A 288,358-nucleotide genomic window follows, 5' to 3' on the forward strand; every position below is an offset into this window, starting at 1 on the left:
GAAGGAGAGTGACAGCATGGAAGAAGAAGACGACGACGAAAGCACTTCTGATAGTGAGTACAGTAGCGACTCAATTCTTCCTGAGAGCGAGGTTGACATAGGGGACTGGTATTCCAATGGGGACCCAGTAGGAGCCAGAGACAACAAGGACAACACGAGATCACCCCCCTCTCCCGCCCCCCCTGTCCTCTACCCCTATTGAGATGGCCAGCTCAACAAGTCAAAATACATCACTCCTCACCATATACAGGTAATTAAAAAAGAAAAAATGTGAAGCCCGACATAGTATGTCACCCTATATGTTTGGATGAAGCCATACCAAATTAACACCCTGTATAATCTATGTGGCTTTTAGTTGAGCAGGAATAGGAACGAGAACATCGAGACACTTAAAAGCCAAGGCCAATATTACTTTAGAAGTCTGTTGAAACACCTAACAGATGTTGACCAAGTTTTAAAATGAGTAAAAGGAATGTCTGTGGTGGAAGTTTTATGCTTAGGGTATACGGTCATTATAGGAGGTGATCTAATACTGTAACAGAAACTAATGACCGGGAGGCATTGAAATTAAAACTGGAAGGGGGGAACGAGGGGAGATTCTTGCTTTTTGAATTCCTTGAAATCAATTCTCAATCCTTTTTGTGTTATGACATGTACAGTACCAGTCAAAAGTTTGGACACACCTACTCATTCAAGGGTTTTCTTTATTTGTACTATTTTCTATATTGTAAAATAATCGTGAAGACATCAAAACTATGAAATAAAACATGTAGTAACCCAAAAAGTGTTAAACAAATCAAAACATATTGTCACGCCCTGACCTGAGATATCTCCAGCGACGGGCCACAGTCAAGAACCTCCAACGACAGGCCACAGTCCGGAACCTCAAACGACAGGCCACAGTCCAGAACTTTCTATGACGGGCCACAGTCCGGAACCTCCAACGACGGTCCAAAGTCTGGAGCCTCTAGCGACGATCCCCAGTCCCAGACTGTCACGTCCTGACCTGAGATATCACTGTTTTCTTTATATTTTGGTTAGGTCAGGGTGTGACTAGGGTGGATACGCTAGTTGTTGTATTATCTAGGGGTTTTGTATTGTCTAGGGGTTTTGTATTGTCTAAGGTTTTTGTATGTCTAGGGTTTAGTATGTTTATGGTGGCCTGATATGGTTCCAATCAGAGGCAGCTGTTTATTGTTGTCTCTGATTGGGGATCATATTTAGGTAGTCATTTCCCTTTGGTGTTTTTGGGTTCTTGTTCTATGTTTAGTTGCCTGTCTGCACTATTCGTGTAGTGTCACGGTTCGTGTTGTTGTTTTGTTCATTTGTTCAGTGTTCATTATTTTAATAATTTAAAGAATGTACACATACCACGCTGCGCCTTGGTCTGATTCATACAACGAACGTGACACATATTTTCTATTTCAGATTCTTCAAAGTAGCCACCCTTTGCCTTGATGACAGCTTTGCACACTCTTGGCATTCTCTCAACCAGCTTCATGAGGTAGTCAGCTGGAATGCATTTCAATTAACAGGTGTGTCTTGTTAAAAGTTAATCTATTTCCTTCTTAATGCTTTTGAGCCAATCCATTGTGTTGTGACAAGGTAGGGGTGGTATACAGAAGATAGCCCTAAGTCCATATTATGGCAAGAACAGCTCAAATAAGCAATGCGAAATGACAGTCCATCATTGCTTTAAGACATGTAGATCAGTCAATGCGAAAAATGTCAAGAACTTTGAAAGTTTCTTCAAGTGCAGTCGCAAAGACCATCAAACGCTATGATGAAACTGTCTCTCATGAGGACCGCCACAGGAAAGGAAGACCCAGAGTTACCTCTGCTGCAGAGGATAAGTTCATTAGTTACCAGCCCAAATAAATGCTTCACAGAGTTCAAGTAACAGACACATCTCAACATCAACTGTTCAGAGAAGACTACGTGAATCAGGCCTTCATGGTCGAATTGCTATAAATAAATCACTACTAAAGGACACCAATAAGAAGAGAATCGCTTGGGCCAAGAAACGCGAGCAATGGACATTAGGCCAAATTTGCGTTTTTTTTTTTTTGTTCCAACCACCGTGTCTTTGTGAGACGCAGAGTAGGTAAATGGATGTGTGGTTCCCACCGTGAAGCACGGAGGAGGAGGTGTGATGGTGTGAAGGTGTTTTACTGGTGACACTGTCTATGATTTACTTTAGAATTCAAGGCACATTTAACCATCATGGCTATCACAGCATTCTGCAGCAATACGCCATCCCATCTAGTTTGTGCTTAGTGGGACTATCATTTGTTTTTCAACAGGACAATGACCAAAAACATACCTCCAGGCTGTGTAAAGGCTATTTGACCAAGAAGGAGAGTGATGGATGACCTGGCCTCCACAATCACCTGACCTCAACCCAATTGAGATGGTTTGGGATGAGTTGGACCACAGAGTGAAGGAAAACCAGCCAACAAGTGCTCCCATATTTGGGAGCTCCTTCAAGACTGTTGAAAAAGCATTCCTCATGAAGCTGGTTGAGAGAATGCCAAGAGTGTGCAAAGCTGTCATCAAGGCAAAGGGTGGTTACTTTGAAGAATCTCAAATATAGTTTGTTTTGTTTCACACTTCTTTGGTTACTACATGATTCCATATGTGTTATTTAATAGTTTTGGTGTCTTCACTAATTATTGTTCAATGTTGGAAATAGTCAAAATAAAGAAAAACCCTTGCATGAGTAGGTGTGTCCAACCTTTTCACTGGTACTGTAAATGTAATGTTTTGTATCAATTCTTATCATCTTTTTTGATCCCAAAAACTGGTGAGAATACCAAAAAAATCAAAGCCTATTGAATGAGAAATAAACAATAATAAACAAAAATAATCAGGGAACTATGCTTTTAAAGCTGATCTTGTTAAAATCAGTCATATAGCGTCCTTCAGGCCTTCAGCCTTCAGCGGAAATCGTGAGTTGTGCTCTGCCCCCCACCTCATCCCTCCATCTGTCTCTCTAAGTGAGGGAGAAAGAGACAGATAGAGAAAGAGAAATAAGAAGCTAAAATAACAAAGCAAATGGCAGAGCGGGCGGGCGGAAAGGGGGGGGGGGGGGGGTTGTTTGTTTGGGGAAGGTTACGGCTGCATTCCAAATTGCACAATATTCTCTATATACTTTTGAACAGAGGACCTTGGTGAAAAGATGTGCACTATATAAGGAATGGGGAGTAATTTGGGACGCAAACTATTTCCTCTGAAAGGGAGACACTGTAAAGGTTTTAATGCCGTTTATGGCAGAGTTAGTCGGATAGTGTTGTTTGTGATAGCCCCCAAGCGCCCCCGATCTCGAGACAGTGTGACCTCTATTGGTTCTAGCTGCAACTTCTATCGCCAAATTTGGTGACGTGAGTCGGACCAGCTGGGCGAATGTGGGTCTCTTGGGTGCCACTAGAATGTGTTAGCCTTCTGAGCCAAAGCCTAGTCATTAGCTTGGTTAATGAAGATGGTAATTTTAGCAGGTTAAAATTGGTAATTTTCGATTGAATACAATGCTTTTTCTTACCATTTAAGTTATCACTGCTACCTTTTAATTGGGGAGCTAGGTTGCTGTTACCTTAGCAACTAGGAATTATATATATTTTTTGGTACCATATGTTATTATTCTCTGTCTGCTACCATCCTTTTACAAGTCTGTATGTCGGTCTACTTAACCTTGTGAAATGAAATACGGATAATTGGCTCAACATAATAGGTGTTCCAGCATGTTGGGAATATTTTTAAATGGGTTTGTGTGTGTGTGTGTGTGTGTGCTGTATCTTTAATTACAATTTCTTTCAAAAAATAACTCCTGTTGCCTGCTGCCTGAAGCCTCAGCCAATCGGCAAACAAGCAACCATGATTGACTTAAATTGCCGGAAAACGCTGTTAGTTTCGTTTCATTTACACCTGCAAATTTCCATTGTCCTGTTTTCCTTGCATTGTTGTAGGAGGCGTTTGCAATATCATGTAAAATCTCAAGTCATTTTATATAATGCAATTGTCTAACAATGTAGAATTGTATTCTTGCTGTTTCATATGACAAGGGAGATACTGTAGATAAGATAAGGGGAGTTGCAGGAGGGAAATCATTCTATTACAAGAGAACCATTTCCATACACCTGCCTTTGATTCTCATCATCTCAAACACATACAAAAATAGTAGCCATTCTTGCTCTTCTACTTAGCCAACAGCAAGTCTCGGTTCTTAGCTTAACAATTTAATGTACAAATATGACGTGTCTACTCTTCACAGTATAAGCTGGCACTGTGTATTTGGAAACTCTTCTGTTCAAAGCAAAACACTTTACTTTGAAGTCAGACCATTCTGACGGCGGGGGCATTTGCTACTTAACACGTGAAAATGTGTTCTATTTAGGGCCCAGATAGCCTGGCTCCACTCCTCGTGCCCCTCCTCGCCTTTCTAATTAGGCTACTGTTCGTTCCCCAGCCTTCCACTCCTCTCTTCTGCACCTTTCTCCGTCTTCTCAAATCCTCCTCTCTGTCAATGACTAATCCATCAGCCAGGAGCTTAGATAGAGAGAGAGAGAGAGAGAGAGAGAGAGAGAGCGATGTCCCCACGCAATCTACTGAGCAAACCCAAAGCAGTCCTCTCCAGTGTCTCAATTTCATATTTCATTAGATGTATTCGATATCAAAACACTTGAGAAGTCAAGATGATCCTTTATTAAACCTACTGTAAACGTTTCAGATGATCCAGAAACAATTATCTTTAAGTGCTGCTGAAGTTACTTTCATGCTACATTAAGAAACTTATCTTTCTTTCTTTGATTGGTCTCCCTTCAGGTTATGTATTTATGCCCAGAAGGTAGGGGACTGTGTCTGTGAGTAAAAGAGGCTCAGCTGTATCACCACGTCTATGGTTTCATTAGATAGACTATTAGGATGAAACAGAGGTGGGAAAATGCCCCGCATGTGGTGATATTGATGTCAAGACCTCTTTGTAATGGACTCCACTATTGAGCAACACTATAGAAGGGTTGTGACCCTTCTCAAATACCCAAGGTCATATTGGATCTCTAGGCATTTAATGGCAGGTGGGTCTCAATTTTCAAAAGGTACTGCAATTCTTTCGGATAGAGAGACAAATAGTGTGTGTGAGAGCAAGAGAGAGAGAGAGAGAGAGAGCGAGAGAGAGAGAGAGAGAGAGAGAGAGAGAGAGAGAGAGAGAGAGAGAGAGAGAGAGAGAGAGAGAGAGAGAGAGAGATAAAGAGGCATACACACACACACACATCAATATCAGTGAATGGAGATGGATACTCTCCCTAGAGGGTTGAGAGGCATATGGTGATGGGCTTGCTCAGAGGGCATCTCTCAATGCACACACTGCAGAAATGTGCACGACAGGCAAACCTCCCACGGATTCTCAATAGCCAGCAAGGCATATAAAACAGCAAACTCAAGTATGCTGAGCTATGGCAAACCGCAATAAATACCATTAGTATTTACCGTTAGTTAGCCTACTTGTGTCTGAAGACACATATGTTTTTGTATTCTTTCATTAGACTATTTCAAACAGTTGCATAAATATATTTACCATGTTTCATGAAAAACAGGGACATACATTACTGACTCATGAATGTCAAATAGTCCTATCTGCATAAATTAAGAGGTTAAAACTGACCTCAAAACCTACAAAACCTAACGTGGATCTAGACACAGGTATTTCTACGTATTGTCCTCGTAATGCATATTTATTAAGGCCAGGATACAATTTGATCACGGATTTAAACAATCCGCCATTTAAAGATAATGTATGATTGCCAACAAATGCTGCTTTTACCGTATTTGTGGTCTCCGTGAACGTGAAAACATTCCCTTTAAAATGTGCATTGCGGACAATGTGTATTGCGATTGGTGGTGTGCCAATTTGTTGTGTATGACTTATTTATTGATGATGCACTATCCATATATTTAGGTGGATCACATTTTTACCTGTGTATTATATTGTATGACATCACATTTTATGTATGTTCCTGCATACGGTATGTACCAGCATGTTCTAATTACTGGGTGTGTCCCAAATGGAATCCTATTCCCTATATCATGGGTACTCCCTACGAGGTCCAGAGCCTGCTGATTTTCTGTTCTACCTGAGAATGAATTGCACACACCTGGTGCTCCAGGTCTAAATCGGTTCCTGATTAGAAGGGAACAATACAAAAATGCAGTGGAACTGCCCCATGGGCCCTGGGCAAAAGTAGTGCAATATATAGTGAATAGGGTGCAGGGATCTGGCTACACAAGAGGCTCCAGATGTCAAGGCGATGCCAACTGATGCCAATGACAAGAATTTCAGCGCGAGAGGGTGAGAGAAAGCAGGCACAGATGGTCCTAGCACCCCCTTTGTTTTTTATTTCAAACCTGGAAGTGCATACAGAATGCCACCAATGCCATAACAGCTAACAATATGCAGCATATCCTTTGGCTCTTAGAATAGGTGTAGCTATAAGATAACTTGGAATATATCCATTGGTTGTAGCAGAAAATGAAAGCAACCTCACTTAACGATGTTGCATTGAATAGCTGAGCGATGATGCAACAACACACTATGATTGGAGTAATAACCTATTAGAGCTGCAAAGACAACCGATAAAGACCCACTCCTTAATTTGCGACAGCAAACTGGCAGCCCCACCACTTGATTTGCCATAAAGATCACTTTAAATGATCAGAAACGGGTGTATAAATCACAAAGTGAGCCTTTAAAACCAGGGGATTTAATAATCTACAAGCTGTGAGCAAGGGGGTCATAATCTTTCATTCTATCCCTAACCCTGGCTTAACCTAGCTTTGACCTCCTCAACCATAGGATCAGTGTTGTATAAGCGGTCCATGTATTTACGATTCCCCCTTTGCTTTACCTGGATTGTTTCATAGAATCATGTGATTTGTAATATATATGTGGTGGTAGATAATCCATAGATGTTTATGCATTACATAAGTGTACATCATGCGGACTGGGACTTGTGTTTTGGTGCATAGGCGCTAATTCCATGCTATACAGTCATGTGATCTCCCAGGTGAATGCGTTGCTCATACAGGGTAAAATAGGGCGCTGTTCCAGGTGGCCTTTTCTGCCATCACTCTGTAGAAATGATCAGATCACACAAAGTCTAATCTGCACAGCACGACTCCAAAAAAAAAAAAAAAAACTACCTGAAACGCCACCAAGGTGGTCTTGCACCTTGATCTTTTCGACAATGTTAAGTTAATTTTCCGCGACAACCAATGGGTATATTCCAAGTATATCATATAGCGACACTGTATGCTGCAAACATTTTTGGGGTGTATACCGCAGGGCTCTGTAATCAGACTTGCAGATTTTACATAGTAGCCTACAACGATGTGCCATGTTCAGGGATAAGCATAAGCACAAACAAACCCCCGAGCAACACATTCAATTTAAAGGGCAAACAAAAAGATATCTATAGGGAAAAAAATCTAGAAGACATCAAATATCATAACGCCTGTTGATAGTGCCCAAATGAACATGTGAGAAAATATGTGGCAGGGGGATGTTTTGTTCTTCTTGGATCATAGGGGAACACTAAAGGAACATCAGAAGACTATGAACAGATCCCTGAGGAATGTCTATACTACTATCTTCTAGTACACTAAAGCACTTAGGGAAGGACATGAGTTATATGCCCTGGAAAGTGTGTCAGAGAGAGAAACTGCTTGACAACAGCTGAAGACAGCCTGACCTATTTACAAGATGCGATGTGGACAATATCCCAGGGACGCAGGCAGCTCACCCCGAGGAGAACGTCTGTGTAATGTCCAGCCATTAGGCAAAAAGCAGCAGCAAGTCGGCAGGCGGCATCTCCAAGAGAGCAATCTTCCATCCAGCACCCCTGTTCTCACTGACTACAGAGAAGAGACGCAAGCCATATTAATGTTGCCAGAACCATTTGTGTATGGTGTGTCAGGGGCGTCATGCCTACTTAAACAGAATGTGTATACGTTTGTATGCTGAAAATACAGATACTATTGTTCATTTTACGCTGAGTTAATTCGAAGACATCGAATTTGGCCATGAGTGCCCCCTCCAGAAAATAGGTTGCATGATGCATTGTGTGTGGAATGTATACTGAGGAGCAGGCTTGTTAGCAATTCCACAAACCCTCCGAACTCCACCACAAGCAAACCCCGAGCTTCCCTCTCAAATCAAATCAAATCAAAGTTTATTTCTCACGTGAGCCGAATACAACAGGTGTAAACCTTACGGTGAAATGCTTACTTACAGGCTCTAACCAATGGTGCCAAAAAAAGGTATGTGTGTGTGTGTGTGTGTGTGTGTGTGTGTGTGTGTGTGTGTGTGTGTGTGTGTGTGTGTGTGTGTGTGTGTGTGTGTGTGTGTGTGTGTGTGTGTGTGTGTGTGTGTGTAGGTAAGTAAAGAAATAAAACAACAGTAAAAAGACATTTGAAAAAAGAGTAGCAAGGCTATATACAGACACCTGTTAGTCAGGCTTATTGAGGTAGTATGTACATGTAGGTATCGTTAAAGTGACTGCATATATGATGAACAGAGAGTAGCAGAAGCGTAAAAAGAGGGGTTGGCAGGTGGTGGGACACAATGCAGATAGCTCGGTTAGCCAATGTGCTGGAGCACTGGTTGGTCGGGCTAATTTAGGTAGTATGTACATGAATGTATAGTTAAAGTGACTATGCATATAAGATAAAAAAGAGAGTAGCAGCAGCGTAAAAGAGGGGTTGGGGGGGCATACAATGCAAATAGTCCGGGTAGCCATTTGATGACCTGTTCAGCATTCTTGGGGGTAAATACTGTTAGGAAGCCTTTTTGTCCTAGACTTGGTACTCCGGTACCGCTTGCCATGCGGTTGTAGAGAGAACAGTCTATGACTGGAGTGGCTGGGGTCTTTGACAATTTTTAGGGCCTTCCTCTGACACTGCCTGGTGTAGAGGTCCTGGATGGCAGGCAGCTTTGCCCCAGTGATGTACTGGGCCGTACGCACTACCCTCTGAAGTGCCTTGCGGTCGGAGGCCGAGCAATTGCCGTACCAGGCAGTGATGCAACCGGTAAGGATGCTCTCGATGTTGCAGCTGTAGAACCTTTTGAGGATCTCAGGACCCATGCCAAATCTTTTTAGTTTCCTGAGGGGGAATAGGATTTGTCTTGCCCTCTTCACGACTGTCTTGGTGTGTTTGGACCAATCTAGTTTGTTGTTGATGTGGACACCAAGGAATTTGAAGCTCTCAACCTGCTCCACTACTGCCCCGTCGATGTGAATGGGGACGTGCTCAGTGCTCCTTTTCCTGTAGTCCATGATCATCTCCTTAGTCTTGGTTACATTGAGGGATAGGTTGTTATTCTGGCACCACTCGATCAGTCCTCCCTATAGGCTGTCTCGTTGTTGTCGGTGATCAGGCCTACCACTGTTGTGTCATCAGAAAACTTAATGATGGTGTTGGAGTAATGCCTGGCCATGCAGTTGTGGGTGAACAGGGAGTACAGGAGGGGACTGAGCACGCACCACTGGGGAGCTCCATTGTTGAGGATCAGCGTGGCAGATGTGTTGCTACCTACCCTCACCACCTGGGGGCGGCCTGTCAGGAAGTCCAGGATCCAGTTGCAGAGGGAGGTGTTTAGTCCCAGGATCCTTAGTTGATGATGAGCTTTGAGGGTACTATGGTGTTGAATGCTGAGCTGTAGTCAATGAACAGCATTCTCACATAGGTGTTCCTTTTGTCCAAGTGGGAAAGGGCAGTGTGGAGTGCAATAGAGATTACATCATCTGTGGATCTGTTTGGGCGGTATGCAAATTGGAGTGGGTCTAGGGTTTCTGGGATAATGGTGTTGATGTGAGCCATTACCAGCCTTTCAAAGCACCTCATGGCTATGGACGTGAGTGCTACGGGTCTGTAGTCATTTATGCAGGTTGCCTTTGTGTTCTTGGGTACAGGGACTATGGTGGTCTGCTTGAAGCATGTTGGTATTACAGACTCAATCAGGGACATGTTGAAAATGTCAGTGAAGACACTTACTCACGTCGGCTACGGAGAGCGTGATCACACAGTCGTCCGGAACAGCTGATGCTCTCATGCATGCCTCATTGTTGCTTGCCTCGAAGCGAGCATAGATGTGATTTAGCTCGTCTGATAGGCTCGTGTCACTGGGCAGCTCGCGGCTGGGCTTCCCTTTGTAGTCTGTAATAGTTTGCAAGCCCTGCCACATCCGACGAGCGTCGTAGCCGGTGTAGTATGATTCAATCTTAGCCCTGTATTGACGCTTTGACTGTTTGATGGTTCGTCGCAGGGCATAGCGGGATTTCTTGTAAGCTTCCGGGTTAAAGTCCCGCACCTTGAAAGCGGCAGCTCTACCCTTTAGCTCAGTGCGAATGTTGCCTGTAATCCATGGCTTCTGTTTGGGGTATGTATGTACAGTCACTGTGGGGACGACGTCCTCAATGCACTTATTGAGAAAGCCAGTGACTGATGTGGTGTATTGCTCAATGTCATCAGAAGAATCCTGGAACATGTTCCAGTCTGTGATAGCAAAGCAGTCCTGTAGTTTAGCATCTGCTTCATCTGACCATTTGTTTTTGACCGAGTCACTGGTGCTTCCTGCTTTCATTTTTGCTTGTAAGCAGGAATCAGGAGGATAGAGTTGTGGTCGGATTTACCAAATGGAGGGCGAGGGAGAGCTTTGTACGCGTCTCTGTGTGTGGAGTACGGGTGATCTAGAATTCTTTTCCCTCTGGTTGCACATTTAACATATTGATAGAGATTTATTTGGTAGAACTGATTTAAGTTTCCCTGCATTAAAGTCTCCAGCCGCTAGGAGCACCGCCTCTGGGTGAGTGGTTTCCTGTTTGCTTATTTCCTTATACAGCTGAGTGCGGTCTTAGTGCCAGCATCTGTCTGTGGTGGTAAGTAAACTGCCACGAAAAGTATAGCTGAGAACTCTCTAGGCAAGTAGTGTGGCCTGCAGTTTATCACAATATACTCAACTTCAGGCGAGCAAAATCTAGAGACTTCCTTAGATTTTGTGCACCAGCTGTTGTTTACAAATATGCACAGACCACCCCCCCTCGTCTTAGCGGACTGTGCTGTTCTATCCTGCCGGTGCAGCGTGTATCCCGCTAGCTGAATATCCATGTCGTCATTCAGTCACGATTCCGTGAAGCATTGGATATTACAGTTTTTTATGTCCCGTTGGTAGGATATTCGTGATCTTACCTCGTCTAGTTTATTGTCCAATGATTGCACGTTGGCGAGTAATATTGACGGTAACGGCAGCTTTCCTTGTTGTCTTCTGCGGGTCCGGACGAGGCATCCGGCTCTTCGTCCTCTACGTCGCTTCCTTTTGCGAATAATTGCGCTGTGGGTTGTTTGGAGAATATCGTCTGAGTCCTGCTTGCTGCTGTTGTTGTTGAAGAAATCTTTGTCTAATCCGAGGTGAGTGATCGCTGTCCTGATAACCAGAAGCTATTTTCTGCCGTAAGATACGGTTGCAGAAACATTATGTACAAAATCATTTAAAAAAACACATAATAGCACAATTGGTTAGGAGACCGTAAAACGGCGGCCATCTCCTCCGGCGCCATCTTGATATTGTGTCTATTTTACTGGAAAGTGTGTTTTTTTTTTATTTGTATTATTATTATTATTTTTTCACCTTTATTTAACCAGGTAGGCTAGTTGAGAACAAGTTCTCATTTGCAACTGTGACCTGGCCAAGATAAAGCATAGCAGTGTGAACAGACAACACAGAGTTAGTCAATAACACAGTAGAAAAAAGGGGAGTCTATATACATTGTGTGCAAAAGGCATGAGAAGGTAGGCGAATAATTACAATTATGCAGATTAACACTGGAGTGATAAATGATCAGATGGTTATGTACAGGTAGAGATATTGGTGTGCAAAAGAGCAGAAAAGTAAATAAATAAAAACAGTATGGGGATGAGGTAGGTGAAAATGGGTGGGCTATTTACCAATAGACTATGTACAGCTGCAGCGATCGGTTAGCTGCTCAGATAGCAGATGTTTGAAGTTGGTGAGGGAGATAAAAGTCTCCAACTTCAGCGATTTTTGCAATTCATTCCAGTCACAGGCAGCAGAGAACTGGAACGAAAGGCGGCCAAATGAGGTGTTGGCTTTAGGGATGATCAGTGAGATACACCTGCTGGAGCGCGTGCTACGGATGGGTGTTGCCATCGTGACCAGTGAACTGAGATAAGGCGGAGCTTTACCTAGCATGGACTTGTAGATGACCTGGAGCCAGTGGGTCTGGCGACGAATATGTAGCGAGGGCCAGCCGACTAGAGCATACAAGTCGCAGTGGTGGGTGGTATAAGGTGCTTTAGTGACAAAACGGATGGCACTGTGATAAACTGCATCCAGTTTGCAGAGTTGAGTGTTGGAAGCTATTTTGTAGATGACATCGCCGAAGTCGAGGATCGGTAGGATAGTCAGTTTTACTAGGGTAAGTTTGGCGGCGTGAGTGAAGGAGGCTTTGTTGCGGAATAGAAAGCCGACTCTTGATTTGATTTTCGATTGGAGATGTTTGATATGGGTCTGGAAGGAGAGTTTACAGTCTAGCCAGACACCTAGGTACTTATAGATGTCCACATATTCAAGGTCGGAACCATCCAGGGTGGTGATGCTGGTCAGGCGTGCGGGTGCAGGCAGCGATCGGTTGAAAAGCATGCATTTGGTTTTACTAGCGTTTAAGAGCAGTTGGAGGCCACGGAAGGAGTGTTGTATGGCATTGAAGCTCGTTTGGAGGTTAGATAGCACAGTGTCCAAGGACGGGCCGGAAGTATATAGAATGGTGTCGTCTGCGTAGAGGTGGATCAGGGAATCGCCCGCAGCATGAGCAACATCATTGATATATACAGAGAAAAGAGTCGGCCCGAGAATTGAACCCTGTGGCACCCCCATAGAGACTGCCAGAGGACCGGACAGCATGCCCTCCGATTTGACACACTGAACTCTGTCTGCAAAGTAATTGGTGAACCAGGCAAGGCAGTCATCCGAAAAACCGAGGCTACTGAGTCTGCCGATAAGAATACGGTGATTGACAGAGTCGAAAGCCTTGGCAAGGTCTATGAAGACGGCTGCACAGTACTGTCTTTTATCGATGGCGGTTATGATATCGTTTAGTACCTTGAGCGTGGCTGAGGTACACCCGTGACCGGCTCGGAAACCAGATTGCACAGCGGAGAAGGTACGGTGGGATTCGAGATGGTCAGTGACCTGTTTGTTGGCTTTCAAAGACCTTTGATAGGCAGGGCAGGATGGATATAGGTCTGTAACAGTTTGGGTCCCTTTGAAGAGGGGGATGACTGCGGCAGCTTTCCAATCCTTGGGGATCTCAGACGATATGAAAGAGAGGTTGAACAGGCTGGTAATAGGGGTTGCGACAATGGCGGCGGATAGTTTCCGAGGGTCCAGATTGTCAAGCCCAGCTGATTTGTACGGGTCCAGGTTTTGCAGCTCTTTCAGAACATCTGCTATCTGGATTTGGGTAAAGGAGAACCTGGAGAGGCTTGGGCGAGTAGCTGCGGGGGGGGGGGGGGGGGGGGGCTGTTGGCCGAGGTTGGAGTAGCCAGGCGGAAGGCATGGCCAGCCGTTGAGAAATGCTTGTTGAAGTTTTCGATAATCATGGATTTATCGGTGGTGACCGTGTTACCTAGCCTCAGTGCAGTTGGCAGCTGGGAGGAGGTGCTCTTGTTCTCCATGGACTTCACAGTGTCCCAGAACTTTTTGGAGTTGGAGCTACAGGATGCAAACTTCTGCCTGAAGAAGCTGGCCTTAGCTTTCCTGACTGACTGCGTGTATTGGTTCCTGACTTCCCTGAACAGTTGCATATCGCGGGGACTATTCGATGTTATTGCAGTCCGCCACAGGATGTTTTTGTGCTGGTCGAGGGCAGTCAGGTCTGGAGTGAACCAGGGGCTATATCTGTTCTTAGTTCTGCATTTCTTGAACGGAGCATGCTTATCTGAAATGGTGAGGAAGTTACTTTTAAAGAAAGACCAGGCATCCTCAACTGACGGGATGAGGTCAATGTCCTTCCAGGATACCCGGGCCAGGTCGATTAGAAAGGCCTGCTCACAGAAGTGTTTTAGGGAGCGTTTGACAGTGATGAGGGGTGGTCGTTTGACTGCGGCTCCGTAGCGGATACAGGCAATGAGGCAGTGATCGCTGAGATCCTGGTTGAAGACAGCGGAGGTGTATTTGGAGGGCCAGTTGGTCAGGATGACGTCTATGAGGGTGCCCTTGTTTACAGAGTTAGGGTTGTACCTGGTGGGTTCCTTGATGATTTGAGTGAGATTGAGGGCATCTAGCTTAGATTGTAGGACTGCCGGGGTGTTAAGCATATCCCAGTTTAGGTCACCTAACAGAACAAACTCTGAAGCTAGATGGGGGGCGATCAATTCACAAATGGTGTCCAGGGCACAGCTGGGAGCTGAGGGGGGTCGGTAGCAGGCGGCAACAGTGAGAGACTTATTTCTGGAGAGAGTAATTTTCAAAATTAGTAGTTCGAACTGTTTGGGTATGGACCTGGAAAGTATGACATTACTTTGCAGGCTATCTCTGCAATAGACTGCAACTCCTCCCCCTTTGGCAGTTCTATCTTGACGGAAGATGTTATAGTTGGGTATGGAAATCTCAGAATTTTTGGTGGCCTTCCTGAGCCAGGATTCAGACACGGCAAGGACATCAGGGGTAGCAGAGTGTGCTAGAGCAGTGAGTAAGACAAACTTAGGGAGGAGGCTTCTGATGTTGACATGCATGAAACCAAGGCTTTTTCGATCACAGAAGTCAACAAATGAGGGTGCCTGGGGACATGCAGGGCCTGGGTTTACCTCCACATCACCCGCGGAACAGAGAAGGAGTAGTATGAGGGTGTGGCTGAAGGCTATCAAAACTGGTCGCCTAGAGCGTTGGGGACAGAGAATAAGAGGAGCAGGTTTCTGGGCATGGTAGAATATATTCAGGGCATAATGCGCAGACAGGGGTATGGTGGGGTGCGGGTACAGCGGAGGTAAGCCCAGGCACTGGGTGATGATGAGAGAGGTTGTATCTCTGGACATGCTGGTTGTAATGGGTGAGGTCACCGCATGTGTGGGGGGTGGGACAAAGGAGGTATCAGGGGTATAAAGAGTGGAACTAGGGGCTCCGTTGTAAACTAAAACAATGATAACTAACCTGCACAACAGTATACAAGGCATATTGACATTTGAGAGAGACATACAGCGAGGCATACAGTAATCACAGGTGTTGAATTGGGAGAGCTAGCTAAAACAGTAGGTGAGACAACAGCAGCTAATCAGCTAGCACAACAACAGCAGGTAGAATGGCGATTGACTAGGCAGAGGAGGGGTCGGATTAACTACACACAGAGCCTGAGTGCGGCTGGGGCCGACAGATAAAACATAAACAAGCAGAATGGATTACCGTGATTAATGGACAGTCCAGCATGCATCAGCTATGTAGCCAAGTGATCAGTGTCCAGGGGGCAGCGGTGGATGGGGCAGGGAAGCTGGACTGGCGAGTGTTATCCAGGTTAGAAAACTAACAATGACTAAATAGCTTGTAGCCAGTTAGCTGGTTAGCTTCTGGAGGTTCTTGAGTGTGTTCTAAAAATGTAAAAATAATAGCGGTTCCGTATCACATTGGGTGAGGCAGGTTACCGGAAGGTATAAACAAATTAAAAATCGAAAAGGGATAGAAAGTAAATATGGGTCCAGTGAGTGTTTGGGACGCGGCGATTCAGACGGTTAGCAGGCCTGTGCTAACAAGCTAACAGTTAGTAGGCCGGTGCTAAACACGGTAGCAGTTAGCGGACCGGGCTAAACAAGCTAACAGTTAGCAGGCCGAATTTGCAAGCAAGGAGATAGCAAGGGCTAGAGAGTTAGCCTTTGGGGGGACGTCGCGATGGGGTGAGTCTGTTTATTCCTCTTCATGCGGTGACATCGATGGACCGGTCGTGGGTCCGGATATTGTAGCCCAGGAGTATGCTATGGTGGTAGCACAGGGGCTCTGGCCGGGATAGCTTCAAGCTAAGTGGGTGGAAACACTAGCCAGGAGTAATCGTCCGGGGTTGCGGTTAGCTAGATAGCTAGTTGTGAGGAACCAGCTCAAAATGTTCCGTTTGCGGTGGGAATCCGGGGATAAAAAATAAAAATAAGAAAATAGGTCCGTTAAGCTCTGGTTAGAGTTGCGTTGTTTGAACTGGCGAGAGCTTTCCGAGCTAAAGGTTAGCCGATGGCCGGTTAGCTGAAGACCGCTAGCAATGTTTTGCTGACTGAATAGCTGGTAGTTAGTTGGCTAGCTTCAGTTGAGGGGTTCCAGATCCGAAGTAAATATAAATACTTTAGGAAAAATAGCTACGTTGGGTGAGGCGGGTTGCAGGAGAGTATTTAGAAGAAGTTGAGCTTTAGCAAAATGTTTTAAAAGATATGCGAAGAAAAGAAAAAAAGAAAAACGAAAACAAACGATATATACGATATATACAAGGGACATGACACGACAACACGTCCTACTGCTACTGCTACGCCATCTTGGGTGTTGAAAGTGTGTAGATGTTTTGTTGTTGTTGATGAATTCCAGAATGTACCAATAAGAAAACTTCAAATTATTATTACGATGTATGTCTTACTGTACAGCACTAGATACCAATAGATAATAGCACTGTTAGATGAAGTACTCCCTAGACTCCTACTATTCATTGTTCATTACTTACTTAATCCACCTTCATCCCCATTGGGACATATGGCCACAATGAGGCTCCCTCCACTTTTCTATGTCCTTGGCGTCAAGTTCCTTGTTCATTGGTTTTTAGTAGCTAGCTGTCTAACAGCGCTGGGTGTGTAAGCCCCTATGGGACCACCTGTCATGGCCGACTAATTGTCTCAATGCCAGAAGGGGTCACTCTGACACTACCAATAAGGTGTCTGCTCGATCCAGCAATGGAGACAGGGCCATTTCACCATCTCCTTCTCAAGGCTGTAGTGACTGAGTGAGAATGTGTGTTTGTTTTTGTCACAGTCTTGATCTTTTAATGACGACCTATTGAATTAGCACAGATTAGCATTAATCAGACGTTGTTAATACGTTATATATACTGCAAGCAAAGGTCATTTTCTTCATTGGTGTCATAGTGTAGCTTATTGACTTGTCATTGGTACTAACCTCTTGGGGTCATCTCTAATCAACTTGTTAATTACCTGACGTGACACTTGAGTGATTTCATTGCTATGCATCGCCAGCTAATTATAGCTTGGCCTTGTTGCTCTTTCAAAGCATAAGCATAGGCATACGATTTCAATGACCTACTACTGTATAGAGTGGAAGCGTTTAGGTGTAGTAAGTCCCAATTGTAGAATATCTGTGTCAGTAACACAAGCCTATTACAAGCCTCAATATATCACCACAGAGTTCTTAGTACTGCAGATGGAACCTACATGCAAATGAATAGGAAAACATTCGAGCAGATTCATACAATAGCCCCTTGAGATAGCAAAGTTCTACTTTTCCTCATGAGGACATTTCCTCCAGGCATGTTCATGAAACATTAATGTCATCATTAGATCAGCCCACCTGCTCCTTCCCCAACTAACAAATGAGTCACATGATTCATTATAAGACTCTTTTTTTTTTCAAACAAAAAAAAAAAAAACATTTTAGTAATTTAGCAGACACGCTTATCCAGGGCGACTTACAGCAGTGAGTGCGTACGTTTTCATTCGAACTGGTCCCCCATGGAAATCAAACCCACAACTCTGGCATTGAAAGTGCCATGCTCTACCAACTGAGCCACACAGGACCACATTGAATCACCCTCACCAATGTACTGGCAAAAAAACAAACATGAAATTCCTTGTTTTTTTCCCACGCGATATTTTATCTATATTATTTTTCTATATTCTATTCTACATGCGCCTAGTCCTATAGGACTTCCTCTGCAGATGGGGTCCCTGGAGCAAACCACACTGTGTTAGGCTATAAATGAGTGTGAGACCTGGTCTCACTCAAGCTGATGCCTCTCGATGTGTTACATGAGGGGGGGCTAAGATGGGTGCCTGCCGACACACTTCTTATATAGCAAGTACACAAATGTCTAGGGGCATTGTTCTATTGGTGCTGTTAGGTACTCAGTATTACCACACACGCACGCACACACGCACATACGCGCACACATATGCACACAATTGTTGTTCTTCGGATGAACCAGTAGTTTTCATTTCAGTCGGATACACTAGGTAAGTGTGGATAATGTATTAACGCTGTGTCAAAAATTGACTCCCACCACTACAATGTGTCAGTTTAACAGTTTTGGAGTGTTCATATATACATGTTGGAATGTTAATTCCACTACTACTGCAAAGCCAAGCTGCCAAATGTGTCTGTGTCTCAATCTAGGGTTGCACACTACTTTTGACCAGACCCATATTCTCACTCTAATCACCATGATAACTTAGTGTGGTTGACTGGATTTGAACCTGGGTCTGCTGTATGTCACAAGACTGTGTTACGCTACTGAGCTAAGGAAATTCTCTAGGTTTTAGGCAAGGTTACTTATCACATGAGCTTGTGTCAACGAGCCACCGCCGTTACATTAGCGCATTTCATAAATTGACTATTGTTGTCATGCTATGCTATAGAGTTGTCAGAAACATTCATGTAAATACTACCAAAATGGCCCGACCAACCAGTGCTCCCGCACATTGGCTAACCGAGCTATCTGCATTGTATCCCACCACCCGCCAACCCCTCTTTTTATGCTTTTGCTACTCTCTTTTCATCATATATGCATAGTCACTTTAACAATACCTATATGTACATACTACCTCAATAAGCCTGACTAACAGGTGTCTGTATATAGCCTTGCTACTCTTTTTTCAATTGTCTTTTTACTGTTTTTTTATTTCTTTACTTACCTACACACACACACACACATACCTTTTTTCTCCGCACTATTGGTTAGAGCCTGTAAGTAAGCATTTCACTGTAAGGTGAACCTGTTGTATTCGGCGCACGTGACAAATAAACTTTGATTTGATTTGAACACCAGATGGGACCAGGCTGAATTAATATATTTTCCATGTAATAAACATAAAACAAAGATGAATGATCACAAATTCAGAATAATCTGACGAAGAATTGATATAAAGCAGATCCATAGAGACGGAAAACCCGCCAACACTACCTCTTTCCCATGCCTGCCTATTCAAACATTACAGTACGTTTGTTTATGCTAATTTACGACATGCAAATGACCTCCACAAAGCAAACAGAGAAGGTCTACCCCAATCTCACAAGAATCTAAATTGAAGGGAAAGACAGAGAAAAAAATGTCCACAATCTCCACACAAACTCTGACAGATTGACAAAACCCATATGCAAATGAACCAGGATGCTCAGTTGGAGGAAAACCACAGTGTCACCCAAAGGCCGTTTCTCTCCTCTGCTTTGCGACAGACAAAATAAAGAAATGTTCTTTCACTTCTCCTCATCAATTGGACCAGGGAATGACAAGTCAACAAAGGAGAATGCAAGAGGGGAGCATCCTAAAAAAGGAAGCCATTGCAGGGTCCTGCTGAGCCGGTCGTAATGCCAGTTGCACAATTAACAGAGGTTGTATGAGGAAATGGAAGGAGGACATTAAATATTGATCCCATGGCAACAGTGTGTGGCACCCACGCTATGTTCCTATCTGGATAGCAACCGGTGCCTTAGGACAAAAAGAGTACCTTAAATGTGCCCTTTGGTTGTGCTGCCCATGCATGTCTGTTTTAAAAATGTTGGGCCAGTCTTTTGGACAACGGGCCTTTTTTAGTGAGTGAGAAACAAACAAATGTAGGACTGTCATTGTATCCTCCAGCCACTATCCTACATAATGACTTTGACAATATCAGTAGGTCTCCACTATTTCTCATAGAATCTGCACAAAATGGCACAAATTCTTAAAATGAAATAGGGATTCATTGAAAAAGAAGAAAAGGTAAACGTGACGACAGCAGACCATGGGAGAGGAGATCCAAGAAGAAACACAGAGACAATCTACATAAACTGACAACAGTATGGACACATGATTTATGGATGGGTGGTGAAGCCAGTGGAAGGTTGATGTCTTTGAGGAGAAATGATCGGAACAGACAGGAGACTGACGGCTGAAACAAGCCCTGTGGCTCCTTTTCTGTCAATCAAAATGATTGACAGATTAGACGGCATGGGGGAATCTCAGTTCCTCCAGGCACTAAAGACAGCATTCTTAGACCCCTTACCAGCGCTCAGCATAGGCACCATATAAGAGTAAATGTGTGTGTGCATGCGTGTGTGTGTGAGTGCGCCAAGGTCTACCTCCCCTTGGTGGGAGACGTCTTCCTCATCAACCTTGTACTTGTCAACTAAAACCAGAAGTAGAGACCATTTATCTTCTAGAAGGTGCATCATCAACCCTCTAAAAATAAGAGCTACAACTGACCCTCATTTCTCTCCTGTTGGCTACATTACACACACACACAGAGAGAGAGAGAGAGAGAGAGAGAGAGAGAGAGAGAGAGAGAGAGAGAGAGAGAGAGAGAGAGAGAGAGAGAGAGAGAGAGAGAGAGAGAGAGAGAGAGAGAGAGAGAGAGAGAGAGAGAGAGAGAGAGAGAGAGAGAGAGAGAGAGAGAGAGAGAGAGAGAGAGAGAGAGAGAGAGAGAGAGAGAGAGAGAGAGAGAGAGAGAGAGAGAGAGTGAGAGTGAGAGAGAGAAAGAGAGAGAAAGAGAGAGAGAGAGAGAGCTCTCCAGTCCATTTTTCTATGTTCTGTCTCTCTCCTAGTTATTTTTAGGATGGTTATCTGTCAATGCTTTGTGGTGCTTTGTGACAAGGCTGGCAATGAATTTGTTTTGTTGTACACAGACAGCTCAAAGAATCCATCACTGTGCTGTGCTCGCCTTCAAAAGTTTCTTGCTCTTGGCCAATGACCTTTGCCAAGCTGTTTTAAAAAAAAAGTTTGAACATGTATTGGAAATTACAAATGGGAACATATTAAGAAGAGAGAGCTTGCACTAAAGACCTGCAAAGGAACAAATAAAGTTTGGAAAGATTAAAACATACAAAAATATATCTCCAGCATCATAACAGTCTGTCTACACATTTGACAATGATGATTTTCTACATTCTGTAGTCAAAAAGATTTGATATAATATTGACACTGGTGATGCTTTAATGAAGTGTCCCTTTAACATTCAACAATAAGATCCATGTAAAAATGAAGCCATATAAAGCTGTGTACTACCAAGTTCTTAACCACAGCATGGTTATGATTGGACAATCATAAAAGAGTTGTGAGAGATAAAAATGTGAAATATTTGCATAGATTTAACTGGTTTCTATTACGAGGACAACCGATTAAACATGTCCACGGTTCTAAAATGGCCTCCAATGAGAAACATGACTTGAAAGCCTTCCACAGGGATGTTGGCCCATGTTGACTACAATGCTTCCCACAGTTGTGTCAAGTTGGCTGGATGTCCTTTGGGTGGTGGACCATTCTTGATACTAGTGGAGGCTGCTGAGGGGAGAGCGGCTCATAAAATGTTAAAAAAAATGTAAAAACAGTGCAAATAGAATGACATCAAACTATGTGTTTAATTTATTTGATATCATTCCACTGATTCCGCTCCAGTTATTACCACAAGCTCGTTCTCCACAATTAAGGTGCCACAACCCTCCTGTGCTTGATACACACGGGAAACTCTTGAGCGTGAAAAACACTGGTACCTACTACCATACCCGTTCAAAGGCCGTTGGTGGCACCTTAATTGGTACCTACTACCATACCCCATTCACCCTCTGGAAGGCCCACATACAATCCAAATGTCAATTGTCTCAAGGCTTAAAAATCCTTCTTTAACCTGTCTCCTCCCCTTCATCTACACTGATTGAAGTGGATTTAACAAGTGACGTCAACAATAATTTAAGGGATAATAGCTTTCACCTGGATTCACCTGGCCAATCTATGCCACGGAAAGAGCAGGTGTTCTCAATGTTTTGAACACTCAGTGTACATTTTCCATCACTCCTTTTCCTTCAGATGTTATCATGAGGATTTCGCACCATTCCATCAGTTCCATTTAATTCAATCTACAGTATATGTCGAAGGGAAATGGCCCTTCAAAGAATTATCTTTATTTTACTTCTCTATAGAACATTCTACAGAACCATGAAAGCAGGGTTCCAGCTACATTGGCTCTTGGCGGTCATTAAAGAGATGGACCACTCAAAATATCTAACATGATTTATCCACTTATCTTGGCTATAAACAAAGCGTGAATCACTTTTCCCACAGTTCTTCCCCTGGGCCAGATCATATCGCCCACGGTTTACTGATGGAGGTGACAGAGACACATAGTCAAAACATGACAACACAGGAATGGGTTCATTTACTGTGCTTGTCACATGTAATACGTTACTACTGTAAATACATGTGGCCTCTAAATGTGGCCTGTTACTGTGATCATGGGATCAGAATCCTCCAGAGTTTAGGCATGAGTGACTATGACTGCAGATAACTGGGATGTGCCTGTATGTGAGGAGCCTGGAATCCCACAGAGGAATCTGAACCAGTTTCAGATTGTTAAGGTTTTAAAATACATAACACGTGTATGTCCTCACACAAAATCCTTTCCTTTTGTTTTTCTTCTCAGCGGTTTAGTTACGCTGCCATCACCTTTATTCCTAGAGTATTCCAACACCTACAGGCACTATTTTTTTTGTGTGAGAACAAAATTGTTTAGGTACAATATACATATAATTTCATATTCAACTCATATTGTATTTTCCATTCATTTTTTTCCATTCGTTAATTTACACATACTGTGGGCTGCCTTTTGTTTTTACATAAATACAAAGTATAAATATAACAGGTAAAGGAAGAGAAACAAAAATAAGTGAGCCTCCCCCCAACCCCCAATCCCATTCCCCCAACCCCACCCATCCAACATGTCTCCGTCCAACCACCCACCTACTGTGCCCGTGCTGCCTGCCAACAGTAATTATCTCTGATTGTTTTAGATATTCAAGGAGCTATCATCGTTAAGTAACATAGTAGATCCAAAGCATTGAATATTAACATTCATGCACTTAGAAACACATTTTGTAACTTTGTCCCAGAAGCATTTAACTGCAGGGCACTCCCACATCATTTGAAGGAATGTGCCTGCCTGATTTAGGGGACACAGAACTACAGGCAAATCTAACAAAATGGTGTTCTGCATTCTGTTTTATTTCCAACAAGCCCTCACAGTCTCACGTCAAAATTAGACGTTCACCCATGTTTCTCAAACGTCAAATTTCAAAGTTGTTACAAATGTAAAATGTCTAAGTGTTTAAGGTTAAGTTTCGGCATTAACTCCCAATAGTTCAGGTAAGGGTTAAGGTTTGGGATAGGCTTAAAACAACAACAAACATTTTTTTTATATCGCTGGATTCGAACTTGAAACCTTTGGAATCAGAGGCAGTGCTCAATGTTGCCTCTAGTGGCTGTTTTCCACGTCATTTCCCAACATTCTCAGACATGGCTGGACGTTGAACACTGACTTGTATCACGGGTGACCTGGGTTGGCTAGGCTACAAAAGGCAATCAAGCCATACGTCAAAACCTATTTCATTTACTACTCCAATTGCTTGTGAGAGATGTAATGAAACATTTAATTTGCCCTAAAATCCATTGAACATTGGTCAGTGTATTAAGCTGTTTTGCAAAAAGCCAAATGGATTTTCATGAATAAGTTAAGGACGCACAGTACAAATTATATGTCAGAATATTGTAGGGTAGTGAAGCCTAAAGTGGAATGTATCAGAGCCCTTTGAAAAGAGGCTTTGGGGTGGACTAAACTCTCCACATACGGGGCACTAAAAATAATGTTTTTCTGTTTTTTTTAACAGATAAAAAAAAAGGTGGGCAAACGTAACCATTCCTAAAAAGCCAGCTTCAATGACACATTGGTGAACCATGAAATTAGATAAAAAGCCTTACTGGCTGAATAAGGCCCCTCTGGTACACAGAGTACGTGGTTTTGTAGCTCAGTTGGTAGAACATGGGGCTTGCCATGCCAGGATAGTGCACGCATGACTGTAAGTCGCTTTGGATAAAATTGTCTGCTAAATGGCATATATACACTGAGTGTACAAAACTTTAGGAACACTTGTTCTTTCCATGACATGTGACATGGTGAGTCAAATCAAATAAAATCAAATGTTATTTGTCAAATGTGCTAAATACAACAGGTGTAGTAGACCTTACTGTGAAATGCTTAGTTTCCAAGTAACCAACCATGCAGATCAAGAAATGTGTTAAGTTAAGATAGTTAAGTTAAGATAAATAAATAAACTAAAGTAAAACAAGTTTAAAAAAAAATCCCAGTAACAAAATAAAAGAACAATAACGAGACTATGTGCAGGACGTACCAGTACCGAGTCAATGTGCGGGGGTACAGGTTAGTCAAGGTAATTTGTACATGTAGGTAGGAATAAAGTGACTGCATAAATAATAAACAGCGAGTAGCAGCAGTGTAAAAACAAAAGGCAGGGGGGATTAATGTGAATAGTCCGGGTGGACATTTGATTAGTAAATACGTAACATGTAGGGGGGGAAAGCTATGATCCCTTACTAAATCCACTTCAATCAGTGCAGATGAAGGGGAGGACACAGGTTAAAGAAGGATTTCTAAGCCTTGAGACAACTTGTATTGTGTATGTGTACCATTCAGAGGGTGAATGGGCAAGACAAAAGATTTAAGTGCCTTTGAACCCGGGTATGTAGGTGTCAGGCGCACCGGTTTGAGTGTGTCAAGAACTGCAACGTTGCTGGGTTTTTCAGGCTCAACAGTTTCTCGTGTGTATTTAGAATGGTCCACCACATGCGGAGAGCATTGGAGTCAACATGGGCCAGCATCCCTGTGGAACGCTTTCAAGTCATGTTTCTCATTGGAGGCCATTTTAGAACTGTGGACATGTTCAATCGCTTGTCCTCGTAATAGAAACCAGTTGTAGAATCTATGCCCCGACTGAGGGCAAAAGGGGGTGCAACTCAATATTAAGAAGGTGTTCCTAATGTATATATGACGCCATGACATTACATGACAGATGGCATTAGCAAATGTGAGTTTGCTTCCTGTGAAGGAAATGCTTCATGTTTCTGCACGGTGGTGTGACGTCTACGTGTACAATTCATTCAGCCTTACACTGTATGTTGTATTCCTCTCTGAAATCTATGTGTAGCAATGCAAATGCCTGGCCTTGTGTGTTTGTGGATGTGTGCGTGCGGGAAATGGATGTTGTGTTTTGCATTGTATACTGACGCACTGCTCAGGGGATCTGAAAAGAAGGCCTTGTCTTTGTGGCAACTTCATTGCCGATTACATGATTTGTTGGCACAGTAACCAGGTCACCCGCAGGATATGACTGTTACAGTCAGCCTCCTCTGGTGAGTTAGAATACCACTGTGCATCCCTCACTGTTGCACTTGGAAGTTTGCAGACTATTTGTTTCAAGTCTGCTTGCTTGTTTCAACTATGGAAAAGTCGCTAACCATTATCAGCAGAGCCGTAACTACATATGAGGACACCAAGGTCCGGACCTTGGTAATAAAAATAAATAATAAAATAATAATAATAATACAAACATTTATTTTGTACACAATAAAGAAAATCAATTATGGGTCAACATTTAATATTGCTCCCAGCGTTTGATTAAAGCTCAGATAGCTTCGGCTATATTATTTTTCTGACTGAGTTCTAACCGTGCCTGACTCTTTGCTAACAAATGGGATCATGAACAGTGGTTTCTTCGTTATGTTTGCCTGCGTTCCCCGGATTTGCCTTCCGGATTTGTATTTTTAGCAGCACATTCACCACTTACTTGCTAGATATTACTGCACTGTCAGAACTAGAAGCACAAGCATTTCGCTACACTCGCATTAACATCTGCTAACCATGTGTATGTGACAAATACAATTTGATTTGATATGATTTCCCTCAAACGGCTAACACCACCAACTCGCAGCACAGGCCGGGGGCCTGAGACGTGAAACGAACTACCTCCACTCATAGTCAGGTCAAGTAGGCAACTAGAGACGCAGCTGACAATGTGTTTGCGAGAAATCCGGACAAAAGGCCATTTTAAAACCAGACTCATGCTGTGTCTACAGACATCCCCCAAACGAACAAAAATACACTCTCGGAGAATGAGTGCACAACTGGTAAATAGTCGCTTAAAGATATGTCAGCCAGGTGGCTAGCTGCCGGCAGCGACTTCTATTGCAGTAATGTTGAAGGGCTCTGGCTAGAATTACTTAGCCAGATAGAAGGATGAAATAAGAAGCTAACGTTGAATAGAGCCTAACGCAGCAAGAACAAATAATCTGCTGTTTTTGTGGCTATGACTGTAGTATACTGTAGTATTTACTGTAGTGTTTTTGCCGACAATACCGAATTATTTACCCTATTGTATTTGCTTTATTATCTTTGTCATAGAAGTGGGGGCCTTCTCCTTGAGGATACGTACTGGACAAATACTAAAATAAAACATTTTCCATAACCTGTAGGTAGATGGGACTTGAGCCTGAATGGATAGTTTAGAGCTTCTGCTCTTTTCTATTACCTGAAGGGAACACAATATACAGTCTATACTTGGCATGCACAGTTGAAGTCGGAAGTTTACTTACACCTTAGCCAAATACATTTAAACTCAGTTTTTCACAATTCTGACATTTAATCCTAGTAAAAATTCCCTGTTTCAGGTCAGTTAGGATCACCACTTTATTTGAAGAATGTGAAATGTCAGAATAATAGTAGAGAGAATGATTTATTTCAGCTTTTATTTCCATCATCACATTCACAGTGGGTCAGAAGTTTACATACACTCAATTAGTATTTGGTAGCATTGCCTTTAAATTGTTTAACTTGGGTCAAACATTTTGGGTAGCCTCCCACAAGCTTCCCACAATAAGTGTAGGGCCTCCTTGCTCGCACACGCTTTTTCAGTTCTGCCCACAAATTTTCTATGGGATTGAGGTCAGGGCTTTGTGATGTCCACTCCAATACCTCAACTTTGTTGTCCTTAAGCCATTTTGCCACAACTTTGGAAGTATGCTTGGGGTCATTGTCCATTTGGAAGACCCATTTGCGACCAAGCTTTAACTTCCTGACTGATGTCTTGAGACGTTGCTTCAATATATCCACAGAATTTTCCCTCCCTCATGATGCCATCTATTTTGTGAAGTGCACCAGTCCCTCCTGCAGCAAAGCACCCCACAACATGATGCTGCCACCCCCGTGCTTCACGTTTGGGATGGTGTTCTTCAGCTTGCAAGCCTCCCCATTTTTCCTCCAAACATAACGATGGTCATTATGGCCAAACAGTTCTGTTTTTGTTTCATCAGACCAGAAGACATTTCTCTAAAAAGTACATTATTTGTCCTCATGTGCAGTTGCAAACCTCAGTCTGGCTTTTTTTAATGGCGGTTTTGGAGCAGTGGCTTTTTCCTTGCTGAGCGGCCTTTCAGGTTATGTCGATATATGACTTGTTTAACTGTGGATATAGATACTTTTGTACCTGTTTCCTCCAGCATCTTCACAAGGTCCTTTGCTGTTGTTCTGGGATTGATTTGCACTTTTCGCACCAAAGTACATTCATCTCTAGGAGACAGAACGAGTCTCCTTCCTGAGCGGTATGACGACTGCATGGTCCCATGGTGTTTATACTTGCGTACTATTGTTTGTACAGATGAACGTGTTTGGAAATTCGTCCCAAGGATGAACCAGACTTGTGGAGGTCTACAATTTTTTCTGAGGTCTTGGCTGATTTCTTTTGAGTTTCCCATTATGTCAAGCAAAGAGGCACTGAGTTTGAAGGTAGGCCTTGAAATACATCCACAGGTACACCTCCAATTGACTCAAATGATGGCATTTGACTGTAAACAATTGTTGGAAAAATTACTTGTATCATGCACAAAGTTGATGTCCTAACCGACTTGCCAAAACTATAGTTTGTTAACAAGACATTTGTGGAGTGGTTGAAAAATGAGTTTTAATGACTCCAACCTAAGTGTATGTAAACTTCCGACTTCAACTGTGTGTTTCTCACTCGTGGGTGACACAAATTGGGATATGGGTAAAAAAAAGCAATAGTATTGCTAGGACTGTCTGGGAGAGGTCTGAGGGGAAAACTAAAACTGTAAATAAATCTGTTATTGGCAAAGAGGTTTGTTATTGGGTTATTATTATTCTATACATTCTATAGTATACTACAAAATTCCATCCTAAGTATTAGACATGATTGAGGGATATTACAGTATGTAGTGTATTCTACAATGTACTACAAAATTCTATAGTAAGTACTACACATGATTGAGCGATAGTACAGCGTATAGTATAGTATTCTAGAGTATACTACAACAGTGTATATTAAACACTACATGATCAAGTGATACAACAGTGTGTAGTATAGTATTCTACAGTATAAAACAAAATAGTAAGCACTACACAATCAAGGAATACTACAGGGTGGAGTATAATATTCTACACAGTATATGAGACAATTATAAAGTAAGCATTACGTAATTGAGGGATACTACAGTTTGTAGTATAGTATTCTACAGTTTACAACAAAATCATATAGTAAGTACCAAACATGATCAAGGGCGGCAGGTAGCCTGGTGTTTAGAGTGTTGGCCAGTAACCGTAAAGGTTGCTGGATCGAATCCCCGAGCTGACAACCTAAAAATCTGCCTTTCTGGGTAAGTCTCTAAGTGCTGGATTGTGTAAAATTTGCCCATTTTTCTTTTCAAGCTCTGTCAAATTAGTTGTTGATTATTGCTAGACAAACAATTTCAGGTCTTGCCATAAATTGTCAAGCAGATTTAATTCAGAACTGTGTAGATTTAGCCTTGTGTTTTAGGTTATTGTCCTGCTGAAAGGTGAATTCATTTCCCAGTGTCTGGAGGAAAGCAGACTGAACCAGGTTTTCTTCTAGGATTTTGCTTGTGCTTAGTTCCATTCCGTTTACTTTTTATCCTGAAAAATTCCCCAGTTCTTAAAGATTACAAGCATACCCATAACATGATGCTACCACCCCTATGCTTGAAAATATGGAAAGTGGTACCTGGTAATGTGTTGTATTGCATAAGCCCCAAACATAACACTTTGCCAAAATAGTATTCTTTACAGGCTTCCTTCTTTTCACTCTGTCAATTAGGTTAGTATTGTGGAGTAACTGCAATGTTATTGACCCATCCTCAGTTTTCTTCTATCATAGCCATTAAACTCTGTAACTGTTTTAAAGTCACTCATGGCCTCATGGTGAAATCCCTGAGCGGTTTCCTTCCTCTCCGGCAACCGAGACGCCTGTATCTTTGTAGTGACTGGGAGTGTTGTTTTATTTATTTTATTTTATTGAACATTTATTTAACTTTAACTTGATATACCATCCAAAGTGTAATTAATAACTTCACCATGCTCAAAGGGATATTCAATGTACCAATAGGTGCCCTTCTTTGCGAGGCATTGGAAAACCTCCCAGGTCTTTGTTGTTGAATCTGTGTTTGAAATTCACTGCTTGCCCGAGGGACCTAACAATAATTGTATGTGTGGAGTACAGAGATGAGGTAGTCATTAAAAAATACTGTTAAACACTATTATTGCACACAGAGTCCATGCAACGGGTTATGTGACTTGTTAAGCAAATGTTAACTCTGAATTTATTTACGCTTGCAAAAACAAATGGGTTTAATCCTTATTGACTGAAGACATTTCAGCTTTTCACTTTGAATGAATTTGTAAAAATTTGAAAATCATAATTCCACTTGGACATTAATCAATTAACCAATCAAATGTATTTATAAAGCACTTCTTACATCAGCCGATGTCACAAAGTGCTATCCAGAAACCCAGCCTAAAACCCCAAACAGCAAGCAATGCAGATGTAGAAGCACGGTGGTTAGGAACAACTCCCTAAAAAGGCAGGAACCTAGGAAGAAACCTAGAGAGGAACCAGGTTCTGAGGTTGGCCAGTCCTCTTCTGGCTGTGCCGGGTGGAGATTATAACAGGACATGGCCAAGCTGTTCAAACGCTCATAGATGACCAGCAGGGTCAAATAATAATAATCACAGTGGTTGTAGAGTATGCAACAGGTCAACACCTCAGGAGTAAAGTTGGCTTTTCATAGCCGATCATTCAGAGTTAGAGACGCAGGTGCGGTAGAGAGAGAGAGAGGGCCGAAAACATCAGGTCCGGGACAAGGTAGCACGTCTGGTGAACAGGGCTATTGTATATTGGCCATTGACAAAATGTGGGAAAAGAAATCTCCTTATTGTCTGCCTTAACAATGCAAACTAAGGAATAACTCTGGATACAGACACTAGAGAAAAGCAGAGACCAGACGCTTCTTGCGTTTTTTCGTAAGTATTATGTGAATTTGAGCCCAGATGTTTTCAGCAAGAGAAAAACAGATGGAACAGGCGGTATCTCCACGGGACTTTGTTATAAGCCTTTTATTTCTCCAGTCCAGAGGAGACAAAGACATCCACTCTCCGTCACACATAAATGGTGTCGATTACAAAACCCACTGGCTGATGCGGAATTACAGCATACCCAGAGGTGTCATGCCCATAGGGGGCGGAAGGGCATGTGCCCCCTCAGATTTGTCCTGCTTCTTAATTTTTCAGATGTTAAATTAATGACAACTTCATTTTTAAGCCCACGCTTGATCACAATTATTTATACAGAAAATATATGTCAGGGTTTCTTCCAAGGTGCACCACGGAGCAAAGGTAGGAGGTATGTTTGTAAGTGAATTTGATCTAGCTATGTTAGCCTATTTATTCCTTTTTTGATGAATAATAAAACGGTTTTGGTGTTTCTCTGTAATGCCTAGTAATTTTATGAAGTTGGCTTTAACTAGCCAGCTAGATAGGTTCCCAATCTCCCAACCTCAAAACTAGCTACCAAGCCATTTCAGGCTATCAATCAATTTAGAGTAGCTTGTCTAACTATCTTAGCTGGCATGCTTGCTGGCAAGGTTGCCAGACTTTAGAAAATTCCAAAATTTCTTTAATTCTTGGGTTACGATAGAATATACCACTGTACTAAACTCCCAAGGGCATAAACATTGTTAAAGAATCAATGTGGATCATTCATTTAAATAACAATTGAACAGGTAAATACCTATGTTTAGATAACCTATGCAGAAAAATAGACAGAAATATGTGCCTGCAGGATCTCTTGGAGATTAGAGGGGAGGTGTAGTGTACACAGAGACACTGACATCTGGACCTGTGGCTCTCTCGATTGGATTGTCGCCATGTGTGGACCAGTATTGTGGTTGTGAGAGACGCTGACAGTTTTCAATGCATCGATGCCACAGTAGAAGCCATATTCTTTTTATGTGTTCTAGTGCTGATTATAAAAGGAATGCTGGGTTTCTATGGTGATACATCCTGTGGGAAAGTCAAAGTACAACTCAGAGCAGATCCTTTTGTTCAAGTCATTATCACATGCACGTATAGCTCATAACATAAGCCTGTTAGTGACTTTAAACACTTTATTGAAAAAAACGGGTGCCACTTTAAACGGAGCACAACTTATACAGGCTTAAATGTAGCGTACATAAATGCTTCACAAATCATCTATACGTGTAAGTCATACTCTATAAATGCTGTAGAATGTTACATTTGCCAATTCTACTCGGTTTTCTACTCCGCTAGCCAGCACCTCGCCTAAATAGGTGTGCGTTTCTTTTTCTTCTAGAACATTTCCCAATTCACCATACTGTGGGAAAGGTTATGTACCCTTTATACACCATTTATAGAAATGACATAGGCTTAAAGATGACTTGTGAAGCATTGTCATAGTGCTTATCTTATCTTTATGTCTGCCTTGATCTTTATGTATGCTATATAAAGCCTTTATAAATAATATTTTGCTTAAACAGGGACCAAAATATGTTTCGTTTTTCTGAGGCAGTAGCCTCAAGGCTGGAGAAGCAGGTCAGTGAACAAAGGGTTGCCGGTTCAAATTCCAGGGCTGACGGGGAACAATCTGGCGGGAGCGAGGTGCCACCCACTGCCGTTATGCCATTGAGCAAGGCACTTAATCCCTAAACTGCTCCGGGGTGCTCCTCTTTAGCTGACCGTGTGCTGACCCTGTGCTGCTTCCAGGCTCTCCTGTGAGTGTATGTCAGAAGGGGTTGGGGGGGAAAAACCCCACATAATACAGCAGACACATTTCCATTTTACAACAACAGTTGTGTTGTATTTTATTACGAAACGCTGACTTAAAGGGAGACTCGGCGAAATGACACTGCCACGAGCGGCACCGCAGATATTGCGATGAGCGAGATGCAAGACCACGCTCTCACACAGCATCTGCGCATGTGCACGGGTTCACTTCACGCTGTTCCAAACAGCCGGAGAAGTAGAGCCTTGCGCTTCAACGCTCTCAGTTGTTGTGGAAATTGACCTACTATGCTGTTAACTTTCTGCATCAACTTCATAACGCTGAGTCTGCATTTAATGTACTGAAAGACAGTGGGGTCCGGAAGTATTGGCACCCTTGATAAAGATAAGCAAAAAAAAGACTGTATAAAATAAATAATACAAATACTGAGTTAAAAATGTTTTAAAAAATCTATTATTATATGCTAATACAATTGCTCGGAGAAATTGATTTTTTTTAACAAGTAATAAAACAAATCTCAAAAAGACTGGGTCAACATGATTGGATCCCCTATTATCAATACTGCAGCATGCTCACCTTGCAAGGATAATAACACTGAGGCTTTTTCTAAAATGTTTTATGAGATTGGAGAACACATTGAGAGGGATATTAGAACACATTGGGAGGGATATTAGAACACATTGGGAGGGATATTATACCACATTGGGAGGGATATTAGACCACATTGGGAGGGATATTAGACCACATTGGGAGGGATATTAGAAAACATTGGGAGGGATATTAGAACACATTGGGAGCGATATTAGAACACATTGGGAGGGATATTAGACCACATTGGGAGGGATATTAGACCACATTGGGAGGGATATTAGACCACATTGAGAGGGATATTAGAAAACATTGGGAGGGATATTAGAACACATTGGGAGCGATATTAGAACACATTGGGAGGGATATTAGACCACATTGGGAGGGATATTAGACCACATTGGGAGGAATATTAGACCACATTGGGAGGGATATTAGACCTCCATACAGAATCTTTCCAGATCCCTGATATCCTTCGTCTCTGCTTATGGACTCCTGAACTGTATGTATCTTTCTGTAACTAAAAGCGCTATAGGCCTATATGTTCCAATAAACAAATTCTACTGTTTTTTAAACTTTAAATAATGTTGTAATTATGAGATCCAGGGCCAAAAATCTGAAACAAAATGCAAATCCTTAACTCATTTTCACTGACCTTCCTGTGAACTTTCCTGAAATAGTTTTTTTTTAGGATGTAAATCATCCTTAAAAACATGCACACCCATACATCCTCACGCATGCTCACCACTCACCACACGCATACATACTGTACTGTTCACCAACCACTACTACTACTACGGTTACTATCTAACACTTAATGACTGTTTATTACAACGCTTTATTGATTGCTTCATTTACATATATAATTGATGAAAAGAAAAGGGGGCATACTGAAGTGAAACGAATGGTGACCTCTAGCTCACTTTGGTTTCTTCCCATAAACATACACGTTGCACTGTAGATTTGAACTTCTACAGCTTATGCGTAAATATTTCATTTGAAAGATTATTATTTGAAAAAAACCCATTTTAACTGTTCCAACTACTCAACTTATCATCAAGCCCTTGATTCGTTTGGGGCAGAAACAATGTTCCAACTTATTTGGAATGACTACGCAGTGAAGAGAAAAGACGATGGAGGCCGAATGATGCTTAGGTGAAGCTTCTATACATGGTCGGTCACATACACAACAATATACTCCAAATTACCATTGCATTCCCATTATTATTTTTATAAAATGTTCTCATTTTGACCTAAGGCTCACTGCTGAGAATACACTCTGGCCTAGAAAGCGCAAACCTTCGGGGCACCACTGCTGAAAACATTGTGCAATTTGCAGCTTCACCCTGAGCCATAGAGGTCTCTGATCTTTCTCTACACTCCCTGCTTTCCATTGTGTGTATAGAACACAGTGAAAAACGCCAATGCATTGATCTTTTTTTCCCTCTCTCACAGCATTTGTTGTGTGAAACCAGGTCATCCAATCTATGAGTTATAGATCTCTCTCCATGACAAACTCCGGCACTACACAACATTGTGTAGCTTTCTTTGTCCCTTCGGTTGAACGCTTCTGTTCGGGTTTTAGCATGCCTTGTGCTTTGCAAGCATCTTTGTAAAGTGTTGTTCCATTAAGTCATTGGGAGGGACGGGATGCAGTGTCTTCTCATTTCGTGTCAGATTCCTTGGATCGGGGCTCTCATCCTAACAGCACTTCGTCATGCGGCAGGTGCTCCATACGCTTCCCACGCAACCACCAAAGTGCTTAATCAATAATGAAAATACTCTGGTCGGCTCCAGTGAGGAGAACGCTGGGGTTTTAAAATGGAAGGTGAAACATGAGCTAGAGTAAAGGGGGCGACAATGGCACTCCATTTAATATTCAGCACTCCATCCATCCAACTTCTCCCTTTTCTCTTCCATTCATCTTAAAAAAAACTTAACTTTGAACTATTTTCTTGGCCCATTTGTCTTCCCCTCCTTGCAGGATGCCTCTCCTGTTACATCTCTCTTCTCCTCAATGTTTCTCCTCCTCTCCTTTCTGTTTCTCTTGGGCCCTCATTTTTTTTAAAAACTCTCTTCTTCATCTCCAACCTAACCTTGCTACTCCTCCTGGACCTCAATGACGTGCATGCCTGCTCCCAATTGCATGTGCGAGTGGGTGTGTGTCTCTCTCGGTTCCTCCACTTTTTTACATCTGCGGTCAAACCATATGGAGAGAGGTGAGGTAATGGGACCTAAATTGGGTGGCTGGAGGCTGCAGGAGAGCCATCTGGGACATAGGCCTACTGTTGTAGTCAGGCTGGGCTGACAACTGTACAGACTTTCCCACCAAACCACAGGCTATTGTCCCTAAGGGATGGGAATGTTCTCCATCTGCCATACATAATGGCTCATCTGTTGGACACAATGCGAGTATGTTGCCTTCTTAGTTGGACATGAGAGTTAAACTGGTGTCGACCAAATCTAGGACTTGTTTTCAAAATGTATTTGAGGTTTTCATAAGAGACTGGTTTACTAGTTTGGTTGTGTGGGGTTTTAGGAAAGTTCTATGCTCGCATTTCTCAACACACAAAACATTCCAATATGTGAAGTCTAACCGAAAAGGAATAAAAACAATTATAGTGGGATTAATATTGTGTGAATTCTACAGTACAAGAGGAAAGGTTGACAGATATTTGCACTCGGAGCAAAATTTCACTTGTGCCACCTTGCCATAATACCTAGTTGGCCTACTCCGGTAAAAGATACCTCTGAGCCAAATACTTTACAGTACCATCATTTCTGGGCAAATATACACTACCGTTCAAAAGTTCGGGGTCACTTAGAAATGTCCTTGTTTATGAAAGAAAACATTTTTTTGTTCATTAAAATATAAAATAGTTCAGAAATACAGTGTAGACATTGTTATTGTTGTAAATGACTATTGTAGCTGGAATCGGCAGATGTCCAGACGAATTTCAGAAGAAAGTACTTTGTTTCTGGCCATTTTGACCCTGTAATCAAACACATGAATGCTGATGCTCCAGATACTCAACTAGTCGAAAGAAGGACAGTTTTATTACTTCTTTAATTGGAACAACAGTTTTCAGCTGTTGTAACATAATTGCAAAATGGTTTTCTACTAGCCTTTTAAAATGATAAACTTGGATTAGCTAACACAACGTGCACAGAGTGATGGTTGCTGATAATGGGCGCCTATGTAGAGATTCCATTAAAAATCAGCCATTTCCAGCTACAATAGTAATTTACAACATTAACAATGTCTACACTGTATTTCTGATCAATGAGATGTTATTTTAATAATGGACAAAAAGTGTTTTTCTTTCAAAAACAAGTACATTTCTAAGTGACTCCAAACTTTTGAACAGTAGTGTGTGTGTGTGTGTGTGTGTATGTATACAGTGCCTTGCGAAAGTATTCGGCCCCCTTGAACTTTGCGACCTTTTGCCACATTTCAGGCTTCAAACATAAAGATATAAAACTGTATTTTTTTGTGAAGAATCAACAACAAGTGGGACACAATCATGAAGTGGAACGACATTTATTGGATATTTCAAACTTTTTTAACAAAACAAAAACTGAAAAATTGGGCGTGCAAAATTATTCAGCCCCCTTAAGTTAATACTTTGTAGCGCCACCTTTTGCTGCGATTACAGCTGTAAGTCGCTTGGGGTATGTCTCTATCAGTTTTGCACATCGAGAGACTGACATTTTTTCCCATTCCTCCTTGCAAAACAGCTCGAGCTCAGTGAGGTTGGATGGAGAGCATTTGTGAACAGCAGTTTTCGGTTCTTTCCACAGATTCTCGATTGGATTCAGGTCTGGACTTTGACTTGGCCATTCTAACACCTGGATATGTTTATTTTTGAACCATTCCATTGTAGATTTTGCTTTATGTTTTGGATCATTGTCTTGTTGGAAGACAAATCTCCGTCCCAGTCTCAGGTCTTTTGCAGACTCCATCAGGTTTTCTTCCAGAATGGTCCTGTATTTGGCTCCATCCATCTTCCTATCAATTTTAACCATCTTCCCTGTCCCTGCTGAAGAAAAGCAGGCCCAAACCATGATGCTGCCACCACCATGTTTGACAGTGGGGATGGTGTATTCAGCTGTGTTGCTTTTACGCCAAACATAACGTTTTGCATTGTTGCCAAAAAGTTCAATTTTGGTTTCATCTGACCAGAGCATCTTCTTCCACATGTTTGGTGTGTCTCCCAGGTGGCTTGTGGCAAACTTTAAACAACACTTTTTATGGATATCTTTAAGAAATGGCTTTCTTCTTGCCACTCTTCCATAAAGGCCAGATTTGTGCAATATACGACTGATTCTTGTCCTATGGACAGAGTCTCCCACCTCAGCTGTAGATCTCTGCAGTTCATCCAGAGTGATCATGGGCCTCTTGGCTGCATCTCTGATCAGTCTTCTCCTTGTATGAGCTGAAAGTTTAGAGGGACGGCCAGGTCTTGGTAGATTTGCAGTGGTCTGATACTCCTTCCATTTAAATATTATCGCTTGCACAGTGCTCCTTGGGATGTTTAAAGCTTGGGAAATCTTTTTGTATCCAAATCCGGCTTTAAACTTCTTCACAACAGTATCTCGGACCTGCCTGGTGTGTTCCTTGTTCTTCATGATGCTCTCTGCGCTTTTAACGGACCTCTGAGACTATCACAGTGCAGGTGCATTTATACGGAGACTTGATTACACACAGGTGGATTGTATTTATCATCATTAGTCATTTAGGTCAACATTGGATCATTCAGAGATCCTCACTGAACTTCTGGAGAGAGTTTGCTGCAGTGAAAGTAAAGGGGCTGAATAATTTTGCACGCCCAATTTTTCAGTTTTTGATTTGTTAAAAAAGTTTGAAATATCCAATAAATGTCGTTCCACTTCATGATTGTGTCCCACTTGTTGTTGATTCTTCACAAACAAATACAGTTTTATATCTTTATGTTTGAAGCCTGAAATGTGGCAAAAGGTCGCAAAGTTCAAGGGGGCCGAATACTTTCGCAAGGCACTGTATATACACTGCTCAAAAAAATAAAGGGAACACTTAAACAACACAATGTCAATCACACTTCTGTGAAATCAAACTGTCCACTTAGGAAGCAACACTGATTGACAGTACATTTCACATGCTGTTGTGCAAATGGAATAGACAACAGGTAGAAATTATAGGCAATTAGCAAGACACCCCCAATAAAGGAGTGGTTCTGCAGGTGTGGACCAGAGACCACTTCTCAGTTCCTATGCTTCCTGGCTGATGTTTTGGTCACTTTTGAATGCTGGCGGTGCTTTCACTCTAGTGGTAGCATGAGACGGAGTCTACAACCCACACAAGTGGCTCAGGTAGTGCAGCTCATCCAGGATGGCACATCAATGCGAGCTGTGGCAAGAAGGTGCTGTGCTCTTCACAGATGAAAGCAGGTTCACACTGAGCATGTGACAGTCTGGGGACGCAGTGGAGAACGTTCTGCTGCCTGCAACATCCTCCAGCAGGACCGGTTTGGTGGTGGGTCAGTCATGGTGTGGGGTGGCATTTCTTTGGGGGGCCGCACAGCCCTCCATGTGCTCGCTAGAGGTAGCCTGACTGCCATTAGGTACCGAGATGAGATCCTCAGACCCCTTGTGAGACCATATGCTGGTGCAGTTGGCCCTGGGTTTCTCCTAATGCAAGACAATGCTAGACCTCATGTGGCTGGAGTGTGTCAGCAGTTCCTGCAAGAGGCATTGATGCTATGGACTGGCCCACCCGTTCCCCAGACCTGAATCCAATTGAGCACATCTGGGACATCATGTCTCGCTCCATCCACCAACGCCACGTTGCACCACAGACTGTCCAGGAGTTGGCGGATGCTTTAGTCCAGGTCTGGGAGGAGATCCCTCAGGAGACCATCCGCCACCTCATCAAGAGCATGCTCAGGCGTTGTAGGGAGGTCATACAGGCACGTGGAGGCCACACACTCTATTGAGCCTAATTTTGACTTGTTTTAAGGACATTACATCAAAGTTGGATCAGCCTGTAGTGTGGTTTTCCACTTTAATTTTGAGTGTGACTCCAAATCCAGACCTCCATGTGTTGATACATTTGATTTCCATTGATCATTTTTGTGTGATTTTGTTGTTAGCACATTCAACTATGTAAAGAAAAAAGTATTTAATAAGAATATTTAATTCATTCAGATCTAGGATGTGTTATTTTAGTGTTCCCTTTATTTTTTTTAGCAGTATATATATTTTTTATTAGTTCCACATGGCTCCAGGATCCAGATCTGAAAATTCTATTTAGAAAGGAATATAATGATATTTCTTCCAAACCATGAATTATTCAAAAGGTTCATATGGGTGATGCTTGTGGACACTGGTGGCCCATCTGGATCTAATAAGATATGATGACAGTGTGCTACACTCGAGAACACCTGCTTCCCAGCCAGCCAGGCATCCCTTTTGCTAGATCCTTTAGAGAGCCGTTTTGAATAATGGCCTGACCTATAAAAAAGGCACATCTGCTACTATGCAGATTCCCAATTGTGCCTAATATGTGATCCCTGTACAAGTGTTACCCATAATTCAATACGACAAATGACTGCATGGCACTTATCAAACACTGTGGCACTGATTATTTTGTCAAGAACATACTATGGGCGGTCTCTTTAAGACATTTTCTGTCCGCAAAACAGCACTGAACCTTACAAAAAATACCTTGATACTCACAAACGTTGTGGCTGGAATTAAATGACACTGTTGAGTCCATTTTGTTTTTCCAACATCCTACATTTATTAAAAAAGCAAACCTTTTGTCCCATCGTTAACAAAACACCTTACAAAGAAAGAAAGGCATACAAAAACAACAGGCTGTCTTCTAGCAGCATCCAAACGTTGGACTTCCCAGAAATAACCCTTTATATGTATATAGTATTTATATCTTATCTCTTGCCAACTATACAGATATTGCCAATAAGGAGCCGTTAATCTTTTTTAGTGCAGAAAAGAACAAAATACTCAATATTAAAATAAACAATTTGGAGGGTAAATTTAAATAAGAGTGTTAAATACAAGACACTTTCTCTGAAGTACTGTACAAAGACCATCAAACACATTTTGGCATTGAAAATACATAATTCATACACTTGGCGGTACCTTGTGTACCTGCAAGTGTTCGGGGTCAACTGCATAAGAATACTTTTCTCTGTGGCAAAAATAAAAAGGTAATAATATCATGGTAGACATCATTAGTGAGAGTAGTTGACAAGGCGTGGGGTTGGAAAAGGACGAGGTACTACAACAACAGAAAAGACTACAGTATCCATACACCACTGGTTAAAGTCAGGCACATTTTTGTTCCTGCAAAATAAACACTTCCAAGAAATCCAATACAACCGCAATCTCGACAACACCACAATCAGTGCTAACCATTAATAACAGTTTTGTGACTATCACCATATTTATTGCTAGGACAATTTCTATTTTTTTTGTTGAAAACAGTGGAGTACTCTACAAAACTTACTAAAGATTAGCTTTTTTTTTATACAAGAACCTTATAACACCTTAGTTATTTCAGTTGTTTTATAATACATTAAAAGTCAAGGTAAAGTTGAGTCAGTTTATTTGGGTGAACTTCTTTTCATTGTTGTTTACTGAGGGAGCTGATACATTTTACATTTGCCTTATTCGGCAAAAGAATATAGATTTCACATAAGTTACATTCATTTGTTTTAAATTCACATGTTCCTTCCTATAAGCAAATAGCCAAAAACATGAGGTCTGATACATTCTTCCCTTCCTCCCCTTTATCTAAACCTTCTATAAATGTATCCCTTTACCCTCCCCCTGGCCCCTTGGTATATTTACACTAATTCATGTTGTTGTTTTGATTTTAAAACAACGCTACTAGCATTAGCACGCTAACTCGCAACTTCTCGTTCTCATGCGATGGCTATTCACTTTGAATCACTGCAGACATCGTCCCTCTTGACATGCCACTGGCTCAGGTAATGTGGAGTTAACGGCCATGTTGCAGTGTGTCAGTGTGTGTATGTGTCAGTGTTTTTTGTCTTCCTTTTTTCTCAGGGCTTCTTGTTGTCGACCGAGTGTAGGAACCATTCACTGAACCTCCTGAGCTGAGCGGCTGCCGTTTGGCTCTCCTCGTGCAGACGCATGTTGTCCTGACGCAAGTGCTGGACCTGCTCCTGCAACATGGCCTTGTCCTCTTGCTCCTGTGGTGAGGGAACACACACACACACACACAGGTTATTACGCAACCTGGCATGACGGCATTGGCTTTTACATATGATCACCATCTGGCACAGAGGACAACATTTATCTTCATTATGACATAATTGTCTGGTTGTACACTGGTTTTCTGAATGAGAAGACATATAACCAGATTACAACCAACTGTCTGTCCTCTGTTACAACCAGGTAAAGTTGTATATTATATGACGACATCAACACATCATGGGAAAGCAATCCTATTCTGGTCGTTTATCAGGTCCGATAAAGACATATTTTTCTGGTTGCTGACAAAACGTCCCTATGATTTACAAAATACACCAACAGAGAAGTGTACATTTTAGAACAGATCAATTGTATAGACCATTCTAGTACACCATAGTAGTATGCTGATTCATGTGTTAGCTGCACATTACTTTGGATAAAATTAATTTGCTAAAAATGACCATGTTATTATTCTTACATATGGTAAGTGGTTCACTGGACATGATGTGCTTCGGGGAGCTGACTTTACCTTTCTGAGGTCGAACTGAAGCTGTCTGAGGATCTCTTCCAGTTGGAGGACTTTGCCCGTGAGCAGAGCAGGAGAGCCATCCCTGTATAGAGATAGAGAGACCAGCTTCTTTAAGTTTTGCAAGTCTAAAGAGCAGTCTTCTAGAAATTGACCTCTTCGTCGTGTCTGCGATGATATATGCTTTTATACATCATCAAAAGCAGACCACTCTATGAAGCGAAGCTTAACAACTGACAAACACCGGCATTGTTTACTTGCAAACTACAGGTGTGACCAGGTCACAGACTTAAAACATATTTAACTGAACAGTGTTGCGGGTCCACAATCAAAATCAGAGTGAAGGTAATATATGAAAATTGGTGTAATTATTAGTTCATCTTAAATGAAGCCGTTTTTTATTTTATTTTTAAATCTCAATTTCAAATAATTTCTGGTTAACAAGTAAGCACCTATGATTGTTTTCAATTAAAATTGTCAAAAAGAAACAAAATTTGCTTCTTAGCAAAGAGCAATTTTTTTAAGCAAAGACTGCTAGGACTGTCTGAGAGGACAGAGAGGTTTGGAACCCTTTCTTATTGGTCTATTTACTAATTTACCAAAACTCCATCCCACCAAAACAGGCAGAAATTTTAAGCAGCCTTTTCAAAAAGCTCTTACACTATAAGGGCATTATCATAATGTTCACAATTTCCCCATATTACACCAACCTCAGAGTGAAAAAAAAGCACACACACACACCTACACCTACCTTTAGAGGAAGATGAACAAAGTTTCGGCATTCATGCTATTGTCAGTGCATTCAGTCAGTAAGTAGTGTTAAACATACGTATATGTAAGACCTTCAATAACTAAATTCCCTTCTCTGCTAAGTCAAGCTCCTTTAACTGTCTGCCCCACCCAAAGGCGCAGTACACCTACCCTGCCTTCAGAGCGGCGGCCTCGGACGCAGCCACCCTCCGACTCAGCTCATGGGAGAGCTCCATGGCTTGCTGGGCCTGCTCCACGTCCAACATGGAGCAGAGTGAACCCTGGTCCGATGCTAAAGAAACACACGCAAACAATACTGTTAAAGCTGCAATTGTAACTTTTGGTCGGTAGATCTGTTCTATGTGCTCTATTTCTATGCGTCCCATTCTTGAGTTTAGTTTTTTTGCGACATTTACTTTGTTTTTGTACACCAGCTTCAAACAGCTGAAAATACACGGAACAAAAATATAAAACACAACATGAGTTACATTTCATATAAGGAAATTAATCAATGGATTTCACATCTCTGGGAATAGAGATATGCATCTGTTGGTCACAGACACCTTAAAAAAAAAGGCGGGGGCATGGATCAGAAAACCAGTCAGTATCTGGTGGGACCACCATTTGCCTCGTGAAGTTTCCTTCACATAGAGTTGATCAGGCTGTTGATTGTGGCCTGTGGAATGTTGTCCCACTCTTCTTCTTCTTCTTCAATAGCTGTGCCAAGTTGCTGGATATTGTCGGGAACTAGAACATGCGATCCAGAGCATCCCAAACATGTCTGGTGAGTATGCAAGCCATGAAAGAACTGGGACATTTTCAGCATCCAGGGATTGTGTACAGATCCTTGCGACATGGGACTGTGCATTATCATGGTGAAACATGAGGTGATGGTGGCGGATGAATGGCATGACAATGGGCCTCAGGATCTTGTCACGGTATCTCTGTGTATTCATATTACCTTCTATAAAATGCAATTGTGTTCATTGTCCGTAGCTTATGCCTGCCCATACCATAGCCCCACTGTCACCATTGGGCACTCTGTTCACAACGTTGATATCAGTAAACCGCTCGCCCACACAACGCCATACAAATTGTCTGCAGTTGTGAGGCTGGTTGGACGTACTGCCAAATTCTCTAAAACGACATTGGATGTGGCTTATGGTACAGAAATGAACATTCTATTCTCTGGCAACAGCTCTGGTGTACATTCCTGAAGTCCGCATGCCAATTGCATGCTCCCTCAAAACGTGTGGCATTTTAGAGTGGCATTTTATTGACCCCCAGCACAAGGTGCACTCGTGTAATATTCATGCTGTATAATCAGTTTCTTGATATGCCACACCTATCAGGCAGATGGATTATCTTGGCAAAGGAGAAATGCTCACTAACAGGGATATAAACCAATTTTAGCACAAATGTTGAGAGAACTTTTGTGCATATGGAACATTTCTGGGATCTTTTATTTCAGCTCATGAAAGATGGTGCAATGATTCTCTACACTACACTTGCTTGTTTTGTCACAAACTGAAATTAAGCAAACTATTAGAATTTTAGCAACCAGGAAATGGCGGAGCGATTTCTGCATAGTGCATCTTTAAATACCAAGACACACATATCGACTTTAAGAATGTCCATAACTGCATCGAAATGTCATATTAGAAGAGGAGAGCAGTTTAGTCAGGCGTTTTAATGCTTGGCTGGAACAAAAGTAAGCAGGAGAAAACATCACAATAGAAGAAGTGGCTGAGGTAACACTAGGCAGAAGCACTAGGCAGCTAGTAGAAGAAGGTGGTGGTGGTAGAAGTACAATGGTAGTGGTAGTTGCTGTAGTGTGACAGAAGCATTAGCTGCTGTAGTAGTAGCTCTGGTAGTACAGAAATGCTAGTAGAAACCCTAATTGGATTTGGCTTCATACTAAATAAAAGTGCAGGAGTTATAGAGGTAATAGCAAAAGCACCAATGGCAGTAAAGGTGAAAGAAGCTCTAATGGCAGTAACTAACTAGAGTAGTAGTAAAAGTCAAGTAATTCCAGTGAAGAGGAAAACATTTATATATTTTTTTTAAAGAGTAGAGAGCTGTGTTGAGCAAAATGTCATGTCACCTAGTGAGTCTTTCTGATTGTCTTTATCACACAGACGACTGGCATCCTTGTCGAGCTCCAGACCTGAAAACACGAGAGGAGACAGCACATCTCTCAGATACAGTTCAGCTACCCACGGTGTTTAGTCCACTTTCAGTGCAAATAAGCTGCAGTAGTGCTAAAATGCTCCAAAAGCAATGTTTAAAGGAAAGGCACATTCTGGTACAGCCCTTTTAAGCAGTCCATTCTTGCAACTATGGAGGTGGAGAGCAGGATTAATAGGGAGCGATGGAGAGCAGAATGGATCCTGTTGAGGTGCTATGGTTAGCTCCACCATCCCTAAAACTTTGCCAGTGTATATTCTAAAAACAATAATTATGGCGTGACAATCCTGTGCAAAAGTATTTTCCCCCTTTCTAATTTTCGCTACTTTTGCATATTTATTCATACTGAACGTTATCAGATCTTTAAAAAAAAACTAATATTAATTAAAGGTTCAAAATGTGATAACATTCAGTATCAACGATATGCAAAAATAGGGAAATCAGAAAGGGGGCAAATACATTTTCATGGCACTGTATATAACAATTGGATCCACTTTCTCGGTGGGTGAGGAGGGTCGCACATGCAGGCGGCGGGTTAAATATGAGAGCAAACTGGATTTCACACAGTTAAGGCCCCACTCACAGTATAATATACAGTGCCTTCGGAATGTATTCAGACCCCTAGACTTTTCCCACATTTTGTTACGTTACAGCCTTATTCTAAAATGGATTTTAAAAATCCTCAGCAATCTACACTAAAACAACGAAGCGAAAACAGGTTTTTTACAAATGTATAAACAATGATTTGCATAACTATTTAGACTCTTTGCTCAATTTCGAGTCTCATAGCTCAGGTGCACCCTGTTTCCATTGATCATGCTTGAGATGTTTCTACAACTTGATTGGGAAAGGGGGATACCTAGTCAGTTGTACAACTGAATACCTTCAACTGAAGTGTGTCTTCTGCATTTAACCCAACCCCTCTGAATCAGAGAGGTGCGGGGGGGGGCTGCCTTAATCAACATCCACATCTTCGGCGCCCAGGGAACAGTGGGTTAACTGCCTTGCCCAGTGGCAGAACAACTGATTTTTACCTTGTCAGCTCGTGGATTCGATCCTGCAACCTTTCGGTTACTGGCCCAAAGCTCTAACCACTAGGCTATATTGGAGTGGTAAATTCAATTAATTGGACATGATTTGGAAAGGCACACACCTTTCTATATAAAGGTCCCACAGTTGATAGTGCATGCAAAAACCAAGCCATTAGGTCAAAATAATTGTCCGTAGAGCTCCGAGACAGAATTGTGCCGAGGCACAGATCTGGGGAAGGGTACCAAAACATTTCTGCAGCATTGAAGGTCCCCAAGAACACACTGGCCTCCATCATTCTTAAAATGGAAAACGTTTGGAACCACCCAGACTATTCCTAGAGCTGGCCACCTGGCCAAACTGAGCAATCTGGGGAGAAGAGCCTGGGTCAGGGATGTGACCAAGAACCCGATGGTCACTCTGACAGAGATCAAGAGTTCCTTTGTGGAGATTGGAGAACCTTCCAGAAGGACAACCATCTCGGCAGCACTCCACCAACCAGGCCTTTACGGTAGAGTGGCCAGACAGAATCCACTCCTCAGTAAAAGGCACATGACAGCCAGCTTTGAGTTTGCCAAAAGGCACCTAAAGGACTCTCAGATTCTCTGGTCTGATGAAACCATTGAACTCTTTGGCCTGAATGCCTAACGTCATATCTGGAGGAAACCTGGCACCATCCCTACGTTGAAGCATGGTGGTGGCTGCATCATGCTGTGGCAATGTTTTTCAGCGTCAGGGCCTGGGAGTTAGTCAGGATCGAGGCAAAGATGAATGGAGCAAAGTACAGAGAGATGCTTGAAGAAAACTTGCTCCAGAGCGCTCAGGACCTTAGACTGGGGCAAAGGGACTGAATACTTATGTAAACGTCCTTTTTCAGTTTTATTTATTTTTGTATAAATATGCAAAAATGTCAACAAAAAAAAAACGTTTTTTCTTTGTCATTATGGGGTATTGTGTGTAGATTCATGAGAGGAAAAAACTATGTAATCAATTTTAGAATAAGGCAACAAAATGTGGAAAAAGTCAAGGGGTCTGAATACTTTCCGAAGGCACTGTAAGCCGGTGATTCTCAACTCCAGCTGTAAAGACCCACATGACTGCACATTTGTGTTCTAGTGCAACACTAACACAATTGATTCAACTGGTCAACAACTCAAACAGCACGTGGTTAGTTGAATCAAGTGCGTTGGCACTGGGCTAGAACAAATTGCAGTCCGAGTTGAGAAACTCTGGAAGCCAGTACCCTTTCTTAGTAACCGACACGGCACAGCACACTATTGTTACCTTCCAGATAAAGAGCATAGGACAACTCTGGATAAGGAAGAAAACAAGAAAAAAACAGACTAAGCTTGTGAGAAGTCAGAATAGCCTCGCAGATGTCTGAGTCGGCATCACATATCAATTTAGAAAGCCTGGGATCTTAGTGAGGAAATTGAGGTTAAGTTTCTAGCAAAAGGGCAGCACCAACCATCCCCCACTTGCGTCTGTCTTCTCAATAGCTGGACGGTGTTGAGAGGTGACGCGGATGTGGTATGTGGTGTTTGAGGACAGAAAGGAGGGAGAAGGGGAAAGGGATGGGAGCTGTTCTCTCTAAGATTGTTCCCGCTAAGGAGTGAGAAGAGGGGAGAGCGAAAAAGGGAAGTGCGAGTGAGAGGTAAGAGCAAGAGAGGGAAGAAATGAAAGTGGTGCTCACTAAAGATAAGTGTCTCACTGAAGTTGCTTCTGAGAGACAAGCGAGAGACTGAAGCTGTGAAAATCTCACCCATAATTACACATGCCTCTTTCTCCCTTTTAACAAATCACTCTCTGTTTTAATTGACAGTCTCAACATTGGCTTAACGCTGATTGAAGTAAGTCACAGGTGAAGTGATTACCATAGTGGAAAACAAAGAATGCAAAGGAGGGCAATGGAGAAAGTAAAGAAGAGAGAGATCTATAGCAGAGTCAGGTATTCATTTTCCTTCGGTAAAAAGACTAGCCTATATTGAGTTGGAAACAAGAAAAACATCCCATGACATTCTTTCTGTAATCAACATGGAAAACAAAACGGTCTAAGATAAATCTTGAGGTTAAGTTATCATCGATAAATATGAATCACAACTGAAGAATGAGACACGTAAGGAGAAAGGAATGTCTATTTTCGTGGCTGTTTCACTGCACTCTTGACTGTGAATGTGAACCATTTGTCCTGTTCTAGTATGCGTGGGTCTACGGAAACAGAAATAATGCTCGCTAGTTGCAACTAATGCTCACCACGCCCTTTGCCCCCGGCATGCTAATGAGGGCTAGCATGCTAGAGTTTCTGCGTGCTTAGCAACACTGTCTTGAGAACACACAGCGAGCACCACAAAACTAAACAAGCCAACTAAATGACACAACAAGCCCGGGCTAATAATGCCAGGGTCAGCACTCCCACAACTCTCCAAGCAAATTAGTTCCCCCTCTTTTCTATGTTGTTGACTTCTATGCAAATCGAAGGCTGCTGTGCAGCCCAATGCTAGTCAATGGAGTCCCCGGCATGACCCCTCGTTGCGCAGCGTGAAAGAAATGTGGTCACCGGTTCCAACCTATCCAGTCTATAAACATCAGTTGGTCATGAAGGAAGAATTTTAAAAATAATTATAATAAATACAAAATCGGGAGTACATCACTCTGTAGCTCAGAGTGGCAGGTAGCCTAGTGGTTAGAGCATTGGGCCAGTAACCAAAATGTTGCTAGCTGACAAGGTAAAAAAGATCTGTCGTTCTCCCCCTGAAAATGGCAGTTAACCCACTGCTCCTAGGCCGTCATTGTAAATAAGAATTTGTTCTTAACGGACTTGCCTAGTTAAATAAAGGTTACATTTAAAAACAAGTCATTCCAGGTTACCAGAAAAACACTCCCCAGCTTCCCCTGAACACAATTGACCGAGGTAGCGAAGCTATAATTGCCAGAGAAAGTGTGCAAGAAAGGGGTGCAATTACAGCGCAAAGTGGGTTTGAGTAATTTGGCAAAATGGTTCCTTGCTGTGCGCTCCATTGTGATAATGCTTAGTTTCTCAAGTCCCCAAATACTCTTGCTCTCCTTCCACTTCCTGCTAATTAGCACCTCGCCGTAGACAGACTGAGTACAAGGGAGACACAGACAATGGGAGAGACTGAAGATTTTGACTGGGTCAAGATGATATTGGGGATCAATTTGAATGAATGTCCAGTCGCTTTAATTGGAAGACGGACAACGAAATCACATCTGAACATTACAAGAAAAGATATATATGTTATAATGGTCTTTCACACATTGAATTTCACGCCAAATTAGATACCTACATTTACCAGAGTGGGAAAAAAACATTGAATACAATTTAGACACTGAATAAAGGTCAGGAAATGTCCTATTGAGTGAACAAAAGGGTAACAGTTAACGCGCTGAAAGCCTGATGAGAACTGGGGACAAAAGATTTGACAGCACGACACCTTGGTAGCAGCAAATGTTAATCAGGTACCACTTACACCTAGCTAACATTTTTGTGTTCCCAGAGCATTTCTGGTAGGTTTAGGGAACATCGTTTCTGGTAGGTCTGGAGATAACATCCCCATAGCCTTTGTTGGTCCAGGTTTTAAGAGCTTTAAGAAAGTCCGTCCATAGGGATGTTCCTTGAATGTTGAGTTACAACACAGATAACGTTTTCTTTTCAACATTGTTCAAACAGATCTCGCTTGAATGAAAATGGTCCAACAAAATGTGAAGATTCCCCTTCTGAAGATTCCCCTTTACATCACAACCAAATGGGTACCTGACAAAAACATTCTATACTGTTCTAGGCAATGTTAATTGTTAGCTGGGTAAGCTTTTGGGAGCATCAAAAGGTCAAACAGTGAATAAGTACACAGTTTTGTTTAATGCCATGCGGGAGTATGATGAATCTAGACGTTATATTACCTTCAAAAGCCCTTGCGGCATCAACAAGATGGGACCAGTCCAGGCCAGACACTGCTTCCGGGAGGGGCATCAGACTGCCATCGGCCATTTTGCAGCGGTCGGCCAGGGAGCTGTCAGAGAACCACAGCTCATCTGTAGAGATGAGACAATTCGGTTTAGATAAGTGAGCGACAGCCTCACCGATTTGGGTGAAGGGAACAGTTGGTGCTCCCTCCCTCCTTTCCCTCTCCCCCCCCCCCCCTCCTTTCTCCCCCCCCCCCCCCCCTCCTTTCCCCCTCCCGCCCTCCCCCTCTCCCTCTCCTCCCGCCCTCCCCCTCTCCTGTCTACCGATAATGAGACATCAGTGCTCATCCATTCTCCACTTGGAACACCTGCTCCTGCTTGCAGATTAACAAAGTCATTTTGGGGTTTTATGTTTCAGTAAAAACATACATTTCAAATATACAGTTTAAATGAGATGATACTCTAAACGAATGAAAGATGGGCACTTTCCACCAAATATACAGTTTAAATGAGATGATACTCTAAACGAATGAAAGATGGGCACTTTCCACCAAAGCGTAACACAAACATCTCACACCTTAACAGACATTTTTCAGGCATCTGCAACTCCCCTTAAGCAAATACAATCCACCCTGTTCAATTTGCGAGTCTGCCCCCCCTCCCAAAATGTGAAAAAAATGCAAAACAATTGCAATCCTGCTTGGAAAACTGCCAAGAACACGGTTACTTTTTTTAAAACCCAATGTCACAGTCTGCTGTTGAAAGCTGATTAGAGGACGGAGACGAAGGGGGAGCTTCCCCCCGCCAGACAGACAATTAACCTGCATCTAGGGGACGCCCACAGGGGTCAGCTTTGGCGTAGATTCACACAAAACTAGGCACACAAATGTGTGCATAAAAACACACATACGCACACACCGGTAACTTAATCTCGCACACAGCTGGAGATTCATGATCCTTCATTTTGGTTTCTGAGCCCCCCCCCCCCACAAGACACAGCAACCACATATTCATACACACCTCCACCCTCAAATGTGGGGGAGGGGTATTCCTTTCATAAGGACTGGATTAGCAGCCCCATTGTGAAATACAACTAGTGGTTAGAATGCTTCAACAAAGAACGCAAGGAGGCCCGACAGTGAAAGGGTTAATATCGTGCCTACTCAATGAGCACACACTGGGATGTTTTTCCCAGTGGAAAATATCCAATATCTTACTGTGTTAAAAAAAAAAAAAAGACTAAGCTTTTTAAAATCGGTTTGCATCAATTTAACACCTATGAATTCTCACCTAATACAAGACAGATGGGAAATTGAAAGTGGCATACGCTGTAGCTTTTATGATAGGTCTCGTAAAGTTCAGCTTCAGACTGGCAAGGGCGTTTGCATTTAATTGACCACAATGAGCTCACAGTTAGATATTTTTTATTTCTATGGCCCACTCCTTAATTTGAAAATCAAAATGGCTGCCCCGCCACTTTGTTCCCTATAAAGCTGAGGAATGGGGCTGGAGAAATATAAAAAACTGGCTGTAAATATCACAGTTGGCCTTACGTTTCAGGTGTAGGTGAATGCAGCTTTCCACTCAGCACCATTTGCCATGTTACTACACCTCAGGGGACTTCCATCTTTGGCAGATACATGAATGATTTCGTAACATGTGTTTCCATTCCTAATTGAACGTCCGAATCAATGAAATGTACTCCCAAGGTTTCACTAATATATAATAAGTGTAAAGCAGACTTTGGTACTTTAACACTGATTATAAGGTAAAAAAGGTATTAGTTGAATGTGGTGGGTTAGAGCAAGACTGGAACAAAAGTGTATACATCCTGTAGTTCTCCAGGAGAAAGGTTGTATACATCCTGTAGTTCTCCAGGAGAAAGGTTGACCAACCCTATACCCTCTCAACCATAGAGATACATTAAACTACCCATCTGTTCTATTGAATTCTATGCTCACAACCGACAAGACCTAGCTAGCTAGCCAGCTAGGTGGCGTAGTCTCACTCACTCTTGTGTAGCGGCGCCCCATGGCTGTGGCCGAGGTTCATGCGAGGTGGCAGGGTGCTGTGGTAGGGCCCAGCGGCGGTGCTGAACAGGATATCGTTGGGCAGGGCCTGGTCCAGTAGAGAGCTCCGGGAGCTGACCAGGGACAGGGTTTTCCTGTGGCTGCTGCACAGGCTCTCGTCCGACAGGGTCCGGTACAGGGACCTCCTCGGGGACATGGGCAGGCCGCCAGGACCAGTCAGACTCTGTGGGAAGAGATAGAGAAAATGAGGGAGGGAAAAAGGGTGATGGAAAATTTGGAGACATTTTACATCTCGGAGGGCTGCACAACGGAAGGAGTGATTAAAGCGCCAACTGGTATGTGCTAAACTAGGAAAAAAAACAGCTTGAATCTTCCATAAAATTGGCAAAACAGTAACTTCGGTGTACCACAGTGCCATAAATGAGAGCCAATAATTTCCCCTCAATTATCTGACAATAGCTTCCCTGTGCATAGTAGTTGGTATCAATGCAGGGCTTCAGATAATGATAGACAAATCTTCCATTTATTACAGGAGGATATGTCAAGACTATAGACTATTATGTTGCTGGCAGCCATTTTCTTTCATTCCTGTGATACATTTTTCAATCAGTGAACAAAGAGGTCTGAAGAGCAGCTTGCTAGCTCCCAGATCAAATTCATTTGTGTCAACCCCTTCCCATTCCACCCTTGTTTCCTGGCCAAATTTTCTTCTTCTTCTTCTTCTAATTACCCAAGAGCCTTTGCATCAAGTGGTGGGCTTTTTTTCCCGACGCTAGTCACCATGGCCGGTGGCATTGAACGGGAGACGTCCAAATTAACCTTTCGATAAGCGGGGAGAATCTGTGCTAGGAAAAGGTTAGCGTGAGTCTGGCGCCTTATAACCACCCTTGGTTTTTAATTTCAGTTCATTTGAAAATGGTGCCAGCCTTGATTTTTAATATCACAAGCAATCCGAATGGATTATGTCAAGCGGAGGAAGGAGCCGACTGAAGGAGGGAAGGACATTAAAGCAAGACACTCATTGTCAGAGTGGGGAGAAACGGGGAGCACTACACTAGAGAATCATGTCAGCTCTATGTATTACATGTCTATCGGCAACGTTCCAAACATTTCCTTTCACTGAACACAGCCCAGACAGTATACGAATGAACCAGAGAGTTGGAGTGATAGTGAACTAAGTAGTGTGGAGAAAAACTCGAGGGAGCAGGGGCTCACCTTGCCACGACCCCCATCCTCGGGGGGACTGTCGGGCAGCATCATCTTCAGGAAGGCCTCTCTGGTCAGGCTGGGCTGGACCTGCTGGAGCTGGCCGTCTGCACCCAGCATGGCCCGCAGCCTGCTCCCCAGGGGAGGATGGGGGATGCAATGGAGGAGAGGGAGGAAGGGGGAGACGAAGAGGTGGAAGAGAGAAAAGAAAGTGAGATAGGGTTGAGAGAGAAAAAGGCATAAATGAAGAAAGATGGTAAGGTAGAGAATATAGTGAGAGTGAGAGTAGAGAGAAAGTGAGAGTAGAGAGAAAGTGAGAGTAGGGAGAAACGAGGGAAGAATGAGAGAGAGGGATGAGAAACAGGCAGGGAGAGGGTGTAGATGGGGGCAAAAACAAAGGTAAGAGAGTTGCATTAGAGACAAGCTTCTAAGTTTAATTGAGGTTTCTTGTGAATTGCACAAGGGTAGGCGGAAGGCAGACTCTCCGGAACAAAGAACGTGTCTAAAATAACACCCCATTCCTGGTCAAAAGCATTGCACTACAAGGGGAATAGGGGGTAATTTGTGATTTGCCCACAAAAGGTGAGGTAAAGGAGGGGGCAGTGACACGTGTGGGAGACTGAACAGTAAGAGCAAAAACAGTAAGATCAAAAATAGAAGCATAAAGCTAACAGAAGTAAGACCAGGCAGTACATTACACAGCTCGTTGGGAAGGACAAAATAATAAACATGGTCATAAGAAAGAAGGATACTACAAGAACTACTGTAAAGGGTTATTGAAGGTTGACTCTCAACACACACACACACACACACGGGGGAGTAATCTTTTACAATACGCTGTTCGGAACCAGTCAATCACAGTTCTTCAACTGGAGGGCAAGTAGTTTGGGAAGTAGCTGTTTCCAGGAAAACACACAGAGTGGGGGTGGGGTGTCACGGAAGGTATAGGTTGCGTTGTGTACAGACACCATGCAAGTGACAAAGTGGGCAGATTTATTTTACCACCCCATTTCAACCGGGCTCTGCCCAATATTTATGAAGAAATGATGCACTTAACTTAAAGAGACTTCCACACAACCAAATGGTGATTTGAATCTCAAAGAAACAGGTAAATATTATATCATCCCAATCTTACAATGTCATTTCTTAGTAAATACTATGTAAATAGAGGAATGTAAAATAAAGAGTACATAGAGGTTTATTGAACCAAACAAGGTTCCGTAAAGCTAGTGTACCTGGATCTCAGTGTTAGAGTCTTTAGTAGGAAAGACAATACGCCTTCCACTCCACTGATGTAGAAAACCCCAAGTGAAAAAAAAAAGAGGGAAATAATGGTAATGTACATTGAGATGTAAACAAAAGTTGTACATGGCTGATACGCAAGCATATAGCTGTCAAAATGTCTATGCTACTTAGGAAGAAAATACCTCGACATACCTCAAATGACATTGGCCTTATAACGCAGACTATGTAATAAACCTGTTGCTTTTGTGTTAAACGTTTCTGTACAGGGCTAAGTACACTAACTACTTGTTCTTGCATACCTAGTACAAACTAATTACACAGTTACCTTGGAATAAGGCCGATGTGATGTGAAGAGCGGATGAAAATTCTGCTCTACTCTTGTTATCCTCCACCAACCATAACAATTACAATGAAACCTGTCATGCCATGATATAATATAACAGCAAAAGAATGTCCATGAATGCTATACACAAAACTATGTAGATACCACTTCAAGTTAGTGGATTCAGCTATTTCAACGACACAGGTTTATATCATTTGAGCACACCGCCATGCAATCTCCATAGACAAACAGTGGCAGTAAATTGGCTTTACTGAAGAGCTCAGTGACTTTCAACCTGGAACCATCATAAGATGCCACCCTCGCAACAAGTCAGTTTGTCAAATTTCGACACTGCTAGGAGCTGCCCCGGTCAATTGTAAGTCCTGTTATTGTGAAGTGGAAACGTCAAGGGGACACAACGGCTTAGCCGCGAAGTGGTAGGCCACACAAGCTCACAGAACGGTACCGACGAGTGCTGAAGTGCGTAGCGAGTAAAAAAAAATAGTCTATCCTCGGTTGCAACCCTCACTACTGAGCTCCAAACTGCCTCTGGAAGCAACATCAGCACAAGAACAGTTCATCTGGAGCTTCATGCGCAATGTCAAGCGTCGGCTGGAGTGGTGTAAAGCTCGCCGAAATGCGTTCTCTGGAGTGATGACTCGCACTTCGCCATCTGGCAGTCCAACGGAAGTGGAATTTATTTCCTTCTTAATAAGTTTGAGACAATCAGTTGTGTTGTGACAAGATAGGGGTGCTATACAGAGGATAGCCCTATTTGGTAAAAGATCAAGTCCATATTATGGCAAGAACAGCTCAAAAAAGCAAAGAGAAATGACAGTCCATCATTACTTTAAGACATGATGGTCTGTCAATACGGAACATTTCAAGAACGTTGAAAGATTCTTCAAGCGCAGTCGCAAAAACCATCAAGCGTTATGATGAAACTGGCCCTCATGAGGACCGCCACAGGAAAGGAAGACCCAGAGCGGAGGATAAGTTCATTAGAGTTAATTCCACAAATCAACTTTTAACAAAGCACACTTGTTAATTGAAATGCATTCCAAGTAAGTACCTCATGAAGCTGGTTAAGAGAATGCCAACAGTGTGCAAAGCTGTCAAAATATATTTTGATTTGTTCAACACTTTTTTTGGTTACTACATGATTCCATGTGTTATTTCATAGTTTTGATACCTTCACTATCATTCTATAATGTAGAAAATAGCCTAAATAAATAAAAATCCTGAAATGAGTAGGTGTGTCCAAACTTTTGACTGGTGTTTTTCATGGTTCGGGCTAGGCTCCTTAGTTCCAGTGAATGGATACGTTAACTCTACAACATACAATGACATTCTAGGCGATTATGTGCTTCCAACTTTGTGGCAACAGTTTGGGGAAGGCCCTTTCCTGTTTCAGCATGACAACGCCCCCATGCACAAAGCGGGGACCATAAAGAAATGGTTTGTCAAGATCGGTGTGGAAGAACTTGACTGGCCTGCACAGAGCCCTGACTTCAACCCCATCGAACACCTTTTGGATGAATTGGGACGCTGACTGCGAGCCAGGCCTAATCACCCAACATCAGTGCCCAACCTCACTCATGCTCTGTGGCTGAATGGAAGCAAGTCCCCTGCAGCAATGTTCCAACATCTAGTGGAAAGCCTTCCCAGAAGAGTGGAGGCTGTTATAGCAGCAAAGGGGGGATCAACTCCATATTAATGCCCATGATTTTGGAATGAGATGTTCGACGAGCAAGTGTCCACCTACTTTTGGTCATGTAGTGTAGATGCAGCAAACCAAACTTGTTTTAGCTATGTGCAGTCCCTTCCATCTAAAATGTTGTTTTTATTTTGGGGGCACTATGCCCACTACGGGGGCTGTTTTGTGAACAGAAAAGGTCACACTAGCCGATGGACACTTTACACTAGCTAAATGAGAGACCGTACTCGAGGACTCTGCTTCAACTCCTACTTATTAATAAGATAGGACATGTGTTAAGAGGATTCTGTCAGAGCCTCAGGTCATCAGTGGTTACTTTTAATATGGCTGTCCCCCTTTGTTCAGATCCTGTCTAAAATGGGTAGGTTAATATGGCAGCATGACTTGCAACCTTTTCAACAGGACCAAAGCAGACAGTTTGTCAGCGCGCCATCTTTCTTTCCAGTTCAGTTCACTTAACCAAGAAAGACCCTTGAGGGTCGAAGCCTCGCTTGTGAGGTCAACCTGGCCAAAGGTTAGCAGGAAAGTACTAGTAAAGTTGACAAGCGTACCTACTTGTGGCGTCGTTATTAAAATAGGACGACGGGCTTTATTTCAACGGTTTACTGAGAGTCGAGGCAGAACATTTGTCAGTGGGAGGGAGAAAAAGGATGTGTGGCACCGGCAACTATTATGAGGCTGTAGAACATATTGACAGCGCTCTAGGAGAAAGTTTTATGTCCAAGTAAGAATACAACTCCACAAAACACTGCTTATTTACTCACCTGTAGTCTTTTGACCTGCCCGGATCCACCATTGGAGAGCCATCCTCAGCTTTCTTCCAGCCAATCAGATACTCTTTGCCTGGTGATTGGCGGGTGTGGACGGCAGCATTAAGCCCCACCCCTGTCACCGTGCCACCGGAGGAGACGATGTAGACTTGGGAAGAGTCAACCGAGGTGGAGGTCTTAGGACCACGTTCCAAGGGGCTGCCAGAGTGTCGTGAGCCACTAGGAAAACAAAGACAGAAATATGTGATCACAGTTGGCCAATTACGTCAAATATGAGTGGCTACCAAAAATCCACGGTTTGGGGTCAGTCCATTTTATATCAGTCAAGTCATGGGATAATCAGGAGGAATAATTCCCCTCCCGAATTGAACTGACCCAAACCCTGCTACTCATATCAGTGATTCTCCTCACGATGGGCAATGTGTGGTTCTCTGAGCAGGTTTTGATCCCAACTCCTATGACTCCACTAGCCTACTACAGCAGAATTCATGCCAACCCTGCCTATGCGGACAACATAGTGATGATACGAATTGGGGCATGATGACACTGCACTGGTGCCGCTGGCAGCGAAGGGCAAATGTGTCACACCTCATTAAATGCTGCATTGTGCCCACTGCGGGGGAGGCAGGATCATGCCATGGCCACAGTGAGCCTGCCACAACATGGCAGACCGGTCGTCACCTTTTAGCATAATCTTGTTCCCAAGACACTTTTGCCCCAACTGCACGTCTGGTGGACCAACACATCCAATTCAGCCTTCATTAGCCAATACAGAGAGCCTGGAGAAACTCCCAGCGCACAGGCATTTGTTTAAATCGGCTTAATCTACCAACCAATCATCTCCCAGAACACTTTCCCCTTAACCCTCCCGCGTACACTAGCACACCATAAGCACAGAGCCACGCCTCGCAGTCGCGTAAATGACAAATACTTTAAATCAGTAGAGTACTTCCATAGAATTCTATGGCCACTCTGACTAAGGCCAACTTAGAGTGGTTGATATCCCTGGCTTACATAGGCTGTGCGCAATAGCTGGAGGATGAGGTTACTTTTAGTCTGGTCCGGCAGGAAACTGCGGTTTGGCTCATGCAGTCTGACCTAAAATGGAGAACGTGATGTCACCGCTCAGACTGAAACAGCATGAAAATTAAGACTATATCTAGTCCTATCTGACCCCAAAATGGAGGTACTGGTGTCACCTCTCAGCCTGGCCCAGCAGGAAACCGCAGAGTTGGGCTCATCCCGTCTGACCTCAAAATGGAGGGCAGGAAACTGTAAACTCTGTTATATTTGGTCTAACCCAAAAACGGATGTTGGAAAGGTAACCTTGACTCCAGGCTAATGTGCACAAGCTTGGAGAGGAAGTGCAAAAATAATGGATTGGGAATCTGGTGGGGAGATTCTGTGATGATGACGACATGGTGGTTTTTGCCTAGATGCTGGCTAAGTAGGTTAGCTGGCTACTTTAGCTGCGTCATTATCGATGTTATTGTTGTACCCGGTGTCTATGTGAATAAATGTTTTTATTGTGCAGGCACAGCCTTGCAACAGTTACCTATTTGCCTTACAGTAGTGGACTAGCCATCTGGAGCACCAAAATGGCTAACACTACAGGGAATCACGGCAGCTCTATTTATTACATTACTATCTGCAACGTTCCAAACATTTCCTTTTCACGAACACAGCCCAGACAGTATACGAATGAACCAGAGAGTTGCAGTGAGTGAACCAAGTAGCATGGAGAAAAACTAGAGGGAGCAGAGGCTCCCATTCACGAGAAGTTGAGCTAGCTATAAAGAGAAGTCAGCTTAGGAAAACTCCCAAATCAACATGGAAAAGTAACACCACAACACACAAAAAAACCCGCTACGGTGGGGAAAGTTAAGAGACAAAAAAAAGTCCCTCGAGTCAGATGCAGCCAAATGTAGGAAATTGACCGACTTATTCAGTTGTGCTGCTACTAGTGCTAACGTCAACGTGCATGAAGCCCATGCCAAGGGGGATGCCACAGCCCCTGGACAAGAGTTCTAGCAGAAGTACAGGACAGCGACAACATAGCCGACGATTGTGAGCATAGCACAAGTAAAAGTCAGTGCAGCCGAAGCGGTAGGCAAAGGGGATCCAGGGCAGGGAGGGAGACATGGATAACACAACATCAATATTGGGCAAACTAACTAGGCTAACTAACTAACTATACCAGTAACATGATGCCAGTCAGACAGTTTCTTGATTAGTCATTTCCATAGTCATTTCAAGCCCTATTCCTCAACTTTAGTTGAATAGGAACTACAACATATGAGATTTAATATTTTAATCATATTTGTACTATGTACTTGTGTTTGTTTGAAGCCCTACTATTGTCATTAGTCAAATCCCAATTTATTGGTCGCATACACATATTTAGCAGATGTTATTGCGGGTGTAGTCTTTGACACAGCACAGCACAGCCAACTTTTATTTATTAATTTCATGATGATTAATTCTGACTATAAAGCTATTGTTTCCACTATGTTGCTATATTTATAATCTGTAGCCAAAACTATGAATACAACTGAATTTGTGTGCTGAGCTGGGGTAAAGTGATCTGCTGAGAAAACTACTCTTCCACTAAGGTAGCCAAGGACATTTTTCTATAACTTGCTTACTTACCATTCACTTTACACCCAAAACGCAGGTGTCTTTTTACTGGTTCACTGTGCCGTCTGTTGTAGTGTTGTCTACTACTTTGACATAGTGAAGCGAGCCAGTGCTTGGTCTCACTGAGTATTCTAGCTATTATACATTCTCTGTTTTACGCTCAGGCTTCAGATTGATGGGATATTGGTCAATCATGACAATTCAGGATGTGTTCTGTAGAACTTAAAACAGTCTACAGTATGTGAGTTCTGTAGCACTATAGTACTGCATTTGTGTACAGTAGCTGTGATGCTGGAGGTGGTATTAGGGCCTGGTGTGTGTACACGTGTGTGTGTGTGTGTGTGTGTGTGTGTGTGTGTGTGTGTGTGTGTGTGTGTGTGTGTGTACACACGTGGTGTGTGTGTGTGTGTACACGTGTGTGTGTGTGTGTGTGTGTGTGTGTGTGTGTGTGTGTGTGTGTGTGTGTGTGTGTGTGTGTGTGTGTGTGTGTGTGTGTGTACACACGTGGTGTGTGTGTGTGTGTACACGTGTGTGTGTGTGTGTGTGCGTCGGTAGTGGAATATCCGCGGGCTGGTTGTGGTGGGCCAGTCTAGGTCAAAGTCCAGGGCCGTTTTTTGTCCCAGTCCGTCTCTGCTTACTCATCATGCCAATGTGTAATGTGTGTACATGCCTAGAGCAAAAACAACTCACATCCAATAATGACAGACATTGAAAACAGGCGCAGTTTGACATCACATTATGAAGTGTCATTGGGAGTGGTTGAATTGAAATGAAAAGGTACCAGAACTGATTTCAATTGTACAGTACCAGGGTTAATTTTAGAGTGAATATTCTACAATATAATCTGATAATCAAGCAGAACAACATTTCAGATGCTGGTACTCTGTATTGGTGAGCTGTGGCCACAATTCAAGCACTGGTCACCGGTCAGACAAAAGGGATCCAGTCAGCCTCTTGGTGTAGGGTGAAGTTACCCCTAGACGCTGATCGTAGGCCAGTTTTGCAGTTTCCCCACTAATGGACTAGGGGACGGGAAGCTGATCTTAGATCTGTACTTAGGGGAACTTTATCTTGGAGCTACACCTTACCTGGACATGGAGGAAATCTCACTCAGGTCGCCCAGGCTCCCGTCCGTTACGTGCCCAGCCGAAGTGGCCTGGGTGCTATAGCCTTGTGACGTCAACCCTTCTTCTGGCGTCCCCGCTCCGTGGTAGCCCCCCGTTCCGGAGTACTCCACTACCCACTGCTCCCCTCGGGCATCCTGGGGGACTGGTCGGCCGGCCGAGACCCCCGGTGCGCCACCTCCGCTGCAGCCAGGTAGAGGGGGAGGCGGCGGGGGCATGCAAGTCGCCGTGTCGATGCCACTGTCGGTGGACGCGCCCTTGATGTAGATGAGGCCCAGGGCATCGGGGTCCATGGGGTCGCCAGAGCCGAAGCGCTTTTCGTCGCTGCTGCCACTGGAGGCATTGCTGGAGAGAGTGTTGCTGCTGGAGTGACTGGAGCCAGACTGGGAGGTCAAACACAACAGTAGTTAGTGGTTAGCGGCATTCATTTGTGTCTGAAAATTAACGGTCAAATCCTTGCTTCCTCAGTCCTTGCTTCCTCAGTCCTTGTTTCCTCAGTTCCTCTCAAAGCGTCTTGGAATAAAGGATCCAAGACCCCTCCCTCAGACCTCCAATGACCTTCGAGAGGAATTGAGGAAACAAGGATTTCGGCAACTAGTAAATTAAATTATTATTAAAAAAACAATGATACATAAGCTATGTATCCTTACGCCACAATTCAATCAAATCTAAGATAAAAGTGGAAATACACATTGTGGGTTTATTCACCGGTTCGGGAATATATTAACCGCTTAAAACTTTAGAATTATGGAATTGGGACCCTGGAAATGTTTGGCAGCCTTTACAGTGCATATGAAACTTTAATGCGCTCTGCATAGGGAGGCAAATACATTCTACCTCTCTCATTCTACCTCTCTACCTCTCATCAGCAAAAGCATCAGCATCCCCTCAAGCTTCAAACTTTGCAATATTTTTCCAGGGCCAATTGTTGGGATGCTTCCTCACTCATAGTAATATTAATGAAAAAAATGATGCACATGAATCGACATTCACCATGCGTCACCATTACTTTCAATACACAGATTTGGTGCGGGGGCGGGGGGCAGGAGAATAAATCAGAGGCGACAGCAAAAGCGTCACCACCGACAAGGGTAAGCTGACCTAATCTAGCCTGGTCCGTCAAGGACGAGAGGAGGCGGGCCTCGTTCCCTGCAGACGTAGCACTACACACCATCGTACTGTGTCGGCTTGGGGCTGTATGGGTAACCGAGCCGTTCTCTACTGCTAAGTGCGACCCTAAAGATCAGATGACAATACGTACGGTATCATGGCCTATCATGGCCCATCTGTCAAGGGTGTCGTGTTCCAGTTCAAACCGACCATGCATGCTGCTAGAAGGGGATAAGGTGTTCTGGGAGCACATAGGTAGGTCTACCAAAGCCTTTGTCGATTGACGAGGCAAAGTCCTATGGGATATATTCACCAAATGGCCATGATGTTTTGTCATTGGTTTCATACGAAACCAATGAAACATATGATTTATTTATTTAAAGGGTCTTACAACTAACTGATTTTGTCCTGAAACAGTGTTACAAGACATACTTCCCATTGACGCTCAAATGTAGGCTATTACATGAGATGACAGACGCAACAAACTAACCCAAATCCAACATGACAAGAAAAAAGCATTACATTGTAAAATCAAAGTCAACCAGGCAACCCTTATTAAACATTAAAATAACTAACTCTTTCAAAGTATGAGTACTCACATGTTGGTATTTATTGGGGGAGTCCTTTGCTCCTTGTCTCGGCTGGCTTCTCTCCCTCATGTTCAGAATCTTCGTGGAGGGATGGTGCCACTTCGCCTCTGCAAAAGAGGAAGACAATTTGTGATATAATTATCTCGTTAAAATACTCGTGGTACAATTTCTACAATACTGTCCACTAGAATTGATGTCAGGTCAACTCTTCATATATTCAGGACTTGAACTGGGTCATATTCACTATGAACCAAATGGAAGCAAACAGATTAAAGTGGGGAGGGACTACCTGAATGTGTCCAATAAGAAACGCATGTTTTCATTTCCCATTGCAAAACCTTTTACTACAGTGTGAACTAATGAATATGACCCTAGTTGCCATTACTGCCATTTTTTCAATGCAGTTCCTGAAATTCCCCAAAAACGAATTGGAATGGCAGTTATTTAGTCATTCTATTTTAAGGTACATGCTATGAAAGCACATGTCATTTTTTGACATCACAACATGACACGTTTGGTAAAACTTTATGTGAATGACAATCTTGAATCTGTAAGAATGACAGTTAATATTGCTTTCTGTTTTTTCTGTCTCCAGCTGACCTTTTTGCTGCATTTCTACTGACTGGCGAGTCTCTTTCATAGCACAGTTGATGATATTGGTGATTACATGATGATGCTTATGATGGTGATGATGACGATGCTGGTGATGAAGAAGAGTAACCCATACCTGCTGATCTGGTCCTCTCCAGCTTGGGCTCCCCCTCTCTCCGGCCCTCTCCCTCCTTGTCGCTCGGCTGGTCCAGGTGCAGCGCAGGTGACTGGCATCTACAGGTGCCCGAAAGAAGAACAGGACATAAAGCTAGAGGTATCAGCAAACTGGTTTAAATCTTCAAAAGAGGGAGGCAAGATATGACGTCTTTGTTGAACATTCTAACCATGAAGACAGTCAGTCAGTGACGCGCAGGTCTGCCATTTGTTTTGTTGTTGCCCAAACAGACTCAGTTTTTTTTTCAACTGACCCGCAACTGCATGATCTAATGTAGAGCCGCCAGATCCTACCACAGGGGTTGGCAAACCTGGTCCTGGAGTGACCCAAGCACTTCATGTTTTTGATTTAACCGACCTGGAAGACCAGGTGTTTTGAATTTAGGCAATAATTTAACTGCCCAATTACCTCAGTTGGTAAGGTGTGGTACCTAGTTGGAGCAAAATCCTGCAGTATCTGCGGCACTCCAAGAACAGGGTTGCCTACCCATGCCTTACCTAATCACAACTGTATCAACTTTCAATGCTAGAATTATGTCAAATGAGAATTGTTATCCTAAATCATGCCTCAAAGAGAACGCTAACCAGCATATCATGGCTCCCAAACATTACAATTGAGAAAATGGGTTTAAATTAATCTTCTCCCACAGCATCCTCAATGCTTTGCCATTGATTTGCATTGGAACCTTTAAAGTGCATTGTAATCCTTATCCACCCCACTTCCTGCTTTTCGCACCACTGGCCATTGTTTCTCCTCACCACTTGGCTAGTCACACTGAGCTATTTCAAACCTTTCCCTTGGCGTGTAACAGTATCCGTTAAACTGTGGCTGCCCAGACACATTTCCACAATGTGTCTCGATGCTGTGGGGATATTGAAGGAATGCCTTGCAACCTGAGAGCCAGGGTCCGGCTGGGGCCTCTGGCCTGGCGACTATAGACTTGTCTGGACTGCAGAAGGTCAAGGAATGGGGTCCTGGAAGAACCAGGATGGGGGGGTGGTAATGGCATTGTTCTGTCCTAGATAGAGGAGACGGCCTATCATATGACACGCGACTAGTCCTACTACATATACTGAATATATGGGTCACTGTATTGAATATTTACACTATGCTGAATATATGTAAAGCACTTTTTGACAATGGCAGAGGTAAGTGGTTTTAAAATAAATGGGATTGAATTTGATCGATTCATATACACTATTGGTCATTGTGAATGCTGAACAGTTATGAAAATCGCTTTGGATGAAAATGCTAAATGACCATAGTATTATTATGGTCCTCTTTCTGTATAGATTATGTGCCATCTATGCACATGTGGGGATAGTCTGGTTTAAGAGGGTTAATATGTAGACTGTTGCACTTTTCATATGCATTTTAATTGTGCATTATGCTGCGTTTCTATGTATTATGCTCTTTGACATGGACTTGATTATTTTGAGGAACGTAAACATCTAATAAACTTTGATTTTGGACTGAACTATCCCTTTAAACTGATAGGTGGGCGGGGTTTCTACTTTTGGCACTATTCCATCGGCACCATTGCCCCAGACAAGCTCAATCAAGCGCAGATACAGTATTTGAATATTATTGTATTCAAACCCAGTCTGCTGTGTATGTAACTCTCCATCGAGTGGCGAGGCATGAGGTTGAGTGTCTTAAAATGTACACCATAGTGGTCCTTAAATATACACCATAGTGGTCCTTAAATATACACCATAGTGGTCCTAAAATATACACCATAGTGGTCCTAAAATATGCATCGCAGCGCTGTGCCCTAATGCACTTACCCGTTAATGTATCCAGCCTTCTGGGACCAGGTGCCACAGGGTCCGGGGTCACTGGACGTGGACTGGTTGCTGGGGGAGCTGCAGTACAGTTGTCCAGGTTCCCGACTGCTACAGGAGGCCGTAGGGGATATCTCATATTCCTGCAGTACCCTGAAAACCACAAAAGAACGTTTAGGGGACGTTTAACCAAACGGACCTCGACCGCCAAAGTGCCCCACCTGTAAGGCTACAGCTTCAATGGCCCTGTTGAATGGAAAGGGTTAGTTGTTAGTTGGATTCTCGAAAGGGCTACACACTCCAGGTCTAAGGAAACACTTTGATTGTACCGAGCAGACAAAACTAAATTGCCCACTGGGTGGGTCACTTTGGATAAACACATCTGCTAAAAACGACCATATTATCACTCATGTTATTCACAAAGAGCCTTCGTGACAATGTCAGGCGTGTCAATACAACTCATCGCCTAGCCTGGACATATGATAAACGTGCCCCTGATGTTTGTTTGTTTGTTTTGTGTATCATCATGTGCATTGTGCCAAAAGGTCAAATCACACAGTGTAGATAAGATGTTTTATTTTTTATTATTCGATACTGACAAATACAAATAGTAGGTCAACCATTAGACAGTGACGATAAATAGTAACTGGACTACTAGAATCCCATCCATTTATGAAGAGTGTTTGAGGAAATACTAGGGGAACGTAGCGTAAGTACGCAGTTAGGCCAGGCGTTATTCTTAGCCTGAACAGACTGTTCCAAGCCTCCGTGAGAGTGGGAGATGCTTGAGCCTCCGACTCGTGAAACTCGACTCTCCCGCCGGCCCGAGAGGAACGCTGAGCCCTCGAAAAAAAACACAGAATCCCAGATCATATGGAAAAGCTGAGATGGGATCGTAAATGTGCAATGGGTAAGCGATCATAATAGAGGGAATATATTGTAGGGCAGGGAGGAAGGGATGAGGTGGTGTGAAAGGGAGGATAATCTTGCATATTCAGCAGCTTTGGAGCAGGCCTGCTTCACAAGGCGTTGGCAGCTGCAAATTGGAGTCCCACTCCCTCTTAATTAGCTGGCGAAGCTCCAACTAGGAGTGGAAGCCACAAAGTGTTTGAATTCAAACAACCCCCACACAAACATGTGCAGTGTCTCCGTGTCGTTTCCCTTAGGAAAACATGTCACCTTAATGGTTCCATTGTACTACCTCAGAGTCTATCACGTCTGTTTTTTTCTGTAGAACCCAGACAAAGTGTCACATATGACAAATATGGTATGGTAAAAGGGTGCGGGAAATGTAATGTTACATGAATCATAACCCAGAAACCGGTTTCCATATGTCCTGCTGGTAATGGTGTGGTGACTCCCGGTACGCTCCACAGTGTTAACAAGAACCAATATGTTACTATATCAACTGGTCTGGTCTGAAAAGTAGACTGAAAAGGCTAGTGTCTTGGAAATAGGTGGTCATTTTAATTTTGTTACTCATTATGGTTTGATTTTCAAGAAATTTCAGTGACAAATGAAAATTATAACTTTGTTCTAAAAGCTACCCCCATCTAAGTGTAGCTCACAAGCGCTAACTAAAACCCAAATAAAAGGACAATGACTAGTGAGTCAGGACTTTAGGTTCACTAAAGCCTTAGATGGAGTTTATCAAAACACACTGCGCTTTATTATTGCCAACAATTTTCGTACTCATCACTGCATTCTCTACCAGAAAGTTGGTTGGCCCTCTGATGTCACGTAGGTTGATACATTGCTACATTCTCATTTATAAAAGCCCTTTTACATAAAGTCCCACTGTACCTAACATAACATTACTAAACTTTAGACACCCGGTCTCAGGGATGGTGAACTCTGGAAATTCTGCTTTTATAGTTTTCTTGCACCTTATTTTGTGGAACAATTGTTAAAATGTTCTTAAATGTGATGTTCTGAGGCCTCTAGGGCAATCCAGAAAGCTGATTGAGGACCTCATTACTGATGAACGTGTTTTTTTTTATGACCGTGTTTTTCTTTCTGCTTGAATTTTGTATTTACATTTTGATGTGGGTATTTTCTGGAATTTATGTAATTCAGGGTCTCATCTGTAAAAGAGATCATGGTTTCAGTATGAATCCCTGATAAAATAAAGGAGAAATAAATGCATCATTTGGTGCCAAAGCAGGGTTGACATCTTAACTCCTGACATCTTAAGTTTAATGAGAGAAATATCAGACACCAGAAGAGTGTGTAGCGAAGCAAACAACCTATTTTGCTTTAAAAGTATACAATTACCCAACAATGAACCTCTTCTGTGTGAAGTGCAGTCCATATGAAATGCCCATGTCTCCAAGAGAGCAACGTGTCTGATAAGAACAGTTTATATGGTTGCAAACAGGTCTATAATATACACAGACTGAACAAAACATTAAGAACACCTAACACCTAATATTGAGTTGACCCCCTCCCACCCTTCCGTCAGAGCAGCCTCAATTCTTCGGGGCATGGACTCTACAAGGTGTTGAAAGCGTTCCACAGGGATGCTCGCCCATGTTGACTCCAATGCTTCACACAGTTGTGTCAATAAGGGAACATAGTTTTCACCTGGATTCACCTGGTCAGTCCATGTCATGGAAAGAGCAGGTGTTCACAATATTTTTGTACACTCAGTGTAGACTTGTACAGTCTTTCATACAGACATTTCCAAGGACACTCCAATCTGAAAATAGAGATTTCACTCCTGAGAGGACAATCTATGCCAGAATCATTCCTGTGAAACCATTGACTAGAAGGGAATCACTTCATCTCAATTTTCCGCCACGATAAGGAAAAATGACAGCCAATAGGCTGTGCTTTTCTTTTGACAAAAGGTCAAACTCATCCCACAAAAATGCACTACTCCCACATATACAAACACATACCGGTATGCTTGCATGCACACACACAGTTGTCACACAGTTGTAAAATGATATGCACACACTGATTATGTGAAACACCACACATACGCATGGCAACACACGCGTGTTCAACCTGATGTACCCTTGCATAGCTGACATGTAATGCAACACTGCCCAAAAGACCAGTGCTGAGGTAGCCTTACTGTCGCTGTGTGTGTGTGTGTGTGTGCGCGCGACGATCGGGGACAGACCACAGCAGAGAGGCAGTGCAGGGCTGCAAACAAGAGCCTCAACACTCAGGAGCTCAATAAAACATTCACATGCCTTGACACCCTGCTAGCGAACCCCACAGCCCCCCGCCCTCAACCCCTCACCAACTTCCATGCTGTGTGCCAAGTTCAGTAACAGGGGCACAACACGGGAGGTCGATCCACAATACTTATAGAAAAAGTAGATGCTTATGGAGTGACATTGGTGCCAACAAAATTAAACATTTCATAATACAAATTCTGATAAAAATTCTGTTGCCACTAAAATCACTCCATAAAACATGACAAAACATATGGGCAAAAACGAGGAAAAACCTCAAGTCTCTTCTGTTTGTTTTTCTGTTAGTATCATATCAAGTGCCAAAGAGTGCTTATCATCTACATTCAGCATTGATTCAGTTGTTTTTTTCTAGTTCTGGTACTCACTGTGTGTGCAAACACCATCTGAAGCAATGGCTGTGAGAAACACTGCTTTAAGTATCGTAGCTACAGCATGTTAGTTGGAATTAGAGCTGGGTCGAGTTTATTAGGGATCAACAGTAGAAAACGGACAAACCGGGATGTTTTACCTAGACTTGTCAAATAACAAACCCCATTCCTGTTTTCCATTGCAAATCGTTGTAAAACACTCCGTTGCTTTCCCTAATGAACATGCCCCTTCTGCCATCTTGTTTTTCTTTCCGTCAGAGCAGTCTCAGTTCCCCAGTCATGTATTTGCCACTTAATTTTATGCTAATCACATTACAAAAACCTTGACCTCATTATGCACGGCCTATGCTAATGTCGTGCAGTGTCAGTGATACTAAGGATAGAAGTGCCATTGTGTCCGTCGGGAAAATTATACAATTTCACTAACAAAAACAGGTCAGCAATGAGTCCAATTATTAGTAAAGGTCCTTGGGAGGAGTCAGACATGATTGGTCAGAAAATCTGTATATGTATATGAAATCTGAGTGACTCTTTATACCAAGCAAGGAAGCATGTTTGATGTAATATACACTACCATTCAAAAGTTTGGGGTCACTTAGAAATGTCCTTGTTTTGGAAAGAGAAGCATTTTTTTTGTCCATTAAAACAACATCAACTTGATCAGAAATACAGTGTAAACATTGTTAATGTTGTAAATGGCTATTGTAGCTGGATACGGCACATTTTTTATGGAATATCTACATAGGCGTATAGAGGCCCATTATCAGCAACCATCACTCCTGTGTTCCAATGGCACGTTGTGTTAGCTAATCCAAGTTTATAATTTTAAAAGGCCAATTGATCAATAGAAAACCCTTTTACAATTATGTTAGCACAGCTGAAAACTGTTGTTCTAATTAAAGAAGCAATAAAACTGGCCTTCTTTAGACTAGTTGAGTATCTGGAACATCAGCATTTGTGGGTTCGATTACAGAGTCAAAATGGCCAGAAACAAAGTAGTTTCTTCTGAAACTCGTCAGTCTATTTTTGCTCTGAGAAATGAAAGCTATTCCATGCGAGAAATTGTCAAGAAACTGAAGATCTCGTACAACGTTGTGTACTACTCCCTTCACATAACAGTGCAAACTGGCTCTAACCAGAATATAAAGAGGAGTGGGAGGCCCCGGTGCACAACTGAGCAAGAGGACAAGTACATTAGTGTGTCTAGTTTGAGAAACAGATGCCTCACAAGACCTCAACTGGCAGCTTCATTAAATAGTACCCGCAAAACACCAGTCTCAACATCAACAGTGAAGAGGTGACTCCGGGATGCTGGCCTTCTAGGCAGAGTTCCTCTGTCCAGTGTCTGTGTTCTTTTGCCCAGCTTAATCTTTTGTTTTTATTGGCCAGTCTGAGATATGGCTTTTTCTTTGCAACTCTGCCTAGAAGGCCAGAAGTGATGGTTGCTGATAATGGGCCTCTGTGTGCCTATGTAGATATTCCATAAAAAAATCAGCCGTTTCCAGCTACAATAGTAATTTACAACATTGACAATGTCTACACTGTTTTAAATGGACAAAACATTTTATTTTCTTTCAAAAAACAAGGACATTTCTAAGTGACCCCAAACTGTTGAAAGGTAGTGTATCTCAAGTTTCCTTTGGTGACAAACTTTGAGCATGATTATGAGTGTCAAAGGCAGGGATACTAAAATCTGGTCTCCAAGTACTGCTGCTCTCCAAGTACTGCTGATGTAAATTCTTCTGATAAGCAGGGACTGATTAAGACAGTGCTCGTGAGTGGAATCTCTAACCAACCAGTGACAATGAGTTTACCCTGTTCGAAAAGAAAACCGGCAGCACTTTGGCCCTCCAGGCTCAAATTTGAGTACCTCTGATCTAGGGCGTTTGAACTTGGAACTATGAGTCAATGAAGATGGAGGTGGGTGCTGAGGTGTACCTGGTCCCGTCCTGTTGCTTCCTGTCGAAGGAGGTGCTGCGGGAGATGGCCCCCTGGGCGTAGTGGAACATCTGCTGCCCGGGGCTGGGGCCCTGTGTGGGGGAGGCCCGGGACATGGACGGGCCGCCACCTGGGACGGTCGAGACGCGGTGCCAGCCGGCAGCCGTGGTGGTCTTGTACTCCACCACGGGGACGCGGTACATCTCCGAGCAGCTCCTGATAGAATAAATCAAAAGACACATTAGCAATTCAGCGTCTTACAAAACAATCTTAAAACAGTGAAGTACATGTACTAAAATTATACTGTAAGAGTATGAGTTGGTGTTGTTACCGTGTTATTAAGTGCATCTAATGTAAAACGTGTGAATCCTCTTACTTGCCAAATATGTTATACTGTAAGTCAATGGGAGCTTTAAGTTGAGATTTGGCAGATGGACTGCATTTTAAGAGTTAGGTCTTTTGAGATTTTTCAATGCCCGTTACATTTTTCCACAAACCTCACTAATTGATACGTCCATTTCCAAACTGGTTTAGCCTCGTTCCACCTCTTTCTTGCTTGATTTAAATGTCAGAATACAGTATTTACCCAATATTCTGAGTGCAATCTCCCATTGCATTTGGGACCAGTCACTGCTAACTTGTGTCCAACTTCATCCCAATTTACTGCTACTTTGCTACAGTTAAATATGTTAAACATTTGCTGATGGATATGAGCTGCATTGACTAAGCCTGTGGCCGATTGATAACATTGATAACAGCCGATTGATCAATAACACTGGTATTAGTATTTTATTTGGATCCCCGTTAGCGGTTGCGAAAGCCGCAGCTCCTCTTCCAGGGGTCCACACAAAACATAACATTAATAGACAACATTGATTAATTTAACAAGCCCATTAGGTCATGACTACAGAGATCATTAGCTTTGAACTAGCCAAGTCCCAAAAGTCTGGGTTCCCAAAATGCATCCTATTTTCCTATTCTGAACAAAAATATAAACACAACATGTAAAGTGTTGGTCCCATGTTTCATGAGCTAAAATAAAATATCCTAGAAATGTTCCTAAGGATAATGTTCTCTTTCACCCTGCTTGATTCCTGTTAAAACATGATTTGGCAAGTCTCAAGTTCTCAACACAACAGTTCACCAACCAACCCAACAACTACCTTGGAATGTCCCAAAAAAATGGCACAGCACGAAAACCCGGTCTTGATTCATACATGTTGGCCCAGTCTCAAATGGCACAGGTCCATAGGGCTCTGGACAAAAATAATCACTACGTACACTGAACAAAAATACAAATGAAACAATGTCAAAGATTTTACTGAGTTACAGTTCATATAAAGACATTTTTTAAATAAATTCATTATGCCCTAATCTATGATTTCACATGACTGGGAATACAGATATGAATCTGTTGGTCAGAGATACCTTAAAAAAAAGGTAGGTGCGTGGATCAGAAAACCAGTCAGTATCTGATGAGTTTACATCATGCAGTGCAACATCTCCTTCACATAGAGTTGATCATGCTGTTGATTGTGGCCTGTGGTATGCGGTCCCACTCCTCTTCAATGGCTGTGCGAAGTTTCTGGATATTGGCAGGAACTGGAACAAGCTGTCATATACATCGATCCAGAGCATCCCAAACGTGCTCAATAGGTGACCTGAACACTGAGTACGCCAGTGCCATCATAACTTGATTGATGCGACGGCTAACATGTCCCGACATGTCCTTTTGAGGCCTTTTATGCATTCTAGTAGAGTTAAATAGTTACACACACACACACACACACACACACACACAGCGGTCTACGACACTGCATCTCAGTGCAAGAGGCGTCACTACAGTCCCTGGTTCGAATCCAGGCTGTATCACATCTGGCCGTGATTGGGAGCCCCATAGGGCGGCCCATAAGTGGCCCAGCGTCATCTGGGTTTGGCCGGGGTAGGCTGTCATTGTAAATAATATTTTTTCTTAACTGACTTTAAATAAAAGGTTGCACACAGACACACATACCAAAAAGTTATTTTGGTGGAATTTAAGTGTGTCCCCATTACCAGTAAAACATAATCCAAACCTATTTATTTCACTTACTTGCTGTGCTGTTTCATTGTACATTTGTTCAGTCGTTTCATTCTCAACCAGGATTTCATCATACATGTCAAGCAGTGAAGTTTCAGCTCTCTGTCCGTCCATGATCTCTTCCTCGGTGGGCACTGTCACTGTGTCCATTTCTATCTTGTCCAGCTGTGTATGTAACATTTCACGTAAACCCTGTTTCATGTCTGCATCGAAGTAGCGGTCCTTGTACCTAGCATTGAGCATGGTTGCGACACAGTAAAGAAGCTCAGAGAGAATACCACCGAATCGCTTATTCACAGCCTCGAGTACTTTTGTACGTTTTGACCCCACGGTCTGTGTTGGCAGTTTTGTTGAGCAGGCGTTTCAATGCCATGACAGAGGGTATCATGTCTGCTGCAAACGCAGTTGAGCTTATTTCTCGAGTGGCGCTACGAGTTTGTTCATGTTTCCAAGTTTCAAACATGTTCTCAAATGCCATTGAAATGGCAGTAGCGGTATGAGAACCAGCACATTCTTGAGCATGCAATGCAGCTTTCCACAGTACGACATCCTGGTCGGCCCATTGTGCTGTCAGACTCAGCATGCTCATGGGACTGACATCGCTGGTCCAAATGTCAACTGTGACATCCATAGCAAGTAGCATAATGAGATCCATTATCTTGGCTTTAATGGATTTCGCCTTTGAGTTGTCTCGCTGAAATCTTCTTTCAAATGACTGCTCAACTTGAACTTGTTTAGTTGTTGGAAGTGTGCACTTAGTATTTTTCTGCTTTTGTTCTGTGTAGCGCTGTATTTTCATGGCGTCATTACGTCATCTACTTACGTTATATACGTATGCACTTCAGCTTTGACATTGGTTTTGCACATTGGCCTGATGTCTAGTTTAACACCGATGCCGATGTTGGCATTTTTAGCTAATATCGTCCGATTCCGATATGCTCACCGATATATCGTGCATCCCTAATTTACATCCCTGTTAGTGAGCATTTCTCCTTTGCCAAGATAATCCATCCACTTGACAGATGTGGCATATCAAGAAGCTGATTAAATAGCATGATCATTACACAGGTGCACCTTGTGCTGGGGACAATAAAAGGCCACTCTAAAAATGTGCAGTTCTGTCACACAACACAATGCCAGATGTCTCAAGTTGAGGGAGTGTACAATTGGCATGATGACTGTAGGAATGTCCACCAGAGCTGTTGCCTCACAATCACAGACCATGTGTAATCACGCTAGTCCAGGACCTCCACATCCAACTTCTTTACCTGCGGGATTGTTTGAGACCAGCCACTCTGACAGATGATGAAACGAAGGAGCATTTATGTCTGTAATAAGGCCCTTTTGTGGGGAAAAACTCATTCTGATTGGCTGGGCCAGGTTCCCAAGTCCTATGCCCACCCATAGCTGCGCCCGTGCCTAGGCATGTGAAATCCATACATTAGGGCCTAGTGAATTTATTTCAATTGACCAATTTCCTTATATGAACTGTTACACAGTAAAATCGTTGAAATTGTTGCATTTTAGCGTTTACATTTTTGTTCAGTGAAAGAATAAAACAATGCTTGGGACAGATGTTTTTGTAAGAGCTATTTAGCTTAGTTAAGTACAAAGAAGGAGGAAGTGGTGTTTAAGCTACCTCCTGGGTGTGCCGTCCTCATGGGGCTGGACGATGACCACACTGACCGTGTTGGACGTGCGCAGCAGGTCGATCATCTGCTCGTGGGACAGTGTGGCCACGGCCACCTTGCAGATCTCCATCAGCCGGCTGCCCGGACGGAGACCCACCTGCCAGGCGAAGCCGAAGGGCTCCACGTCTGCCACCACACCCTCGAAGTTGACGTGGAATCCCAGCTGGCCCAAACCGTTTCGCCGGAGGGTCATCTCCACTGTCTCGCAGCCCCGGGTGACAATCTAGGGCGACATGACCAAGAGAGTAAATTTCAGCCTACTTTGATCTGATGGCTTTATTAGGGTTTATCCATGTTGGCAACTGTTTTGAAAAGTTATGAGCATTACCTTATAAGGCCAACCTTTACCCCAGTTAAAGTTGCTAATTACTACCTCTCCGTGAGGTTGTGGTTTGACCTAATCCACACATATACAAAACCTTAACAGCACTGAAGCTGATGAGAACTTAAATTATTATCCCTTTCCATGATAAAGTTGGTTGAAAAGACTAAGGGCTCCATTCAATCAAACTTGGCAACAAAAACAAAATATAGTCCAAACGTGGCCTGAGCTGGCCTCTTGAAGTGCAGGAAACAGTTGTGGGATTTGACAAAAAAAAGTGTGCCAACAATAGGAGAAATACCTAGATAATTTCAGAATAAACCAGCCAATCTCACAATGTCAAACTCTGCAGAGATTAGGGTCGTCACGAAGCAAAAGGTTAAAGGACACCAGCTCTGTTTGGAGTGGCAACGTGTCACTATTTTTCATCCAGACTCCCCAGTTCTTCACCCCTTTTTAGCATCTTAAAGCCTTGGCATCTGAGGTGAATGGTATTGTGACAACCTTAGCAGAGGCTTTAGACACCTTTGGATAATCCCATTTAACCAAAATTAAAAGGGCTTGGGACAGAGAGCTCAGGGACACCCGACCCCATACGACCTCTCGTCTCCCTCTAAATAATACAATTATCAATCAAATGACAATCAATTCGTGGGAAAAAAACAGGAGGAAAGTACACGCCCCGGCAGGCCTTAATTACCACCAGTGATTCAAGAACAGTAACTTTTAACAACAAACATATTGTTGTGAGGCTGAGGTAAAGTGGCGGTATAAATGGGGGACATCTGCTGACCTGCTGACTAATCTGCTGTGACTTGGGCTGGCTCCCAGGACTTGAGTAATCACCTCACTGCAGTGTTCACCCATAGTAAACTATTTAGCTTATCAAGATCTTCTCACATAAGATCTTTTTCAGGGCTGATCTGACTGGTCAAAATACCAATTAGTTAGGAGAAGAGAAAAATCTGAATTGGGATGCCTGTCAAAACGCAGCCAAATACTGAGGTACAAGGTTTTATGCAAGTGTTTTATGATACTTATGTCTCAGGCAGAGGTGGCCAATCTTCTCTCTGGGCCAGTGTGGGTACAGCCAAGCAGTAACAAAACCAAGTGATCAACTAAACCTAATCTTCAGTAAATACTTGGAGAAGTTGAATCAGATATGTTCCTTGTGGGTCCGATTGACGACCCCTGGTTTAAACATTGAGGCGTGGTTTCCCGGACACAAATTAAGCCTTGATTAAAATCATTCTCAATGGAAAATCTTAATTGAAAATGCTTTTTAGTCCAGGATTAGGCTTAATCTTTGTACAGGATGTGTAGCACTGAATTATGTTGTCTTTTAGCCTCCCACACAACCTTCTTACCTCCAACCTCTGCATGATCTCCCGGACATCGTCCCAGCATCCTTCCTGCGTGGAGAACACTACACACTCGCCTCTCTCGTAGAAAAGCCGGACGCTCCCGGATGTTGAGCTCCAACCGAGGACGTCGCGGCAGTAGCAGTTGAACACCACCTCCTTGGACGCCTCTTCGATCAGCACCACAAACTCATTGGAGACGGCCAGCAAGCAGCCAATGTCTGCTGACTGGCCAAAGTCCCGGGCCACCACGGCCCAAGTGACCGCCCCGTAGCTCTGGAGGTGGGCGTTGCGCCGGGGTCGGCTGCGCTCCTTCTTCTTGACACCCAACGAGATGAAGCTGAACTTGGCCGCCGAAGAGTCCACAGGGGTGGCGCTTACAAAGTTCTCGGCCAAATCCTTCAGGTACTCTTGGCGCGTGCGCATGGCCATGGCGCGGAACTTGTCCGACTTATGCACTGCATTCTCGCCGTTCATCATCTTGGCCAGGAGGAAGTCCCGGAACATGGCCGACTTTGGGAAGAACACCCCCTGGGGGATAGGAGGACCGAAGGCGGGCACGTCTTTAGATCTGGTGACCGCCACACTAAAAACATAAAGAAAAACAGACATTTTAATCGCTCTGTCATTTTGCATAATCTTTTCTAAGTAACACAAATAGGTCATAACAATACATTTGAGAGAGATCTGTTGGGGGATTTTGAATTACAGCCATTACGGCCACTCCCTGGAAATGGAAAGGTTCCAAACTGTTGTTCTGCTAATCCGAAATTACAAGAGCAGAACAAGTGGTTTCACGACCAACTGTACGTCATATTAGATAGTTAAAGTGCTGTTCCATTGCGAGAATATAATGGACTAAACTAGCATATTTTTTATAATGCTCTATTATAAATAGAGGTGTGGTATCAGTTTAAACAAATAGAGGTCCTTTCAACTCTCACAGTGGTGACAAGCAACTGATGTTTCTGTATGACCAGAATTCTGATTCAAGACTCAGGTCCGCTAACAGTAAGGGCCGGAAATCATTGTAGTGGAATTTCAGTATTTTCTTTGAAATTGGACAGCAACATATCCAAATCAAAATTAACATCTCCAAATCTGTTTTGATTTATCACAGGTGCAGCAAAATGCTTGTGTTTCTAGCTCCAACAGTAGGTTGGATGGGGAGCGTCACTGCACAGCTATTTTCAGGTCATTCCAGAGATGTTCGATCATGTTCAAGTCCGGGCTCTGGCTGGGTCACTCAAGGACATTGAGACTTGTCCCGAAGCCACTCCTGCATTTTCTTAGCTGTGTGCTTAGGGTCATTGTCCTATTAGAAGGTGAATCTTAGCCCCCAGTCTGAGGTCCTGAGCACTCCGGAGAAGGCTTTCATCAAGGATCTCTCTGTAGTTTGGGGCGGCAGGGTAGCCTACCGGAAGGTTGCAAGTTCAAACCCTCTTGCTGATAAGGTACAAATCTGTTGTTCTGCCCCTGAACAGGCAGTTAACCCACTGTTCCTAGGCCGTCAATGAAAATAAGAATTTGTTAACTGACTTAACTAGTAAAATAAATCAAAAATGTAAAAAAGTTAGCGTCATTCATCTTTCCCTCAATCCTGACTAGTCTCCCAGTCCCTGCCGCTGAAAACCTCTCCACAGCATGATGCTGCCACCAACATGCTTCACTGAAGGGATGTTTCCTCCAGATGTGATGCTTGACATTCGGGCCAAATAGTTCATTCTTGGTTTCATCAGACCAGATAATCTTGTTTCTCATTTAACAGCCCACTCCAAGTTTACTGAGGAGTGGCTTCCGTCTGGCCACTCTACCAGTTCTCCAGAGGATCTCTGGAGCTCTGTCAGAGTGACCATCGGGTTCTTGGTCACCTCCCTGACCAAGGCCTTTCTCCCCCAATTACTCAGTTTGGCTGGGCAGCCAGCTCTAGGAAGAGTCTTGGTGGTTCCAAAGTTCTTCCGTTTAAGAATGATGGAGGGCATTGTTCTTGGGGTTGGTACCCTTCCCCAGATATGTACCTCGACACAGTCCTGTCTTGGAGCTCTACGGACAATTTCTTCAGCTTCATTGCTCGTTTTCTGCTCTGACATGCACTGTCAAGTGTGGGACCTTATACAGACAGGTGTGCACATTCTCCAAATCATGGTCATCAATTGAATTTGCCACAGGTAGACTCCAATCAAGTTGTAGAAACATCAAGGATGATCAATGGAAACAGGGTGCACCTGAGCTCAATTTTGTATCTCAAAGAAAAGGGTCGGAATACTGACATAAATAAGGCATCTGTTTTTAATTTTTTTAATTTGCAAAGATTCCTAAAAACCTGTTTTCGCTTCGTCAATATGGGTTATTGTGTGTAGATTGATGAAAACAATTAATTTGATCAATTTTAGAATAAGGCTGTAACTTAACAAAATGTGGGAAAAGTCAAGGGGTCTCAATACTTTCCGAATGCGCTGTAAATATAAAGTGGTTAAACAGTATGTAAACATTATTAAAGTGACTAGTGTTCAATGACTATGTACATAGGGCAGCAGTCTAAGGCGCAGGGTAGAGTACCGCATGGTAGCCGGCTAGAACAGTGAATAAGGTTCAGGGCAGGGAACTGAGTGGAGGCCGGCTAGTTGGGAATGTAACAGTCTGATGGCCTGGATATAGAAGCTGTTTCTCAGTTTCTCGGGCCCAGCTGCCTTCAAGATGGTAGCGGGGTGAACAGGCTGTGGCCCGGGTGGCTGAGGTCCTTGGGCTGAGCACACACTCCTGTGAAGCCCCTGTGTTGAAGATCAGCGTGGCGGAGGTGTTGTTGCCTACCCTTACCACTTGGGGTCGGCCCGTCAGGAAGTCCAGGACCAAGTTGCACAGGGAAGGGTTCAGACCCTGGGCCCTGAGCTGTAATTGATGAACAGTATTCTTACATACAGTACAGTACCAGTCAAACGTTTGGACACACCAACTCAAGGGTTTCCCTTTATTTTTACTATTAGAATAATAGTGAAGACATCAAAACTATGAAATAACACATGGAATCATGTAGTAGCCAAAAAAAGTGTTAAAACGAATCAAAATGTATTTAAGATTCTTCAAAAGTCGTCTTTCTTGGCCCAAGCAAGTCTCTTATTGGTGTCCTTTAGTAGTGGATTCTTTGCAGCATTTCGACCATGAAGGCCTGATTCACACAGTCTCCTCTGAACAGTTGATGTTGATATGTGTCTGCTACTTGAACTCTGATGCATTTATTTGGGCTGCAATCTCTGAGGGGGGGGGGGGTAACTCTAATGAACTTATCCTCTGCAGCAGGGGTAACGCTGGGTCTTCCTTTCCTGTGGCGGTCGTCATGAGAGCCAGCTTCATCATAGCGCTTGATGGTTTTTGCGACTGCACTTGAAGAAACGTTCAAAGTTCTTCCGGATTGACTGACCTCATTGTTTTAAAGTAATGATATGGCATAATATGGCAAGAATAGGGCCATCTTCTGTATACTCCCCTACCTTGTCACAAAACTCAACTGATTGGCTCAAACGCATTAAGGAAAGAAATTCCACAAATTAACTTTTAACAAGGCACACCTGTTAATTGAAATGCATTCCAGGTGACTACCTCATGAAGCTTGTTGAGAGAATGTCAAGAGTGTGCAAAGCTGTCATCAAGGCAAAGGGTCGCTACCTTGAAGATTCTCAAATATAAAAAAATATTTCCATTTTTGAAACTTTTTTGGTTACTACATGATTCCATGTGTGTTATTTCTAAGTTTTGATATCTTCACTATTATTCTACAATGTAGAAAAAAGTTAAAATAACAAAAAACCCTGGAATTAGTAGGTGTGTTCAAACTTTTTACTGGTACTGTAGGTTTTTATCTTGTTCAGGTGGGATTGGGCAGGGTGCAGTGCAATGGCAATCGCCCGGGGTCTGTTGAAGCGATATGTGAATTGTAGTGGGTCTGGGTTTCAGGTAATGTAGAGGTGATATGATCCTTAACTAGCCTCTCAAAGAACTTCATGATGACAACTTCATGATGCAAGGGACGATAGTAATTTACCTTCACTTTCTTTGGTACAATGGTGGACATCTTGATGCAAGTAGGAACAACAGACTGGGGTATGGAGATGAAATACGTCCGTAAAGACTTCAGCCAGCTGGTCTGCACATGCTTTGAGGACGTGGCCCTGCAGTCTTGCAAGGGTTAACACTCTTAAATGACTTACTCATTTCGGCCACAGAGAACGAAAGCATAGTCCCCGTGAGCGTCGGTGGCTCGATGTAGTTTTCCTCGAAGCAGGTGAAGGTGTTTAGCTCGTCCAGGAGCGAGGCGTGGATGTCCGCGGCGTGGCTGGTTTTCCCTTCATAAATCGGTGATTGTCTGGAGTCCCTGTCACGTATGGATCATGTCTGAGCCGTTTAATGCAAATCCACTGTGTACTGTTGTTTTGACTCTTGATTGTGTTACTGAGGTCGTAGCTGGTCTGCTTGTACACATCCATGTTCCCAGTCACCTTGCCATGGTTAAATGCGAAGGTTTGCGCTTTCAGTTTTGTGAATGCTGCAATAAATCCACGGTTTTTGGTTTGGACGAGTTCTAATCGTCACAGTGGGAACAACATCCTCTATGCACTTCCTTATTAACCCATTCTCCGAGTCAGTGTGTAAGTAAATACTGTTCTCAGAGGCGAACCAGAATATTTCCAGTTCCGCGTGATCAAAAACAAACTTGAAACATAGATTTCAATTGGTCAGACCAATATTGAGCAGTCCATACCACAGGAGCTTCCTGTTCCTGTTTTGCATAGCCTAAAAAAAGGAGAGTAGCAATGATCCACGGTCCGTGTTGCGCATGTAATCACAGGAGATGTGTTGATAGAATTTATGTAGCGTTTTCCTCAGATGTCCTTTATTAAAGTCCCCAGCTTCAATAAATGCGGCCTCAGAATAAGCGGTTTCCAGGTTGCACATAGAAAAGTGTAGTACCCTGAGTGTCGACTTGGGTGGGAATATACACGGCAGTGACGATGACCGAAGAAAATTATTTTGGGAGGTAATGTGGTATTCCTGATTGGGATAACTTTACCACAATCACACAGTTGTTAATCATGAAACTTGTTTTATTTTTCCTGAATATTTTTTTCTTCCTGTGCGATGGACAGGGAACCCTGCTGGCTAAATGGACAATATGTCCACAGATAGCTATGATTCTGTAAAAAAACACTATGTTACAGTCCCTGATGTCTCTCTGGAAGGAGATCCTCGCCCTAAGCTTGTCTAATTTATTGTCCAGGGACTGAATGTTAGCAATGGAGGGAGTTGACACTTGATTCAACAATCATTAAGAGGCACTTCTGAATGATTGACTCTTGTAATGATTGGATTCCAGCCTTATTGAAATTGGGCCCTTAGGTACATGAATGATTGAATAAATGCAAGTTAATTTAAACCAGCTCTATACATCTCTCACGCCAAATGTTTTAGAAGTATCGGCGGTCTGCTTTGCTCACCTGTAGCAAACATTTTCTGTGCAAGGGTTGTGGACTTTGACGATGATGAACACGTGCTGGAAGTGCGAGCGAATGTTTTGGGGAGTGAAGGGAAGAGCGCCAGGTTCCTGGAAGATGACGGTGACAATGTCATTTCCAATGTGTCTCTTCCTCAGTAGCTAAATGGCAAGAAAAGGAAACGGAAAAGAAAAAGCACATTAGAATTCAGAAAAGTAAATGCCCTTACAGTACATGAGACTAGGACAGTGTCTCAAAAGGCCTAAAAAAGACCTACATGGTACGTGATAAAGAAATATATCCAATTCTTTATCACGAGTCAAGCTGTTAAGTGGTCAAGGAAAGGATATGGAGGACAGTAAAACCTGTTTATTTGGAGTCTATCAGAGGGCATGTGGGAGCTATAATGCTGTCATATTGCTTACACCTCTCATATCCTTGCCAATCAACAGAAGTGCTGAAGGCAGTGGCTAGGGTCCAGAGGTTTCTAACAGGGCGATAACAGACTATGGCCTCCTGATGTCTGTTAAGGGTAGGTGGTAAACAAACGGGATGAGGGGTAGAATAGGCCGGATCAAGGGGCTCAAGTAGCGGCAGAGCCTTTGCAGGGCTTACAGCTAATCTCAGAAATCAAATGGGATCCCAGGGGAGGAATGAAACTTCAAATCCTGATAATCCTGATAATCAAGGCCCAAGACACATGCGATGCACAAGACATTTGGCCCGTTCTAATTTCCCTAACGCTTAGAAAGGACACTGGCCCTGTATAGGTGGATTTCTATGAACGCGGGGCAGTTTGTCAGTCCTGATTCCTGGACATACTCTGCAGAGGGACACAGCTTAAGATGGCCTAAAATCTTTATTGCTGTAACTGAATTTCAGACCTACAGAATAGTCCAATAATTAAAAAAAGTGAATCGAATTAGAGGTCGACCGATTAATTAGGGCCGATTTCAAGTTTACATAACAATCGGTAATCTGCATTTTTGGACGCCGATTATGGCCGATTACATTGCATTCCACGAGGAAACTGCGTGGCAGGCTAACCACCTGTTACACGAGTGCAGCAAGGAGCCAAGGTAAAGTTGCTAGCTAGCATTAAACGTATCTTATATAAAACAATCGCTCTTCAAATAATCACTAGTTACCTACACATGGTTGATGATATTACAAGATTAGCTAGCTTATCCTGCGTTGCATATAATCAATTTGGTGCCTGTTAATTTATCATCGAATCGCAGCCTACTTCGCCAAACTGGGGATGATTTAAGCGCATTCGTGAAAAAAAGCACAATCGTTGCACAAATGTACCTAACCATAAACATCAATGCCTTTCTTAAAAGCCATACACAGAAGTATATTTTTGAAACCTGCATATTTAGTTAAAATAAATTCATTTTAGCAGGCAATATTAACTAGAGAAATTGTGTCATAAACAGTGGGGCAAAAAAGTATTTAGTCAGCCACCATTTGTGCAAGTTCTCCCACTTAAAAAGACGAGAGAGGCCTGTAATTTTCATCATAGGTACACTTCAACTATGACAGACATAATTTTTTATGAATTTATTTGCAAATTATGGTGGAAAATAAGTATTTGGTCAATAACAAAAGTTTCTCAATACTTTGTTATTTACCCTTTGTTGGCAATGACAGAGGTCAAACGTTTTCTGTAAGTCTTCACAAGGTTTTCACACACTTCTGCTGGTATTTTGGCCCATTCCTCCATGCAGATCTCCTCTAGAGCAGTGATTTTTTGGGGCTGTTGCTGGGCAACACGGACGTTCAACTCCCTCCAAAGATTTTCTATGGGGTTGAGATCTGGAGACTGGCTAGGCCACTCCAGGACCTTGAAATGCTTCTTACGAAGCCACTCCTTCGTTGCCCGGGCGGTGTGTTTGGGATCATTGTCATGCTGAAAGACCCAGCCATGTTTCATCTTCAATGCCCTTGCTGATGGAAGGAGGTTTTCACTCAAAATCTCACGATACATGGCCCCATTCATTCTTTCCTTTACACGGATCAGTCGTCCTGATCCCTTTGCAGAAAAACAGCCCCAAACCATGATGTTTCCACCCCCATGCTTCACAGTAGGTATGGTGTTCTTTGGATGCAACTCAGCATTCTTTGTCCTCCAAACACGACGAGTTGAGTTTTTACCAAAAAGTTCTATTTTGGTTTCATCTGACCATGAAATCCTCCCAATCTTCTTCTGGATCATCCAAATGCTCTCTAGCAAACTTTAGACGGGCCTGGACATGTACTGGCTTAAGCAGGGGGACACGGCGGCGAAGTGTGTTACTGATGGTAGGCTTTGTTACTTTGGTCCCAACTCTCTCTGCAGGTCATTCACTAGGTCCCCCCGTGTGGTTCTGGGATTGTTGCTCACCGTTCTTGTGATCATTTTGATCCCACGGGGTGAGATCTTGCGTGGAGCCCCAGATCGAGGGAGATTATCAGTGGTCTTGTCTGTCTTCCATTTCCTAATAATTGCTCCCACAGTTGATTTCTTCAAACCAAGCTGCTTACCTATTGCAGATTCAGTCTTCCCAGCCTGGTGCAGGTCTACAATTTTGTTTCTGGTGTCCTTTGACAGCTCTTTGGTCTTGGCCATAGTGGAGTTTGGAGTGTGACTGTTTGAGGTTGTGGACAGGTGTCTTTTATACTGATAATAAGTTCAAGCAGGTGCCATTAATACAGGTAACGAGTGGAGGACAGAGGAGCCTCTTAAAGAAGAAGTTACAGTTCTGTGAGAGCCAGAAATCTTGCTTGTTTGTAGGTGACCAAATACTTATTTTCCACCATAATTTGAAAATAAATAAATGTGATTTTCTGGATTTTTTTTCTCATTTTGTCTGTCATAGTTGAAGTGTACCTATGATGAAAATTACAGGACTCTCATCTTTTTAAGTAGGAGAACATGCACAATTGGTGGCTGACTAAATACTTGTTTGCCCCACTGTGTGTGTGTGTGTGTGTGTGTGTATGTATGTATATATATATATATATATATATAAAAAAATATAAAAAAATCGGTTGATCTCTAATCTGAATGCTGTTCCCAAGAGCTTTACGTAAAATACTGCTTACAACTGCACAGCAAATAGAATCAACATGGTGCACATGACAATTCATTTATAGACCATGTTGCTATGGTCTAGATAGAAAGACCCACCCAGGCATATTCAGACACCAAGCAGAGTGGAGAATTTAATTGAGGAGTGCATGCGAAATTGTTGTCGTGGCAACATCTCCAGCAATAGCATTTCCAATTAACAAGTCACTGACTGGGAGAAATTATGCACGACTCCGAAATGATGAGTGCCAATTTCTAATATTGGAGAGCAGATTGTGACTAAAGGATCAACATGGAAAGCTACCAGTTGTAGTAAATGGGTAGAAACTATAAGGAATGTTCATGATAATGATCACTATAATGATGATTAAAAAGGGTTGCAGTTAGTCATTGACGTCAGTGAGAAAAATATACATTTTTCAGAGCATCATAATTTTTTTTCTGGGGGGGGTTTACTAAGCTAACATATGGAATTGTTTTAAGATGGTCATAGCAAGGATCATTTAGCTATTTGATGTTGAATTTTAGAACCACTTTATCTATCCCCCCAAAATATTGAAAAACATTACAGCACTTAAGCCCATAGAAACACATTGATAACTGATTCATACATGGAAAAGCAGATAGTAAAAAAATAAAACATTTTTTTTTATTTTTGCACATTTTTAACACAATTTGTTTGGTCTGACAAACACAGCCGTAAGCTCAGCCACCTTCCACTGCACATGTGGAAGGCAACCACTAGCGGATGTGGTGGATTGAGACGCAGCCCATGCAATAAAACAGATACAACTATCTTAAAACAGACGGATTTGATGGGGGTGTTTTTATTTTGGTTTCATCTGACCGGGGCAGCGGAAATTGTCTCGAGGGTTATGTGCAGTGGTGTAAAGTACTTAAGTAAAAATACTTTAAAGTACAACTTAAGTAGTTTTGTGGGGAATCTGTACTGAACCATTTATATTTTTGACTTTTATTTATAAGTTTTACTTCACTACATTCCGAAAGTAAATAATGTACTTTTTACTCCACACATTTTTCCCTGGCACTCAAAAGTACTCATTACATTTTGAATGCTTAGCAGGACAGGAAAATTGACCAATTCAGGTGCTTATCAGGAACATCAATGGTCATCCCTACTGCCTCTGATCTTGGCAGACTCACTAAACACACATGCTTAATTTGTTAATGAGTGTGCCCCTGGCTTTCTGTAAATAAAAAAAGAACAAGAAAATGTCACCATCTGTTTTATAAGGAATTGTTACATTTGATACTTAAGTATATTTTAGCAATTACATTTACTTTGATACTTAGATATATTTAATACCAAATACTTTTAGACTTTTACTCAAGTAGTACTTTACTGGGTGACTTCCACTTTTACTTGAGTAATTTTCTATTAAGGCATCTTTACTTTTTCCTCAAGTATGAAAATGGAGTACTTTTTCCAGCACTGTTTATGTGCACATCTCCAGTCAGGATTCAGCCCTTAATGTTTTGAAAATCTGACCTACTAGATCTTTGTGTTAATTATCAGTGTTCAATAGCTCCTCTGAAGTGGCACTCCTAAATCTGGCTTTAAGGGCAGTTACAACAATATTCAAATACCTGTGGCAGTGACGTTTGCCAAGACCAATCTCTCAGTTTACTTACTTACACAAATGTTGGGGGCCCACTGCGGGTGGACACAGATTGACTAGTGCTGCTTTAATGGGATACTTTCGGATGTTGGCAATGAGGCCCTTTATCTACTTCCCCAGAGTCAGATGTACTAGTGCATAGACATTTTATGCATCGGTGTCCAGTATGAAGGAAGTTGGAGGTAGCGTTAGCCCAATGACTGGAAGTCTACGGTATCTACTAGCATGCTAGCAGGTAACCATAGACTTCCAGAGTCCACTCACCTGTTGTCTGTTGTTGGGGGTGTAGGGCAGCAGTGTGGACACGTGGAACATCAGCTCATAGTCTTTGTAAGTAGTGTAGAGAGAATGTGTTCCAGTGGAATCCGCTGAAACACCCAAACAAAGAATTTAGGTCAGAGCAGAGACATTCTAAACAGAATTTAAAATAATTTAATACTGTAGTCTCTGGAGAAAAAAAAAAATCTAATTACATGATCTGCAATAAGATCATTGAATACAGCAATAATAATCCTGTGGTATTTCCAGGGACGGACTAAGACCAGAAATGGGCATTTCCAACACTCTGGACCATTCGTTTCCTTGAGGCCCCCCATTATTAATCAAATAACAATAATACTGCACAAATTATTTTTAAGACAGATCGGCCAATCTTGCATTTGCCTGAAATGCCCTATGGCCAGTCTGTTTCTGTGTATTTCTAAATGGCCAGAGCTTTCCCCAGAGCTTGGAAACGACACTGGCCATTGTTCCTGTATAGGTGGATTTACATGAAAGCTGGGCAGATTGCGTGTCATTTCCAGGAATCAGGATAGACAGACTGACACAGCTTTAAGATGGCTTAAAATCTTGACTGCTGTAACTGAATTTCAGACCTCCAGAATAGCCCATTAATAATAAAAAAAAACAGTTATCTGAATGCTTTTCCCAAGAGACATGTAAGATGTTGCTTACAACTGCAAAGCAAATAGAACCAACAGAGTACACATGACAATTAATTTATAGAGTGTTGCTATGGTCGATATAGAAAGACCCACCCGGGTTTATTCACAGACAACAAGTCGAATCAATCTTTATTTATACATCTCATTTCAGACATGGAATGCAACACAATGTGCTTTACAGGAATAAAACAGATGCAAAAAACAAGGAAAGGAAAGCTTAAATGTTTACTACACAACAAACAAGAATAAAAACTAAAGTGTGACAAACTGAATAACTAAAAAGCACCCTAAGGAAAAGCAAAGCAAAAAACATGAGTTTTAAGATCTCTTAAATATATGTCCACAGTTTTGGCCCCCCTCAGGTTCTCTGGCAGGCTATTCCAGAGGCTGGGGGCATAATAACTATAGACTGCCTATAGTGGGGAACTTAACATGGAGTGCATGCGACCAGCCTGTCTTTAATTTGACTGAACTGCTCAATGGTAGGTCTATATCTAAATTCCTGTATTTCAGCAGAGAGATATACATAAATCTCTATATCTATATTAATATACACTGAGCAAAAATGTAAACGCAACATGTAAAGTTTCAGTCCCATGTTTCATGAGCTGAAATAAAACAATCCCTGCAATTTTCCATACGCACAGAAACCGTATTGATCTAAAACTTTGCACTCACATGTATTTACATCCCTGTTAGTGAGCATTTCTCATGTGACAAAATAATCCATCCATCTGACAGGTGTGGCATATCAAGAAGCTGATTAAACAGAATTATCATTACACAGGTGCAGCTTAAGTATTAAAGCCATTTTGTGGGGTAAAACTTCATTCTTGGTCCGCCCATGGTTGCAGCCTTTCCCAGTCATGTGAAATCCATAGATTATGGCCTAATGAATTTATTTCAATTGACTGATTGCATTATAGGAACTGTAACTCAGTAAAATCTTTGAAATTGTTGCATCTGTCTGTCTGTATGTACAGTATATACACTACCGTTCAAAGGTTTGGGGTCACTTAGAAATGTCCTTGTTTTTGAAAGAAAATCAAATTTTTTGTCCATTAAAATAACATAAAATTGATCAGAAATACTATTGTAGCTGGAAACGGCAGAGGCCCATTATCAGCAACCAATACTCCTGTGTTCCAATAGCACGTTGTGTTAGCTAATCCAAAATTAACATTTTAAAAGGCTACTTGATCATTAGAAAATCCTTTTGCAATTTTGTTAGCACAGCTGAAAACTGTGGTTTAGACTAGTTGAGTATCTGGAGCATCAGCATTTGTGGTTTCGATTACAGGCTCAAAATGCCCAGAAACAAAGAACTTTCTTCTGAAACTTGTCAGTCTATTCTTGTTCTGAGAAATGAAGGCTATTCCGTGTGAGAAATTGCCAAGAACCTGAAGATCTCGTACAACGCTGTATACTACTCCCTTCACAGAACAGCGCAAACTGGCGCTAACCAGAATAGAAAGAGGAGTGGGAGGCCCCGGTGCACAACTGAGAAAGAGGCCAAGTACATTAGTGTATCTAGTTTGAGAAACAGACACCTCACAAGTCCTCAACTGGCAGCTTCATTAAAAAGTACCCGCAAAACACGAGGTCTCAAAGTCAACAGTGAAGAGGCGACTTCGAGATGCTGGCCCTAAAGGCAGAGCTGCAAAGAAAAGCCATATCTCAGACAGGCCAATAAAAAAGGAAAGATTAAGATGGGCAAAGAACACAGACACTGGACAGAGGAACTCTGCCTAGAAGGCCAGCATCCCAGAGTCACCTCTTCACGGTTGACATTTAATACCCCTACTCTTAAGATAAGTGCCATGGGATCTTTAGTGACCACAGAGAGTCAGGTCACCCATTTTAACGTCCCATCCGAAAGACGGCACCCTACACAGAGCAATGTCCCCAGTCACTGCCCTGTGGCATTGGGACATTTTTTTAGACCAGAGGACAGGGTGCCTCCTACTTGCCCTCCAACACCATTTATGCGTATAATAAAAAAATCATATTAATTTTGCAGAGTTAAAAAAAAATCCTGGCCATGTAACGCTTTGAGCATTTTTCAGTGTACAGAGAGACATGGACGTTCTTTCAAGTTTGCTCCTATCACAAGATAAATCATTCAAAACGGAATTCTTCTTCTTTTCAGTTGGTCTGTACAAGAGAATGTACAGTATGTGTCCAGCTGGGCCCTCATCCCCTAATTTATTGAACATTTATCAAGCATATGATAAATCAAATGATTATAAAATATATAAAACAAATGTGTGTGTTGAGTCATGAACTCTTACTTTTGTTGTCCAGCTGGGCCCGGTACTTTGTGAAGCCCTTCAGCCTGACCCTCTGGCCCAGCAGCTCCATGAACTCCTCCAGGGCGGGGCTGGCGCTCTCATTGTTGTACATCTCCTCTTCGGTGCTCTGGCCCGCCTGGCAGTACATGATGCCCACCTTGTGCTGGAAGCTCAACTGGAATGACAAAGAACGATAAGGGTGAGGTTATGACATGCCAATGTCTGCCCAATATCTGTTTATGCTATGCTAATGTGTGGCAGAACCTTGTAATTTAGGGGTGGGTTATAACCTGGGGTTATAATCTGCCTATGTCTACCTAATGTCTGTTTATTATACGATAATATGTATATAAAAAATCTCAATGCAAATCTTATAAAAAGGAAACTGGCATAAAGCTTATGAAACATTTCTCCAAATGCTTGGGCTCATGACCAAATTATAGCAGGTGTTATTTTTCATAAGACACGTCATTTCAGAGCAACACTGAGATGGGACATAGTATTCAACGATGCATTCCTCCTTATCTACACTCTTGATTGAAATGCTCTGTAGCGTCAGAGACGGTTGCCGGCGCCGGTGTATGGTGTCAAATTAGACTGAAACGCCCCTGTAAGCCCTCAGGGAGGGAAGGATATATCAAGCGCTGTACCAGCCCAGTGCATTTTATCTCCTGCTATCAATACCTATTACCTGACACCAGGTGCTGAGATTGCACACTTAGCGCTAGCCATCTGAACAATCAGAGGAGTTGACACACACAAAAGAGGAAATAATTACAGTGTGAGTGGCCCTCAGACCACACCTAACGGTTGGTCCTGAATAATTTATTAAGTCTTAGAAATGCTGTAGGATGAAACATTTTTTTGTGTGTGTGTGGGGAGGCTGGGGGGGGGGGGGCACAAGACCAGAATCGGCAGACCCTCGCGAAACTCAAAGAAGGTCCTCATAAGACAGTGGGGATGCTCACTGCTCACACCTAGGCAACATGATGAGACGAGCGGTCAAAAGAAAAAAGCATTAAATCGAGAAGTCTCAATTTGCTTGGCTGGTCTCTTCCCATCTCCTACATTGTCGTGGCAACACAGCAAAAATTCAGTGGGAGGTGAGGCCATATTGTTTTGGATAAGGGGAATGGAAGCTGTGCCGCCTTAGTAAATGATTCACACTTGAGGGGGATAGGGGAAGTACTGCTGGTAAAGCGAAGTTAGATTGCCATTGATGGTTGTCTTTACTACGCATCTCCACGGTTGATTAACGAGTAGATCACAATAATAGCATTCCAGTCCTGCTTACAGTAGATATAACCGGTGAAAGCTCATTATGATATTATCACATCAATGAAATGTAACATAATTAAACGTAGTTGAATTAAAGAACATGGAATTAAACTTAATCAAACTGAGGAATAAGAGAGTTGACCCCTAGACATTCCTTGAGGTCAAGATTCCCCCTCCTCGCCTCTTGCCAGCTTTGCTCCAATAGATTTACAAACCACCTGCCACGCTCCCCAAATGAAAGAAGCTTGTATGAAACTTGATCTCATCAATAGTCTGATATTGCACCCTGATGCCATTTCTCCCACTGCTGTTACATGCTTTAGGGATAGATCTATCTTGATGCACGTCTCTTGTTACTCAAAAATCCAGTTACATGGCAATACCGCTTATTGTTTTTCCCCTGTCCAGAGATGAGTGAATATTCCACCATATTGATACTAGATACCGGAGCCATGGTAGCATAGAAATATAATTACTAGAACGGGAGAAAACCCCTCAGACGGTGGCAATTGGATTTCTTTGCATGGTAGTCATAATTGGGAAAATAAATGTGATTAAAGTCTAGCCTCTGACTGAGTGGTGAGTTGTGTATTTGTACAATATCCTGGTTTCCCGCTGTGCCAGACATAGCCCGAAAGGCAGTATGCTGAATCCGTAAGTGCTTGATTGATGATAAGGCCTCAAAAACAGCAAACTAAATATCTGGGTTGTTGCTTAACACAGTAAAGCAATCAATATCTGCAATGTAATCCCTTGTTGTAAGCGGAAATACCTACTTGTGACAACAGTGATGTATAAGATATGTGATTGTATTAGGATGTGTCATACTGTGCACTCAATTGCAATGCAAATACCTAGGTCATTTACAGGGCACATTAAAAGCCCCAATGCAGTCAAAATCCTGTGTTTTATATATATTTCCACACTATGGAGGCTGGAATAATACTGTGAAAATGATACTGCCCTTTTAGTGTAAGAGCTATGTGAAAAGACCGCCAGAAATGTCTGACGGTTTTGTTGGGATGGAGATTTGGCCTTCCTGGTTATATAACCAGGGGATAAATTAGCTAATGGACCAACAAGAAAGAGAATCCCAAACCTCTGTGACAATAACATCTAGTTTTTAGTTTACCCCTCTCCACTCAGACAGTCCTAGCAAAAGTATTGTATGAAAAATTGCTCTTTGCTAAGAAACAATTTGTTTCTTTTAGACATGTGGTCACCAACCGATCCGTCAATCTCCAAGGCATTCCTAGTCAACCACCAAACATTTCTGTAATTCTTTTTTTGATTTGTTTGGTGCTGTTGGCGGTGTGCCTATTTTGAATAATTTCATGTGTCTGAATGTAGAACTCCGCCCAACTGGTTGGCCCAGAGAACAAATTAAGTGCACCTATAGGCTTACCACTGGCCAATCAGATAGCTCATATCACTGTGTCTGCATAGTTTCCTCGAGCCATAGACAAGTCTAAAAAGTCTAGAGCGCACAGCAAAGTTGATACTGTGAGATTTCAAAATGTAAAATCATGACTGGAGAGACTCAATGAATACAGCTGCTGTTTTGTGTGTAAGTTCACGTTTAAGTTGTTATTCAACACTGTCAACACTTTATTCACTTAGATAAGCCATCAAATGGGTTCTCCCTACTTCCACTCACACTACAACCAGCACCGCAGCTGCAATAATGAGTTTAGCTAAGTGTTTCGATAAGCTTGCGGGGTTATTATTAGGGGCTTGTGTATATTTTATTTCATTTTCTGTGATCATAGGAGTGACAAGATTAATTTCACTATTAGCTGGAAGGCTGTGTCCCCTTCTCTCAGTGGGAGGGAGGGAGAGTCGAGAAACAGTGAGTCAGGTGAGAGGCAGCCTCACCGCTAGCGTTGATCCAAGGGTTTTTACACAGCACAATGTAATTTAAAAAAAATAAATAAACTTGGTTGCATCGAAGCTCTCACTGCAGGCCACCAGTCCAGCGAAAGCTAATTACGCTCACTCAGCTGTGCCTCAAGTAATATAACAAGTTATATATTACCAGTGTGATCATATACCAAGAACAACAACAATGGCAGGGCTATGCATGCTTAGCCAAAATGCAGCGATAATGTATAGGGCCTATAGCCTATTGCACAAACAGGTTAAAGAAGGATTTGTAAGCCTGAAGACAATTGAGACAGAGTGTATGTGTGTGCCATTCAGAGGGTGAATGGGCAAGACAAAATAATGAAGTGCCTTTGAACAGGGTATGGAAGTAGGTGCCAGGCATACAGGTTCGTGTAAAGAACTGCAACTCTGCAAACTCCTGGATTTTTCATGCTCAATAGTTTCCCGGGGGTGTATAATAATACAAAATATATAACATTTAGAAGATTATTTTATCCAAAGCAAATTACAGTCACGCACGTGTCATTTTCTGGGGGGTATTGTTGGTCGGGTGAATTGAACCCATTATCCTGTCATTGCAAGCGCAATGCTCTACCATAAGCAATGTTACGAGGCAGAGCAGGTTAGAACCTTTTGTATTGACCTGTGGCTTTATTATGAAACTCCATCAGTACTTCCATTAAGCTCACTAAAGTTAACTGCAACCATTAAGTCAATTGAACTGCCCTGAGATCAGCAGAAAGGGGACTCCAAGAAGAGGGAGTTTGTTAGGATAGAAAGAAATGTAGAATTAGCAACGCCCAGGTAAGAAGTTAGATAGAAACCCACCTCAGTCTTCTGCAAACCTAACCCTGGGGTAGAAATGTTATTTTTCAGCAGGTTAATTACACTATTTTCAATGCAAAAAAAAACACACCAGAAAGGTTTGAATATTGCTGCCCACCAATGATTCCCAACCAAATTGATTATTTTGACAAAAACAATGGATAAATGTTGCCCAAAGAGTTGTGCAGAGGTGGAAGAAAATTTTTCAGAATGAATCACAGCTGCAATGGCTGCCAAATGTGCTTTCACCAAGTATATACACAGTTGAAGTCGGAAGTTTACATACACCTAAGCCAAATACATTTAAACTCAGTTTTTCACAATTCCTGACATTTAATCCTAGTAAAAATTCCCTGTCTTAGGTCAGTTAGGATCACAACTTTATTTGAAGAATGTGAAATGTCAGAATAATAGTAGAGACAGTGATTTATTTCATCTTTTATTTCTTTCTTTCATCACATTCCCAGTGGGTCAGAAGTTTAAATACTCAATTAGTATTTGGTAGCATTGCCTTTAAATTGTTTAACTTGGGTCAAACATTTAAGGTAGCCTTCCACAAGCTTCCCACAATAAATTGGGTGAATTTTGGCCCATTCCTCCTGACAGAGCTGGTGTAACTGAGTCAGGTTTGTAGGCCTCCTTGCTCGCACACGCTTTTTCAGTTCTGCCCACAAATGTTCTATAAGATTGAGGTCAGGGCTTTGTGATGGCCACTCCAATACCTTGACTTTGTTGTCCTTAAGCCATTTTGTCACAACTTTGGAAGTATGCTTGTGGTCATTGTTCATTTGAAAAGACCCATTTGTGACCAAGATTTAACTTCCTGACTGGTGTCTTGAGATGTTGCTTCAATATATCCATGTAATCTTCCTTCGTAATGATGCCATCTATTTTGTGAAGAGCACCAGTCCCTCCTGCATCAAAGCAACCCCACAACAGGATGTCCTCTGGTCTGATGAAACAAAAATAGAACTGTTTGGTCGTAATGATCATCATTATGTTTGGAGGAAAAAGGGGGAGGCTTGCAAGCCGAAGAACACCATCCCAACCGTGAAGCACGGGCTGTTTCATCAGACCAGAGGACATTTCTCCAAAAAGTACGATCTTTGTCCCCATGTGCAGTAGCAAACCGTAGTCTGGCTTTTTTATGGCGGTTTTGGAGCAATGGCTTCTTCCTTGCTGAGCGGCCTTTCAGGTTGTCGATATAGGACTCGTTTTACTGTGGATATCGATACTTTTGTACCGGTTTCCTCCAGCATCTTCACAAGGTCCTTTGCTGTTGTTTTCACTTTTGGCACCAAAGTATGTTCATCTCTAGGAGACAGAACGCGTCTCCTTCCTGAGCGGTATGATGGCTGCATGGTTCCATGTTTTTTTTACTTGCGTACTATTGTATGTACAGATGAACGTGGCACCTTCAGGTGTTTGGAAATTGCTCCCAAGGATGAACCAGACTTGTGGAAGTCTACAATATTTAAGTTTGAAGGTAGGCCTTGAAATACATCCACATGTACACCTCCAATTGACTCAAATGATGTCAATTTGCCCTTCAGAAGCTTCTAAAGCCATGACAACATTTTCCGGAATTTTCCAAAATGTTTAAAAGGCACAGTCAACTTAGTGTATGTAAACTTCCGACCCACCAAAATTGTGATACAGTGAATTATAAGTGAAATTGTCTGTCGGTAAACAATTGTTGGAAAAATTACTTGTGTCATGCACACAGTAGATGTCCTAACCGACTTGCCAAAACTATAGTTTGTTAACAAGAAATTTGTGGAGTGGTTGAAAAACAAATTTTAATGATTCCAACCTAAGTGTATGTAAACTTCCGACTTCAACTGTACACACACTTTGAAAATGTGGAGTAGGTTTAAACATAAAAAAAAAAATGTTTTAAATCAGCAAAATGTTAAGACTGTGCAAGGGGTGTGGAAAATTTCACTTGTGACTGTGTCTATGATCACTCACCCCCTGTTGGTCCAGCTTGAGGAGCTGCTCAGGGACCTTGGGCGAGCTGGTGGCCAGCCTGAGACACTGGATGTTCAGCTCTGGAACCACATACTCCAGCACCTCCTTCAGCGGTAGGCCCCTGGCCATGCCATGCTTGGCGGTGGAGGGCACGGCGTCTTCCAGGATGGCCCCTCGGAGAGTGGTGAGCTGGGGAGGACAGAGAGAGAGAGGCTGGAGGTTAGCTGGGGGTCTAGCCTTGACGGTTGAGTTGGAGTAACAATTTACAAACAACTTTCATGAATAAAGTTGCAAATGATATATAAATTAGAAATAACTATTTTATTATATGCAAAAGTTTAACCCCTTAGTGTCCATCAAAATCTGTCAGTTTAAGCTAGAGATGTGTTATTTTGGTTGCATCTCAATCCACCACATCGCCTATGTCACCCTGTGGCAGAGCTACAGCACTGTTGGTCAGACCAGGAGACATCCCGAAAATCGGTCTTCTCCGTCTGTAGCATCGTAACAGTTTGTCACGGTACTCGTCTCAAGTCGGTAACGCTGATGTACCAACGTTTGTCTGTAGTGTCCAAACCATTTGGGCTACAAACTAATATGACCCCACTGTAGAAAGGGGAGACTCTCAAACACGATGGTGTTCTCTATTTTGCTCTACAGTATTCACAAGTGTCACGGGACTCGTCTAAAAGTAACCCAAACAAATTAATGAATGTAAGTATGGAGGTTGTTGTGCCAAATTAGTAAAAAAAAACGTGTAATGTGTAATTCAATGCATTTCTATGGGCTACAGTAGTAAAAGGATGATTCATGGTATGACATTCTTAAAACAATTCCATATGTCGGCTTAGACTTAAGAATTAAGCACTTCTAGGCATTTCAATCATTACAATTCATAAGCTTTTAGTTACAACATTGAACATCATTCATAAAGTGTAAGCATTTATAAAGGCTCATTCGTGAAAGTTGTTATTAACAGTTGAAATCTTCTCCACATATGTTTCAAGAGCGAACATGATCCAAAAGAATGTAACACATTAAGTGAGTGGGAATGATTGAAGTGTTTGGCTGTCTTAAGTAATGTAGCTATGATGTTGTTATTATAGAATAATTCTGTTTTTTTTTTAAATGGAAAATGCTTACAAATTATGAATAGAAAATAAAGGAAACTACATCAGGAAGAAAACGTAAGAGGCAAATGACTGTAATATATAAGAAACATGGGTGATATATAGAGTAGTAAACGAGGATACTAGTGAAGAGAGTACCTCCCAAAGAGCTTCAATTTCTCGCTGCACGCAGTGAAAAGTCTCTCTCCCAGTTCTCTGGGTTAAGTTGCATAGGGAATTAGCTTTTAGTAAAACTAAATAGATTTGCTTTTAGCATGTCACAATCTCCCCACTTACAGTATCTCATAGGAGAACTAACATATCGTGGGATCAAACTTTCCCCATTAACTTGCCGGATGAATAGTTGTTTAATGTCCCATTGGTATGATAATACAAAATGTCTGCTTATCTAGTCCACTGTGCATTATCTCACAAAAGTGAGAATTAATTTTGCCTGCTAGTTAGCAATTTGAGAGTCCACAGTAAGAACCTGTGTACAACATACATTTTAGGACACTCTCAGCCTTACGCGACATCTCCACTTTTCGATTATTTACCTCGCTGGTCCGGAAGGTGACCCGGTAGTTGTACTGTGCTCCCTCCTTTCCCTCATCCATCTTTTCCCGGCGGATACTGACCGCCACAGGGCCCAAGTTCTCATCAGTGCCAAAGTAGTTCTGGTGATCTGAGGGTAAATGGTAAATGACGGTACAACACAAACGTTAGCTGCGGTTTGGATTATGATAACATAAGAAATCTTTATTTTCCATTAAATTCACCAAAAATACAAATTTGGCTTTGGCACTCTGGCTTACAGATCAAAGGTAAAAACAGATCTGCAACAAACACAGTTCAACTTAACATGATTTGCCTGATTGGACTTTCCTTTGCATTCCTTAAACTCCATGAATAGGGCCTACACATTTAGATTATAACACTAGCAAAGCCAGAAAAGTCAATCAAATACATGCTAACCCATAAAGATATGCCTAAACCTAGTGTATCAATAAATCAATGAGGAGATAGATACATTTCATGTAGTAATGCTCCCTTTGCTGATTAATTGACATGTAGGGTTGCAAAAGACATGTAACTACAGGCTCATTTCAATAAAACCTGCACGGCCTGAAACCTGCACTGCAGAAAAACCAGTCTTTGTAGTTCCATTAACTTCACCACGGGTTTCATTATATTCATCCCAAGGATGAAGTGTTTTTCCTCATTTCCCTAGACCAGGGGTGTCAAATACACTTTTATCCGGGGGCCACATTCGGACTTCAACGTGGTCCAGCGTTTCCTCCGTGTCAAAATGTACTTCTGACTGTCTAGCTTTAAAATGATGTGATTATTAGCGAGCTGGACACAGTCAATAAACTATATAAATGTAGGTTGATTAACATTTCTACATAGTTGCGATTTGGTTTTATTCATGTTAAAGTACACATCTATGTCAATCTATATATAGATATATATGGTCAACTGTCATTGTAATTGCTGTTATTGTGAAGTGAAAACGTCTAGGAACAACAAAGGCTCAGCCGCGAAGTGGTAGGCCACACATGCACACAATGAATTGGAACGCTGACTGCGAGCCAGACCTAATTGCCTAACATCAGTGGCCGACCTCACTAATGCTCGTGGCTGAATGGAAGCAAGTCCCTGCAGCAATGTTCCAACATCTAGTGGAAAGCCTTCCAAAAAGAGTGGAGGCTGTTATAGCAGAAAATGGGGGACCAACTCCAGATTAATGCACATGATTTCTGAATGAGATGAGCAGATGTCCACATACTTTTGAACATGTAGTTTATATGGAGTTTGCTGTCCCACAAAAACATAATCGGAAATCTGTATTTTTGGGCGCCGATTTTACTGATTTAAAAATAAATGTATACCTTTATTTAACTAGGCAAGTCAGTTAAGAACACATTCTTATTTTCAATGACAGCCTAGGAACGGTGGGTTAACTGCCTTGTTCAGGGGCAGAAAGACAGATTTTCACCTTGTCAGTCTGGGGGATCCAATCTTGCAACCTTACAGTTAACTACTCCAACGCTATAACCACCTGCCTCTCGTTGCACTCCACAAGGAGACTGCCTGTTACACGAATGCAGTAGAAGCCAAGGTAAGTTGCTAGCTAGCATTAAACTTATCTTATAAAAAACAATCAATCAATCATAATCACTAGTTATAACTACACATGGTTGATGATATTACTAGTTTATCTAGCGTGTCCTGCGTTGCATATAATCGATGCAACGCTGGGGGATGATTTAACAAAAACGCATTGGCGAAAAAAGCACAATCGTTGGATGACTATACCTAACCATAAACACCATTGCCTTTCTTAAAATCAATACACAGAAGTATATTTTTTTTAAACCTGCATATTTAGCTAAAAGAAATCCAGGTTAGCAGGCAATATTAACCAGGTGAAATTGTGTCACTTGTCTTGCGTTCATTGCACGCAGAGTCAGGGTATATGCAACAGTTTGGGCAGCCTGGCTCATTGCGAACTAATTTGCCAGAATTGTACGTAATTATGACATAACATTGAAGGTTGTGCAATGTAACAAGAATATTTAGACGTAGGGATGCCACCCGATAGATAAAATACAGAATGGTTCCATATTTCACTGAAATAATAAACGTTTTGTTTTTGATAAGATAGTTTCCAGATTTGACCATATGAATGACCAAAGGCTCGTATTTCTGTGTGTTATGTTATAATTAAGTCTATGATTTGATAGAGCAGTCTGACTGAGCGATGGTTGGCAGCAGCAGGCTCGTAAGCATTCATTCAAACGGCACTTTCGTGCATTTTGCCAGCAGCTCTTCGCAAGCACCGCGCTATTTATGACTTCAAGACTATCAGCCTGATGGCTGGTGTAACCGATGTGAAATGGCTAGCTAGTTAGCGGGGTGCGCGCTAATAGCGTTTCAAACGTCACTCGCACTGAGACTTGGAGTAGTTATTCCCCTTGGGTAACGCTGCTTCGAGTGTGGCTGTTGTCGATGTGTTCCTGGTTCGAGCCCAGGTAGGGGTGAGGAGAGGGACGGAAGCTATACTGTTACACTGGCAATACTATAGTGCCTATAAGAACATCCAATAGTCAAAGGTATATGAAATACAAATGGTAGAGAGAAATAGTCCTATAAATACTATATTAACTACAACCTAAACCCTCTTACCTTGGAATATTGAAGTCTCATGTTAAAAGGAACCACCAACTTTCATATGTTCTCATGTTCTGAGCAAGGAACTCAAACGTTAGCTTTTTTACATGACACATATTGCACTTCTACTTCTCCAACACTTTGTTTTTGCATTATTTAAACCAAATTTCATTTGAGGCTAAATTGATTTTTATTGCTGTATTATATTAAGTTAAAATAAGTGTTCATTGAGTATTGTTGTAATTGTCGTTATTACCAATATTTTTATTTTACTTAAATCAGCTGATTAATCGGCACCGGCTTTTTTTGGTCCTCCAATAAATCGGTATCGGTATTGAAAAATCATAATCGGTCTACCTCTAACAGAGAGATCCTTGATGGAAACCTGCTCCAGAGCGCTCAGGACCTCAGACTGGGGCAAAGGTTCACCTTTCAACAGGACAACGCCCCAAAGAACACAGCCAAAATAATGCAGGAGAGGCTTCGGGACAAGTCTCTGAATGTCCATGAGTGGCCCAACCAGAGCCCGGACTTGAAACCAACCTAAAATCTCTGGAGCGACCTGAAAATAGCCGTGCAGCGACACTCCCCATCCAACCTGACGAGCTTGAGAGGATCTGCAGCGAAGAATGGGAGAAACTTCCCAAATGCATGTGTGCCAAGCTTGTAGCATCATACCCAAGAAGACCTGATGCTGTAATCGCTAACAAAAGGTGCTTCAACAAAGTACTGAGTAAAGGGTCTGAATATTATTGTAAATGTTGAGTTTTTAAAATATTTTTTATAAATGAATCATTATTAGGTATTGTGTGTAGATTGATGAGGGGAAAAAAACAATGTAATCAATTTTAGAATATGGCTGTAACTTTTTAATTTCCAAATGCACTGTAAATTATTTATGTACTACTCAAACCACCTGAGAAGGGATTTGGTGCAGATCGGTTGAGGGGATCGATGAGACAGCCCTGGGTGATAAAGGCCTTCTGCCACAGGCTGAGCTGGGGCTGGTTGATAGCTCTGATGACCCATGAAATGAAAGGGACATTTCAGTGAAATTACATAATTATAGATTTGTATTACCTTGAAAGAAGTTTATGGACGAGGAGAGATGAACTAGCAGACAAAGCTAAAGTGTGGATTGTATTCTCGACTTGCCCATACCGTTCTTAACCTTTTTGGGATAGGGGGCAGCATTTTCACTTTTGGATGAATAGCGTACCCAGAGTGAACTGCCTTCTACTCTGTCCCAGATGTGAATATATGCATATTATTATTACTATTGGATAGAAAACACTCTGAAGTTTCAAAAACTGTTTGAATGATGTCTGAGTATAACAGAACTCATATGGCAGGCGAAAACCTGAGAAAAATCCAACCAAGAAGTGGGACATCTGAGGTTTGTAGTTTTTCAAAGATTGGCCTACCGAATACACAATGAGATATGGATGAGGTTGCACTTCCTAGGGCTTCCACTAGATGTCAACCGTCTTTTGAAACTTGAATGAAGATTCTACTATAAAGGAGGGGCTCATGAGACCTCTGAGTCAGTGGTCTGGCAGAGAGCCTTGGCTCATGACACACGCTCCCGATAGAAGTGCCTCGCATTCCAGTGCTTTTTCTGAAAGGAATTCTCTGGTTGGAACGTTATTGATGTTTTATGTTAACAGCCTAACGATTGACATGTTTCTAAAGGACTGTAACGGAACTTTTCGACTTTTTGTCTGGATGAAGTGCCTGCACCTCATGAAGATTGATTACTGGTGGCTATTTCGTGGCTATTTTGACATAAATGATGGAACTTTATGGAACAAAGTCATTAATTGTTGAACTGGGATTCCTGGGAGTGCCTTCTGATGAAGATCATCAAAGGTAGGTGAATATTTATGGTGTTGTTTCTAACTTTGTTGATTCCAAAATGGCGGATATTCCTCTGGCTGTTTTGGGCTCTGAGCGCCGTTCTCAGATTATGCTTTTTCCGTCAAGTTTTCTTGAAATCTGACACAGCGGTTGCATTAAGGAGAAGTCTATCTTTAATTCTGTGAATAACACTAGTATCTTTAATCAATGTTTATTATGAGTATTTCTGCAAAATCACCGGATGTTTTGGAATCAAAACATTACTGCACGTAAGGCGCCAATGTAAACTGAGATTTTTGGATATAAACATGCACATTATCGAACAAAAAATACATGTATTGTGTAACATGATGTCATATGAGTGTGATCTGATGAAGATCATCAAAGGTTAGTGATTCATTTTATCTATATTTCTGCTTTTTGTGAGTCCTATGTTTGGCTGGAAAAATGGCTGTTTTTTTGACGAGCATTTTTGAAATCAGACACGATGGGTAGATTAACAAGATGTTTATCTTTCATTTGCTGTATTGGACTTGTTAATGTGTGAAAGTTACATATTTAAAAAAAAATATTATTGAATTTAGTTCGCTGCCTTTTCAGCGGAATGTGTTCGAGGGGTTCGCTGCGCTAGAAAGGTTAAAAAAATATCAGAATTGTTTTATTTCACTGAACTATCCATTTAAAAAGACCCTTGGATCCTACCCTAGAGTCATTTCAGCAAGCCATGACATCCACCATCTCAGATTGTTCTGAAATATTATCTGTAGCATAGAAACAGTTAAGATAGGCATTCCTGAAACATTTTGTAGACTATTTCGTTTTTTTTATCTCTAAAGCTAATTAATTGCCCCCAGATTGCTCATTTTAATTGATAGGATACACATAATATTCAATAAAGTGCATTTGAAAAGTATTCAGACTCCTTGACTTTTTCCAGATTTTGTCATTGTAAATAAGATTTTGTTCTTAACTGATTTGCCTAGTTAAATAAAAGGTAAAATAATAATAATTATCCCGAAACTCCCAGTTTATACACACACACACACACACACACGACTTTACTTGCATAAAAACTGTGGATGGATGGAAATGACGAGTATAATGACAACAAGATGTCTGTATCATGTACGGTTCACAGATCATAAGGCAGGCATGTAAAGATCTAGAAAGGGCCTGAAAATAACATTTACATCATGATTTATGATCTTTCATGAACGTGATACAAATGTCAAATGCATGTCAAACATTCTTCCTCCCAACGAAGTTTCTATGTGAGGATTGCTAGAACAATCTGAGATACCAAAAACATTTTCCACCTACGCAGGCGTGGAATCGCTCATCTTCAAGTTTAGTTCAAGTCTGTAAAATGGCTGTAAAAAAGCTATTAGCAACATCTTGGATACTGACAAATGTAGAGGGAAAAACTCATGCACTGCATTGCAGCGGTGACTCAAGCGTGACTAGCTTCAAGAGTTGTTCACCTCAGGCACTGTCACGCACTGACATATGGGACATCTAAGTGCCACGGAAGTCACGGTCAACTAACAAGCTAGACTCATGCAGTCCAAAATGCAAAAGTGGAAAATTGCAGATTTTACATGTACCCTGCTATCTCAGGTATCATGTTGATGTCTACTCCAGTAAAACTATATCCTCATTCAATGAGCAGGTCATAGATTTTCAGAAACGCTCAAATTTAGCTACACATGGCTCGATTCTATGGCGTGACTGCTAGCGTTGTGCATTTGTAAACACTGCAAAGCACATCGTAAATTAACTTGAAAAACTGAATAGCCCCATCTGGATCTTTCTTTAAGTTGCTAGAGTACTTTGTAGTAAGGAAACAATTTAGTATTTGGTAGGTAGTCAATGCCTCTCTTACCTTTATTGTAGAAGTACTTGTGGTAGTAGTAAGCCCCCTGGTCAATGTGTTCAATTATGTAGCGCTTGTACATGTCCCTGTGGAAGGCCTGGCTCTCCCTTGACACCTCGAGCACCGACACCCCTGCGTTGGTGCACCGGGTGCTGAGCGATGACTCCACAGAGTAGCCTTGTCCTCCACCCCCATAGCTAGGAGCATAGTCTCCACTCCCATAGCTGGCGCTGCTGGCTTTGCTCAGGGCCACCCTTCTCTCGCCCTCGCCACCAGTCTCGTTACGGAAGTACGGGCAGCTGAGCACCAGGGTATTGCTCTTCCCATCCCCCTCATCTGCGTCCATGCTGGCCTTGTGACCCAGCTCCTCGCAGATGCCTATGGGAGACTCACAGACAGGAATTGGCGTGGCGCTGTCTCCCAGCCCAGAAGCCGGGGCCTGGCACTGAGAGGCGGCCGATGCCCCAGTGGTAGTATTCTTCCTGCGACCCAGGTCGGCGCGATTGGCCACCGCCTCGCTGATGTTGAAGAGGACGCTCTGCACGTCGTAGTGGGCGAAGCACTTCTGGAAGCTCAGGGGCCTTCCGAAGCGCCCTCCGTCCTCCTGGTCCAGGTACTCGCCCTCGCTCTTCACGTTCCGCAGCCTCCGGAAGATGGAGGTGTCGGCCTTCTCTGCCTTCATGCGTTGGAGGAAGGACTTCTCCCGCTCACGGCTGTAGAGCATGGAGCTGTCCACGTAGTCATAGCCCGGGATGCAGACAATGTCACCTCGCGCAATCTGGGTGGCCGTCTGTAGGCTGGGCGACAGAGTGGTGTTGAGACGCAGCAGCTCCGGGAAACTCTGTGGAGGAGGCGCGCTGGGTTGGTCCGAGCGGTCCTCCATGTGGTAGCCCCTCAGGGTGCCCACAAAGCCTTCGCTGGCGCCGGACAGACCTTGCTTGTCGAGAGATGATGTGCTCCCATACTCACGGCGCAAGGTGGCCCCAGTGTTGGGGTTGATGGTGGTGTGATCCAAGTCCTCAGCGCCGATATCGCTAATGGTGACCTCACTGTTGCTCCTCTTGATCCCGGGGAAGCCCTTCATAGGGGAGTGGCTCAGGAGGTCGCATAGCAGATACTTGGTCTCTGGGATCTCAGTACTGAGCAACTCCTGGCTCTTTTGGAGGATGACCTCTGTGCTAAGTTTTGACGGTCCCTTCTGGAAGGTCGGCACCAGGCTGTCATAGCGTGGCGGAGGCTGTGACTCCCAGCCATCCTTTCGCTGGGGCCAGTCCGACACCCTCGCCCGGACACCCATCTTGGGCATAGCTGGCGTTCCTTGCACGTTGGCGTTTGGAGGTCCCATAGGCCCCTTTAACGCTTGGAGTTTCTTGTTGAACAGGTTGTCCGACTGCATTAAATAATTGGAGCCCTTTGGTTTGCTAGCTACTCCAGCAAGTTTTGCTATGTCCTCAGTCCAGAGGCTAGGCACACTCATATCCTGTGTACAGGCACCTTACAGTCCCAAATTTCATGACTGGTTTCCAATACAAGCCATTTGTTATGGAAACTGCTACCATGTAGTATTAGACAAAACCCAAATCTGGGATTTCACTTCGCCAGGTCCATAATCCATAGAAAAGGATTAGATTGACAGATCTGCTCGGGTCTCTGAAGGACAGCGCAGCATAGAAGGTGAAGATCCTTTCCTGGTCCACATCAAGCCAATAACAGCCACATGGTGATCCTTCGTGGAATCAGATCTTAAAGTGAGAAACATAACATGATTAATTTCATTAAAATTATAACATCAAAATAAAAACAGACATAAAATTGCATTTCACCTTCAATTTGTGCAAAGGCCTAAACATAATGAACATCAATAGCCATTTCATTGCTATTTCGGTTTAATCAATCGAACTGAAGGCCTACAAACAATGCCCATGTACCAATACTAGAACAAAAAGACATTTGTATTGCTTTGATAGGGTTTTTGGCAGCGTTTAACATTGTGGGAATGGTGTGGCTGAAAGATGAAAGGCCTTTTCAAGTTCAATGGCTCATTTGCAATAATTCTGAATTAATTATTTCATGTCTCTAGGTGCTTTGAGCTACATGCCTGTGAATGGCCCACAACCTTGTCGAATTTGAAAGATTTATCGCAGTTATCTGATCTGTATTAATGTAACATGACAAACCGTCTATGCAACAACATAGAAAAATGTTATGCATTGAGTGAACACTTCTTAAACTCACAATGAATGCCTTCCAGGTCTTAGAGAGGAGTAACAATGTCATATGAATCATGCTCTCTCTCTCTCAAAGTCAACTATTTATCACACTGCCTCTGGACAGCAGACTCATTTATAATTTTAAAGTTGAGGAGGGCAGGATTTCAGAAAACATCAGAAAACAGCCAACTTAACCAGTATGTGGTTAGTCATCTTCGAATGTGATTAACCGTGTGAACATGTGACCAACATTTCAACCTTCCTGATAAGTACTGTATGCATTTGAAAGTCATACTAATTGGAACTGTGACGACATTACTGTGGAATTGCCGTTATTAAAATGTTTTAAAAGAGTGGGGGTGTTGATGGTAAGGTATTTATATTATTCAGAGGATTTATTTCAAAAATAGGCTACAATGTTCATAAACAAGGAGAAATGTTATTCATTCCTGATTTGAATATCCATAATTCTCAATTTCCTGTAGTAAACGTCGACAGATTTAACACCAGGGGGGTATATTCATATTTTTTTATTTAATCTTTTTATATCTGGGCAAGTCAGTTAAGAACAAATTCCTACTTACAATGACAGCCTAACAAAAGGCTTCCTGCGGGGATTAAAAATAATTTAGGACAAAACACACATCATGATAGGAGAGACAACACTACCTAAAGAGAAACCTATGACAACAACATAGCATGGTAGCAACACATGACAATACAGTACGGTAGCAACACAACATGGTAGCAGCACAAAACATGGTACAAACATTATCGGGCACAGACAACAGCACAAAGGGCAAGAAAATAGAGACAACAATACATCACACAAAGCCTCCATAACTGTCAGTAAGAGTGTCCATGATTGAGTCTTAGAATGAAGAGATTGAGATAAAACTGTCCAGTTTGAGTGTTTGTTGCAGCTCGTTCCAGTCGCTAGCTGTAGCGAACTGAAAAGACGAGCGACCCAGGGATGTGTACGCTTTGGGAACCTTTAACAGAATGTGACTGGCAGAACGGGTGTCGTATGTGAAGGATGACGGCTGCAGTAGATATCTCAGATAGGGAGGAGTGAGGCCTAAGAGGGCATTTATAAATAAGCATCAACCACTGGGTCTTGCGACTGATATACAGAGATGACCAGTTTACAGAGGAGCATAGAGTGTCCTTTGAGGAGCATTTGTTGCAAATCTGATAGCCGAATGGTAAAGAACATCTAGCTGGTCGAGAGCACCCTTACCTGCCAATCTATAAATTACGCCTCGGTAATCTAGCATGGGTAGGATGGTCATCTGAATCAGGGTTAGTTTGGCAGCTGGGGTGAAAGAGGAGTGATTACAATAGAGGAAACCAAGTCTAGATTTAACTTTAGCCTGCAGCTTTGATGTGCTGAGAGAAGGACAGTGTACCATCTAGCTATATTCCCAAGTACTTGTATGAGGTAACTTGTATGAGGTAACTACCTCAAGCTCTAAACCCTCAGATGAAGTAATTACACCTGTGGGGAGAGGGGCATTCTTCTTACCAAACCAGGTGACCTTTCTTTTGGAGTGGTTCAGAACAAGGTTAAAGGCAGGGAAAGCTTGTTGGACACTAAGAAAGCTTTGTTCTAGAGCGTTTCTAACATAAAATCCAGGAAGGGGCCAGCTGAGTATAAAACGGTTTCATCTGCATATAAATGGATGAGAGTGTTTCCTACTGCCTGAGCTATGTTGCTAATACAATGTTGGAAAATACCAGTCTGAATACATCCCAAATGGCACCCTATTCACGACATAGGCCCCAATACCAGACGGAAAAGTCCCCTACCCTTTGAGGATAAAGAGTCCTTATCCTTTCATCTGTGTCTCTTGCCTCATTGTATTGAATGTTACTGATTGGATGCTCATTTGAATTAAGGTTACCTTAAATAGTGTACAAAAATTAACTAATCTTGAGTTTGTTATAGGATACTTTGAAAGTGCCACATCCAATCCAACTGGACCTTTATTGACTAGTTTATAATCAAACAGTCTCAGCAAGAGCCAGACCGACTATTGCGAACTAATCAGTGCAAAAACACCTCTAACAGACGGCTGTTTAAAAAGAGCATTAAGCATTCATAACATCAAGGTGTAAAAGTTATTTGCAATCACTACAGAGGCAGCCGTGCTACGATTGGACACGGAACACTGAGGGGGACCCAAGGCGGAGCAACCGATGCCATCCGCCCCCAATGATGCCCTATTCCATTATTAAAAACACCCGAATAAAATGAGGAAGAGATGCAATATGAGAAAAGGGTCCTCATTAAAAATGCATGGCCTTGATGTCCGACCGCTTGAGAGCAAACAGATCATGAAAGCGTGAGATGAAAACGGCTTGCGACACATCCTTTTTTTCCCCTTCAGTACTCGTCATGAATCTTCTGAAAAGGTTCCTGCCTTGCCATAAGAGGACAACTTTGGTTCTAAGGCTTGAGTCAGTTATTTGATCTACAAAGCCGAATCACGTGGATACGGTTTAGAACTACAATTTCATACTGCTTTACATATCAGTATGTATACTTCCTATTGGCCATCAAGAGTCTGACTGATGATGCAGTCGGGTCTGACTGATGCTGGAAGTTCGGACAAGCTAAAGCATGATGCTGCACTGCATCGGACTCTTGATTCTTCAATATGTCAATGTTTGTGTTGTAATACATCTCATATTTCTTGGGGTACAAAAAAGTACATACAGCACTAAATTAAGCAATTTGATGTTATGGAGAGACCGACAATTGCAATACAAACAAATAGTAATTATCAAGAGTCAGATAAATTGCACAAATATTGTGTTCGGGCATCAGTCCATCCCAGATGGTCTTTAAAATAAGACCATCTAAAACAGGGGAAAGAAAACTAATAAAAAACAGACAAACGTTGTCACAAATGAACAGATGACACCGTCCATCAAACGTCAGCCTGAATGTAGGCTACAGTCTCGCCACTGCTGGTTAATGACAGAACTGCTCCAGTTGGTTCCACGAACCAGCGGGGCACCCCGAGCTGGTCGTTCACCCAAACATAACGGTAATCAATGAGGGAACGGCGCAAACGCTAGAGTAGTGACATGGTCTGGGAGCAACATTTGGCTGGGAGGCAGGGTAATGTTGTTTTGGTTGAAATCTATAGAATGGACACTCCCGTGTACTCTGACAAGGGTATAGTGAAGTGGATGGCAGTACTGGATATTGGATTCCGTGATTTGAGAGAGTTTGAGATTAATGGTGTGTGGCATCTAGAAATGAGCTAGGCCTAACCCGTTGCTGGCTGCAGAGGTTTGTACTTGTTATGTCTGTCTGCATGGCTCAAATCAATTTCACATTCTGTTACACTGAACTATAGATTTATATGTGATCTGAAAATTGTACTTGAGCTATAATCTTATGCGATGAAGCTATTATTTTCAGTAGTACAGTTCTTCAGTGACATTTTGGAAATGCTCATGCAGTCCGTTTGTCATCAGACTTCATTAACCACGGGAACGAGCTCACTGGCGCAAGTGGCGATGTCCTTTGGGAACATTGGGTACAGATGAGGAAAGGCAGACAGACGGACGGACCTCCACTTTGAGGTATGATGAGGTGGGCAAAAACAATGACAGAGAAAGGAGGTCAGTGAGCAGTGGAAGCTTACGCTGTCCAGTTCCAAAAGCCCCAGAGACAGACAACGCCGTCATTCCTTTGTTCTCCTTTGACATTTCCACTTTTTTTGATGTCGTCCATCAGAATGAGTTCCAATTTAGAAAGAGATGTTCCAACCAAACAATGGTCACTTGTACTGTAGTCGACACCTGCCAGCCTGTATAACCTATTATTAAAGTCTCACTCCACTCCATGAATTCAGCCCTCATGTGAAATGAAAGGTAAACCACCCGGAATAAATATAGAAGTTACTTGATTGGCTGTTTTGGCCCTGCTGGACAAAAATGGTTCAATGTGAGCTTTATCTTTACCATTGAAAATGATTCAAGAAAGTAAAACATACTGTATGTATTTTTTTGGGGGGGGGGTGAAACGAGATTCAAATTCACACAGAGGGATTGACCGCAATATGCAGTAAAGCCTTCGAATCAACGCGCTCATATGTCTCCAGTGGCTGATTGGGACCGTATCCAAACCAGGGGGCAAGAATACAACGGCGTCAAGCCTGCTTCCAACATCGTACCTGGGTGCATCCCTTTAACTGCCAGTCCACCCTGGTACTCACATCCCCTCACACATCAATAAGACAGAGCTAAGGTAGCGGGTTCACCATCCATCTTCACACTGCTTGTCTGCTTTGCCTTGTTAGGTGCACTAAGCACCCAGGCATTCAGGCCCCTGGAAGAACTACGAGATACACCCAGCCGTCCGTGTCAGGGGGAGTTTCTCCGGGATTTATTCCAAGCGGAGGCAGGCAGGCAGGGTGGGGTACAGACGGGGATCAGTTCACATACACATTCCAGTGCGGTCCTCCAATATGCACTCCACCACGACACGCGTGTGTATGTTTGATTTTGATTCCTGAAGCAGAGGCAAAATAGTATGTGTTTAGTTTTAAATGACTACTCCCTCAAGAAGGCAGGTTTGTGGGGTGGGAGAGGTTGGTCGTCTGTCGAGAACATGGTTTAGTTGCGGGGCTGTAGCTAGTGAAGAGGGGCAGTGGCAGTAGGTGGGCCCAATGAAGGTAGGGAGCAAGGCCAAAAATAAACAAATAGACAGTAAATGCAGAACATCAAGGAAGTGAACGTAAACACCGATGGCTCTGCAGGGGCTAAATGAAAGACGGACCCCTGGGAAGGTTCTGGGGGGGAATAGTGCATCTGGGCATTAACATTGGTTTTGTTATTGTTGTGGATATGTTCTCTTCTGTCGGTCTTTCTGTTTACTATATAAAACAGACCACAGGGGTATACTACAAAGCAGGATCAATAAGCTTGCCAACTAACTTGCCTAAATACTTTGAAATGGCCATAGTCTAATCGAGTCAACAACCAAAAACACAAAAGTTTAGATTTCTTAATTAATTAAGTTTAGATTTGTTAATTAAAATTTATTTCTGGTTGTTGATCAAAGTTAGCTGGCTAACTCATTGATCCTGCTTTGCAGTATACCCCTCAGCACCCACCCTGGGCTACTTCAAAAGGTTGGGCCAAGGGTTATTTACATATCACAGTAGCAGAGTAAATATACATTTACCCCAATAGCCAAACCCCAATAGCAAAACTGGGCAAAGCTAGTTGAAATTACGTAATTTCAGGTTGTACGTTTATTGGCTTCTCACAGTGGCTGCTCTTCCATATCCTAATGTACATGGTACAGGTATTCATGTTGGAGTATAAAGTACTGTATCATTACTTTCAAATCAGCCTATGTCTGCAGTCTCCAGCAGTTTTTGGCAAACCAAGTAGTCAATGCGAGTGGCTGCCAATAAAGCTCTCGTTGACTTTTATTGAAAGTGGGATGGCTATGTTCAGGCTCTGCTGACTGACTTGGATCAGCTGTTCAAATAAATCAAGGCCAGAACTCACCAGAAGCCCTTTTCTCCCTGCGAGCTAACCCCCGGCCAACACAACCCTCCACAGCTGAGCTCTAGGCAAGCTGCCAGGTGGAACCAAGATAAGGGGGTTTGTTTGCATAGATAAAGCACTGATGACATCTTTCAACAAGTTATGGGAACTGTATGTTGGGCTAATGTTTGATTAGCAACGTGGTTCTCCAGGCTCGATCGCTTAAGAGCCCACGCAAGGAGCTCCCAGCTGAGATGGAACTGCTGGACTAGGACAGTGTTGACTTTTGTTTGTTTCTTTTAGGGTGCCTGACATTTTGTTCAACTCCCCCATCTGGACTTCTCATGCTGGGAAACACTCCCACGTTCTTCTCCTTATTTCCCTTAACAGGAAGCATTGGAATTCAGGGGCAATTAAGTGTGTAAAGGCTCAGTTATTCTAATTTCAAACTTTTAACGTAATGCCTACCATATGCCTTGCAGCATGCAACAATGCCACTCTCTTAGAGGCTAAGGACCAGACGGGGATGTGACTGTGTTGTTACCAAACAATTTGGAACTAGTTTCATAACTATAGCACAAGGATGGGATGCCCAAGACCCAAAACATTTCATCTGCACATCTGTTCCTGTGTCTACCTATAAAAGCTCAAATCATGTGCCATGCATTTCCTGTTTCGTTTTTAAACTTCAGCACACCGAACCCAAAACTTAGTCCTGGGGGGGCCACTATGTAAGCAGCAGACTCTTCATGAAATGGCTTAAGTTTTTGCAATTCGTTGAAATATAAAAACTACGAAATCACCTGAAAAAAGCAGCATCAATCCTTTGAGAGCATCATTTAAAAAATATGCGCTTGACGACAAGACCAGTATATTAGGGCAGTCTCTCAGAACCAGGTTGGGAGGGGAAAAGCCCTGTTTGTGAAGGGAACATGGTCTGGAACGAGACTGTTTGAGGAAATGGACTACAGGTGAGCCTGAAGATACAGATTAAAAAGGCTCGCAGGTTGGTCAGGCATTGTTTGGAAAGGACAGGTGCTCGAGGTAAAACGGTGTCACTGCATCTTACCACTCGCCTTAAAAACAAAAGCAAAGAAAACAGTAGTAAAATTCTCTCTCCACTAAACAGTACAGCTGCTACACAAATATGAACTTTACAGCATTCACAGGCCTGTGGACAAATGTGCCTGCGTGGTGGTAACTGTTTGCTGCGTAACAAGAAACACAAAAGAAATGGGTCAGCCCTCGGTTGATGACATCAGTTGGGTTGCCACTCACAACACGGCTGGTTTTGGGCTCGTCACTTGCTGCTGTTGCAGACACTTTGCTCCTGGGCACATAGGAGGGTGTGCACAAAACATACAAGAACAAGCCCTGTGCACGCACAAAGCCTTGGTGTTCCCTTTCATTTCTATATTGATTTTATACTAAAAGGGCAGTGTGCTATCTCCAATGACAATGGAAGCAGCGACAGAGGGGGAGAGCAAAACGAGAAGACGGAGAGGCTGTTTTTTTTGCAAGCCTATTTACTGCCGGGATTTTCCCAGAGAGATATTCGAGGAAAGCCGCCTGTTGCATTGTCTGTTGACATAAAATTAACCCCATCGGGTGGGAACGAGGAGGAATCATTCATGCTAGAATGCTAATGAAAAACAGGAGAAAGAGAGGCGGCAACTGAAGTCTCCTACAAAGATGAAAAAGGAGAAGAAAGAAAAAAACAGAGCAGCAGGTAGCTTGGTTGCATTCCAGTCGCTCTGCTTTGCCCGAATGAAGTCAAGTCAGTCATCCCATATCGACCTATAGCTAGGCCTAGTTGTCAAACAATAACACCTTCAAGTAGAAGTACATCCACCCCCAAAATAGTCAACCATCTGGTGACTGAGAGGGAGCACTGAACAGAGAGCTAGCGAGACTCCCCTCACACCCTACTGTGAGTGGGACGGGATGTGGAGCTAGCTACCCCCAGTGTGTGTCCTCCCTGAACAAATGCCGACACCCTCCCCCCTCCCCGAAACTCTCAACCCCACAACTCCTGTCCCCAATGTTCCTTTGGCAAAGGAATCACCTCATTTCCATAACCACACATGTAGGCTGTCCTGCTGCATCTTCTCTCAACTGACACCCTTTCGCGATCAGACGACACACACAATGGAGTGAGGCGGGGGGGGACACCTCCCAGTTGGCAAGAGAAGCAAGATTTGGCAACTGTGTAGCTACAGTAGGAGAGGGGCAGATTTAGTAGTTCTACTGATTCAAGAGGGATTTTCACAAGAGTACAAGGTTCGTTTTGTCACTGGAAAATGGCAGTTGGAAGCAATTAGTTCGACAGATGAGTTATTACAGTTGAGATGGATGCATAGGAAAACCTGAAAGTTGACATTGCCGAAACATGTATATTTGTTCTGAACATGATGATTTCTTTGACACTCCATATGGAAATGAGCCCAACACACACACACCTGGCAATGGCTAGAAGGATGGGGGAGGGGGGGGGGGGGGGGGGGTGATGAGATTGCAAGTGTAGGGGGAGGATATGCCCTTAGCACTTAACAGTCCCACACACGCAAACACACACTTCGCATTGGTCAACAACAAGAAAATTTGAAGACATGCAAACAACCTGAGACACTAATAGTAGACAACACAGCTGCCATCCTACCCAAACATATGGCATTTCATGTACACCTCTATTATTTATCTGCATTACAAATGGAGGTTTAAGAGTCCATAAAACACTGAATCTTTTACATTTTAAACTTCTGTGAAGAGGTAGTGACACCATGTCAAATGCAATTAACTAAATGTAATTAGGCCTTTTCTGTCTTTTTCAACCAAAATCGGGTCGCCTTTTTAATGATTCATTCACATTATGAATAATGCCACGGGCTCTTCTCTTATTACCTCCACTGGTAAAGATTTGACCCGCAATTAGGGCAGCTGCTTGTCTGTTTTTTTTTCTTCCGTAGTGAATATATAGTACATGAGAGAGAGAGCGAGAGACTGACAAGAGGAAGAAAAAAATGAAAAATGGGGTGAATGCCTGATTGCAGCTCGTGTAGCTTCGCCCCAACTGATAATCCTCTATCCTCCTTTTGACAACATCTCCAACTGCCGAACTGATTGGGAGGCATTAGCATGTGTATAGAGAAAATGGACACCGTGACATTCAGCTTATCAGGACGACAGATACAACCTGATTGTGTCGCCCACAATAACCCCAGTTCACGGCGCAAACCCCCAATTTCTGAGGGACTGAAAGAGTCTTTAGAGGGGGAACAGCAGGGTTAAAGAAGGGCCTTTCAATTTATTCTGGGGGGGGGGGGGGACACACACACACACAAAATAAAAAGAATTGCACCCCTTTAAATTCCTGAGGTTTAGAAAGACGCAGAGGAGGCAAAGGATCTGGTGCTTTCAGAGCTTCAAATAGGACCTTCTATGGGCCATATGCTGTGGCTGCATATTTTTGACTTCCTGTGGATTTCAGCGAAAGAATAGGACAAAGGTATGGCGGGAGAGAGATTTTTCATAGAGATCACAAGCGGAGGTCGCGATTTTGACCGGTGTGTATGTGTATACGTGTGTGTGTGTGTGTGTGTGTGTCTGCACTAAATTCACCTCCCCACTCCCTTTCACTTGGAAGCGTGTTTTGGAAGCGTTACCAAGTCTGACGAGAGATCATCTGGGATCAACCAAAGTCTAAGAGAAACATCCTCGACAAGAGCATGATGCTTCTACTTAATCCTCAAGTACACTGCCACCAGTGCCTCCATTTAGACAGACTAGAGAGATCGGTCTCTAAGTCAATAAGTAACACCTCTTCATTCATTTTACACAGGTCTTAACTGTATAAACATCTTGCAATACAGGGTTTGATGCCGAGGGCTTGATTCTGTGTGCTCAGAATCAAGCCCTGAAAACGTCTGTCTGGTGCAACCTAAAACAGGCAAAAAGAGAAATATTGTTCAGTTTGTTTAGACTCTAGGGTGGGGGGGGGGGGGGGGGGTGAGCTGTAAATAATGCTAATTTAATCATTCTTCTACATGCTTAAATTGCAGTGGTATATTTTACAGCGGTAAATATGAAAATAAAAGACCCCCACCTCTGTCATGGTTTAAACCATTTGTATGTGGTGGCACTGTCCATTCAGTAGTGCTGAATTTCGGCCACAGCTGGGCTCCTTTACACATAGGGTTTGCTTTGTACTTCCTAATTTTCAACATTGGTTTGCCATGCCGTCCTTAAAAAGCTTTTGATTTACCATTGTTGGCTTTCGTCAGTCAGCTGTTTAGTGCTCATTGCTTTGTTCCAGGTGCATGCGGGTACTGGTGTTCTTCGTAAAAGTATTAGATTTTCTATAAATATTTGTTTTCTTTCCTTTATCAGCTGATGGTTGACACTAACACTAGACAACTAGCCTACAGCTGGACACCAATGTGCATCCAATCCATCCAACACGTATACGTTAATGACAGTAGGCATATAGTTCACTTTTGGTTAGAAGTATTTGATTTTGCAACGGCATAGGCCTACGCAGGCATAGCTACACATACAGGACATTTTCCCAGATATCTAAGATCAATGATTCATACAGGGTTTAAGTTTAATTGTTAAAATGTTTAAAAATGACACGTTACATTTAATTACATTCATGACAGTGTAAGAAAAGGTAGTGTTATGTCACATGATCTGTAAAGACTCCAAGCATTAACACATTAAGCACAAGTTATTTTTACCAGTACAAATTCACTACCAGTAGGCCTATTCGAAGTTCATGGTAATGCACATTTTAGACTGGTTCATAAGTTGACCGTGCGTGTTAGGGTGATCATCACGTTTTCCCCAGGACAGTTTCAGACGCATTTTAGGTGTCCCGGCTTTTCAAGCTACAAAAAAAGGTAATGTAGGCCTAATCAATGCTCAAAATCAATGAATGTTACAGATGTCCATTCATAAATTGGTGCGAGAATACATGCAGTTGTGTGTACTGGAATAATTTCAGAGAGTGCACATGCACCCTACTTTTTTATTAATTGACTTGTACAAATCAGATGAAAATACCATGACCGGTAATTCATTTTGACTGTTTAAATTACGTGTTTATTATTAGGCCCATAAAAAGAATGGTGCAAGCGTGTGCACTCAATACAGACCAGCCCCCACCTTCCCTAATGTCACAGTGTATTTCGCACTCTGCTTCGGAGTCACACATGCAATATTAAAACTAGCGTCATTGTTACTTATCGTTTCAGAGTGCATCAAACGTCACGCAAGATCTCGCGCAACAACGTTAATGGTTTAAGCCCACGAAAAAAAGTCAGTGAAAGCCAGTCCCAGGTCACAATTTTAGGATTACTTTGTCAGTCTTTTGCTCAATCAGGCAACAGCAGATTCGTAAAAAGCTTTCAGAAGGCTTGTCTCTTCAAAACATATTTAGGTGTCTAACCCTCAACCACTCTCCTTAGGCGTAAAATATGTGGTTCCCATTATACTAATCCACATTTAACACAAACACGAATCAAAGGCGGTTGTTCTCCACACCCCATTGAAAACTTTCCAGGAGACAAGTCTGTATTTTTTTAAATAGATCTCTGTGGGTGAGGGAGGAGTGTGTGTAAATGGTCTGTGTGTGTGTGTGGGGGGGGGGGGGGGGGAGGATAAAAAAAAAAGGAATAAGAGTGGGACTGATAAAGATGAAGAGAGAGGAGGGAGAAAAAGCAATAAGGGGAATAATAAGAGGGGGAGAGATACAAATGGAGAATGAACGACAGACATAGGAAGGAGATAGAGAACAGGAGAAAGACAAAGTCTTTAGGTCAACCCTTTTCTTCTCCTAACACCAAAAATATCCTAATACATATTTGGACACGTTCACTCTGCAGCCACAACAACCAGAGACTAAAAAAGACCTGAATGACCCTGGTGACCCCAGAGACTGTTTATCAAGATACACTACATGACCAAAAGTATGTGGACACCTGGCCCACTCTTCCGGGAAGGCTTTCCACTAGATGTTGGAACATTGGAAGCAAGTCTCCACAGCATTCAGCCATAACAGCATTAGTGAGGTCACGCACAGCCCCCCCCCCCCCCGATCGACAAATCATTTCTGTATGGACCTCGCTTTGTGCATGGGGGCATCGTCATGATGAAACAGGAAAGGGCCTTCCCCAAACTTTACATTTAGCACTATGCATTGGGGCAGGTAGCGTTCTCCTGGCATCTGCCAAACCCATATTAATCCGTCGAACTGCTAGATGGTGAAGCATAATTAATCAATCAATCTATCTAGAGACAAGCTGTGCTGACATTGCATCCACAGGCAGTTTGGAACTCGGTAGTGAGTGTTACAACCGAGGAAAGATGCGCTGCGCGCTTCATCACTTGGCGGTCCCGTTCTGTGAGCTTGTGTGGCCTACCACTTGGCGGTTGAGCCGTTGTTGCTCCTAGACGTTTGCACTTCACAATAACAGAACTTATAGTTGACCGGGGCAGCTCAAACAGGGCAGAAATTTGATGAACTGACTTGTTGGAAAGGTGGCATTCTATGGCGGTACTATGTAGAAAGTCTTATATATATATATGTATATATATGTACTATGTAGAAAGCTTTTAAGTAAGGCCATTCTACTGCCAACGCTCGTCTACGGAGATCTCATGGCTCTGTGCTCGATTTTATACACCTGTCAGCAATGGGTGTGACTGAAATAGCCAAATCCACTCATTTGAAGGTGTCCACAATTTTATATATATGGAGTAGTTTCCACTTGAAAGAGGGGGTGTGGATAATCCTCTTCATCAGGGTATGTGCCAATGACTGTATGTATTAATGGACAAAGCCATCAATCATGTGACACCACTCATTTCTATGTGAAGACAGCCAAATTAAATTGGTTAAGATGACATCTCATGGAAACATAACAGCAGCAGTTTGAGCTACTCTAGAAAGTGAGGTTGCAAACTTGCTCAGCGCAGCCCCCTTTCATTGAGTAACTCATGGCCGACCGGAGTACTGCAGGCTGCCATTACAAACTCAATTATTCTTATAACTTATATCTGTGTGTGATTTTAAAATAATTGGTTCAATGACATACAGTGCAGTCGGAAAGTACTCAGACCCCTTAACTTTTTCCACATTTTGTTATGTTACAGCCTTATTCTAAAACGTACACTACCGTTCAAAAGATTGGGGTCACTAAGAAATGTCCTTGGGATGCTGCCAAGAATGCCAGCATCCCAAAGTCACCTCAACAATTTGGACGTTGAGACTGGTGTTTTGCGAGTACTATTTAATGTAGCTGTTGAGGACTTGTGAGGCATCTGTTTCTCAAACTAGACACTCCAATGTACTTGTCCTCTTGCTCAGTTGTGCACCGGGCCTCCCACTCTTTCTATTCTGGTTAGAGACAGTTTGCGCTGATCTGTGAAGGGAGTAGTACACAGCGTTGTACGAGATCTTCAGTTTCTTGACAATTTCTCGCATGGAATAGCCTTCTTTTCTCAGAACAAGAATAGACTGACGAGTTTCAGAAGAAAGTTCTTTGTTTCTAGCCATTTTGAGCCTGTAATCGAACCCACAAATGCTGATGCTCCAGATACTCAACTATTCTAAAGAAGGCTAGTTTTATTGGTTCTTTAATCAGCACAGCTGAAAACTGTGGTTCCAACATAATTACAAAAGGGTTTTCTAGTGATCAATTAGCCTTTTAAAATGATACACTAGGATTAGCTAACACAAAGTGCCATTGGAACACCGGAGTGATGGCTGCTGATAAAAAAAAGAAAAAAATGAATATCTTATCAGCCATTTCCAGCAACAATAGTCATTTTCAACATGAACAATGTCTACACTGTATCAATTTGATGTTATTTTAAAATGGACAAAAAATGTGATTTTCTTTAAAAAACAAGGACATTTCTATGTGACCCCAAACTTTTGAATGGTAGAATGGTAGAATACCCCTTAAGGACAAAGCGAAAACAGGTTGTTATACTTATTTACATAAGTATTCACACCCTTTGTTATGAGACTCGAAATTGAGCTCAGATGCATCCGGTTTCCATTGATCGTCCTTGAGATGCTTTTACAACTTGATTGGAGTTTATCTGTGGAAAAGTACACTGGTTGGACATCATTTGGAAAGGCACACACCGGTCTATTCAAGGTCCCACAGTTGACAGAGCATGTCAGAGCAAAAACCATGCCTGATGTTGAAGGAATTGTCTGTAGAGCTCCAAGACAGGATTGTGTCGAGGCACAGATCTGGGGAAGGGTACCAAAAAAAGAAAGTATGCAGCACTGAAGGTGCCCAACAACACAGTGGCCTCCATCATTCTTAAATGGATGAAGTTTGGAACCACCAAGACTCTTCCTAGAGCTGGCCGCCCGGCCAAACTGAGCAATCGGGGGAGAAGGACCTTGGTCAGGGAGGTGACCAAAAACCCGACGGTCACTCTGACAGGGCTCTAGAGTTCTTCTGTGGAGAAGGACAACCATCTCTGCAGCACTCCACCAATCAGACCTTCATGGTAGAGTGGCCAGGCAGAAGCCACTCCTCAATAAAAAAGGCACAAGACAGCCCACTGGAGTTTGCCAAGAGGCACATAAAAGGACTCAGACCATGAGAAACAAGATTCTCTGGTTTGAATATTCAACTCTTTGTCCTGAATGCCAAGCATCATGTCTGGAGGAAACCAGGCACGGCTCATCACCTGGCCAATACCATCCCTACGGTGAAGAATGGTGGTGGCAGCATCATGCTGTGGGGATGTTTTTCAGCACCAGAGACTGGGAGACTAGTCAGGATTGAGAGAAAGGTTAATAGAGCAAAGTACAGAGAGCGCTCAGGACCTCAGTCTGGGGCGAAGGTTAACCTTTCAACAGATCAATGGCCCTAAGCCTACAGCCAAGACAACGGGTGAACGGCTTCGGGACAAGTTTCTAAATGTCATTGAGTGGCCCAGCCAGAGCCCGGACTTGAACATCTCTGGAGAGACCTGAAAATAGCTGTGCAGCAACACTCCCCATCCAACCTGACAGGGCTTGAGAGGATCTGCAGAATGGGAGAAACTCCCCAAATGTTTTTCAATTCACTATAATGGAGGATCCTGTTTTCTGCTGACAATGCATTATGTACTGCTGTTGGCCTTAAACTTTCGTGGCTTCAATGAGAGGGGGCGGCCACCACACAATGCAAACATTTTTGCAATGGAAAACAAAAATGAGTTTCTTATTGGACAAGTACAGGTAGTGCATCCCTGTTTCAGTCTGTGTTATTCTGTTTGTCACCTAATGAACATGACCTAGTTACCCACCATGTGCAGATGAAAGCAGTGCCAGCCACAAGTTGAGTGATCTGCTGGACTGGTGACGGAGTGTGAAAGCAGGGTCATTCAACTACTCTGACATGCAATAATTCACATGGTTTTGAAGTTAAATAGTGCAGGAAAGAGGGAAGGGTAACCAAATGATTAGGCAATAATGGAATAGGGAAGAGAGTGGAAGTATATGAGGCAGAGATAAACAGGGAGATGGAGATTGTATGATCACAGTGAGTATGTTTATGCCTCTCTACTTCCCCGTCTCTAGGCAACAACCAACCCGATTGGACTATTTTCTTCAGAGACAGCAACCGGTCGTCTGGGAAGGCGTGCACCGTATCATTGAAGAGGAATTTGATTGACAGAATGTGCCTCTCTGTTTGGCTTAAGGCCTGCTGGGAAAACATTTTAGAGGGGGATAGACTGTAATTTAAGCTCTTTCAAGCCTGTATAAAGTGTGGCAATGCTTCAACACATCTGGTGGTTGGGCATGTGTGTGGGAAACCAAGAGTGGGAGTGTTTTGGGGGGGGGGATAGCCAGCAGATGTTTCTACCACCTGACACTCCCATGTTAAAGAAGTGACGTGCCAACTGTTCGGCAGCCCGCTGTGCCAAAGTCAACAAGCTACGAGTCCGTGGTCCACTTGAATAAAGGGTGTGTTGCGTATGTGTGAGTGGGTAGAAGGGGGGAGGGGGCAGATTTTTTTATTCTCCCAGAGGGCCCTGTGTAAAGGAGATAAGCTGGAAGAAAAAGATAAAGAGATGGTGCCTTTGCTTTCAAGATTTATCACGCTGTATTCACCTCGTCATCTTTGATGGCAAGAGCCTAAAAGCAGGAAGACTTTCATGCCTGTCGGGCGAGCACACATTAATCCACGCTAAAGTGTGTGTGTGTGTGTGTATACAGGCATGGTCCAAAAAAAACGTACCTACTGTACACACAAATGATCATAAACGTTGTAACAGAATGAAAGGCTTTCTCTGGAGCAAAACATAAAACTGTTTAAGGTGTCGTAAATATGGCTGCCGAGCTGAAGTTCAATGTACAGCAAGTTATTTCCATTCCTGTGTATGCTAGTGGAGGGGTATGGTATGTCCATTCCTCCTCTAGGGAAAGAAAAAACAGAGCAGTCCAACTTTACAAAAGTCAACTGTAGGTTTCATCAACCAGGCTTCCTCATGCAAATATCCTCTACGATACGGTAAAAATACAAATAAAATGCTTAAATTTGTCGTCGCGGACTCTCAAAACTCCCATCCTAAAGCTGCTTGCATGCAACGCTAACGACGTAAGCAATTTAGCCATCGCTAGCTTTAATTACCGTCTCCCCCCTCCACGGAGCCAGAACACCTGCACTGTCAACTCTGAAGTGAACAGGAAGCTTGATGCTAATGACAGACAGGCCAGGGGTTCTCTTGTGGTGGTTACTGCAGAATATTAGACATTTCTGTTTGACATTTAGGTCTCGCTGAGAGAGTACATTCGGCCTCTGAAGGACTGGGCCTTTCTTTAAAAGCTAGACCAAAAAATTTTAGTTGGTTGGCCTCCATGCTCTAAACTTTTTGCGTGTTTGTCTGAGCTGTATAGTAGGCTGTAGGCAAATCCTGTGGTGGCTGTCATGGCCATAGGGGTTGGCAGCAAAAACAGACTAGGTTTTTCTTTGTCTTTGTTTTTACAGGTCACACATGTACAAGAGTAACCTGTACAAGTGCGTGGTGCGAAAATGGAAATGTATTTTTTGCATATAGCAATGAGACAACCGCGGAGAGTGGGGTCAAGGCCAGGGATCAGCCATTATTGACAGCGACCCTGGAGCAATTAGGCTTAAGTGCCTTGCTCAAGGGCAGAACGTATTTTTCACCTAGTCGGCTCTGGGATTCGAACTAGCAATCGTGCGGTTACTGGCCCCTAGCGCTAACCGCTAGGCTACCTGCCACCCTGAGACAGGGTGTGTGTGAGTCACTAACTGGAGTTTCAGAACTCCCTCTTAACAGTTTGTTTGTTTTCCTGTTCCAGACTGATAGCAGAAGAGCACACCTGTACATGGTGGAGTGAATTTGTACAGCCGCACAGCAGATCTTTCTGCAAACTGACCAATGACTTTTGCAGCGTTTTCCACAAGCACATGGAGAAGCCAGCCAAATAGAAAAAGTAGCCGGCCAGGCTCCCCATGGATTAATTATCGGAGTAGAGGACCTTGTGCATTTCAGGTAAAATAACAACTCGATGTTTACATCCCAGGACAAATTAGCTAGCAACTGCAAGCTAGCTAGCTAAATTGCCATAAATGTTTAATGCTTTTCGACCTGTCCCCAAATTAATATAATTGGTTCAGAGTTTGTTTTGATATTTCAACGTTAGTGTCGTGATCGCGTTTGGTGTGGGGGGACAAAATCAATTTGCACATGATGGCGGACGCACGCTCGAGTCCGGTTTGGGCACGGTGTAATGCTAGATTTTCAACCAGCAACTGTCAAGAAATAACACTGATCAAATGTTTTCACACTTTTAGTGTTATTTGCATCAACGGTTGTACAATATGATATAAAAACACAGGGAAAACTTCATTTTGACTGCACTTGGCCTTTAAAGAAAGATGTAAGAGTCAGTGGACTTCCACAAGCGTCAAGCATCCTTTTAATAGGCATTTTCTCAGCTATTTGCAATACAGGTATGATTGAAGAATGAAGCAGGTGTTAAACATGGGCTTTGCTACACAGAAAGCAGCAGATGACTACTCCATTGTCAACACTTGGATGAAATCTGTAGACCTATATCAATATCTTCAAAAATATCATATACAGTGCAGTGAAACTATTTCCCCCTTTCTGATTTTCTCAATTTTTAAAAATATTTTTGATAATGAATGTTATCAGATCTTGAACTAAAACCTAATATTAGATAAAGGGAACCTGAGTGAACAAATAACACAACAATAACATACTTATTTCATAAATAAAGTTATTCAACACCCAATGCCCCTGTGTGAAAAAGTAATTGCCCCCTTACACTCAATAACTGGTTGTGCCAACTTTATCTGCAATGACAGTAACCAAATGCAGAGCAATTACTTTTTCACACAGGGGAATTGGGTGTCGCATACTTTTATTTATTTAATAAAGTTATAATTTTTTTGTAAACTTTCCTTTATCTAATATTATGTTTTGGTTGAAGATCTGACAACATTCAGCATAAGAAATATGCAATTCGGGAATTTCAGAAAGGGGGCAAATACTTCTTCACAGCACTGGAAGCATCATTAGGAGAACAAATGTATTCAGTTAGTTTGACATCTTTTATAAACTAGTCAAGCTTGCTATTCGTAAATCAGAGAACAGAAATTAGCTCCGTAGCTGCATATGAAACACGCCAGGGTCCAACATGAACTTTTTCCCAGACATGGTGTAGCTCTTATGGGGTCATGCAGTACCTATAAGGTTGGCATGCTTTCTCTCCATATTCAGCTATTAACAAGCTACATTTGGTTATTATATGCATTTAAAAAGCGATGTAATATAATTTAGCAATGCAAGTCATTACTTTATTCTTTCAAATTGTATTACATTAGTTGCATTCATTTTTGTTTCTAAAGTATGTAATTGAGAAGATGCCCCTTTAAGACAAACTTTCCAAAAGAGAAAGACCTGGCTAAAGTAGGCTAGCCAAGACAAATGCTAGGTGTCTTTTTGTAGCTTTCTTTTTGCAGACTATCAACAGTAACCAACATATTGCCAGTACGTTCACTATTGGAGGTCAAACACTTTAAATAAGCTCAGCGAGTAGATTGATGGGTGCTTCTTTTTGCTCTTGACAGCTCACGTGTGCTGTGTGAACGTTACTTCTGTACCTGCCGGTGGGGCGGGAGTAACAGCCTTGGGATGGAAGTAACAGCTAACGAGAAGTGCACAAAATATGTTTTATCGCCATGTTTCTGGTTTGCAATGCTCATTACTTTCAACAAATGTGCTAAAATCAGCCATGTGGTGTCGATTTGAATAATTAATGCTATTGGTTAGGAATGTATGACAATGAACCATGAGCGACCATCACAATGTTGCACAAACACAATATTTTGCCCTACAATATTAAAATCAGACTAAAATGGATCATCTTATGATATTAGCCATCATTTTCTCATCTCACTGTAATGGGAATGTAGTAGGAGGTGGTTTTCCCCGATTTCAATGACTATTCATGCTTAACCCAACCAATCACGTGTGCTCCAGCTGTCCTTGTCATGAGTGCTCCTCGTCTCATGATAGAAAAAAACGTTGTTATTCTCCTCGCAAAACGGCAAACTCGTCACATTTCCATGGTTTGACATAAGGTAATTAACACTAAAAATCATAAACATAGATTTCTAACCACTAACCTGTCGATACAAGTGAAAGTAAGAAGCTGGTCCATAAGGTAATTGATTAAGGCATAATTCTAATGTCATATATACATTTTAAATCAGTCACTTTAAATCAAAATCAGTCACCAGACTAATAACCAAGACTAGCTAGCAGGACACTTGAAACCTATGCTGTAATTTAGTGACTAGATTGGCTAAGAAAATTACATACAGTACTAGTCTGATGGGCTAAGAAAAGTTTGGACACACCTACTCTACATTGTAGAATAATAGTGAAGACGTCAAAACTATGAAAAAAAACAAATAAGGAATCATGTAGTAACCAAAACATTCGCACCACATCAAAACATATTTTAGATTTTTCAAAGTAACCACCCTTTGCCTTGATGACAGCTTTGCACACTCTTGGCATTCTCTCAACCAGCTTCACCTGTAATGCTTTTTCAACAGTCTTGAAGGAGTTCCCACATATGCTGAGCACTTGTTGGCTGCCTTTCCTTGAGTTGGACACTCTGCGGTCCAACTCATCCCAAACCACCCCAATTGGATTGAGGTCAGGTGACTGTGGAGGCCAGGTCATCTGATGCAGCACTCAATCACTCTCCTTATTGGTCAAATAGCCCTTACACAGCCTGGAGGTGTGTTGGATCATTGTCCTGTTGAAAAATGAATGATAGTCCCACTAAGCCCAAACCAGATGGGATGGCGTATCGCTGCAGAATGCTGTGGTAGCCATGCTGGTTAAGTGTGCCTTTAATTCTAAATAAATAACTGACAGTGTCACCAGAAAAGCACCCCCACACCATCACACCTCCTCCTCCATGCTTCACGGTGGGAACCACACATGCGGAGATCATCCGTTCACCTACTCTGCGTCTCACAAAGACACAGACCTTGGAACCAAAAGTCACACATTTGGACAGTTTTCCACCCGTCTAATGTCCATTGCTTGTGTTTCTTGGCCCAAGCAAGTCTCTTCTTATTATTGGTGTCCTTTAGTAGTGGTTTCTTTGTAGCAATTCAACCATGAAGGCCTGATTCACACGGTCTCCTCTGAACAGTTGATGTTGAGATGTGTCTTGTTACTTGAACTCTGTGAAGCATTTATTTGGGCTGGAAACTCTTATCCTCTGCAGCAGCGGTAACTCTCGGTCGTCATGAGAGACAGTTTTGTTATAGCACTCGAAGAAACGCTCAAAGTTCTTGACATTTTCCAGATTGACTGACCTTAATGTCTTAAAGTAATGATGGACTGTCTTTTCTTATTTGAGGTGTTCTTGTCATAATATGGATTTGGTATTTTACCAAATGGGGCTATCTTCTGTATGCCACCACTACATTGTCACAGCACAACTGATTGGCTCAAAAGCATTAAGAAGGAAATACATTTCTCAAATGAACTTTTAAGAAGGCACACCTGTTAATTGAAATGCATTCCAGGTGACTACCTCATGAAGCTGGTTGAGAGAATGCCAAGAGTGTGCAAAGCTGTCATCAAGGCAAAGGGTGGCTATTTGAACAATCTCAAATATAAAATATATTTGGATTTGCTTAACACTTTTTTGGTTACTACATGATTCCATATGTGTCATTTCATAGTTGACATCTTCACTATTATTCTACAATGTAGAAAATAGTTTTTTAAAAACACACAAAAAAACTTGAATTAGTAGGTGTACTAATTGGTGCTGCATGTTTGGAACCTTAAACAACTCTAAAACCAAAAAACAGTGGGATACCTAGTCAGTTGTCCAACTAAAATGTGTCTTCCGCATTTAACCCAACCCCTCTGAATCAGAATGGTGCGAGGGGCAGCCTCAATCGACATCCACGTCTTCGGCTCCTGGGGAACAATGCCTTGCTATCTATCTAATCAAACTATCGATACACACACACAACGTTCAAAAGTTTGGGGTTACTTAGAAAGGTCCTTGTTTAATAAAGAAAAGCAATTTTTTTGTCCATTAAAATAACATCAAATTGATCAGAAATACAATGTAAACATTGTTAATGTTGCAAATGACTATTATAACTGGAAATGGCTGATTTTTAGGCCCATTATCAGCAACCATCACTCGTGTTCCCAATGACACGTTGTGTTAGCTAATCCAAGTTTATAATTTTAAAAGGCTAATTGATCATTAGAAAACCCTTTTGCAATTATGTTAGCACAGCTGAAAACTGTTGTTCTGATTAAAGAAGCAATACAACTGGCCTTCTTTAGACTAGTTGAGTATCTGGAGCATCAGCACTTGTGGGTTTGATTACAGGCTCAAAATGGCCAGAAACAAAGACCTATCTTCTGATACTATTATTGTTCTGAGGAATGAAGGCTATTCCATGCGAGAAATTGTCAAGAAACTGAAGATCTTGTACAATGCTGTGTACCACTCCCTTCACAGAACAGAGTAAGCTGGCTCTAACCAGAATAGAAAGAGGAGCAGGAGGCCCAGGTGCAAAACTGAGCAAAAGGACAAGTACATTAGATATCCTGCATGTTTTCACTGCATCGCAGTGACCGGTGACTGGTAGTCCCATAGGGTGGCGCACAATTAGCCCGGCGTTGTCCGGGTTAGGGGAGGGTTTGGTAGGGGAGGGGTTTTTGCTTGGCTCATCGCACTCCAGCGACTTCTTGTCCGGGCACCTGCAGGCTGACTATGGTCGTCAGTCGAACGATGTTTCCTGCCTCCGGGTTAAGCGTGCATTAAGGAGTGCGGTATGGCGGGTCATGTTTCAGAGGATGCTTGACTCCACCTTCGCCTCTCCCGAGCCCGTTGGGGAGTTGCAACGATGAGACCGTAATTGGAGATCACCAAATTGGGGCGAAAAAGGGGTAAAATACAAACAAAACAAAAACTCAAATTTTCGATTACTCCTCAGTTGAGTTTACTTCACATTTAGGTAGCTAATGTGATGAATTTGTTTGCTAGGGCAAGTCTAGATAGCAATAGCTGTATTATGCCCACAGTGAAGTTTCAGTCCGCTGGGTGCATCTCTACAGTATGGGCATATCTCTGGGTGACGTAGACATCCCCATGCATGCACCTTATCAAAATATGATTGATTCAATATTGCACCGTCCCATTCTCTGGGCTCTGTCTGCAATCATAACCAGTAATATCTACCAGGAATAATAACAGATTCACCAAACATGTAATATTATTCAAAGAATTATGAATGACCACTGGAGTCTGACACTCCATTTATTTATATATATATATATATATATATATATATATGTATGATATTTATTGCATCACTCAATCTTGCCAAAGTATATTCTGCTAGAGGGGTTATTAATATGATTTTTTTTTTAATGATTTATATGAAAATCAGGTCATGAGCATACTTTGAAATTAATAAGGGAGAGGTTCAAACGTAGGCTAAGTCTGGCATAAGCGTAATCCCACACTTTACAATAAGTTGGAACAGTGTTTCCTCCGACACATTGGTGCGGCTGGCTTCTGGGTTAAGCGGGCGGGTGTTAAGAAGCGTGGTTCGGCGGGTCATGTTTCGGAGGATGCATGACTCGACCTTGCCTCCCGACCCCGTTGGGGAGTTGCAGCGATGAGACAAGCGCGAAATTGGAGAGAAAAGGGGGGTAAAATAAAATAAGAGGGAAAAGAGGGGTAGCAAGTGAGGCCGTACAAAGGAAGAGTAGAGGTCAGACTGAATGACAGAGGGAAAGAGCAATAACTGAGCATCTGAAAACAGAGAAATCATTAGTAGAGTGAGAGAAGACAGCAGACAGGCACTGAAGAAATAAAAGATTGAGTGAGGGAGAGAGCAGACTAAAAGCCTCAAGAGAGACAGAGAGCAGAAATAAGACAATGACAGAGGAAGAGTGGAGCGAGTGAGTGAGAGAAAGAGAATGCATGTTTAATGCCCCATTGGGTACATCAGAGCCCATCCCCGACCCGGAGGCAGGTCTGGAAAGCCTCAACCAAGACAGTGCTACCCCCCCACCCCCTTTACTTCTCCCTCCACTTCCCTCCTCAGGGAAAATAATTTGGGGGAAGGCATGGGCTCTGCCTGCATCGAGGCTTCCTTCAGCGAACATGTCTCCTGGAGCAGTGTGTCCAGAATCTCTGAAGAGTGGTCACCTTTGACCTCTCGAGTCTTTCAGAGCTAATGATCTCATGTAGTCTGCAAGACTTGACTTTTTAAAGGAGGCAGGCAGTCAGATAAGAATGTGTATCCTCGGTTAGGAAAAAAAGAGGGGAAAAGAGCACATGAGGCTTTTGGGAAATGCTGGACTTGTTATATACAGCAGAATAGTTCAAGGCAGTGACGACGACTACAACAATAAAATATTTTTCTGGTGTTACATTACTAGTTCAAATGCCTGTGTCTGTTGTGGAGCCGTTTGCTCTACTCTGAAAGTGCACAATGAGTGCTGAGTAAGGGAGGATTAGTCAGCCCTACAAATCCCTGCTCCCACACACCATATATAAACCAGACACCAAAACACAACAGTCTAGTCTAGTAACACAAACACCCACACAACACACGATTTTCCAATTACGGCAAACTCGCACATTATGACCCAGTCATCCAACAACACATGGACCATGCAGATGAGAGCCAAGATTTTCAGACATTTATGCTAGATGTCTATATCACACATGAATAGACTAGCCCCATAGATAGGCTTTAACACACACGAAAACCCTGGCCCCATGAACGATATCAGAAGAGCATTTCTGCCCATTATGGTGGGAATTTGAACAGTGCTACCACAGTGAATCTTTCTGCGATTTGACCTATGGCCTTTGAGTGTTCATGGCCTTGTTGGCCAGAAATGACCATTGAATAATCACGTATGAAGACACCATCATCCTAAATAAATAAAAAGTCATACTATTGGGAATGATTACTATAGCAAACTATGCAAAAGGCATGTTATATGGTGATTCCGGTCAGTCACTACCCATTCTCTGCCGTTGCAACGAACTAAATCTGTTGAAACTGCTCTCGGGTCCACGTCGCCGCACTTGATTAGTGACCATAATTCCAATTAACCTCGGAGAGGACTGGGTCATCTTTCATCTAATGGTTCCCTTTGTCGAACAGGGTACTTCCTCACGTGACGGCACCGGTAAATCGGTACGTCGTGAGGGCGATGAGCACAGTTAGCATGTTCACTATATAATTTCCACAGTTGCCGGAATGGCTTCGAGTTGATGGCCGAAATGGGATATTGATGGGCTTCCTGGTTAGCGGGGTCAACTTAGTGTCAATGTTATCCGGCTGGATGCGTGTTGCAGAATTGAGTACAATGCCAGCAACAAGAGAAAAACTGTTTTTTGGTATGTGAAGCTGTTATACTAAGGCAATACGTAATCCATGAATTATGAATTCAATCCATAAAAAAGCCTATGTGAAACCAAATCTCTTCCTGAGTAAGACACGGAGTAGTACTTTTAAAAGATTTAGCTTCTCTGAGTGAAGCATATGGTGGAAGCGCTTGACTGATTCAAAAAGAATCATCTCTTCCTCCTGTGTCTGGTGAGGCCTAGAGAGCTGAGGACCCTCTACAAACACATCCGAAAGGTAGCAGAGCAGCTGCTCCCAAAAGTGAAGAAGATTTAGAAGACTTAGTTACGCAATAACATTTCAAAGGGTCGGTACCAAAAAAAAATGTGTTATTGTATCCCCAAAGCTTCTTACAAAATCCCTCTTGAGAGCAGTAAACAGTGAGTAAACAATTTAGTGTGGTGGTAGGGATAAACGTTTGGAGATTTGAAAGACATGTGGATCAGAAAAATAACCAAAATACACAGATGGTGTAAACAAAACAGAAGATTTTAAAACCTATAGGGAAACTGTAATTTAAAAAAGCATGACAACAAAAAGAGTACTCGATACCAATCCAAAGCCACTAGGAGTAGTTCACACTGTTGGTAAACAACTACATAACGAAACATCGGTCATGGAGGTCCCATGACTCTAGCTGGTTGGTAGTAGGGCTGGTGATATGGCCTAAAACTCATTTTTCGATTTTTTTTCCAAATTTATGGGCGACTTATGATATCCATCTCAATTTCTGTAACGTTTTCTCTAAATAAGCTGTTGGAAAATTAAAAGGTCAATGCACTGGATTTCAAACAGTCCGGAATAATCTAATGAATTCAGGGCATGTAATATTATACCTAGGCTAAATACACTGCTCAAAAAATAAAGGGAACACTTAAACAACACAATGTAACTCCAAGTCAATCACACTTCTGTGAAATTAAATTGTCCACTTAGGAAGCAACACCAATTGACAATACATTTCACATGCTGTTGTGCAAATGGAATAGACAACAGGTGGAAGTTATAGGCAATTAGCAAGACACCCCCAATAAAGGAGTGGTTCTGCAGGTGGTGACCACAGACCACTTCTCAGTTCCTATGCTTCCTGGCTGATGTTTTGGTCACTTTTGAATGCTGGCGGTGCTTTCACTCTAGTGGTAGCATGAGACGGAGTCTACAACTCACACAAGTGGCTCAGGTAGTGCAGCTCATCCAGGATGGCACATGCGAGCTGTGGCAAGAAGGTTTGCTGTGTCTGTCAGCGTAGTGTCCAGAGCATGGAGGCGCTACCAGGAGATAGGCCAGTACACCAGGAGACGTGGAGGAGGCCGTAGGAGGGCAACAACCAAACAGCAGGACCGCTACATCCGCCTTTGTGCAAGGAGGATCAGGAGGAGCACTGCCAGAGCCCTGCAAAATGACCTCCAGCAGGCCACAAATGTGCATGTGTCTGCTCAAACGGTCAGAAACAGACTCCATGAGGGTGGTATGAGGGCCCAACGTCCACAGGTGGGGGTTGTGCTTACAGCCCAACACCGTGCCGGACGTTTGGCATTTGCCAGAGAACACCAAGATTGGCAAATTCGCCACTGGCGCCCTGTGCTCTTCACAGATGAAAGCAGGTTGACACAGATGAAAGCAGGTTCACACTGAGCACGTGACAGACGTGACAGTCTGGAGACGCCGTGGAGAAGGTTCTGCTGCCTGCAACATCCTCCAGCATGACTGGTTTGGCGGTGGGTCAGTCATGGTGTGGGGTGGTATTTCTTTGGGGGGCCGCACAGCCCTCCATGTGCTCCAGGTCTGGGAGGAGATCCCTCAGGAGACCATCCGCCACCTCATCAGGAGCATGCCCAGGTGTTGTAGGGAGGTCATACAGGCACATGGAGGCCACACACACTCTGCACCTCATTTTGACTTGTTTTAAGGACATTACATCAAAGTTGGATCAACCTGTAGTGTGGTTTTCCACTTTAATTTTGAGTGTGACTCCAAATCCAGACCTCCATGGGTTGATAAATTTGATTTTCATTGATAGTTTTTGTGTGATTTTGTTGTCAGCACATTCAACTATGTAAAGAAAAAAGTATTTAAGAATAATATTTCATTCATTCAGATCTAGGATGTGTTATTTTAGTGTTCCCTTTATTTTTTTGGAGCCGTGTATAAGCATTCCACAATCATAACACCCACAAATAGTTTAATTATTAACCTGCTTTTTTGCAACAATCACTGATCTGGCTTTCAAGTATGTCTATCGAAAAATCAATTTTAGGTTACAAATTTAATCAGAACCATGCACATCCACTAATAATTACCAACTTGTTGTAGCAGGCGTTGTAGAACACAGGTCTCATACACAAGCCCTCAAGGACAAGGCCACGTGCTTGTGAGTAGACAGCTCATCTTTATACAAGTCTAGACAACATGGATCTATTTGCTTGCTAACAAGGTAGAACATTTGAACTGTTATGAATACACCCTCCTGTCCATCTCCAACTGTTTGAACAACATAGCCTGTTCACTTTAAGATATTGAAATCAAGTGGCCTACCTGGATAAGATCCTTATTTCTCAGAACGAGTTGCCAATTCCTTACATAAATGTGTATTTTTATGCGAATTTATGAAAAAAACAGACTAGACAGCTAGCACATAAGTTTGTGGATAAACCTCAAAAGCAAATAGGGAGTTGAAACTGCTTGTGTTCGGAAAGGAAGAAGTTGCCGTTTGTCTTTGTTGTGAGTGTCGGTGTATAATTCTGTACATCACCCGGCCCTAGTTGGTAGGCATGCATTAGTCTGATAGCCTGAATAAGACAAAATTGTCTGATTCAGATCATTCCTCTAACATGCAAGCCACCACTGTGACAGTAATCAAAACCATTAGGGCAATACGGTTGTTTAGCATTCAAAGCCACTTAGGCCTCCAATACATGTGGCCTAAAAGGGAATAAAACCCACACCCTTGGTGTTCCAAGCACTATCCTCCAACCAACTAAGTCCTTCTTGGTTCCTATAATAGCTGAACCACCAATATGGTGTCATCTTTTTCTACCTTTTGAATTTGTCTGCCAAAAATGTTCACAAAGACTGAATTTGTGTTTGCTAGTAGTCGCCCTTTAATTAAAGCTACCGGCGACAAACAACTTCCTGCCAATATCAGCACACCACATCAATTCCCTCAGCCAGCTCTGCTCGCCAGCACTTGATGAGATGACTTCCCATCCCAATTCATAAACGATATCAGTGGAGATAGAAGAGTCAAGTGAACCAGGAATGTCAAAGCAGATCCCAGAGGGCTTCCAGAGGGCTTCCTATTGAGATGGTACTTTCGCCTCAATGAGGGGAAGGAATGCAGGGAGGGAAGGCCGGTAATCTTCTTTTTATCTCCCGTTCAAGGCTGGGGCCAGTAAGCCCCTTCTGCTCTGGGCCAGAGAAAACACAACACATTCCCCCAGGTTGTCTCGCCTCAGAGGACCTGCAGTTAACCGTAGCATGGCCAGAGGTTATCACAAGCTTGACTTCTGGGTCAATGACATGGCAGACTTTGCTTTTCTGACTTTATATGAAAATAACTGGTAAGGCGGGCTTCGTTTTTGTTTTTATCTGAAAGATTGAAAAATATGACTATAAAGAACATTTTTATTTCCTTTTCATCTTTTACAAATATTTAATTTGGAAGACAGCTATACAGGTGCAAGCCCTTCTAAAGACTTAGTAACTTAGCGACACTAAGGGGAGAACTTCAGGGCAGTGACTGGTCATTTACAGGACTTTTAATTTCGACATGCAAGTCCTCAGAGAATCGGAGGATTCCCGGGGTTATACAAGGGTTATGTGAGTGACCTATCACAGTTCGACGTCAGCAACCTATAGGGATTATGTGAATACATCGCTCTGGGAGCAAAACAAACAGAAAAAGGCTTTATTGCAACCTTCTGATTTTTTATTTATTTTAACCTTTAATTAACTAGGAAAATCATTGATTGAATTTTAAACTATAATTGACAGACGTGGGTCAGCCACGTTGAGGGCACTTGCACCTTGACCCCCAAAATCATGAGTCCATCTGCCACCCCATGAAATTGGTTCCTGTCTACAAATGGGTCTATGCCATAACCCACCCAGTGTCATTCTGTCATTATCCCAAAAATCATTCTAATGATAGTGTATTCCAGAAAATGAATATTGTTGCACTATTATTTATCACCATCCACTGTAAATTACAAAGAATAACAATACTTTCCTATTAAAGCAGTCAGAGCAAACAACTCTTCCTTTACAGCACAAGAGAAAGGTTAAGGAGGATTACATAAATTAATTTAGGATATACGGCTCATCATCCACCCACACAAACAAACCCACAAAGAAAAATAGAAATGTCATGGGAAATCACATCAGTATAAGGAGGGAATTGTAGGCCACAAACAACATCATTTGTACTCTATTGTCATCGCGGGGACATTTAGTCTACATCCTCATTAATTCTTAGACAAATGGCTCGAAAGTTATTGTCTCCCCTGGCAATGAAAAATGGAAATACTAAAATGGTTCCCATGTCGTTGCTGAAATAACACAAACTGTGGGATTCTCATTTGGAGTTGATAGCTCTGAGGGACTAAATGTAATAAACTACGATTAGTAAATCGAGCAAAAAAATGAGACGCAAAGCATAGAAATGGAGAGTAATGTACCCCAAGGGCTAATGTATGCATTAATACAACAACAGTCACTTGTCATTCACTAATAATTGCAGAACCATTGTCACTGACACTGTCATCTGAAAAAAAGCCTTGCCCAATCCTCAACTCCATTACTAAAGTGTTAAAGAGAAAGACACAAGAAACTTGTCAGCACAGCTGTCAAGATCCAATAGATAACTTAAAACGAGAAGGTGACCAAATATGCTAACCTTTTTGATTTGACCAGTTAAGACAAGCCCCAGATGCTCGTCTCTGTAGACACCCACTCTACTGCTTTGTAGCTCATCGCTACTCAATGGTTACGAAGGCCTCCAAGTGCCATAACGCTAAATAAACCCACTGTCTGTTGATTGCTTTTCTATAGCATACACATCCGTGACAACTACTGGTGTTGCTTCACCAACCTTTTGGCAGATGTTTCTACAATAGCATAAGTCTGCTCTTCCTTTTCATAGACCTATCAAGCTCGATTCGTTGTTTTGTGGTTCCCCAGTGGACACCAACCGAGGATAGTGCCTGTCAATTAGAGGTTTATTAAGAGGTGAAATTCTTCACATTTTCACCCGGAGGCGTTTGCTGACATCCTGAAAACACCTTCAACCGTGGGGAAATTAGAGGTGGCTGTCTACTTTAAACACAGTTCGTTTTGAGCAACGTTGCACTTGTCTTTGTTAGTAGTCTGATGTAAAGTTCAAAATGTCTTAAGATCTTAAAAATTACCTATACTGAGCACTCTGGAAACAAAGGGTGTACTTAGCAACTGTATCAGCCCTGGCCTATTATTACTACCAACTCAAAGATTTCAATAATCATACATTCAGCCAAATTAAAATGTTACGAAAATAAACTCTCAGCACATCAGTCAAAAATACCCTTTGCACAAACCAATTAAAACAAATACATTTACAAAATGCCCAAAGTCCTCAATTATACTTGTCAGCAAAAAAACCCCACACAGCATCCATTTGTCACATTTAATTTGCAACGCATCCAGTAGGTACTGCAGTTGGAGGTTGATTAAAAGCTTCCCCAGCCAAAGCACACAAGCATTCAGGCACACTTGAGTGGTCCACATTCATAGAAATCCACAGCCATTTTCAAATATTAAACATGTTGTCAACAGATTTTCTTTTTCACCCAGAAAAGGAAGGAATGTGTGGATGATGGGCTATCTATTCTATTGGTGGTGATAATGCTTGGTCGTCAGTTTTTAAACCGTCTTTAATAGAAACGAACGTGTCTCTGAGGGGAAGTCGAAATGGATTGCAGTGTGGGCTATGGTGTCAGGTGTCGAAGGCAGATGGCTGCATGTTTGGGAAAGGCCTTGCCAGCAGCTTGATCCACTCCCTTGGGAGTCTGTGGTGCTGGCTAGAGAGAATTTCAGATGATAGCGTAGAGGCTCCAAACTGTTACAGAGACTGGGAATGGGGTTACCACACAAGAGTAGGCTAAATGTTATCCTTCCTTACAGGAGTATATTAGAATAGCAGTAGTGTTGATTCAAGTCATTGTTATTTCTACAAGGACCCACGGAGCCATAGCTATGAAGAAATGCTGACATATTACACACCAGAAATTATGTTTGCATTCTTCGAAACGCTAAAAGTAGAAAGTTCATCAAAAAGGTTGCCTCAGTGTTTAAATATTTTATTGTTTTAACTCCTTCACTTAAATTAAGCCAATCCACTTAATTGAACTTAAACCTTGACCGTGGTCTGTGACCTAAGTCACCTGACCAGTTTATGGAGCCAGCCCAGACACCACGGTCGCCGTATAGTAATTACAGCTGATAATAGATGAAACACACAAACAAGATGAGCGACTAAAGCCGTCTGCACTGGTAAACCTGTTAATCTCATTTTTCACCCTGCCAGGGCCATGGCCCCTGTGACTGACTAGCTGGGCTGGCAAAGCAGGGTGCTAAAACCAGGTGATTCACGTTTGAATGTCACCGCGAGCAGTAGAGCAGAAGTGAGATGCCTTTCCCTGAGCTGGCATCACCTCTTTAGGGCTCTCTGCTGCGATCATGGGGAAGGAGATGTTTCTTCATCGACCTGCAACTTAACTCTCTGTGGAGTTTACAGAGGAGTGGCGCCTGCCTGGCTACAGTCTCCTTTCTCCTGTGGTATGGAGAATTGGGGAATGAAGGGAGGTGATTGTGGAGGCAGCTCCTCCCTCCAGCTCCATGGTGAAATCAAATCATTAAAGATCCCAGGGTGGCCCAGATGCATAAGGACGTCAACGGGGGTTCCAGCAGAGACTTCCGGACTCCATGCAGGGGACACCAAGAAAAGGCCTGGCTACCGCTGTCCTTCGCACAGATGGCCCCGGCTCGCTAATCCCAGTCTGCGTCCATGCATTCCCTTGTTACCCAATACCGGGTCATAACAGAGCTGATAAAGGCCGTTTTAAAATGAGTTTACCCAGTTCTAAAAACCCTTGTCTGTAACACTATCACTGCAGCCTTTCTAGTCATGCACATTGAAATAGGTCTACAAGCTGGCCTGCACTCAGGTTACACATGTGGATGATTCGATGTGCAGACTAACCTATCGCCAGTGGCCATTTTCCTGTTCTGCACTAGACAGGATTTTTGTATAGAGAAAGAAAAGTGTGTGGCACAAAGTTGCAGACACCTGGTTAGGAATTGAAATATGTGCAGTACACTACTGGGCAGGGTAAGTAAAAGGTCAAGTGAAGGACAATAGGATAACTTGTTTACTCTACAGGAGTATGGCACTTAGTCCTTCCTCTCTTGACCTTGTTTGGAGGAACACAAAACACATCCGGATTGATTCTCTCTCACTCAATTATCTATAATCATGCAAACTATGCACATGATCTTCCCTACCATGTAGGATGCTGGTGATGAGATCACACTCCAATTATTTAACCTCCCCGGGGGAACCAAAGAGGCAGGAGTACAAAGTATTGAGATAACTAGAGAAACTCGACTCGCAAACAACAGATCCAGCTAACATTACACTCCAATGCCCTACAGTAAGAAGTACTCTGGGTTTTCAAACATCAAGAGTGGGGAGAAGGAAAAGGGAAATGCAGATAGGGATTTGTGGATTACTTTCATCTACAGTGAACACCTTGCAGAGGGAACGACTTTCCCTGGCCTGCTTAAGGGTACCTTAATGCATACATAAAATACACTGAATACACCGCTCTGGAGTGTGGACTGCATCTATAAACGGGCTTGGCTCGTCTCAGCTGTCCAGCATTCCAGGAAAAGGATTAGAAAACTGAGTGGAAACAAAAGCTATGCTTTTTAATTAGCTGCCGCCAGTAAAGAAACTTGGAGTCCCATTGAGCGGGCTTGAGTGCTGACAGGCACTTTTGCAAATTCAGATAAAAGGAGCTAATCTGGCCAAACAAATCACCCTTAAGCTTGTCTTCTCAGGCGCTTGGCAATACAAATGCTATTGATTTTAGCCATATGAGGAGGGTATGCAGGCTAGTATTGGTTGCCAGTTATGAGCATTTTAGGCATGTTCATGGGTGGATGGATTTTGGGAGCCAAAGGACCACAGCACTTCCCTTGTTGCCATAGCCATTTTTTTGTAGGGATCCTCATAGGTTTTCCGAAATATTAAGTCCCCAAAATCCCCAAAACAAAAAGGGATCTTGACTTGACCAAGCATACGGAGATGATTTTGCATTGTGAACTCGGTTTGAATGATAATCTAGGCTACTGTATTCTTGGCTGCCTCTTGAACTACCAAGGTCTATCCTGGAGAAAACAACACTCCTTTTTCAAAGTTGAGCATTTCTGTCAGATTCGTTCTCTCATGACCGATAAACCACTTCACAAGTCATTGTGTTTGACATCTCAAACACGCAACACATCAGCGAGCTATATGCAGCTGTACTTGGCCGGCGTTTCTCCAAAAGTCTGAAATCAAAAGTACCGCATTGTAGGCTGATGAAGACAACAGCTGTCAAGGTTAGCACTACCACACTAGGTAGAAGAAACAGACATGGCTTCAACATAACCCAAACCCTTACACAGGTACCAGCTAGAACAGTTGACAAATTGTCCTCATGTACGCTTGTGTGTATGAGACTTATTTTGATAGCATAGTGATGATATCACTATGTTATCATTATTAAGCGATCAAAACACAATTGTTAGCAACAGCCTACATACTTAGGACAGTTTCATTAGAAACTATACAAAATGGCGTGTAGAGCAAACTTAGCCAATTTGAGAAGTTATACTCAGTGGTGTAGTGGAGGGTATACGCAAGTATACGGCGTATAACCATTTATTTTTCAGTGGTCATTGCGTATATTCACTTCTTAATGCCCAGGATACATATCATGCCCAGGATGGATACCATCAGAGACAGAAACATCCATTTGAAATGTAGAAAGGGATCTAAAGATGAAAGAACCACCATGGGTTGCTAATATGACTAGGACAATGCCTTTGGCTGCTAGACAATGAAAGAAAGTAGAAAGAAAACCAATTGAACAGGAAAACGCATGAGGAAAGCTTTATAAAATACATTTTGCCTATAGTCTACTTTGAAGCATGGTAAGAAATGCCTCATAATATGAAATAAAATGTCCAGGTTTCAAACAATTAAAGAACAGGAAAAATATAGCAATGCTAATGACAGGCCTAAACGTCCTCAGGTAGATGGAAAGGCTTTCCCAAAAACCTTCTCAATTAAACATTACCTAGCAACAACGTAGCCTATGCCTACCTTGCAAATATTATCATGATTATTATTATCAATCCAGTAGCCATTTGTTTTGCAAACTCCATCTCATGTGCTACGGAACCACCACTAACCAGTGTTAGGTACCAGAGCCCTTGAAATAAAGGGTAACTACATTCAAAAATAAAAAATGTCTTAGATTTGTCCCAGATCTCAAAAGTTGTCTCCTGATGTAGTTTACGCATTTTTGTGGACAACAACATTAGATCTTATCTTATTAGATCTTATATATATTTATTTTTTAAGTGTGAGCGAAAACTCAAGAAAAAAACATGGCGCAAATCTGAAACCTGTGAATTTCTGACTCAGTTGACAGACTTATTTATGCGTTTCAATAGTAGGTCTACTATTAGCAGGCCCAAGATGTACTCTTAAGAAGCCTAACGTTTCCGTTACTCCTAAAGGTCAAAGGACGTCATGTTATTTTCAGAGACTGGCTCTGACTGCCAAAACAGCCAAATGCACCATCTAATTGCAATACGGTCCTAGAAACATAAACCACTTTACTTTCATATCCCAACAAAATAATTTCACAAACGCAAAATACAGTGTTTTAACCAGCTTTATCACAGTTGTAGCTAATGTGACGTTTCTAGCAGCCTTCTTCTGTTACACACAGGTGTTCGGAGCATGTTAGATAGCTAAATAGCACAGTGGTCCCTCTGTCTTAAGTATTTCTTCTGTAAACACTTCCTGGAACACGGCGATATGGCCTTGTGGGAACACTAAACCTATAAAAGGTGCGTATCAATGGAACATTTCTCGCTGATATGAAAGATAAGGTCGTTATACTTTAAAACTGTACCACAAGCAATGCATGTTAAGCAGCACCCATCCGAAGCACGCGCTCCAGCAGGTATATCTCACTGGTCACCCCCAAAGACAATTCATACTTTGGCTGCCTTTCCTTCCAGATCTCTGCTGTCAATGACTGGAACGAACTTGGAAAAGAAAAAAGCTGGAGACTCATATACCCTTCACTAACTTTAAGCACCAGCTGTCAGAGCAGCTCACAGCTCACTGCACATGTACATAGCCCATCTGTAAATAGCCCACCCAACTACCTCATCCCCCATACTGTTATTTATTTTGCTCATTTGCACCCCAGTATCTCTACTTGCACACTCATCTTCTGCACATCTATCACTCCAGTGTTTAATTGCTATATTGTAATTATTTCGCCATTATGGCCTATTTATTGCCTCACCCCCCTTATCCTACCTCATTTGCACACACTTTGTATAGAACTTTCAACTGTATTATTTACTGCATGTTTGTTTATTCCATGTGTAACACTGTGTTGTTGTTTGTGTCGCACTGCTTTGCTTTATCTTGGCCAGGTCACAGTTGTAAATGAGAACTTGTTCTCAACTGGCCTACCTGGTTAAATAAAGGTGAAATAATAAAAAAAGGTTAAAAGTTCAGAACGAGTGTCGGGGCTCATAACAAAACTCCACCATAACTCAAGAAATCTGTCATTAAGTTTGACTTTTTAGCTGAGGAGATCTTAATCTCGCAATTTGAAATACAACAAAGTTTTTTGGTGCAGTATTTCTCAAGTGAAAAAATATGCATGAAAACAAGTAGTCTATCCTTGAATGACAAAAAAAACCCACTTAATTTGAGAATCCCTACTGTTGACCAATGACCGACAAAAGGGGCGTAGACTTTGGCTACCGAAATTCGGCTTTCCTCAACAACAAAAAAATTGCGCGCACAAACAGCCGAAGAAACCCTTGCTGAAGACCAAAACATCACAAAATGTCATTATTTCGGACGGGAAGTATGCAGACTCCTTTAAGCCTTCTGCATGTTTTGGCTAGGCGAACCAAACTAGGGTGCTTGCATACTCCCTTATAAGACCTTCGCTTGAAAAAAAAAAAAAGCTGTATCTTGAAACGCCGTACCACATACACTTCCTCAAAATAGTCTGAATTAATCTAAGATAACTGAAGAAATGTCATTAATTAAAAAAAAAAAAATTGTCAATGAGATCGTAGTTGGACAATTTTACATATAAGATGTTAGGTGCAGTATTTTTCAATTGCATTTTTCTGCATAAAAACATTAGTCCTTGAATTACAAAATTCATTGAAGAATCCCTACTTTCGACCAATCACTAATGAAGGGGCGTTATCTTCGGCTACGGACTTCGGCTTCCCTCAAGAAAAGAAATGTGCGCACGAACAGCCGAAAAAACTCGCGGAAGACAAACGTAACATTTCTTAATATATGCACGAACTGTTCCAGATGGGAAGTATGTGGACGCCTTAAGCCTACATGCACAGCTTGGGATTTATCATTTTAGGTGTGTGTCACTTTTTCAGAATTCTTCACAAAAATATTAGTGTAATTTTGGCAAAATGTTTGTATACCCACTTCTCCAGGCACCACTGTTTTTACTTCTTCCAACAGAACATGCAGTGAGTTTTGCAAACAATCACAATTGGACTCAAAGGAAATAAGTTGAAGTTGCGCGAGCAATGTTATTCGTAGAATCACGAAGCCGTATTGTATCAATTCTGGCTACAAAATATCAGTCCAGTTTATAATTTATGAACGGTGTTTTGCTTCTAATGAAAAGTTAATGTCATTTGGGCTAGAGAGCCCGCTGTTGAGAGCGAACTCACAGCACAATAGAATCGAAGACCCTTTTCAGATCTCGCTGTTGTTTTTACCATTCGAAACCAGATTTAGATGGTCAGGCCGACTCATAAAGCAGCATTCGGTTATGATACAATTTGAACAGTTTAAATCAATGTATGCCTTAGTTATTCTTATAAGTTTGGCTACTTTAATCGAATTACTTCTACAACAAAAAAAAGCAAAACCTCAATGAAAAATATCTTACCTCCGACGAGATCTAGATATCCAATCCCATTTTATCCAAAACGATTAACTTGCAGGCTTAACATCCTAGTTGAATAATAAACTGTCTTTATCAGTGACTTTATGCAATTGTAACTAGACAAAGCCCCGTCCCTACAATTCATGAACTGTATCAATAGGCCTAGCTGTGTGTCTAATACAACTAGTTTCTGTTGAGTCGCGCTGGCAGAATCGGAAGAAGTCCCGCCTCCCCCATGCGGTCATTTGTTTAGGGATAGGCTGACCTACCGTGACGTGTTGGCTCGTTTGTTCTCTGAGATGTCAATCATCACTTGTAATTACTGAAACATATTCACAAATAATGCAGAAAGAATGAGCATACAATAATGAAAAATGAGTATAAATAATAGTAGTGACACTATCTTTCCAGTGCTGCTCGACAATGAATTACGTAATGGCCTAGATTGTGTCCAGATAAAGTAGCCTATATAAATGAAGGCTCTTAAATGGTCCATTACTGGCCCCAACTGGAAGTTTGCAGAGCCACGAATTGGACTACAAGTTGTCTTGCTTTTTGTAATAGTAATAAAGTGAATATATCTGAGCCTGACCATCTAAAACATCTACTCCTAGAACTTCATGATAACCTGAAAAAGGTATCTTTATTACAACTAATGACAAACTACTTCAATTCAATATGAAGAAGCTGCAAATTCTTTGCTTTATTTCTATTTTTCTTTTCTTTTTTACAAAAGTGATTAAAATGATAAGTGATAGTCTACTGTACAGCAGATTAAAATAGCAGTTTATGTGCCCTGCATGCAATTCATACACGGTTGAAAGAAATAAGACACCAAGTGGCATTAAAGACAGAGCAAATACATTTTGATCATCTTGTATGGTATTCAATGGGGTAAGTCCATTCAGTTCAGTGTATTGCACTATTTGTGACTCTACATGTCTGATTTCTTCAATACAGTAATGTTATATTGTTTTATGTTGTATCATATACACTCAAGTTGTGTTAACAGCCAGTAACCAATGGAAAGAGTCACAAAAAAGACTATAGTGTTTCGGCCCTCCATTGGCCATTGACATCCATCAATTATTGAGTGGAAATCTGTCTTTGGTATGTGAAGTTAATCGGGTGTCCTGACTCTGTGGTCACTAAACATACCATGGCACGTATCATAAGAGTAGGGGTGTTAACCTTGATGCCCTGGCTAAATTCCCAATCTGGCCCTCATACCATCATGGCCACCTAATCATCCCCAGCTTCCAATTGGCTCATTCACCTGGTTTGCTTATTATTAGGAATTTGAAATGGTTTCTACTTTTACTTTTGACATTTAAGTATATTTTAAACCAAATACTTTTGGACTTTTACTCAAGTAATATGTTACTGGGTGACTTTCACTTTTACTTGAGTCATTTTCTATTAAGGTGTGACAATTGAGTACTTTTTCCACCTCTGCTGCTTGTACACGATGATCCTCTGTCACTGCGGAAATGTGAAGTAAAAGTCCATCTGGAGTCAAAGTTGGAAAAGGGGGAGAATAAGCTGATCCTAGATCTGTGTCCGTATCCCACAAAGCATCTCAGAGTAGGAGTGCTGATCTAGGATCTGTCCATATAATCTTATTAATTTTGTTCTAAAAGGCAAACTAATCCTAGATCAGCACTCCTATTCTGAGACGCTTTACGTTTAGGGCCACTTTAATCTCTGGCTGGTTGGTCACTGGTCTGTGTGGCAAGGGCATCACCTAGTGGGAGAAGGAACATCATGAAAATACGTTAAATATTAAAATCGAATTGTTCAAGGCAAAACCAGTTCGTTCAATCTATTTCAGACAATGGTTCACTCAATGTTCAGGCTATATCTGTGTTAAAACAGACACATACACTACAAGCTTTTCCTAATGCAGTGTCCATGTAGAGCTTGATTTAGAATTGAAGTGTAAAAGTCAAATCTAAATCACTTCTTTTTGTTTACTTAGGCTACACTTTGCAGTATGTGTGTGTGTGTGTGTGTATTTTATGAGAATTCTTGATCATCATGAAACCAATTGACTGTCAGCATATGGTCAAAATGATTTTTGATGTACAAATGTATGCATATTTCATGAGAATTAGGATCATGAAACTCAAGAGAAACTGATGTTATTTCTGCTTATCAATGCATGCATCAGACCTACCCAATCCCTAATATTTCTATGTGCTAATGCTTATCAATTTATTTTTTGTTGTTTCTTTAAGTATCGATCATATGGTGTTTTGATTCATAATCCATTGCATTTACCCAACTCACACCTCAAACTTGCATATGTGGAAAAGAGCCACCTCAGAAATCAGTTGGTTTGTGTGTAGAAAAATTGATGCAAGAATGTATAGTTGTGGCAAAAAGTTTTGAGAATGACACATTAATTTCCAAAGTTTGCTGCTTCAGTGTCTTTAGATATTTTTGTCAGATGTTACTATGGAATGCTGAAGTATAATTACAAGCATTTCATAAGTGTCAAAGGCTTTTATTGACAATTACATGATTTTGATGCAAAGAGTCAATATTTGCAGTGTTGACCCTTCTTTTTCAAGAACTCTGCAATCCGCCCTGGCATGCTGTCAATTAACTTCTGGGGCACATCCTGACTGATGGCAGCCCATTCTTGCATAATCAATGCTTGGAGTTTGTCAGAATTTGTGGGTTTTTGTTTGTCCACCCGCCTCTTGAGGATTGACCACAAATTCTCAATGGGATTAAGGTCTGGGGAGGTTCCTGGCCACAGACCCAAAATATCGATGTTTTGTTCCTCGAGCCACTTAGTTATCACGTTTGCCTTATGGCAAGGTGCTCCATCATGCTGGAAAGGCATTGTTTGTCACCAAACTGTTCCTAGATGGTTGGGAGAAATGGCTCTCAGAGGATGTGTTGGTACCATTCTTTATTCATGGCTGTGTTCTTAGGCAAAATTGTGAGTGAGCCCACTCCCTTGGCTGAGAAGCAACCCCACACATGAATGGTCTCAGGATGCTTTACTGTTGGCATGACACAGGACTGATGGTAGCACTCACCTCGTCTTCTCCGTACAAGCTTTTTTCCAGATGCACCAAACAATCGGAAAGGGGATTCATCAGAGAAAATTACTTTACTCCAGTCCTCAGCAGTCCAATCCCTGTACCTTTTGCAGAATATCAGTCTGTCCCTGATGTTTTTCCTGGAGAAAAGTGGCTTCTTTGCTGCCCTTCTTGACACCAGGCCATTCTCCAAAAGTCTTTGCCTCACTGTGCATGCAGATGCACTCACACCTGCCTGCTACCATTCCTGAGCAAGCTCTGTACTGGTGGTGCCCTGATCCTGCAGCTGAATCAACTTTAGGAGACGGTCCTAGTGGTTGCTGGACTTTCTTGGGCGCCCTGAAGCCTTCTTCACAACAATTGAACCACTCTCCTTGAAGTTCTTGATGATCCGATAAATGGTTGATTTAGGTGCAATCTTACTGGCAGCAATATCCTTGCCTGTGATGCCCTTTTTGTGCAAAGCAATGATGACGGCACGTGTTTCCTTGCAGGTAACGATGGTTGACAGAGGAAGAACAATGATTCCAAGCACCACCCTCCTGTTGAAGCTTCCAATCTGTTATTCGAACACAATCAGCATGACAGAGTGATCTCCAGCCTTGTCCTCGTCAACACTCACACCTGTGTTAATGAGAGAATCACTGACATGATGTCAGCTGGTCCTTTTGTGGCAGAGCTGAAATGCAGTGGAAATGTTTTTTGGGGGATTCAGTTCAATTGCATGGTAAAGAGGGACTTTGCAATTAATCTGATCACTCTTCATAACATTCTGGATTATATGCAAATTGCCATCATACAAACTGAGGCAGCAGACTTTGAAAATTAATATTTGTGTCATTCTCAACTTTTGGCAACGACTGTATGTATATTACACAGAGGCATTTTGTGTGTGTATGTGTGTGTTTAAAGTGCAGATACACTACCATTCAAAAGTTTGATCAATTAGAAATGTCCTTGTTTTTGAAAGATAAGCACATTTTTGGTCATTAAAATAACATCAAATTGATCAGAAATACAGTGTAGACGTTGTTAATGTTGTAAATGACTGTTGTAGCTGGGAACCGCTGATTCTTTTATGAAATATCCACATAGGCGTACAGAGGCCCATTATCAGCAACCATCACTCCTGTGTTCCAATGGCACATTGTGTTAGCTAATCTAAATTTATCATTTAAAAAGGCTAATTGATCATTAGAAAATCCCTTTGTTCTGATTAAAGAAGCAATAAAATAATAACCGCAAAACACCAGTCTCAACGTTAACAGTGAAGAGGCGACTCCGGGATGCTGGCCTTCTAGGCAGAGTTCCTCTGTCCAGTGTCTGTGTTCTGTTGCACATTTGAATCTTTTCTCTTTATTGGCCAGTCTGAGATATGGCTTTTTCTTTGCAACTCTGCCTAGAAGTCCAGCATCCCGGAGTTGGCTCTTCACTGTTGACATTGAGAGTGGTGTTTTGCGGGTACTATTTAATGAAGCTTCCAGTTGAGGACTTGTGAGGTGTCTGTTTCTCAAACTAGATACACTAATGTACTTATCCTCCTTCTCAGTTGTGCACCAGGGCCTCCCACTCCTCTTTCTATTCTGGTTATAGCTGTTCTGTAAAGGGGGTAGTACACAGCGTTGTACAAGATTGTGCAAGATCTTCAGTTTCTTGGCAATTTCTTGCTTGGAATAGCCTTTATTTCTCAGAACAAGAATAGACTGACCAGTTTCAGAAGAAAGTTCTTTGTTTCTGGCCATTTTGAGCCTGTAATCGAATCTACAAATGCTGATGCTCCAGATACTCAACCAGTCTAAAGAAGGCTAGTTTTATTGCTTCTTTAATCAGAACAAAATTTTTCAGCTGTGCTAACATAATTGCAAAATGGTTTTCTAATAATTACCTTTTCAAATTATAAACTTGGATTAGCTAACACAATGTGCCATTGGAACACAGTTGCTGATAATGGGCCTCTGTACTCCTACGTAGATATTCCATTAAAAAAATCTGCTGTTTCCAGCAACAATAGTCATTTACAACATGAACAATGTCTACACTGTATTTCTGATCAATTTGATGTTATTTTAATGGACAAAAAATTTGCTTTTCTTTCAAAAACAAGGACATTTCTAATTGACCCCAAACTATAAGATGGGTACTTTTGTTGATCTACGTACCTCAGATTTTTGGACCACAGTAATTCAAGGTGCTCTTTCCCGGGCTGTGCAATTCCAAATATCCTCCAGCTCCTCTTCCTCCTCCTCAAACTGCCAATGATCAGGATGAATATGATCTGGTTCTCTTTTGGGTGAAGTTTCTTTTTCCAATACCATCATAGGTGCCGGACTGTCGGAGCATATGCAACAGTTGTCCTCAGAGCACACAATGACTCGTCCAGAACTGCGCACACCCATCCATGTGGAGTCTTCAGACCCAGTAGACAAGCCCTTGATCTCTACAACTCGAAGGTCACTTTGGAAAGCGAATTGCCTCTTTGCAGAAGGGAAGTATATGTGGTTATTGAGGTCTTGAATCTTAGTGTGAACACTTAAACAGTTGTGGTTCTGTGATGGTTCAGTGCGGGCGTGGTCATGCATCATCGAGCTGCTGCAGTTTGATTCAGTGCGTTGCTTGTTAGAGTCCAAAATAGCCACTGGAATGGAAATCTCGACCGTATCCTCATGGTGGATGCCAACAGTGCTGGAGAAAATGTTCTCATGTCCAGCAGCAAGGGCAGGACTCCTTGTGGTGCTTCTTAGGTCGTGATAGACGTTGTCTTTCTCAGGTAGAGAGAGACACTGAACCAAAAGAGAAACAGACTCTGAGCTGACCTTCTGCGAGTCCTGCCTAGCTACTTCACAGCTCTTTTCTTCTTTTGGACTGAGGGCAAAAGTATGTCCAATCACTTTGTGAGTCTGACTGAGTGTATTTGAGTCTGCCAATTTGTATAGATTCAAAGGTGAACAATTTTGAACAGCAAAGTCCACTGTTTCGCAGATACTTTCCTCCCCTGGACTGAGGGTGAAATTCTGCCCAATCACTTTCTGAGTTAGACTGAGTGTATTTGAGCCTGACGGTCTACAGTCCCCATCAGCTTCAAGATGCCTTTCCTTTTCTGGACTGAGGGCAAAAGTCTGTCCAATTACTTTGGACGATACTTGAGTCTGACCGAGTGTGTTTGAGCCTGATGGTCTGTACAGATTCAAAGGTGGACTGGCATGGTCTCCATTGGCTTCAAAAGGCACTTTCTCAGTTGTGAGGTCTTTTGCATTTATCTGTGAGATTTTCCCCCAATCCGTAGTCAGGTCAAAACTCAACATCGACCCAAGATGGATAATGCCATAGTGGCTCTTGTCTTGCCTAATGGTCATCTCATTGGGCCCATGCAAGAAATGCCCCTGGATGGTAGGAATGCTTGACGTGCCTGAAGAGTTGCCATCCATGACACTCACCACAGAATTATTTTTGATATACAGTTGGAGTTCTGTATTACCTGGACTCCCTTGTGTGGCATGACATTCCTTCTTATCCTCCAGTGGCCAGGTGTAAGCCCTGTGTTTGACATTGGTGGGCGCGGTAGTAACCCCCTCTGGCTTGGGCATTGCGACAATTCCAGTCACAGTGTGTCTGTGTGTCATTTTCTTCCTCTTCATCGGTCCCTTCAGGTTTAAGGTAGAGGTGGAACTGGTTCTGGGTAAGGTGGGGAGCAAGACAGTCCTGACTTGGGGAATGAAAGTAGCGTTGATTGAGCTTGTGGAAAAGGTGGTTGACACGTGGCTCGTGTCAGTAACATGAGACGATGCCACGTCTTCAAAAACAGGACTTCCATCTGTGACTTGCAGATAGGTGCTCACCTGAAAAAGATTAAGATAATTAGATGTATTAAAATACAAAACTCTGCAAAAAGGTGACTTTCATGTTCTTTGAAATTAAATGCTTATGCAACCATGATCAAAGACATCTTAGATTAATTTACGGAGAACCAATTTGTGATACTCGTGCACACTTTACAAAATATGTAGTTGATTCTGTATAAAAATACTGTACGTTATTTTAAGACATAATTTCAGCTGCAAACCTTCAAAATTGGATCTTACATTCCGCAAACCTTATGAAAATCACATGGAGATGAGGTGGTCTCATACCCAGCTGCAGTGGCAATGGCTTGACCATGACTAATCCACTGAGTGTGAGCCAAGTTGATGAACTACCACTTCTGGAATGGGGGACAGAAATCTTACACCACATTCCTTTACTAATAGCTGCTCAAAGCCATTAGGATCAGCTCTCCCTATCCCAGTCCCAATCTAAAGCTTTTAAAGATAAACACAATAGAAATGTGCCTGAACGTCTTGAGGTTCTACAAGATGTTTTGTATTATTAGCTGTGGGGATAGGTTTATCGGCCTTGAAATACACTGCATGGCAGTGTACAAAAGTATGTGGACACCTGCTCATCAAACATCTCATTCAAAATCATGGGCATTAATATGGAGTTGGTCCCCACCTTTGCTGCTATAACAGCATCCACTCTTCTGGGAAGGCTTTCCACTAGATATTGGAACATTGCTGCTGGGACCATTCAGCCACAAGAGCTTTAGTGAGGTTGGGCACTGATGTTGGGTGATTAGGCCTGGCTCGCAGTCGGCATTTCAATTCATCCTAAAGGTGTTCAATGGGGTTGAGTTCAGGGCTATGAGCAGGCCAGTCAAGTTTCTCCACATCGATCTCGACAAACCATTTCTGTATGGACCTCGCTTTGTGCCCGGGGGCATTGTCATGCTTAAACTGGAAAGCACCTTCCTCAAACTGTTGCCACAAAGTTGGAAGCACACAATCGTATAGAATGTCATTGTATGCTGTAGTGTTAAGATTTCCATTCACTGTAACTAAGGGGCCTAGGCTGAACCATGAAAAACAGCCCCAGACCATTATTCCTCCTCTGCCAAACTTTACAATTGGCACTATGCATTAGGGCAGGTAGCATCCGCGAAACCCCGATTTGTTTGGCAGACTGCCACATGGTGAAGTGTGATTGTGTGTGGCTGCTCGACCATGGAAACCAATTTCATGAAACTCCCGACAAACAGTTCCTGTGCTGACATAGCTTCCAGAGGCAGTTTGGAACTCGGTAGTCAATGTTGTAACCAAGGCGAGACGATTTTTCCAGCGCTTACGCACTCGGCGGTCCCGTTCTGTGAGCTTGTGAGCTACCACTTCATGGCTGAGCCGTTGTTGCGCCTAGACGGTTCCACTTACAGTTCACCAGGGCAGCTCTAGCAGGGCAGAAATTTGAAAACGGACTTGTTTGGAAGGTGGCATCCTATGATGGTGCCACACTGAAAGTCATTGAGCTCTTCAGTACGAGCCATTCTACTGCCAATGTTTGTCTACGGAGATTGCATCAACAGCAACAGAATTCAAATCTGACTGTTGTCCAAAACTTTGCATCCTCCCTTTTTAATTTGGTTGATGTTGTCTTGTGGTATGTAGATATGAATATGTGGTGATCTGTACTCACCCTATGCACAGGTTCCCCTGCCTGCTTTGGCTCCACTGGCCCCTGTTGCAGATCGCCCCCTGGTGGCTGTTGGTCAAAACTGAGGATGAGGTTGATGCTGCTGCCCAGTGGGGTGACAGTAGCACAGGGCTCTTCAAGGATAATGCTGGGCGAGTTTACTACCACAGCCAAGGGGACGTGTCGTGTTACGTTTACTGGATTGGCAAAGTTTTCTTCATGGTGACCTATCCCTGGTTGGGATTTTTGTGGTCCTTCAAACTGGCTCGCCACCATGAGCCTGTGCTTTGTGGACAGGCTTTCAGAGGACTTGTGTTCTGCCAGAGAGGATAGATTCTGCAAAGAAAACCAAAGATTTTGTTCAATAATTCCTATTTCAAGTATTTAAAAATATATATTTTTAGGTTTTGTGCAATAAGCCTTGATCCTTAGGAGCAAGATTTGGGCAGGTAGAAAATCATCAGAAAGCATTTTGTCTTCTATACACATTATTACGGTAGCTTCACAACAGCGATGTAGTTCAGTGCTTTGAATGTGTCTAATTTCAATAGAACAATGTTATTGTTCTGAAATAATTTGTTATAACGAATAAATATCACATTGGTGTGAAAGCAGGGATATCCTTTTTTAAATTTCATTTATCATTATTATAATTGTTATACCTTTTTTTAGGGGGTATCAGGGATATCCTACCTGGGGTTGACCTTGTGAAAATCTGGTTGCGTCTCCTTGAGGGGCATCACTTCTTCTTGAATCGCTTGGCCTCTCCTGACCCAGCTGGTCTTTCTGTGCCCTCCAGTATACCAGGATCCATCCCAGAATGCTTTGTAGTTCCTCAGTCCTCTCCTTTATCTGTATAAAACAGTTGCCAGATATTTTCTGTCTCTTCCAATGGTTGGGTCATTGTGGTTTGTGCAACTAGACTAGTTCCATTTTTTTTTTAAACAAGTGAAAGTACAAATAATTGAGTTAATCAGTCTTTTCAAAGGCTGTGGTCCACAGGGCAAAATATGTTTGTGACCCCTGTCGTAAAAGAACTCACAATATCTGCCAAGTGATGTCGCTCCTTGATAATCTTCTGCCCAGCAGCAGCGAGCTTGTCAAACTCGTCAAACTTCTGCTCTATCCTCAGATCCAGCTCAGATGGAACACTCAATTCTGCCAAGCTCCACTGCTGGACTGAAGCCTCTGAGAAAATGCAAGTCTGTGTGTCCTCTGTCCATGAGCTGTAGGGGAGACATATGAGAGAGAGAGAGAGAGAGAGAGAGAGAAGGGGCTCAGTAAGCACATTGTGGTTATTACAATAAACATAATAAGCATATTCATGAGCACTAAACATATACATGTGCATTATTCAGGACAAAACAGGCACAACATTTCAGTTGTATCAAGAACCAATTGTACCAAGAACAATATTTGACATCATACTGTATGTGTAATTGCTCACATCATGGCCAGGTAGGCCCTAAGAAAGTCTTGCAGTTGCTGAAATTGTTGGAGGTTGCATTGGTTCTCTGCCATGCTCAAGCCCAACTCCTCCCAAGCGTGCTGGGTCGCATGGATGTCCTCCCCCAAAGCCCCTGGCATTTCAGGTAGGAGGACCTGTAGTCGCAAAGCCAGTCCCTCCATCTCTTCCACCTCCTCTTTTATGACCTGATAGTCCCTCTGAAAGAAGATCATACTGAATGTTTTATGTGGAACAATTACACTTTTGCAGGTGACTTGAATATTCTTGCATCAGAGTTTAAGCCTGACAGAGGCTCAAAACCAATCAAATTTAGCGAGTCCTGAAATAATAATGTCTGTCATAATATTATACTAGATAATGGACATAGGGCTGCATTCTGATATGAAAACAAACTCTATATTTTTTCAGGTCTCATTCTATAGAGGGCTACCATGGCTAGTATGATTGAACTCATCATGTGCCATGACTGCATAGTCAAGCATACACTATTGACAGGTATCTGCTGGATAGTTTGAGAGAACTATCCCTTTATTAATGACGTTCGGAATTTGAACACAAGTGTGAAGTCTATGAATATGAGATGAGCTCTGACAATTCAAAGAAAACAAGTGGAATACAATGCAATAGAGAGTTAAAGCAAACTGAAGCATTCACCATCTCTGAAGACAGTGGACTATACAGTGCATTCAGAAAGTATTCAGACCCCTTGACTTTTTCCACATTTTGTTACGTTAGACTTATTCTAAAATGGATGAAATTGTTTTTTCCCCCCCTCATCAGTCTACACACACAGTACCCAAAGTAAAAACATGTTTTTATGATTACAGCCTCGAGTCTTCTTGGGTATGATGCCTCAAGCTATAGTTTGTTAACAAGACATTTGTTTAGTGGTTGAAAAATGAGTTTTAATGATTCCAGCCTAAGTGTATGTAAACTCCCGACTTCAACACACACACACACACGCACATACAGTACAGTACCAGTCAAAGGTTTGGACTCACCTACTCATTCAAGGGTTGTTCTTTATTTACACTATTTTCTAGATTGTAGAATAATAGTGAAGGCATCAAAACTATGAATAACACATATGGAATCATGTAGTAACCAAAAAAGTGTTGTACAAATGAAAATATGTATATTTGAGATTCTTAAGTAGCCACCATTTGCATTGATGACAGCTTTGCACACTCTTGGCATTCTCTAAACCAGCTTCACCTGTAATGCTTTTCCAATATTGTCACGTTTCTTCAAAATCGAACCCAGAAGCAGACCAGGACAAGGAGAGTAGGAAGAAGGTGAGTATTTATTTACAAGTGAAAGTGAATGGGTAGATATATATTCAGGTGGTGTAGCGGGCAGCGGTGGTGAGTTGATGGGAGTAAATAGGTGGATCCAATGGGGAAGCGGAATCCTCCGACGACCAGGCGGGAATGGGGTAAATGATCCGGGTGAGTAATGTTCATGGCTAACGATCCGGCAGGGAATGGATGTCAGGTCCGGGCTTATGAAGAGGAGAGATGATGATCAGGACCAGGTGTGCAGATAGCTGATGGGATACAGGTGCGGGCAATCAGAACTCCCAACTGGCTACATAGACAGGACGCCAGGACGCCGGAAAAAACACTCCAGGACAGAACACAGGCAAAAACAGACTCAGGAAACGGGATTCGTGACAGTACCCCCCCCCCCCCCCCCTCCGACGAACGCCACCGGGCGGACTACCCGGAGCGCCAGGGTGGAGGCGGTAAAAGTCACGAAGCAGATCATCGTCAAGGATCTGACGCCGAGGAATCCAACTCCTCTCCTCAGGACCATATCCTTCCCAATCCACTAAATAGTGGAACCCTCGACCCCGCCGTCTGGAGTCCATGATGCGGCGCACCGTGTAGACAGGACCACCTCCGATCATCCGAGGAGGAGGAGGACGAGGAGGAGGGGGCAACAGAGGACTGAGGAGAACCGGCTTGAGGCAGGAGACATGAAAGGGGGGATGTACTCTTAGTGTAGCAGGCAACTTGAGTCGGACCACAACAGGATTAATGATCCTCTCCACTACAAACGGACCAATGAACTTCGGTGACAGTTTCCTCGACTCAGTCCGTAGAGGAAGATCCCGTGTAGCCAACCAAACCCTATCTCCAACGGTATAAGCGGGGGCAGGAATACGGCGACGATTCGCCTGGATCTGATACCGGTCAGAAACCTTAAGGAGGGCCTTCCTGGCCCGATGCCAGGTGCGGTGGCAACGACGGATGTGGGTCTGGACAGAAGGAACCGAGAGATCCCGCTCCTGAGAAGGAAACAAGGGAGGTTGGTAACCGTACAGGCACTGGAAGGGAGACATCCCAGTGGCAGATGAAGGGAGAGTATTATGAGCATACTCGACCCAGGGTAATTGAGAGGACCAAGAGGTGGGATCGGAGGAAACAAGACAGCGCAGCGTGGACTCCATCTTCTGGTTGGCTCTCTCCGCCTGACCATTAGATTGGGGGTGAAATCCAGATGTGAGACTGACTGTAGCTCCAATGGCCAAACATAAGGATTTCCAGACAGCAGAGGTAAACTGACGACCACGGTCAGAAACAATGTCACAGGGCAACCCGTGGACCCTGAACACCTCCCTAACCAGGATCTCGGACGTCTCAGTGGCAGAAGGCAGCTTGGAGAGGGGAACAAAGTGGGCAAACTTGCTGAATCTATCCACAATGGTCAGAATAACCGTGTTACCAACAGAAGAGGGCAACCCCGTGACAAAATCCAGGGCCAGATGCGACCAAGGTCGCCGGGGAATAGGTAGGGGGTGAAGAAGCCCAGAGCTGGCCCGATTGGTACTCTTATTCTGCGCACAAACAGGACAAGCGGCAACAAACCTCCGGGTATCTTCTCCCATGGCAGGCCACCAAAATCGTCTGCGCAGTAACGCCATAGTCCGAGCAACACCAGGGTGACAAGCTATCTTGCTGGAGTGGGACCACTGAAGGACAGCAGAACGAACCGACTCAGGCACGAACAACCGACCGGGTGGACCGTTATCGGGCCCGGGCTGTGTCCGAAGAGCCGCCATCACCTCCTCCTCAATCCTCCATGTAACGGCTCCCACGACAACGTTCTGGGGAAGAATCGTCTCAGTCTTGGCCCCACTCTCCTCCGTCTTGGAGAACATCCGGGACAGGGCGTCCGCCTTCCCGTTCTTCGACCCAGGTCGGAACGTCAGGGAAAAATTGAAGCGTCCAAAAAACAAAGCCCATCGGGCCTGACGGGAGTTGAGACGTTTAGCCGATTGCACGTAAGCCATATTCTTGTGGTCAGTCCAGACCGCACACGGTTGCTCCGCTCCCTCCAACCAGTGACGCCACTCCTCCAAGGCAAGCTTCACAGCGAGAAGCTTCCGGTTACCCACATCGTAGTTTTTCAGCTGGAGAAAGACGACAAGAGTAGAAGGCGCAGGGATGGAGTTTACCGTCAGTGGAGCTACGCTGGGACAGGATGGCGCCCACCCCCACATCAGACGCATCCACCTCCACAACGAACTGACGGAAGTGTCAGGTTGAGAGAGAATCGGGGCGTTGGTGAATCGGCTCTTCAAATCTAGAAATGCTCGGTCTGCCTCAGGAGACCAACAGAACTTTCGGGTGCAAGACGTCAGTACAGTTAAAGGGGCGGCCACCCGGCTGTAATCACGGATAAACCTCCGATAAAAATTTGCAAAACCCAGGAATCTCTGGAGCTCCAATCCCGAACCGCCCGAACCTTCTCTTGGTCCATCTTGATCTCTCCCCTGGAGATGATGTACCCGAGGAAGGACGTCGTGTGGGCGTGAAAATCGCACTTCTCAGCCTTCACGAACAGACGGTTCTCCAATAACCGCTGCAGGACCTGCTTGACATGCTGAACGTGGCTAGAAAGCTCCTTCGAGAAGATGAGGATATCATCCAGGTAAACGAACACAAAAATACCAATCATATCTCTCAGAACGTCATTCACCATACTTTGGAACACAGCAGGAGCGTTGGTCAGTCCAAACGGCATCACCTGGTACTCGAAATGTCCCATCGAAGTATTGAACCCAGTCAACCACTCGTCCCCCTCTTTGATCCGAACCAAATGATAAGCATTACGTAAATCAAGCTTCGTAAAAACCGTAGCACTCTGTAAAGAATCGAAAGCCGAGCTCATCAAGGGCAGGGGATACTTGTTCTTGACCGTAATATCATTCAAACCCCGATAATCAATACACGGTCGAAGAGAGCCATCCTTCTTGCTCACAAAAAAAATCCTGCTCCCAGAGGTGATGACGAGGGCCGAATGAGACTTGCAGCTAGAGACTCCTTGATGTAGGTCTCCAAGGCCTCACGTTCAGGTCGAGAGATACTGTATAACCGTCCCTTGGGAAAGGCGTCTCCAAGAAACAGATTAATCGCACAGTCATAAGGTCGGTGGGGAGGAAGGGACTGAGCCTTCTGTTTACTGAATACTTCACCCAACTCGTGATATGTTTCTGGAACCAGGGACAAATCAGGAGGAGCAGAGTCACTGACCTGACTGGAAACGGCAGGAGAACAGGCAGTCCTAAGACAGTTAGCATGACAATCAATGCTCCAACTAGTTACCTTACCCGTCACCCAATCAAACGAGGGATTGTGTTCCTTAAGCCAGGGGTAACCAAGAACCAGAGGAACATGGGGCGAGGACAGAATGAAGAAGGAGATAAACTCTGAATGATTCCCCGACAACAACATCTTAACCGGTTCAGTCCTCATAGTGATCCGTGCCAGACTACTGCCGTTCAGAGTGGTTGCTTCAATGGCTTCCGGCAATTGCTCCTTGGAAAGCCCCAGCTGTTCCACCAAGTCGGCATCAATAAAGCTGCCATCGGCACCTGAATCGATAAAAGCGTTCATCTCTAAGCTCTGATCCTTATTCATAAGGGTCGCAGGAAAACGGGGTCTGACAGGATTCTTGAGAGGTTGAAACTGGCTCGCAAAAATTCCTCCCAAAACTAGCGAGCCGGGCAGTTTAACGAGCGCTGTGGACAAGCGGAGATGTAATGTCCTGAGCTACCACAGTAGAGACAGCTGTTGGTCTCACGTCTACGTTGGCGCTCCTCCTTAGTTAGCCCGTGTCGCCCCACTTGCATTGGTTCAGGATCTGGTGGCAAGACCCCTCCACTAATCCCGTGTGGGGAATAACGATCAATACGTTCTGGTTCACTTCCTGAACCGAATGGTAACCGAGTTACTGATTGATTGGATGGGCCCCACTGCTTCTCCCTCCTTCTCTCTCTGACTCTATTATCTACCCGAATAGATAAAGTGACCAAGCTGTCTAGGTCACTAGGCTCTGGATAGGATATCAGCTCGTCCTTGAGTTGCTCCGACAACCCCTGGTAAAAAGCCGCTTGTAGTGACTCCTCATTCCAACCACTCTCCACAGACAATGTCCTGAACTCGATCATAAAGTCTGCCACACTGCAAGCTCCTTGGCGAAAAGTGAACAAACGTTTAGCTGCGTCCTTACCTCGGACTGGATGGTCAAAAAGCCTTCTCATCTCTCCCGTGAATTCCTGGTATGAAGCCATGCAGGTCTCCTGTCATTCCCAAACGGCTGAAGCCCATTCCAGAGCTCTTCCACGCAGCAGTTCAATAACAAAGGCTATCCTAGCCTTGTCAGTGGCGTAAGAATGGGGCTGCAGATCAAACACTAACCCACACTGCATAAGAAACGAACGGCATCTTCCCAAATCCCCTTCATATTTATCAGGCGTCGGTACCTTGGGTTCAAGGAAGGAAACCGCATCAGACACGGCAGGTGAGATGGGTGAAACAGGTGGTGAATGAATCGCCAGCAACTTGAGCTGATCCTGGATTTGTGTCAAGCTAGCAGATAAGTTCTGGATTGCACCCGCTATCTCCTGTAGCGCCGTCTTGTGTTGTCCCAATGTCTTCCCCTGCTGGGTAATGGCATGGCAAACGGAATCCAGGTCCGCTGGGTTCATCCTTGGCCGGATCGTTCTGTCACGTTTCTTCAAAATCGAACCCAGAAGCAGACCAGGACAAGGAGAGTAGGAAGAAGGTGAGTATTTATTTACAAGTGAAAGTGAATGGGTAGATATATCCAGGTGGTGTAGCGGGCAGCGGTGGTGAGTTGATGGGAGTAAATAGGTGGATCCAATGGGGAAGCGGAATCCTCCGACGACCAGGCGGGAATGGGGTAAATGATCCGGGTGAGTAATGTTCATGGCTAACGATCCGGCAGGGAATGGATGTCAGGTCCGGGCTTATGAAGAGGAGAGATGATGATCAGGACCAGGTGTGCAGATAGCTGATGGGATACAGGTGTGGCTAATCAGAACTCCCAACTGGCTACATTGCCCGGCAACCAGACAGGGTGCGTTCCAGGACGCCGGAAAAAACACTCCAGGACAGAACACAGGCAAAAACAGACTCAGGAAACGGGATTCGTGACAAATATTATGGCAAAGATGAAGATCAGACCTAATTTTATGACTACTGTATGCAGAAATCCAGGTAATTCCAAAGGGTTCACATACTTTCTCTTGCCACTGTATGTGTGCAGAAAAGAGGACATTCCCTCTATCAAAGTGACGACACCCAAGAACATGTGAGTCAGGTAGAAGTTGACTGAACAGTTTTTCATTTGGATGTGGTCCTCTGTAGCTCAGTTGGTAGAGCATGGTGCTTGCAACGCCAGGATAGGTGGTTTGATTCCCGGGATCTGTCATCTGATACAGTACCAGTCAAAAGTTTGGACACACCTACTCATTCAAGGGTTTTTCTTTATTTAGACTTTTTTTACATTGTAAAATAATAGCAAAGACAAACTATGAAATAACACATATGGAATCATGTAGTAACCAAAAATGTGTTAAACAAATCCAAATATATATATAATTTAAATAGCCATCCTTAGCCTTGATGACAGCTTTGCACACCCTTGCCATTCTCTCAAACAGCTTCACCTGGAATGATTTTCCAACGGTCTTGGAGTTCCCACATATGCTGAGAACTTGTTGGCTGCTTTTCCTTCACTCTATGGTCCAACTCATCCCAAACCATCTCAATTGGGATTAGGTTGGGTGATTGTGGAGGCCAGGTCATGTGATGCAGCACTCCATCACTCTCCTTGGTCAAATAGCCCTTACACAGCCTGGGGGTGGGTTGGGTCATTATCCTGTTGAAAAACAAATGATAGTCCTACTAAGCCCAAACCAGATGGGATGGTGTATCGTTGAAGAATGCTGTGGTAGCAATGCTGGTTAAGTGTTCCTTGAATTCTAAATAAATCACAGACAGTGTCACCAGCAAAGCACCATCACACCTTCTCCTCCATGCTTCACGGTGGGAACTACACATGTGGAGATCATCTGTTCACCTACTCTGCGTCTCACAAAGACAAGGCGGTTGGAAGCAAAAATCTCAAATTTGGACTCATCAGACCAAACGACAGATTTCCACCAGTCCATTGCTTGAGTTTCTTGGCCCAAGCAAGTCTCTTCTTATTATTGATGTTCTTTAGTATTGCTTTTTTTCACGCAGTCTCCTCTGAACAGTTGATGATGATGTGTCTTAAATTGTGAATAATTTATTTGGGCTGCAATTTCTGAGGCTGGTAAAGCTAATGAACATCCTGTGCAGCAGAGGGAACTCTGGGTCTTCCTTTCCTGTGGCAGTCCTCATGAGAGCCAGGTTCATCATAGTGCTTGGTTTTGCGTATTTCGTATTGACTGACCTTTATGTCTTAAAGTAATGGACTGTTGTTTCTCTTTGCTTATTTGAGCTGTTCATCATAGTCACAACAATAGACAAACACAGTGTGCTTAAACTAATAAAGGAATTTCAGCCCTGAGTGGTCGTCCTCCAAAGATGACTGCAAGAGCACAGCGCAGAATGCTCAATGAGGTTAAGAATAATCCTACAGTGTCAGCTAAAGACTTACAGAAATCTTTGGGACATGGTAACATCTCTGTTGACAAGTCTACAATACTTAAAACACTAAATAAGAATGGTGTTCATGGGAGGACACCATGGAAGAAGCCACCTCTGTCCAAAAAAAACATTGCTGCACATCTGAAGTTCGTAAAAGAGCACCTGGATGTTCTACGGCGCTTCTTGCAAAATATTATGTGGACAGAATAAACTGAAGTTGAATTGTTTGGAAGGAACACACAACACTATGTGTGGAGAAAAAAAGGCACAGCACACCAACATCAAAGCCTCATCCCAACTGTAAAGTATGGTGGAGGGAGCGTCATGGTTTGGGGCTGCTTTGCTGCCTCAGGACCTGATCATCTTGCAATCATTGATGGAAAAATTAATTCCCAAGTTTATCAAGACATTTTGCTAGAGATGCAAGGTTATCTGTCTGCCAATGGAAGCTAAACATTAGTTGGGTGATGCAACAGGACAACGATCCAAAACACCAAAGTAAACAACAACAGGATGGCTTCAATAGAAGAAGATATGCCTTCTGGAGTGGCCCAGTCAGAGTCCTGACTTCAACCCGATGTTGCTGTTCACACCAGATATCCTAAGAATATTCCTGAACTGAAACAGTTTTGTAAAGATGAATAGTCCAAAATTCCTTCTGACCGTTGTGCATGTCTTTTCCGCAACTACAGAAAACATTTGGTTGAGTTTATTGCTGCCAAAGGAGGGTCAACCACCCTACACTACGAATGTTTACACGGTGTGTTCAATAAAGACATGAAAACACATTGTGTGTTGGTTTAAGAAGACTGTCTATTGTTGTGACATAGATGAAGATCAGATCAAATTTTAGGACATTTTCAAAAATCCAGGTTCACACTTTTTCTTGCCACTGTGTGTGTACACAACCATTCAAAACCTTGGGGTCACTTAGAAATGTCCTTGTTTTTGAAAGAAAAGCAATTTTTGGGGGGCAGCTTCATTAAACAGCAAAACACCAGTCTCAATGTCAACAGTGAAGAGGCGACTCCGGGATGCTGGCCTTCTTTTTGATTGCTTCTTTAATCAGAACAACAGTTTTCAGCTGTGCTAACATAATTGCAAGGGGTTTTCTAATGATCAATTAGCCTTTTAAAATGATAAACTTGGATTAGTTAACACAACATGCCATTGGAACACAGGAGTGATGTTTGCTGATAATGGGCCTATGTAGATTTTCCATTAAAAATCTGCCGTTTCCAGCTACAATAGTTATTTACAACATTAACAATGTCTACACTGTATTTCTTATCAATTTGATGTTATTCTAATGGACAAAATTGCTTTTCTTTAAAAAACAAGGACATTTCTAAGTGACCCCAAACTTTTGGTTGTGTATATACATATACTGTATATACCTCTAGCTCATCCTGTTGCTCCTGCAGTCCCTCGAGTTCAGAACTATAGGGCTCACATCTGACTGCCATGTCCGTCTCAGTGTCCAGAATGTCCATGCTGAACTCTGCACACCTGGACAAGAGCTGGTTGATGCGCAGCGTCAGTGTTGAGTGCTAGTAGAAGAGAGGAGAGGAAAGGAGAGAAGAGAGGGGGCATCAGATTTTATTTTTGCAAACTGAACAATAGTAACAGAAACAGCCTGATTTTACGAGCATTGATTGGTTACACTACTTCAACCAGTCAATGCTAGTAAAATCAGGCTATGTTTCTGTTGCTATTTTTCAGTTTGCAAAACTCTACAAGCACAGGGTGCTAATTTGTGCTGTTTTTTTGTTCAAAGCAACAGAAAACAATAATATATGCCATTTGCCACTTTTCTCCAAACGGACTTACAGTCAAGCGTGCATTTTTTACTTACGGGTGGTCCTGGGAATCAAACCCACTATCCTGGCGTTGCAAGAACCATGCTCTACCAACTACAGAAGACCACATCCAAATAAAAAACTGTTCAATCAACTCCTACCTGACTCATAAGTTCTTGGATGTCTTCACTTTGATAGAGGGAATGTCCTCTTTTCTCCACTGCTTCACCAAGGTCCTCCATAGGGTAGTCCATGCACCCTTGGTCATCCATTTGTCCAGTAAGGGTCTGCCATGATAGTCAAATAAATTACTCAGTATTTTGATAGATTGTGGTTATATTAATCTAATAAGTTATCTGGTGATAGAAATGGAGTGTGGTTAGCTTTGCCTGCAAGGCCAGTGACCATGTCTTGTTGAGGTCTAATGGGGGTTTTAGTGGGAGTGTCTGTATCTAGAAAAAAAACACGCCCCTCCTTCCTTTTAAGGAGGTTTGAGAAAACAGAGTTGCAAAAAGGACATGAATAAAGCGATATTGGAAAACCGCGTAAACGGATAAGGTTGAAACCTTACCTGTTCCTCTACCTCACAATGATCAAAGTTTTCATCCTGGTCAAGACACCTCAGCAGCTCTGTCAGCATTCCTCTGTCGTTTTCCTCCAATGTCTCAGAGAGATCCTTGACATCTGGGACGCTCCAGAATTGCACGTTTTCCGTGGTTGCACTGTATTCTGAAAGGCATCCCTCGAGCCGATCCTTGTCTGTCTCATGATTGTCATCCCTCTACAAAGGATAGCATGGATTTGTCTTCAATGCTGCATAAATTGCCCTCTGGGGACCAAAGAGCGTCTCAGAATAGGAGTACTGATCTAGGGTCAGGTCCCCCTATCCATATAATCATACTAATTATTATCTAAAATACATAACTGATCCTACATCAACACTCATACTTTAAGACACTATGAATACAAGCCCAGACCAGTATGTAGACACAAATAATCAATACCTCAAACTTGAGCCTCTCAGAGCTGTTTGAATAAATCATGCTTCTATGAAGTCTTCTCCTCAGAACTTCCCATAACATTTCCACTTGGCCAAGGAGGTCTTCCATCTTCACACAATCTTGGTGCGGGCCTTGGGTTGACTCTGGCTTTTCCTGTCCCAAAGCAATGAACATTAATGTTTGCTCTAGTCTAGTATGTCATTTTGTAGGATAAAATAAAACATGTTCCATTTTAACAGTCACATTTATACATCTCTGAATTGTAAATTAGATGAATGAATTGGATGATCCTGATAGTGAAAGTAGTGTCCTTGATTTATCAGATCAATTTAAACCCTTTGCCAGAATTAATGACCCCAACTCTGATGGCCCCTGCAAATCTCATCATACATATACTGAACAAAAATATAAAGGCAACATGCAACAATTTCAAAGGTTTTACCAGGTTACAGTTCATATAAGGAAGTCATTCAATTGAAATTCATTAATTAGGCCCTAATCTATGGATTTCACATGACTGGAAATACAGATATTGATCTATTGGTCACAGATACCTTTAATAAATGTAGGGGCATGGATCAGAAAACCAGTCAGTATCTGGTGTGAGCACCATTTTCCTTATGCAGCAAAACACATCTCCTTTGCATAGAGCTGATCAGGCTGTTGATTGTGGCCCGTGGAATGCTGTCCCACTCCTCTTCAATGGCAGTGCGAAGTTGCTGGATATTGGCGGGAACTGGAACACACTGTCGTATTCCCAAACATTCAATGAATGACATGTCTGGTGAATATGCAGGCCATGGAAGAACTGGGACATTTGCAGCTTCCAATAATTGTGTTACAGATCCTTGCGACACAGGGCTGGGCATTTTAACGCTGAAACATGATGTTATGGTGTCGGATGAATGGCACGACAATGGGTCTCAGGATCTCGTCATGGCATTCAAATTGCCATCGGTAAAATGCAATTTTGTTTGTTGTCCGTAGCTTATTGCTTTGGCTGAGCGATTTGCTGATGTCAACAGCATAACCGCATAACCCCATCGACACCATGGGGCACTCTGTTCACAACGTTGACATCAGCAAACCACTCACCCGCACAACGCCATACACGCTATTTGCCATCTGCCCAGTACAGTTGAAACCAGGATTCATTCATGAAGAACACACTTCTCCAGTGTGCCAGTGGCCATCTAAGGTGAGCGTTTGCCCACTGAAGTCGGTTACGACACCGAGCTGCAGTCAGGTTAAGACCCTGGTGAGGATGACGAGCAAGCAGATGAGCTTTCCTGAGACGGTTTCTGACAGTTTTTGCAAAATTTATTTTGGTTGTTCAAACCCACAGTTTCATCAGCTGTCCGGGTGGCTGGTCTTAGATGATCCCACAGGTGAAGAAGCTGGATGTGGATGTCCTGGGTTGGCGTGGTTACACATGGTCTGCGGTTGTGAGGCCGGCTGGACATACTGCCAAATTCTCTAAAATAACATTGGAGGTGGCTTATGGTAGAGAAATGGACATTCAATTATCAGGCAACAGCTCTGGGGGACATACTTGCAGTCAGCATACCAGTTGCACTCTCCCTCAAAACTTGAAACATCTGTGGCATTGTGTTGTGTGGCAAAACTGCACACTTTAGAGTGGTCTTCTATTGTCCCTACAACAATGTGGACCTACGTAATGATCATGCTGTTTAATCAGCTTTTTGATATGCCACACCTGTCAGGTGGATGGATTATCTTGGCAAAGGAGAAATGCACACTAACATGGATGTAAACAAGTTTGTGCCCAAAATTGAGAAATAAGGTTTTTGTGCAAATGGAAAAATTCTGGGATCTTTTATTTCAGCTCATGAAACATGAGTCCAACACTTTACATTTATATTTTTGTTCAGTATATATTGCCCAATGTAAATCTTTCTGAATCCGATAAGTACCATTGCAAGGACTGAATATTATGCAATGAAAAGCTACAAGATGTACTTTCTTGGACATGTCTAAGCAGATCGTGTTCGGGTATATATCAGCTGACAGGTTTTTAGTCACCTCTGGACCACTCAGACTGGCTGTGTGGTGGCTGGGGGTTGACATAGCAAGGTTGTCTTTCAGCCATGACAGAGTCTTCAACTATCAAGAAACAGGAAAGGAAGAGGAAATGAGGAAACAGGAGAGGAAGAGATAGAACAAGAGGAGGAAGTGACGTTTGGTTAACCCAGTGGGATGCATCCAGGCCCAAATTCAATCAATTATGAATAAAGGAAAACTACAGTACACTGGGGGTTCACTCTCGATGTTTACAACCTTTAACTGTAAAATCAACACACCCTGTTTATCACGTGGACATTGCCATTGGATTTTTACTCTAAAGTATTAGTACTGTTGTAGCAGACCACAAGAAACCCCCAAAATCAGTCCATAGCTACCTTATCAGCAGATGTGGTAGAATTTTGCAACTGAATACCAAGTTCTGATTGGCAACCTGGAAAACTGGTGTTCAAATGGGTTGTCTGGTCCTTTCTGCAAAGCAAGAAAACGTTAACTTAATGGTCTGCTTAAAGTGTCATCAACAATTTCATCTGGTTTCAAAAAACAAGAAGCTGATGAAAGTCTATACCTTTGCCTCTCCACACACAGTCTTCCAGTCAAGTCATTGCTGGTGGTGTCACAGGAGACTCGGGCATAGCTTTTGGAAGGCTGTTCTTCAACTTGACTAACAGTCAGCTTCCTGGGGATCCCACAGTCTTTCATGTTCTAAAAGAAAAGGAAATTACACAGGTCATTAGTAGGTCATATAATTAGAGTAATTCTACTATTTTACAGAGGTATCAAGTACCACCTATTCTGATGAGTTCCTCTTTTCATAACAGTAACCCAAATTACACCCCATATTACAAAATGACCTATTAGTTTTTAATCGACTCCTTAAAAGTTAAGAAACCTATATGTAATTTTATCTTGAACTATCTACTAAACTACTTTTAACAAGAATTTCCTAGTTATTTGAAAAATGGATCTGCTGACCTCGAACCCTTTGAGAGGGTTCTGTTCCTCTTTGATGTCCTTTCCTATGATCCTCTGGGCCTCATGTTCCGGATCTCTGGTTTGACTCAGTGGGCCAGGTTCATCACAGGAGAAGTCTATGGCAAGGGTGGTGGGCAAATCTGGCCACTCGCTCCTGCATGGCAAAACATTATGGGTTACTTATTGTAACACTGGTTCTATCAATGATAGTGACCCTACCCTACCACATCCGTAAGGCCAGTTGACACTCAGTGCTAGTTTCATTGGTAATGAAATAGAATGGTTCATGTGAGTGAATGGGCCAAAATCATGATAAAGCAAGAACAAACTCACTGTAAAAGACCAATCCAGCACATACACTACCGGTCAAAAGTTTTAGAACACACTCTCATTCAAGGGATTTTCTTTATTTTTTATTACTTTCTACATTGTAGAATAATAGTGAAGACATCAAAATTATTAAATAACATATATGGAAACATGTAGTAACCAAAGTGTTAAACAAATCAATTTTTTTTTATATATTTGAGATTCTTGAAATAGCCAACGTTTGCCTTGATGACAGCTTTGCACACTCTTGGCATTCTCTCAACCAGCTTCATGAGGTAGTCACCTGAAATGCATTTCAATTAACAGGTTTCAATTAAATTAAAAGTTAATTTGAGAAATGTCTTTCCTTCTTAATGTGTTTGAGCCAATCAGTTGTGTTGTGACAAGGTAGGGGTGTATACAGAAGATAGCCTTATTTGGTAAAAGACCAAGTCCATTTTATGGCAAGAACAGCTCAAATAAGCAAAGAGAAACGACAGTCCATCATTACTTTAAGACATGAAGGTCAGTCAACACGGAACATTTCAAAAACTTTGAAAGTTTCTTCAAGTGCAGTTGCAAAAACCATTAAGCGCTATGATGAAACTGGCTCTGATGAGGTCCGCCACAGGAATGGAAGACTCCGAGTTACTTCTGCTGCAGAGGATAAGTTCATTAGAATTACCAGCCTCAGAAATTGCACCCCAAATAAATGCTTCAGAGTTCAAGTAACAGGCACATCTGTGTGAATCAGGCTTTGTGAATCAGGCCATTATGGTTGAATTGCTGCAAAGAAACCACTACTCAAGCACACCAATAAGAAGAAGAGATTTCCTTGGGCCAAGAGACACGAGCAACGGACATTAGACGGCTGGAAATTTGTCCTTTGGTCTTAAGCCCAAATTGGAGATTTTTGGTTCCAACCACCGTGTCTTTGTGAGACGTGGTGTGGGTGAACGGATGATCTCTGCATGTATGTTTCCCACTGTAAAGCATGGAGGAGGAGGTTTTATGATGTGGAGGTGCTTTGCTCGTGACACTGTCTGTGATTTATTTAGAATTCAAGGCACACTTAACCAGCATGGCTACCACAGCATTCTGCAGCGATATCCCATCTGGTTTGGGCTTAGTGGGACTATCATTTGTTTTTCAACTGGACAATGACCCAACCCACCCCCAGGCTGTGTAAGGGCTATTTTACCAAGAAGGAGAGTGATGGAGTGCTGCATCAGATGACCTGTCCCCCACAATCACCCGACCTCAACCAAAGGGAAAGAGGCTATTTGAAGAATCTCAATTATAAAATATATTTGGATTTGTTCAACACTTTTTTGGTTACTACCTGATTCTTCACTATTATTATACAATGTAGAAAATAGTCTAAATAAAGAAAAATCTTGAATGAGTAGGTGTTCAAAAACTTTTGAAAGGTAGTGTGCGATTGCACGTTGTTTTTGCTGTTGTTTCGGTTAGAGACCTGACTCAAAATTGTCTTGAGAAAAGTCACCGTCCGAAACGTTGACGACAATAAACATGCAAGAGGTAATCGTGTGTCCGGGAGTAGTCTTTTACAATGAACAATAATATGCTCATTCTCCACAGCAAACATTGGTGTGTACACCCCAGTGATATACTAGGGAAATTGTTTTTCTTGAGGCTTTTATTTCCAGCACCACGAACAAGATGAGAAAAAAGCATTGTGGTGTGGAGTGTCAAAATAAAACATACTGTATTTAGTGCTTTTTATGTAGGCAGATTGGAAACCAAAGGGTAGATCGATGTGGGGGAGAGGTCAGAAGGGTGGACACAAAGATTGAACTCTGGTCTCCAGGGCCGTGGTACATAGCGATGGGAGTGATACCACTTAACCAAGGCTTAGCACATATTGTCATGCATCAGAGACAATATGTCCAAAGTGGATCATTTGTAGCAGCTGCGGATGCCTCTTAATCAGTTTTACTGTGTATTCTTTGGGGTTGTTGAGTCATACCCACAAGTTTGAGCACTCCTCAACATGTCTAGAGCACTTCTGCTTGGAGACATGTCACATGACTCAGAAATCCAAGGATGAACAACACTGAGTGGATCCACCAGATATGCTGAATTAGCTAACAACATGTTATGCAACCATGACAATCTGAACAGACTGAAGGCTTTGTCTTTGGAGTGACTGACTGGGGCTGGCAGGGGTACAAAGTAATGATGTCACCCCCCTCTGTAGGGGTGAGGTCATGGTTTCAGGAAAGTGCTTTTGTTTTAGAAATAAACTATCAAACAGAGAGGGAACAGCTGGGAGGAGTCAGAAGTCTCCCCATCAAAAATAAACACTGTGTATGTCGTGTCTTGTCGGTTGTCTTTAATTCAAACGTTCTTTCTCATTGGCGCCCGTTAAGGAAACCTATTTCCAGTTTTGACAGAAGAGAGCCCATTGCCGCCCTTACAACGAAAATAGTCATTTGTTTATATTTCTAAAGTTTAATGCCCTAAAACTTAGGATTCTATGGTTCAATGTGTTAAGAAAAATGTGTTCAAATTGTGTTGCCTCCGTAAACCATACAGTTTAAATCCAAAATCTGAGCTAGAACATTTGTAATTAAACTTCCAAAATGTAACTTTAAATGCAGAAGTGCATTAAACCCACAGTTGAATGACTAACATGGTAACTGACCAGTATACTTCTGTTCAATAAGCTTTATAAGCTACATCCGTTTGTATCCCTGGTTACTAGGCCATACCATACTTATGAGGCACTCTGCACACATCTGCTAAAGAAATTAGGAGCAGGTTTATCGTATAGTATAATCTCCCCCCAAAATGTCTTTTTCTATATTCATCCATATCTAATTTTGGCATATACTTGTCGCTCGAGCTCCTACACAGAACACTTTTACACATGGGGCTTGCGAAATCCACGTCATGCTTAAAGTTAGAGCATTGCATAATACAAAGAGAATTCCCCCGAATGAATTCCCCCGAATTGATTCCATGGCGATTATCTGGACTGCATTTGCTGGGAGTGAAACTCAGACTATGGCTTATTAGGGCAAGGATCATTTCAATGTGGGCTTCAGTTGCCATTAGGGCATTGGCTCTAATGCCAGAATGTCTTGTTAGTTACACAACAATAGTGTTAGTAGGAAAACAATACATCATCTTATTCACCGAGTATGTTTCCCATTAATCCAATTGTAAACATCAAACCTTTTCATCTGCAATACATTTTCCATGAGTTCATCCTGACGTAAACTGTTAAGTGATGTTTATCAACATGTCGAAAAGTTCGGAGTCGACATGTGGGTTGGGTCAAAAGGGCTGCCCGTTTTGTATCATTGTACTGTAGCAATGGCTCGCTAACTCAGTTATTGGTGACCTCCATTGGTGACTTTATTCAGCACTACCAAATGTAAACGCTTTTATGGAGGGAAAAATAGCAATGGTGTAAAGTACTTAAGTAAACATTAAAAATACATTTTTGGGTAACTTCACTACATTCCTAAAGAAAATAATGAACTTTATACTCCATACATTTTCCCTGACACCCAAAAGTGCTTGTTAGATTTTGAATGATTAGCTGGACAGGAATATCCCTGGTAGTCTCTACTGCCTCTGATCTGCCGGACTCACAAAACACAAATGTTTTGTTTGTAAATTATGTCTGAGTGTTGGAGTGTGTCCCCTGGCTATCCGTAAGTAAATTAAATAAAACATTTAAATTGTGCCGTCTGGTTTGCTTAATATAAAGGAATTTGAAATGATTAATTTTTTTACTTTTACTTTTGATAGATAAAATTAACTTATCAATTACATTTACTTTTGATACTTAAAACCAAATACTTTGAGTTTTACTCAAGTAGTATTTTACTGGGGGACTTTCACTTTTACTTGAGTCATTTCCCATTAAGACATCTTTACTTTTACTCAAGTATGACAAGTACTTTTTCCACCACTGGAAATAGACTACAGGTAAGCAACCTGGTTCTCAGACTGTGGTTTCAGGAGGGAAATATACACAGTCTTCAATAGAGTTGAGTGATGCGAACACATCCTCACTTGAACATTTGAACCTTGCCCCTAATTGAAATATTATTTGTGAATGTTAATTGTATTCCAGATTCCTGCTCAACATACATTACTCATATCATGCCATAGTTGAGATCTCATTCCACCATTTCACCTGAACCAGTGAAGTGTGAGATAACGAGCTACAGATGTTTAAATGTTTGTGTGAGAGTGCGAGTGGGGAAGAGAGGTAAGCAAGGATAGACCAGTGAAGATTATTATTTTATTCTAGGGATTATCTTTTAGTCCATGTTTTTACCATTTTGTATTTATATATTTATTGAAAATAAATATCAAAATTTGGATGAAACCGTTCCCGTTCTTTTAGTAAAACCTTTTTTATGTGAAGGGCATCGGCCAGCCCTGTCACAGTTAAACCAGGTGTTTCAGGAGTTATGATGTTACAATCGTCATTCTGTTCCTAGGCCGTCATTGAAAATAAGAATTTGTTCTTTAACTGACTTGCCTAGTTAAATAAAGGTAAAATAAAAAAATAAAATAAAAATTCTCCAACCAAACGGGAACCATGTGTGAATGTTGTAAACATTGATCTTACATTTATAGCAAATATTGCCATAATATATAGCACTACTTTTGACCAGAGTCGCATGGGCCTTGGTCAAAAGTAATGAACTACAGTATATAGGGAATAGGGTGCCATTAGAGCAGGGTTTCCCAAACTTGGTCCTCGGTACCACAAAGGGTGCACATTTTGTTTTTTGCCCAATCACTTCACTGCTGATTCAAATAATCAACTAATCATCAACCTTTGATAATTTTAATCAGCTGTGTATTGTAAGGCCAGACACCAAAACGTGCATACCTTGGGGTCCCCAGGACCGATATTGGGAAACGCTGCATTAGAGACACAGACAAATAAACAATATGAGCTTTCGGGACCCATATTTACCCGCTACCCTCCTGGAGAAGGCCCCAACTCTCCTGCACCTCAGCCTGCTTCCGTGTCACTCTGGCAGCCAGGGTAGGGTGGAGGTCCGAAAGGCGTGAAACAGTCTCGTTCAGCATCTGGAGAGAGCGTGGTCGAGGGAGGGGATGGGAGCAGTGGAAGGAAGGAAGTGACACAATTCATTTGGTGTTGATTTACAGTCTTGGAAAACGACCCACGCTCTTTAAAATGGAAGGCTATGGTTAGATTTTTTTCACCTTTATTTAACCAGGTAGGCTAGTTGAGAACAAGTTCTCATTTACAACTGCGACCTGGCCAAGATAAAGCAAAGCAGTGCGACACAAACATCAACACAGAGTTACACATGGAAATGTGTGTGAAAATGGCGTGAGGAGGTAAGGCAATAAATAGGCGCGGAGTAATTACAATTTAGCAAATTAACACTGGAGTGATAGATGAGCAGATGATGATGTGCAAGTAGAAATACTGGTGTGCAAAAGAGCAGAAAAGTAAATAAAAACAATATGGGGATGAGGTATGTAGATTGGGTGGGCTATTTACAGATGGGCTATGTACAGCTGCAGCGATCGGTTAGCTGCTCAGATAGCTAATGTTTAAAGTTAGTGAGGGAAATATAAGTCTCACAGCATAACATCACATCATAGAAGGCTTCTTAACGGGGAAACACCCCAAAAAGATCCAGAGAAGGTCTAGGAAGGAATAGTCTGGTGGTGTTATGTTTCACTGTCTTAAGATAGTTTCTCTGTGTTTCTCTCTACTTAGTAGGCTTGAGTACTGAGCATGTGCCAAGACAGTTGTAGTGCATTTCTTTTAAATTCAGTGAAACAGTGACATTCAATTCATATTTTTGTTGGTTATATTTTCAATTATAACTTTTTTTTAAATCACTAGTATTTCACTTGAAATGGAATTGAACACAACCCTGATGTATGAATGATGCGTTGCTGCGTTTCACCATAAATGTATTCATTATTTTGAGCTACATTTTCCCCCACGTGCCACTCACCGTGATTTGGCTGGCAATATTGTAGATCTCTGTCTGACCGCAGCTCCCCTGGTTATCGGATCCAGACAGGACGCTTCTCTACCAAACACAAAAATAATATAGAGTCAATCTCATGATAATAAGTGTAATAACGTGTAATTACAAAACAATGATACTTTGGAGAGCTTTGGGACCCTTTATTGGGGTTATGATGGGGACAGTTGTACTAAGCTCATGGCACATATATTTTTCAAGAATCAATCAATTGAAATAAACATTTAACAGCATGTAAATATTGCAGGTTGTACCTTTAAAGGATCACTGGTGCAAAATAGGACTCTTGTGCAAATTCCTATTCTGCCTTTTTACCTTCCTGTTGATGGTGCAGATGATGTTGTCAGCCTGTTGGTAGAAGGAGGAGACGTCCAGAGCCAGTTTGAGGTCTTGGTGATAGTTTCTTAACAGTGACTGGAACCTCAGGCAGCTACCAAAGAGATACAGTATCTAGTTCAGTGCTTTGGCAATGGGATCCCATGGGGGTCAAATTCCCAGATATGACTTGAAATCCAAGATGGATGCAGAATAATTTAAGTCAGACCAAGTAATGTTCCTTTACATGGAAAGCTGTAGTTACATAGTAGTAGCTAGGAAAACAACATGTTAACGGTAGCCATAACAAATACACATCCATAGCACCAAGGACAAAGTATATGTAGCCTAGTCAAGGAGTCGGACTTTAACCCAGATGCTTATAAGAAATCCCGGTATGCCCTCTGATGAACCATAAAACAGGCAAAGCGTCAATACAAGACTAAGATTGAATCTACTACACCGGCTCCGACGCTCGTCGGGTGTGGCAGGGCTTGCACACTATTATGGACAACAAAGGGAAGCACAGCCGCGAGCTGCCCAGTAACACAAGCCTACCAGACAAGCTAAATCACTATGCTCGCTTCAAAGTAAGCAACACTGAAGCATGCATGAGAGCATCCATCAGCTGTTCCGGACGACTGTATGATCACACTCTCCGCAGCCGATGTGAGTAAGACCTTTAAACAGGTCAACACTTACAAGACCGCAGGGCCAGACGGATTACCAAGATGTGTACACTGAGCATGTGCTGACCAACTGGCAAGTGTCTTCACTGACATTTTCAACCTGTCTCTGACCGAGTCTGTAATACCAACATGTTTCAAGCAGACCACCATAGTCCCTGTACCCAAGAACACCAAGGTAACCTGCCTAAATTACTAGCACTCACGTCTGTAGCCATGAATTTCTTTGAAATCTGGTCAAATAAAGGTCAAATAAAAATAAAAATAATCCCAGAAACCCTAGACCCACTCCAATTTGCATACCGCCCCAACAGATCCACAGATGATGCAATCTCTATTGCACTCCATACTGCCCTTTCATACCTGGAGAAAAGGAACACCTATGTGAGAATGCTATTCATTGACTATAGCTCAGCATTCAACACCATAGCGCCCTCAAAGCTCATCACTAAGCTAAGGACCCTGGGAATAAACACCTCCCTCTGCAACTGGATCATGAACATTCTGATGGGCCACCCCCAGGTGGTAAGGGTAGGCAACAACACATCTGCCACGCTGATCATCAACACGGGGGGCCCCTCAGGGGTGCATGTTCAGTCCCCTCCTGTACTCCCTGTTCACCCATGACTCCATGCCCAAGCAGCATCATTAAGTTTGCTGACGACACAACAGCTGTAGGCCTGATCACAGACAACACTGAGACAGCCTATAGGGAGGAAGTCAGAGACCTGGCAGTGTGGTGCCAGGATAACAACCTCTCCCTCAACGTGATCAAGACAAAGGAGATGATTGTGGACTACAGGAAAAAGAGGACCAAGCACAACCCCATTCTCATCGCCGGGGCTGTAGTTGAGCAGGTTGAGAGCTTCAAGTTTCTTGGTGTCCACATCACCAACAAACTATCATGGCCCAAACACAACAAGACAGTCATGAAGAGGGCACGACAATGCATATTCCCCCTCAGGAGACTGAAATGATCTGGCATGGGTCCTCAGATCCTCAAAAAGTTATACAGCTGCACCATTGAGAGCATCCTGAATGGTTGCATCACCGCCTGGTATGGCAACTGCTCTGCCTCCAACCACAAGCACCACAGAGGGTAGTGCGTGCTGCCCAGTACATCACTGGGGCCAAGCTTCCTGCCATCCAGGACCTCTATACCAGGCGGAGTCAAAGGAAGGCCAAAAAATTGCCAACGACTCCAGTCACCCTAGTCATAGAATGTCCTCTCTGCTACCGCATGGCAAGTGGTACCGGAGTGCCACGTCTAGGTCCAAAAGGATTCTTAAAAGCTTCTACCTCCAAGCCATAAGACTTCTGAACAGCTAATCAAATGGCTACCAAGACTATTTGCTTTGTCCCCCCCACCCCCATTTTTATCCTGCTGCTACTCTCTGTTTATTATCCATGCATAGTCACTTTACCTCTACCTACATGTACTGTACGTATTACCTCAATTACCTCAACTAACCGGCGCCCCCGCACATTGACTCAGTACCGGTACCCCCTATATATAGCCTCGCTGCTTTTATTTTATTGTTGCTCCTTAATTATTTGTTATTTTTCAATTTTTCACTTTGGTTTATTTGAGTAAATACTTTCTTAACACTTTTTTTCTACAAGCCCTTAACCAACAACTGCATTGTTGGTTAAGGGCTTGAAAGTAAGCGTTTCACTGTAAGGTCTACACCTGTTGTACTCGGCGGATGTGACAAATAAAATGTGATTTGATTTAGTCATAGAGAAATAAAAAAAACTATAATAAATCACGAGTGGCCATGATTTATCATGTATATATCAAAGTTTAGGGGCCTGTTGTTTTTTACTGTTTATTTTTTTAAATCAAAGTAAGGTGTTACTGATATATCTTGCTCAGTCAAAAATGGGACCTACGTTTGGTTAACGGTGTTTTCTCGGGAAGGGACTTTGTTGCCTTCTATCTGTTGCAGTCTCTTCCTCTTCTCTCCCTTGTGGTCGGTCTCCACGTCAAGCGTCTCGTACTGATGTCCATCCTATAGAGGTCATTATAAAGGAAGAACCTGTGAACCAGTATACTCAATGCATGGTTCTGACACTTGAGGGCATGTACAGTTGAAGTCGGAAGTTTACATACACTTAGGTTGGAGTCATTAAAACTCGTTTTTCAACCACTCCACAAATTTCTTGTTAACAAACTATACTTTTGGCAAGTCGGTTAGGACATCTACTTTGTGCATGACACAAGTCATTTTTCCAACAATTGTTTACAGACAGATTATTTCACTTATAATTCACTGTATTACAATTCCAGTGGGTCAGAAGTTTACATACACTAAGTTGACTGTGCCTTTAAACAGCTTGGAAAATTCCAGAACATGATGTCATGGCTTTAGAAGATTCTGATAGGCTAATTGACATAATTTGAGTCGCTTGGAGGTGTACCTTTGGATGTATTTCAAGGCCTACCTTAAAACTCAGTTTGCTTGACATCATGGGAAAATCATGGGAAAATCAAAAGAAATCAGCCAAGACCTCAGAAAATAAATTGTAGACCTCCACAAGTCTGGTTCACCCTTGGGAGCAATTTCCAAATGCCTGAAGGTACCACGTTCATCTGTACAAACAATAGTACGCAAGTATAAACACCATGGGACCACGCAGCCATCATACCGCTCAGGAAGGAGACGCGTTCTGTCTCCTAGAGATGAACATACTTTGGTGCCAAAAGTGCAAATCAATCCCAGAACAACAGCAAAGGACCTTGTGAAGATACTGGAGGAAACGGGTACAAAAGTATCTTTATCCACAGGAAAACAAGTCCTATATCGACCTAACCTGAAAGGCCACTCGGCAAGGAAGAAGCCACTGCTCCTAAACCGCCATAAAGAAATATTATAGAAAATTTGTGGGCCGAACTGAAAAAGTGTGTGCAAGCAAGGAGGCCTACAAACCTGACTCAGTTACACCAGCTCTGTCAGGAGGAATGGGCCAAAATTCACCCATCTTATTGTGGGAAGCTTGTGGAAGGCTACCCGAAACATTTGGCCCAAGTTAAGCAATTTAAAGGCAATGCTACCAAATACTAATTGAGTGTATGTAAACTTCTGACCCACTGGGAATGTGATGAAAGATATAAAAGCTGAAATAAATAATTTTCTCTACTATAATTCCGACATTTTCCTGACCTAAGACAGGAAATTTTAACTAGGATTAAGTGTCAGGAATTGTGAAAAACTGAGTTTAAATGTATTTGACTAAGGTGTATTTAAACTTCCGACTTCAACTGTGTATATATATATATATGTACTGAACCAAAATATAAACACTACATGTAAAGTGTTGGTCCCATGTTTCATGAGCTGAAATAAAATATCCCAGAAATATTGTGCCATTCATCTTCCGCCGTCACCTCATATTTCAGCATGATTTTGTTGATTTATTTTTTATTTCAGGTAGGCCAGTTGAGAACAAGTTATCTTTTACAACTGTGACCTGGCCAAGATAAAGCAAATCAGTGCGACAAAATCAACGACACAGAGTTACACATAAACAAACATACAGTCAATAACACAATAGAAAAATCTATGTACAGTGTGTACAAATGTAGCAGAGTAGGGAGGTAAGGCAATAAATAGGTCATAGAGGCATTAATGCTGGAGTGATAGATGTGCAGATGATGATGTGCAAGTAGAGATACTGGGGTGCAAAAATGATAATGCACGGCCCCATGTCGCAAGGATCTGTACACAATTCATGGAAACTGAAAATGTCCCAGTTCTTTCATGACCTGCATACTCACCAGGCATATCACAAATTGAACATGTTTGGGATGCTCTGGATCAATGTGTAAGATATATAATCTCCACCCGGCACAGCCAGAAGAGGACTGGCCACCCCACATAGCCTGGTTCCTCTCTAGGTTTCTTCCTAGGTTTTGGCCTTTCTAGGGAGTTTTTCCTGGCCACCGTGCTTCTACACCTGCATTGCTTGCTGTTTGGGGTTATAGGCTGGGTTTCTGTACAGCACTTTGAGATATCAGCTGATGTACGAAGGGCTATATAAATACATTTGATATGATTTGAGTGTGTTCCAGTTCCCGCCAATATCCCGCGACTTCACCCAGCCATTCAAGGGGAGTGGGAGAACATTCCACAGGCCACAATCAACAGCCTTATCAACTCTATGCAAAGGAGATGTGTCACGCTGCACGAGGCAAATGGAGGTCACACCAGATATTGACTGGTTTTCTGATCCACACCCCTACCATTTTTCTTAAGGTATCTGTGACCAACAGATGCATGTCTGTATTCCCAGCGATATGAAATCCATAGATCAGGGCCTAACTAATTTATTTAAATTGACTTTCCTTATGTGAACTTTTTTTATCTCAGTAAAATTTTAGAAATAGTAGCATGTTGCGTTTATATTTTTGTTTGGTGTATATACCAGCCACCTGTGTGTAATGCGTTACAAATTATTTCTGTATGGTCATTTCATTATTTGCAGTACATAGGCTGTTATAGGGATCCATGAGTTGTAGTGTAATGTATTAGGAATGTAGCTGTTATTCATTTATAAGTGCTGTTAAAAGTACCCATGATGTGCTTTGAATGGTTATCGCAAGTGCATTACTGCACTATGAGCAAGGTCATGCATTATACAGATTGTTATCAGTATTTGTAACATAAAAATGTGAAAATAAGGTATTTTTTGCCATAGCTGTGAAATCACTACAGGCGATACATTCATTTCATTTCATTTACTTCTGCTACTTTGCAATGAATAATTTTCTGCGAGCTGCAGAGCACTACTCCATCTTTGCGGTTTCATAACCTTTAAGCTCGTGGAACCTTTTCCTTGTCTGTCTCCGTTCTCTCTTTGCCATGCCGATGCATTCTGTACTGATGACCTCATGCAAAACGTTGAATGATGCATATTATCTTTCCGAGACCTCTTACATCATTGCCGTGTGTAGCTAAATCATGGAGCAACTTACTGCTGGTTCCCTACAGTCTCCACAATAATCTGAAACTTGTTAGGCCTGCCTGGTTTTCATCTTAGACAGATGTTTGTTTTCCTGGAATGTAATGTACTGTATTTTCTGCAGTGAAATACACATTTTGGTAACAGTTTACTTGAAACTTGCAATTATAATGCATTATGATGCGTTGATAAGCTTGAATATGAGCTTTTAGAATGTTTTACAATAACGTATCACTCACTGTAAGCACTGTTGCGCAGGTTTCACCATGTTGCAAGATTTCCATGTACCTTGGTAGTTCAAGCCGCAGGTAGGCTACAAAAGACATCGAAACTGAATGCACATACCCTGCAGTCTTTGGATAGCTTGGCTATACACAAAGCTATAAAAAAATGTGTCTGTGTAGTCTTGGGTACTTGAAAAGTTGAAAACTTCAAGAGATGTAGACATTGTCATAAGAAACAGGGAAATGTACAGACAGAAGCCCAAAGACGGACCCCCAGAGCTATACTCAATCCTGGTGAAAAGAAATGGAAGATGTATACTAAATACAGTGATGAGAGAATGCAGGCATTGTGTGACTCAGCCAGCCCACCTACACAGGGCCGAGATGAAGAGCGAAAGAGAGCCAAAACCATGATCTCATCTCAAAATAATTGCTCCTCTTTTTGCTGTTCCAGTTCCTTTTCCCATCCCACTGTCATTTTGCTAGTTGCATGCTCAGCATTGAAAACTATAACCATGGAACTAAAAAAAAATATTTAACTTAATTTTCCTGTTTACTTCAAATGTATGTCATGCTTTCTGTGTACATAAAATATGCATCTTAACATGGTATGTGATATTAAGTACACTATCTTCTTTATCTGGAAGCTTATTTTGGCATGCTTCTTCTGCAAATTGTTATTCAGTGTCACTATTAAATCCAATCGGGATCCCCTTAAATTGCGAAAGGCAATCGCAAATTTTGAAATAACCCGTTTGCCCGCTGTGGATCTGGAGAAACACTTAATCACAGGTACAACTTCAGTTTGGCATCATTATATCCACCAACACAATGTGCCTGATTGCTATTTTCACCACGCAACCCCTTCAATTATGGAATTGGGAGTCGTTTATTCTGTGGAAATAACCAGTTCATCCGAAACGTGGCCTTTTACCTTGCTTAATGAAAGCCTGCTGATGATCTCATAGCTCGAGAGTACAGTGTGGATAATGCAACACTGAGGTAATAGTGCACACATTGTGTGTGTGTGTGTGTGTGTGTGTGTGTGCGTGCATGCGCGTGCGTGGAGGTTTCATGCTGGAACAGTGTACATTATGGTGTTAATATCATGTTGCTTTTGGTAACAGATGAAAAAAAAGTGTCTTGTGTTGCAGGGTGGAAGGCATTAAACTAAAAGATTGATGTTGTTACTCAGCTTACTCAGTAACGCAAATTCAGTAATTATTAGTATGTGAAAACAAACAATTACTTAATGAGAGCATAGTGTGTGAAATGAGGGAGAAAAACAAAACATTACTAACACTGGGTTTTGTGGTTATGGATTTAATTCCCAATTCTCCTATTGCCATTTGGCTCTGGACTTACTTTCTTTAAAGTAAACAAGTCAATTAATTTGCTTTCAGAAAGCTAGAGAATGGCCAACAGAAACAAAACAAATGTCCATAACAACACTGGCTGAGACATTCACCATTTCTATTTCACATAAAGCCAGTTGATTTGAACCAAGTGATTTGAAATGTAAATTAGTTGGTGCTGGCTTGCAGCCTATCCTAACTCAATAACATGTGAGACGCCAAGAATAAAACAACTGTAATCCAAGGTTACCTTAGACTGAGAGTTGGATATCTTATCCAAGTCGTCCTCTACTCTCAAGGATGGCGGTTTTGGGTGAACACTGTTGCTTCGGATGGTCTCCGACGTGGAACTGACTGAGGTGGCCAGGTCAGAGTCACACAAGGACACGTCGGGGACTGTCTCGGCATTCCTGCATATAGCAATCTTCCTGATGGACCTAGAGGATGCAGTGGGGGACACAGAATTCCTGTCCTCCTCCACTCTCTCATCCTGATGTCCCTCTGGTGTTGAAGCGTAGACCTGGACGGCCACTTGTGGGAGTTCCGAGTTCCCAGTCTCAGGCCACCCCTGGGACTGGCCCATGTAAAGGGACATTTGGTCGTGTAGGTTGTTCTGCAGCTCCAACTTGTTCGGAGCAGCAGACTTCGGCAGATAGACATCCACAATCTCCTGGCATTTGGCTTCAGAGGGGACAGACAGCCTGGTCCCAATGGTAAAGGGCTGGATTTTTCTGACAACACCCTCAGACATGGTTTTTGATAGCTCTGCAGTGTAGTCTAGATGGGCATACTGTGACAAGAATCACAAAACAATACAGATATCTCACCTCATCTACTGCAAAGTCCAGTATCAGAAGTTCAGAATGAGAGGAAAAACAAGACGAATCCTCGAATGAACAATGCTCTTTTCCCCATAAAATTGTCAGGAGAAAAACTCACTCAAAAAGCCACCCGCTTCCTTGCACCTCATGGAGAGAAGACAAGTACAGGACACACAATAGAACGTCCCCTCCTGTCTGTTTCTAAGTTATCAACTGAGCCAGTGTCATGTCAGGGGTAACCAATGTGAGAAGCCGAGGAGGGAGGAGTGCCTCTTCTGAGCAACCACCAAGCCAATAGTGAGAGAGAGGGAGAGAGAGACAGATAGAGAGAGATGAGTGAAGAGAGAGAGAGAACTGAGTGAAAAGGGAAAGTGTCTGGCTTGCTGCCTGGCTGCTCTCTTAGAAAAAAGAAAAAATAGGAAGGGAAAGAGAGGGGGGAAGTTTCATTAAAAAGGAGTGAGGTCACCACTTTCTGTCAAGGGCTGGGCAGAGTCAGAGTGACTGAGGGTTGTAAACTGGAGCTGTAAAAACGTCCTCCCCAAACAAAAAGCTCCATGCTCAGATATGAATAGAGTAACAGAGGGGTAAATGCTCTCTCTCGCTCGCTCGCTCTTTCACTCGCTCCCACTTTCTCTCATTCTGCTCTCGCCAACTCAGTCACAACTGGACAATGAGGTAATGCTTTTAACAAGAACAACAAACATGAATCACCTCTATCTCACGTCTGTAGTGTGCTCTCTCTCTCTTTTTCTCCCTCTCTCTTTATCTCTCTCCATAACTGGTCAAATTGTCAAATGTTTGTTCCACACGTACAAAAGGTGAGGGTATTTGCTTGTTCTCAAATATGCCTCAAGAATCAATTGTCTTTTCTAACCGTTTTCACACTTTTTTTCATAACAATCGCTATGAGTTTGTTTTGAGGAGTAACAAAATCCAATGCAATTTTCTACTTCTTTTTCTAGTTCCACATTCACAGTCCAAACATTTACAGACACGCATAGGAAACACATTGTGCTTATTCAGGCCTCAGGCTTCCACTTGATTTGAACCAGGTGTCCTATCTACGGGTCAAACTACATCAGGCTACTGTAACATCCTCTGTACTTCTCTGGCAATCCCTTACAGGTCTTTTCCATGTTATAGGCCATAGGCTTAAACTGTTAGTGGACTGGGACTTATGCAATGTAGTTTGTTCTTATAGGAACAGGAGTAAATACCTGTTTTTGTAGATGAAGATGGATTGGGGTTTTGTAGAAAGAAGATTATTTTTGTTTTCTCAAATATATTTCACTGTGTAATCCTATACTCTGGTGGAACTCTGTTCACATATTTGGCTTGTACAAGATGCATGGAAATTCCCTCTTTGATATATGAACAAGACACCATTACACCATGCTAACTTGCTCACTCTCACAAATGAACACTTCTCATGTTTGTACTTTACCCTTACACCCAATTCCCCCTTTCTGTCGAGGCTCAACTGAAGTCAATTGACTTTGGGTCAACACCATGAGGACCAATAATACTTAAGGCATGAAACTGCCCTGTCCATTTACTGTTCCAAGAACAGTCTTATGTACTGTAGCTACATGACCTCAAATTCCTATGGCTATAGCTCATCCCCTTACCATGTCTTGACAACTCTTGTTTTGCTGATAGGAAGAACAAAGAGTTCAGTCACATACTCCTGTGTTTTTGTGCAATACTTATTACCAACATGGGTTACTAGAATTTTCATTTTGCCATGATGCTAATGAAACATTAACTGTTCCAGAATGAATTGCAACATGCAGTATCTAAATATAAATCTGACCATCTTGATCCTACCATAAAACAAACTCAATGGGGCGGTTTCGTGGACACAGATTAAGCCTAATCCTAGAATAAATTTGACTTTTAAACTAGACTGACTGAAATTACATTTCTCAGACATGGTTTAAAATAGTCTTAGACTTGCCCTAGTCTAGATTTAGAAAAGTCTGATTTCCAGAAGGACGATTAGAATTAATCTAGATCGGCCAAAGGCAGGTTTAACTTCAGATTAATGGATGTTGATCAAAGAGCACCACCGAGGCTAGACAGAAGGGTGGTTATAGACAGGAGCAACCCACTGAATGATTTTGATTAAATCAATTTTCCTGACTGTTTCCGTATATACAAAGAAAATGCTGCTGACATTGAGGTTTTTGTCATCTGGAACCTCCCATTGTGAAACAGGAGATTTCTGTGGTGCAAGTGAACCGACAGTTTGCAAAATAGTCCACAATGTCTGCAATGCTATATGTGAACTGAAAGGTGCAACTCCAAAACTCCTCCTTGTATTCTCAGATTAAAGGAGACAACATAGTGGAATCATAAATGTTGACAGTGGTCTGCACAGACCAACTTATTGTTCACCCCCTATCTTCCGGAGCAACAACGGTACAATCAAGCTCATATTCGCACCAGAGGTGCAGTGGAGCTCAATTTTGATATATGGAGACTATCAGCATGCTTATAGAGAAGGGAACATGACATGTACTGCACTGACACAAATGGTTGAAAGATATTGATAAGAAGATTATGGGAGCTGTACTGTTAGATTTCAGTGCAGCCTTTGATCTTATTGACCATAACCTGTTGCTGAAAAAGCGTATAGTATGTTTTATGGCTTTTCAACCTCTGCCATTTCTTGGATTCAGAGCCATCTAATATAACTCATGGTTTTCTTTAATGAAAGCTTCTCTAATGTTAAACATGTAAAGTGTGGTGTACCGCACAGTAGCTCTCTAGGCCCTCTACTCTTTTATTTTTACCAATGACCTGACACTGGCATTAAACAAAGCATGTGTGTCCATATACGCATCTTAACAAAGAGTTTTTGGAAACTGGAATTTTGGAATGGGCGGGCAGTAATAAACTGGTCCTGAACATCTCTAAATCTAAGAGCATTGTATTTGGTACAAATCCTTCCCTCAGTTCTAGACCTTAGCTGAATATGGCAATGTGTGGTGTGGCTGTTGAACAAGTTGACACTAAATTAGATTATAAACTGGTTGTAAAGATGGGGAGCGGTCTGTCCATAATAAAGAGATGCTCTGCTTTTTTAACACCACACAAAAAGTCCTGCAGGCTCTAATGTTGTCTTACCTTGATTATTGTCCAGTTGTGTGGTCGAGTGCTGCAAGGAAATACCTTGTTAAGCTACAGCTGGCCCAGAACAGAGCGGCGTGTCTTGCTCTTCATTTTAATCAGAGGGCTGATGTAAATACTATGCATGCCTGTCTCTCTTGGCTAAGAGTTGAGGAGAGACTGACTGCATCACGTCTTCTTTTTATAAGAGAAACATGAACGTGTTGAAAATCCCAAATATTTTACGCACAGCTCTGAAACACATTTACCCCACCAGACATGCTACCAGGGGTCTTTTCACAGTCCCCAAATCCAGAACAACTTCAAGAAAACATGCAGTATTTTATAGAGCCATTTGTAATTAATACTCAGGGAGAAAAAGGTGTAGATTCACGTGCAGAGCGCAGCAGGTGTTTATTTCGCCTTCGCAGAAGGCAGGAATCATGGTTAAAGGCAGGCAATGGTCATACACAGGTAGGCAAACAGGCAGGTGAATCAAAACTAGAACTGAAGGCTATAACTGGTTCTCACAAACGAGCCAAGAAAAGGCGTAGTAGAGTCAAAATGAACAATACCTCACAAACCACAAACAGAATGAACTGAACTAAATAAGGAGCTGATGAGACCAGGTGAGTAACTAACACAGGTGAAATCAATGAACGAAAAATAAAGACAGGGCTACGTTCAAGAACACAAAGAAACAGAACACAAGGTTGACTAAGAAAATAAATACAGAACCTTACACCATTATTGCATGGAACCATTTAATTTCATATTTCTTAAATGAACAGAAAACCTGGTTTCAAAAACAGATAAAGCAAGACCTCACAGCACAACGCCTCTTCCCTATTTGACCTAGATAGTTGAGGTGTGCATGTATTGATATGTAGGCTATATGATTAAAACATAAAAAAAAATGTAATTCTGTCCTTGAGCTGTTCTTGTCTATGAATGTTCTAAACTAAGCAAAAAAAAGAAACACCCCTTTTTCACCCCTGTCTTTCAAAGATAAGTGGACCCTGTCTTTCATCTATAAGTCTTTGCTAGGTAAAGCCCCGCCTTATCTCAGCTCACTAGTCACCATAGCAGTACAAACCCGTAGCACGCGCTCCAGCAGCTACATTTCACTGGTCAGCCCCAAAGCCAATTCCTCCTTTCCTTCCAGTTCTCTGCTGCCAATGACTGGAACGAATTGCAAAAATCACTGAAGCTGGAGACCCATATCTCCCTCACTAACTTTAAGCACCAGCTGTCAGAGCAGCTCACAGATCACTGCACCTGTACATAGCCCATCTGTAAATAGCCCATCCAACTACCTCATCCCCATACTGTTATTTATTATTTGCTCCATTGCACCCCAGTATCTCTACTTGCACATTTATCTTCTGCACATTTATCACTCCAGTGTTTAATTCCTATATTGTAATTATTTCACCACTATGGGCTATTTATTGCCTTACCTCCCTTATCTTACCTAATTTTCACACACTGTATAGAGACTTTTTTTCTCTATTGTGTTATTGACTGTATGTTTGTTTATTCCATGTGTAACTCTGTGTTGTTGTTTGTGTCGCACTGCTTTGCTTTATCTTTGCCAGGTCACAGTTGTAAATTAGAACTTGTTCTCAACTAGCATACCTGGTTAAATAAAGGTGAAATAAAATTAAATAAAAATAAAAAAGATAATTCGTAAAAATCCAAATAATTTCACAGATCTTTGTTGTAAAGGGTTTAAACACTGTTTCCTATGCTTGTTCAATGAATCATAAACAATTCATGAACATGCACCTGTGGAACGGTCATTAAGACACTAACAGTTTACAGACGGTAGGCAATTAAGGTCACAGTTATGAAAAGTTAGGACACTAAAGAGGCCTTTCTACTGACTCTGAAAAACCGCAAAAGAAAGATGCCCAGGAGGCATGAGGACTGCAGATGTGGCCAGATGTAACGGATTTCCTCCTCTTTGTCTGAGGAGGAGTAAGGATCGGACCAAAACAGTGCGCCGACACCGATTTCGGGGGTGACCCGGACGACGCTGGGGGATCCGGAAGGAGACGGTGGAAATCCCGCAGCATCGAAGGGTCCCGGACGTCCTCCACCGGCACCCAGCATCTCTCCTCCAGAACGTACCCCTCCCACTCCACGAGGTACTGAAGGCCCCTCGCCCAACGCCTCCAGTCCAGGATGGCTCGAACAGCATATACGCCGGGACCCCTTCGATGTCCAGAGGGGGCGGAGGAACCTCCCGCACCTTTAGATTCCTGGAGTGTACTAGCCACCACCGGCCTGAGGAGAGACACATGGAACGAGGGATTAATACGATAATCTGGGGGAAGCTGTAACATGTAGCATACCTCGTTCAGTCTCCTCAGGACTTTAAATGGCCCCACAAACCGTGGACCCAGCTTCCGGCAGGGCAGGCGGAGGAGCAGGTTTCAGGTCGAGAGCCAGACTCGGTCCACCGGTGCGAACACCGGGGCCTCGCAGCGTTGGCGGTTGGCGCTCGCTTTTTGCCAGAGCTTCAAAGGTGCCAGAACCGGCTGATACCCCAGTACGCACTGGAAAGGAGAGAGGTTAGTGGAGGATTGGCGGAGTGAGTTTTGGCCCATCTCTGCCCAGGGGATGAACGCTGCCCACTCCCCCTGCCGGACCTGGCAATATGACCGCAGAAACCTACCCACATCCTGGTTTACTCTCTCCACCTTTCCGTTACTCTCGGGGTGAAAACCTGAGGTGAAGCTAACCGAGATCGCCAGACTATGTCCTCAGGCACCCCGTAGTGCAGGAAGACGTGCGTGAACAGGGCCTCCGCAGTCTGTAGGGCCGTAGGGAGACCGGGCAAAGGAAGGAGACGGCAGGACTTAGGAAACCGATCCACAACGACCAGGATCGTGGTATTGCCCTGTGAGGGAGGAAGATCCATCAGGAAATCCACCGACAGGTGCGACCACAGCCGTTGTGGAACGGGTAGGGGTTGTAATTTCCCTCTGGGCAGGTGCCTGGGAGCCTTGCACTGGGCGCACACCAAGCAGGAGGAAACATAAACCCTCACGTCCTTGGCCAAGGTGGGCCACCAGCTCCTCTTTGTCATACATCGGGCACAGTGCGTCTGCCTTAGCGTTCTGGGAACCTGGTCTGTAGGATAGAGTGAAAACAAAACGGGTAAAGAACATGGCCCACCTTGCCTGCCGAGGGTTCAGTCTCCTCGCAGCCCAGATGTACTCCAGATTGCGGCGGTCAGTCCAGATGAGAAAAGAGTGTTTAGCCCCCTCAAGCCAATGTCTCCACGCCTTCAGAGCCTTGACAACAGCCAACAGTTCCCGGTCCCCCAGATCATAGTTTCACTCCGACGGGCTGAGCTTCTTTGAAAAGAAAGCACAGGGGCGGAGCTTCGGTGGCGTGCCCGAGCGCTGAGAGAGCACGGCTCCTATCCCAGCCTCGGAGGCGTCCACCTCCACTATAAATGTCATGTACTGTCATGTTGTGTCTTGTCTCTGTCCTTTCCCTTCACCCTGTCTCCCTCTGCTGGTCGTTGTTAGGTTACCTTTTCTCCCCCGCTTTCCCCCAGCTGTTCCTTGTCTCCTCTAACTACCCATTCACCCCGTTTCCCACCTGTTCCCTTTTTCCCTCTGATTAGGTCCCTATATCTCTCTCTGTTTCTGTTCCTGTCCTTGTCGGATTCTTGTTTGTTGTGTTTCATGCCTGAGCCAGACTATCGTCATGTTTGCTGTAACCTTGTCCTGTCCTGTCGGAATCTGCCGGCCTATCTGAGCCTACCTATGTTTGGTTATTAAAGAAGCTCTGTTTAAGTTAGTTCGCTTTTGGGTCCTCATTCACTCACCATAACAGAAGAATCCGACCAAGAATGGACCCAGCGACTTCGGATCCTCTCCACTCAGCCGTCGGGATCCAGGGAGCGATGCTAGGCAGACACGAGCAGGAAGTGTCTGCTGCTCGACATGCCGTTGAGACCCTGGCCACCCAAGTCTCCAACCTCACAGAACAGGTTCACCATCTCCGCCTCGATCCACCGGCCACTTCCAGGGCTTTCGAATCTCCGGAGCCCAGAATCAATAACCCGCCGTGTTACTCTGGGGAGCCCACTGAATGCCGCTCGTTCCTCACCCAGTGTGATATTGTGTTTTCTCTCCAGCCCAACACTTACTCCAGGAGCACTGCTCGTGTCGCCTACGTCATATCTCTCCTTATTGGACGGGCTCGTGAGTGGGGCACGGCAATCTGGGAGGCAAGGGCTGAGTGTACTAACCAGTATCAAGACTTTAAGGAGGAGATGATACGGGTTTTTGATCGATCTGTTTTTGGGGAGGAGGCTTCCAGGGCCCTGTCTTCCCTATGTCAAGGCAATCGATCCATAACAGACTACTCTATTGAGTTTCGCACTCTTGCTGTCTCCAGTGGCTGGAACGAGCCGGCCTTGCTCGCTCGTCTTCTGGAGGGTTTCCGCGCAGAGGTAAAGGATGAGATTCTCTCCCGGGAGGTTCCTTCCAGCGTGGATTCCTTGATTGAACTCGCTATTCGCATTGAGCGACGGGTTGATCTTCGTCACCGAGCTCGTGGAAAGGAGCTCGCGCTCTCCGTCGCCTCCCTCTCCGCATCACTACCATCTTCCTCTGCCGGCTCGGGTGCTGAGCCCATGCAGCTGGGAGGTATCCGCATCTCGACTAAGGAGAGGGAACGGAGAATCACCAACCGCCTCTGTCTCTATTGCGGTTCCGCTGGTCATTTTGTCACTTCATGTCCAGTAAAAGGCCAGAGCTCGTCAGTAAGCGGAGGGCTACTGGTGAGCGCTACTACTCCTGTCTCTCCTTCAAGATCCTGCACTACCTTGTCGGTCCATCTACGCTGGACCGGTTCGTCAGCTTCCTGCAGTGCCTTAATAGACTCTGGGGCGGAGGGCTGTTTTATGGACGAGACCTGGGCTCGGGAACATGACATTCCTCTCAGACAGTTAAAGGAGCCCACGGCCTTGTTTGCCCTGGATGGTAGTCCTCTCCCCAGGATTCAGCGTGAGACGCTACCTTTAACCCTCACTGTTTCTGGTAATCATAGTGAAACCATTTCTTTTTTAATTTTTCGTTCACCTTTTACACCTGTTGTTTTGGGCCATCCCTGGCTAGTTTGTCATAATCCTTCCATTAATTGGTCTAGTAATTCTATCCTCTCCTGGAACGTCTCTTGTCATGTGAAATGTTTAATGTCTGCTATCCCTCCTGTTTCCTCTGTCTCTTCTTCACAGGAGGAGCCTGGTGATTTGACAGGGGTGCCGGAGGAATATCACGATCTGCGCACGGTGTTCAGTCGGTCCAGGGCCACCTCTCTTCCTCCACACCGGTCGTATGATTGTAGTATTGATCTCCTTCCGGGAACCACCCCCCCCCCCCGGGGTAGACTATACTCTCTGTCGGCTCCCGAACGTAAGGCTCTCGAAGATTATTTGTCTGTAGCTCTTGACGCCGGTACCATAGTCCCCTCCTCCTCTCCCGCCGGAGCGGGGGTTTTTTTTGTCAAGAAGAAGGACGGGTCTCTGCGCCCCTGCATAGATTATCGAGGGCTGAATGACATAACAGTGAAGAATCGTTATCCGCTTCCTCTTATGTCTTCAGCCTTCGAGATCCTGCAGGGAGCCAGGTTTTTCACTAAGTTGGACCTTCGTAACGCTTACCATCTCGTGCGCATCAGGGAGGGGGACGAGTGGAAGACGGCGTTTAACACTCCGTTAGGGCACTTTGAATACCGGGTTCTTCCTTTCGGCCTCGCTAACGCTCCAGCTGTCTTTCAGGCATTAGTCAATGATGTCCTGAGAGACATGCTGAACATCTTTGTTTTCGTTTACCTTGACGATATCCTGATTTTTTCACCGTCACTCCAGATTCATGTTCAGCACGTTCGACGTGTCCTCCAGCGCCTTTTAGAGAATTGTCTTTTTGTGAAGGCTGAGAAGTGCACTTTTCATGCCTCCTCCGTCACATTTCTCGGTTCTGTTATTTCCGCTGAAGGCATTAAGATGGATCCCGCTAAGGTCCAAGCTGTCATTGATTGGCCCATCCCTAAGTCACGCGTCGAGCTGCAGCGCTTTCTCGGCTTCGCGAACTTCTATCGTCGTTTCATCCGTAATTTCGGTCAGGTGGCAGCTCCTCTCACAGCCCTTACTTCTGTCAAGACGTGCTTTAAGTGGTCCGTTTCCGCCCAGGGAGCTTTTGATCTCCTCAAGAATCGTTTTACATCCGCTCCTATCCTTGTTACACCTGACGTCTCTAGACAGTTCGTTGTCGAGGTTGACGCGTCAGAGGTGGGCGTGGGAGCCATCCTTTCTCAGCGCTCCCTCTCTGACGACAAGGTCCACCCATGCGCGTATTTTTCTCATCGCCTGTCGCCGTCGGAACGTAACTATGATGTGGGTAACCGCGAACTGCTCGCCATCCGGTTAGCCCTAGGCGAATGGCGACAGTGGTTGGAGGGGGCGACCGTTCCTTTTGTCGTTTGGACTGACCATAGGAACCTTGAGTACATCCGTTCTGCCAAACGACTTAATGCGCGTCAGGCGCGTTGGGCGCTGTTTTTCGCTCGTTTCGAGTTCGTGATTTCTTATCGTCCGGGCTCTAAGAACACCAAGCCTGATGCTTTGTCTCGTCTCTTCAGTTCTTCAGTAGCCTCCACTGACCCCGAGGGGATTCTCCCTGAGGGGCGTGTTGTCGGGTTGACTGTCTGGGGAATTGAGAGGCAGGTAAAACAAGCGCTCACTCACACTCCGTCGCCGCGCGCTTGTCCTAGGAACCTTCTTTTCGTTCCCGTTCCTACTCGTCTGGCCGTTCTTCAGTGGGCTCACTCTGCCAAGTTAGCCGGCCACCCTGGCGTTCGGGGTACGCTTGCTTCCATTCGCCAGCGTTTTTGGTGGCCCACCCGGGAGCATGACACGCGTCGTTTCGTGGCTGCTTGTTCGGTCTGCGCGCAGACTAAGTCCGGTAAACTCTCCTCCTGCCGGCCGTCTCAGGCCGCTTCCTATTCCCTCTCGACCGTGGTCTCACATCGCCTTAGATTTTGTCACCGGACTGCCTTCGTCAGCGGGGAAGACTGTTATTCTTACGGTTGTCGATAGGTTCTCTAAGGCGGCTCATTTCATTCCCCTTGCTAAGCTTCCTTCTGCTAAAGAGACGGCACAAATCATCATCGAGAATGTTTTCAGAATTCATGGCCTTCCTTCAGACGTCGTTTCGGACAGAGGTCCGCAATTCACGTCTCAATTTTGGAGGGAGTTTTGTCGTTTGATTGGGGCTTCCGTCAGTCTCTCTTCCGGCTTTCACCCCCAGTCTAACGGTCAAGCAGAACGGGCCAATCAGACTATTGGTCGCATCTTACGCAGTCTTTCTTTTCGTAACCCTGCGTCTTGGTCAGAACAGCTCCCCTGGGCAGAATACGCCCACAACTCGCTTCCTTCGTCTGCGACCGGGCTATCTCCTTTTCAGAGTAGCCTCGGGTACCAGCCTCCGCTGTTCTCATCTCAGTTCGCCGAGTCCAGCGTCCCCTCCGCTCAGGCTTTTGTCCAACGTTGCAAGCGCACCTGGAAGAGGGTCAGGTCTGCACTTTGCCGTTATAGGACGCAGACAGTGAGGGCTGCTAATAAGCGTAGAACTAAGAGTCCTAGATATTGTCGCGGTCAGAGAGTTTGGCTCTCCACTCAGAACCTTCCCCTTAAGACGGCTTCTCGCAAGTTGACCCCGCGGTTCATTGGTCCGTTCCGTATATCTCGGGTCATTAATCCTGTCGCAGTTCGACTTCTTCTTCCGCGATACCTTCGTCGCGTCCACCCGGTCTTCCATGTCTCCTGCATCAAGCCCGTCCTTCGCGCCCCCGCTCGTCTTCCCCCCCCCCCCCCCCCATCCTTGTCGAGGGCGCACCCATCTACAGGGTCCGTAGAATTTTGGACATGCGTCCTCGGGGCCGTGGTCACCAGTACCTCGTAGATTGGGAGGGGTACGGTCCTGAGGAGAGGAGTTGGGTTCCCTCTCGGGACGTGCTGGACCGTGCGCTGATCGAGGATTTCCTCCGTTGCCGCCAGGTTTCCTCCTCGAGTGCGCCAGGAGGCGCTCGGTGAGTGGGGGGGTACTGTCATGTACTGTCATGTTGTGTCTTGTCTCTGTCCTTTCCCTTCACCCTGTCTCCCTCTGCTGGTCGTTGTTAGGTTACCTTTTCTCCCCCGCTTTCCCCCAGCTGTTCCTTGTCTCCTCTAACTACCCATTCACCCCGTTTCCCACCTGTTCCCTTTTTCCCTCTGATTAGGTCCCTATATCTCTCTCTGTTTCTGTTCCTGTCCTTGTCGGATTCTTGTTTGTTGTGTTTCATGCCTGAGCCAGACTATCGTCATGTTTGCTGTAACCTTGTCCTGTCCTGTCGGAATCTGCCGGCCTATCTGAGCCTACCTATGTTTGGTTATTAAAGAAGCTCTGTTTAAGTTAGTTCGCTTTTGGGTCCTCATTCACTCACCATAATAATGAATGCCAAAAATGGGATCCGAATGAGTCAGCACGGGAGCCGAGGTAAACAGAGCCTTCAGGTGACCAAAAGCCCTGTCCGCCTCAGCCGACCACTGCAGCCACAACGGTCCTCCCTTCAGCAGTGAGGTAATGGAAGCTGCTACCTGACGAAAACCCTGGATAATCCTCTGGTAGTAATTGGAAAACCCTAGAAACCGCCTCACCTCCTTTACCGTGATGGGAGTCGGCCAATTACGCATGGCTGAAATGCGGTCACTATCCATCTCCACCCCTGACGTGAAAATGTGGTACCCTAGGAAGAAGACAGACTGTTGGAGGAACAGACATTTCTCAGCCTTGACGTACAGGTCATGCTCCAACATTCGACCAAGCACCCTGCGACACACCAGGGACACATGCTTGGCGCGTGTAGCGGAGTATATCAGAATCTCGTCGATTTATACCACTACACCCTGCCTGTGCAGGTCCCGTAAAAACTCATCAACAAAGGCCTGGAAGACTGATGGAGCATTCATCAATCCGTACGGCATGACGAGGGACTCATAGTGCCCTGAGGTGGTACTAAATGCCGTCTTCCACTTGTCCCCCTCCCGGATACGCACCAGGTTGTAAGCGCTCCTGAGATCCAATTTTGTGAAGAAGTGCGTCCCGTGCATTGACTAGATTGCACTGGCGATGAGAGGCAGCGGGTAGCTGTACCTCACAGTGATCTGATTGATACCTTGATAGTCAATACACGGGCGCAGACCTTCATCCTTCTTCTTCACAAAAAAGAAACTCAAGGAGGCAGGTGAAGTGAAGGGCCGAATGTATCCCTGCCTCAGGGATTCGGAGACATATGTTTCCATAGCCACCGTCTCCTCCTGTGACAGAGGATACACATGACTCCTGGGAAGTGCTGCGTCTACCAGAAGATTTATTGCACCCCCCCTCCACCGTAGTCGCACTGATGGAAACCCCCACACACCTCCCTGAGCACTCTCGTGACCACCCCTTGAGAGCCCTCTGTTGCCACGAAATAGTGGGGTCATGACAGACCAACCAGGATAAGCCCAGCACCACGGGAAACGCAGGAGAATCAATAAGGAAGAGACTCATTCTCTCCTTATGACCCTCCCGCGTAACCATGTCTAGTGGAGCGGTGGATTCCCTAATCAGCCCTGACCCTAATGGTTGACTATCTAGGGCGTGCACAGGGAAGGGCATATCCACAGGAACAAGGGGGATCCCTAAACTATGGGCAAATGAACAGTCAATAAAATTCCCAGCTGCTCCTGAATCTACTAGCGCCGTATGCTGGGAATGCGGGGAAAACTCAGGAAATGAAATAAACACATACATGTGAGCAACAGGGGGCTCTAGGTGAGCCTGGTGCCGACTCAACTGGTGACACGATAGTGCCCTGCCTGCTGCCTCGACTCCCTGAGGAACCCCCCCAGCACCGACCAGCAGTGTGCCCTCTGCTGCCACAGATGGTGCAGAGAATGGCCCCTCCTCCGGTCGCCCTAAGTGCAACACCTCCCAGCTCCATGGGCGTCGGAGCGGAGGTGCTGGGGGATGGAACTGACAGGCCCCGTTCTGGACGTCCGCGGGCAGTCGCGGGCGATCTGGACGTCCGGATGGACAGGTCCACCAGCTGGTCCAATGTGAGGGTGGTGTCTCGGCAGGCCAACTCACGACGGACGTCCTGGTGCAGACTGCACCGGTAGTGATCGATCAGGGCCCCGACGTTCCATCCTGCGCTGGGGGCCAGGGTCCGGAAGTCCAAGGCTAAATCGTGCACGCTCCTCGTCCCCTGCCTCAGGCAGGTGGTCGAACACTGCCCGAAAGCGGCGGGTGAACTCTGCGTAATGGTTCAATGCCGCGTCTCCCTCTCTCCATACAGCGTTGGCCCACTCCAGGGCTTTGCCTGAGAGGCAGGAGACGAGAACAGACACGCTCTCACGCCCCAAAGGAGCCGGGTAGATGGTCGCCGGCATCCGGCAGCCGTCCCATCATACTCCCTCGGGAGTACGAGTCGAATTCCGCTGGGACCGGGTGAAGGAGGAGTGGACAGTGGGACCTGCTGTAGTGGGGCTGGTGGAGGTGCTGGAAAACCTCCTGCTCTCTCCCAACAATCCATCGTCTGCAGCACGCGATCTATGGCGGTGCCCAGACGTTGCTGTTGAACGCGCTCCTCCACTGCAACGGGGAGGGTGTCTGCTCCTGCTGACTCCATTCTTCGGGTGAGTGATTCTGTAAGGGTCCTGTGTGTAGTTGGTGTAGAGAGTCAGACGCAGGACAGCAGATATGAGTAATCAACGTATTTTACTCAAAAAGACAAATATACCAAGCATCATCATGGGCCCAAAAAGACGGACCGAATTGCAATAAACAATCACTCACAAACACAACATGGGTAACAGATGGTTAAATAATAAACAAGTAAGTGGTTGAGTGAAGCCAGGTGTGTAAGACAAAAACAGAACAAATGGAAAATGAAAAATATATCGGAGGCGGCTAGAAAGCCGGTGACGTTGACCTCCGAACGCCGCCCAAACAAGGAGAGGGACCGACTTCGGCAGAAGTCGTGACACACAAATACAATTACGTCCCACTGTGTTGTGCTACACAAGAAAACTAACATTTAAAAATGACTCTGATTTGTAAAAGTGGGCCAACAATAAATACAGTATCTTACCTGAAGTCATTGTAGCATCCTTATGTTTATTTTTAAATATGAGTTGAATTCATTACAAATGGTAGTTCAGGCATTCTTTATCTTGTTTTCTGTTGATGAATCATGCTGTTTGTTTTCGGTAAATGGGTGGTTTGACACAATTCTCTTTAAGAGGGTATTTCAGCCACTGAAATATTTTATATTTTTCTTTTACCTTTGTCCATTGTTTGGTTTAGGTGACCTGCTCCAATTCCACAAAATGCTTATGTATGTGTGTCCCATCCCTGATTTTCGAAGTATTCTCTGGTCAGCACAAAGTGCATGTCATTAATCTAATTAGGCTTCACAAAGATTAACTGGTTAGTCTTTACTTACCTTAGTCTGGTACTCCAGTATAGAACTATACTGCACCCACCCAGGCCCACCTGTGCCTACGCCCGTGATCTGCAACATGGATGCACCCAGTTGAAACCTTTCAACTTTGTGCAACTGGTTGCAAGCAACAGCCAATCAAAACAAATGCTTTTGCACCTGATCCAATCGAAGGTTTGGAACTCTGGCCCAGTTTTCATGTCGACAACACAGCTGTCAGTGATGTGGAAACCATAATCAAGGTGGACAGCAGAGACATTACTCAAACGGGAGCTGTATAAATAAATACTGGCGTCAGGGCTAGTAAAGGTTTATCTACATGGTTTGGAAGTCAATAAATATATATATTTTTTTTATCTGAACCCAGACTTCTCTCTGACCAGTTTCAACTGAAATTGTTCAACATACACTAGCTAGCATTTTTTTTGCTAGCTTGGTTAGCTCGTTGCTAGCTGGCTTGATCCAAAGGGGCTGGCAATGAAATTGTGTCTTGCTAGATAAAATGTACAGCCAGCATTTTCTCTAAATCAATCCTTATACAATAACGAAACAGTTGGATAAACAACTAATTTGTGAAATCACAATGTAATGCAGAAGATGACATGGAGTGAGTTTAGAAGTCTCAAACAATATGACAGAAGCAGCTTCAATTTGATTGGCTGTTGCATGCAAATTTAATCGTGTTTGAGTTGCTTCATGTAACAGCAAAGTTGCTTGAGATGATGTCACTTGCAACCTGCAACTAAATTTATTTAGTCGAGTCACTAAACCTCGAGTCTGAGTCGAGTCTCTGGTCCCCTGTCACAAATTCAAAGACAGCCTACTTTTCTATAGGCCTACTCTTCTATAGGCCTACTCAAGGGGAAAGAGAGCTAGACTGTTGTTTTACTATTAAACTAAATAGGATTGTTTGCAATTAAATATTTTGCTTGTGACTGGTGGTTACAGGGGAGCAGGAAAGTCGCTTGCGCGATGTGTAGCCTATGATCGGAGTAAGAGCCTGAGCAAAGCCTGCCTGCCCATAATCAATCATCGTTGAAGCCTCTGCAGCTCACCAGCTGAAGTAGAGAACAGAGAGAACATAACCCTCTCCTCTCTGCTTATCAGATTAGCCGATCCAGTGCAAGTGCAAATGCAAGTCACGAGAATGATCGAGAAGGAGTCCAAATCCAAGTCAACAATAGTCGAGTCCAAGTCGAGTCACAAGTCATGAAAGTTGAGTCAGATTCCTGGACTTGAGTACTGCAACACTGTCGTTGTGTAAATGCGGCCTTAAGACTTAGAAACTCAGACTTCTGCTAATATTTTTGTCTCCCAAAAAAGCTTGTCCATTTCATGTAATGTCCATAATGTCTCTCATTTGCTTCATTTCTTTAACATGCCAATTCTTTAACATGTCTGCCTTTTTGGGTGTACACTCCCCCTAAGGACTACTATAGACACACAGATCAAAAGTTTAATTTTATATTTTGTTTCTCCATTCTGAGACATTAAAGTTGTGATTTTGCATGCAAATGTAATGTTCATAACGTTGGAATTCCCCAGCTATTTGTACTTATTTTGACATTGACCTCAAAATCAATTATAAATCATTGCTAACACATTATCAAATGAATCAACTTAATCAAAAAACAAAATAACAGTCAGAGGAGTTGGTCATGGAGACTTCTCCCTCCAGCAGAGCACTGTGATTGTGAAATATATAACTCTGCCATCACACTAGTCTCAGTTCCACTTCCATACTCCACAGACAATCACCCTGATGTTTCACTTCACAAAAGTACTGTAGCTACAGTGCATTCAAGTACCCCTTGAGTTTTTCCACATTTTGTTACATTATAGCCTTATTCCTCATCAATCTACACACAATATGAAAACAGGTTCTAAAAATGTTAGCAAATGTATTACAAATAGAAACTGAAATACCTTATTTACACAAGTATTCAGACCCTTTGCTATGAGACTTGAAATTGAGCTCTGGTGAATCCTGTTTCCACTGTTCATCCTTGAGATGTTTCTACAACTTGAGTTGTCCACCTATGGTAAATTCAATTGACTGGAAATGATTTGGAAAGGCACACACCTGTCTATATAAGGTCCCACAGTTGACAGTGTATGTCAGAGCACAAACCAAGCCATAAGGTCAAAGGAATTGTCTGTAGAACTCCGAGACAGGATTGTGTCGAGGCACAAGGTTTGCAAAATGTCTGCAGCATTGAAGATACCCAAGAACACAGTGGCTTCCATCATTCTAAAATGGAAGAAGTTTGGAACCACCAAGACTTCCTAGAGCTGGCTGCCTGGCCAAACTGAGCCATCAGGGGAGAAGGGCCTTGGTCAGGGAGGTGACCAAGAACCCGATGTTCACTCTGACAGAACCCCAGAGTTCCTCTGTGGAGATGGGAGAACCTTCCAGAAGAACAACCATCTCTGCAGCACTCCACCAATCAGGCCTTTATGGTAGAGTGGCCAGACAGAAGCCAAGATTGAACTTGTTGGCATGAATGCCAAGCGTCACATCTGGAGAAAACCTGGCACCATCCCTATGTTGGCAGCATCATGCTGTGGGGATGTTTTTCAGCGGACTGGGAGAATAGTCAGGATCGAGGGAAGGGTGAAAGGTGAACGGAGCAAAGTACAGCGAGATCCTTGATGAAAACCTGCTCCAGAGCGCTTAGGATTTCAGACTGGGGTGAAGGTTCACCTTCCAACAGGACATTGACCCTAAGCACACAGCCAAGACAACGTAGGAGTGGCTTTGGGACAAGTCTCTGAATGTCCTTTAGTGGCCCAGCCAGCGCCCGGACTTGAACCTGATCGAACATCGCTGGAGAGACCTGACAATAGCTGTGCAGCCACACTCCCCATCCAACCTGACAGAGAGGATCTGCAGAGAAGAATGGGAGAAACCAAGAAGCCTCAAGGGTGTAATCTCTGCCAAAAGTGCTTCAACAAAGTACTGAGTAAAGGGTCTGAATACTTATGTAAATGTGATATTATTATTCTTTTTTTTTTACATTTGAAACATTTCTAAAAAACCTGTTTTTGCTCTGTCAATATGGGGTATTGTGTGTAGATTGGTGAGGAATAAAAACAATTTAATTAATGTTATAATAAGACTGTAACCTAGCAAAATGTGGAAAAAGTCAAGGGATATGAATACTTAAAGAACTAAAGTTCACTTTTGAGGTCTTAAACGCATCACTACACTTGGAAAGGAAACGGTTAAGAAGTTTACACCCGCTTAAACTCACATCAGTGTGTGTATCTAACAATCTAGCTTCATCCTTTGCCCTCCAGTGGATGGTAACATTACTACACCACAAAATGACAACACTGTTCATTCTCAATTTTCATTGCTTATGAAAGTAAAGGGCCTAGACAGAATTCCGTATGTGGTACCACTGTTTTTGTCTCCACCGTAATTCAATTTTGGTGATTTTATTTTATCATTAATCATCACAACAGTATAAGTAGTCATTAATGTACTGTCTATTTGGAACTATACCTGGAAAGGATTTACATTTACAATTGTAATGCATTACTCATTTGATCCTCAACATTTTTATAGACAATATCATGCTTTTATGATGTATTTGAGCCTGTGATGTGCCAATTCAGTAAGTCTCACACACATATGGACCAGTCCACTGTATTCTACAGCTCTGCAACTTTCTGTGGATCTAAGAATTTATAGTCTATTCTTCATGGCCGTCTCTTTATAAAGAAAAATCAGGGCATAACAAATGTAGGTGAAAAAGCAGTATTTTGGTCATGTTGACATTGTAACACTGAATAAAACACAGAATACACAATATTATGATGTAATTGAAGATCAAGATAAATACTGTTGAAGTAATATGGCTACAGGTTCATCTGCTTCACCTAAAGCACATTCTTGTGGGAAGCTGCTATAGACCACCAAGTGCTAACAGTCAGTATCTGTGAAATGCTTCTTAATGTATGTTATATCAACAGAGATATATTTTCTGGGTGATTTAAATATTGACTGGCTTTCATTAAGCTGCCCACTCAAGAAAAACCTTCAAACTGTAACCAGTGCTTGCAAACTGGTTCAGGTTATCAGTAAACCTACCAGGGTAGTTACAAACAGCACAGGAATTAAATCATCAACATGTATTGATCACATCTTTACTAATGCTGCAGAAATGTGCTTTAAATCAGTATCTAAATCCATCGGATGTAGTGATCACAATATACTGTAGTAGCCATGAAATTGCTTATTACTGTTACTAATAAGCACACTCATTAAGAAAACAACTGTAAAAAAGGTTAAATCCCAGTGGATTTGAAACATTTTATGGTTGAGAGGGATGAGGTAAAATTTATGGCAAATAAGTCTGGCTGCACAACCGAATGGAAAACGTAATACAAATTGAGAAATCATGTGATTAAACTGAATAAAAAGAAGAACAAACTATACTATGAACAAAGACAAATGATATAAAGAATGATAGTAAAATGCTTTGGAGCACCTTAAATAAAAATGTGGGTCTAAAATGAAAACTCAGCACCATAATTCTTTGAACCAGATGACTCATTCATCACAAAACCCACTGATATTGACAATTACTTTAATGATTTTTTTCATTGGTAGGATTAGCAAACGTAGGCATGACATGCCAGCAACAAACACTGACAATACACATTCAAGTATAATTGATTAAATTATGAAAGACAAGCATTGTCATTTTGAATTTTTTAAAGTGAGTGTGGGAAGAATGATTGTTTTCTATTATCAATGACAAGCCACCAGCTTTGAGTAAATGTACGCGGGCAGTTCGGGGCCTCCCGCTGGATGCCCGCTGAGGCCTTGACTGGATGTCCTTTGGATGGTGGACCATTCCTGATAGACACGGAAAACTGCAGCGTTGCAGTTTAAGGCACACTCAAACCGATGCGCCTTGTACATACTACCACACCCCGTTCAAAGGCAATTAAATATTTGGTTTTGCCCGTTCACCCTCTAAATGGCACACATACACAATCCATGTCTCAATTGTATCAAAGCTTAAAAAATATTATTTAACCTGTCTTCTCCCCTTCATCTTCACTGACTGAAGTGGATTTAACAGGTGACATCAATAAGGGATCATAGCTTCACCTGGATTCACCTAGTAAGTCTATGTCATGGAAAGAGCATGTGTTCCTAATATTTTGTGCACTCAGTGTATATAATAGGTTTGAGCCACTGTATTTTCCCATTGGTCACAAATGTGACCACTAAGATATGTTCATATACCACGTGCATCAAGCATTCAATGTATTGAAAATGAAGGCACATATGTAAACTATACCCTTTAACTATTATAGTATTTACAAATAAGAATCTTCCAGCACTGTATTTGTTTTTTGAGCTGTTGAATAGAGACTTCTGATGCGTAATTTGTCTGTAATAGTACTCCTTGGAGATTGATGCTCACTCATGGTCTTGTGACCATTTTGAGAAATCATTATGAAACTTTTCAGAATCACACTAAACACCTTAACGCATAATATCTGACTTGTCAAAAAATAAGCACAACTTTAATTTCTCTAGAGCCTGTAAAGTACAATTCTTTTTTTCTTCACTATTGTGACCGAAGGGATTAAAAGTAACAAATGTTTATACAGAGCCTTCAGGAAGTATTCATACCCATTGACTTATTCCACATTTTGTTGTGTTACCGCCGGAATTCAACATGTATTCAATATATACTTTCCCAGCCATCTACACACAATACCCCACAATTACAAAGTGAAAACATGTCTTTAGACATTTTTGCAAATGCATTGAAAATTAAATACAAAAATATCTCATTTATATAACTATTCACACCCCTGAGTCAATACATGTTACAATCTCCTTTGGCATTACAGTTGTGTCTTTCTGGGTAAGAACTTTCCACACCTGGATTGTACAATATTTGCATATCTTTATTAAAGAAATTCTTCAAGCACTATCAAATTGGTTGCTGATCATTGCTAGACAACCATTTTCAAGTTTGGACATAGATTTTCAAGCCGATTTAAGTCAAAACTGTAACTCAGACACTCCATGCAACTTATTGTGACTTATTAAGCACATTTTCACTCCTGAACTGATTTAGGCTTGCCATAACAAAGGGGTTGGATATGTATTCACTCAAGATATTTAAGCTTTCATTTTTTATCAATTTGTTAAAATTCTGAAAACATAATTCCACTTTGGCATTATGGGGTATTGTGTCTGACACAAAATGTAATCTATTTTTTTTTAAATCCAGGCTGCAACATAACACAGTTTTGAATAAGTCAAGGGGTTTGTATACTTTCTGAAGACACTTTACATATTTTGTTCTAGAGTTCCTGAGGGAGCTAATAATACTGTCCACTGCTGTTGCTGACATTTCTGGAATTCTGAATATTGGTTTGTTATTATCCATAGAGGTGAGGGCAGTGGTCTTTTTTGAAAATCTTTGAGCCAGGTCCATAACAAAGTCTACAAAGAAATTGTTAAAAGTGGTGGATATCAAATCACAGTCTTGAGTTAGAATCCCATTAAGTAATTCTGGGTTTTCTTTTTTGATTTCTCAGCTCCTCTACTCTTTAGTTTGTTGAGGTTTTCCCAAATCACTTTGCCATTTCCTTTAGCTTCATTGATCACTCTGAGGAAGAACTCTGCTTTTACCTTTTTTATACTACTTACCACCTTGTTTCTCAGTGCTGTAAATAAATATCTGTCATCATTCTGAACAGACTTCAGTGCTTTTTCCAAGGAAAGATCCCATTTCTCTAGTCTGCCACCAGAGGTCCTTGTTGAGCCATGGTAGAGAGGTTTTACATCTTGGCTTACGTTGGAATTTCCTAGTAACATAAGTATTCACTTTGTCAAAAGCTGACAGAATGTTATGTCTGGGTCTTCATTGCATAACAGATCAGACCAGTTCATTTGATTTATAGCTGCATCATAGTTGCTCTACTCACTTTGAGGGATTATTTGATGTTACGGTTGGTTGCACATTGATATGGTTATTACATCTCTTTCTAGTGAGTTTTCTAAACACTAATGTAGTATTTTGGTCAGATATGCAAGTTACTAATTAAAGGACTTAGTTATTCGTTCAGGTCTGTTACACCATCCAAATTTGAGTCTGGGATGTATGTGTTACTCTGGTTGGTTCTTCTATGATTTGATTCAGGTTGAAATGGTATGAGCTTTTTCCTGCAAGTTTTTATTTATTTGATTTATTTTACCTTCATTTAACTAGGCAAGTTAAGAACACCTTGTACCTTGTCAGCTTGCGGATTTGAACTTGCAACCTTCCGGTTACTAGTCTAACGCTCTAACCACTAGGCTACCCTGCCGCCCCGAAGGGAGGGAGGGGAAGACATTCAACCCCATACAATCAAGGTCATTGGTATGTTTCCATTCGATCAGAATGGATTTAATGTTATCTTCCATGTACATAAGCAATCCACCCCTCTTCCTTTTACCTGTCCCTCCTGAATGTGGAGTGTCCAGGAACATTAAAGGCTAAAATAATATTTTGAAAACAAAATGAGGTCCGCCAAAGAAAAACTTGATAGAAAATGAATTTATAAGAATGCTGTAAGTACAGGAAAGGTTTGTTCAGTGGGAAATGAATATCCAACTAGTCAGTGACAACTGTGTTGAAATTGGACTTTGTGACAGCACCAAAAGACACTATTTCCTGGGCAGAAATTTAAAGGGGCAATCAGCAGTTCCAACATCCATGTTTGGACATATTAATTAATGATATGTATCCTTTGATTCTTGAAGAATATAAGTTATATATGCCTCATGCCACTGTTGTACTCTATCAGAGCCCAAAATATAAACTTGTTTTACTCCAATATTTGCATGCAAAGTAAATGTAAACAAACACTACAGAGCCTGAAAAAATTGCTATAATTTTTCTATCATGGGTGGTCAGTCCTTGCATCCATAGCTCTGTCTATGAATTTGAGAGTGGTTACATTTCTACAGATTGTTGTCTCTGCTACTGCATGACAAGCAGTTACAATGCACCAAGTCTTGAACCAACTGGACCCTAAATAGCCTCTACCCCCAAGTCATTAAACCAAATAGCTACCTGGGCTATATGCATTGACTTTATTCCTAGTTACATTACATGTACGTACAGTATCTACCTCAATTACCTTGTACCCCTGCACATCAACTCTGTACTGGTATTCCGTGTCTATACTCAAGTTGGTACAATATTATTAAAAATGATTCACAGCTGTAATGGCTATCAAAGGTGATTCCACCAAGCATTAACTCTGGGGGTGTGAAGACTTACAAAATGTTTCTATAGTTTTTCTTTAACTTTGAAATTGTGGAGTAGGTTGTGTAGATCGGTTTATTCCCTTTTGAGATGACATTTTAAGGAAGCAAAATGTGAACATTATGCAATGAGTGTAGAGTTTCACTACCAACTGTACGTATATGTATCATTTTGTCAATTTCCAGTTGGGAGTGGATCTGAAATATGATGCACTTTCTATACCTGGCCTAGAGCGTGTTCTCTGCCCAAATAAAGCAATATTATCAGTTCCCAGTAAGCCAACCTGGTATGAATGAAATGACAATTACGCCTAGCCTGGAGCATGACATTTTGAAATATAGTTTTGCATATAGATGTGGATAGAATCCATCTCGATCATAACAGTCTTATGTGAAAGACCTTATAGTTTAGTGGTCTTTAATGTAATTAATAGAGGCTGTGGCCATAGAGTGTTCCGGTCTTCAAAAGCCCATTATATGCTAGTGTCATACCCTGTTTAAAACATTATTTAGAATGATGGTTTAACTAATAATAATATGTGGATGTATATTTTGTATATGTTGTATGCATTTAATCAGATTTTTTTATTTTCATAAACTCTACGTTTTACTACAGCAGTTGGACCTATGTTGGTTAACTTATTATATACTGAATTGGGTTTAACTTCTTATGGCCAGGTGGGACGGTAGCATCCCAACTGGCCAACATCCGGTGAAATTGCAGAGCGCAAAATTCAAACTACAGAATTATAAATATTTAACTTTCATAAAATCACAAGTGTAATATATCAAAATAAATCTTAACTTCTTGTTAATCCAGTCGCTGTGTCAGATTTCAAAAGGGCTTTACTGCGAAAGCACACCGTGCTATTATCTGAGGACAGTGCCCCGCATACAAAAGCATGAAAAACATATTTCAACCAGGCAGGTGCGCCACGAAAGTAAGAAATAGTGATATAATAAATGCCTTACCTTTGATGATCTTCTTCTGTTGGCACTCCAAAAGGTCCCAGATACATCACAAATGGTCCTTTTGTTCAATAAAAGGACTTCAGTCAATAATCCACCCAGTTTCCCTCCATCAAAATGCATACAAAATGAATCCCAAACGTTACTAATAATCTTTTCCAAACAAGTCAAACAATGTTTATAATCAAACCTTAGGTACCCTAATACGTAAATAAATGATTCAATTTAAGACGGAGAATCGTTATTGTCTTTTCCGGAGAAAAATACCAAAGAACTCTCTTCCACGCTCTTGGAAACAATACAGCCAAAATGGAAGCCACCTAGAAAAACTACAATTTCTGGCTCATTTTTCAAAAAAACAAGAAACTCTTTCTAAAGACTGTTGACATCTGGTGGAAGCCCTAGGAACTGCAATCTGGGAGGATTTTGCCTTATAATAAAAGTGACAGCCATTGAAAACAGTGGTAGGCTGAATTTCTTTGGGGGGGATGGTTTGTCCTCGGGGTTTCGCCTGCCATATCAGTTCTGTTATACTCACAGACATACTTTTAATAGTTTTAGAAACTTCAGAGTGTTTTCTATCCAAATTATATGCATATCCTAGCTTCTGGGCCTGAGTAACAGGCAGTTTTCTTTGGGCATGCTTTTCATCCGTACGTGAAAATACTGCCCCCTACCCAAGAGAGGTTAACTGCACTCTACTTTACTCATTTTTAATAAAATAACATTAATCGTTAAACATTTTCCCGAGAGACTCATCTCAATTTGCTTGCTGCTTGGCTAGATTAACAAATATATTTTACCACTTTCTTTATTAATTTACAAGGGTTTTAGTTTCCAACTAATGATTGATATTGGCACATCATGTCACAGAACACGCTGTTGCTTGACATTACAGTTACACCAGATTGTCCATGCCAGAATACGCTCTAGGCCAGGTATTGAATTTGCATCATACATCAGATCCTCCTTCTACAGGATATTGGCAAGCTAAACATAATTATTTCTGCTATTTTCTGCTGAAATATAAGACAACATGGCAGCACACATAACTCTATACACACTAGGGATTAATGCCAGAAACCGGGATACTGAGATTTCCTAACCAAGCTCCCTCTCGTTTCCTGTGAAAATAGAACTTTCCCAAAAAATGGCTGATACACTGTTTCTGCAAAAGTAATTGAGGAAATAGACATCCGCAAAATTGATCCATAAGATGTTCCACTGACAATCGAGAGAGCACGTGATTGCCATGTTGATAAGCAGTCTCTCAGTCACATGAAAGGTCCAATGAATAACATTTTCTGATAATACAAAACCTAGGAGGCTCATGGTTCTCACCCCCTTCCATAGACTTACACAGTAATTATAACAACTTCTAGGGGACATCCTCCAACCTATTAGAGCTCTTGCAGTCATGAACTGACATGTTGTCCACCCAATCAAAGAATCAGAGAATCATTCTAGTACTGAAGCATAAGCTACATCTAGCTAGCACTGCAGTACATAAAATGTGGTTAGTGGTTGAGTCAAAGAGGGAGAAACACAGTTTTCTGATACTCCTTCCATTTCATGTCAGTCTCTCGATGTGCAAAACTGATAGAGACATACCCCAAGCGACTTACAGCTGTAATCGCAGCAAAAGGTGGCGCTACAAAGTATTAACTTAAGGGGGCTGAATAATTTTGCACGCCCAATTTTTCAGTTTTTGATTTGTTAAAAAAGTTTGAAATATCCAATAAATGTCGTTCCACTTCATGATTGTGTCCCACTTGTTGTTGATTTTTCACAAAAAAATACAGTTTTATATCTTTATGTTTGAAGCCTGAAATGTGGCAAAAGGTCGCAAAGTTCAAGGGGGCGAATACTTTCGCAAGGCACTGTATGTTGGCTATGAAAGTTATTTTTGCTTGGTCACAGACAGCTGATATGTTCTGCACTGAAGTCCACAAACGAAGGGCAAAAGGTGAACGCATAGGTAGTTGCAAGAAGGAATACAACGATTAAAGTGATCATGCTGTTTTTCTTTCTTTTTTTAAGTGGTGGATCAGCTTCATTATTGCATATAGATTGTGGATTCTATCAATGTAATTGTCTGCATCATTTCAAATCCCCCATAGATTTTTTAAATAATTATATATATATATATCTATATATATATATATATATATTGTTTTTTAATATATGTTCCTCTATTTTTTTTCCTACCCTACCACCCCTCCCTGAATTGGAGTGAACTAATGGACGACAACACTTAATACTTATACTTCCAGCTTATGCATACACTAAATATATCAACAGCATTGGAAGACATATGGAGAAGGCTAATGTACATTTTTATGTGGATTACACTATTCTCTACTCGAGTAGCAGCAGTTTGGCTTTTGAAAAAGCTCACAACTTTTAACATCATTCAACACATCATTCAACACGATCCGTACGATCTGAAGCTTGTTCATAATTCCTCTAAAACAAATGCCTATTATTTTCCAAAGCTAAACACTCTGAAACCATGTCATTACTACCTCGGATGGACATTCCATGGAACAAGTAATAACATTAAATTATTTAGGAGATCAGGTGGATTAGAAGTTGAGCTTCACACCCCATGTAGAGAACCTTGTTGGTAAAAGCAAGCTGCGTATTGGGCTTTACTACGGGCACAATTTCGTTTTTCCTTTGCCACCATAAAATAGAGGATTCATTGTACTTTTCCATCTGTGTTGGACTATAGTAATACTATTTAAGGTCAAGCCTCAATAAATACACTGAAGGCTCTTGACTGTATCATGTGATGTCTACATTGCTGTCGGGTGGACATAGCTAGCAACACACAGGCTATAGCACTGGTACATTCTTATATAGAAAGCCATTTTAGAAAAACTGTAATTTTATCTGTTCTCTATTAGCCCGAAATGAAAACACTTACAAGCTCAGATACCAATCTTGTTTTAAGCTAACAGTCCTGAACAAATGTAAAGAGCTTGGAACAAAGTATTTTCACTAATCAGTCCCCTTGTATTGGAATTCCCTCCAAGCCAACCTAAAACTCCAGGGTCTGGTGTCCCTAGAGAAGTTCAAAGCACAAATAGATGAACAAGTTGTTGAGACATTTAGTTGTTTCTAGTTGTTATCGATGTCACTAGTCGGCGTTGCCTTATTGATGTAAGGATGTTGTTTTACCTGAAGCATTTTGATACCATAGTGAGCCTGTCTTTTGACGTTTTGCATTCATTTTTTTTCTGACCTGTGTTGTGTACATGTACATTACTGACGTGCAGCTTTTTATATTGATATATCTTCGTCTGGTTCATGTCATGTGGCTGTTTGTCTGAAACTGATGGGTTGAGCCTACCAGATGAGCTAAATTACTTCTATGCTCGCTTCGAGGCAAGCAACACTGAAGCATGCATGAGATCTTGTTCCGGACGACTGTGATTACGCTCTCTCGTAGCCGATGTGAGTAAGACCTTGAAACAGGTGGATTACCAGGACGTGTACTCCGAGCGTGTGCCGACCAGCTGGCAAGTGTCGTCACTGACATTTTCAACCTGTCCATGACCGAGTCTGTAATACCAACATGTTTCAAGCAGACAGCCATAACTGTGCCCAAGAACACCAAGGTAACCTGACAAAATGACTACCCACCCGTAGCACTCACATCTGTAGCCATGAAGTGCTTTGAAAGGCTGGTCATGGCTCACATCAACACCATTATCCCAGAGACGCTAGACCCACACCAATTTGCATACTGCCTCAATAGATCCTCAGATGATGCAATCTCTATTGCACTCCACACTTCCCTTTCCCATCTGGACAAAAGGAACACCTACGTGAGAATGCTATTCATTGACTACAGCTCAGTGTTCAACACCATAGTGCCCTCAAAGCTCATCACTAAGCTAAGGTCCCTGGGACTAAACACCTCCCTATGAAACTGGATCATAGACTTCCTGACGGGCCGCCCCCAGGTGGTAAGGGTAGGTAACAACACATCTGCCACGTTGATCCTCAACACGGGGGCCCCTCAGGGGTGAGTGCTCAGTTCTCTCCTGTACTCCCTGTTTACCCATGATTGCAGGCCAAGCACGACTCCAACACCATCATTAAATTTGCCGATGACACAACATTGGTAGGCCTGATCACCGACAACGATGAGACAGCCTATAGGGAGGAGGTCATAGACCTGGCAGTATGGTGCCAGGTTAACAACATCTACCTCAACGTGATCAAGACAAAGGAGATGATTGTGGACTTCAAGAAAAGGAGGGCCGAGCACGCCCACATTCTCGTCGACAGGGCTGTAGTGGAGCAGGTTGAGAGCTTCAAGTTCCTTGGTGTCCACATCACCAACAAACTATGGTCCAAACACAACAAGACAGTCGTGACGAGGGCACAACAATGCCTATTCCCCTTCAGGAGAATGAAAAGATTTGGCATAGGTCCTCAGATCCTCAAAAAGTTATACAGCTGCACCATCGAGAACATCCTGATTGGTTGCAGCACCACCTGGTATGGCAACTGCGATTGGTTGCATCACTGCCTGGTATGGCAACTGCTCGGCCTACGACCACAAGTTGCTACAGGGGGTAGTGTGTACACTGGGGCTAAGCTTCCTGGCATCCTGGACATCTATACCAGGCGGTGTCCGAGGAAGGCTCTAAAGATTTCCAAAGATTCCAGCCACACTAGCAGTTTTTTTTATTGTTGCTCCTTTATTATTTGTTAGTTATCTATTTTTCATCTTAATGTTTTTTGTCCATTTATCCATTTATTTTTTGTAAATACTTTCTTAACACTTATTTTTCTTAAAACGACATTGTTGGTTAAGTAAGTAAGCATTTCACTGTAAGGTCTACCTACACCTGTTGTTTTCGGCCTATGTAACAAATACAATATGATTTGATGCTGCTGTCTTGTTCCAGGTCTCTCTTGAATATGAGATGTTTTATTTCAACGAGACTAACCTGGTTAAAAGTTATAATAAAATAAGTAAAAAGGTTTAATGATTGGTTTCATAAATGTGTTATGAATGGATTATGGATACAACCTTAAAATAAAGTGCTACTACCATTTATAAATTCAAGTCTATCCAAGCTCCAGGTCAGAAATTCAGTTGAAATAACTAGGAAACCATAATATTGACAGAAGTTTTGCCTGGAGGGAGGTCATAAACTTCAGGCTGTGCATTATTGCGGTTATCGCCATGGCTGTAATGTAATTTTGCTTGTTAATCGGCTGTGAGAGGTGTGGATGGGTGGGGCAGGTACAGCATCTGCAGAAAGAGTATAAAACAGTGCTGCAGAAGGCAGAGAGACGCCACACTACTACTGAAGACCAGAAGACATCATCCAGATAAACAGCCATCAATCAGACAGCATCGTCCAACTGTAAGAGGTATGTTTGTTTTCACTGAGAATCTTCTATGCAAAGGTGTATAGGAGTGGGCAAGAGTATACAAGTGGACTGGTAGGAATGGATGGAGAGGTGGAGGTGGACGTGTGTGTGTGTGTGTGTGTGTGTGTGTGTGTGTGTGTGTGTGTGTGTGTGTGTGTGTGTGTGTGTGTGTGTGTGTGTGTGTGTGTGTGTGTGTGTGTGTGTGTGTGTATGTGTGTGTGTGTGTGTGTGTGTGTGTCTTAACAAGTTGTGCTCTATGTGCTTTAGTAAAGGATGAAGATCCAGAGTATGTTACTGCTGTTCGCTCTAGTGGGTGTCCTGTTAGCAAGCTCCCTCAATGAAGATAACTCTGAGGATGGTATGTGTTGTTTGTAAATGTGTACTACTTTACTGCCCGGGTTTAATCTGATAAAATCTCGTAAAATGAAAAATCTTTCTTCCTCAGCTCTCCTGCAGGAGGATGATGTAACAAATGGAAAGGCTGCCTTTTTGGCAAAGTTGGCTACTCTGAAGACCCTCCCCTCTGAAGATGAAGCAGCATGTGAGCAATCTGTCTATCTGTCTATCTGTCTGTCTGTCTGTCTGTCTGTCTGTCTGTCTGTCTGAGCAACAGTAAATTATCAACGGGAGATTAGCAGAGGGTGGTAGGAAATGTGAAGGGCTAACTCCATCTCTACAGTTAATTAGCATCATGTTTCGTAGAGGGAAAATATTTTTTAAATGGTAGTCAAATACTGGTCTTACAACAGTAAGTTTAAAAGGTAGTCACTTATGATTGTGATATGTTTTGAAAATTTTGGAGTCATTTTCAAATGTTTAGCTTTTAAAAAAGGTATTTTCCATAAAGATGATTTAAAACTCTATTCAACAGTTTGGGGCGAGCTTTGGAACGTAGCCAAGGACCTTGTTGGGTGAGAAGCGACCAGCATGGGATGCCAAGGATCCTTTTCAGTCTCCATATGGAATCAGCTATCACCTCTGAAGTCATCACTAACATTACCTCAGTGAATCATTCCAACATCCATCCATCAATCAATGATTGTCAAAAAACAACATCAGTAATACAGTTAATTGGTACTTTGGTACTGAGAAGAACTCATCAACATTCTGAAGAATATATGTTTTATCCATGAACATGTACTTTATGTCCTGACACAGGATAGTTGGTTGGTCAAGTTAGTGGATAAATAATTGCATGGTTGTATGGTTGACTTGACATATTGTGATCCTCCAATAAACTATCAAGCATAAGACATGTTTAGTCGTTTTTTATTAATCTTACATGTTTAGCAGTGTTTCAATTACATCATACATGTTTCATAATATTGTTTTATTTCGTGTTTCTATTCAGTGTGAACAATGTGAACTTGACCATAATACAGATGCAGTGCATGCAGAGCAAATTACATCAGATTACACTGAGCAGTAATAGTAGTACACATGTCCACACACACACACTAGACGTACCGTCGTGAGAGTGAGCTTGATAACAGCAGTAAGATATCCTGGATCTTCTAATAAACTACATCCTGTATTCAAAATGGGGAAAAAACCTTTGTCACTTATCGACACACATTACCTCCATAATGACAAAGTGAAAACTTGTTTATAGGTATTTTTGCTAATTTATTGAAAATGAAAAAGAGAAATATCTAATTTACATAAGAATTCACAACAAATGTTGGAATCACAGTTGGCAGTGATTACAGTCTTTCTGGACAGGTCTCTAAGAACTTGCACACCTGGATTGTACAATATTTGCCAATTATATTATTTTCTAGGTTCTTCAAGCTCTGTCAAATTGGTTGTTGATCATTGCTAGACAACCATTTTCAAGTCTCGCTATAGATTTTCAAGCAGATTTAAGTCAAAACTGTATCTCGGCCACTCAGGAATATTCACTGTGTTCTTGGTAAGCAACTCCAGTGTAGATATGGCCTGGTGTTTCCCAATGCCTTTTTTCTATCCATGTACCAATAGGTGCCCTTCTTTGCGAGGCATTGGAAAACCTCCCTGGTCTCTGTGGTTGAATCTGTGTTTGAAATTCACTGTTCGACTGAGAGACTTTACAGATAATTGTATGTGCGGGGTACAGAGATGAGGTAGTCATGTAAGAATCTATTATTACACACAGAGTGAGTCCATGCAACTTATTATGTGGGACATTTTCACTCCTGAACGGATTTAGGCTTGTCATAACAAAGGGTAGCCAGCTAACTAGCTACTAGCTCGTAGTAGGTTAGCCAATGCTAGCGGTCATCAGCTAACCTCAGCCCGGATAACTCCTGCCAGTCTGCACAGCAATATTCAACCCAGAGCATATAGGACTGCTTCCTCTCTACCACATCTCCGGATTCCTACCTCAAGCTCTGAACCTTTTCACCTGGATCATCGCAGCTATCTGAGTGGCAAATCCTGGCTAACGTCTCTGTCACGAAGCAAGCAGTAGTTAGCCTGGAGCTAGCCTCTTGTTAGGCCCATCTCCCGGCTAGCTGAAGAGGTCCATCAGCCAGTCCTTGGGCTACAATACATTTTTGCCATTTGCCTGGACCCCTTTAACTGCCAACACGGAGCCCCGCCGATCCATCACAACTGGTCTTTTTCAAAAAAAAAAAAATGTTTTCAATCAGGTCTGACATCATTTCCGGTCACAACTTGCAGACTTGTTTACGTGTTGCTGTGCGTTTTGTTGCCAACCTATTTTGCTACCTGACAACTTTACGGTTTTTACTTTTTAATTATCGTTTATATTTTTGTTTTTTCCCTCAACTTTTTAACTGCGGAAGCTTTATCTGGACACGGTTCGTCAGGACCTCCAACAGCCGAAGCTAAGTAGTAACAATAATATGATGCCTTCTAATTGCAGTCACTGTACTCATAATATACAGGAGAACGATGTGCTACAAGCCCAGCTTCAGACGCAATCGTTAGGCAAGGGTAATTTCAGTGTAGGAAAGGATGAAACAGCGTCTATGCCACCAGTAAGTACAGATAGCAGTATAAATCCCCTGGCACAGTCCCCGCAGCCGGACAACTTTCTCACGGTTTCTGGAAGGAAATGCTGTAGGAATGCTCAACCGGTGTCGCTCATTCAGCCGGCAGAAACTTTCAACCGGTTTTCCCCATTAAGCAGCGAGTCGGAGTCAGAGGCCGAGCCTTCTCTTGTCTCTACTCCTCCCGTTACGGGGTCTGAGACGCCGAAGCTTCCCACCATTAGCTCTGACAAATTGAAAACTCTAGTCATTGGCGACTCCATTACCCGCATTATTAGACTTAAAACGAGAAATCATACACTGTTTACCAGGGGGCAGGGCTACCGACATTAAGGCTAATCTGAAGATGGTGCTGGCTAAAGCTAAAACTGGCGAGTGTAGAGAGTATAGAGATATTGTTATCCACGTCGGCACCAACAATGTTAGGATGAAACAGTCAGAGATCACCAAGCGCAACATAGCTTCAGCGTGTAAATCAGCTAGAAAGATGTGTCGGCATCGAGTAATTGTCTCTGGCCCCCTCCCAGTTAGGGGGAGTGATGAGCTCTACAGCAGAGTCTCACAACTCAATCGCTGGTTGAAAACTGTTTTCTGCCCCTCCCAAAAGATAGAATTTGTAGATAATTGGCCCTCTTTCTGGGACTCACCCACAAACAGGACCAAGTCTGACCTGCTGAGGAGTGACGGACTCCATCCTAGCTGGAGGGGTGCTCTCATCTTATCTACCAACATAGACAGGGCTCTAACTCCTCTAGCTCCACAATGATATAGGGTACAGGCCAGGCAGCAGGCTGTTAGCCAGCCTGCCAGCATAGTGGAGTCTGCCACTAGCACAGTCAGTGGAGTCAGCTCAGCTATCACCATTGAGACCGTGTCTGTGCCTCGACCTAGGTTGGGCAAAACTAAACATGGCGGTGTTCGCCTTAGCAATCTCACTAGGATAAAGACCTCCTCCATTCCTGTCATTATTGAAAGAGATCATGATACCTCACATCTCAAAATAGGGCTACTTAATGTTAGATCCCTTACTTCAAAGGCAATTATAGTCAATGAACTAATCACTGATCATAATCTGGATGTGATTGGCCTGACTGAAACATGGCTTAAGCCTGATGAATTTACTGTGTTAAATGAGGCCTCACCTCCTGGCTACACTAGTGACCATATTCCCCGTGCATCCCGCAAAGGCGGAGGTGTTGCTAACACTTACGATAGCAAATTTCAGTTTACAAAAAAAAAATTACGTTTTCGTCTTTTGAGCTTCTAGTCATGAAATCTATGCAGCCTACTCAATCACTTTTTATAGCTACTGTTTTACAGGCCTCCTGGGCCATATACAGATCAAATCAAATCAAATGTATTTGTCACATACACATGGTTAGCAGATGTTAATGCGAGTGTAGCGAAATGCTTGTGCTTCTAGTTCCGACAATGCAGTAATAACCAACAAGTAATCTAGCTAACAATTCCAAAACTACTACCTTATAGACACAAGTGTAAGGGGATAAAGAATATGTACATAAAGATATATGAATGAGTGATGGTACAGAGCGGCATAGGCAAGATACAGTAGATGATATAGAGTACAGTATATACATATGAGATGAATAATGTAGGGTATGTAAACATTATATTAGGTAGCATTGTTTAAAGTGGCTAGTGATATCTTTTACATCATTTCCCATCAATTCCCATTATTAAAGTGGCTGGAGTTGAGTCAGTGTGTTGGCAGCAGCCACTCAATGTTAGTGGTGGCTGTTTAACAGTCTGATGGCCTTGAGATAGAAGCTGTTTTTCAGTCTCTCGGTCCCAGCTTTGATGCACCTGTACTGACCTCGCCTTCTGGATGATAGCGGGGTGAACAGGCAGTGGCTCGGGTGATTGTTGTCCTTCATGATCTTTATGGCCTTCCTGTGACATCGGGTGGTGTAGGTGTCCTAGAGGGCAGGTAGTTTGCCCCCGGTGATGCGTTGTGCAGACCTCACTACCCTCTAGAGAGCTAATGGGCCAATTCGGAACAGCTAAACACTGGGATCCTGACCTTTGGCAGGCTATGCGGAAAGTGAAGAGGATAGATGGAAGGAGTGTCAGCTCGGAAGGTGGCCAAACTTAGAGGAGTAGAGCAGGAACTGTTAATGGTGCCCCGTTCATACAGAGATGTTGTTACACATGGCCCATACATATGTACTAGGGGATCACCTCGCCAGGGAGAAGACCACCAAACGGTTGCTGGGGCATTTCTATTGGCTGAGGATTACTCAAGATTTTGCTAAGTATTGCAAATCTTTTGACCCCTGTCAATGTACTACTCCCAAGCGAATATACAGTAACCCTCTTATCCCTTTCCCAATTATAGAGACCCCGTTTCAGTGGATAGCCATGAACCTGGTGGGACCCCTGCCGTGTTCGGTACGAGGACATTAGTTCATCTTGGTTGTGGTGGACTATATGACGACATTCCCAGAGGCTATTCCCCTGAGGTCGATGGCAACAAAAGCCATAGCGAAAGATCTGTATCTCATGTCATCCCGAGTGGGACTCCCGACCATCATTCATGACCGACCATGGCACACCGTTCATGTCCAGAATGATGAAGGACCTGTGTCAGTTATACCTGATCAAACAAATGAGGACCCGTGTTTACAACCACAAGACAGACGGGCTGTGTGAATGGCTGAATAAAACCATCAAAAGCATGCTATGCAGGGTGGTGGACCGGAAGAATTGTGATATGATGTAGCCCCACCTCATATTCACACTTTGGGAGGTCCCCCAGGCATTCACTGGCTTCTCGCCTTTGGAGCTGCTCCATGGGTGGCCATGTCGCATCATCCTTGACTTGACCAAGGATGCCTGGGAGAACCAATCCTGCCTGTACCTTTCCCTCATCGATCACATCACATTCTTGAAGGACTGAATGGCAGCTATATGGCCCATGGTGAGGGAACATGGCCAAGGCGCAGGAAACCAAGCCTGGTCGTACAATAGAATGGCCCAGCCTTGACAGTTCCGCCCAGGAGAGAAGGTACTCCTCCTCATCCCCACACCAGATCACAGGCTCCTGGCTCAGTGGCAGGGCCCATATGTAGTGAAAGAGCATGTCTCCCCAGTCAACTATAGGGTGAGTCAGCCAGGACGAATGCGCCCTCGGTAGATATACTTCATCAACCTGTTGAAAGCTTATGTGGAACGAGAGGCACAGGTGCTAATGAGGCAGATGAAGAAGATCGCCCACCAGAAAAGGTGCCTTTTTTCACCACTCTTACGGCTGTTGGACAACCTTGAAAAACTTCTATACCTGGCCTAGAGCATGTTCTCTGCCAAGATAAGCCAATATTATGAGTTCCTAGTAAGCCAAACTGGTTGGCCTGAAAGGAAACTTATGCCTAGCCTGGAGCACAACATTTAGACATTTTGTTATGCATGTTGATGTGGATAGAATCCATCTCGATCATAACAGTCTTATCTGAAAGACCTTATAGTCTTGTGTTCTTTGATGTGAGGTTGTGGTCATAGAGTGTTGTGTTCTTCAAAGGCCCATTATATGCTAGGAACATGGTAAATAAAGACAGTGGTGAAGTTAATTCCTTTATTTATTTACCATTTTCTTTAATTTAACAGGTTTTTGGTTTACTGGGAACTAATGAATGATATCTGTGTATCTTGGAACAGAACATGCTGTTGGCATGACAATACAGTTACACCAGGTTGTCCGGGCCAGAACACGCTCTAGGCCAGGTATTGAATTTGTATCATACATCAGATCCTCCATCTACCGTATATCAGCAAGTTAAACATAATTATTTTCTAAGGCAATTTACAGTAATAGTTTTGTGGTCTTTAATGTAATAATAGAGGCTGTGGCCATAGAGTGTTCCGGTCTTCAAAAGCCCATTATATGCTAGTGTCATACCCTGTTTAAAACATTATTTAGAATTATGGTGTAACTAATAATAATATGTGGATGTATATTTTGTATATGTTGTATGCATTTAATCAGATTTGTTTATTTTCATAAACTCTACGTTTTACCACAGCAGTTGGAGCTATGTTGGTTAACTTATTATATACCGAATTGGGTTTAACTTCTTATGGCCAGGTGGGACGGTAGCATCCCACCTGGCCAACATCCGGTGAAATTGGAGAGCGCAAAATTCAAACTACAGAATTATAAATATTTAACTTTCATAAAATCACAACAATCAATCAATAATCAACAATCAAAATAAAGCTTAACTTCTTGTTAATCCAGTCGCTGTGTCAGATTTCAAAAGTGCTTTACTGCGAAAGCACACCGTGCTATTATCTGAGGACAGCGCCCCGCATACAAAAGCATGAAAAACATATTTCAGCCAGGCAGGTGCGCCACGAAAGTAAGAAATAGTGATATAATAAATGCCTTACCTTTGATGATCTTCTTCTGTTGGCACTCCAAAAGGTCCCAGATACATCACAAATGGTCCTTTTGTTCAATAATGTCCTTCTTTATATCCATAAAACTCAGTTTAGCTGGCGCGCGTCAGTCAATAATCCACCCAGTTTCCCTCCATCAAAATGCATACAAAATGAATCCCAAACGTTACTAATAATCTTTTCCAAACAAGTCAAACAATGTTTATAATCACACCTTAGGTACCCTAATACGTAAATAAATTATTAAATTTAAGACGGAGAATCGTTATTGTCTTTTCCGGAGAAAAATACCAAAGAACTCTCTTCCACGCTCTTGGAAACAATACAGCCAAAATGGAAGCTACCTAGAAAAACTACAATTTCTATATAAAATAGATGATTCATTGTACTTTTCCATCTGTGTTGGACTATAGTAATACTATTTAAGGTCAAGCCTCAATAAATACACTGAAGGCTCTTGACTGTATCATGTGATGTCTACATTGCTGTCGGGTGGACAGAGCTAGCAACACACAGGCTATAGCACTGGTACATTCTTATATAGAAAGCCATTTTAGAAAAACTGTAATTTTATCTGTTCTCTATTAGCCCGAAATGAAAACACTTACAAGCTCAGATACCAATCTTGTTTTAAGCTAACAGTCCTGAACAAATGTACAGAGCTTGGAACAAAGTATTTTCACTAATCAGTCCCCTTGTATAGGAATTCCCTCCAAGCCAACCTAAAACTCCAGGGTCTGGTGTCCCTAGAGAAGTTCAAAGCACAAATAGATGAACAAGTTGTTGAGACATTTAGTTGTTTCTAGTTGTTATCGATGTCACTAGTCGGCGTTGCCTTATTGATGTAAGGATGTTGTTTTACCTGAAACATTTTGATACCATAGTGAGCCTGTCTTTTGACGTTTTGCATTCATTTTTTTTCTGGCCTGTGTTGTGTACATGTACATTACTGACGTGCAGCTTTTTATATTGATATATCTTCGTCTGGTTCATGTCATGTGGCTGTTTGTCTGAAACTGATGGGTTGAGCCTACCAGATGAGCTAAATTACTTCTATGCTCGCTTCGAGGCAAGCAACACTGAAGCATGCATGAGAGCATGTTCCGGACGACTGTGATCACGCTCTCTCGTAGCCGATGTGAGTAAGACCTTGAAACAAGTGGATTACCAAGACGTGTACTCCGAGCGTGCGCTGACCAGCTGGCAAGTGTCTTCACTGACATTTTCAACCTGTCCATGACCGAGTCTGTAATACCTGTAAACCAACATGTTTCAAGCAGACAGCCATAACTGTTCCCAAGAACACCAAGGTAACCTGACAAAATGACTACTTTGAAAGGCTGGTCATGGCTCACATCAACACCATTATCCCAGAAACCCTAGACCCACACCAATTTGCATACTGCCTCAATAGATCCTCAGATGATGCAATCTCTATTGCATTCCACACTGCCCTTTCCCATCTGGACAAAAGGAACACCTACGTGAGAATACTATTCATTGACTACAGCTCAGTGTTCAACACCATAGTGCCCTCAAAGCTCATCACTAAGTTAAGGTCCCTGGGACGAAACACCTCCCTATGAAACTGGATCATAGACTTCCTGAAGGGCCGCCCCTAGGTTGTAAGGGTAGGTAACAACACATCTGCCACGTTGATCCTCAACACGGGGGCCCCTCAGGGGTGAGTGCTCAGTTCTCTCCTGTACTCCCTGTTCACCCATGATTGCATGGCCAAGCACGACTCCAACACCATCATTACATTTGCCGATGACACAACATTGGTAGGCCTGATCACCGACAACGATGAGACAGCCTATAGGGAGGAGGTCATAGACCTGGCAGTATGGTGCCAGGATAACAACATCTACCTCAACGTGATCAAGACAAAGGAGATGATTGTGGACTACAAGAAAAGGAGGGCCGAGCACGCCCACATTCTCATCGACAGGGCTGTAGTGGAGCAGGTTGAGAGCTTTAAGTTCCTTGGTGTCTACATCACCAACAAACTATGGTCCAAACACAACAAGACAGTCGTGAATAGGGCACAACAATGCCTATTCCCCTTCAGGAGAATGAAAAGATTTGGCATGGGTCCTCAGATCCTCAAAAAGTTAAACAGCTGCACCATCGAGAACATCCTGTTTGGTTGCATCACCGCCTGATATCGCAACTGCAAGGCCTCCAACCACAAGTTGCTACAGGGGGTAGTGCATACAGCCCAGTACATCACTGGGGCCAAGCTTCCTGCCATCCAGGACATCTATACCAGGCGGTGTCAGAGGAAGGCTCTAAAGATTTCCAAAGATTCCAGCCACCCTAGCTGTTTTTTTATTGTTGCTCCTTAATTATTTGTTAGTTATCTATTTTTCGTCTTCATCTTTTTGTTTTTTGTCATTTTTTTACATCCATTTATTTTTTGAAAATACTTTCTTAACACTTATTTTTCTTAAAACGACATTGTTGGTTAAGGGCTCGTAAGTAAACATTTCACTGTAAGGTCTACCTACACCTGTTGTTTTCGGCCTATGTAACAAATACAATATGATTTGATGCTACTGTCTTGTTCCAGGTCTCTCTTGAATATGATATTTTTATTTCAACGAGACTAACCTGGTTAAATAAAGTTTCAATAAAATAAATAAAAAGGTTTAATGATTGGATTCATAAATGTGTTATGAATGGATTATGGATACAACCTTAAAATAAAGTGCTACCACCATTTATAAATTCAAGTCTATCCAAGCTCCAGGTCACAAATTGAGTTGAAATAACTAGGAAACCATAATATTGACTGAAGTTTTGCCTGGAGGGAGGTCATAAACTTCAGGCTGTGCATGACTGCGGTTATCGCCATGGCTGTAATGTCATTTTGCTTGTTAATCGGCTGTGAGAGGTGTGGATGGGTGGGGCAGGTACAGCATCTGCAGAAAGAGTATAAAACAGGGCTGCAGAAGGCAGAGAGACGCCACACTACTACTGACGTCCAGAAGACATCATCCAGATAAACAGCCATCAATCAGACAGCATCGTCCAACTGTAAGAGGTATGTTTGTTTTCACTGAGAATCTTCTTTGCAAAGGTGTATAGCAGTTGTGGCAAGAGTGGGCAGGTAGGAATGGATGGAGAGGTGTGTGTGTGTGTGTGTGTGCGTGTGCGTGTGCGTGTGCGTGTGCGTGTGCGTGTGTGTATGTGTCTCTGTGTGTCTGTGTGTGTCTCTGTGTGTTAACAAGTTGTGCTCTTTGTGCTTTAGTAAAGGATGAAGATCCAGAGTATGTTACTGCTGTTCGCTCTAGTGGGTGTCCTGTTGGCAAGCTCCCTCAATGAAGATAACTCTCAGGATGGTATGTCTTGTTTGTAAATGTGTACTACTTTACTGCCCGGGTTTAATCTGATAAAATCTAGTAAAATGAAAAATCTTTCTTCCTCAGCTCTCCTGCAGGAGGATGATGTAAAAAATGTAAAGGCTGCCTTTTTGGCAAAGTTGGCTACTCTGAAGACCATCCCCTCTGAAGATGAAGCAGCATGTGAGCTATCTATCTATCTATCTATCTATCTATCTATCTATCTATCTATCTATCTATCTATCTAGGCATATTCTTATCGGCAGACTCAGTAGCCTCGGTTTTTCTAATGACTGCCTTGCCTGGTTCACCAACTACTTTGCAGACAGACTTTGCAGACTATCTGTCTGTCTGTCTGTCAAATCAAAATCAAATCAAATTTTATTTGTCACATACACATGGTTAGCAGATGTTAATGCGAGTGTAGCAAAATGCTTGTGCTTCTAGTTCCGACAATGCAGTAATAACCAACAAGTAATCTAACTAACAATTCCAAAACTACTGTCTTGTACACAGTGTGAGGGGATAAAGAATATGTGCATAAGGATATATGAATGAGTGATGGTACAGAGCAGCATAGGCAGATACAGTAGATGGTATCGAGTACAGTATGTACATATGAGATGAGTATGTAAACAAAGTGGCATAGTTAAAGTGGCTAGTGATACATGTATTACATAAGGATACAGTCGATGATATAGAGTACAGTATATACGTATGCATATGAGATGAATAATGTAGGGTAAGTAACATTATATAAGGTAGCATTGTTTAAAGTGGCTAGTGAAAAATTTACATCATTTCCCATCAATTCCCATTATTAAAGTGGCTGGAGTTGAGTCAGTGTCAGTGTGTTGGCAGCAGCCACTCAATGTTAGTGGTGGCTGTTTAACAGTCTGATGGCCTTGAGATAGAAGCTGTTTTTCAGTCTCTCGGTCCCAGCTTTGATGCACCTGTACTGACCTCGCCTTCTGGATGATAGCGGGGTGAACAGGCAGTGGCTCGGGTGGTTGATGTCCTTGATGATCTTTATGGCCTTCCTGTGACATCGGGTGGTGTAGGTGTCCTGGAGGGCAGGTAGTTTGCCCCCGGTGATGCGTTGTGCAGACCTCACTACCCTCTGGAGAGCCGTATGGTTGAGGGTGGAGCAGTTGCCGTACCAGGCGGTGATACAGCCCGCCAGGATGCTCTCGATTGTGCATCTGTAGAAGTTTGTGAGTGCTTTTGGTGACAAGCCAAATTTCTTCAGCCTCCTGAGGTTGAAGAGGCGCTGCTGCGCCTTCTTCACAATGCTGTCTGTGTGAGTGGACCAATTCAGTTTGTCTGTGATGTGTATGCCGAGGAACTTAAAACTTGCTTCCCTCTCCACTACTGTTCCATCGATGTGGATAGGGGGGTGTTCCCTCTGCTGTTTCCTGAAGTCCACTGAAGTCTGTCTGTCTGTCTGTCTGTCTGTCTTTCTGAGCAACAGTAAAGTGACAACAGGAGGGTATCAGAGGGTGATGGGAAAGAGGACGGAGTAACATGGCTAACTCCATCTCTACTGTTTATTAGCATCATGTTTCATAGAGGCAAATCATTTTTTAAATGGTAGTCAAATACTGGCCTAACAACAGTAGGTTTAAAAGGTAGTCACTTGTAATTGGAATATGTATTTAACATGTCGGAGTCATTTTCATATGTTTAGCCTTTTAAAAATGTATTTTCCATAAAGCATATTTAAATCTGTATTCCAGTTTTGAGCGATCTTTGGAACAAAGTCAAGGAACTTGTGGGGTGAGAACCGACCAGAATGGGGATGCCGAGGATCCATCTCAGTCTCCATATCAAATCAGCTATCACCTCTGACATCATCACTAACATTAACTCAATGAATCATTCCAACATCCATCCATCAATCATTGACTAACATAAAAACAAAACAGTAATATAGTTCTTGGGACTTTGGTACAGAGAAGAACTCATCAACATTCTGAAGAATATATGTTTTATCCAAAAACATGAACTTTAAGTCCTGATACATGATAGTGGATAAATAATGATGATCAGAATTTCTGATGGCAATGTTGTATGGTTGGTGTCATATTGTGATCCTCCAATAAACTATCAAGCATTACACATGTTTAGTCGTTTTTTTTAAATTAATCTTACATTTTTAGCAGTGTTTCAATTACATCGTACATGTTTCATAATAATGTTTTATTCCATGTTTTTAATGTGAACTTGACCATAATACAGATGCAGTGCATGCAGAGCTAATTACATCAGATTACACTGAGCAGTATTAGTAGTACACATACAGCTGAAGTCGGAAGTTTACATACACCTTAGTCAAATACATTTAAACTCAGTATTTCACAATTCCTGACATTGAATCCTAATAAAAATACCCTGTCTTAGGTCAGTTAGCATCACCACTTTATTTTAAGAATGTGAAATGTCAGAATAATAGTAGAGAGTGAATTTTTTCAGCTTTTATTTCTTTCATCACATTCCCAGTGGGTCAGCGGTAAACATACACTCAATTGGTATTTAGTAGCATTGACTTTATATTGCTTAACTTGGGTCAAACATTTCGGGTAGCCTTCCACAAGCTTCCCTCAATAAGTCCTCCTGACAGAGCTGGTGTAACTGAGTCAGGTTTGTAGGCCTCCTTGATCGCATATGCTTTTCCAGATCTGCCCACAAATTTTCGATAGCTTTGAAGTCAGGGCTTTGTGATGGCCACTCCAATACATTGACTTTGTTGTCCTTAAGGCATTTGCCACAACTTTGAAAGTGTGCTTGGGGTCAATGCTCATTTGGAAGACCCATTTGCGACCAAGCTTTAACTTCCTGACTGATGTCTTGACATGCTGCTTCAATATATCCACATAATTTTCATCCTCATGAAGCCATCTATTTTGTGACACGCACCAGTCCCTCCTGCAGCAAAGCACCCCCACAACATGATGCTGCCACCCCCGAGCTACACTGTTGGTATGGTGTTCTTCAGCTTGCAAGCCTCCCCCTTTATCCTCCAAACATAACGATGGTCATGATGGCCAAACAGTTCTATTTTTGTTTCATCATTTCTCCAAAAAGTAGATCTTTGTCCCCATTTGCAGTTGCAAAGCGTAGTCTGGCTTTTTTTATGCTGGTTTTGGAGCATTGGCTTCTTCCTTGCCGAGCGGCCTTTCAGGTTCTGTTGATATAGGACTCATTTTACTGTGGATATATATACTTTTGTACTTGTTTCCTCCAGCATCTTCACAAGGTCCTTTGCTGTTGTTCTGGGATATATTTGCACTTTCCGCACCAAAGTATGTTCATCTCTAGGAGACAGAACAGGTCTCCTTCCTGAATGGTATGATGGCTGTGTGGTCCCATTGTCACGGCCGTCCTCCTCTTCATCTGAAGAGGAGAGGCGAGATGGATCTGAGGACCAATACGCAGCGTGGTAAGTGTCCATGGTGAATCTTTAATAAAGAAAGACTGAACACTATGCAAAAGAGTAACGAAAACAATAAACCAAATACGACCGTGAAGCTACAAAATGAGACCTGTGCTGACACAAGCCACTAACATAGACAATCACCCACAAACAAACAGTGCAACCCAGGCTACCTAAGTATGATTCTCAATCAGAGACAACTAATGACACCTGCCTCTGATTGAGAACCATACTAGGCCGAAAACATAGAACTGCCCCAAAACATAGAAAAACAAACCTAGACTGCCCACCCAACTCACGCCCTGACCATACTACATAAATACAAAACAGAAATAAAGGTCAGAACGTGACACCCATGGTGTTTATACTTGTGTTCTATTGTTTGTACATCTGAACGTGGTACCTTCAGGCGTTTGGGAATTGCTCCCATGGATCTACCAGACTTGTGGAGGTCTACAATTTTTTTTCTGAGGTCTTGGCTGACATCTTTTCATTTTCCCATGAAGTCAAGCAAAGAGGCACTGAGTTTGGAAGTTGTCCTTGAAATGCATCCACAGGTACACCTCCAATTGACTCAAATTATGTCATTTAGCCTATCAGAAGCTTCTAAAGCCATGACATCATTTATTGTAATTTTCCAAGCTGTTTAAAGGCACAGTCAACTTAGTGTATGTAAACTTCTGACCAACTACAATCGTGACAGTTGTGAAATAATATGTCTGAAAACAATTGTCGGAAAAATTATGTCATGGACAAAGTAGATATCCTAACCGACTTGCCAAAACTATAGAATGCACTAATGGGAGATTCGATTTAGTTGGAATAGGGTCCAGTATGCAGGTTGAAGGTTTAGAGGCCATTACTATTTTCATGAATATGTCAAGAGATAAAGGATTACAAAACTTGAGTGTCTCCCTTGATCCTAGGTCCTGGCAGTGTTGTGCAGACAACTGAGCTTTGGACAATTATGCCTAGCCTGGAGCATGACATTTTGACATTTTGACATTTTGAAATATAGTTTTGCATATTGATGTGGATAGAATCCATCTCGATCATAACAGTCTTATGTGAAAGACCTTATAGTTTTGTGGTCTTTAATGTAATTAATTAAGGCTGTGGCCGTAGAATGTTCTGGTCTTCAAAGGCCCATTAGATGCTAGTGTCATACCCTGTTAAAACATGTATTTAGAACTATGGTTTAAACAATAATAACATGTAGATGCATTAGGTTCTAATTTTTCAGAGTAGATAACTCAAGGACACTAGAGAAGCTTAACCAAGTTTAATTAATCCCTAAAGGGTTCTTACAGCTGTAATTCAGAAAAAGACATGTTCCCATCATCACAAGTATAAATACTTCACTTTAGACACTCCTTCTCTCCAATCCTTACATTTTATGGTTCGACAGGAAGAGGGTTATAGGATAATAAACCCTTATTACTCCCTTCGAGGATCTGACCTGACCTCCTGACCTCAATCCCTCCTTCGCCTAATCCACAGATGTCCATCCGCTTCCCCTATAGCAACCCTGTGATCTCCTCCCATCCACCCAACACACTCCAAAGCCATCTGTCTTTCTACGGAGACCCATTACCCACTGACATAAAACCCAGTCTCTTTTACTCCTTATACACTATGCGTCTGATCTATCATGTCTTTAATATCTCAATGTTAAAAGTTTGCCCCGAATCCAACAGTCCCTCTCTTGAACAATAGCTCCCTAATTCAATTTACATTAACTTGGAAATTACTTTAAAAACTTTTAAAAAACGTTTAAAAACGAACAAATGATTATAAATGAACAAACAATGATAACAAACTTTCACCGTGGGTGTACCAAATCAGAATCTTATGGCCTCTGTTCTATGATCACACCATACACAATAGAATTTCCATCTCTCATCACATAACAAAATGACATTCCAACTGAATCTGCTGTCTTTTTCCATGTCAGCTAGAGCGGCCATTTGTTTCTCCACCACTTTCTCTTTTTGGTTCCTAGAGAGTGATAGCACAAGACTTGGAAAGCAACAAAAATACATTAAACATAACAGCATTAATATCATGTGAAGATATGCACATTTATATATGCATGGCAACCCAAAGTTTGAAAACATGACCATTTCCACTCTCTCTTAGCCTGACTATGTCTTCAGGATACTTTTCTGCTGAGGTTGGCAAAAATGAAAGCTCTAAAAAAGCTTCCTCATGCTTTTGCCCAGTCTTCCCCGTCAGACTACATGATCCAAGAGGTGTTTCCAAGCCATGTCATTCTCACTCCCCATCATCTTCCTCCATAGCCACCCGATATGTATGTGCGCTAGCCTTAATCAATTTTACCTCGTCTTGAGGAATCTGTGTAGTCATTTCAACATCAATGCCCTCAGCACATGATATCCCAACAATATTACCAAAGTAATCCCTGCTATTACTAACACTGCCCCTGACGCATGTCTCACAATACTATGGAACGCCATTTGGGTCTTTGCGTGTCAAAAAGATACGTGTCAAATAACACTAGTTGACGTGTCAAATAAGCTTCTTGACCAATCAAGACCTGAATATGACTTCACGTCACATAATAATTTAACACGTTCATACATTTTTTTACGTAGTTATTACACATTGATTGCACTCTCACTCGTATTTCATATGTCACAACGATTCACCGATAAGTATGCTATGAGTCATAGATTTTGTCACTGATGATCCATATTTGCATAAAGGTCGTTATTGACTGCTACTCAAGGACAGAAGAGATGGACTTCAACCATCAATAGCTAGATAACGTTAACTTAATGTTAGCTAGCTAGTTAACGTAGGTGTTGAGAGTTAGTGGTGTAACAGCCGAAAAAAAGTAGCTACTGTCAATGATTAGTTATTGGAGAAACAAGACCAAGATGAGACTCTGGACAAGGCGGATACGGTATATTTGAGGCTTTTAATCAAGCATAGTGATATCTGGCAAACGTGCAGCACGGCTCCTATCGTCCAACTCTTAGGGAGCTTTCGGAAAAAGAGGGCGTACCACATATTTGGGCAGTACATTTATACATTGAAATGACTTAGGTAGATTCTAGTAGTCCTGGCTCCTGGTTGGTTGTTCGTAGGTGATAGACAGTCCTCTCCAGCCTGTTGTCAGTATCCCATTGGTTCTTGACAGAGTTCTTTGTCTTTGTAGCCCATCCCAAAGGGTTTTGAGCAGTGTATATTCATGGGTTATCAGTGTGTTTCTCTTAAACCCCCACCCTGGTGGGGATTTCCCGTGCAGTTAGTATATTGAGAAACAGAGAGATAGAGAGAGTATAACACAGAGTACAAGCCAGAATTGTATGGTTAAGCCCAGGCAGACAACAGTCAGTGAATGCGTCATTACATGTTTTAATATGTTATTACAACACTACACATTAATATAACGCTAGTGTTACCTAACTATCAACCTCATTAGCTAGCTAATGTTAGATCTGCCTGCCATTGATATTTAACTGAACTCAAGATAGCTAGCTAACATTAATTGCTCATAACCTAACATTAATTATGGAATCTATAAAATGTTAACTAATTTCTGCTGTACAGTAATGTTAGCTAGCTAGCGATGTCTGTATGAATAACATTTTTTTTAGATAGTTTGTAGCTAACGTCAATGCACGGTTGTATTCATAGGCCGGATGCTCAGAGTTGGCACATTTTAGACAAGAGAACACTTTAGGGGTTGTTAACTACATACAAATTAAATGCCACTCGACCAATCAGGTCTGCGGTCTATTTTTCAGGCTAGAGACCATGTTGCGGAGCCTTTGGTGGGCGAGCGGTCATTGGATTGATGAAGAGATGGCCAGCAATCTAATTGCTGTTGCAGAGGAGTTCCTACAAGAGGCAAATGACATCCAACAACGGGAACCTTACGGGAACCTTATGAAGATGGTAAGTTGTTACGTATAATTTTTTTGTACGGCATGCGTGGCAAAGGCTGAGGTTGTATCATTTTACTTGTCCTGTGTTAAATCTCCCGTGTCAAGTCTGGGATTTTGTGGACACCTCTATCTAGCGAAGTCAATCAATGAAAAAAACAACATTTAGTTGGCCTATAATGCTGTTCCAAAATTCTATATGGTGCTCTTATAGGCTTTTAACCTACAGTTTTTAGGAGTGTATTCTGTAATTAATTATCTATTGTATTTCTTATTTCAGTAGCCTATCAAGCACCTTTGAAGGGAAGGCGGTATCACATCACCAAGGAGCTGCTTGAGCTCCTCATAGATTGTCGTATGACCATCAGACAAATGGCAGATGTTCTCAATGTGTCGAGCTCCGTGGTCAAGCGGCGCATGAGGTAAGTTATCGTAATTGAAAAAAGCAATTGTAACACGAGCGAGATCTCTAAATCCTCTCTAGATTTGATCACATTACTGATGTATCTTTTTGTGGTCTTTTTGTATTTAGTCATTTTCAGCTCTTCAGGACCTACTCACTGTTGTCAGACATTCAGCTGGATGAGAGGATAAAAGAGCTGATAGGGCAGAATTTAGAACTTGGTGCAAAGTCTGTGAGGGGACGCTTAACGTCTTGGTGACAGAGGGCAGTATTTTCACATCCGGATGAAATGCATGCCCAAATTCAACTGCCTGCTACTCATCCCCAGAATATAAGATATGCATATTATTAGTAGAGTTGGATATAAAACACTCTGAAGATTCTAAAACTGTTTGAATTATGTCTGTGAGTATAACAGAACTTATTTAGCAGGCGAAACCCCGAGGACAAACCATTCAGATTTGTTTTTTTGAGGTCACTCTCTTTTCAATGAGGTTTCATGTTTCATTGGGAATCCAGATTTCTAAGGGACCTTCTTGCATTTCCTATCGCTTCCACTGGATGTCAACAGTCTTTAGAAATTGGTTGAGGTTATTCCTTTGTGCAATGAAGAAGTACGGCCATCTTGAACGAGGGTCACTTGAAGTGTACTCTTAGATAGAGGGGCGTGACCAGAAAGCATGCTTCAGTTTGTTTTCTTCCTGTATTGAACAAAGATCATCCCGTCTTCAATTTCATTGATTATTTACAATAAAAAATGCCTAAAGTTGCATTACAAAAGTAGTTTGAAATGTTTCGGCAAAGTGTACAGGTAACTTTTGAGATATTTTGTAGTCAGGTTGAGCAAGTTGGAACCGGTGTTTTTCTGGATCAAACGCGCTAAATAAATGGACATTTTGGATATATATCGACGGAATTAATCGAACAAAAGGACCATTTGTGATGTTTATGGGACATATTGGAGTGCCAACAAAAGAAGCTCGTCAAAGGTAAGGCAGGAAATATATTTTTATTTCTGCGTTTTGTGTCGCGCCTGCAGGGTTGAAATATGCTTTCTCTCTTTGTTGACTATGGTGCTATCCTCAGATAATAGCATCGTTTGCTTTCACCGAACAAGTGTAGCTTTAATTTGCTATCTTGCATGTGTGATTTAATGAAAGTTAGATTTTATTGTAATTTATTTGAATTTGGCACTCTGCATTTTCTCTGGCTTTTGGCCAGGTGGGACGTCAGAAACCTTACAGAAACCTTTGTTTGTAATTACAGTGATCATACGTTTCCTGTATTTCTTGACCACACTTTTGCACACACTGCAGCAGGGATTTTGGACCACTCCTCCATACAGACCTTCTCCAGATCCTTCAGGTTTCGGGGCTGTCGCTGGGCAATAGGGACTTTCAGCTCCCTCCAAACATTTTCTATTGGATGCAGGTCTGGAGACTGACTAGGCCACTCCAGGACCTTGAGACGCTTCTTACGGAGCCACTCCTTAGTTGCCCTGGCTGTGTGTTTCGGGTTGTTGTTTTGCGTGCGCTGCATGATTTTAATCCATGACGGCGTAGTGTGTTACTAATGGTTTTCTTTCAGACTGTGGTCCCAGCCCTCTTCAGGTCATTGACCAGGTCCTGCCGTGTAGTTCTGGGCTGATCTCTCACCTTCCTCATGATCATTGATGCCCCACGATGCCCCATGAACGTCTTCCATTTTGGAATAATTGCGCCAACAGTTGTTGCCTTCTCACCAAGCTGCTTGCCTATTGTCCTGTAGCCCATCCCAGCCTTGTGCAGGTCTACAATTTTAACCCTGATTTCCTTACACAGCTCTCTGGTCTTGGCCATTGTGGAGAGGTTGGAGTCTGTTTGATTGAGTGCGTGGACAGGTGTCTTTTATACAGGTAACGAGTTCAAACAGGTGCAGTTAATACAGGTAATGAGTGGAGAACAGGAGGGCTTCTTAAAGAAAAACTAACAGGTCTGTGAGAGCCGGAATTCTTACTGGTTGGTAGGTGATCAAATACTTATGTCATGCAATAAAATGCTAATTAATTAATTTTTAAAAAATGACTTAAAATGACTTAGATTCCGTCTATGAAAAAAATGACAGACCTCTACATGATTTGTAAGTAGGAAAACCTGCAAAATTGGCAGTGTATCAAATACTTGTTCTCCCCACTGTATGTAACAAATGCCCAACATTAACAATGGTAATTCAGCTTGAAATGTACATTTATAGTACTGAGTTTATCAAGAAGTAAATTAACAAATTTCCTGAATGTATTCAGAAACTCTTAATTCACTCCCTCCCATCCAGGTATTTGATCTTAAAGGCACTCCATCAGGCTGCTCTGGATGAGAGACCACCCTTCTCTCATAATTTTTTTTTACCTTCAATTGACTAGGCAATCAGTTTAGAACAAATTCTTATTTTCAATGACAGCAGGTTAATTGCCTTGTTCAGGGGCAGAACAACATATTTTTACCTAGTCAGCTCAGGGATTCGGTCTTGCAACCTTTCAGTTACTAGTCCAATGCTCTAACCACTAGGCTACCTGCCACCCCATTGACTACAATATGCATTACTTTTAGTGTTAAGTTCTAAATATATTTATAGCACAGCATTGTTGAATTCTAGAATGGGCATTGAAACCAGTTCAGAAAGAAAATGGCACGTAGAAATACATTTAACCATGTATTAAGCAATGAACAAGACAAGCTGTGGCAATATATGCTCTGCTCATTCAGGGTAGCTCACTGCCCAGGCAAAGTGTAAATATAAAATAGCCTACAGGCAGTGAGTGCGATAAGCTATACAAATGCCCCTGGCAGAAACACATAACCTAACAGGTGGAGGCTGAGGTGGTGGTGGGAGTAAGAAGCCAGTGCATAGCAGCAGTAGCAGCAAGCAGCAGCAGGATTTATGCCAATAAATGTGTGCTTTAGTATTATTTTCTTTGGTAACTGTAGTATAAGCAGGGTAAACGCCCCCTTTCTGTACATTACCATGGGAAAAATGAACTGCGCAAAGGGACTCGGCTCCACCTTGACCCTCTGCGTCATCCATTATTTCCAAGGTAATGTAAAGAACATCTGCATTTATCCCTTACAAATGATATCAACTTGGTGAAATCCCTTACCTTCCTCCGCCTGCTCTCCCACTCGTCAAAACAACAACGTTTCATCTCCTGTGGCAAAAATGAGTATTGAATTAATCGGTTTTGTGAATGAAAATGTAAGTGTTTCCTATTGGAATGCCATTGACGTGTGATCTGAACAGATTTACTAAGCTATATCGTATGCATACTTTCTCCATAACTAATATTATACTTTATAATTTGATTCTAAAATGGAAAAGGTAATTTAATGTCACTGAAGCTTGTGGTGAGGCAGCAGGGAGGCCTATCTCCATAGGCGGAGTCTCTGTCTCCGAGGTTCTGTCCTCCCTTACAGTTTCCATTCACATAAAAATACAAGAAATCACTAGTTGCTCAACTACTTTATAAACAGAGGGAAATCCAGTTTCTTTTAAAATTAATTCATTACCTCTGGCATTTATCACGTGACATAATAAATCTCAGTCTACCTCCCCATTCCTAACACATAAGCTATCAAATACCTTCAATCTTAAGTACAGGGCAAACCTCCCTAGCCCAGCTGATTTGATTGCAGCTGGAAACATGCTGTCCAGCTGTAGGGAACAAGCCTCCTCCTGTGTGTCTTAAAGGCCTCTATATTTGGATTCATCTGTGGGAATGTTTCCCCCAAAACCTTCAAGAAGCTGCTCTCCTCCTGACCATAGGGCACTTTGATCTGCCCGACAGGATACTCTAAAGAAACTGGGATATGGAAACATGATTTAAATCTAATAAAAAGTATCCTAATATAAAACAGGGAAACAGTCCATGATCTTTAAATCAGTAAAATAACCTTCAATAAGTCTATGTTTAATCACAAGATAGATTCACACCTAGGTTACTTACAAAGCAAGCACCGTGCAAAGCAAGCACTGTGCACTGTGTCCTCATGTACTTTTTTTTTTTTTTTTATCCATTATTTTACCAGGTAGGTTGACTGAGAACACATTCTCATTTACAGCAACGACCTGGGGACTAGTTACAGGGGAGAGGAGGGGGATGAATGAGCCAATTGAAACCTGGGGATTATTAGGTGACCGTGATGGTTTGATTGGGAATTTAGCCAGGACACCCCTACTCTTACGATAAGTGCCATGGGATCTTTAATGAACTCAGGGAGTCAGGACACCCGTTTAACGTCCCATCTGAAAGACGGCACCCTACACAGGGCAGTGTCCCCAATCACTGCCCTGGGGCATTGGGATAGTTTTTAGACCAGAGGAAAGAGTGCCTCCTACTGGCCCTCCAACACCACTTCCAGCAGCATCTGGTCTCCCATCCAGGACTGACCAGGACCAACCCTGATTAGCTTCAGAAGCAAGCTACATGGCTATAGGGAAAATGTACCTATCCTGTTCAGCTGCCGGATGGTAGGGTCAGCGATCAGGCAAACCCTCATAGTTATCAGCCTGCTTCTCCCGGTTTGCCGCCTTTGGACTCCAGCATTATTCCGTCTCCAGAACGATTGAAATCTGATATGTGCTAATGTTATAAAAGTTACAATAATGACACTAGGCATAATCAACGCTGCCCATACTCGCACACCCCACGGTAGCTGCTGCAATCGTTTGATAGCTAACGTTACTAGGTAGTTGTGCCGGTTAATGTTGATTTTTGCCAGGTATTACCTAACCTACCAGAATGAATCCTACCTTTGAACGACCCTATCCTCTTGGAGAGGTTGTAAAGGTGATTGCGCTTTGCTGGCAAAACTCAAAAAGCGGTCTCATGTTTTCAAGGTTCGACATGACTTAGTCGTTTGTTGGTGATGATGAATCAGAAGTTTTTCATATAGTGATTGGCCAACATTTGCATATAGTTTACATATTGTTATTTTAAGCTTCAAATAGTGTTTGTTATTTGCAGCGTATCTTTTTGACACCCAAAGACCCAAATGGCATTTGGGTACAATACCCCTCATTTGCACTGTAGTCCAGTTCCATGCTGTCAATATAGCATCCTGCGCTACTAGTACTGCTCCTTCTGTTACTGTTCCTACAGCGACTGCCGTGAGAATAGCTATTACTCGGAATCCGTCTCCTGATCTCTAATTATTTTCGTGGTTTACTGATAGGTCTAGGACTGAACTGTTCAGATACTCCATACCTGTTTCCCAGTTCATACACTGGTCCTTAGCTACCAACATCTCCAATGACCTCCTGTGTTCTGCTACAGTTGGTACTTGTGGATAATACTTTCCTGTGCTCAAGTTAGGTACACATCTCTCATCCCAAGGCCGATCTACCCCACCCGTTTGTGAACACCCTTGTTACAGTATAAACTTTGGTTTCTTAATCACACTGTAGGAGATGTGATGCTATCATCACGGCAAACTTTCCTTCTGGTGATGTGTCCTCCTGTATACAGGGATCGGTTGCTATTCTTTCAAGTGTTATGCCTTCTGTGACAAACTCATTACTGAAAGTTGACAACAGTGTCTGAAATGACAATACTATCTCTGCTACTTTCACCATGATCTGGGTATGTGTAACGTTCAATTAATCTTCGTAATAGTCCCTAAATTGTAACACGACTAGCTGTCCTCCCATTCCTACGAGCTATTTCCTGTAACAATTTACATAGAGGAGTGGTATCGTTCCCCAGAGACTCTAGTACTCACTTCCTTAATTTACTAGACACACAAACGTCCGCCACAGTCATATTAAATTCTACTCTTCCAATTCCCTGTAATGTTAATGCCTTGGTTTTTGGGACTCCATAGAATGCACTGAAATCGGTCCTTCCAGAATTGAAACTAACACTGACCCTTGACCCCTCCATCATACCCTCTACATTGATGGATGTCTGTCTCTGTCACTAGTTCAGCCCCTAAATGATTCTGTAAGTATGCTTTCATCTGCTCATATGCTTCTTCTTCCCCCTGTCGCTTGACAGTAAAAACTGTCAATCTATCGTCTTTACATGGTTCATTAACCGTCAAAGTAACCAACACTAAAACTGTGGCTGTTAAAATAGCACCCAGACTCAACCCAACAGCTTGCCTTCTGTGAACTCTACTCTTCCTTTCTCTCTTGAGGTCCGCTTCAACTCTTACGGCGACTTCTAGCTCACACATTTTGCGGCGGGATCTCACTTCACGTGTGAACCCTCTAGTGTCCTACCTGGCAACGAAAAATAAGAACGTGCTACTTCTGAGCACGCTGCACACACAGGCCCAAGTCAGCGATCACCACAACAGGAAACTGACCATCATCCTAGACTACAACTGCAACAAGGGCGGCGTGGACAACCTAGACAAGGTGGTTTGCACGAACAGCTGCAGACGGATGACTGCCCACTGGCCCCTGGTCATCTTCCACAAAATCCTTGACGTGTCTTCCTACAACGCCTTTGTCATATGGCGAGAGATCAAGCCTGACTGGATGCCTCGCAAGCGGAAAAAGAGGAGGGTGTTCCTGGAGCAGCTGGGAAAGGCACTTGTGAAGCCGCTGATCCAAAGAAGGCAGCATCTTCCCCGCACTTGTCAAAAATCTACCGAGTGCTACTGCGGCTCGTCAACCGCATGATGAGCCCAGCGTTTCCCCGCACGCTGCCCCGCGTGCTGCCCCGGCCACCGGGGAAAGTAAGAGGAAGAGGTGTCAGCTCTGCCCACCGAAGAAGGACTCCAAGACACACACGGTGTGCTGCAGGTGTAAGAAATACATCTGCAAAGGATATTCACACGCATACTGTCACACTTGCGCCCATTGGGGCTTTAGCTAAGACGGGACAGGGTGACCCGAAGGACTCGGTGTCTAGACACAATACGAGGATGACGGGAGGGTTAAACCTAGACTTGGTTTCCTCTAATCGCTCCTCTTTCACCCCAGCTGCCAAATGTCTCCTGATTCAGATGACCATCCTACCCATGCTAGATTACAGAGACATCATTTATAGATCAGCAGTTAAGGGTGCTCTCGAGCAGCTAGATGTTCTTTACCATTCGGCCATCAGATTTGTAAACTGGTCATCTCTGTATACCTGTTACAAGACCCACTGGTCGATGCTTATTTATAGAAGCCTCTTATGCCTCACTCCCCCCTATCTGAGATATCTACTGCAGCCCTCATCCTCCACATTCAACACACGTTCTTCCAGTCACGTCCTGTTAAAGGTTCCCAAAGCAGACACGTCGCTGGTTCAGTCTTCTTTTCCTTTCGCTGCAGCTAACACCTGGATCGAGCTGCAACAAACACTAAAACTGGACAATTTTATCTCAATCTCTTCATTCAAAGACTCAATCATGGACACTCTTACTGACAGGTGTGGCTGCTTTGCGTGATGTATTGTTGTCTCTACCTTCTTGCCCTATGTGCTGTTGTCTGTGCCCAATAATGTTTGTGCCATTTTTTGTGCTGCTGCCATGTTGTGTTGCTACCATGCTGTGTTGTCATGTGTCATGTGAACCTAAGGCATCTGGCATAGAAAAATACTGAATGAAGCTGCTACGCCAAAGAAGTTGATTGCCATGTTAAATAAAGTGTTGATTGAAACTCTACCTGGTGTTTCCGAACCCATTCTGAAAAAAATGGGAAAAGATCTAAAGGAAGAAATTGAGGAGAATCATTGGTCACAGATATGTGAAAATGCTCATACCTGTTCCTACAACCTAAGGTGCTATTTTAATTTAAGATAATTCATTGGACTCTTGCCAAAATGCATGTAATGCACCCAGAAATGTCACATCTCTGTTGGAGATGCAAAAAGCACAAAGGAACCCTATTTCATATGCTGTGGTCCTGCAACAAACTGACACCATTTTGTGATAATGTCTGTGCTATCATTTCATTGTGTCTAACAATTTATATTCATCCATCTCCATGATTATGTCTGTTGAGAAATGTAAATACTTGAGATCAATTTCAGAGAAAGATTTGTTATCTAAGTCTAATTGCTGCAAAAAAAAATTATAACCATCAATTGGAAAGCCTCGTGTTCACCCTCAGTAGCAAACTGGAGGAGACAACTATCTAGATACATCTCTTTAGATATGGTATTTTATGAAGTTAAACAATAAATGTAGATATTTGACAGAATTTGGAGGACATATGTTAATAACCTTGGAGAATGTGTTGTATAGTGAGCGTATTGTTGTGTATTTTGTTTTGTGTTGTTTGTGAAGTAGGAAAAAAAAAAAAAATTGTCAAACAGACATGTAAAAAGGGCTGACCAAGAAAGACTTCCAAAAAGACTAAATTGAGGCAGAAAGGAGTTGAAGCGACCAACAAAAAAGGCAGATTTTAATGTAATTTTAACTCACTTTAATCCATTGTTCAGGATGTGTATACAGGTGACGGACATTTCGATATCAAGCTGATGCTTCCTCAGAGTGCCGTTACCATTGCACTGAAAAAGAAGAAGAAGATAAAGAGGGTGTCTCGTTGGTCAATAGACCAAGTTTTAAAAAAGTATATACTGTACATACGTGATATTTGAGTGTCTGTGTTCTCGGGTGGTACATTTTTTTTGTATTGGTCGTGTTGTAGCAATGTACACAGTGACCACGTTTGAAAATGTCATTGGGCTGGCCTGAGAGCCAAGTGTTGCGCTTCTTAGGTAGCTGCATCCCACTGGGCACACAGTGGTTGAATCAACTTTGTTTCCACGTAATTTCAATTAAATGCAAAATATCCCCACAGCATGATGCTGCCAGCACCAAGCTTCACCGTAGGGATGGTGCATGGTTTCCTCCAGACAAAAGAGAACAATCTTGGTTTCATCAGACCAGAAAAAATCTTGTTATTCATGGTCAGAGAGTATTTTGGGGCCTTTTGGCAAACTCCAAGCGGACTGTCATGTGCCTTTTACTGAGGAGTGGCTTCCGTCTGGCCACTCTGAAGTAAAGGCCTGATTGGTGGAGAGCTGCAGAGATGGTTGTCCTTCTGAAAGGTTCTCCCGTCTCCACAGACGAACTCTAGAGCTCTGTCATAGTGACCATTGGGTTCTTGGTCACCTCCCTTACCAATAACCTTCTCCCCTGATTGCTCAATTTGGCCGGGTGGTCAGCTCTATGAAGAATGATGGAGGACACTGTGTTCTTGGGGACCTTCAATGCTGCAGAAATGTTTTGGTACCCTTCCCCAGATCTGTTCCTCGACACAATCCTCTATCGGAGCTCTATGGACAATTCCTTCGATCTCTGACATTCACTGTCAACTGTGGGACCTTATATAGACAGGGGTTTTCCTTTCCAAATCATGTCCAATCAATTGAATTCCCACAGGTGGACAAACAACTATTTAATATATTTTAGATTAAGGCTTTAACGTAACAAAATGTGGAAAAAGTCAAGGGGTCTGAAAACTTTCCGAATGCACTGTAAATGCTTCTGTTTACATACAAAGTATCAATTCACAACAAAATCATAAACAATAGAGCCATTGTTGTGCTATTGTTGTGTTTAGCATTTTTGTGCTAAGATGATGTTGTATTTCAGCCGTATTAAGCTCATAAAGGCATTAATAAGTCAAAGGAAATTGCCATAGTAAAAAGGGGAAATTTATTTAATTTTTAAATTTTTATTTCACCTTTATTTAACCAGGTAGGCAAGTTGAGAACAAGTTCTCATTTGCAACCGCGACCAGACAACAACACAGAGTTACACATGGAGTAAACAATAAACAATAAACAAGTCAATAACATAGTAGAAAAAAAAGAATCTATACACATTGTGTGCAAAAGGCATGAGGAGGTAGGCAATAAATAGGCCATAGGAGTGAATAATTACAATTTAACAGATTAACACTGGAGTGATAAATGATCAGATGAACATGTGCAGGTAGAGATACTGGTGTGCAAAAGAGCAGAAAAGTACATAAAATAAAAAGAGTATGGGGATGAGGTAGGTAAATTGGGTGGGCTATATACCGATGGACTATGTACAGCTGCAGCGATCGGTTAGCTGCTCAGATAGCAGATGTTTAAAGTTGGTGAGGGAGATAAAAGTCTCCAACTTCAGAGATTTTTGCAATTCGTTCCAGTCGCAGGCAGCATAGAACTGAAAGGAAAGGCGGCCAAATTAGGTTTTGGCTTTAGGGATGATCAGTGAGATACACAAGCTGGAGCGCGTGCTACGGGTGGGTGTTGCCATCGTGACAAGTGAACTGAGATAAGGCGGAGCTTTACCTAGCATAGACTTGTAAATGACCTGGAGCCAGTGGGTCTGGCGACGAACATGTAGCAAGTGCCAGCCGACTAGAGCATACAGGTCGCAGTGGTGGGTGGTATAAGGTGCTTTAGTAACAAAACGGATGGCACTGTGATAAACTGCATCTAGTTTGCTGAGTAGAGTATTGGAAGCTATTTTGTAGATGACATCGCCTAAGTCGAGGATCGGTAGGATAGTCAGTTTTAAGGCTAGGGTAAGTTTTGCGGCGTGAGTGAAGGAGGCTTTGTTGCGAAATAGAAAGCCGACTCTAGATTTGATTTTGGATTGGAGATGTTTGATATGAGTCTGGAAGGAGAGTTTTCAGTCTAGCCAGACACCTAGGTGCTTATAGATGTTCACATATTCTAGGTCGGAACCATCCAAGGTGGTGATGCTAGTCGGGCGTGCGGGTGCAGGCACCGAACGGTTGAAACGCATGCATTTGGTTTTACTAGCGTTTAAGAGCAGTTGGAGGCCACGGAAGGAGTGTTGTATGGCATTGAAGCTTGTTTGGAGGTTAGATAGCACAGTGTCCAAGGAAGGGTCAGAAGTATACAGAATGGTGTCGTCTGCGTAGAGGTGGATCAGGGAATCGCCCGCAGCAAGAGCAACATCATTGATATATACAGAGAAAAGAGTCGGCCCGAGAATTGAACCCTGTGGTACCCCCATAGAGACTGCCAGAGGACCGGACAACATGCCCTCCGATTTGACACACTGAACTCTGTCTGCTAAGTAGTTGGTGAACCAGGCAAGGCAGTCATTAGAAAAACCGAGGCTACTGAGTCTGCCCATAAGAATATGGTAATTGACAGTGTCGAAAGCCTTGGCCAGGTCGATGAAGACGGCTGCACAGTACTGTCTTTTATCGATGGCGGTTATGATATCGTTTAGTACCTTGAGCGTGGATGAGGTGCACCCATGACCAGCTCTGAAACCAGATTGCATAGCAGAGAAGGTATATTGGGATTCGAAATGGTCGGTAATCTGTTTGTTGACGTGGCTTTCGAAGAACTTAGATAGGCAGGGCAGGATGGATATAGGTCTGTAACAGTTTGGGTCCAGGGTGTCTCCCCTTTTGAAGAGGGGGATGACCGCGGCAGCTTTCTAATACTTTGGGGATCTCAGATGATACGAAGGAAAGGTTGAACAGGCTGGTAATAGGGGTTGCAACAATGGCGGCAGACAGTTTCAGAAATAGAAGGTCCAGAATGTCAAGCCCAGCTGATTTGTATGGGTCCAGGTTTTGCAGCTCTTTCAGGACATTTGCCATCTGGATTTGGGTAAAGGAGAAGCTGGGGAGGCGTGGGCGAGTAGCTGCCAAGGTTGGAGTAGCCAGGAGGAAGGCATGGCCAGCCATTGAGAAATGCTTGTTGAAGTTTTCGATTATCACGGATTTATCGGTGGTGACCATGTTACCTAGCCTCAGTGCAGTGGGCAGCTGGGAGGAAATTACCTGAAAATATTATGCATAGCACCTTTCATGTGATTGAGAGACTGCTTATTACGATGACCAGAAACATGACCGAATACAAACAGTGTAGCTATTCCCTCCGCAAGGCAATCAAACAAGTTGGTTTTGGCAAGTCAGTTAGTTTTGGCAAGTCAGTTAGGATATCTACTTTGTGCATGACAAAGTAATTTTTCCAACAATTGTTTACAGATAGATTATTTCACTTATTATTCACTGAATCACAATTCCAGTTGGTCAGAAGTTTACTGTGCCTTTTAACAGCTTGGAAAAATCCAGTGTCATGGCTTTAGAAGCTTCTGATAGGCTAATTGACATAATTTGAGTCAATTGCAGGTGTACCTGTGGATGTATTTCAAGGCCTACCTTCAAACTCAGTGCCTCTTTGCTTGACATCATGAGAAAATGAAAGGAAATCAGCCAAGACCTCAGAAAATAAATTGTAGACCTCCACAAGTCTGGTTCATCCATGGGAGCAATTTCCAAACGCCTGAAGGTACCACGTTCATCTGTACAAACAACAGTACGCAAGTATAAACACCATGGGAGCACACGCTCAAGATGGAGACGCGTTCTGTCTCCTAGAGATGAACATACTTAGGTGCAAAAAGTGCAAATCAATCCCAGAACAACAGCAAAGGACCTTGCGAAGATGCTGGAGGAAACAAGTACAAAAGTATCTATATCCACAGTAAAATGTGTCCTATATCGACATAACCTGAAAGGCCGCTCAGCAGGGAAGATGCCAATGCTCCAAAACCGCCATAAAAAAGCCAGACTACGCTTTGCAACTGCACATGGGGAAAAATATCTACTTTTTGGAGAATTGATGAAACAAAAATAGAACTGTTTTGCCATCATGACCATTGTTATGTTTGGAGGAAAAAGAACACCATCCCAACAGTGAAGCTCGGGGGTGGTAGCATCATGTTGTGGGGGTGATTTCCTGCAGGAGGGACTGGTGCGCTTCACAAAATAGATTACATCATGAGGCCTATAAACCTGACTCAGTTACACCAGCTCTGTCAGGAGGAATGGGCCAAAATGCATCCAACTTATTGTGGGAAGCTTGTGGAAGGCTACCTGAAACGTTTGACCCAAGTTAAATAATATAAAGGCAATGCTACCAAATACTATTTGAGTGTTTGTATACTGCTGACCCACTGGGAATGTGATGAAAGAAATAAAAGCTGAAATACAGAATTCACTTTACTATTATTCTGACTTTTCACATTCTTAAAATAAAGTGGTGATCCTAACTGACCTAAGACAGGGAATTTTTATTTGGATTCAATGTCAGGAATTGTGAAAAACTGAGTTTAAATGTATTTGGCTAAGGTGTATGTAAACTTCCGACTTCAACTGTATGTGTACTACTATTACTGCCCAGTGTAATCTGATGTAATTAGCTCTGCATGCACTGCATCTGTATTATGGTCAAGTTCACATTAAAAACATGGAATAAAACATTATTATGAAACATGTATGATGTAATTGAAACACTGCTAAAAATGTAAGATTCATTTAAAAAAATGACTAAACATGTGTAATGCTCTATAGTTTATTGAAGGATCACAATATGACACATCAACCATACAACATTGCCACCAGAAATTCTGATCATCATTATTTATCCACTATCATGTATCAGTACTTAGTTCATGTTTTTGTATAAAACATATATTCTTCAGAATGTTGATGAGTTCTTCTAAGTACCAAAGTCCCAAGAACTGTATTACTGTTTTGTTTTTATGTTAGTTAATGACTGTTGGATGGATATTGGAATGATTCATTGAGTTAATGTTAGTGATGATGTCAGAGGTGATAGCTGATTTGATATGAGGAGTGAGATGGATCCTCGGCATCCCCATTCTGGTCGGTTCTCACCCAGCAATTTCCTTGACTTTGTTCCAAAGATCGCCCCAAGCTGGAATACATTTTTGAATATGCTTTATGGAAAATACATTTTTAAAAGGCTAGACATTTGAAAATGACTCCGACATATTCAATACATATTCCAAATACAAGTGACTACCTTTTAAACCAACTGTTGTTAGGCCAGTATTTGACTACCATTTAAAAAATGATTTGCCTCTATGAAACATGATGCTAGTAAACAGTAGAGATGGAGTTAGCCATGTTACTCCCTCCTCTTTCCCTACCACCCTCTGATACCCTAATGTTGTCACTTTACTGTTGCTCAGACAGACAGACAGACAGACAGACAGACAGACAGACAGACAGACAGACAGACAGACAGACAGACAGACAGACAGACAGATAGACAGACAGATAGATAGATAGATAGATAGATAGCTAGATAGATAGATAGATAGATAGATAGATAGATAGATAGATAGATAGATAGATAGATAGATAGATCACATGGTGCTTCATCTTCAGAGGCGCTGGTCTTCAGAGCAGCCAACTTTGCCAAAAAGTCAGCCTTTCCAGCCTTTTAGATTATCCTCCTGCAGGAGAGCTGAGAGGAAAGATTTTTAATTTTACTAAATTATATCAGACTAAACCCGGGCAGTAAAGTAGTACACATTCACAAACAAGACATACCTTCATCAGAGTTATCTTCATTGAGGGAGCTTGCCAACAGGACTCCCACTAGAGCAAACAGCAGTAACATACTCTGGATCTTCATCGTTTACTAAAACACAAAGAGTGCAACGTCTTAACGTACACACACACACAAACACACACTGGGTCGTCTTACTCTACCAAATTAAAGAACAGCAAGTTCATATGGATCCCAGGTCTACGGTGTTATATTATACACATGTCCACCTACACCTCTCCATCCATTCCTACCTGCCCACTCTTGCCACACCTGCCATACACCTTTGCGAAGAAGATTCTCAGTGAAAACAAACATACCTCTTACAGTTGGACGATGCTGTCTGATTGATGGCTGTTTATCTGGAAGATGTCTTCTGGTCTTCAGTAGTAGTGTGGTGTCTCTCTGCCCTCTGCAGCTCTGTTTTATACTCTTTCTGCAGCTACTGTACCTGCCCCACCCATCCACACCTCTCACAGCCGATTAACAAACAAGATGACATTTCAGCCATGACGATAACGGCAGTCATGCACAGCCTGAAGTGTATGACTGCCCTCCAGGCACGTTTTTGGTCAATATTATGGTTTCCTAGTCATTTCAACTGAATTTGTGAATTGGAGCTTGGATAGCAAGTCCAGAGTGGAGTATATATACTTGTGATGGTGAGAACATGTTTTTGTCTGAATTACAGCTGGAACCACCCTTTGGGAAGAATTCAACTTGGTTAACATAGCAAAATGTGGAAAAAGTCAAGGGGTCGAATACTTTCCGAATGCACTGTAAATGCTTTTGTTTACATACAGAGTATCAAATCACAACAAATAGAGCCATAGGTCCTTAGTTTTTGTGTTAATGTTTTGCGTGATGTTTTAGTTCACCCGTACTATGCTCATAAAGGCATTACTAAGTTTTAGTAAAAACGGGCATTTAACTGAAAAAGTTATACATAGCAACTTTCATGTGACTGAGAGACTGCTTATCAACACGGCAATCCATTGCTGTCTCTATTGTCAGTGTAACATCATAATGATCAGTGTTGCGAATGTGTATTTCCTCAATTACTTTTGCAGAAATGATACTTTTTCAAAGGAAACGGGAGCTTGTTCAGGAAATCTCAGGATCCCGGTTTCTGGGATTAATCCCTAGTGTGTATAGAGTTCTGTATGCTTCCATGTTGCCTCGTAATTCAACAGGATGCCACTGAGTAAATAGTCCTTGGAATTATTGTAAATTGCCTTGGAAAATAATGATGTTTAACTTGCTGAAATACGGTAGATGCAGGATCTGATGTACGATGCAAATTCAATACCTGGCCTAGAGCGTGTTCTGGCCCGGACTACCTGGTGCATGTTCTGTTCCAAGATACACAGATATTATTCATTAGTTCCCAGTAAACCAAAAACCTGTTAAATTAAAGAAAATGGTAAATAAATAAAGGAATTAACTTCACCACTGTCTTTATTTACCATGTTCCAAGTATATAATGGGCTTTTGAAGAACACAACACTCTATGACCACAACCTCACATCAAAGAATACAAGACTATAACGTCTTTCAGATAAGACTGTTATGATCGAGATGGATTCTATCCACTTCAACATGCATAACAAAATGTCTAAATGTTGTGCTCCAGGCTAGGCGTCAGTTTAATTTCAGGCCTACCAGTTTGGCTTACTAGGAACTCAAATATTGGCTTATGTTGGCAGAGAACATGCTCTAGGCCAGGAATATACGTTTTTCAAGGTTGTCCAACAGCCGTAAGAGTGGTGAGTTGTGTCTCATTAGCACCTGTGCCTCTCGTTCCACATATGCTTTCAACAGGTTGATGATCGCCATCGTCCTGGCTGAGGTTGAACAGGCTAGTAATAGGGGTTGCAACAATTGCGGTGGATAATTATAGAAACAGAGGGTACAGATTGTCTAGCCCAGCTGATTTGTAGGGGTCCAGATTTTGCAGTTCTTTCAGAACATCAGCTATCTGGATTTGGGTGAAGGAAAAATGGGGAGGCTTCGGCAACAGTGAGAGACTTGTTTCTGGAAAGTTGGATTTTTAAAAGTAGAAGTTCAAAATGTTTGGGCACAGACCTGGATAGTATGACAGAACTCTGCAGGCTATCTCTGCAGTAGATTGCAACTCCGCCCCCTTTGGCAGTTCTATGTTGTCGGAAAAGTTTATAGTTAGCGATGGACATTTCTAGATTTTTGGTGGCCTTCCTAAGCCAGGATTCAGACACGGTTAGGACATCTGGGTTGGTCGAGTGTGCTAAAGCAGTGAATTAAACAAATTTAGGGAGGAGGCTTCTGATGTTAACATGCATGAAACGAAGGCTTTTATGGTTACAGAAGTCAACAAATGAGAGTGTCTGGGGAATGGAAGTGGAGCTCAGCGCTGCAGGGCCTGGATTAACCTCTACATCACCAGAGGAACAGAGGAAGAGTAGGATAATGGTACGGCTAAAGGCTATAAGAACTGGTTGTCTAGTGTGTTCGGACAGAGAGTAAAAGGAGCAGGTTTCTGGGCACGGAAGAATAGATTCAAGGCATAATGTACAGATGGTAGGATGTGAAAACGTTGGAGATTAACCTAGGCACTGAGTGACGATGAGAGAGGTTTTGTCTCCAGAGACACCATTTTAACCAGGTGAGGTCACCGCATGTGTAGGAGGTTGAACAAAAGGGCTAGCTAAGGCATATTGAGCAGAGCTGGAGGCCCTACAGTGAAATAAGACAATAATTACTAACCAAAACAGCAATGGACAAGGCATATTGAAATTAGGGAGAGGCATGCATAGCCGAGTGATCATAGGGTCCAGTGAGTAGCTCGGCGAGCTGGAGAAATGCCGATTCAGACAGCTAGCAGGCCAGGGCTAGCAGGCGTCGCAATGTAAGAGTCAGTGTAGCCCCCTGAGACGGTTATGTCCGCAGACAAGTCATGATTGATCAGCAGGGCTCCGTGTAGGCAGTAAAAGGGTCCAGGCCAATTGGCAAGCTAGGTATTGTAGCCCAAGAAATTGGCTGATGGACCTCTTCAGCTAGCCAGAAGGTGGGCCTAGCTCTGGGCTATCTCCAGGCTAACTGGTGCTTGCTTCAGGACAGGGATGTTAGCCAGGAGTAGCCATTCGGATAGCAGCTAGCGAGCTGCAATGATCCGGTAGCGGGTCGCAGCTAGCAGGCTAGCAGACCGGCCTTCAGAGGACGTAATGATGGAGGAGCCTGTTGAAACCTCCTCGGGTGGATTACATCGGTAGACCAGTCGTGATGGATCAGCGGGGCTCCGTGTTGGCAGTTAAAGTGGTCCAGGCCAAATGGCAAAAAAGTATTGTAGCCCAAGGAGTGGCTGATGGATCTCTTCAGCTTGCCGGGAGATGGGCCTAACACAAGGCTAACTCCAGGCTAACTACTGCTTGCTTTGGGACAGAGACGTTAGCCAGGAGTAGCCACTCGGATAGCAGCTAGCTAGCTGCAATGATCCAGGTGAAAAGGTTCAGAGCTTGAGGTAGGAATCCGGAGATGTGGTAGAGAGGAAGCAGTCCGATATGCTCTGGGTTGAATAGCGCTGTGCACACTGGCAGGAGTTATCCGGGCTGAGGTTAGCTGATGACCACTAGCAGTGGCTAACCGACTAGTAGCTAGTAGCTGGTTAGCTTCTGTTGGGGGATAAGGTTCTAAAGTATAGAAAATAGCAGATTAACACTACATTGGGTGAGGTGGGTTGCAGAAGAGTATGTAGAAATTGAGGTTAAAAATATTAAAAAAATATATACTAAATGTATAGAGAGAAGAAAAGATATATACACAGGACACGACAAGACAAAGACAAAGACGTCTGACTGATACACCATCTTGGGAAAAAATATAACCAGGAATAATGTGACAAATAATCAACAGTAGCAGCAACATGTGTAATGAGTGTAAAAAGGTTCAATGCAGATAGTCCAGTTAGCTATTTGGTTAACTTTTTAACTAGCTATTTTGTAGTCTTATGCCTTGGGGGTAGAAGCTGTTCAGGGTCCTGTTGGTTCAAGACTTGGTGCATTGTCACTGCTTGTCTTGTGGTAACAAAGACAACAGTCTGTAGAAATGTAACCACTCTCAAAATCATAGACAGTGCTATGTTATGCGAGGACTGACCATACATTCAATTAAAATTATAGTTGTAACAATATTTTGAGGCTATATAGTTGTTTGTTAACATGTACTTCTTTTCCAAACATTGGATTAAATCAAGCTTGTATTTTGGGTTCTTATGGGTTACAACAGTGGCATGAGGCAAGAATCAATGTGTACATATCATTCATTAATGAGTCAAAAATGTATATAGCAACTGCTGATTAGCCCTTTAACCAATTTCCACCCAGGAAATAGTGTCTGTGTAACGCCCGGGGTGTAGTGGAGGAAGAAGTCAGGCGCAGGAAGCAGAGAGTTCAGGGTAGCGCTACTTTTAATTGCACCACAACGGTGAATTGACGCTAACCTAAACTTTAATATTCACATAAAAAGTCCACAGACCCACTCCAAAAGGCTTTCGGAGCCATCATCGACTCAGTGGGTTTTGTCCAACATGTCTCTGGACCTACTCACTGTCACAGTCATACTCTGGACCTAGTTTGGTCCCATGGAATAAATGTTGTGGATCTTAATCGGACCACCATTTTATTACGTTTGCAATTGCAACAAATAATCTGCTCAGACCCCAACCAAGGAACATCAAAAGTCATGCTATAAATTCACAGATAACACAAAGAGTCCTTGATGTCCTTCCAGACTCCCTCTGTCTACCCAAGGACTCCAGAGGACAGAAATCAGTTAACCACCTAACTGAGGAACTCAATTTAACCTTGCGCAATACCTTAGATGCAGTTGCACCCCTAAAAAATAAAAACATTTCTCATAAGAAACTAGCTCCCTGGTATACATAAAATACCCGAGCTCTGAATAAGCTTCTAGAAAATTGGAACGGAAATGGCGCACATCAAACTGGAAGTCTTCCGACTAACTTGGAAAGACAGTACCGTGCAGTATCGAAGAGCCCTTACTGCTGCTCGATCATCCTATTTTTCCAACTTAATTTATGAAAATAAGAACAATCTGAAATTTGTGAAGGTGGTAAATAACCTTTCAATGGCATCAGACCGAGGCTCTGCATCTGTCCTCGTGCTCCTAGACCTTAGTGCTGCTTTTGATACCATCGATCACCACATTCTTTTGGAGAGATTGGAAACCCAAATTGGTCTACACGGACAAGTTCTGGCCTGGTTTTAGATCTTATCTGTCAGAAAGATATCAGTTTGTCTCTGTGAAATGGTTTGTCCTCTGACGAATCAACTGTAATTTTCAGTGTTCCTCAAGGTTCCGTTTTAGGACCACTATTGTTTTAACTATATATTTTACCTCTTGGGGATGTCATTCGAAAACATAATGTTAACTTTTACTGCTATGCGGATGACCACAGCTGTACATTTCAATTAAACATGGTGAAGCCCGAAAATTGCCCTCGCTAGAAGCATGTGTTTCAGACATAAGGAAGTGGATGGCTGCAAACTTTCTACTTTTAAACTCGGAGAAAACAGAGATGCTTGTTCTAGGTCCCAAGAAACAAAGAGATCTTCTGTTGAATCTGACAATTAATCTTTAATGTTTGTACAGTCGTCTCAAATAAAACTGTGAAGGACCTCGGCGTTACTCTGGACCCTGATCTCTCTTTTGAAGAACATATCAAGACTGTTTCAAGGACAGCTTTTTTCCATCTACGTAACATTGCAAAAATCAGAGACTTTCTGTCCAAAAATGATGCAGAAAAATTAATCCATGCTTTTGTCACTTCTATGTTAGACTACTGCAATGCTCTACTTTCCGGCTACCCAGATAAAGCACTGAATAAACTTCAGTTAGTGCTAAATACGGCTGCTAGAATCCTGACTAGAACCAAAGAATTTGATCATATGACTCCAGTGCTAGCCTCCCTACACTGGCTTCCTGTCAAGGCAAGGGCTGATTTCAAGGTTTTATTGCTAACCTACAAAGCATTACATGGGCTTGCTCTTACCTATCCCTCTGATTTGGTCTTGCCATATATACCTACACGTACGCTACGGTCACAAGACGCAGGCCTCCTAATTGTCCCTAGAATTTCTAAGCAAACAGCTAGAGGCAGGGCTTTCTCCTATAGAGCTCCATTTTGGGTAGGCAGACCATGCAATGGTCTGCCTACCCATGTTAGCGACGCAAACTCGGTCTCAACCTTTATTAAGTCTTTACTGAAGACTAATCTCTTCAGTGGGTCATATGATTGAGTGTAGTCTGGCCCAGGAGTGTGAAGGTGAACGGAAAGGCTCTGGAGCAACGAACCGCCCTTGCTGTCTCTGCCTGGCCGGTTCCCCTCTTTCCACTGGGATTCTCTGCCTCTAACCCTATTACAGGGGCTGAGTCACTGGCTTACTAGGGCTCTTTCATTCCGTCCCTAGGAGGGGTGCGTCACTTGAGTGGGTTGAGTCACTGATGTGATCTTCCTGTCTGGGTTGGCGCACCCCCTTGGGTTGTGCCGTGGCGGAGATCTTTGTGTGCTATACTCGGCCTTGTCTCAAGATGGTAAGTTGGTGGTTGAAGTTATCCCTCTAGTGGTGTGGGGGCTGTGATTTGGCAAAGTGGTTAGGGTTATATCCTTCCAGTTTTGCCCTGTCCAGGGGTGTCATCGGATGGGGCCACAGTGTCTCCTGACCCCTCCTGTCTCAGCCTCCAGTATTTATGCTGCAGTAGTTTATGTGTCGGGGGGCTAGGGTCAGTTTGTTATATCTGGAGTACTTCTCCTGTCCTATCTGGTGTCCTGTGCGAATTTAAGTATGCTCTCTTTAATTCTCTCTTTCTCGCTTTCTTTCTCTCTCTCGGAGGACCTGAGCCCTAGGACCATGCCTCAGGACTACCTGGCATGATGACGCCTTGCTGTCCCCAGTCCACCTGGCCGTGCTGCTGCTCCAGTTTCAACTGTTCTGCCTGTGATTATTATTATTTGACCATGCTGGTCATTTATGAACATTTGAACATCTTTGAGATATCAGCTGATGTACGAAGGGCTACATCAATACATTTGATTTGATTTGATTTTAAATGCCCCAGACACGGGGAACTTAAACAGTCCAGCAAAAACAAAACACACGGACAACCATGACCTACAGGCGTGTACACACGTACACTGAAAATAATCCCGCACAAATAAAGCCCAACCAATTATCCTAAACTAAACACAGGTGCAACTAATAAACAGAAAAGGTGGAAAAGAGATCAGTGGCAGCTAGTAGGCCGGTGACGACGACCGCCGAGCGCCACCCGAACAGGAAGGGGAGCCACCTTCAGTAGGAGTCGTGACATTCTGTAGGTGCTGTCACAAAGTCCAAATTCAACACAGTTGTCATTGACTTATTGGATAATGATTTCCCACTGAGCAAACTTTTCCTGTACTTACAGCATTCTAATAAATTATTTTCTATCAGGTTTTTGTTTGGTAGACCTCATTGTGTTATTGAAAATGTTGTCTGATTTTGGATTTGGGAAAACCTCAACAAACAAACAAGGAGAGAAGCTGAAAAGTCCAAAAACCATCCCAAAATAAAAGTTAATGGGATTCTAACTCAAGACTTTAATTTTGTATCCACCACTATTAAAAATGTCCTTGTAGACTCTGTCAGGGAACTGTCTCAAGGATTTTCAAACAAGAACACAACTCTCACTCCTATGGAAAATAGCAAATAAATATTCAGAATATCCGAAGTTTCAGCATCAGCAGTGGACAGTATTATCGGCTGCTTCATGAAATCTACAACAAAATATTTACAGTGCCTTCAGAAATTATTCACACCCCTCAAATTGTTCCAAATGTTATTGTGTTACAGCCTGAAATTAAAATGGATTAAATTGAGATTATGGCCTTATTTATCTTTTTTACTTCACAAATTACTAAAAAATGAACAACAGAAATGTCTTGAGTCAGTAAGTATTCAACGCCTTTGTTATGACAAGCCTAAATCAGTTCAGGAGTGGAAATGTCTTTATTAAGTCACATAATAACTTGCATGGACTCACTCTGTGTGTAATAATAGATTCTTACATGACTACCTCATCTCTGTACCCCACACATACAATTATCTGTAAGGTCCCTCAGTCGAGCAGTGAATTTCAAACAACAGAGATCAGGGAGGTTTTACAATGCCTCGCAAAGAAGGGCACCTATTGGTACATGGATAGAAAAAAAGCATGGGGAAGTTATTAATTAACTAAATAGCATCATACACCAGGCCAAATCTACACTGGAGTTGCTTACCAAGAAGACAGTGAATATTCCTGAGTGGCCGAGATACAGTTTTCACTTAAATCTTTTTCGCTTGAAAATCTATAGCGAGACTTGAAAATGGTTGTCTAGCAATGATCAACAACAAATTTGACAGAGCTTGAAGAATACAGAAAATAATATAATGGGCAAATATTGTACAATCCAGGTGTGCAAGTTCTTAGAGACCTATCCAGAAAGACTATGTAATCACTGCCAAATGTGATTCCAACATTTGTTGTGAATACTTATGTAAATGAGATATTTCTCTATTTCATTTTCAATAAATTAGCAAAAATACCTATAAACATGTTTTCACCTTTTCATTATGGGGGTAATGTGTCTACCAATAGATAAGTGACAAATGTTTTTTTTCCAATTTTGAATTCAGGATGTGGCTTATTAGAAGATCCAGGATATCTTACTGCTGTTCACTCTATTGGGAGTGTTGTTATCAAGCTCACTCAATGAAGCTAACTCAAGATGGTACGTCTAGTGTGTGTGTGTGGATATGTGTACTACTATTACTGCTCAATCTGATGTAATTTGCTCTGCATGCACTGCATCTGTATTATGGTCAAGTTCACATTGTTCACACTGAATAGAAACACAAAATAAAACAATATTATGAAACATGTATGATGTAATTGAAACACTGCTAAACATGTAAGATTAATAAAAAACGACTAAACATGTCTTATGCTTGATAGTTTATTGGAGGATCACAATATGACACGTCAACCATACAACCATTCAATTATTTTATCCACTAACTTGACCAATCAACTATCATGTGTCAGGACATAAAGTACATGTTCATGGATAAAACATATATTCTTCAGAATGTTGATGAGTTCTTCTCAGTACCAAAGTACCAATTAACTGTATTACTGTTGTTTTTTTTGACAATCATTGATGGATGGATGTTGGAATGATTCACTGAGGTAATGTTAGTGATGACTTCAGAGGTGATATGGAGACTGAAATATGGAGACTGAAAAGGATCCTTGGCATACCCATGCTGGTCGCTTCTCACCCAACAAGGTCCTTGGCTACGTTCCAAAGCTCGCCCCAAACTGTTGAATAGAGTTTTAAATCATCTTTATGGAAAATACCTTTTTTAAAAGCTAAACATTTGAAAATGTTTTCAACATTTTCAAAACATATCCCAATTATAAGTGACTACCTTTTGAACCTACTGTTGTAAGACCAGTATTTGACTACTACTTTCCCTCTACGAAACATGATGCTAATTAACTGTAGAGATGGAGTTAGCCATGTTACTCCCTTCACATTTCCTACCACCCTCTGCTAACCTCCCGTTGGCAATTTACTGTTGCTCAGAAAGACAGACAGGCAGACAGATAGATAGATAGATAGATAGATAGATAGATAGATAGATAGATAGATAGATAGATAGATAGATAGATAGATAGATAGATAGATAGATAGATATTTTATTTCACCTTTATTCAACCAGGTAGGCTAGTTGAGAACAAGTTCTCATTTACAACTGCGACCTGGCCAAGATAAAGCATAGCAGTGTGAACAGACAACAACACAGAGTTACATATGGAGTAAACAAAAAACAAGTCACTAACACAGTAGAAAAAAAGAAAAAAAGTGTCTATATACATTGTGTGCAAAAGGCATGAAGAGGTAGGCGAATATTCACAATTTAACAGATTAACACTGGAGTGATAAATGATCAGATGAACATGTGCAGGTAGAGATACTGGTGTGCAAAAGAGCAGAAAAGTACATAAAATAAAAAGAGTATGGGGATGAGGTAGGTAAATTGGGTGGGCTATATACCGATGGACTATGTACAGCTGCAGCGATCGGTTAGCTGCTCAGATAGCAGATGTTTAAAGTTGGTGAGGGAGATAAAAGTCTCCAACCACAGCAATTTTTGCAATTCGTTCCTGTCACAGGCAGCAGAGGACTCGAATGAAAGACGGCCAAATGAGGTGTTGGCTTTAGGGATGATCAGTGAGATACACAAGCTGGAGCGTGTGCTACAGGTGGGTGTTGCCATCGTGACCAGTGAACTCAGATAATGCGGAGCTTTACCTAGCATGGACTTGTAGATGACCTGGAGCCAGTGGGTCTGGCGACGAATATGTAGCGAGGGCCAGCCGACTAGAGCATATAGGTCGCAGTGGTGGGTGGTATGAGGTGCTTTAGGATGGCACTGTGATAAATTGCATCCAGTTTGCTGGGTAGAGTAATGGAAGCTATTTTGTAGATGACATCGCTGAAGTCGAGGATCGGTAGGATAGTCAGTTTTACTAGGGTAAGTTTGGCGGAGTGAGTGAAGGAGGCTTCGTTGCGGAATAGAAAGCCGACTCTGGATTTGATTTTAGATCGGAAATGTTTGATATGAGTCTGGAAGGAGAGTTTACAGTCTAGCCAGACACCTATGTACTTATAGATGTCCACATATTCTAGGTCGGAATCATCCAGGGTGGTGATGCTAATCGGGCGTGCGGGTGCAGGGAGCGAACGGTTGAAAAGCATGCATTTGGTTTTTCTAGCGTTTAAGAGCAGTTGGAGGCCACGGAAGGAGTGTTGTATGGCATTGATGCTCGTTTGGAGGTTAGATAGCACAATGTACAAGGAAGGGCCAGAAGTATACAGAATGGTGTCGTCTGCGTAGAGGTGGATCAGGGAATCGCACGCAGCAAGAGCAACATCGTTGATATATACAGAGAAAAGAGTCGGCCCGAGAATTGAACCCTGTGGCACCCCCATAGAGACTGCCAGAGGACCGGACAACATGCCCTCCGATTTGACACACTGAACTCTGTCTGCAAAGTAGTTGGTGAACCCGTCTGCCGATAAGAATATGCCGAGATAGATAGATAGATAGATAGATAGATAGATAGATAGATAGATAGATAGATAGATAGATAGATAGATGGCTTAGATGTTGCTTCATCTTCTGAGGCGCTGGTCTTCAGAGCAGCCAACTTTGCCAAAAAGGCAGCCTTTCCACCTTTTACATCATCCTCCTGCAGGAGAGCTGAGGAAGAAAGATTTTTCATTTTACTAAATTATATCAGATTAAACCCGGGCAGTAAAGTAGTACACATTCACAAACAAGACATACCTTCCTCAGAGTTATCTTCAGTGAGGGAGCTTGCTAACAGGACACCCACTAGAGCGAACAGCAGTAACATACTCTGGATCTTCATCCTTTGCTAAAACACATAGAGCACATCTTGTTAACACACACACACACACACACACACACACACACACACACACACACACACACACACACACACACGTCCACCTACACCTCTCCATCCATTCCTACCTGTCCACTTGTATACACCTGCCCACTCCTATACACCTTTGCAAAGAAGATTCTCAGTGAAAACAAACATACCTCTTACAGTTGGACGATGCTGTCTGATTGATGGCTGTTTATCTGGAAGATGTCTTCTGGTCTTCAGTAGTAGTGTGGTGTCTCTCTGCCCTCTGCAGCCCTGTTTTATACTCTTTCTGCAGCTACTGTACCTGCCCCACCCATCCACACCTCTCACAGCTGATTAACAAACAAAATGACATTACAGCCATGGCGATAACCGCAGTGATGCACAGCCTGAAGTTTATGACCTCCCTCCAGGCAAAACTTCTGTCAATAATATGGTTTCCTAGTTATTTCAACTGAATTTCTGACCTGGAGCTTGGATAGACTTGAATTTATAAATGGTAGTAGCACTTTATTTTAAGGTTGTATCCATAATCCATTCATAACACATTTATGAAACCAATCATTAAACCTTTTTATTCATTTTATTATAACTTTATTTAACCAGGTTAGTCTCGTTGAAATAAAAATATCACATTCAAGAGAGACCTGGAACAAGACAGCAACATTAAATCATATTGTTTTTGTTACATAGGCCGAAAACAACAGGTGTAGGTAGACCTTACAGTGAAATGCTTACTTACGAGCCCTTAACCAACAATGTCGTTTTAAGGAAAATAAGTGTTAAGAAAGTATTTACAAAAAATAAATGGATGTAAAAAAATTAAGATGAAAAATAGATAACTAACAAATAATAAAGGAGCAACAATAAAAAAAACTTTTAGGGTGGCTGGAATCTTTGGAAATCTTTAGAGCCTTCCTCGGACACCGCCTGGTATAGATGTCCTGGATGCCAGGAAGCTTGGCCCCAGTGTACGCACTACTCCCTGTAGCAACTTGTGGTCGTAGTCCGAGCAGTTGCCATACCAGGCAGTGATGCAACCAATCGCAGTTGCCATACCAGGCGGTGCTGCAACCAATCAGGATGTTCTCGATGGTGCAGCTGTAGAACATTTTGAGGATCTGAGGATCCATGCCAAATCTTTTCATTCTCCTGAAGGGGAATAGGCATTGTTGTGCCCTCTTCACAACTGTCTTGTTGTGTTTGGACCATAGTTTGTTGGTGATGTGGACACCAAGGAACTTGAAGCTCTCAACCTGCTCCACTACAGCCCTGTCGATGAGAATGTGGGCGTGCTCGGCCCTCCTTTTCCTGAAGTCCACAATCATCTCCTTTGTCTTGATCACGTTGAGGTATATGTTGTTATCCTGGCACCACACTGCCAGGTCTATGACCTCCTCCCTATAGGCTGTCTCATTGTTGTCGATGATCAGGCCTACCGCTGTTGTGTCATCGGCAAATGTAATGATGGTGTTGGAGTCGTGCTTGGACATACAATCATGTGTGAACAGGGGGTACAGGAGAGAACATAGCACTCAGGATCAACGTGTCAGATGTGTTGTTACCTACCCTTACCACCTGGGGTGGCCCATCAGGAAGTCCATGATCCAGTTTCATAGGGAGGTGTTTAGTCCCAGGGACGTTAGCTTAGGGATGACCTTTGAGGGCACTATGGTGTTGAACGCTGAGCTGTAGTCAATGAATAGCATTCTCACGTAGGTGTTCCTTTTGACCAGATGGGAAAGGGCAGTGTGGAGTGCAATAGAGATTGCATCATCTGTGGATCTGTTGAGGCAGTATGCAAATTGGTGTGGGTCTAGCGTCTCTGGGATAATGGTGTTGATGTGAGCCATGACCAGCCTTTCAAAGCACTTCATGGCTACAGATGTGAGTGCTATGGGTCTGTAGTCATTTTGTCAGGTTACCTTGGTGTTCTTGGGCACAGTTATGGCTGTCTGCTTGAAACATGTTGGTATTACAGACTCGGTCATGGACAGGTTGAAAATGTCAGTGACGACACTTGCCAGCTGGTCGGCACACGCTCGGAGTACACGTCCTGGTAATCCACCTGTTTCAAGGTCTTACTCACATCGGCTACGAGAGAGCGTAATCACAGTCGTCCGGAACAAGATCTCATGCATGCTTCAGTGTTGCTTGCCTCGAAGCGAGCATAGAAGTAATTTAGCTCATCTGGTAGGCTCAACCCATCAGTTTCAGACAAACAGCCACATGACATGAACCAGACGAAGATATATCAATATAAAAAGCTGCACGTCAGTAATGTACATGTACACAACACAGGTCAGAAAAAAAATGAATGCAAAACGTCAAAAGACAGGCTCACTATGGTATCAAAATGCTTCAGGTAAAACAACATCCTTACATCAATAAGGCAACGCCGACTAGTGACATCGATAACAACTAGAAACAACTAAATGTCTCAACAACTTGTTCATCTATTTGTGCTTTGAACTTCTCTAGGAACACCAGGCCATGGAGTTTTAGGTTGGCTTGGAGGGAATTCCAATACAAGGGGACTGATTAGTGAAAATACTTTTTTCCAAGCTCTGTACATTTGTTCAGGACTGTTAGCTTAAAACAAGATTGGTATCTGAGCTTGTAAGTGTTTTCATTTCGGGCTAATAGAGAGCAGATAAAATGACAGTTTTTCTAAAATGGCTTTCTATATTAGAATGTACCAGTGTTATAGCCTGTGTGTTGCTAGCTATGTCCACCCGACAGCAATGTAGACATCACATGATACAGTCAAGAGCCTTCAGTGTATTTATTGAGGCTTGACCTTAAATATTATTACTATAGTCCAAAACAGATGGAAAAGTACAATGAATCATCTATTTTAGGAAAAACGAAATTGTGCCCGTAGTAAAGCCCAATACGCAGCTTGCTTTTACCAACAAGGTGCTCTACATGGGGTGTGAAGCTCAACTTCTCATCCACCTGATCTCCCAAATCATTGAATGTTATTACTTGTTCCATGGAATGTCCTTCCAAGGTAGTAATGACATGGTTTCAGAGTGTTTAGCTTTGGAAAATAATAGGCATTTGTTTTAGAGGAATTATGAACAAGTGTTGAATGATGTGTTGAATGATGTTAAAAGTTGTGAGCTTTTTCAAAAGCCAAACTGCTGCTACTCGAGTAGAGAATAGTGTAATCCACATAAAAATGTACATTAGCCTTCTCCATATGTCTTCCAATGCTGTTGATATATTTAGTGTATGCATAAGCTGGAAGTATAAGTATTAAGTGTTGTTGTCCATTAGTTCACTCCAATTCAGGGAGGGGTGGTAGGGTAGGGAAAAAAATAGTAGTAAACACGTTGCAATCATGTAGTACAATGTACAGTCAGAAAGAAGTGTAGCAGTTAAACCAGCAGGCCCCGGGAGCAATACATTTATAAAACCAAAAGCTTGACTTAGAAGAGTTCCAGTGTTGGATTGCCACAGCCAGCTAGCTAACATAGCATCCCTCTCTTTTTGAGCCGGGAGTTTGAGTAGGCTCAACTACCTAGCTGCATTCTCTAGATAAGTGATGATGAAAAAGTACAACTAAATATAGCTATCTCTCTCTCTCTTTCTCTAGCTTCTACTTCATTTTTAAGGAAATGAATTTGTTCAAAACTGTTCAACCACTGTGTTTCTCTCTCTTTGACTCAACCACTCACCACATTTGATGTACTGCAGTGCTAGCTAGCTGTAGCTTATGCTTTCAGTACTAGAATAATTCTCAGATTCTTTGATTGGGTGGATAACATGTCAGTTCATGACTGCAAGAGCTCTGATAGGTTGGAGGACGTCCCCTAGAAGTTGTTATAATTACTGTGTAAGTCTATGGAAGGGGGTGAGAACCATGAGCCTCCTAGGTTTTGTATTATCAGAAAATGTTATTCATTGGACCTTTCATGTGACTGAGAGACTGCTTATCAACATGGCAATCACGTGCTCTCTCGATTGTTAGTGGAACATCTTATGGATCAATTTTGCAAATGTCTATTTCCTCAATTACATTTGCAGAAACAGTGTATCAGCCATTTTTTGGGAAAGTTCTATTTTCACAGGAAACGAGAGGGAGCTTGGTTAGGAAATATCAGGATCCCGGTTTCTGGCATTAATCCCTAGTGTGTACAGAGTTATGTGTGCTGCCATGTTGTCTTGTAATTCAGCAGAAAATAGCAGAAAATAATGATGTTTAATTAATTAACCTCTACCCCCCTACTTTTTTCAATTTCCACCTGAAGACATAACCAAATCTAACTGCCTGTAGTTTTGGCCCAGAAGCAAGGATATACCAACATACGTTTTTTATTTGTATTGTTGTTATCATCATCTTTAAATGAACAAGATAAAACAACATTCAGATAGGATGATGGGGACAATTTCAGTGAAAAATATAAGAGGGCAACAGTACTTGTGCAAAGTTTCAGAATGATAACTTCCAAAATGAGTGTGCTACATGACATTTATCATGAAGTCACCCAGGTGTCCCACTCAAGTAGCCCAAATGTACCCAAGTGGCCAAATTGGCAAAGGTATACATTTTGAAACAAATAACTATATACAAAATGCCAGAATGGTATTCTAACACACGCCCCCAAAAAATGGAGAAAAAAATATGGGGAAAAAAATACGAAGAAAAAAATATATACATTTACAAAATAACATGGGTAACTATTTACACGCTTTCAATATTTGGAAGACCCTTGCCAAACCTCTACACAATATTGTGCTGCTGATGCCAGGTGCCATAGCAGTCTCTTTCTGCTGTAAAGTGTGTATCAACAGGTATAATAAACAGATATATATAGAGTACAGGGAACATAGGGTTGAATATATTATTATAGACCTGCTAGATCTACTGTCTCTTTTATATTATGACATTTCAGCTAGATCTCCTGTATCTATTATATTATGACAGACCAGCTAGATCTACTGTCTTTATTATATTACAACAGACCAGCTGTATCTACTGTCTCCATTTCACTTTGGCCATTGCTGTGGGCCTGCCCTCCCCTCAACAGCCTCAAATAGGCTATTTCATGTGGGTTGGGGTGGGGCGGCAGACACGCATCTCACATTTCATTGCATTACGTTTTTATATATTGCTTCTAAAATTTAAAAAAATCATAAATAATATTTGATATTATTAATTTCAATCAAGGGCATTAGCATGAGAAGAACTTACCAGTCCAAAACATGTCCTCTCCATTCAAAAAAATATTCCTCCACTTGGAATCGCTAAATGAATCGTCTTACAACCATCTCTGTCTCACTTTTCCGATCAATTTCTTCTAAAATTGTGTGTACACCTGTATATCTAGACTTAGATTTAGCTTTCCCTGACTTAGTCGCCATACTGATTGATATATAAACAGCTGAATCTGCGCGTTTAACAAACAATGCTGTGCGTAATATGCGTAGCTCCTTCCGGTATAAAACTTCAATAGCGAATGACTCTCTTCACTTCGGAGTTTACTACATGGGTTGGTCTTCCAACACATAACCATTGCATATTGCCATTTACCTCAGCTCATTGGCTATCTACCCAGCTAGATTTCAAGACAATCAGTGGTCATTGGGTTAAAATACAGTCAATCAACGAAACAGTGATCATATCATTGGTGCACAGTGATGTCATTACTTGTTGTCTTCAAATCGGTTTCTTTCAGTCAATACGTCCCGCGAAATGGCCCATCAGGTTTGGTTGTGTTACAAACAAACCAGTTGATTGCAATGAAACCAAACATGACTGGAAAAGTCACGTTTTGTGTGGGTATTTACCCTCGAATGTGTCGTCGAAAATGGAATGAGACGGAATTCACGACACAAGCGGTTCACAAAATGTTTTGTGTTAGGCTATAAAAACGGATTTGATCAAACAAAAGATCATTCATTGTGTAACAATGAGCATTGGGATTGCAAACAGACGAGGATTGTCAAAGGTAAACAATTTATTTTAATGCAGTTTGTGATTTTGTTAGCCTGTGCTGGTTGAAATAGTTTTTTTTATGGGGCTCTATGCTCAGATAATCGCATCGTATTCTTTCGCAGTAAATCATTTTTTAAATCTGACAACGCATTTGGATTAGCAAGATTCTAGGCTTTCAAAACATGTGAGACACTTGTATTTTCATGAATGTTTAATATGACTATTTATGTCATGTTTATGTCACCATATGTTGTGGAATTTCAGCCCGCTACCGGGTTCCGTGCGCAGAGAGGTTAAACCATAGTTCTAAATCATGTTTTAACAGGGTATGACACTAGCATATAATGGGCTTTTGAAGACCGGAACACTCTACGGCCACAGCCTCTATTAATTACATTAAAAGACCACAAAACTATAAGGTCTTTCACATAAGACTGTTATGATCGAGATGGATTCTATCCACATCAATATGCAAAACTATATTTCAAAATGTCATGCTCCAGGCTAGGCGTAATTGTCATTTCATTCATACCAGGTTGGCTTACTGGGAACTGATAATATTGCTTTATTTGGGCAGAGAACACGCTCTAGGCCAGGTATAGAAATTGCATCATATTTCAGATCCACTCCCAACTGGAAATTGACAAAATGATACATATACGTACAGTTGGTAGTGAAACTCTACACTCATTGCATAATGTTCACATTTTGCTTCCTTAAAATGTCATCTCAAAAGGGAATAAACCGATCTACACAACCTACTCCACAATTTCAAAGTTAAAGAAAAACTATAGAAACATTTTGTAAGTCTTCACACCCCCAGAGTTAATGCTTGGTGGAATCACCTTTGGTAGCCATTACAGCTGTAAATCATTTCTAATAAAATTTTACCAACTTTGCATTTTATCCAGTGTTTTTGTCCAAATTCCTAGATCTCAATACATTTATGTGGGGGCCATTGATGGACAGCATTATTCAGGAATTAGGCTGGACCACTCAGGAACACGCAACACCTCTTGGAAAGCCATTCTGGTGTATTTGAGAAAATACATTTTTTATTATCCCGCTGAAAAAATACAACTATATCCCATCCCCCATGTTTGTTTCTGTGCATGCTGGCACTGAGGAATGAAGTAACTGTGTGTGTGAGGATAAAGCTGGGTGACGAGAAGCAAGTACAGGGAGTGAACATTTAATGAATAACGGACATGAAACAAACCACGTGGGAGCCCGACGAGCCGGGTTGAGGCCTGGGAGCCCGACGAGCCGGTTGAGGCCTTGGAGCCCGATGAGCGGGCTGATGCGTGGAAGCCCAACGAGACGGCGGGAGTTGTGGTGTGAGCCTTTCGAGCCAACCGAGGCAAGGAAACCTCTCAAGTCAGCTAAGGCGTGGAAGCCTGACGAGCCAGCTGAGGCACCCCCGGTTCCTTCGACAGCTGCACACGGACCCAAAGTCACCAACCTAAACAAAAAACAAAACTCCCTGATGCTTCCAAAATTGGTGTCAGCATTCTGTGAGGACAGACGCTGGGAGACGCTAAGCAAGTACAGGGAATGAACATTTAATGAATAACGGACATGAACAAAACACGAACAGCGTCTGGACAAGGGAAATGAGGAATAGACAGATAAAGGGGACTCAATCAAAAATGTGAAGGAGTCCAGGTGAGTCCAATGAAGCGCTGATGCTCGTAACGATGGTGACATGTGTTCGCAATGATGGGCAGCCTGGCGCCTTCGAGTTCCAGAGGGGGGGGGGGGGGGGGGGGGGGGGCAGGAGGGCAGGGGGGGGGGCAGGAGAAGGCGTGACAGTGGGAAAGATTCTTAAGGATTCTTCTGGTCTTCAGTAGTAGTGTGGTGTCTCTCTGCCCTCTGCAGCCCTGTTTTATACTCTTTCTGCAGCTACTGTACCTGCCCCACCCATCCACACCTCTCACAGCTGATTAACAAACAAAATGACATTACAGCCATGGCGATAACCGCAGTGATGCACAGCCTGAAGTTTATGACCTCCCTCCAGGCAAAACTTCTGTCAATAATATGGTTTCCTAGTTATTTCAACTGAATTTCTGACCTGGAGCTTGGATAGACTTGAATTTATAAATGGTAGTAGCACTTTATTTTAAGGTTGTATCCATAATCCATTCATAACACATTTATGAAACCAATCATTAAACCTTTTTATTCATTTTATTATAACTTTATTTAACCAGGTTAGTCTCGTTGAAATAAAAATATCATATTCAAGAGAGACCTGGAACAAGACAGCAACATCAAATCATATTGTTTTTGTTACATAGGCCGAAAACAACAGGTGTAGGTAGACCTTACAGTGAAATGCTTACTTACGAGCCCTTAACCAACAATGTCGTTTTAAGGAAAATAAGTGTTAAGAAAGTATTTACAAAAAATAAATGGATGTAAAAAAATTAAGATGAAAAATAGATAACTAACAAATAATAAAGGAGCAACAATAAAAAAAACTTTTAGGGTGGCTGGAATCTTTGGAAATCTTTAGAGCCTTCCTCGGACACCGCCTGGTATAGATGTCCTGGATGCCAGGAAGCTTGGCCCCAGTGTACGCACTACTCCCTGTAGCAACTTGTGGTCGTAGTCCGAGCAGTTGCCATACCAGGCAGTGATGCAACCAATCGCAGTTGCCATACCAGGCGGTGCTGCAACCAATCAGGATGTTCTCGATGGTGCAGCTGTAGAACATTTTGAGGATCTGAGGATCCATGCCAAATCTATTCATTCTCCTGAAGGGGAATAGGCATTGTTGTGCCCTCTTCACAACTGTCTTGTTGTGTTTGGACCATAGTTTGTTGGTGATGTGGACACCAAGGAACTTGAAGCTCTCAACCTGCTCCACTACAGCCCTGTCGATGAGAATGTGGGCGTGCTCGGCCCTCCTTTTCCTGAAGTCCACAATCATCTCCTTTGTCTTGATCACGTTGAGGTATATGTTGTTATCCTGGCACCACACTGCCAGGTCTATGACCTCCTCCCTATAGGCTGTCTCATTGTTGTCGATGATCAGGCCTACCGCTGTTGTGTCATCGGCAAATGTAATGATGGTGTTGGAGTCGTGCTTGGACATACAATCATGTGTGAACAGGGGGTACAGGAGAGAACATAGCACTCAGGATCAACGTGTCAGATGTGTTGTTACCTACCCTTACCACCTGGGGTCGGCCCATCAGGAAGTCCATGATCCAGTTTCATAGGGAGGTGTTTAGTCCCAGGGACGTTAGCTTAGGGATGACCTTTGAGGGCACTATGGTGTTGAACGCTGAGCTGTAGTCAATGAATAGCATTCTCACGTAGGTGTTCCTTTTGACCAGATGGGAAAGGGCAGTGTGGAGTGCAATAGAGATTGCATCATCTGTGGATCTGTTGAGGCAGTATGCAAATTGGTGTGGGTCTAGCGTCTCTGGGATAATGGTGTTGATGTGAGCCATGACCAGCCTTTCAAAGCACTTCATGGCTACAGATGTGAGTGCTATGGGTCTGTAGTCATTTTGTCAGGTTACCTTGGTGTTCTTGGGCACAGTTATGGCTGTCTGCTTGAAACATGTTGGTATTACAGACTCGGTCATGGACAGGTTGAAAATGTCAGTGACGACACTTGCCAGCTGGTCGGCACACGCTCGGAGCACACGTCCTGGTAATCCACCTGTTTCAAGGTCTTACTCACATCGGCTACGAGAGAGCGTAATCACAGTCGTCCGGAACAAGATCTCATGCATGCTTCAGTGTTGCTTGCCTCGAAGCGAGCATAGAAGTAATTTAGCTCATCTGGTAGGCTCAACCCATCAGTTTCAGACAAACAGCCACATGACATGAACCAGACGAAGATATATCAATATAAAAAGCTGCACGTCAGTAATGTACATGTACACAACACAGGTCAGAAAAAAAATGAATGCAAAACGTCAAAAGACAGGCTCACTATGGTATCAAAATGCTTCAGGTAAAACAACATCCTTACATCAATAAGGCAACGCCGACTAGTGACATCGATAACAACTAGAAACAACTAAATGTCTCAACAACTTGTTCATCTATTTGTGCTTTGAACTTCTCTAGGAACACCAGGCCATGGAGTTTTAGGTTGGCTTGGAGGGAATTCCAATACAAGGGGACTGATTAGTGAAAATACTTTTTTCCAAGCTCTGTACATTTGTTCAGGACTGTTAGCTTAAAACAAGATTGGTATCTGAGCTTGTAAGTGTTTTCATTTCGGGCTAATAGAGAGCAGATAAAATGACAGTTTTTCTAAAATGGCTTTCTATATTAGAATGTACCAGTGTTATAGCCTGTGTGTTGCTAGCTATGTCCACCCGACAGCAATGTAGACATCACATGATACAGTCAAGAGCCTTCAGTGTATTTATTGAGGCTTGACCTTAAATATTATTACTATAGTCCAAAACAGATGGAAAAGTACAATGAATCATCTATTTTAGGAAAAACGAAATTGTGCCCGTAGTAAAGCCCAATACGCAGCTTGCTTTTACCAACAAGGTGCTCTACATGGGGTGTGAAGCTCAACTTCTCATCCACCTGATCTCCCAAATCATTGAATGTTATTACTTGTTCCATGGAATGTCCTTCCAAGGTAGTAATGACATGGTTTCAGAGTGTTTAGCTTTGGAAAATAATAGGCATTTGTTTTAGAGGAATTATGAACAAGTGTTGAATGATGTGTTGAATGATGTTAAAAGTTGTGAGCTTTTTCAAAAGCCAAACTGCTGCTACTCGAGTAGAGAATAGTGTAATCCACATAAAAATGTACATTAGCCTTCTCCATATGTCTTCCAATGCTGTTGATATATTTAGTGTATGCATAAGCTGGAAGTATAAGTATTAAGTGTTGTTGTCCATTAGTTCACTCCAATTCAGGGAGGGGTGGTAGGGTAGGGAAAAAAATAGTAGTAAACACGTTGCAATCATGTAGTACAATGTACAGTCAGAAAGAAGTGTAGCAGTTAAACCAGCAGGCCCCGGGAGCAATACATTTATAAAACCAAAAGCTTGACTTAGAAGAGTTCCAGTGTTGGATTGCCACAGCCAGCTAGCTAACATAGCATCCCTCTCTTTTTGAGCCGGGAGTTTGAGTAGGCTCAACTACCTAGCTGCATTCTCTAGATAAGTGATGATGAAAAAGTACAACTAAATATAGCTATCTCTCTCTCTCTTTCTCTAGCTTCTACTTCATTTTTAAGGAAATGAATTTGTTCAAAACTGTTCAACCACTGTGTTTCTCTCTCTTTGACTCAACCACTCACCACATTTGATGTACTGCAGTGCTAGCTAGCTGTAGCTTATGCTTTCAGTACTAGAATAATTCTCAGATTCTTTGATTGGGTGGATAACATGTCAGTTCATGACTGCAAGAGCTCTGATAGGTTGGAGGACGTCCCCTAGAAGTTGTTATAATTACTGTGTAAGTCTATGGAAGGGGGTGAGAACCATGAGCCTCCTAGGTTTTGTATTATCAGAAAATGTTATTCATTGGACCTTTCATGTGACTGAGAGACTGCTTATCAACATGGCAATCACGTGCTCTCTCGATTGTTAGTGGAACATCTTATGGATCAATTTTGCAAATGTCTATTTCCTCAATTACATTTGCAGAAACAGTGTATCAGCCATTTTTTGGGAAAGTTCTATTTTCACAGGAAACGAGAGGGAGCTTGGTTAGGAAATATCAGGATCCCGGTTTCTGGCATTAATCCCTAGTGTGTACAGAGTTATGTGTGCTGCCATGTTGTCTTGTAATTCAGCAGAAAATAGCAGAAAATAATGATGTTTAATTAATTAACCTCTACCCCCCTACTTTTTTCAATTTCCACCTGAAGACATAACCAAATCTAACTGCCTGTAGTTTTGGCCCAGAAGCAAGGATATACCAACATACGTTTTTTATTTGTATTGTTGTTATCATCATCTTTAAATGAACAAGATAAAACAACATTCAGATAGGATGATGGGGACAATTTCAGTGAAAAATATAAGAGGGCAACAGTACTTGTGCAAAGTTTCAGAATGATAACTTCCAAAATGAGTGTGCTACATGACATTTATCATGAAGTCACCCAGGTGTCCCACTCAAGTAGCCCAAATGTACCCAAGTGGCCAAATTGGCAAAGGTATACATTTTGAAACAAATAACTATATACAAAATGCCAGAATGGTATTCTAACACACGCCCCCAAAAAATGGAGAAAAAAATATGGGGAAAAAAATACGAAGAAAAAAATATATACATTTACAAAATAACATGGGTAACTATTTACACGCTTTCAATATTTGGAAGACCCATGCCAAACCTCTACACAATATTGTGCTGCTGATGCCAGGTGCCATAGCAGTCTCTTTCTGCTGTAAAGTGTGTATCAACAGGTATAATAAACAGATATATATAGAGTACAGGGAACATAGGGTTGAATATATTATTATAGACCTGCTAGATCTACTGTCTCTTTTATATTATGACATTTCAGCTAGATCTCCTGTATCTATTATATTATGACAGACCAGCTAGATCTACTGTCTTTATTATATTACAACAGACCAGCTGTATCTACTGTCTCCATTTCACTTTGGTCATTGCTGTGGGCCTGCCCTCCCCTCAACAGCCTCAAATAGGCTATTTCATGTGGGTTGGGGTGGGGCGGCAGACACGCATCTCACATTTCATTGCATTACGTTTTTATATATTGCTTCTAAAATTTAAAAAAATCATAAATAATATTTGATATTATTAATTTCAATCAAGGGCATTAGCATGAGAAGAACTTACCAGTCCAAAACATGTCCTCTCCATTCAAAAAAATATTCCTCCACTTGGAATCGCTAAATGAATCGTCTTACAACCATCTCTGTCTCACTTTTCCGATCAATTTCTTCTAAAATTGTGTGTACACCTGTATATCTAGACTTAGATTTAGCTTTCCCTGACTTAGTCGCCATACTGATTGATATATAAACAGCTGAATCTGCGCGTTTAACAAACAATGCTGTGCGTAATATGCGTAGCTCCTTCCGGTATAAAACTTCAATAGCGAATGACTCTCTTCACTTCGGAGTTTACTACATGGGTTGGTCTTCCAACACATAACCATTGCATATTGCCATTTACCTCAGCTCATTGGCTATCTACCCAGCTAGATTTCAAGACAATCAGTGGTCATTGGGTTAAAATACAGTCAATCAACGAAACAGTGATCATATCATTGGTGCACAGTGATGTCATTACTTGTTGTCTTCAAATCGGTTTCTTTCAGTCAATACGTCCCGCGAAATGGCCCATCAGGTTTGGTTGTGTTACAAACAAACCAGTTGATTGCAATGAAACCAAACATGACTGGAAAAGTCACGTTTTGTGTGGGTATTTACCCTCGAATGTGTCGTCGAAAATGGAATGAGACGGAATTCACGACACAAGCGGTTCACAAAATGTTTTGTGTTAGGCTATAAAAACGGATTTGATCAAACAAAAGATCATTCATTGTGTAACAATGAGCATTGGGATTGCAAACAGACGAGGATTGTCAAAGGTAAACAATTTATTTTAATGCAGTTTGTGATTTTGTTAGCCTGTGCTGGTTGAAATAGTTTTTTTTATGGGGCTCTATGCTCAGATAATCGCATCGTATTCTTTCGCAGTAAATCATTTTTTAAATCTGACAACGCATTTGGATTAGCAAGATTCTAGGCTTTCAAAACATGTGAGACACTTGTATTTTCATGAATGTTTAATATGACTATTTATGTCATGTTTATGTCACCATATGTTGTGGAATTTCAGCCCGCTACCGGGTTCCGTGCGCAGAGAGGTTAAACCATAGTTCTAAATCATGTTTTAACAGGGTATGACACTAGCATATAATGGGCTTTTGAAGACCGGAACACTCTACGGCCACAGCCTCTATTAATTACATTAAAAGACCACAAAACTATAAGGTCTTTCACATAAGACTGTTATGATCGAGATGGATTCTATCCACATCAATATGCAAAACTATATTTCAAAATGTCATGCTCCAGGCTAGGCGTAATTGTCATTTCATTCATACCAGGTTGGCTTACTGGGAACTGATAATATTGCTTTATTTGGGCAGAGAACACGCTCTAGGCCAGGTATAGAAATTGCATCATATTTCAGATCCACTCCCAACTGGAAATTGACAAAATGATACATATACGTACAGTTGGTAGTGAAACTCTACACTCATTGCATAATGTTCACATTTTGCTTCCTTAAAATGTCATCTCAAAAAGGAATAAACCGATCTACACAACCTACTCCACAATTTCAAAGTTAAAGAAAAACTATAGAAACATTTTGTAAGTCTTCACACCCCCAGAGTTAATGCTTGGTGGAATCACCTTTGGTAGCCATTACAGCTGTAAATCATTTCTAATAAAATTTTACCAACTTTGCATTTTATCCAGTGTTTTTGTCCAAATTCCTAGATCTCAATACATTTATGTGGGGGCCATTGATGGACAGCATTATTCAGGAATTAGGCTGGACCACTCAGGAACACGCAACACCTCTTGGAAAGCCATTCTGGTGTATTTGAGAAAATACATTTTTTATTATCCCGCTGAAAAAATACAACTATATCCCATCCCCCATGTTTGTTTCTGTGCATGCTGGCACTGAGGAATGAAGTAACTGTGTGTGTGAGGATAAAGCTGGGTGACGAGAAGCAAGTACAGGGAGTGAACATTTAATGAATAACGGACATGAAACAAACCACGTGGGAGCCCGACGAGCCGGGTTGAGGCCTGGGAGCCCGACGAGCCGGTTGAGGCCTTGGAGCCCGATGAGCGGGCTGATGCGTGGAAGCCCAACGAGACGGCGGGAGTTGTGGTGTGAGCCTTTCGAGCCAACCGAGGCAAGGAAACCTCTCAAGTCAGCTAAGGCGTGGAAGCCTGACGAGCCAGCTGAGGCACCCCCGGTTCCTTCGACAGCTGCACACGGACCCAAAGTCACCAACCTAAACAAAAAACAAAACTCCCTGATGCTTCCAAAATTGGTGTCAGCATTCTGTGAGGACAGACGCTGGGAGACGCTAAGCAAGTACAGGGAATGAACATTTAATGAATAACGGACATGAACAAAACACGAACAGCGTCTGGACAAGGGAAATGAGGAATAGACAGATAAAGGGGACTCAATCAAAAATGTGAAGGAGTCCAGGTGAGTCCAATGAAGCGCTGATGCTCGTAACGATGGTGACATGTGTTCGCAATGATGGGCAGCCTGGCGCCTTCGAGTTCCAGAGGGGGGGGGGGGGGGGGGGGCAGGAGGGCAGGGGGGGGGCAGGAGAAGGCGTGACAGTAGGAAAGATTCTTAAGGATTCTTAAGGGTTTTTCTACATAAAATATCATACACAATTATTGCATTGGTGTCGTCCCTGATGTTTTCCTGAGCTTTCAAATGTCTCTTAGACAGACTTAAAACAATTACAGACAGATCATAGACATGGGTATAAGACAATGGGTGATGCTTTGTGGATGTTTTGTGGATATTACAATGCAGAGAGAAAGAAAATAAAGAAATAATAGAAAACTAAGCATGTAATAATAAAAGTAGTAATACATACACAATGACTATATACACGGAATACCAGTACAGAGTTGATGTGCAGGGGTACAAGGTAATTGAGGTAGATACTGTACGTACATGTAATGTAACTAGGAATAAAGTCAATGCATATAGCCCAGGTAGCTATTTGGTTTAATGACTTGGGGGTAGAGGCTATTCAGGGTCCAGTTGGTTCAAGACTTGGTGCATTGTTACTGCTTGTCATGCAGTAGCAGAGACAACAATCTGTAGAAATGTAACCACTCTCAAATTCATAGACATAGCTATGGATGCAAGGACTGACCACCCATGATAGAAAAATTATAGTTTTAGCAATTTTTTCAGGCTCTGTAGTGTTTGTTTACATTTACTTTGCATGCAAATATTGGAGTAAAACAAGTTTATATTTTGGGCTCTGATGGCATGAGTGGCATGAGGCATATATGAGGCATATATAACTTATATTCTTCAAGTATCAAAGGGTACATATCATTAATTAATATGTCCAAACAAGGATATAGGAACTGCTGATTGCCCCTTTAAATTCCTGCCCAGGAAATAGTGTATTTTGGTGCTGTTACAAAGTCCAATAACAACACAGTTGTCACTGACTAGTTGGATATTCATTTCCCACTGGACAAACCTTTCCTGTACTTACAGCATTCTTATAAATTCATTTTCTATCAAGTTTTTCTTTGGCGGACCTCATTTTGTTGTTCATAATATTATTTTAGCCTTTAATGTTCCTGGACACTCCACATTCAGGAGGGGCAGGTAAAAGGAAGAGGGGTGGATTGCTTATGTACATGGAAGATAACATTAAATCCAATCTGATCGAAGGAAAACATGCCAATGACCTTGAATGTACGGGGTTGAATGTCTTCCCCTCCCTTCATATGTTTCTCACTATTATTGGCTTATATCGACCAACTAACATCTGATGCCTTGTTAATTGACCATCTAAATTACGTTGTTAAAGAATGTGATCATAAGAAGGAGATCATCCTCATGGTCGATTTCAATATAAACTTGGACAATAAAACTTGCAGGAAAAAGCTCATACCATTTCAACCTGAATCAAATCATAGAAGAACCAACCAGAGTAACACATACATCCCAGACTCGAATTTGGATGGTGTTTATTAACAGACCTGAACGAATGACTAAGTCCTTTAATTAGTAACTTGCACATCTGACCAAAATACTACATTAGTGTTTAGAAAACTCACTAGAAAGAGATGTAATAACCATATCAATGTGCAACCAACCGTAACATCAAATAATCCCTCAAAGTGAGTAGAGTAACTATGATGCAGCTATAAATCAAATGAACTGGTCTGATCTGTTATGCAATGAAGACCCAGACATAACATTCCGTCAGCTTTTGACAAAGTGAATACTTATGTTACTAGGAAATTCCAACGTAAGCCAAGACGTAAAACCTCTCTACCATGGCTCAACAAGGACCTCTGGTGGCAGACTAGAGAAATGGGATCTTTCCTTGGAAAAAGCACTCAAGGCTGTTCAGAATGATGACAGACATATATTTACAGCACTGAGAAACAAGGTGGTAAATAGTATAAAAAAGGTAAAAGCAGAGTTCTTCCTCAGAGTGATCAATGAAGCTAAAGGAAATGGCAAAGTGATTTGGGAAAACCTCAACAAACTAAAGAGTAGAGGAGCTGAGAAATCAAAAAAGAAAACCCTGAATTACAAGTTAATGGGATTCTAACTCAAGACTGTGATTTGATATCCACCACTTTTAACAATGTCTTTGTAGACTTTGTTAGGGACCTGGCTCAAAGATTTTCAAAAAAGACCACTGCCCTCACCTCTATGGATAATAACAAACCAATATTCAGAATTCCAGAAATGTCAGCAACAGCAGTGGACAGTATTATTAGCTCCCTCTGGAACTCTAGAACAAAATATGTAAAGTGTCTTCAGAAAGTATACAAACCCCTTGACTTATTCAAAACTGTGTTATGTTGCAGCCTGGATTTAAAAAAAAAATAGATTACATTTTGTGTCAGACACAATACCCCATAATGCCAAAGTGGAATTATGTTTTCAGAATTTTTACAAATTGATAAAAAATGAAAGCTGAAATGTCTTGAGTGAATACATATCCAACCCCTTTGTTATGGCAAGCCTAAATCAGTTCAGGAGTGAAAATGTGCTTAATAAGTCGCAATAAGTTGCATGGAGTGTCTGAGTTACAGTTTTGACTTAAATCGGCTTGAAAATCTATGGCAAGACTTGAAAATGGTTGTCTAGCAATGATCAGCAACCAATTTGATAGTGCTTGAAGAATTTCTTTAATAAAAATGTGCAAATATTGTACAATCCAGGTGTGGAAAGTTCTTACCGAGAAAGACACAACTGTAATGCCAAAGGAGATTGTAACATGTATTGACTCAGGGGTGTGAATAGTTATATAAATCAGATATTTTTGTATTTCATTTTCAATACATTTGCAAAAATGTCTAAAGACATGTTTTCACTTTGTAATTGTGGGGTATTGTGTGTAGATGGCTGAGAAAATATATATTGAATACATGTTGAATTCCGGCGGTAACACAACAAAATGTGGAATAAGTCAATGGGTATGAATACTTCCTGGAGGCTCTGTATAAACATGTGTTACTTTTAATCCCTTCGGTCACAATAGTGAAGAAAAAAAGAATTGTACTTTACAGGCTCTAGAGAAATTAAAGTTGTGCTTATTTTTTGACAAGTCATATATTATGCATTAAGGTGTTTAGTGTGATTCTGAAAAGTTTCATAATGATTTCTCAAAATGGTCACAAGACCACGAGCATCAATCTCCAAGGAGTACTATTACAGACAAATTACGCATCAGAAGTCTCTATTCAACAGCTCAAAAAACAAATACATTGCTGGAAGAATCTTATTTGTAAATACTATAATAGTTAAAGGGTATAGTTTACATATGTGCCTTCATTTTCAATACATTGAATACTTGATGCACGTGGTATATGAACATATCTTAGTGGTCACATTTGTGACCAATGGGAAAATACAGTGGCTCAAACCTATTATATACACTGAGTGCACAAAATATTAAGAACACATGCTCTTTCCATGACATAGACTTACTAGGTGAATCCAGGTGAAGCTATGATCCCTTATTGATGTCACCTGTTAAATCCACTTCAATCAGTGAAGATGAAGGGGAGGAGACAGGTTAAATAATATGTTTTTAAGCTTCGAGACAATTGAGACATGGATTGTGTATGTGTGCCATTTAGAGGGTGAACGGGCAATACAAAATATTTAAGTGCCTTTGAACGGGGTATCTATCAGGAATGGTCCACCATCCAAAGGACATCCAGTCAAGGCCTCAGCGGGCATCCAGTGGGAGGCCCCGAACTGCCCGCGTACATTTACTCAAAGCTGGTTGCTTGTCATTGTTAATAGACAACAATCATTTTTCCCACACTCACTTTAACAAATTCAAAATGACAATGCTTGTCTTTCTTAATTTGATCAGTTATACTTGAATGTGTGTTGTCAGTGTTTGTTGCTGGCATGTCATGCCTACGTTAGCTAATCCTACCAATGAAAAAAATCATTAAAGTAATTGTCAATATCAGTGGGTTTTGTGATGAATGAGTCTTCTGGTTCAAATAATTATGGTGCTGAGTTTGCATTTTAGACGCACATTTTTATTTAAGGTGCTCCAAAGCATTTTACTATCATTCTTTATATAATTTGTCTTTGTTCATAGTATAGTTTGTTCTTCTTTTTATTCAGTTTAATCACATGATTTCTCAATTTGTATTACGTTTTCCATTTGGTTGTGCAGCCAGACTTATTTGCCATTAATTTTTACCTCATCCCTCTCAACCATAAAATGTTTCAAATCCACTGGGATTGAACCCTTTTTACAGTTGTTTTCTTAATGAGTGTGCTTATTAGTAACAGGAATAAGCAATTTCATGGCTACTACAGTATATTGTGATCACTACATACAATGGATTTAGATACTGCTTTAAAGCACATTCCTGCAGCATTAGTAAAGATGTTATCAATAGATGTTGATGATTTAATTCCTGTGCTGTTTGTAACTACCCTGGGAGGTTTACTGATAGCCTGAACCAGTTTGCAAGCATTAGTTACAGTTTGAAGGTTTTTCTTGAGTGGGCAGCTTCATGAAAGCCAGTCAATATTTAAATCACCCAGAAAATATACCTCTGTTGATATAACATACATTAAGAAGCATTTCACAGATACTGACTGTTAGCACTTGGTGGTCTATAGCAGCTTCCCACAATAATGTGCTTTAGGTGAAGCAGATGAACCTGTAGCCATATTACTTCAACAGTATTTAACATGAGATCCTCTCTAAGCTTTACAGGAATGTGATTCTGAATATAATCAGCAACACCTCCACCATTGGCATTTCTGTATTTTCTGTAAATGTTTTAACCGTGTATTGTTACCGCTGTCAAAGGTATTATCTAGGTGAGTTTCAGAGACAGTCAGAATATGAATGCCATCTGTTTCTAGTATGTTATTAATTTCATGAACCTTGTTTCTTAGGCTAAATATGTTAATGTTGGACGCATTGGATTCGAAATAGGCCAGCATCTCTGTGGACCCTTGTAGAGTCCGTGCTCTGACGAATTAAGGTGTTCCTAATGTTTTGTACACTCAGTGTATATTTAAACCATTTACAGAGTTAAATGGATGTGATAGGAGAACACTGAGTATGGATCAACAACATTGTAGTTACGAATAACCTATTTACAGAGTGAAAAGAGGGAAGCCTGTACAGATAAAACATATTTCAAAACATGCATCCTGTTTGCAACAAGGCACTAAAGTAATACTGCAAAAAAGTGGCAAAGCAATTCACTTTTGGGGGAAATCCAATACAACACATAAGAGTATCACTCTCCAAATTTTCCAGTACAATGGAGTCTACAACATTTTATGGGTATGTTTGTAATAGTTATGTAATTGAGAGTTTTTGAGGATAAAAAAATAAACAAAAACCAAAAAATGTCAAATAAATTTAAAAAAAGAAGTAAGCACAAACAAAATCCGAGAGGAAACCTGGTTCAGTCTGCTTTCCACCTGAAACTGGAAGATTCATTCATCTTTCAGCAGGAAAATAACATCATACACAAGGCCAAATCTACCTTGGAGTTGCTTACCAAGAAGACAGTGAATATTCCTGAGTGGCCGAGTCATTAAAACTCAATTTTCAACCACTCGACATAGTTCTTGTTAACAAACTATCGTTTTGGCAAGTCAGTTAGGATATCTACTTTATGCATGACAAAGTAATTTTTCCAACAATTGTTTACAGATAGATTATTTCACTTATTATTCACTGAATCACAATTCTAGTTGGTCAGAAGTTTACATACGCTAAGTTGACTGTGCCTTTTAACAGCTTGGAAAAATCCAGAAAATTGTGTCATGGCTTTAGAAGCTTCTGATAGGCTAATTGACATAATTTGAGTCAATTGCAGGTGTACCTGTGGATGTATTTCAAGGCCTACCTTCAAACTCAGTGCCTCTTTGCTTGACATCATGAGAAAATCAAAGGAAATCAGCCAAGTCCTAAATTGTAGACCTCCACAAGTCTGGTTCATCCATGGAAGCAATTTCCAAACGCCTGAAGGTACCACGTTCATCTGTACAAACAACAGTACGCAAGTATAAACACCATGGGAGCACACGCTCAAGAAGGAGACACGTTCTGTCTCCTACAGATGAACATACTTAGGTGTGAAAAGTGCAAATCAATCCCAGAACAATAGCAAAGGACCTTGTGAAGATACTGGAGGAAACAAGTACAAAAGTATCTATATCCACAGTAAAATGTGTCCTATATCGACATAACCTGAAAGGCCGCTCAGCAAGGAAGATGCCAATGCTCCAAAACCACCATAAAAAAGCCAGACTACGCTTTGCAACTGCACATGGGGACAAATATCTACTTTTTGGAGAATTGATGAAACAAAAATAGAACTGTTTGGCCATCATGACCATCGTTATGTTTGGAGGAAAAAGGGGGATGCTTGCAAGCCGAAGAACACCATCCCAACAGTGAAGCTCGGGGGTGGTAGCATCATATTGTGGGGGTGATTTGCTGCAGGAGGGACTGGTACGCTTCACAAAATAGATTGCATCATGAGGCGGAAAATTATGTGGATATATTGAAGCAACATGTCAAGACATCAGTCAGGAAGTTAAAGCGTGGTCGCAAATGGGTCTTCCAAATGGGCATTGACCCCAAGCATACTTCCAAAGTTGTGGCAAATGCCTTAAGGACAACAAAGTCAATGTATTGGCTTCAATCCTATTGAAAATGTGTGGGCAGATCTGGAAAAGTGTGTGCGAGAAAGGACGCCTACAAACCTGACTCAGTTACACCAGCTCTGTCAGGAGGAATGGGCCAAAATTCCCCCAACTTATTGTGGGAAGCTTGTGGAAGCCTACCTGAAACGTTTGACCCAAGTTAATATAATATAATATAAAGGCAATGCTACCGAATTCTATTTGAGTGTTTGTATACTGCTGACCCACTGGGAATGTGATGAAAGAAATAAAAGCTGAAATACAGAATTCACTCTACTATTATTCTGACTTTTCACATTCTTAAAATAAAGTGGTGATCCTAACTGACCTAAGACAGGGAATTTTTATTTGGATTCAATGTCAGGAATTGTGAAAAACTGAGTTTAAATATATTTGGCTAAGGTGTATGTAAACTTCCGACTTCAACTGTATGTGTACTACTATTACTGCCCAGTGTAATCTGATGTAATTAGCTCTGCATGCACTGCATCTGTATTATGGTCAAGTTCACATTAAAAACATGGAATAAAACATTATTATGAAACATGTATGATGTAATTGAAACACTGCTAAAAATGTAAGATTAATTTAAAAAACGACTAAACATGTGTAATGCTTGATAGTTTATTGGAGGATCACAATATGACACCAACCATACAACATTGCCATCAGAAATTCTGATCATCATTATTTATCCACCATCATGTATCAAGACTAAAAGGTCATGTTTTTGTATAAAACATATATTCTTCAGAATGTTGATGAGTTCTTCTCTGTACCAAAGTCCCAAGAACTATATTACTGTTTTGTTTTTATGTTAGTCAATGATTGATGGATGGATGTTGGAATGATTCATTGAGTTAATGTTAGTGATGATGTCAGAGGTGATAGCTGATTTGATATGGAGACTGAGATGGATCCTCGGCATCCCCATTCTGGTCGGTTCTCACCCCGCAATTTCCTTTACTTTGTTCAAAAGTTCGCCCCAAACTGGAATACATTTTTGAATATGCTTTATGGAAAATACATTTTTAAAAGGCTAAACATTTGAAAATGACTCCGACATGTTCAATACATATTCCAATTACAAGTGACTACCTTTTAAACCAACTGTTGTTAGGCCAGTATCTGACTACCATTTAAAAAATGATTTGCCTCTATGAAACATGATGCTAATAAACAGTAGAGATGGAGTTAGCCATGTTACTCCCTCCTCTTTCCCTACCACCCTCTGATACCCTCCTGTTGTCACTTTACTGTTGCACAGACAGACAGACAGACAGACAGATAGACAGATAGACAGATAGACAGATAGACAGATAGACAGACAGATAGACAGATATATAGATAGATAGATAGATAGATATATAGATAGATATATAGATAGATAGATAGATAGATAGATAGGTAGATAGATAGATAGATAGATAGATAGATAGATAGATAGATAGATAGATAGATAGATAGATAGATAGATAGACAGACAGACAGATAGATAGATAGATAGATAGATAGATAGATAGATAGATAGATAGATAGATAGATATATAGCTCACATGGTGCTTCATCTTCAGAGGCGCTGGTCTTCAGAGCAGCCAACTTTGCCAAAAAGTCAGCCTTTCCACCTTTTAGATTATCCTCCTGCAGAAGAGCTGAGAGGAAAGATTTTTAATTTTACTAAATTATATCAGACTAATCCCGGGCAGTAAAGTAGTACACATTCACAAACAAGACATACCTTCATCAGAGTTATCTTCATTGAGTGAACTTGCCAACAGGACACCCACTAGAGCGAACAGCAGTAACATACTCTGGATCTTCATCGTTTACTAAAACACAAAGAGTGCAACGTGTGAACGCACACACACACAAACCCACACTGGGTCCTTTTACTCTACCAAATTAAAGAACAGCAAACTAATATGGATCCCAGGTCTACCGTGTTACATTATACACATGTCCACCTACACCTCTCCACCTACACCTCTCCATCCATTCCTACCTGCCCACTCTTGCCACACCTGCCATACACCTTTGCAAAGAAGATTCTCAGTGAAAACAAACATACCTCTTACAGTTGGACGATGCTGTCTGATTGATGGCTGTTTATCTGGAAGATGTCTTCTGGTCTTCAGTAGTAGTGTGGTGTCTCTCTGCCCTCTGCAGCTCTGTTTTATACTCTTTCTGCAGCTACTGTACCTGCCCCACCCATCCACACCTCTCACAGCTGAATACGGCAGTCATGCACAGCCTGAAGTGTATGACTGCCCTCCAGGCACGTTTTTGGTCAATATTATGGTTTCCTGGTCATTTCAACTGAATTTGTGAATTGGAGCTTGGATAGCAAGTCCAGAGTGGAGTATATATACTTGTGATGGTGAGAACATGTTTTTGTCTGAATTACAGCTGGAACCACCCTTTGGGAAGAATTAAACTTGGTTAACATAGCAAAATGTGGAAAAAGTCAAGGGGTCGAATACTTTCCGAATGCACTGTAAATGCTTTTGTTTACATACAGAGTATCAAATCACAACAAATCCATAGACATTAGAGCCATAGGTCCTTAGTTTTTGTGTTAATATGATGTTTTAGTTCACCCGTACTATGCTCATAAAGGCATTAATAAGTTTTAGTAAAAACGGGCATTTAACTGAAAAGTTATACATAGCAACTTTCATGTGACTGAGAGACTGCTAATCAACACGTCAATCCCGTGCTCTCTCTATTGTCAGTGTAACATCATAATGATCAGTGTTGCGAATGTGTATTTCCTCAATTACTTTTGCAGAAATGGTGTATCATCTGTTTTGTTGGAAATGACTATTTTCCAAAGGAAATCTTAGGATCCCGGATTCTGGGATGAATCCCTAGGGCGTATAGAGTGATGTATGCTGTCATGTTGCCTTGTAATTCAGCAGAATGCCGCTGAGTAAACAGTCCTTGGAATTATTGAAAATCGCCTTAGAAAGTATTTATGTTTAACTTGCAGTAGCGGTATTATCTGATGTATGATGCAAATTCAATACCTGGCCTAGAGCGTGTTCTGGCCCCAACAACCTGGTGTAACTGTAATGTAAGGCAACAGCGTGTTCTGTGCCAAAATATACATATATCTTTCATTAGTTCCCAGTAAACCAAAAACCTGTTAAGTTAAAATTAATTAATTAATTAACTTTACCACTGTCTTTATTTACCATGTTCCTAGCAGATAATGGGCCTTTGAAGACCACAACACTCCATGACCACAGCCTCTGTTATCACATTAAAGAACATAAGACTATAAGGTCTTTCACATGAGAATGTTATGATCGAGATGGATTCTGTCCACATCAACATGAATGAAACAATGTCTAAATGTTGTGCTCCAAGCTAGGCGTAACTTTCATTTCAGGCTAACCAGGTTGGCTTACTGGGAACTTATAATGTTGGTTTATCTTGGCTGAGAACACGCTCTAGGCCAGGTGTAGAAGATTTTCAAGGTTGTAAGAATGGTGACAAAAGGCACCTTTTCTGGTGGGCGTTCCTCTTCATCTGCCTCATTAGCACCTGTGCCTCTCGTTCCAAATATGCGTTCAACAGGCTAATGTGGTATATCTGCTAAGGGCGCTGTCGTCCTGGCTGACTAGTTGACCGGGGAGACTTGCTCTGTTGCCACACATGGGCCCTGCCACTGAGCCCGGGTCCTGTGTTCCAGTGTGGGGATGAGGTAGAGTACCTTATCACCTGGGCGGAACTGTCATGGCTGGGCCCTTCTATTGTACGACCAGGCTTGAGTTTCCCTCACCACCGGCCATATCGCTGCCATTCAGTCCTTCATGAATGTGACGTGTTCAATGAGGGAACGGTACAGGCAGGGTTGCTTCTCCCAGGCCTACTTGGTCAAGTCAAGGATGCCGCGACAGGGCCACATATAGAGCAGCTCGAAAGGCAAGAAGCCAGTGGACGCCTAGGGGACATCCCGGAGCGCGAACATGAGGTGGGGCGACAACATATCCCAATTCGTCCTATCCCGGTCCTCCACCCTGCGTAGGATGCGATTGATGGTTTTATTCAGGCATTCACACAACCCATCCGTTTGGACGTGGTACACACTGGTCCTTATTTGTTTGACCCGGTATAACTGACACAGGTCCTTCAAGAGTCTGGACATGAATGGTGTGCCCTGGTTGGTCATGGATTGTGGCCAGGAGTCCCACTTGGGATGACATGAGATACAGCTCTTTCGCAATGGCTTTCGTTGCGATCAACCTCAGGGGAATAGACTCTGGGAACTTTGTTGCAAAGTCCACCACCACCAAGATTAACTCATGTCCATGCCATCAGGTCCATGGCTATGCGTTCAAACGGGGTCTCTATAATTGGGAAAGGGATAAGAGGGTTACGGTATGTTCACTTAGGAGCAGTGGGTTGGCAGGTGTCACAAGATCTGCAATACTTTGTGACAGATTGAGTAATCCTCAGCCAAAAGAAATGCCCTCGCATCCATTCGGTGGTCTTCTCCTTGGCGAGGTGACCCCCAGTACATATGTATGGGCCATGTGTAACACAACATCTCTGTATGAACGAGGCACCATTAACAGTTCCTGTTCTGCCCCTCTAAGTTTGGCCACCTTCCGAGCCGATACTCCTCCCATCTATCCTCTTCATCCCCCGCATAGCCCACCGAAGGTCGGGGTCCCAGTGTTGGGCAGTTCCGAATTGGCCCATTAGCACTTCCGACAGGGTAAAGTTGTGTGTCTTGGAGCGAGTGAGGGTGCGCTCCTGGTCGGGGTCTGATTACTCCGTGCCAAACACGTGCTGTGTCTCGATGACTCCTGAAAAACCTGGTGTAACTGTGCCATCTGGAGCTCGTCGACTTGACTCAGGACGGGGGTCTGGTTAGATCCGGCTCACTCCGGGTCGCTCTTCAACCCCCTACAGGTGTCCTCCTCCATGGTTTCCTGGAACAAGTGCCTCAGTCGGTCATCAGGGGAGTCTCCTTTTCCCCGCCTTGTCCCGATTGCCTTGCCACACCTTCTTAGCTTCATCCTGTCCCTTCCCACGCGGTGTGCACCTCTGGGTGGGCTCTGAGTGCGCCAGTGCTTGGCGATTAGGGTTGTTTGGTCTCCGTTCTCTATTGGGGCCACTCCCTCACCGTGCCTTCTTCAACAGAAACTTGAACAGGGGGCAGTCCCTCCCAAGTAGCACCGGTACCTTCATTTGGGGAACATCTTCCAGAATCAGGGTGGTCTTCCCGGCAGGGGTATGGAAGCTGACTCTGGCTGTGGGTTAGCATTTGGTATACCCTTACCCAACGGATATGTTGGTAGAGCTGGCCCCTCAGTGACTGAAACTTTTGAGGCCGGTCTCCTGGGTTCAGCTGATAGCGGGACTGAATCTCTGCCTTCAAACATGCGTAATCCACGGCAGCCCCTTCCTCAATGTCGTAGTACGCCGCCTGTGCTTTGCCTGTGAGCAGGGGAGCCAGGAATCCCTCCTAGTCATCCTGAGGCCATCTCTGTCCCTGTGGTGATCGTTCCAAGGTCAGAAGAAAGGCCTCCACATCGTCATTCTCCGACAGACTTGGAATCCGAGCGCTAACGTTGGGCATCCTACGATCTCTGAATGCTAGTTCGGACCTTCCGGTTCTGACAGAGATGGCCGCCTCGCTTCGCATTACTAGGAAACTATGCAGTATTTTGTTTTTACATGTAAATCTTACATTGGTACCCCAGGTAATCTTAGGTTTTATTACATACAGTCGGGAGGAACTACTGGATATAAGAGCAACGTCAACTCACCATCATTACGACCAGGAATAAGACTTTCCCGAAGCGGATCCTGTGTTTTGCCCACCACCCAGGACAATGGATCGGATCCCAGCCGGCGAACCAAAACAACGTCACCGTAAAAGGGGCAGAGGAAGCGGTCGTCTGGTCAGGCTCCGGAGACGGGCACATCGCGCACCGCTCCCGAGCATACTTCTCGCCAATGTCCAGTCTCTTGACAACAAGGTTCATGAAATCCGAGCAAGGGTAGCATTCCAGAGAGACATATAAGACTGTAACATTCTTTGCTTCACGGAAACATGGCTCACTCGAGACACGTTATCGGAGTCGGTACAGCCAGCTGGTTTCTTCACGCATCGCGCCAACAGAAACAAGCATCTTTCTGGTAAGAAGAGGGGCGGGGGGGGCATGCCTTATGATTAACGAGACGTGGTGTGATCATAACATACCTTAATAAGGGAACATTTTGACATTTGCCGTATGGTTAGTGAGAAAGTCCATATTGTAAATGTACGGTCCCTTACTAGAAGTCCGAAAACGTTTGTAAAATTTGCGGACGGCTTCGGGCCGAGCGGCAGGGACGGACCTACCGACCTCCCGATCGGGTCCTCCCGATCCGTGCAAGCCTAACCTTGACCGTGTGGCATTAACCCTTAACAGTAAAACAGGATTTTTTGATCTCACAGATTACAATGACATCTCTCCCCATAGGAATACATTGCCTGCTCCTCTAAAGTCAACCTGAAGCCTATGTGGGTTATGAATGCCTTATGAACCTGTCTTCGATGACAGACCATCAGGACACTATGAGGTCTACCTGTGTCGATTCAAAGCTTCCTGGACCAACCGGAAGTGGTTAAAATCACCCTAAAAGTGTATATCCATACCCTACCTGCAGTTTGATAGAAATAGTGCATTCAACCCTGTGTAAATCATTCAGTTCTTAACGTAATGAGGATATGTGTTGACTTATAGCTTCCTGTGCCAACCGGAAGTGCCATAATTGGTGTCACAGGGGCTTTTTCGAAGGGTTCAAAAACCAAAACTTCATATGTGTGATTAGGCAACCCCCATGAACTGTAAATCAGTCATTTTTCCCATAAAATTTCAAAGAAAAACTAAATCACACACACACACAACTTGGAAGGAGGGACACACTGGGGTGCGTAGAGACATACACTGCCTGCATTAGTTAACCTTGTTGGAACTTTTAAAGAACCATCAGACCTAGAGTTCCGAAACTTTAGAAACCTGTTCTAGACCTCAGGTCGATAGTGCGTGGTGAGTTACTTGGCTCTAGAAGGTTCTCGGACCGAGAAACAGCCTTGTACATTTGCAATGACTTCAATTAATTTTGACCATTACGAAAATTATGACATTTAGAAAAGTCTCAGAGATGCAAGACTAGGTGCATTGAAACCGGCTCGGCCCATAGAGACGGACCCCAACGTTTCTGTCCGATAGCTCATTCAAGGACCCCGTAGCAAGGCATGGAAAATAGTGGATTTTCAGCACCAATTAGGGTTTTGCTCGGGCACCGAATTTTTTTTATTTCACCTTTATTTAACCAGGTATGCTAGTTGAGAACAAGTTCTCATATGCAACTGCGACCTGGCCAAGATAAAGCACAGCAGTGTGAACAGACAACACAGAGTTACACATGGAGTAAACAATTAACAAGTCAGTAACACAGTAGAAAAAAAGGGGAGTCTATATACAATGTGTGCAAAAGGCATGAGGAGGTAGGCGAATAATTACAATTTTGCAGATTAACACTGGAGTGATAAATGATCAGATGGTCATGTACAGGTAGAGATATTGGTGTGCAAAAGAGCAGAAAAGTAAATAAATAAAAACAGTATGGGGATGAGGTAGGTAAAAATGGGTGGGCTGTTTACCGATAAACTATGTACAGCTCAGATCGGTTAGTTGCTCGGATAGCAGATGTTTGAAGTTGGTGAGGGAGATAAAAGTCTCCAACTTCAGCAATTTTTGCAATTTGTTCCAGTCACAGGCAGCAGAGAACTGAAACGAAAGGCGGCCAAATGAGGTGTTGGCTTTAGGGATGATCAGTGAGATACACCTGCTGGAGCACGTGCTACGGATGGGTGTTGCCATCGTGACCAGTGAACTGAGATAAGGCGGAGCTTTACCTAGCATGGACTTGTGGATGACCTGGAGCCAGTGGGTCTGGCGACGAATATGTAGCGAGGGCCAGCCGACTAGAGCATACAAGTAGCGGTGGTGGGTGGTATAAGGTGCTTTAGTGACAAAACGGATGGCACTGTGATAAACTGCATCCAGTTTGCTGAGTAGAGTGTTGGAAGCAATTTTGTAGATGACATCGCCAAAGTCGAGGATCGGTAGGATAATCAGTTTTACTAGGGTAAGTTTGGCGGCGTGAGTGAAGGAGGCTTCGTTGCAGAATAGAAAGCCGACTCTTGATTTGATTTTCGATTGGAGATATTTGATATGAGTCTGGAAGGAGAGTTTACAGTCTAGCCAGACACCTAGGTACTTATAGATGTCCACATATTCAAGGTCGGAACCATCCAGAGTGGTGATGCTGGTCAGGCGTGCGGGTGCAGGCAGCGAACGGTTGAAAAGCATTCATTTGGTTTTACTAGCGTTTAAGAGCAGTTGGAGGCCACGGAAGGAGTGTTGTATGGCATTGAAGCTCATTTGGAGGTTAGATAGCACAGTGTCCAAGGACGGGCCGGAAGTATATAGAATGGTGTCGTCTGCGTAGAGGTGGATCAGGGAATCGCCCGCAGCAAGAGCAACATCATTGATATATACAGAGAAAAGAGTCGGCCCGAGGGTTGAACCCTGTGGCACCCCCATAGAGACTGCCAGAGGACCGGACAGCATGCCCTCCGATTTGACACACTGAACTCTGTCTGCAAAGTAATTGGTGAACCAGGCAAGGCAGTCATCCGAAAAACCGAGGCTACTGAATGACCTATTGAGCCGAAACTCGGGATTCGGGGTCGCCTCACATAGGCCTACACATAATGCCTGAACTGGACCCACAGCTAGAACGTAACTATGTGTTTTACGTTTTTATTATGTTTTAAACTGAAGGCGCTGTGGATTATGGGCCTGCTCTGACATATGTGATAGTTGGCTTCTAAATGAGTTGGAAAAAGTGGGTTTGTTGTCAATTGGTATCAGTTTGGTGTCAGAATGACATCTAATTGACTGATGGACACTGACTTGCTAGTTGACTTTTGTACATTTGCAATATGTTTAAACGGAGAGGGATCATCACCAAAATGGCATTCTGAAATCAACACAAAAAATGGCATCACCATAGTCTCCACTCTGTGCCGAGATCAACGAGACGCCCCGCTTGACCGTAGCTCGCTCTAAGTGCAGCGACCTTGAAAAAAAGTAGGCCCAAAATTAAGCCTGGACCTAAATGTAATTTGCTTTTGGGTGACAGTGATAGAACCGTTAGGGTGAGAAGCACAATTCGACGTCCTGCCGATCCGTGCAAGCCTAACCTTGACCATGTGGCATTAACCCTTAACAGTTAAAAGAAGGTGTTTACATCAAACAGTTTGCATTGACTTCTCTCCCCATAGGAATACATTGCCTGCACCTCTAAATTCAACCTGAAGCCTATGTGGGTTATGAATGCCTTATGAACCTGTCTTCTATGACAGTCCATCAGACCACTATGAGGTCAACCTGTGTCAATTCTAAGCTTCCTGAAGCAACCGGAAGTGGTTAAAATCACCCTAAAAGTGTTTTGAAACACATAACCTGTCATTATGAAAATCACTGCATTCAACCCTGTGTAGATCAGTCAATTCTTAACTTAAAGACTTAAAACTCAGGATCCTCTAAGAGGCTACCTCAGTCAATAGATGTTTTTACCTATAGCTTCCTGTGCCAACCGGAAGTGCCTTTAATTGGGTCACACTGTCTGTTTTGAAGGGTTAAAAAAGTCACATCTTTCCAAAACTTCATATGTGTGACTAGGTAACCCTCCTGAACTGTATATCTGTCATTTCTCCCAACAGATGTCAAAGAAAAGCTCTCACACACACACACAGCAAGGATGGAGTGAAAAAGTGCGGTGCTTAAAGACACAGAGAGCAGGCAATGGCATTACCATAATCCCTAGGCCGTGCCGAGTTCAACAAGATATCCCGCTTGACCGTAGCTCGCTCGGTCTAAGCGCACCGACCATTAGAAAAGTAGGCCCAAAATTAAGCCTGCCCCACAACGTCATTTGCTTTTGGGTGACAGTGAGAGAACCGTTTAAGTTTAGTTAACCTTGTTGGAACTTTTAAAGAACCGTCAGACCTAGAGTTCCGAAACTTTAGAATCATATTCTAGACCTCAGAGTCGATAGTGGGTGGTGAGTTACGTGGCTCTAGAAGGTTCTCGGACCGAGAAACAGCCTCGTACATTTGCAATGACTTCAATTCATTTTTGCATCACGAAAATGATGACATTTAGAAATTTCCCAGAGTCGCAAGACTAGGTGCATTGCGACCATCTCGGCCCATATAGACGGACCCCAACGTTTCTGTCCGATAGCTCATTCAAGGACCCCGTAGCAAGGCATGGAAAATAGTGGATTTTCAGCACCAATTAGGGTCTTGCTCGGGCACCAAATGACCTATCGAGCCAAAACTTGGAATTCGGGGTCGCCTCAGCTAGGCCTACACTGACTTAAGACAGGGAATTTTTATTTGGATTCAATGTCAGGAATTGTGAAAAACTGAGTTTAAATGTATTTGGCTAAGGTGTATGTAAACTTCCGACTTCAACTGTATGTGTACTACTATTACTGCCCAGTGTAATCTGATGTAATTAGCTCTGCATGCACTGCATCTGTATTATGGTCAAGTTCACATTAAAAACATGGAATAAAACATTATTATGAAACATGTATGATGTAATTGAAACACTGCTAAAAATGTAAGATTAATTTAAAAAAACGACTAAACATGTGTAATGCTCTATAGTTTATTGAAGGATCACAATATGACACATCAACCATACAACATTGCCACCAGAAATTCTGATCATAATTTTTTATCCACTATCATGTATCAGTACTTAGTTCATGTTTTTGTATAAAACATATATTCTTCAGAATGTTGATGAGTTCTTCTCAGTACCAAAGTCCCAAGAACTGTATTACTGTTTTGTTTTTATGTTAGTTAATGACTGTTGGATGGATGTTGGAATGATTCATTGAGTTAATGTTAGTGATGATGTCAGAGATAGCTGATTTGATATGAGGAGTGAGATGGATCCTCGGCATCCCCATTCTGGTCGGTTCTCACCCAGCAATTTCCTTGACTTTGTTCCAAAGATCGCCCCAAGCTGGAATACATTTTTGAATATGCTTTATGGAAAATACATTTTTAAAAGGCTAAACATTTGAAAATGACTCCGACATATTCAATACATATTCCAAATACAAGTGACTACCTTTTAAACCAACTGTTGTTAGGCCAGTATTTGACTACCATTTAAAAAATGATTTGCATCTATGAAACATGATGCTAGTAAACAGTAGAGATGGAGTTAGCCATGTTACTCCCTCCTCTTTCTCTACCACCCTCTGCTACCCTCCTGTTGTCACTTTACTGTTGCTCAGAAAGGTAGGTAGACAGACAGACAGACAGACAGACAGACAGACAGACAGACAGACAGACAGACAGACAGACAGACAGACAGACAGACAGACAGACAGACAGACAGACAGACAGACAGACAGACAGACAGACAGATAGACAGATAGATAGATAGAGAGATAGAGAGATAGATAGATAGATAGATAGATAGATAGATAGATAGATAGATAGATAGATAGCTCACATGGTGCTTCATCTTCAGAGGCGCTGGTCTTCAGAGCAGCCAACTTTGCCAAAAAGTCAGCCTTTCCACCTTTTAGATTATCCTCCTGCATTAGAGCTGAGGAGGAAAGATTTTTAATTTTACTAAATTGTATCAGACTAAACCCGGGCAGTAAAGTAGTACACATTCACAAACAAGACATACCTTTCTCAGAGTTATCTTCATTGAGGGAGCTTGCCAACAGGACTCCCACTAGAGCGAACAGCAGTAACATACTCTGGATCTTCATCGTTTACTAAAACACAGAGTGCAACGTGTTAACGTACACACACACACAAACACACACTGGGTCGTCTTACTCTACCAAATTAAAGAACAGCAAGTTCATATGGATCCCAGGTCTACCGTGTTATATTATACACATGTCCACCTACACCTCCCCATCCATTCCTACCTGCCCACTCTTGCCACACCTGCCATACACCTTTGCAAAGAAGATTCTCAGTGAAAACAAACATACCTCTTACAGTTGGACGATGCTGTCTGATTGATGGCTGTTTATCTGGAAGATGTCTTCTGGTCTTCAGTAGTAGTGTGGTGTCTCTCTGCCCTCTGCAGCTCTGTTTT

The 288,358-nt window shown here is 42.4% G+C and overlaps 2 protein-coding genes and 6 long non-coding RNA genes across 11 annotated transcripts in view; 2 read left to right on the forward strand and 6 right to left on the reverse strand.

The window, feature by feature from the left end:
* Positions 1–39,574: 39,574 nt before the first annotated feature.
* Positions 39,575–142,331, reverse strand: LOC110493763 (signal-induced proliferation-associated 1-like protein 2). Of its 3 annotated transcripts, XM_036949752.1 has the most exons (23): positions 142,112–142,331; positions 103,133–104,865; positions 96,777–96,904; positions 95,111–95,299; positions 89,153–89,327; positions 86,182–86,285; positions 81,208–81,365; positions 75,725–76,304; positions 73,984–74,258; positions 70,265–70,480; positions 64,756–64,905; positions 62,930–63,027; positions 62,212–62,309; positions 60,467–60,885; positions 56,736–56,960; positions 53,923–53,976; positions 52,697–52,817; positions 51,464–51,704; positions 49,449–49,580; positions 44,419–44,481; positions 42,486–42,606; positions 41,568–41,649; positions 39,575–41,037 (listed from the first exon to the last, which is right to left on the reverse strand). In XM_036949752.1, exons 2-23 carry the CDS (start codon positions 104,598–104,600, stop codon positions 40,888–40,890), a joined length of 5,247 nt encoding a protein of 1,748 aa, XP_036805647.1. In that variant the 5' UTR covers positions 104,601–104,865; positions 142,112–142,331; the 3' UTR covers positions 39,575–40,887. The 3 variants fall into 3 exon arrangements, with proteins under 3 accessions (XP_036805647.1, XP_036805649.1, XP_036805648.1); XM_036949754.1 differs by lacking the exon at positions 44,419–44,481; XM_036949753.1 differs by lacking the exon at positions 53,923–53,976 and having other exon boundaries at positions 142,112–142,330.
* A 453-nt stretch (positions 142,332–142,784) lies between these two features.
* On the reverse strand, positions 142,785–180,987 carry LOC110493764. 2 transcript variants are annotated; one of them, XM_021568228.2, is made up of 19 exons: positions 180,020–180,987; positions 175,122–175,240; positions 172,543–172,657; positions 172,195–172,272; positions 171,171–171,286; positions 165,893–166,046; positions 165,486–165,622; positions 165,295–165,388; positions 164,918–164,992; positions 162,878–163,027; positions 162,445–162,654; positions 162,035–162,160; positions 161,472–161,624; positions 152,108–152,325; positions 151,703–151,886; positions 151,354–151,512; positions 150,664–150,996; positions 147,321–148,997; positions 142,785–143,852 (listed from the first exon to the last, which is right to left on the reverse strand). In XM_021568228.2, exons 1-18 carry the CDS (start codon positions 180,518–180,520, stop codon positions 147,345–147,347), a joined length of 4,575 nt encoding a protein of 1,524 aa, XP_021423903.2. In that variant the 5' UTR covers positions 180,521–180,987; the 3' UTR covers positions 142,785–143,852; positions 147,321–147,344. The 2 variants fall into 2 exon arrangements, with proteins under 2 accessions (XP_021423903.2, XP_036805650.1); XM_036949755.1 differs by having other exon boundaries at positions 164,918–164,998.
* A 28,852-nt stretch (positions 180,988–209,839) lies between these two features.
* LOC118940095 lies at positions 209,840–211,145 on the forward strand. Its single transcript, XR_005036697.1, has 4 exons — positions 209,840–209,904; positions 210,172–210,262; positions 210,350–210,445; positions 210,776–211,145. It is a non-coding gene; the product is annotated as an uncharacterized LOC118940095 (long non-coding RNA).
* Positions 211,146–220,740: 9,595 nt separating this feature from the next.
* On the forward strand, positions 220,741–222,767 carry LOC118940096. The gene is made up of 2 exons (XR_005036698.1): positions 220,741–220,837; positions 222,391–222,767. It is a non-coding gene; the product is annotated as an uncharacterized LOC118940096 (long non-coding RNA).
* Positions 222,768–241,696: 18,929 nt separating this feature from the next.
* Positions 241,697–243,522, reverse strand: LOC118940401. The gene is made up of 4 exons (XR_005036962.1): positions 243,036–243,522; positions 242,718–242,808; positions 242,535–242,631; positions 241,697–242,076 (listed from the first exon to the last, which is right to left on the reverse strand). It is a non-coding gene; the product is annotated as an uncharacterized LOC118940401 (long non-coding RNA).
* Positions 243,523–253,964: 10,442 nt separating this feature from the next.
* Positions 253,965–254,496, reverse strand: LOC118940402. The gene is made up of 3 exons (XR_005036963.1): positions 254,430–254,496; positions 254,148–254,238; positions 253,965–254,060 (listed from the first exon to the last, which is right to left on the reverse strand). It is a non-coding gene; the product is annotated as an uncharacterized LOC118940402 (long non-coding RNA).
* A 22,254-nt stretch (positions 254,497–276,750) lies between these two features.
* Positions 276,751–278,673, reverse strand: LOC118940400. The gene is made up of 4 exons (XR_005036961.1): positions 278,209–278,673; positions 277,879–277,969; positions 277,697–277,792; positions 276,751–277,130 (listed from the first exon to the last, which is right to left on the reverse strand). It is a non-coding gene; the product is annotated as an uncharacterized LOC118940400 (long non-coding RNA).
* An 8,204-nt stretch (positions 278,674–286,877) lies between these two features.
* The window catches only part of LOC118940399, a 2,058-nt gene continuing 577 nt past the window's right edge, over positions 286,878–288,358 (reverse strand). The window contains exons 1-4 of the long non-coding RNA XR_005036960.1: positions 288,252–288,358; positions 287,936–288,026; positions 287,753–287,848; positions 286,878–287,254 (exon numbers count right to left, since the gene is read on the reverse strand). The exon at positions 288,252–288,358 is cut by the window's right edge and continues 577 nt beyond it. This is a non-coding gene — a long non-coding RNA (uncharacterized LOC118940399). The remainder of the gene's footprint in view (positions 287,255–287,752; positions 287,849–287,935; positions 288,027–288,251) is intronic.

This window comes from Oncorhynchus mykiss, chromosome 17 (genome assembly GCF_013265735.2).
Source record: "Oncorhynchus mykiss isolate Arlee chromosome 17, USDA_OmykA_1.1, whole genome shotgun sequence".
Classification (NCBI taxonomy): domain Eukaryota; kingdom Metazoa; phylum Chordata; class Actinopteri; order Salmoniformes; family Salmonidae; genus Oncorhynchus; species Oncorhynchus mykiss.

What these genes read in the sequence shown, in the direction of transcription:
- LOC110493763 (XM_036949752.1), bottom strand. Translation starts at nt 104,600, where the DNA reads ATGAGTGTGCCTAGCCTCTGGACTGAGGACATAGCAAAACTTGCTGGA. An exon ending in TCAAGCTGGACCAACAGGGG is followed by an intron (nt 89,328 to 95,110) that starts GTGAGTGATCAT and finishes TTGTCATTCCAG; the next exon opens with TTGAGCTTCCAGCACAAGGT. An exon ending in GGCAGGTCAAAAGACTACAG is followed by an intron (nt 53,977 to 56,735) that starts GTGAGTAAATAA and finishes TTTCTACATCAG; the next exon opens with TGGAGTGGAAGGCGTATTGT.
- LOC110493764 (XM_036949755.1), bottom strand. Translation starts at nt 180,520, where the DNA reads ATGTCTGAGGGTGTTGTCAGAAAAATCCAGCCCTTTACCATTGGGACC. An exon ending in AGCAACAGGATGAGCTAGAG is followed by an intron (nt 152,326 to 161,471) that starts GTATATACAGTA and finishes ATCTTCTTTCAG; the next exon opens with AGGGACTATCAGGTCATAAA. An exon ending in TTTCACAAGGTCAACCCCAG is followed by an intron (nt 150,997 to 151,353) that starts GTAGGATATCCC and finishes TTTTCTTTGCAG; the next exon opens with AATCTATCCTCTCTGGCAGA.